Genomic DNA, 288358 nt, shown 5'->3' on the forward strand with positions numbered 1-288358 from the left:
TCCTTTCACTCCCATAGAACCAGCTCTTTACCTCCATACTGACTAATTTTTAAAAAACAGGAATTAAACACCTACTATGTGCTAGATGTTGTACTAAGCAACTCATAGTTTATTTTTAAATTTTACATTATTTTTTCAATCACAGAGAAGAAAAAAAGCCTATTATAAACAAATAAATAGGTAAAATAAATTTCCAAATTGTCTATGTCCAAATGAAAATCTTTCTCAATCTTATCACCTTATTGCCTCTCCTTTGGCGGGGGAGGGGGGTGTCATGTTGCATGTTTTACCATTAGTTCTTTGGAGTGGATTCCTAGAATTCCATAGTTATCTTTACAATGTTGTGATTGCATAGATTGTTCTCCTGTTCTGTTCACTTTGTAGCTGATCATACAATTCTTCCCAGGTTTCTCTGAAACCATAACTGTTATCATTTTTTCTTTTTTTTTTTAGATTTTTTTTTTTGCAAGGCAAATGGGATTAAGTGACTTGCCCAAGGCCACACAGCTAGGCAATTATTAAGTCTCTGAAACTATATTTGAACTCAGGACCTCATGATTCCAGGGCCATGCTCTATCCACTGTGCCACCTAGCCACCCCACTGTCATCGTTTCTCATAGCACATTAGCATTCCATTAGGTTCATGTACCAAACTTGTTTAGCCTCAGTTGATGGGCACCCCCTTAGATTCCCATTTTTTTGCCACCATAAAAAACTTATAAATGTTTTTGCACATTCTTAGAATTTTGTTTAGTACTAATTCATGAATTAATTTGTCTTCCCTCTAATTCCCCCTTCTCTCTTCTCTCTTTTCCCTCATGTTTCCCTGTTGAGTCAGACATATTTCTCTGCCCATTTGTGTCTATGTATATGTGTATTCTTCCTTCTTTTGACCAGTTCAGATGGGAACAAAGGACAATTATTAGTTGCTCTTCCTTTCTTTCTTTTGTGTAAAGACTTCTATTTATGTACTCAATTATTTGAGATAATTTCCCTCACCTTTTCCCTTTCACTCCTAGTGTATTCCTCTCTCTCTCTCTCTCTCTCTTTTTCCTTTTTTTAAGGTTTTTACAAGGCAAATGGGGTTAAGTGGCTTGCCCAAGGCCACAAAGCTAAGTAATTATTAAGTGTCTGAGGCCAGATTTGAACTCAGGTACTCCTGACTCCAAGGTCAGTGCTCTATCCACTGCACCACCTAGCTGCCCCAACAAATAATTTTTTAAAAAAGAGGAAGAAGAGGGGGAGAAATCAGCAAAAGTGTTCAACACATTGAAAAAAAAATGACAGTATAGTTGTAGATTACTTCTAACTTTTAGAAATATAATTTCACCATTCAGTTAACTAAAACTAAAAGTCTCTTCACAAGAATGATCATCATTCTTTTTGTCAGATATAGGTTAAAACAGTTTTATCAAAAAAAAGAAGACCTTGGGACAGCTAGGTGGCAAAAGGGCACTAGCCCTGGAGTCAGGAGATCAAAATTCAAACTGAGATCAAATCCGAATTCAGACACTTAATAATTACTTATCTGTGTGACCTTGGGCAAGTCACTTAACCCCATTGCCTTGCCAAAAAAAAAAGACAGAGAGAGAAGACCTCTCCATGTTCTTTGGTTCTTTCTCACTCTTTCCTTTCCTCTAGTCTTGGTAGAAAAATAGTCTCTTCAGTTCTTCCAAGCCATCACTCTTAATAGTTCCTCTTCAGACTTACTTGTAAAAATTTTTTTTATAAGTTAAGACATTTCTGCCAAGAAAAGTTTTTCCTCATGCTCTTTCTTTCTTCTCCACAATTTTTCTCAAAACATTTCTATTAACACTCTCTTCTCAGTTTCTAAAAAATTGTCAGCCCCAATCCTAAACATCAGTAGGAGATTTTGGATTTGGTCCAAATCTGCCTCAACAGTTCCTACTACTTGCAATACTTTCTTTTATGTATCTTATTGTGCTAAATAGGATTATTTGTTTCCAAAGATTCCAGATGCTTTCTTTAAATTTACCTTCATTTATATTTCCCCGTAATTTTAAAAAACCATTCTCTATCTCCAATTCAGCCTGTCCAGATCCTCATTATCATTCAAGACAACTCAAATGTCAACTTCTTTTATTTATTTATTTTTTTAAATTAATTTTTATTAAAGATATTATTTAAGTTTTACAATTCCCCCCCAATCTTACCTCCCCCCCCCCACAGAAAGCAATCTGTCAGTCTTTACTTTGTTTCCATGTTGCACCTTGATCCAAATTGGGTATGATGAGAGAGAAATCATATCCTTAGAGAAGAGACAAGAATTCTAAGAGGTAACAAGATCAGACAACAAGATATCTGTTTTTTTCTAAATTAAAGGGAATAGTCCTTGAACTTTGTTCAAACTCCACAGCTCCTTATCTGGATATAGATGGCACTCTCCTTTGCAGACAGCCCAAAATTGTTCCTGATTGTTGCACTGATGGAATGAGCAAGTCCTTCAAGGTTGATCATCACTCCCATGTTGCTGTTAGGGTGTACAGTGTTTTTCTGGTTCTGCTCATCTCACTCAGCATCAGTTCATGCAAATCTCTCCAGGCTTCCCTGAAATCCTGTCCCTCCTGGTTTCTAATAGAACAATAGTGTTCCATGACATACATATACCACAGTTTGCTAAGCCATTTCCCAAATGAAGGACATTTACTTGATTTCCAATTCTTTGCCACCACAAACAGGGCTGCTATAAATATTTTTGTACAAGTAATGTTTTCACCCTTTTTCTTCATCTCTTCAGGATATAGACCCAGTAGTGGTATTGCTGGATCAAAGGGTATGCACATTTTTGTTGCCCTTTGGGCATAGTTCCAAATAGCTTTCCAGAAAGGCTGGATGAGTTCACAGCTCCACCAACAGTGTAACAATGTCCCAGATTTCCCACATCCCTTCCAACAATGATCATTATCCTTCCTGGTCATATTGGCCAATCTGAGAGGTGTGAGATGGTACCTCAGAGAAGTTTTAATTTGCATTTCTCTAATAATTAATGATTTAGAGCATTTTTTCATATGGCTATGAATTGCTTTGATTTCATCTGTAAATTGCCTTTGCATATCCTTTGACCATTTGTCAATTGGGGAAATGGCTTTTTGTTTTAAAAACATGACTCAGTTCTCTGTATATTTTAGAAATGAGTCTTTTGTCAGAATTATTAGTTGTAGAGATTGTTTCTCAATTTACTACATTTCTTTTGATCTTGGTTACAAATGTCAACTTCTACATGAAGTTTTTACTAATATCCTTATCATGAAGTAATCTCTTCCTCTTCTGAACTAATATAGTATTTTAAACATCTCTTATCATTCTTTTCATACCAAATCTTATAGTATTTCCATATTTTTTATTTATCTTTGAAATTATAAACTTCATGGCAGAAGGAACTGCATCTTATTTGAATACCCCTTCAGAACCTAGTACAACTGCATTTAAGTAAATATTGGTTGAAGGATTCAAAAGATAGGAAACTTATCCCTGTTTTTGACTGTTAACTTCTTGTTTAAGTTCTATTTATTCATTTGTAAATTGGAGATGAAGTCTTTCATACCAAACCCTTTAAGCTAGTTCCTTTGCAGAGACTTGGGACTAGAGTCAGAATTACATATTTGGAGAGAATTGCCTCCTTTGGAGTAGCTAGGGTCCACATGAAAGACCCAATTCCTCCAATTACTTGTGTTTTTTATCTGCCCCATAATTATTTCTGGGATCACATTAGAACTAAATTTCTGCACATGGCCTTTCCTAGGATTTAATCAATGAAACACTGTTTGCAAGGTATTTTCTGTTTTTTAGGAGAATCTTTCAAACAAGCATACTAAAATGTTTTACCACTGAGCACTGTCACTTACTGGGTAAAATGTGATGAAATGTCAGACCACGATGATTTCCATTCTGGCTGTTATTCAGTCAACAAAATATTTTCTTTTCCTTGCCTTGCCTTCTTTGAGCACAAGGTGAATTTTCTTTCATTTTCTGCTCATAGACTTTCTTATGTGTAAAAAGTCATTTATTTGAAGACCAAAGCTTATTGTCTTCATTTTTTAAAAGTTGTCTTATGAATTATGTAATTTTTTTCTCTCTAATGTTTTCTTTCTTCCTTTTGGATCTGATTCTTCTCTCACAACATGTTCAATTTCGACATATTTAGCAAGGTTACAAATATAAAGATTACTATATCAGATTGCTTTCTGTCAGGGATGGGGGGAGGTAAGTGAGGGAAGGTGAAAAATTGTAAGACTCCAAGCCTTGTAAATAAATGGTTGATAAAAACTACCATTATATGTAGCTGGAAAAACAAATAAAATATTTATACAAATAAAGTCATTTATTTCTTTCCCAATTGTTTGCATTGGTTAGCAAACCACTGAAAATTCACTCCTTATTCTGAAGAAAATATAAATTTGACACTAGGGTCTGAAAGGAATTAAATGAATATGAATATATGCAAACTACCGCAACATCCTTGGTCATAATAATTTTCCCGTCAAACTCTAACTATTTAGGGACATTAAAAATAGGAAAACATTTTAGCCAGGTTATAAACTTGCATGGCAATATGGGAAAAAATAAACCAGATACTTTTTTGCTATAAAACTATGTTGTTATTGTTCAATTGTGACTCCATTTGGGATTTTCTTGGCAAAGAGACTGGCATGAGTTACCATTTCCTTCTGTAGCTCATTTTATACATGAGGAACTGAGGCTAGTAACTGTCTGAGGTTGGATTTGAATTCAGGGCTCAACACTCTTATCTGCTATACCATCTAGTTGCCTCTAGTGCTTCATGACACATTCATACACACATATGTAAGTATGTGTATATGTAGACATACATAAAGGTTAATACAGAAAATAATTATGGACAGCATAATGCAAAATTGGCATGCTTATAAAGCAACGAGTTATTTCCTTCTGGAATTTATAGACATCATAGATGATTGATTTAGAAGTGGAAGAGAAAGAGCATAGAGGCTTTGGCTTAAATTGGCAGATGAGGGAATAGAAACCAACAGAAACTAACTGCCTTGTCCTAATTCACACATATATAATAACTAGCAGAGCTGGGATTTGAACTTGAGTCCTCTCTGGGACCATATTTTTTTTTTCCATTGTACCATCTTGTCACTCCTTTCAGTCTGTTTTTTGTAGAGTTAGATTTTGGGTTCAGATTCTACCTTTGCTACTTAATTCCTTACATACTAAATAGCCTAGATACAAAGTGAGGAAAATCTCTCTCAAATTCAGTTTTCTCTTCTGTGAAATGAGTCAGTTGGACTAAATGATTCCCAAGATCCTTCCCGGCTCTAAACCCTAGGATCATCCCCAAGAGATAAATGCACCATGAATTTTTCCATTCCCTTTTGTGTGATTTGAATAAGTTTCTTCTGAGATTATGGTATTCCATGATTCACTGTTATGTAGCAACATTGACATCAGATACAGATGGCTTGTGTTATTGTTGTTTGTCCTTCATTCAGGGAGGTGATGCCATGACAGGCAAGTGAATTGGATTTAAGTGAGGGAGAGCTGTGCGAAATAGCCAACCTCACTTTCTCCATTGAAACCAACTGGGTCGGGACAACTAGGGATAGTCCTGGATGGATGTTGAATTTATAGATGACACAAAGTCAGAAGGATAGCTGATAGAATCAAGATTAGCTGAACCTATTTATATAGCATTTAATAGGGATGATACAGCTGAGGGGAGCATGGATAGAGCACTGGGACTGCAGTCAGGAAGACCTGAGTTCAAATTTGACCTTAGACATTTACTAGTTATGTAACTCTGGGCAAATCACATAACTCTGCCTCAATTTTCTCATCTATAAAATGGACTGGAGAAGAAAATGAAATATCAGTCCAATATCTTTGCCAAGAAAACTCCAAAAGAAGTCATAAAGTCGGTCATGACTGAAACAACTGAACAACAACAAACAGGGGTGAATGAAAAGGTGCAGGGACTTGAGGATAACTTCATAAATTCAAAATGGGAGAGGTGTGGCTAGATTGAATTTCATATATAAAAGACCTGGGGCTAAAATGTAGTGAAAACTCAATATGTCAACAATGTGGTATAATAGCTAAGATGTTAATGCTATCTTAAGCTATATTAAGAAAGTTTTAGTATCAAGGATTAGAATCAGTAGTCCCATTATACTCTGGCCTGGGCAGATTACATCTGAAATATTATGTTCCATTCTTAGGAATAATGGGAAGGAAGGGAGAAGTGGAAGGAAATGGCAAATATCATTTGTAAGAGATGAACTCTAGTCAGGCATCAATTGGGGATGGCCTGTAGATACTAGCATTTCATTTGTATAGCAGATGTGTAACTTCAAAAGAGCTGCAAAGAAAATACTTTGTCATTTGTGATGTCAGAATTATTTTTCTGAGTGTGATCATTGTATAGCAAGATGTTTTAAACTACCTATTCAGTCACAACAAATTTTCTACCTCTTCTCTAGAGAAAGATGGGTCATTTTTATAAAATTTATATCATCCCCACCAATCTTCCTTTCCCTTAAATTTAGTCACCTAGAGTGTTGGTTCTGAGTGAAGTTTTACTAAGTTGTAAATTTAAAAAAATTTCCAAAGATGATTCCATCGATGAACCAGAAAACTGATCATTGAGGATATACATGACTGAAAAAATGCAGTGCATTGATGTAATGGATAGAGTGCTTGGGTTGGAGTAAGCAAAACTCATCTTCTTAAGTTCAAATTACTAGTTGTGTGACTCTGAGCAAGTCAATTAAACCTTTGGCTCCTCATTTATAAAATGAACCAAAGAAGGAAATGGCAATACCAAGAGAATCCCAAAAGAGGTCATGAAGAGTAGGACATGACTGAAAAATAATCAAATAAAGACCTCCCATTTGTTGAATTCTATCTGGAATATTTTTAGAAATGTGAGCAAAAATGCCGTAAGAGAAGATATACAGGTACACTTTGTGCTAGAAGAAAGAGTAACCAGAACAATAAGATCAGATTCACTAGAATCTGCAAACATCTGAAGATGGCCACTTGGTCCCTAGGGACAAGGACAACTCTTATCTTAGACATATTTTCTCTGATGGGGTCGATCCATTCTTACCATCTCCTCTCTTCTCTCACCAATCTGCCCAGAAGACCAGAGCCCCAGCCTGAGTGGGCTTGAGTGGAGAGCTGGATGACACGAGGGATAGAATGCTAGCAGTGAAGCTGGAAAGACATGAATTCAAATCTGATCTCAGACCCTATGTTGCTCTGAACAATTCATTTACACTCTGATGGCCCAAGTTTGCTCAATTGTAAAAGGGGGTGATAAAAGGGTATTCATCTCCCACGGTTGTGGTGATGATCAAACGAGATAATATTTGTAAAGTCACGTCATTTCCCACCTGGCTGCTCACCCAGACTTCATCCCTATCCCCTACAAGAGAGAATCAATTCTGAAACAAACATCTCCTCCAACTCCTGCTCCCTGGATCCCTCTCTCCCTTCGACTGGAGAGAGTACGGGGTGGACATTAGTGAGCTCCTGCCAGGTCCTCTGTTTAAAGTAGAGGGTCAAGGTAGAAACATTATTTCTCACCTGACTGCAGGACTTCATCTCTCCCCATCTCCTCAGTCTTTTTAGAATGTATCTTAGATTATAAGCTCCTTGACATGTCTTTTGCCTTTCTTGGTAACTTCCAGTCCCTACCATAGTATTAGCACATAACAGTTATTTCATATTTAAGGACTGTTGACTGCCTTCTCCCTGGCCTCTCCAATCCCAAATATTTTGCAGCAGGACCAGCTCTCCAAGTCCTCAGTTTCATAATGGCATTCTCCCCTTCAGTCCTGCCCCTCAAGGGATGCTTTATCTCACAATGCCTGCCCTCACCCTCCTTACTTTTCAAAGGTCAACAGCAGTGGGGAAGAGCTTCAGTTTTTCTAGGGATGTAATCCCTCCATTTCCATCCCCACTTCACCTTTTGGAAGTAAATGCTATCTAAGGACATTTGTAATTTTGGTCATAAATGTTTTTGTGTAACTTGGGGGAAAGTCCAGGGATCTTAGTTAAGTGACTTCCCAAGTGTCACACAATTATTAAGGGATGAGACTGAATTTGAACTTGTCTTCCTGACTTCAGGTTCAACATTCTACCACTGTGCCTCTAGATTCTAGAGAGTGACATTTAGAGCTAAAGGGGAATCTGAGACTTGCCCAAGGTCACAAAGGGAATAAGCATCAGGGATGATATCTGAATCTAGGTCCTCTTGAATACTAGCCGGCAGGCCACATCCTGCCTTAGAAAAATCACAAGTTTATATATTTTTTATTAATATATTAATGCATTAAAGTCAGAGAGGAGCTAGAAATGCCTAATGCATAAAAAAGAAATGTATTTTCATGAATTTGATCAGTTTTCAATATTTATGTGTATATTTATATTTATTACATAAATGCATACAAAGCAAATAGGAATTATAGATGAAAGTATACAATTTTGTGCTTTAAAACTGAATAAAAGTGATTACAAGAAGACTCAAAATTAATTGTCAGAAACTTGGCATCTTTTGCAAGTAACAATTTTATCAATATCAAGTTTAAGCTTTTGTATATGTATATAGATATATACACACACATACATATATATGTACGTAATTTTCAAGTATGGGTGACAAATGCTCAGCACATAGCAGTCACTGTTGATTGACTTCTTAATCTTTTCCAAAATTAAGTTTTAACAGTCTTCAGGAATAGAAACAACTGCTTGCATAGATATGTACTACCAAACATTCTAGTAAATATACCTTTTACAAAATGTCTTGCTAAGTAAGAATAAAATCTAGAATACTAAAATACTTTTTTAAAGCACTGTCATATTGAATTTCAACAAGCTTTTTTTTAATGTTATTTTGTTCTCTCAATATCAAAAAAGCACTGAATAGTAAAAAGTTATCACACATCAAATCATTTTTAAAATTCAAATAATAATTTCTGATTAAAGGCACATTTCCTGAATTTATAAGGACAAAAATATTTTTGATACTTTTATATATAAGAAAATAAATCAAATCATAATATTTAGTTGCCTCTCCCAGAAACCAATTTTTATCTTAAACATGTTAATGTTGTCATACACTGATATAACTTAATTTTGACCCTAAAATTTTATATTCATTTAAATATTTCATGATATCTACAAAGAGGACTAAATCTTGAAACTAGTTCTAATTATAATCAAGCTCTTCTGGGAGTCTCCTTTGCTAAATAACATTTTGATTTCACAGTAAAGTTGTTCAAAGTGCATAAAAACCTTCTGATGATAAAGATAGAAACTTCTGGATAATAAAATGAACCTTCCTGTTCTTTTCAAACTTCTAAGAATAACCAAGAAGAAAATCATGGGTGATCCAATCCACAAAAATGTATAAAATTCTGTTTTCTTACCAAACATCAGCACAAGTTTCATTTTGGCTACTTTCTTAGAGTGAATATAACGAAACTTATTAGTAGTGGCAATTTCGTTTTGCTCAATCAATAATTTATCTACAAATCCATTTGCTTTCCCTGTCATTGCTGCTGTACCATTTGTGGCTTTGTGCACTAAATCTGATCATTAAAAATTATACTTTTCCAAAAGTCCAAAGACTTCCTTAAAAATATCTTTATCTTTTACAGTGTCATTGAAAAAAAGATTATCAAACAATTCTTCACTCACAGGAAGGTCTTTGTCACCTGGAGGAATATTATTGGTTAATTAAGCCAGTCTACTAATATCTGGATTTTTATCGATTACAATTGAAAAAGTCAAGACAATTCTGCTTTTGGTTTATGTTTTCCACTGATAGTGGTAATTTTTGCTAATTCTTTCTGTAATAGTGTTTTGTGACTATTTTGAAAAGGTTTAACTTTTGGAGGACAAAGAATTTCAGTGTCTTTCACCAAACACTCCTTCAATGAATTCACCTTCACTAAACACTTTCAACATTTACCTACATGTTCTGAAATAATATACTAAGGTTTTTGTTTTTTTTTTAGGTTTTTGCAAGGCAGATGGAGTTAAGTGGCTTGCCCAAGGCCACACAGCTAGGTAATTATTAAGTGTCTGAGGCTGGATTTGAACTCAGGTACTCCTGACTCCAGGGCCGGTACTCTACCCACTGTGCCACCTAGCCACCCCATGTTCTGAGATAATATACTGTTTTAACCAAACTCTTGCTGTTTCTGTAAAAACTTTTTACCTTTCAAGAATATTTAAATTTCTCAATTTATTTTCTCTTATTTTATCTAAGTCTTGATCACATTTCAGAATGGTGTATTCCATAGTGGTATTTTAAATTATATTCTTTGGGATGACTAATACTCCATTTACAAATTAATCTCATTTTTTGCTTCAGAAACTAAATCATCTGGCTTCCAATCTTATCTGAAAAATTCTGTTCTTGTACTGATTTTTTTCTTACCACTCTTAGAATATGATATGATTTTTACTCTTCCTATAAATAAAACTTAAAATAAGTTTAAAAACAAATGATTTATAATTTTATGCTTCTGTATAAATTTATAATTTTCTTACCTTCTATAACTTGCAGAAAAGACTCTTTATTCTCTTAACCTTTTTTATCTAAAATATCATTTCCTGCATAATACTGGATACAGAATGAATTTCAGGGGTACACAGATCAAAATCATAGATCATTGGCCCAACTTGAGGAGAGAATTAAATTGTGAAGGTTGGAGCACATCTTCTCCAACTAGGCTACTGATAGGGAGCAAATTTCTATCAAAGCATGGCAGATTCTTCCATATAATATGAGAGACACATGAAGAGAACAGCAATAAAAGAGGAAGGGTTGCCTCACAATTATCCCTTTAAGGTTCTCTTTCTTTTTTTAGAGATAAGACTCTCATCTGGCATAGTTCCCAAAACAACTCCAGTAATCTGCTAGCCACTGACATGGTTCTTTGTCAATATTAGTGAAACCTGGAATTAAAAGTGAAGGTCACCTAACCCATGTCATGCTTTAGCACTGCACAAGAAGATCAGTTTTGATGCCCAGAAATGGGGGGGGCATGACAAAATATAGATTATACAGCAAGTGCTTTAGTAAAAAAATACATAATTTACAGTGAAACATCTAGCAAGTAAAGGAAAATAAATGTTTCTGCTTTTATGTTAGCCCTTCAAATCCTAAAAATACCACAAAGTTCTTTAAAATAAACAACTTCTTTCAAAAAAATTGACAGGTCAAAGATAGGAACTTGCAAAGATGGGAACTTGACTATAAACAGTGATTCTTTTAGGATTGTTTTGCTATTTTGCTATTTTATTTGTATGTAAGGTTCTAAATTCTGCCTTCCATATGCTTCAAATTTTTCTCTGATTTTTGCTATATGTGCCAAGATAGACCTCCCTCTTATCAATTGTCTCTTCACCACTTTGAGGTTGCTCTTGGCAGGGTCCTTCAAAATTACTAGTATTTGAGAGGGGAACATTATTCTTTTAAGATATAGGGGTGGCTGGGTGGCGCAGTGTATAGAGCACCAGCCCTGGAGTCAGGAGTACCTGGGTTCAAATCCGACCTCAGACATTTATTAATTACCTAGCCGTGTGGCCTTGGGCAAGCCACTTAACCCCATTGCCTTGAAAAATCTAAAAAAAAAAAAATTAACCACAGACATGCTAGTCAATACTAACAAATAAAAAAATATGTAAGGCAATAAATTATTTTATTTTTATAATCATAAAACTACATTGAAAAAATTTTTATGATTTTTAACTTCAAAATGTATTATCTATGTTTTCTTGTATTTTTATTTATTTTGTTACTTATGTCCCAATTACATTTTCCTCTGGTTCCAATCTCACTCAGGAGGGTTGTGGGTCACATGCTAACTGGGGACAGCCAGTATGACACTTTAGGTGTTGTGAGGAGAGTCCTAGGTGTACTCAGAAGCTCTTTCTTCAAATTCCAACTCTGTCACTAATTAGCTATGATTATGACAAGTTACATCTTTTTGTGTAAAATGAAAGGGTTGGATTAAAAAATCTCTACTTTCTTTTTCAACTCTAAAATTCTATGATATCCTAAGAAATTGGAGGTCAAAGGAGAGAGCCTTCTATTGAGTACATCTCTCCCTATCAATGTGAGAATCAATAAAATTTTTTTTGAATCAATAAAATATTGATTTAACAAAGTTGTAATTCCCATTAGACATTAAATGCCTTTTAAGTTTCAAATTCCTATCAATTAAATCTAATTAAGGCCTTTTTATGGATATTTTGAAAAGTAAAGTAACATTTCTCCACTTAATAAACAAGCTCACTGATTTATGGAATGGTTTTATTTAAGTTTGGAATTTCAGCAAATTTGAAAGTTTACAAAATTAAATATAAGGTATTTTATGAAAAAGTTAACTTTTTTTTGTAAAGAGACTCATCTACTATAATAAATGTCGTTAAAATATTATTCAGGAAGCAAGTCATCTCCTAATTCTTCATCAGCAAAATCATCCTCGTCAATCCTTTTTTTGGCTGCGGTTTTTGGTCTTTCTGTTTGTGGGCCTAAGGGATCCACATATGAAGCATCTATGGTTCAAAATAGATTATTTAATTAATTATGTTATTGTGAATAAAATTACATTTATTTAACTATTTCACAAGGATTATAATGAAATAAACAAACATGAACCAATTCTTATTAGCAAAATTATGAAACTCCCAGTGAACAGAAACAAGACACCAAGTTTTCACAATTTTTTTTCCCCATAAGCATCCATACATAAAAGAATTCTTAATACTGCCACATTTAAAATGAATGCCAACTCCCCAAGGCATTCATTATCCCAAGTCTACTGATAGAAGCAATGGCACTCACCTATTTCTTTATTACTGCTACTTTCATAAGGTTCATTTGTCCCAGGTAAAGATCGTAATTTGGCACTCAGACGCTCACCTTTGCTACTGGAACTAGAGTTCTGGCCACTATCTGAAAATGTGGGAATAGAAATTCACTTGTTTTATAAGTCAAGAAATCATAGAACTGCACCACATATCTTAAATTGTACCAGGTTTGCCATGAAACAGGCAATAATTCTCTTTATGAAGTCAGTTTCTTATGGCTACAAATTCTCTTTGGAGAGCTCTAACAAATGAATGTGACAATATGGGTCTGAACTATATTCTTTCAAATCTAAGTAGAGGCAGTTTCAAATTTAAATTTAAAGAGATCTGATTCTAAAAAGTTCCAGCTCTCATCCTCATGCTGACAGAACTTCTAGATTCTAATCTCATCACCTGCTAGTTGTGGGTGACTTAAGTCTCCTCAACTTTAAAAGGAGGAGATTGAGAAGGCAGTACTAGATGACCTCAGAGGAACTGCTGAGGATGAAGAGTGTAACAGTGTCATTAATTAAATCATCATTTGAAAATGCTCATGGTTGGGGCAGCTAGGTGGTGCAGTGGATAAAGCACCGGCCCAGGAGTCAGGAGTACCTGGGTTCAAATCCGGTCTCAGACAATAATTACCTAGCTGTGTGGCCTTGGGCAAGCCACTTAACCCCATTGCCTTGAAAAATCTAAAAAAAAAAAAAATGTTCATGGTAACCATCTTTTGCAAAGAATATCCCTACCCTATGAGAATGAACTACTTTCTTTGGTAATGAAAAAGTCTTATCAGTCATCAAGGGTTTGAAGATGGTAGTTCCAATATTGCCACTTTGGATAATTCACTTCACTGATCTATCAATTTTCTCATCTGTCAAATAATGAGACTATAAATGATCTCCAGGGTCCCTTCTAATTTGAGTAATAATTAATAAGCCTAGTCTTATTTTGACAACTAGCTATGACAATTCCAAAGAATTCTGAAAGTGACATTCTTTTTTCCTGTTATAAAGCTTCATTTTTTTTTTTTTAGGTTTTTGCAAGGCAAATGGGGTTGAGTCGCTTGCCCAAGGCCACACGGCTAGGTAATTATTAAGTGTCTGAGACTGGATTTGAACCCAGGTACTCCTGACTCCAGGGCCGGTGCTTTATCCACTGCGCCACCTAGCTGCCCCAAAGCTTTACTCTTAAAGAGAACAAGCAACCCATTCAGGACCCTTTTGTTTTTCAGTTTATTTTGGTTTCAGTTCATTCATGGCCTTTACAGAAATGAATTGGTATAAAAGCAGTAACAACCAAAAAACCATGTGTTCCTTCTCCCTTCCCTTACCCTCATCTCTCTTCCACTTCAGGTACTCCTTTGCTTCAGATTTCAGTCAGGTTAATCGGCATTAAAAATTTTTTTTTTATTTTTTAAGGCAGTGGGGTTAAGTGACTTGCTCAAGGTCACACAGCTAGGCAATTATTAAGTGTCTGAGGCTGCATTTGAACTCAGTTCTTAGTCCAGGACCGGTGCTCTATCCACTGTACCACCTAGCTGTCCCCCTAGCCATTTTTTAAAGCTACTTTGAGTGGCAATTAGGTGGCGCAGTAGATAGAGCACCGGCCCTGGAGTCAGGAGTGCCTGGGTTCAAATGTGACCTCAAACACTTAATAATTACCTAGCCGTGTGGCCTTGGACAAGCCACTTAACCCCACTGCCTTGCAAAAACCTAAAAAAAAAAAAGCTATTTGAGGTTTCTGAGAAATTGCAAATGGCCAAACATTACTAGCAATGTTAGTAATTTGAACTTCATACCAACTTATATCTTTATCTTAGTTATTTTCCTATATTAAATTCTATCTGGGGGCAGAAGTGGATAGAGTACCAGCCCTGGAGTCAGGAGTACCTGAGTTCAAATTTGACCTCAGACACTTGATAATTACCTAGCTGTGTGACTTTGGGCAAGTCACTTAACCCCATTGCCTTGCCAACCCCCCCCCAAAAAAAACAAAAAAAATTCTGCCTTTAAACATTGGTTTGCATTCTTGCTACAATTTCAATTCAAGAGTACTGCCTTCCAACTTCAAAATAGCAACTTTTCTTTAAAGTATTGGTCATTAGAATTCAAAAAGAAGGTTCAGATCATCTACCAAGCTTTCCACATAGACCAATGCAAACATAAAAGTTTCTTAGGAGGAAGAACTATTTTCATTTTTGTCTTCATATCTCCTATGCCTAGCAAAGAATCTGGCAAATAGAAAATGACTAATGAATGATTATTGAATTGAGATATCTATATAATTTAGAAATTTTTTTCAAAGGATCTGAATTATACATCCTCTTTTACTCCCAAATTTCAGACTTTTAAAAACTTTTATTTCTAGGTTGGGATGTATCCTTTTTTCTTTTTTTAAGCAAGAAACTTCCTTCAGGAAAGCAAGTCATCTAAGAGAAGTATTAAAAAAAAAAGGGAGCCATTACAGTTGTTTGGGGCTTGGTTTCATTTTATATTTGAATAAATAAAGTAGACTGTTAAACTCATGTTAACATAATGCAAATAATAAGAGAGGTTGAACTGATAATGTATAAAAATTCACACTCCAACTTCTAGGTTAGAGTCCTAACTTTGCCATTAGCTATTCAGTTCTGGACAACTCATATAATCTTCTTTGAGCCTTAGTTTTTTTTGTGTGTGGAAATTAAGGAAGTTGCAGTAGATGATCTCATAGATCCCTACAGTCCTACCTAAAATAAAATTCTACAGTTTATCTTGAATCTTATCTTCATCTTAAATTTTAAAATATTAAAAAATTCAATTTGTGGAATATTTCAGCTTGAGAATACATAGATTCTGTCATCAAGGTTTTGAAGATAACTTTCTGAATAGTAATAGCTTAAAAAACAACCTAGCATTTAAATCTTTTAGTAGGGAAATCTCTTTGGTAAAGGGCATTAGCCACACTTAGGTAGAGAAAGTTACCTGCTGAGTTAGCAAGAACAGCAGACAGTAAGGAGTCATAGGTATCTAAGTTCAGGTTCCAGGTTTTGTCACTTGCCTAGTCACATTCAGGATTTTAGGTAAATTTTATCCTTTCTAGCCTCTTTGTCTGCAAAATGGAGACAACAGTATCTACCTTGCCCTCATCATGGGAACATTCTGGAGAGCCAATGAAATGAGGTCATGAGAAAATGATTTGAAAAACTGTAAAATTCAATATAAATGTAAGGAATTATTGTTTGTATAGACATTTCTGCCTTTATAGCTGGCTGTGAACTTTCTATTCAAAGCCCTGGTTAGTGTGTGGGGGCCCCATAGAATGTAGCTGTCCTGACAACTACCCAACACTCAGATAAAATAGAATTCCAATCTCACTGTTAAAGCAGCAGTTTTGGACATGGTCAATGTTTTTCTGCTAATGAAGCCTCAAACTGTTTTTTGTTTTTTTATTACCAAGACTGAAATCCTGTCAGCTGGGATAAAGTCTAACCCAACCTCTGCTTACAAGGGAGACTGCACCTTGCCTTGACTGATGTTATAAAAACATAGGCAGGAAAAACAACACACACCTGTTTGAGACATGTTAGTATGCCACATTTTTAAACTATAAGAAGTCTTTTTTGTAGGTTGGGTAACTTTCATAACACAGGCTCTATTCAGGACACAAATGAATTAAACTAAGGAAACTGGCTACATAAACTTTCACCATCTGCTCTTTTCAAATAAAAAGTGAATTTGGCTCATAAGGGAAGAGAAATCTTTGCCAGAATAGTTAGGAAAAATCATCAAAAGCAACAGACAACTGAATACAGAATAAAACAAAAAGAATGATCTTATATTTGCTAATCCTCTATAAAGGGTTAATTTACTATAGAAGACTTTTTTTATTAAGGATGTATTCAGCATAATAATTTTTTTATGATATTAAATGTATGGCCTTTCCCTAAAGCCTTACTCTGATATCCTCATCCTGATTAAGAGGTTACTCTGGATTCTTAAAAGCTATGATAGCAGAGCACAAATTCTGACAGATCCTGTCCAAGCTGGAAAAGACTTTGAGTATGTGCCTAACAGACTGTTCTCTCATCCAAGGTCCAGTCTAGCTAAGTCTATGGAGACTTATCACCAAATAGTGATTTGTCATCATATGATAAATATCTTGGGTCACAGAAATTTATGAAGGCATCAATGTGGAAGAAATTTAAATGGCGTAAGAGTAAATAGTTCTTACTATGAGTTTTTTGGGAAATATCCAAATATATGAATGATACCATTATCTGATAAAATGAAATATTCAATAATTTATCTTATATAGCACTGATAGTAATTAATCTGATCCAATCTGACAAGCATTTAAGCAAGGTATTATGGGAGACAGAAAGCTGAATAAGATACAAGCCCCAACCTTAAATTAATGGGGAGATAAGATGTACATAGTCAACTTTACTATAAATTAGACTAGGGTAAGGACATAAGAGAAGGAGCCAACCAATGAGATAAGGAGAACAGAGAAAGGTTTATGGAATAAGTGACAATTTGAGTTAGACCTTGAAGAATTTCAATAGTGGTGATGAAGATGGGGAAGGAAAAGGGGAAGTGAATTTCAAGCCCTGGGGAATCAAACTGGTGAAAGACCAAGGTGAATTATTGTTAGATTATAGTGAATGGGGAAGTAATGTCATAGCTTATAGCACAATGTCCTTTCTGGATGAAGTGATCAGTACCAGGAAAATTCTCCCAAGAGAACATTTGAGAAGGTAAGGGACCTGGCCTATTTGAAGAATGGGGTTTGACAGAGTTTAGTATAGGCACTCCTTCAAGAAGTAAGAATTTATTAAAGGATAACTGATAGGCATTTCAAATAAGGGAAGAGAAAGGTTGGAGTGTTCCTTGAGAAAGAAGTCTTTCCATCAGATGATGCAGTTTGAAATGTATTTGACCATTTTAGGACTGGATGCCACAATAAGAGCAATAAACTGATTCCATTTTTCATGGATGTCTTTTTGGTGTTTAGTAACATAGGGAAATAGGAAGATTTTGAGATCTGGAATTGAAGAGAGACTCTTTACTTGACTTCTATAACTTAGGAATCAGATGCTGCCAGTTTGTAAGGCTTAGATGAAGAATATGGTTCTCAATTGGGGAAGGTACTTAAAGATACAGGACTGTAGGATGGTGGAAGATGCACTTAATAATCCAAAGCTTGTTAAGGTGAAACAATTTCAAAGTATGTTTTCCAAAGGAACATCTCTAAGCAAGGCTGGAGGCTTTTAGTTGTTCTAAGAGGATACAGGTCTTTTTTTCCAGTTTTTCACCATTTCAGGCAGATATTTGCAATAATTTGGTTCAGAGATCACTTGTGCAAATGTGTAGTTAAGTAGCTCAAGAATTCTACTTTTCAGTTGTGTCTTCTCCTAATTGTGATGTTCAGACCCAGGAACCATTGTTCAATATACAGTATCTGGGATAATTAACTTGTTGAATAATAAAATAGTGCCTTCTTGTTTGCTAACAAAGTAAGTAACCAGCTGGTTTCCAGATAAGATGATTACCTTTCTTTATCAGAATGTCTCTGAAAGCTTTAGGGATAGATATTCCCTGGTTTTATTAATATAAAGGCCTTTCTGCCAAGACCAGGTACCTTTATTTCCAAAGAGTTCACTGTGTACACCATAGCCTATGTATGATAGGGATACATGTTGTCTGAGAGGTCTAATGAGAAAGCCCTATTTCAGGTATTCTTGGTAGTCCCAAATACCTATATCATTTGATATTTACAGAAAGCCTCACATTCAAATAAAAATTAGAACCAATCTTAGTTTAGATGAGACTGAGCAAGTTTAGGGTTAGAGACTGAACAAGTTAAGGTCATATAAAGTAATGAAAGTTATGTGTGACCCTCTCACCTGGCCTCTGAAGGCAAAGCTGAACCCTAAGCATTACTTCTGACAGGCTGAATAATGTTGGAGGAAATAAGGAAACCATGTTAACCAGGTCCAGTACAAATTTATTTTGCTTAACTTCAATTCGGCTTTTATTAGTTCTTGGAAAAACTTTTACTCATATCTTAATGGACTCTATATCTTATTACAAACTATGATTGTTCCTAATGTCTCTCCTCAATCCCCTAACTTCATTCTCTCCCTGCCTCTCATATGCAGATGACTTTATCTAGTACTTTCCTAAGCTCAAAGTCATCACATAGGAGTTCCAGATCATCCTGGGATCTTGTCTGTTTTCCTTCTCTGGTCATAGATAATGAAGTGGCTATCCTTCTTGACAAGGAAAATCACTCAATCTATGTCCTTAATATTTTTATCCCCATTCTCCCTTTTTCATTGTTTTGATCTATTAATTATGCCTTCTTTTTCAAGATCTCCACCTTTCTCTCTTGGCATAGTCCTTTCTGCCAAAAGCATTCTCACTTCCATTGTTTTAACTGGGAAGTAAGTTGATCAGGAGAATGCTACCTATACTGTTAAACCGGTGGAAAAAAAAATGGTGGGCTACATGATGACAGAGTTGAGAGTATTCAAAATTGAAAGGCCAAAAATTATTCAAAAAGTAATTATTCTGATCAAAGAGCATCTTGAAAAGAAGTCTTGTAAGAGGAGTGTTTCAGGTATTTGTGTCTGGCCCTGGGTTAACATTTTTATCAATAGCTTTGACAAAAGCATTGTTAGCATGCTGATCAAACTTTTAGACCACACAAAGCTGAGGGATAGCTAGCATACTGGATGACAGAATCCATTTCCAAAAAGACTTTGATAAAACACTAGAACAAATCTAAGAAGATGAAATTTAATAAGGATAACTGTAGAGTCTTATATTTAGGCTTGAAAAATCAATACCACAAGCATAGGACTGGGGAGCTATAAGTAGACCACAGGATGACTGAAGGGCTGTAATATTCTATACAAACATCAGCTGAAGAAATTGGGGTATTTCTTCTTAAGAAGCAACTTAGGGTAGGGACGAACCATACACGACTACTATTTTCAAGTGTTTGAAGAGCTCCTATGTGAAAGATGGAGTAGACTGGTTATGTTTTGCCCCAAATGAAAGAACTACAGTAATGGGTATAAATTTCCAAGTAGCAAATTTTGTTTTGATTTAAAGAAACTTTTTAACAGTTGGAACTATTCAACATGGAATCAGCTATCTTGGAACTAGAGGTTCTCCAACACTGGAGATCTTGAAAAGAAGACTGGGGTGATCATTTATAGGCTATAGATTATAGACCAAGGAACTGTGTGTTCAGCAATCACCTGGAATAGTTGATTTTTTGAGACCTCTTTCAGTTGAGGTACTGAAGTTGACCATTTCCTAAAACAAAAATCAAAACCTCCTTTTGTTTATCCTTGCTATCATACTCAAGCAACCTTCTTTCCCCTCCTCCTAAACTTCTAAAAATAAGTTAGTAATATCATATCCTTCACTTCTTCAATCACTTCTATATACTTTAGTCTCTTGTCACTTTAATAAATCTGCTCTAAGATCTCTAATGACCTTTTTTTTAAGGTTTTTTGCTAGGCAGTGGGGTTAAGTGGCTTGCCTGAGGCCACACAGCTAGGTAATTATTAAGTGTCTGAGATTGGATTTGAACCCAGGTACTCCTGACTCCAGGGCTGGTGCTTTATCCACTAAGCCACCTAGCCACCCCTCTAATGACCTCTTCATTGATGAATCTACTCTTTTGGTTCTAGTTCTCCTTAACCACTATCTGCAGAGTCCAGCATTTGCAATAATCTATTAATATTCATTTCTCTAATCTTCTTTGACAATCAACTAGAATAGTTATTTTGCCTCTCTAAAAGCTTCTTGTCTCCTTTGCTGACTCAACCTCCTTCTAGAGCTTAAATATCCCTATCCCTGTCTTTGCCTTCTCCCCAAACTTGTCTCTTTCTCTGAGTTCATGGCTTCAATTAGCAACACTACAAAGCTGATTACCAAATGTACATATTTTTCCAGGTCTGACTCCTCTCCAGAATTCTACTTCTATATTTATAAGTGTTTGCCAAATAACCACCTCCACTCAGATGGTTCAAAGGGATCTTATGTTTAATGTGTCAAAAACTGGACTTCATCTTCCCCTAAAACCCATCCCTTTGGTAACTTTTTTTTGTTTTTATTTACTTGTTTTTGCAAGGCAATGTAGTTAAGTGGCTTGCCCAAGGCCACACAGCTAGGTAATTATTAAGTGTCTGAGACCGGATTTTTACCCAGGTACTCCTTACTCCAGGGCCAGTGCTTTATCCACTACGCCACCTAGCTGCCCCCCCCCCTTGGTAACTTTTAAACTTGTTGCTGGTACCACCATCCTCTGAAGCACTTTGACTATAGGCCTTGGAGTTATGACTCACTCTTTCCCCCCAAAATTAAACATTTGCCAAGTATGATTGACTTACCTCCACAATGTCTCTTGGATTCATTTCCTCTTTTTTAAACCCTCTGCAATCACCCTATTTGTAGTTTCTATTTCCTTTCAGCATAGGACTTCTGTAAAAGACTCTTAGGTGACTCCTGTGTTTCTGATCTCTTGCTTCCCTGACTGATTTTCCAAAGTGATGCCTAGTAAGTTATATAAACTACCATTCATATCATATAATTTCTCTGTACAAAAGCCTTTGTTCAAAAAAACCCTTTGATACTATTTCCAGTAGTATGGTTCTATACTACCAGCCTGGAAACCAAGACCTTCAATACTCTGGATTCAATATAGTTTTGAGTGTCACTTCATGCGGTATTCTAGTCTAGTTGAGTAGATACCAGCACCTGATTTTGTTCTCTCTGTTCTTCTTCCATTGTGAGCAAAAGCACTGAGGTAGTTCCCTTCCCCACATAATTAAAAGCCTCAAAGTTCAGCTCAGGTTCTACTTCCTCTATGAAAAGTAAGGTAAGGGATTTCTCCTTTCTAATATTTTCTCATCATTTTGAGTTCTTTGCTCTTAATATCTGAATTCAAAACAGTATTTGGTGAAGGGGCATTCAAGCTGAACATAAATAAATAGCGTCCCACTGAAATTTGTAACATTTGACTTAGCCTTGTTAGTTACTTGAGACAAAATCTATACTTTGGGGAAAAAGATTTCCATTAACTATGAGTCAAGCTCCATGAAGTTATAAGGTTAGAAGTTAAGTATAAGGGCAAAGACTATTCCTTTAATATGTTTTGTCTATAAAGGGTAAAATTTGAAGAAATGACTATCCATAGAGATAACCCTTGATGCTATTAGATACTTATGGAGGTATGACATAATGGATTCAGTATCATAAGACTTGAAACTGGATCAGGATCTCTCATTTTCTAAGTGGTCATGGAGAAAATGCCTTTCCCTGTTTGTATCTCAGTGCACTTATCAGCAAAATGAGGGGCTTGACTGAATTATCTATAGGGTTCCTTCCAGCTCTAAGTAGTACCTTGTTATTTGCTGCCAGGGCTAACCCTACCAAAGAAAAGGAGACATTAATTCAGCCCCATTCTACCAGATTTTCTTACATTGTTTCACCAACCCCTTTTTTGTATTTGAAAGCCACTGCACAAACTTCAATTGCCCTTTGATTATTCTCTCCTTAATCTTTTATCTCTCTTTACTTAGTGAATCCTTTTCCATTGCCAATAAACTGAAAAGATCTTCCCCATATTAAAACTAATATTTTAATTTCATCTTCATCTGGCCAAGTCACACCCTCAAGGTTTCATCCTATATCTCTCTTCATGACATTAAAACTTCTAGAAAAAAGTCATTGACACTACCTGCCTCTACCTGCTCACCTCCAAAATGCTTCTCAACCATTTGTAATCCAGTTTCTGAATCCACTATTCAATTGAAACAACTTTCCAAGATTACTAATAATTTCATATTTGCCAATGGCCTTTTCTCAGTACTTATTGCTGCTTCTGGTCCTCTTCATATTTGTTTGATCCAATATCCTTTGCTAGATTATCATACATGTTCTGCCACCTAGTATAGCCTAAGGTTCTCTGTCTTGGATTTTTTCTAATTAGGTCGGAGGTCTTAATTTAGGGATCCCCAAAGGAGTCTCTGGAAATATTTTAGGGAATTGGTGAACCTGGGTGAAAAAAAATTATATCTTTATTTTTCACTAACTTTTGGTTTTCTTTATAATTCCAAATTTTTTATGAAACCAGAGGCTTCATGAGGCTGTCAAAGGCTGTTCATTATAAAAAAAAGTTAAGAATCCTTGCTCAAGGTGACATCATTAGCTCCCCTGAGTTCAATGACCATTTACATGAGGATTTGCTCTTCTTTGTCCTTAATTCTTTAGTCCCTCATCACCAAGTGCCAACCAGACATCTCATGGGCACCTCAAACTTAACATGTACAAAACAAAACAGAACTCATTAGCTTTCTCTCTAAAATCATCCTTCCTTTCATCTTTCCTATATCTGTTTGAGGACACCACCTTCTTCTAAAAACCAAGACCTGTACCACTGACACCACTGTTAACTCTTTCCTCTCAAACACTTCATATATCAAATCAACTTCCAAATCTTGCTAATCCTATCTCCACATCTCTTTCATTCCTTGTCTACACTCCTCTTGCTAATACATATGTCAGGCCCTCATTTCTTCTCATCTAAGTTACTACAATCACCTAGTTAGTCTTATTTCTACTCTTTTTTCTTCAATCCATCACAAACACAGCTAACAAATTTCCATTCCTAAAGTACAAACTTGATGATGTCACTGCCCTGCTGAAGAAGTTCCAGTAGGTTTTTTTTCCTGCCTCCAGGACAAAGTACAAACTCCTGTATTTGGCATTTTACAATCTTGTTCCATCCAATATTTCCAGACAAATTTCACAATACTTATATTCATGTACTTTATTTTCCAGTCTCTTTGTCATTCCCTAGGCCTGGACCACTCTCTCTTATCTGTTCCATCTTTTCAAGAGGACCAGTTCCTACCTGAAGACTTTTTTAAACCCTCTCTCCCCCAAGATGTTGGTCTTCTCCTTCTAATGAAATTATTTTATATTGTTTTCTTTATACTCATCTGTACATGCTTTATCCTCAGCAGAATGTAAGTTCTTTGGGGGTAGGGACTGTTTTGGGTTTGTCCTCATATTCTAAGCACCAGTAGATACATAGTAGGTGCTTCATAAAAACTCAAATTTCATTTTATCAAAGAATCTTGCATGATTGTCATATATTCATGTAAGAATGATTTTTTGCAAAGGTGCAAAAAATTCTTTTTGCTCTGCCAAAATATTACCTTGGGAGGGAGAAGAGAAATGCCTATTGTAGAGAATAATTTGTGAAAGTCTATCAGTTTCCAACTCATATTTTCATTAATGATACTCTCCATATGTATGTAGTTCATTTTCATGTAATATTATATAAATAATTATCCCCCCCCCAATTCTTGTTTCTTCCCCTCCCTAAAATACTTTGTAAAAATGAACTCTCTGGGGATTTGTGATTGGTTAAAAATCAGTCTTATTACTTTATTAAAAATTTCATGGTGGGGGTAGATAGAGTACTGGTCCTGGAGTCAGGGCCATTGCCTTAAATAAAAAAAAATTAAATTAAAAAAAAACTTCAGGGGGACAGAAAGGTGGAGCAAGTGGAAAAAGAACCAGCTCTTAAGTCAGGAGGACCTCAGTTCAAATATGGCTTCAGACACTTAATAATCACCTAGCTGTGTGACCTTGGGCAAGTCACTTAACCCCACTGCCTTGCAAAAAAACAAAAAAATCTCCAACAAACCCAACTTCATAACAACCTACATTTAATTATGGTTTTGTTTTGTTTTTTACAAGGCAGTGGGGTTAAGTGACTTGACTAAGGTCACATTGCTAGGTAATTATTAAATGACCATTTTGAACTCAGGTCTTCCTGACTCCAGGGTCATTGTTCTATCCACTGGATCACCTAGCTGCCTGGACACTCCTACTTCTTTACTAGTCAGTATGATGAGTGTCAGGTTGTGGGAACTTGGCTATCAGTGGTTGACATCTAGTTATCACCAACCCAGGAGAATTGTGAAAAATGATGGATCATTGTTTTGAGTGTGTGATATATCAAGAGTACAATGCTAGGATCAGCTAGGTGATCCAGTGGATAGAGCACCGGTCCTGGAGTCAAGAGGACCTGAGTTCAAATCTGGTATCAGACACTTGATATTTACTAGCTGTGTGACTCAGGCAGGTCACTTAACCCCACTGTCCCATCAAAAAAAATTAATAAAGAGTGCAGTGCAGAAGTACATCCCTGTAAGAATATAGTTTTCTTCTGGGAACTGTAGTATGCTAAAAATCTGTATTTTGATAACCTATTTTTTAAAAGTCTTTTTTTTGTCTTTTTTTCTACTGATGTAGAACAGCAACTGAATTGTACTTTAGGAAGTTGACTAGGAGGTTAAGTGACTTGACAGCTCATCTCTGACTATTCATTATTAATACAAATTTATTTTTGTTACATTTGGCATATTTGGTAAATGAGAAGGTTTAATATTGTTCAATGGGGTTAACTGACCTAGATTTCTGGGTACAATCTGAGAGGAAAATAATTCCTTCACTAGTGCCAATGAGATCTTGAGTGTGATATAACAGTAGCCAAGTTGTTCTATCTTGATGGATATTTTCTGCATCTATAAAATAAGGGGAACTGCTTTTCTAATTGAGGTCACAATAAAAGCTAGATGACCAACTCTCAATCTATGATCCTTACATAGGTAAATGTATTTTAATATATTACGTTTTAGGTATTCAATACCATAAATATTTATTGAGCATATATTATGTACAAGATACTACGTGAGGTAGTTTTTTGGGAAATAAAAAGATGAAGGCTACACCCTGTCCTTGAAGAACTTACAATCAGGTAGGGAGGATGACTACAAAAATTGTGATGCTATAAAAAAAAATTAAATGTCATAACAGATACAAACTCTCTATTTCTTTATTTCTTTCTTGGATTGATAGGTGTTTGTCCATTCCCCCATTACATTTTTTTTTAGTTTTGCAAGGCAATGGGGTTAAGTGGCTTGCCCAAGGCCACACAGCTAGGTAATTATTAAGTGTCTGAGGCCAGATTTGAACTCAGGTACTCCTGACTCCAGGGCCGGTGCTCTATCCACTGTGCCACTTAGCCGCCTCCCCCATTACATTTTAAGTTCCTTGATAATAATTAAAGCTTATGTCAATCCCCATAGTACCTGAGCTCTTAGAAAAATACTTTCTGACTATTTCTCCCATCAAGCTTAAGCAAAGCTTATGAAGTGATCTTCTACCCAAAATGCTTGCTTATTCTTGGGATATAGTTTAATAAATAGTAAAAACATAAAGTTAAAAGTTTGAATTTTGGAGGGAAGCAAGAATGGGGGAAAATTTGTAAAATTCAAAATAAATAAAATCTTTCTTTAAAAAAGTTTGAATTTTTAGAAAATATACATGTCTTACTTTGTGGAAAAGGTACTGACAAATTTAAGTTCTTATTGATTATAGTTTTCTATTCCTTTACATAATTACATTAGAGATATAGTCCTTGAGGAAAAATACTGACCCAAGGACATTAATACAAATAACACTTAAGAGTACAGCAAACCTTTTAAAAATTACAAATAGTATTTATGGAAAACATAACTTTTAAAATTAAACTTATTGAGTTCCATGCTCAAAAATGTCATAAAATGAGAGTACTGTGCTAAAATAGAAAACAGATCACAAACTACCCTCCTTTGAGGATAAATACAAACTAAGGAGCTGTGATCTATGGAGAATCTGACCCTTAAAATTCAGTTCAAGAGGCAGGAAGATAGGTATTCCCCCAACTTTTTTGATTTGCAGAACATTACCTTAACTATGGTTGACCATAAGACATTTGAGTTGCATAATATCTTCTATGTTTTAATTTAGTCTGACCATCTGATCAGCTGCACTCAGGGTTCTAGGCCTTCCTCTTCCAGTAAGTGCCAACAATGAAGTAGTTCTGACTTTTTTTCACTGAATTGACAAGATGTTTTGGTAACAAGTAGACATAGCCTTAAAGAAAGATTTTTACTACAAATAGTTAGAAGATTACTTATGAAATTAACCTTGCAAAACACACTAAAGTATCTTGAGTCTAATAAATAAAGAGAGCTCAGAAGTGGCAGTCAAGGGACCTGGGCTCTAGTCTCAGCTCTGCCACTATTTGGGAATATGACCTTGGGCAGGTCATAATCTCTATGGATCTTATTTTCCTCACCTGTGAAATGAGGAGATTGGACCTGATGACCTTTAAGGTCTCTTCCAGCTCTAAGATCATATGGTCCTATAACATAAAAAATCCTGGTTAGATTCTACTGCTTTTTCAATTCTAATAAGTAACCTGAAGTATTCTGACTTAGAACTGGTGATAATGTAGACATCAGCTGGGCTGAAATTTATTTTTGCATTACAGATGAAGAAAAGTTTACTAAAAAAAGTAACATAAAACAAGGTTGTTCAGGTACACGTTTAAACTATTAATGCAAATAAGTCTTAAAGTACCATCAAGCACTTTAAAAGCATATTTTACACATAAACTATTTTTGAACATGCTAATTATATTCTTATATATTAAAGGAAGATAAATATATGGTCATTTGTTAAAATAGCTATAGTATAATATAATTAAGTAAAATTCATAAAATTAAAATAAATTCTCATTTTGCTAATTCAGACTAACCTCTTAGTATTGGCAATTAACTACCCTACTTAAGGAAAAGGCTCAATTGTCTAGAAATTTCCATGTTAAAATGTGAGGTTTAAGTAATTTTCAATGTTCTAAGTGGAAACTTAATATTCAAGTGTAAATTATGAATTCTTAAATGAGAATATTATAAACAATGACTGATTCCTTCGGTAGGGAAGGAATATTCTGGAGAAGCTGGGGTGAAGCTACATAAACAGAACAAGTGCTTTTAAGAAACTATAGAAGAAAATGAAAGGAGATGGCTGTTTCCTGCAGTGGAGAAAACCAAGTTATTAGTCTTTGAGTTCAAAGGATGGGGATTCAAATTCTGATTGTTAGTTATTAGTTATTTCCCCTTTCCATGGTCCTCAGATTACTTATTTATACAATAAAGGACTTGGACTAACATCTCTAAGAATATCTTCCAGCTCTGAATCCTATGATCATAGGGAAAATGATCTACAGAATATTATAAGATTATTTTTAATAGCACTAGTTATATCAAAAGTTGTAGAGGTAAAAAAGGAACATAGGATTTCTATGGAATACAATTCTTATTATATTTAAATAGTATTTTTACAGTTTACATTATTTTATTTGAATCCCAAAATGAATTATCTTTATCTTCACTTAACAGATGAGAAAACTGAGGCTCAGAGTGGGGGAATTTAATACTCTCAAATGTGGAACCTCCATACTAGGGCCTTCAATCTCCAGATTGGTAAACATGTTACACTGATCATCAGATCAAGCCAGTCTTCAGCCCTGCTTCACAATTCACCCAAGCTGTGCTATTGTAATGTGCAAATCACTCTACTTTTCTGGCTACCACTCCCCAAGGTATGAGGTTTCTCCCTGATAGAATATAAAATCCTCACTTTTGTATTTGCCTCCTCAAGCATTTAATAAACTGACATTCAGAAAAGTGGAAGAAAGTGCCTGGTTTAGGAGGTCACACAATAAATAATTAGAAAAACAGGATTCAAACTCAGATCTTGGGACTCTAAAAGTCCAGTGCTTTCTCCACTATTATAGGTTATTAGGAGAGAGATAGAGAAGGGGAGAAAAACAGGTGAGAAAAGGTAGTTAACCCTAGAAGTGAAGAATAGAAATAGGGTTAACTAGTCAAAAGAACTGAAAACCCCAGGGATTAGAAGCTAGAGAAAGGGTGAGTAAACTCAATTGGGCAGTGGTAAATCTTGAACTGTGCCAAGGGAGGTGAGTTGCAAAATTGTATTTGAGAAACACCTCAGCTATATACAACTTAAACTCCAAAATTCTCTCACAATTAAGAGTTTATTATTTACTTGAAGCAAAGGCATTTGAAAGAAACTGGTAGACAGCAAGAGGGTAGGAGGTGGAAGGAAGTAGGGAAGAATTCAAGCTACAGTCCAATTTTTGTTTATAAAAAACAAACAAACCTTTTCTACTCCTCAGTGATGGCAACACAGAGCATATAAGAAAAGGAAATCAGTTTGGATGTGGTGCTTTAAAGAATTTGATGAAATGGTCCAATTGTTTAAAGTTTTATCATATTTTTCAAAAGTGAATGTATGGTTTAGAATAAGAATTCATTTTAAATGAAATAAGTGTCTTCCATCTGTAATTTGCAGCAAACAATTTTAGAATAAATATCAGAATTCTAAAATAAGTAAAAAATTTTAATTGGTCTATCATACACAGTTTACAACTCACATAATAATAATAATAATAATAATAATAATAATAATAATAATAATAATAATATAGTAATAAATTACTGGTTAGCTAGGTGGCGTGGTGGATAGAGCACCCGCCCTTGAGTCAAGAGGACCTAAATTCCCACAAAAACAAAACAAAAGAATAATAAATTACTAAGGAAAAAGAACAGCTTGGAAGGAGAGGAGTGGAAACTGAAATAATACTAAATAAAATGTTAAAAAATAAGAAAAAATTAATAGTAAAATACTAGTAAGATAATTTAGGTTGGCAATTAAATAAAACATTTTTTCTTATTTTTATCTATGATAGAAATAAGGTAGAGAATTTCTTTAGAAAAAGCTAACAGGATAGCAAAGATTTTCTGAGCTCTATGTAAGTTTTGCTTAGTATTCTCTATGAATAAAATACATGGTTGGATTTTAAAATCATCAGTAAAAATATTCTTTGAAAGATTACCTCACCAAATAATAACTATTTTGATTAGCATGTATATAGGGTTTTATTTCTTAGTATAAAGAATATTATTAGTATAATAATTAGTATAAATTGTATTATAGCCAGTAGTAAGAAAAAAAACAAAAAACTTCCAATTTCCAATTTAGGATTTAAAAATTATTATAAAGACATGAAGAAACCATTACATTTTTTGTGTATTAAATGGTACCATGAGAGGCAGGGTGGTGATGTAGTTAAGTTGGTCTTGGAGTCAAGACCACCTGGATTCATTCCCTTCCTCTGGTGCACACTAATAACAATATTTCAATGTCTCTGGCAACTGTTTTAAATTATTAAACTACAAATGAGTTGCTTGTGAATTATCTTGAGTGGATAAGAATTTTCACACTAATAGTTCTCTGATGATTGGTTAATATCATCAAACCAGACCAAAAAAACAAGGCATACCTCAACAGTGTGAATTATCTAATGCATCTTCAAGTATAGCCAGAAAATAGAAGCCTGCTCATATAACAGATATAAAAGAGGTAGATTAGGAAGTGATCAATTTAAGAATTCCCCAATTAAACTGATGGGACATAAGGAACTTCTTTCTTCTGCCAGATCCTTTTAATGAAAATAAAACAATTAGTAACTATTCAGTTAAAACTGCAATAGCTACAAAATAGTGTAATAAAATAATATGTTAATCATTTTTCTCCTAATATTCTAAGTGCAATTAGACTATTAATCAAGCAGACAACAACTTTCTTTCTTTCTTTTTTTTTAGGGTTTTTTTTTGCAAGGCAAATGGGGTTAAGTGGCTTGCCCAAGGCCACACAGCTATTTATTATTATATTTATTAAGTGTCTGAGGCTGGATTTGAACTCAGGTACTCCTGACTCCAGGGCTAGTGCTCTATCCACTGTGCCACCTAGCCACCCCAAACAACAACTTTCTATGATCACTTATTTAAAACATATAGGCTCAACACTATGATGGGACAGGCTCTTAACTTCAAGAACTCCCTAGGCCTCACCATATACATCTGGAAATCTGGTATTGCTTTCCAATGTAGTGATGTCTTATAATTTACTACACTTGCCAGGCTCCTTTCTGCTTTGCTGCTATAGTAGCACTGGTTTACATAGAGGTGGACAAGAAGGACTAACTATGAGGAACTTAATGAGATTGAACTATTTGTATTCCTGCACTGGAAGAAGATATTGATAACTCATATGAACTTTCTCATTTATAAGAGCTGTTAGAAGGAGCACATATAGATAGGGCACAGGAAGGAGCAGAATATAATGGTATAATATAGTAAAAAGATGAGTCAATGGGTGATAAAGGAAAGTACTGGGAGGAAGAGAAAGGAGAGGAAGAAGGGGCTAAAATATTTCACATAAGAGTCAAGAAAAAAGCTTTTTCAATGGAGTGGAATGGAGGATGGCGAGGGGGAATGAGTGAGCCTTCATTCTCATCAGAAATGGCTGAGAGGAAATAAAATACAAACTTAATAGGGTGTGGGAATCTATCTTACCCTAGAGAAAAATGAGAAGGAAAGGGATGGGATAAAGAGGAATGGGGGGGGGGGGAAAGAGGGAGAATAGGTGATAGAAAAGAGGGAAGATTGTGGGAGAGGGTACTCAGAGGGTACAATACACTTTTGGATAGGGACAAAATGAAGAGAGAGAGAGAGAGAGAGAGAGAGAGAGAGAGAGAGAGAGAGAGAGAACAGAATAAATGAGAGTGGGGAGGAATAGAGTGGAGGGAAATGCAGCTAGTAATAGCAACTGTGGGAAAAATATGGAAGCAACCTCTCTGGTGTACATGATAAAGAAGGCAACTTACCCCAGACAAAGAGCCATTGGAATCTGAAGATAGACTGAAGTACATTTTTTTTCTCTCTCTCATTATTCTTGAGTTTTCTCATTTTCTTGGGGGGGGGGGAAGGGGTTTATGTTTGCTCTTATAACAAAATTATTGTGATAATATAAGTAAACCAAAAATATGAATGTTGAAAAAGCACTGGTTTATCAGAATCCTCAACATACTCAACTTATTTTTGCTCTGAGAATGTGGTATAAAAATCATTAAATTTCAATGTGTAGTTACTACATTAAAATAATTAATATGTACAGAAATTTATAATAGTTTCATATGTAGTATATGTAAAATATAACTTCACTGTACTAGACAGCGAATAGTGGTAATACAAATTCAAGAGTGTGATTTAGAATCAACAGAAATAGATTTTCACGAAGAATAAAAAATCGGGGGCAGCTAGGTGATGCAGTGGATAGAGCACCAGCCCTGGAGTCAGGAGGACCTGAGTTCAAATGTGACCTCAGACACTTAATAATTACCTATCTGTGTGACCTTGGGCAAGTCACTTAACCCCTTGCAAAAACCAAAAAAAAAATTCACTGTATAGTGACAAAGTATAATGTAATCCTTAACGTATTCTATAAATATTATTGTTATTAACAATAATAATTAATAAAAATGATAAGAATCAACTTAAAGAGCAGGTAATAGGCATGGGGGTGGAATCTAATATTTGGTCATCCTGATCCTAATTGAGAAAGAATGGAGGTAGAAGAGGTCATGAGAGTTGGGCAGAGCCCTTAGGCCAGATGTCCTACTTCAAGGAAGTAAGTATCGCTTAATCATTTCCTTTCAAGTTAGTTTTTCCTCATCATATGAAAAGTAAATGATATGATACGCAAAGTAAATGATATGATACTGAGACTTGATATCAGTACTTGGGGTGGAAGAAGGGCAGGTCAGATTGCAAAATACCTGAAAGAACAGAGACATTAGACTGACTGAAAGTTAGGAGTTGGAACATGAGAGCAAGACTAGAGAATGAAATTTAAAGAACTGACAGTCAATGATTTGAGTCGGAAACTTGAAGATTACTAGCTGTTATTTTTTAGTATCATTATTTAAAAGTCCAAACTTCAGGGGTGGCTAGGTGGCCCAATAGATAGAGCACTGGCCCTGGAGTCAGGAGTACCTGAGTTCAAATCTGGCCTCAGACACTTAATAATTACCTAACTGTGGGGCCTTGGGCAAGCCACCTAACCCCATTGCCTTGCAAAAACCAAAAACAAACAAAAAGTCCAAACTGCATTGGGGAAGTAACACATTCTAAAGTTGGAGGACTTGAGATCAAATCCTGTTTCTAAAACTTATTAGGAATTAACTCATCTGTAAAATGAGGGGGTTGAACTAAAAGGCCATTGAAGGCCTATTTAATTTCTAGATCTTCATATGATCCTGTGCATGAGGGTATTTATCAGAGCAGAGGTGGGGCACATAAGTAATTATCATCTGGGAGACGAGATACAGTGAGAATGGGTAGGAAGTCTAAGGCAGTACCTTAGGGCAGTATGACAGCTTCTCAATCAGGGGAACAAATCAGGAATCCAACTCCTGAGGAGCTGATTGAGCAACAAGACTAACAACAAAGCTGGGCTACAGCTATTCTTTTCTTTTTGGGAACAGGGTTGGAACTAAAGTCTAGGACAAGGTTGAATTTATATGCAGCCCTTCTTTCCTGACCCACTCTAATCCTAACTGCTTGGTAAATTTTGCTTAGCAAAGGAAACCAAGAGAATAAACTTCATGGGGCTAAATACCAAAACATCAATGTTTTGTGAATATGAATAAGATGAGCTCACTCAAAAAACAAAAGCGGGGGCAGTTAGGTGGTACAGTGGATAGAGCACCAGCCCTAGAGTCAGGAGTACCTGAGTTCAAATCTGACCTCAGACACTTAATAATTACCTAGCTGTGTGGCCTTGGGCAAGCCAGTTAACCCCTTTGCCTTGCAAAAAAAGTTAAAAAAAAAAGTGGACTAGAATCCAACAATTTGTTGTTTATAAGAGACACACTTTAAAAAGAAAGACACACATAGAGTTAAAATAAGGGGTTGTATTCAAATCTATTATGTTTTAGCTGTAGTTGAAAAAAAAGGTGCTGGTAGAAATCATATCAAACAAGCAAAAAAGTAAAAATAATTCTATAAAAAGGATAATCAGGGAAATTAAATTTTGCTAAAAGATACCAAAGACTGCAGTAATATCAAAAATTTTTACTGTAAGTTTCTCTGATAAAGGTTTCATTTCTTGAATAGAGTGAAATGAGTCAAATTTATAAAAGTAAAAGCCATCCCCAAATTGATAAATGGTCAAAGGATATAAACAGGCAGCTTTCAGAAGATGAAAACAAAGCTATTTATGGACATGCTAAAATGCTCCAAATCACTTTTGATTAGAGAAAGGCAAATTAAAACAATTCTGAAGTACCATCTCATACCTATCAGAAATGACAAATTCTGGAAAGGATGAGGGGAAATAGACAAACTTCTGGAGAAGTTGTGAACTGATCTAATCACTCTGGGGAACAATTTGGAATTGTGAAGAAAGGGCTATAAAACTGTGCATACCCATGGAACTATAGTAGTGATGTCAACAACAGGTTTGTATCCCAAAGAGATCAGAGAAAAAAAGAAAGATCTATAGTTATAGCAGATCTTTTTGTGGTAGCAAATAATTGGAAATTGAGGGCATATCCATTAAGTGGGTGGACAAGTTGTAGCATTTGATTGTGATAGAATACCATTGTGCTAATGAGAAATGGCAAGGGGAATGGTTTCATAAAAACATGGGAATACTTATATGAACTCACACAAACTGAAATGTGCAGAACAAAGAGATAACTGTACACAGTAGCAGCAATATTGCAATGATGAGTTAAAGACTTTGTTACCCTGATAAATACAATGATCCAAGGCAATTCTGAAAGATATGTGATGAAAAATGCTATCTACCTTTAGAGAGAAAACTAACAAACTCTTGAGTATAAACTGAAATATAATTTTCTTCATTTCTTCTCTTTCCCTTATTACTTTCCTCTTTCTTTTTTTCCTCTTCCTTTCTTTCCCTTCCTCCTTCCTTCCTTTTTCTGTCTCCCCCCCCATCTTGAAATATGGACATGTTTTGCTTGATTTCACATGTGTAAGTGATGACATTGCCTTCTCAGAGAGTGGGAGAGGGATAGGAGAAGGGAAGGGAGAGAATTAGGAACTCAAAAAATTTTTTTAATGTCAAAAACAAATAAAATTAAATTAAAAACATACACACACATAAATGTTCCAATACTATTTGGAATTCTGGGATGGCTTATTATTATAAATCTTCTATCAAAGGAGTACACCACACAAATCTATTTGCTGTTACATTGACTCCCATAGTCTAATTATCTGGTTTCAATTATCTAAATACAAGCAGCACACCCCTACAGCATTCTCCAAATCTAAACTCTTATCCTACATCTTCCAAGTTGCACTCTATATCTCTATCTTCCAAGTTGTACTTCAATCTGATTGAGCCACTGACTTCATTATTTTACTATGCCTTCTGGAAGTCCTATTCTTATGTCAATAAACTCTCCTATATTCTCAGATTTTTCAACCTCAATACCATTCACTTGAACCTTCTTATCTCTTTCAAACCACAGTTTGAATTACCATCAGAATAATTTTTCATACACTCGGCCCTGGTAAATATACCTTTAATAGCTCAGTAGGACTACCTAAATTCAAACTTTTATACAAAGTATCTTCCTGTACATTTCCCAGACCTGGGAGTTTTATCACTTAACAGGATCCCTGACTCTAGCTATTATTATTATTATTAATATTATTAAGGACCTTTTCAGAGTTCTCACTAGGTTATAATTATTAAGGAATAAATCCAGCTCAATAATCTGAATCTGTCCAAATTTAACTACATTTGATTGTGGTTTCCTGCACCAACCATATTTTTGACATCTAATCTCTTACAAAGAATCAGTCTCATTAGAGTTGTCTCCATGAAACCATAAAGGCTAACTGTATAAACAGCAATCATACTCAGTATTTTCAGTAGGAAGACATACTGATTTCTTGTAATTTCTACATTTTGTTAAATTAGTGTCATGTACCAATATTTCTCTATTTACCAAAGTAGAAAAGGTTCATTAGCACCAGTCTCAACAACTAATCAACAGAAGATACTCCTCTTGTATTTTCAAAGATTCTCTGATAGAAGGCCTTTGCATTTTGTAATCTACTAGGTACAGTTTACCCTTTATCAGCTACCAAAGGGATTCAATATATAGGTCAATTCAAATCTGATTTCATTTAAGAAAAGCAAATGGAGCATAGGCTGGGCAGTTTATTTCTTCTCTTTGTCCATTTCAGGACTATTGGATCCAAGGAGGTATTTTCAGAAAAATTGTAAATTTCTTTAGTCCTGTTTCTATCACAAAAATCTTCAAATCACTTCCTTTTAAAAGGTATTTTGATACCTTGAATAGAATAACATAACTTTCATTCAAATAGGCTACAACAGCCACAAGAACTGAAAAGACCTTTTAAGTAGTTGTAGTACTTAATACACACACACACACACACACACACACCCACCAAGAACTAAAGAAAAAGAATTTCCTCAAAAAAGAATATTTTCAAGATGATCAAGTCACATCATGTACATAGTTAAATAGTTTTTAAAAATTAAAGTTTCTTTTTTAAGAAAGGAAGTAAAATTTATTAAATCAACTTTGGATAGGAAAATTTTCAAAAGAGACTAGTTTCAAAAGAATAAAAAAACAAGAGAAAGATATATATTGAATGTAACACCTCAAATTTAAAGCAAATTATGAAATCTTGATCATGGTGATCAAATCTCACTTTATAGTTGTTCCATTTCCAGAATGTGACTTTAGTATCTCATATCAATGAACATATTCCTAATGAAGAAGATTGTGTCAAAGAATGCTTATATTCTGCATGTTGCAGAATTCTGTATGTCATTCCTGAATCCCAGTATGTTCAATTTTTAGATTTTTTGTCACAACCAAGAGGCTTTTCAAATGATTGCATAAGGATGTTGGTCTTAGGTGAAAGATGAAGCCTACCTGAATAAATTGGAGCAATTATGCACATCAGAAATTCAGTGGCAATCTAAGAGGAATTTGGCATTATGGAAAGGTTCTAATATCAATTCAGTAGACTTGGGCTCACATCAAGCATTAGCCAAGTACATTTGGGAACAAAGGCTCAGACAAGTGCTTAGGAACTCTGGTCAAAGATTTCGGAGGATAATACAGGAAGGGAAGCGGAGAGATACTAGGAAAGATCCCCAGGAACCTAAACTGAAAACAACAAATGGCTAGGAACCAAGGCTGGTTTTTCTAAGGGATCCTGAGTTTCTCAAAGGGTAATGGAGGGGGCAGCTAGGTGGTGCAGTAGATAGAGCACTGGCCTTGGAGTCAGGAGTACCTGAGTTCAAATCTGGCCTCAGACACTTAATAATTACCTAGCTGTGTGGCCTTGGGCAAGCCACTTAACCCCATTTGCCTGGCAAAAAAAAAAAGGGCAATGGAGCTGGTTTAGTTTTAATAAGCAGCTCTACCTCTATGGCATTCAAACAGCTCTTCTTCCAAATACTCAAAATTTCAGGGAACTTTTGCTTCTTTACCTCAAGGGAAATTATAACAACTATTCCCAACTTGCTATTAAAAGAGGGCAACATCAGTTGTGTAAGGTGCTCTTCATCCAACTTCTTTGATATGGGAAAGAGTTATGTTAGCGCCTTGGTTGACAGAGATATTCTTGGTACTGATGAAAAGAAATGTAGTGGGGAAGCTAGGTGGTACAGTGGATAGAGCACAGGCCCTGGAGTCAGAAGAACCTGAGTCAAATCAGACACTTAATAATTGCCTAGATGTGTGACTTTGGACAAGTCGCTTAATCCCATTGCCTTAATTAAATAAAGTTTTTTAAAAAAAGAAATCTACTGGGATAAATTTCAGAGAACACTTCTAGGCTAATATTGAATGGTCAAGATAAGAACATGAAGCTAGGTCTGGGGATCTATTTAAGTGAGAAATACCAGTAGCACAGAAGCCATATTTTATAGTTCCAGAGAATAACTAGGGCTCATTATAGAATATTTGGGCAAAACAATCTTTTATGGAGTGCAGTGTCTGGTTGTATTTGAGGGAACAATTACCTATGAAGTGATGTAGACCAGGATGAATGCAAGTGATACTGTGGAGGTAGACTCGATAAACTTTCATGACTGAAGGATGTAAGAAGCAAATGAAAGGGAGGAGTTAAAGAGGAATCTGAGATCTTAAATCAGGATAACTAATTACAAGAATCATAGTACTGAGAAAGGAAATAGGGAAGTCAGTAGTAAGTAAATTTTGATAAGTTGCATTTTGGACATATTTCAGCTTCATGTATATTAGCAGAAAATTCAAATGGAAATATTTTCTTTGGAATGGAAGTCCATTTCACTCTTTGATAAGGGTTAGTTTCCAAGTTGTTTGGGGGCTCACCAAGCTATTATAATCAGGACCCAGACAGACAGCTTGACCTGAGAAGATCAGGGTCATGAGCTATGAATTCAGACATGAAATGATCAGGATCTCAAGACCCATGAAGGCAGACCTTCAAGACTGGATGAAGGTCAGATATCAGAAGATAGGATAAAAGAAAAAGATAGGATCTTTGAGGGAAAGGTACATGTGGCATCAATTCAAAGGAAGGTCTCAAATTGGCAGTTCCATTTATCTAGAGGGAAGACAGTATTGTTAGGGAAAGATCCAAATGATCAAAAATCCAGTCACCTATCCAAGTAGGAGTGGGAAAGGTGATAGAAGAAGTTCTAAGTCAATAGGTTTTTATAAAGTGCCTTGAATATGCCATCCACTGTGCTAAGATATGGGAATAAAAAAGAAGCAAGACAATCCCTGTGCTCAAGGAGTTCACAATCTAAGGAAAGAGACTACAAGCAAATAAGACATGCAAACAAATAGGTACAAATAAGCTATATACAGAATAATAGGAAATGAGAGGAAAGGTGGTAAAACTAAGAGGGATTGGGAAAAGCTTCTTATCTAGATTATAGTTGAAACTTTTAGCTAGAGAAGACAGAAGGTTTAGTGGTAAAAATAATATACTCCATCTTAGACACACTGAATTTAAGACATCTATTGGACATCAAATTTGAGATGTCTGAAAAACAACTGAAGATGTATGAGATGGGAGGAGGGCAAGCCTGGTAGTGTTAGCAGAGAGAGATTAGGGCAGAATAGGTAGATTTGAGAATAATCAGCAAATAAGTGATAAATTAAGTCTACATGGGAACTGATGAGATCAGCTAGTGAAAGGAATCCAGAGGGAGAAGAAAAAAGACTAAGAAAGGGTAGTAAGATAGGTAAAGGATAGTAAGTAAGGGGAGAATGGTGTCCCAAAAAACTAAAAAGAAGAGAGTATCAAGGAGAAGAAGGTATCAAAATGTCAAAGGCTGCAGAGAGTTCAAGAAGAATGTGACAGGTAGACTGAAGATGGCCCAGCTAGATAGGTGAGTGGTATTTAGGAGATACAGTATCAAGTAAAGGGACTGAACCATGTAAGACTATGGTTTGGAGACAGGAAATCTATTACCAAATGGCATGTCAGAGACTTATAAATGATAAGAACAATTCAGGAACACAGTTAGTTTGAATTTGAATTATCAAAGTCAGAATGCAAAGCTTCCTCAATGGTACTTTGCTAGAATCTTTCAATGGCTTCCCTGCTTCCTGAGTAAAATTCAAATGTTTTTCCCATGGCATTCAGGGCCACAAACTGAGGTTTCCTCAATCTGGTCTTAATGCTTATTAATCCTCTTCACCCAGACTACTTCCTGGTTAAACAGGACTTGACATCAACACCCATACATACCCAGAACTTTCACATATAAGCCTTAGCTCACACTATGCCTCCTCCCTTCTACTTGAGGTTGAGTTTTCACACATCTTTTAAAGTTCATCAACTCAAAAGCTCCTTCCTTCACTAAGCCTTCCCTCAACTCACCAGTTGGGAGTAACTTATCTTTCCTCCTTTGGATCTCATGTACTCCTCTGTATTTCTCTAATACATTTATCATGTGCTATGTACCATATAATTGTGTGCATGTGGCAAAACTTTCTATGAGCTCTCTTAGAACAATAACTACATATTACCTAAATTTTGTAACTTCTCTAATGTCTCCTATAGTGCTCTGAGCAAAATAGTGATTCAATAAATGTTGGTTGGATTGACTAGAGTTCTTATTCAATTGAGTTCCTTACCAGTTAAGAAGATAAAAGGGACACAGGACAGGGAGTTAATCAGGTTGATTGCCTAAGCATCAAATTTAATTCTCCTTAATATGATTGCTGCAGACAAGAATATGGTTCATCTATGCATATGTCATGTCCGTGTTTCACAAATATGTCTAGGTATTTATATCTGCATCTATCTATGGTTCTCTCTCTCTCTCCACACACACACACACACACACACACACACACACACACACACAGCCAACTTAACATTTATTTTTCAAATTAAGTAATTCATTCATTAAAACTATTACATTTTTTAAAAACTTCAATATGACAACATTCCTCAAAAGTAAAGAAATTCTATATTAATAGGGAAATTGAATCACAGAGAGGGAAAAAGATCTTGTGCAAGGCAAGAAATGAAACCACAAGTAGAAATAAAGACTCTTGACCTTTACTACCCACTACTTCTCATGGTACTTAATTATAATACAGAATTGAAAACAAAAATAAAATAAAACCTCATTTAATCTCTATTAATTTGGTATTCACAATAATTCAACCTTAATTTGAATTGAAAAATATCTTTGTATTATCTATAAAAAATATTTACTGAATTAGTAAAATAAAATTTTAGCAAAAATGTTTAACTTAAGATAAAATTATATTCAAGAACTTTAGAAGCACTTATGTATATCTATTACTATGCTAATTAAAATTTTAAAATCTAGCTGATCAGTTTCATAAGACTTTATTTCATCATAGCTTCTTTTATATATATGTATGTATATATTATATAGTTGAAATTAATGAAACCATATATATTTTTTTTTTTTGCAAGGCAAACAGGGTTAAGTGGCTTGCCCAAGGCCACACAGCTAGGTAATTATCAAGTGTCTGAGACCGGATTTGAACCCAGGTACTCCTGACTCCAAGGCGGGGTGCTTTATCCACTACGCCACCTAGCCGCCCCCATATTTCTTTTAAAATATAATTTTTTATTTTTTCATTAATTTTCAACCATTCAAATTGATTTATCCTTTCATTAAAAAGAATATGAAATTTTATCCCAGGTCAAAAAAAAATCCAGTTAACAACAAGCAAGAAAAAAAAATTAGGGATTACTACTTTAAGATACTATTTCTTTGAGAAATCCACATGCTGGAAATTTGACAATTCCATAGCCTTAGAAGATCTGAAAATACTTACCGCTGCCCGCACTTCCCTCTCTTTTGCTACGAGAACTGCCACTGCTGTCTCTGCCAGACTTTATGCGCTAGAGCAAGAAGAGGACAAATTTAACGCAACAAGCCCTAGGTACAGTAACACAGTTACCCTGCAGATGATTCAGGGATGAATATGGACCAAAGAACGGAATTTTTTTATAAACAGTGTGCTGTATGCTATGTGGAGGCCTGTTTTTTTTATTATTCTTCTCCTTAAGGTACAAATCCAGAAATAAAGAAATGAAAGAGACTAAGTTGAAAATTTGTATCTGGTGTTTTTTAAGACAAATGCAAAAACCTACAAAATTTGTAAAGATATTAAAAATGCTAGTTTACTGCAAGTTTCTACTACTCTTTGTCTACTGAAATTCACATCCAAATAATACTTTTTTATTATGAATGTTTGTGGATCAAGTGTGCAGTGAGGAGGAATTGAGGAGGTAGAGCCAAAGAAAAGTTACAGGGGAATTCTGACTCTACAAATCTTGTATTTGTAATTCCCAGCACGGCATTAGTTTTCTGACTTAAATCTGACCTCTAAAATAAAGGTACTCTTAAAAGCTTCTAAAACATCTGTACATTAAAATGTCTACATTCTTGGAACTATACCCCTCCTTGCCTCACACTACTAAAACATTATAAACATCTTCCAGCTGTGTTATTTTTAGATTTATGTAAAAAAAATTTACTGTTATTTTGTATTTTGAACAAGTCTTAGAATATGAGTATTAAATACTGGCTTTGCCTCTTGTTGAATATTTATATTTACATTTGTATATGTTTTAATTTTTTGTATAGAGTAATTCAGTAGATAAACATATACTCATTTGATACTTTACACAAAAAATGAACTCACTATGTCAATACATAGTCTAGCCAAAGCTGCCTTTCAACAATAATCTAATAGTTATTTCAGAAGACAAGATGGTTGTTCAAATGGATTATATTCCTGAAAATTACAAATTATAATAATTTTAAAATCCCTTTCCTCTAAAATTATCTTTCAATTTTTCAAGACATGTCTATATGATGAAATAGCAGGCAAGCCTCAGTACTTTTGTATTTAAATGGATAAAACAAAAACCTTTTCAAATTATAACAAAATACTATATTTTTTATTTTGTTTTCATTTTGAATTATCAACACTTATTGATGTCTGGCACTCATATTCTCTAGATCTATGTTGGAAGTACACAAATGACATTTTTAACTCAATAGATAAGCTTAATGTTTACCTAACTTGAAAATTTTATAATCCAATTTAAAGTCTACAATATATTATGTTTTGCACCATGTCCTAAGAATAACAAATCTAGAATTTGACAGAGAAAATGAATTCCGGGGCTCTAGTATTTTCATTGTCACTATGACAATCTTTTTATCATTATTTTAATAGGCAAATTAATGTGAAATGCTTCATATACAATATTGTGTTATTTCTGTAATAATTTGTATCAAAGTTTTTCCTGTTAAAGAACCAAGAGAGAAGGCAGCTTCAGAATTACACTCAAAATATTCTTTTAAAACCTTTTTGATAAAATCCTAGGTTCATTTAGATAGAAATCATCAGGAAGGCACTATATATGTAGATTATTATGTTATGTAGCATTTACAGTATATAAATTTCATTATTAGTTTATTCATTTCTATCCCAGAACACCAACTATTTCCATCTTAAGATATAAAACTATCCAGAAAAAAACTCAATTTGATGAAGACTAGCACTGTCTGGATAATGGATCTTATCTCCTGGCCTATGAAGGATCTAGAGTAGGGGTTCTTAATCAAGGGTCTAGAAATTTAAAAAAAAAATTGACAACTGTATTTCAGTATAGTTGATTTCCTTTGTAATTCTATGTATTTTATTTTATTTTATATATTTAAAACATTCTTTCAAGAAGGGGTTCATAGATTTCATCAGAATGTAAAAGGAGTGTTTGCCACACAAAAAGTTAAGAGGATACCCCAAACCCACTGCTGGTATTATCTTGGAGTTGTGATCTTTTCCTACTCTTGTGGACTCCTGAATGCACATAATGAACATAGCTGGGAATTCAATTTTACTTATTTAAAATAATTTTATTATTATCTTACTTAATTTTACATAAAATAAAATCTACTGGAAATAGTTTTTACAATGAAATATATATACACATACAAATAATATAAATTATCACACTAGAGATTTAAAAGAAATATTTATAAACCAAGAAATGAAAAACAAAATTAAAGATATATTATCAGTGAGTCCAACTCTATGAACATACCAATTAAAGGGAAATATATAGAACACCAGGAATTAAGAGCTGCAGGAAAATATGTTGGCAACCTTATCAATAATAATAGTAATAAAAGCCAACATTTACGTATATTTTGAAAGTTTACAAAATACTTTACATGCTTTACTTCACATACAATATTATGCTGACATGCAATCAATACCAGAACCATGGTCTTGTTAGTAGAAATCAAGGATATTGGACTCTAATCTTGCCGAAGTTTATGATTATGCAAAATGTGAACAAAGATGGATGACCTGCCTAATTCCTGTTGTATATGTTGCTTGTTGCAAACTTTTTAGCTTGCTTAATTTTTCGTTTTCTGTGTGAAACAAGTCTAAAATATGCTTTTGCTTGTTCCTCAAGTAGTGAATTCTTAACTGAAATCAGATCCCTTTTAACAAGGGCTCATGCTTTTCCTACTATGTCACATGGCTTCTGGCCATCATTCTGGATATGTGCACATCACATTTCACAATGACTTTTTTTTTTTTTTAGGTTTTTGCAAGGCAAATGGGGTTAAGTGGCTTGCCTAAGGCCACACAGCTAGGTAATTATTAAGTGTCTGAGACCAGATTTGAACCCAGGTACTCCTGACTCCAAGGCCGGTGCTTTATCCACTGCACCACCTAGCCACCCCATAGTTTTTTTTTTTTAGGTTTTTGCCACAATGACATTTGAAAACCATCTGACATTTTAAAAATCTAGCCCAAAGAATTTATATACTGCTTTCTTTGAATAATAATAAAAGCAATTTTCAAAGCAATGCTTAAAGACCTATTTTGAAATTTTAAAATTCAATTTAGAAAATGAAAATGAGTTTACAATTTATATTTTAAAATACTGAAAAAATGGGTCAACTAAAATATCATTTTGGAACATCAATTAAAACTTGTATGTGCCTCATGAGAAATTTCCATATTAGTTTTATTTTGTCTCTTAAGAGTTTCCTTTAGTTTCCTAATTCTTTTAGGTATTTTGACTGATGCTAATTTTTTGTCTTCCCATATTAAGGACTTGATTTAAGGCTCACTTCCTGTTCTCTATTTTTCCATTCTGCTCTTTTCCAAACACATTGTTCAACTTGGACAATTCTTTATAGACATATTTCATGTGTAATGATGCAGAAAAATGAAACTAAATGAATATTATGAAAATCCTCTTGCCATTGGACTTACTGCTAGTTTTTACATACAAGTTTGCAATATATATATATATATATATTTACATTGCCAGACTAAAGTCCTTTGTGTCTGGAAAATCTGACTATTAAGGATGAGTATTCCAGATTTTTTTTTCATCACTAGTGAAGAACTTGTGTAGAGAGGAGAGAACTCTTTGGCTCCATTCCTGCATTCTTACTTGTAGCACACTGTGACTGCTTTCCTTGAGAAGGCAGTCTGTCTTAAAGTAGGCATTTCAAAATATTCACTCAAACTTGGAAAATACCTCAAGGGAACAGGAAATAAGGAAGAAATTCTTCTCTTCTCCCTACATAAACATAAAACAGCAGAGCTTCCCTTGTTAGAACTACATAAATCTAGTTTCTGATTCATGTCTCATAGGTTTAGGTAGTATATGATAATGAAAGAGGTTTAAACTGTATTTAAAAAAAATTGGATAATGTTTGAAAAATCATGGAAATGTTTTTGTGAAAAGGGTAAATGAAGTTGTTGTTTTCAATCTTTTAGTCAAAAGGCTTCCAGTTTTTGCCTGTGATGTTTTTGTGCTAATGATGGATCTGAGATTCAGAAGTCTAAAAACACTAACAAGCTGTAGAAAGACTCCTGCCTTTGAACAATTTTTAAATATTCATAGCTTGATTTACTTCATTTTCTGTTATCCTCCAGAATAAAAATGATCCTAGGGCTAGAGTCACAGGGAAGTGATAAGACTGATACAGGAGATAAAAAAAACCAAGGATCATGATAGGCCAGTATTAACTATTAACTATATACATTTCAGTTGTTCTTATTTACTGGTAATAATACAGGATAAACAAAATATTTGCATTTTAATTTACTAATTAGTATTTTTACTACTAATTAGCATGAAGGATAAAAATAAGCTGATCAAATGAAATACTAAGTTTTGGGGTATAATTGTAAATAAAATAAGGGTAAAAATACAATCTGGCTTCTTCCTATTTTCCAGTCTTCTCATGCTTTACTGCCCCCTTCAGCCATAATCCTGCAGTCATAATCCTATCTCCAGACTGTGACACTCCATTTTTCATCTCTGTGCCTTTGTACTGGTCTGTCTCCCAAGAAAAGAATAGTCTTCTTCCTTACCTTTTGGTATCTCTAGTTTCCTTTGAGACTAATTTTGCAGGAGGTCTTTCCCTCAAAAGTTATTTTCCTACTACTCTATATGTACCTTTATTTATAAAACTATTTATTTTTACAAGTTGTCTCCCTCATTTGAATGTAAACTCCTTAAGGGGTTGGGATTGTTTGTGCATTTTCTTTGCATCTCCAGTACCTAGCCTTGTGTTTGGCTTATGGAAGATGCTTCATAAAATTTGTTTATTGATTTAATCATAATTTTTATTCAAATTGAAATGGTAATCAGCTTTAGGTCCCTTATTTCCTCTTTTTTCTTGCTGCCACCTGGACATTTTTACTGTTCAATCTCCAAAGAGTAGGCTGAGGTAACAATAGGACATAAAGTAATTCAGTCTCTTGCATAAATGATATATGATAATCCTATTCTTAATTAATGGTTAATCTAAGAGCTGTCTATAATCCACAATGTAGATTTTCTAATGAAATCACAGAAGTCAGAAACTTTAGACAGAAATAAGTGAGAAAAGACTGCATAATGATAATGAATGTATATATTAAAGGTTTTATAAAAGGACAGTTTTACAGATATCATAACTAGATGTAGGGAAGACTCATTAGGAGTCAAATTTTTTTCTTATTTAGATCACTAAAGCTACAAAGTAGGAATAAATAGAAATAAACAGGTTTTAAAATCACAACTTGTAAGAGTTCATGCTTAACTTAATAGTTTATTCATTATTTGACATCATTTCACAAATTTTATGGAGCAAAGGAAAAAGATTTCTCTGACCACTGGGTTCACAATCTGATAAAGACAAACAAAACAATTGGATCATATAATCACTAGGTGAGCAGTCTGAGATGAGTGCATTTTTTTCTTTTCCTTCCAATTCCTTTTTTTAAATTTTTTTTCTTCTTATCTTTTCCCCCCTTAGGCTTTAGCAGGAAAAAAAAAAGCTTAAGGAAAAAGCTCAGTAAAAGTTATATTAAGGTGAAGTTTTAAGGAAGATGAAAGAAAATTGTTTAAGAGGGAAAAAATGTATCTCTTCCCAAGTAGCAATCTAAGAGAAGTCCTGAGATGGTAGTAGGAGAAAGTTAGTGAAAGAAGATGAAAATCATTAAGGAGTAAGTACAAGGAAAACAAAGAGTCTTCTGTGAAATTACAGGTTGAATGTTGTAGTGCTTTGTGAAAGACGGTCTTAATTTTGATTCTGAAGAGATGCTTTAAGTACTTCATATTCATAAGGAAGAATGTTACTGTAGAAGAGGACCTTAGAAAAGTTCTAGGGCAGCTCCTTAATTTTGATGAGGAAAATGAGGCTTTGAAAAGTGGGGTGACTGACCCAACACCACCTAGCCCAGTAGTGAGATGATTTGAGCTGGGGGATAATCATGGGAAAAAACAGGAGCTTCTGCAAGGTACACTGAAGGAATAAAAATAAAATGTCACTAATTTAGAGGAGAAATAAAATCTCACTACTTTCCTTCAGTCCACAATGGAAATTATATTCTTACCAGAGGGTACTTAGCCCATAGGAATCCAAATTTTGTTTGCAGAAATTTAGTAAGATATCTTGGGTTTGTGGACTAGGTTTTTTTTTTTTTTTTTTTTTTTAAGGACTAAGCCTTAAACCCAAAGTCACTCTGGCACTCTCTCTCATTGATTGGTCAATAAAAGATCCCAGTCAAAAGCCTCATTAGGTCAAGAGTTTGGGCTCTCAATGAGTACAAACAGCAATTGTTTATCCTTTGGCCCAAAACCCTGAGAGTCTTCCCCTCCCAGATTGTTGTGGTTGTTTTTTTTTTATTTAGAATTAGGTAAAAAGAGGTCATTCTTTGCCACAATTCTTCTCACCTAGCCTTAATCAATCACAGAATGGGTGTTACCTCTGACAAACTGAGATGGGGACAAACTTTAGCATGAAAAAGCTAAAGTGATACTGATCTATATTTCTGAAGGCAATAGGTGACTGTGATGACTTCGTTCTCACTTAAATACAATTTCCTTGCAAGTCATGGCATCAGTTTCCTGAAGTAACAGTCCTCTTGAAGAAGAACAAACAATAATCTTAACCTAACATCTGTGAACTTGTTTTCAAAAATATTTTCATAAATGTATTTCAATATAATTGATGTCTTTCGTAATCCAATGTAGTTTTTTAATATATTTAAAAACATTATTCTGAGAAAGGACCCATAGGTTCCACCAGATCATCAAAAAAGATCCATGACAAAAAGGTTAAGAACCCAGTTATTTATAATTCATAAACAATGTTGTTACAATCAACAACATTTATAAAAGGTTGTTATTTATAAGGACATATAGTAATATAAACTAGTTAACAAAATATAGCCTAGTAGCAATTCTTGGGAAATCTATCTTAATGATCAACCAAGATTGACTTGTTATCATGTTTGCATATACATGAACAATTCTAAAATGACTGGAATGTTTACTTTCCTAAGTTTTTAAAGTTTTTTTCCAGGAGTCAAAGTCACAATTATCCACATGTCCAGTAGTACAGTGGAAAGGGGGCTTAATGACTCTGTCCCTTACCACCTATATGTGGGCAAATCAGTTAACTTTTTTAGGCCTTGGTTTCTTTATCCATAAATGAAGGATTTGAACTAAATCTCCTATAGTTCCAAGAGGCTAAATCAAAGTTTATTAAACAATGGTCTAATTTCTGTCAATGTATGTAGTAAAATGAGGTTTACCATGAAAGGAATATTTTGTGATTTCAAAGTACAGCTGGATGAAATAGTCAAGCTAACAATCAAATTTTTGGAAAGAAGCAAAAAAGGAAGAATAGCAACTGTGTATATAGACTAGAGGAAAGGGAATTAAAGGAGCTAGGTACTATTAATAAAGGTAGCTTTAACTGCATTCCCTGTGTACCTTTACAAAGCTACACTCTTTTGCCTATAGAAAAGGAAACTAGGAGAAAAAAGTATTTAACAGAATAGAAGAAAAAAGCAATGAGGGAAAGAAACAAAAAAGAAAAAAAGAAAACAAATGTAAGGATGAATCTTGAGATCAAAATCACAAATACAGAGGAAGAGAAGTGCAGTTAAGATGAGATAGCTAGCTAATGAAAGAAATGTCAGGACAGGCAACCTATCCAATGTAAATATGGAGATACCAGCAATGTCACAAGAAAAAAAGAAATGGAGAATTCAGGTTTCTGTGAATGTTAGAATAATGTCATGAAGATAGTTTATTAATATTGGAAAAATTTTTACACAGAAGAAAGGACACAGAAGATGGGATGAACAGATTACATTAAAAAGTTCTCTCAATTCAGTCTATCAGTGAAACAACACCACTGCATTAGAGTGATTAGGACTCATAAAACAGGTGTGACTAACAAATTTCAGATTTCAATTTAACTGGAAAAGATCTTTATCCTAAATAACATAGTTGATCTTAAATACAGATTCATATTTTAACCTTGGTAGTTTTTGAAGTTATATCTTTAATTAAACAAACAGCAAGAAATAATAAGCCTGATGAAAAGTCCTACCTGACAAGGAAAGAAAGTTCCAACAGAAATTTCTTCAATAGCTCATTTATCTCTGAAAATATTTTAGTAGAAGGTTGTGGGCAGAACACCTGGCAAGATTTTTTAAGTTTCCTTCCCAAGTGCGTGGCATAAAATTAAGAACCTTCACCTAAATCACATGATTTAGTTTAGTTTTGAGACCTCCAGGGAAGATTTCCTTATTATTGCCCTGCTTAACAACTGTTAGGCCATGTTTACTAGTGGAATAAGAATAACTGACACTTACTGTCTAGTGGGTATGTTTAGCCTAGAAAGAAGGGATAATGAATTAATTTTGTATGCCTCAAAAAGCAGAACTATGACCAAAAGGTGGAAGAAGTTAAAGGAGGCTTTCTTTGTTATAAGGAAGGTTTCTGAAAGGGGGGGGGGGGGACAAGGAGAATGTGAGACAGAGAGCTACCCAGAAGAGACAGTACTATAAGAAAAAAAAAGGCAAATAGCATCAATAAAATAATTAAAAAAAGGAAAAAAAAAGAGTTAACTAGGAGGTTTAGTTCAGTTTGAGGAAGAACTTCCTAATAATTTGAGCTCTCTGAAAAAGGAATGGAATGCTTTAATGAAATTTTGTATTTCTAACAGTAGTACCAGGAGGTTTGATGATTACCCATCAAGAAAGTGGGGTAAAGAATTCATGCATTTACAGGTTTAACTAAATAAGGCACTTACAATTCCATGATTCCATTACTAATACAGCATCAGTGGCTTCTGAAAAAAACCAACCTATAGCATATTCATATCATTCCATTTGTATATATTTGGCCTTGCTATCATGAATTCTTTCCTTTCATTTAACTTAAGCTTCAGGGAAAGACAAGGTATTTCTGCAAGTAAGCATTCTGGGACAGACAAGCCATGTAGTATAGTAGATAGGATACTGGACATAGAGTAAGAAAGACTTGGATTCAAATACTGCCTCAGACACTTACCAGCAGCATGTCCAGGGCACCTCTCTGTTTTTTTAATTTCCTAATATGTACAATGAAAAGTTTGGATTTGATGGGCTCAAATCTATGATCTTGGGATCCTATGAATAATGTGCCTGAGTATTATATATTTTTATCTAAAAAACCAAATAATTATTAGGAAAGTATACTGGAATCATAGTCTTATGCAGCCTGAACATGTATTTAAGATGTCAAACTTCTGTCTTATTCCTGTTAATAGGAATTTTTAAAATCCTAGTTTTTTTATTTCATTCTCAGTAGAGATGCCTATTATCTAGTCAACAGGCATATATTTATTAATCTCTATTATATACCAGTGCTTATATTAAGTGCTAGAAATAGAAATAAAGGCAAAAACAGTCCCTAAGAAGTTTTACATTCCAATGAGACAACACACATATATATAAATATATGTAAAATAAAGGCAGAGTAGATACTTACATAAAAAATAGTTGTTTCGGAGTATAATTAATTTTGCTATCTAGTAGATTCTGGAATATTAATGAGATCTCCTGGTAAGTTAAAATTTTCATTAATTAAAACTAGCATGTAATATAGTCCTAATAATCTGAAATGCTTAGAAAATAGTGTATTCTAGTTAAGTGAATTTTTAGGGTAAACATAGGTCACCCATTCAATTCTTGCTGAAAATGTTTCTGAAATTATAAAATGCTTACTTTCTTGGTAAATATAATCTACTGAATTTAATGAATCTTTAATCATAGACTCAAAGAACTTGAGAGATTTCTCTCTCTCTCTCTCTCTCTCAATATATATATAAAATTTTGTGATTTTTAGATTATTTTGATTTTTTTTGTAGTTGTAGAGAGCTTTAAGGTTTCAAAACACTTTCTATACATTATCTAACTTGAGAGGTAGGTACTACAGGTATTATTATACCCATTTTTGTTGTTGCTAGTTGTTGTTCAATTATATCCAGCTCCTTGTGAACCATCATGGCAAAGATAATGAAGTGGTTTGCCAATTTCTTTTTCCAGTTCAGTTTACAAATGGAAAAACTGAGGCAAACAGGGCTGAGTGACTTACACAGTCACATAGCTAGGTATCTGAGACTGGTTTTGAATTCAGGGCCTCCTTACTCCAAGGCAGGCGCTCTCTCCACTGTGCCACCGAGCTGTCCCATTAAGAGAAGGCTTAGAGTGTGACTCAGTTGTTTTTCAGTTGTTTGACTTTTCATGATCCCATCTGGGGTTTTCTTGGCAAAGCTATTGGAGTGGTTTGCCACATATCTGAGGTTAGATTTCAACTCAGGACTCCTTGACTCCAAGTCTGGTGTTTTATCCACTGAACCACCTAACTACTTATCCTGATTTCTCAGATGAGGAAATCTGGCTCCCAAAAGACTAACTGATTTACCCAAGCTCACATAGCTCTAAGTGTCACAGATGGGACTCAATCTCAGGTCTTTTCTGACTTCAAGTTCATCACTGCTTCTACACTACATTGTTGTAACAAGTGACTGATTACCTAAGCTCTGCTCAAGGATGACAGAATAGAGAGAATGTTGGATTTGCAGGTGGAAGAGCTGGCTGCTAATACTTTCACATTCTGTAAAATGAAGGGGTTACATTGGAAATGTAACCATTAGATGAAATCTGAGGCCCTTTTCATGTCTAAGTCTATAATCTTATAAAACCTCAGTGACAGTAAACACAGTAGCTCCTGAGGTGGTTTATTCCACTTCTGAGTGGCACCAGGGGGAATTTTTCATTTTGCTTAGCTGAAACTGGACTTTCCGTAACTTGTTCCTAATTCTCTGGTGTGAACACGCTACCATGATCAAGCTGCCTTCTCCCACTGGTGAGTTCCTTCCACAAGTTTCCATTGCAGAGACAGGCCATGATGACCAGGCTTCCTTCCCTGGTAAGCAGTGTTTCTTGAGGACAGGGATACCTTCCTATCATTTAGCACAACTGACTGGCACATGGTAAGTACCCAAGATCTGTTGCCTAGTTTTGCCTAATTCTTTCCTCTGGGCCTAACAAGTCTATTTCCTCTTCTGTCCATAACTGTTCATATACCTGAAGATAAACTATCACATCCCTTTTTTTTCTTTCTTTTCCAGGCCTGGTGTTAGAGGATCTTATGTGCGTCAAGGTTATTTTAGATTTATCAGAGAGCACTGTACAAAATTGTATATAAAGTCATAAGAATCATGTGACATATAGTATATAATTGGGAAAATGATGCCTCATTCAGAATATATTACATCAGACCTGTCAGAAGTAACTAAGAGCTATTTAATTAAATCCTGACTTGTTTTCATATGTTCTAATACAAATGGAATATAAAATCTAGCTTATTGACTATTCCATTTGACAAAAGTTGAGTAAATTAATGTCTTATGCCTACCACAATTTCAAATGGCCTTTTTCATTAATCAGTGCTTCATTATGACTAATGTGACCCTTAATCAGGTTCTACTGATATTGATATATATAAAAAAATAAATTTCTATTCTGAGAAGTAAGGCTGAATAGTAGACAAAAAACAAGCAAAAAAATTCTTCTGTACTTATTACTTATTGCACACTGATACTGCAAAGTGGCCCCATTTCAGGAGACTGCTTCTCTAAGTAGAAGAAACATTTGAATTAAGTATATATTAAATTAGACAAGGTCAAGTTGCCTGAAAGACCAATCATGAATTTAAAAAGGACCATTCATGAGATCAATCATCTTTCCTGGTCAATTAATACTCCTAAATCTTCAGAGTTGATCAAAACATGAGTCTACTGATAAAAAATGGCATCTGGGTTATTGAATGGTGAATGCCTAAGTAAATTTTGGTACTTAGATATAGGGAAACATTACTGTGCTAAAGAAATGAATGACTACAAAAAAGCACAGAAAGATAACAAAAACTGATGCAGTGAAATAGATAGAACAAGAAAAATAATATACTGTTCCCTCTTAGTCTGCTTTTCATCTATTCGATTTATACCTCATTATGTAATTAGCTATTTGTAAAGTTGTCTCCCCCATTTTAGACAAGGACCTGTTTTTCCTTTCTTTGTACTTCTAAGCAATTAACACAATTCTAGCATATAGTAAATGATTAACAAATGCTTATTATCTGACAAGCTGTGAATGAAAAAACAGCAAGAAAACAGTTGAAGTCACCTCCCCCTAAGTTTCTTTGCATTGGAGGTGTCAGTGGGTGAACAGCACTGAAATAACCTCAAACTCTGTTGATATGTTGGTTTTGCTGAATTCTTTACTCCTTTTTACTCTCTTTTCATAATTGATTTATTCAGACAAGGGTATAAAAGGAGGAATAAACTGGGAAATGTAAATGATATTTAAAAAGACTTGAAAATGTCAGAAGAGGGTTTTTAAAAATATAGCTACAAACAAGAGCAATCTGATCTCAAATAGTAGTATTGACAAAGATATAGCCTTATGTGGAAGATGGAGATTTCATTGGCAGGTTGATGGTTAGTGAACAACAACTAAAAGTTCTACAGGCCCAGATGAGACTGACCCTCACTTGGAAGCAAAAAAGATGGTAGAGGCAGCATTCATATTCCTCATACCTATCTATCTGAGATCTGGCTGGTCAAAACATAATCTTAAAAAATTTCACTAGAATGTACCCAAGTTCTGCATCTGGTTTTGCTTTCTGCTTTCAGGGATACAGTGTTAACATTGAATAGATAGTTATCAATTTATAAAGCATTTGCTAAATGTTCCAACCTTTGGAATGGTAGCCTCACAAATGGTAGTACACATACATGGCGAAACAACTTTAGATTATGACAGCTATGTGAACATAAGGGCAATTCATAATGAATTTCATATTTCATTTATACATTTAATAATGAATCTAAAGAATGATTCATAAATTTTTTTCAGTTTTTATCCACAAAGGTCTTTAATCAGAATAGGAGAATAGATATGGGTAAACTAATTTAATCTAGTTCTTGACATCAAAACATGCCTTTCCTGTTGTCTCTTCTTGGAACTTCTCCCCAGACCTGGGGAGTATTTGACTTCCTCAAAAGTTTTTAAATAGAATGTTGATATTTAAGGCCCACTCCCTGCTCCCACTACAGACTTCCCATTGGGATCTCTGTTTTGTAGCTAGCCTTTATTCTTCTCCTGCTCCTTCTCCTGTCTTCCCAACTTCAAGACCCTCCCCACCTTGGGAATTATTATTCCACTACCTTCTTTTGGGTGACATCTTCCCCATTAGAATGTAAACCACTTGAGAGCAAGAACTGTTTGTCTTTTTTTGCTTGTATTTGTATTTCCAGTGCTTAGCACATATAACACATATAGTGAACTCTTAATATTTTCTTCCTTCTTTCCTTCCTCCACCTTAGCTAGATTATATTAAAAATAATGCTTACTATTTGGACCACATTAGAAATCTTCTGGGTCCAGCATGTAAGCTTCAAGAGAATTATGGAATATGTAGTTTCATATTTAAAAAAATATACCTCAGGTCACAAGAAAAATAGTAAATATATAATTTATCTGAGGTTACAAGTTAAAAGAAATATACTACACTATATGAGAAACAGATCATATATGCTCTAAGACTTCTATTGGATTTTATACTTATTCTTCACTTTTATTACTTATGACTCTGACTCACAAAATTTTATGCATTTCAGCCTTTTCTTATTCATGGCCTTGGAGCAACTAGCAAATATTATACTAACCAGAAAAAAAATATTTGAGAACCTCCTTGGAGTTTTCACAAGTTGAAAACCAGAACAACTTAGCTTTTAAAAACCTAAGTTTTCCAGCAGTTACCTATAATCTCATTTGATATTTGGTATTTAAAAGATTTGGGTAAAGTGCTGATAACCCTTTGGTTATAAGTTTAAAACAAATAACTAATCTGGAATATCTAAAAACAAGACAATATAATCAAACTACCTTAAGTAAATATATAATTGCAATTCCATATTATTAATATTAATCTCCAACACTATTTATTACTATCTAATCCCTAAAAATACAGATTGACATAATATTCAATAAGTTATAAGAAAAACTGATTATCATTTAAAATTGCATTTTCACTTCATATATATATATGTATGTATATATATATGTATATATGTATATATATATATATATATGCACACACAGACACACACACACACACACACACACGCATCAAGTATTTTCATTCTTTTCAAGAAAGATTTATACAATCACCACAAAAAAAATAACTTACAGGAATACTCAGCTCTTAAGATCTGTTAATCTTAAGGGAGTCTAACAATGTTCACAGGAAGTCAAAATTAGGAATTCCTGTACTATTCAAGTATACATATCTATATTTACATAGATTATCTATATGTATACATTATATATATGTAGCCACACATCCTTTTACACATACATAAATATGTATTTTTAGAAGTGCTTTCATGCATAACATTCACAGATCTATGCTATGCTATATAATAGCTTAGAAGGAAAAAAGTATATATGTATATATATTTATTTACACACAGACACACACTCTCTCTCTCACACACACACACACAAGTCAGTAATTGTCCCTAACTCCCCACAGACCATAAGTCTGTCCAATTAAGGTTTTACTTTCTATATAGGTTCAATGTCTGATTTTTTTGAGTAGAGTCTGCAAGTTATTTCATGAGGAAAATTATTTCTTTGTTTAAAACATAAGTTACCTATTCCAGGGTGCACTCACTCATTTACCTTAGTCTTAAAAGAAATCACATTTATGTCATAATTTTTGGTCATTCTTGCCTATTTTACCAAAGCAGAAAAATTATTTTGACTTCTGTTTTTGGCATATATCTATCTAGATGCTTCCAAAATCCCCTTCCTATGCTATAAGAGACTGACATTCTGAAAATTAATAACCATCAGTTTTTGTCCCATTTGAGATACCTGTTCCCTTATTTCCTTCATTTTTTCCAACCTCTTGAGTTTTGTTGCATATTCTTGAACTTCTTTTAATCCAATATCTGTGCAGAGGCGAACTAAGAAGCGTAAACCTAAATTGCATTAAAAATATGTTCAGTAAAGCATTTTACTTAGAACAATTGAAAACAAAGTAATTAATCGATAGTATTTCTAATTACTAGAACATTTTCCTTTAACAATATAACTGCAACATATAGAAGTAGACATATAAGCTACTGATTCTAAGGAATATAAAGCAAGAGACAATGGGTCAGTGTAACCCATCATTACTACTAGAAAAAAATAGCAAAAATATATATCCTTGAGAATAGAGTAGAAATCAGCCTAATATGGACAGTGCATTTCAAATAGTTTTTCTAAGCATACAAGTAAATAAGGAAAAGAACAATTATTCCACTTCTGAAACTACAAAAAAGATCTTTAAAGTGATAAAAAGATTTTAGCACACTATTAAGATTATCAATACTAAAAGCAACTTTACCACTGTATTTTAAAAAATTTCCTAATTAAAAATGTGACTATTAATAAAGACTCAAGAAAATTCTAACAGTGAAAAGACTCAATTTTTAAGAACTATATCAAAGAAGCTCGTAATTTTCTAGCTATACCTTGTAATATGACATTTGTAAATTTAGTAAATAATATTTTAATTAAGGCATTTTATTACATTAGAAGCAATATAAAATATCTAACACAAATCACCAGATTATGATTCAGATGTATATTTTCATCAGATTTAAGCAGATTATTTTTATCTTCTAGGTCAATATATCTCAATGCTACTTTTCAAAAGCAAAAGCAAATTTAAAATCTCTACAAGCATATACAGTTCAAATGCTATTTTAATTAAAATAATCTTTAAATTTCATTTGATGTGAATACCAAACAAGATTATACATAGAAATGATTTTCAAAACTTTTTAAAGGCTTCATTATGAAGATGTGGTAGATATAGTATATATGATTTTTAAAAAAATAAAAAATATCTTCATTTTTAACAATAATGCATTCAGTTTCAACAGTCACTAGTAAACCTTCAGAAAATTCTGAACACTTATATTTCTCATAAATTGATTAAGTTGAGCAAAAACAAAAATAAAAGTTGTCCTTAGGACTAGATATTTACAAAAAACTTTGAAATTTAACCCAATATGCCATAAAGCAAATCATATTTGTTTATGTATATGAAAATTAAGTAGCAAATTTTAATCTACATATTATTCAATTAGCTAATATGTGTATTTATATCTATCTATATAACCAATTTTTCTCAGCCCTTATAAGCTCTCATAAAATATAGGTCTATTCCAAATTAAAGTCTGGGGATAAGCCAAATGGACATCTAATTACTATATTTCATTTGAATACATGTACTTTAGTATATATTTTAGCAAATGCAATATATGAAATATAAGTGAAAATATGGAAACCCATATTTTGAAAGTTACAATACATAATGTCACTTACATTCAACATTTTCTGGAAATTTTCTGTGAATATCCTTATAAGTATCTAAAGCTTTTTGATAATTTCCTGTAAATTAATAAACACAAAAGCATTTCATTTCCGACAATAACCAGCGCTGTATGAATTTAATCCTAATAGAACATATTATAACTTTTAACAGTCTGATATGAAAGGTTCATATAGGGCTATATTTTGAGTAAAAGAAAATTTGGACAAGCAAATTTTGTTTGGGTTTTTTTTTTTAGTTTTTTTTTCCAAGGCAAATGGGGTTAAGTGGCTTGCCCAAGGCCACACAGCTAGGTAATTATTAAGTGTCTGAGACCAGATTTGAACCCAGGTACTCCTGACTCCAAGGCCGGTGCTTTATCCACTACACCACCTAGCCACCCCTAAGCAAATTTTGAAAAGAAAATCTAGTAGTACTTTATTATTATTTTTTTTAGGTTTTTGCAAGGCAAATGGGGTTAAGTGGCTTGCCCAAGGCCACACAGCTAGGTAATTATTAAGTGTCCGAGTCTGGATTTGAACTCAGGTCCTCCTGACTCCAGGGCCGGTGCTCTATCCACTGTGCAACCTAGCTGCCCCATACTTTATTATTTCAATGGTTCTGTACCCTCATGAATGTGAGGATTCCTTGCACCATTGAAGGTGGGGATCCATTCATGCTTTCTCATCCTGGAAGATCTTTCTTTCATGATCCACCATGAAGCTTCTACAAAGGATCCCCTGAAGATGTAGTCTCCCTCTCTATGTCTTTTTACATTTGGGGAGACCAATACAGAACTTGGGATGCTTATCTACTAACTCATGGGACTAGATCATCTTCTTTTCAGAGCATACATTATTTGGATGACCTATTTAATACTACTTTTTAAAAAATTTTATTTATTAAAGGCAATGGAGTTAAGAGACTTGCCCAAGATCACACAGCTAGGCAATTATTAAGTGTCTGAGCCCAGATTTGAACTCAGGTTCTCCTGACCCCAAGGCTGATGCTCTTTCCACTATGCCACCCACCAAGCTGCTCCAATTACTTCTTGAGAACAGACTGTCTTTGGAAATATGCTGTGGTCTATTTCAATTTATCCATTTATAAGGATTTCTTAAGCTCATGTTACATGCTAAGTACTGTGCTAAGTGTTGGTGGATATAAAGACAAAAATGAAATTATTTCTTGTCCTCAAGGAGCTTACTACACTTATCTGCAAGTTTAATTCCTCAGGGACTATGCTGTTCTAAGATATGTAGCCAAACAGCAGCACCATGAATATATCTATATCTGGAGTAGAGAAGCTTGGAACTACTGTTAACTCTTTGCACCAAAGAATCCAAATCACTCCCAGTCATAGGATCCTTGCCCTCTTATTCTACATCAGTGGTGACAAAAAAAAAGGATTCCTGTGGATTACACTGACCTAGAAAACCATATGTTAACATTATCTATGTTGGATTGCATTTTCTGTTATTTGTGAAATATTTTTCTATTACATTTAAACCTGGATCAGGCAACTCTGAGGAATCAGTCTGATACTTCTGGTGTAGAACCTTTCCCTGATGCCCTTCTGGGCCCTGCTCCCAGTTCATCTTCAGAGACTATTCAGCATATTTGTGCTAATATATAGCTGTAATTTCAACTGCATGACAATATGGACAAAAATATTATTTTATTCATTTTCTTTTTCCTTAATCACAAATTTCACTAAGCAGCTTCTATTACATTCTGGGGCTTGAGAAAATTAGTATATTCTTCTAGCCCTAACTCCTATGATCTGCTGGACACCAGACTGGCCTTTTAAGGAGCCAGGGCATTTTCTATTCTACCAAAATGATTATGTGAAGAACTGCTGACTGAAAAGCTTGTATAGCAAAAAGTTTTTAATATTCTCTTAACTTTTGATTCCTAAAACTATACACATTTATATTCATTTTGACTAGGTCAGTTCAGTGCAACCAGAAAGGAATATGAAACTTGAAACCTTAGAGCATAATTGTGAACTCCTATTTCCACCTTTTCTTAGATATTTAATTAACAAAATTTTCCTCCACAGTAATTGAGTTGTTCTTCATAGTCTCCATCCCTAAAAGTTCTCTACTTCCTCCTCTTCACCTCCTAACTTCACTGGCTGCTTTCAAGACTCAACTAAAATCCTACATTCTACAAGAAGCTTTTCCCTAAATCCCTTTGTGCCAACGTCTTTCTTTCATTTTAACCCTATATGTAACTTGTGTGTGGCCTCTTCCATTATGGCAAGCTTCTGGAGAGAAGGTATCATGTTTATTCCCCTTTCTTCATATTCCCACCACAAGGAACAGTGCCTTGCCCATAGTAGGTACTTAACAAGTGCTTGCTGAATGACTGACTGACTATACATGCACACCATTCCATCTCTCATGGCTATTCATTTGCCAGTTAATTAGTATTTATTAAAATATAGTTATATGGGGGCAACTAGGTGGCGCAGTGAATAGAGCACCGGCCCTGGAGTCAGGAGTATCTGAGTTCAAATCCAGACTCAGATGCTTAATACTTACCTAGCTGTGCGACCCTGGGCAAGTCACATAACCCCATTGCCTTGCAAAAAAAAAAAAAGAGTTCAGGAACCAATTTGGTTCATCAAATTGAACAATAAGTCATTTAACTCTCAGCACCTCTGTTGAGAATCATTTCCTTAAAATCCATTCAAACCCTCTTTCCCTTATTCCCTCTTTCAAGGATATCCCTTTCCAATCAATAATTAAGTGCCTACTATGTGACACTATGCTAAACATTTCAGATCTTTACCCTAATTAGTCAAGGGAGAGCAATCAAAGGCCCTGGCTCTGGTCAGGTCTGCACAATATTTACTGTTTCCAAATGTAAGGATTCCTTCCTACAAGCCCTCCCCAGAGGGGAGTAGGAACTTGTTTTGGAATTGACTGGATAATTGGAATTAAAGACTGATGAGATTTCTCTTTCAGATCAGATCAGTCCAAAGATATTAGATTAGGGCCATTTAAAAATTCTACATATTTCCTAAAAGAGTGAAGGATGGAAACAGCTAGGTGGTACAATGGATAGAGCACTAGCCCTGAAGTCAGGAAGACCTGATATCAAATCCGGCCTTAAAACTCTTAATAATTACTGAGCTGTGTGCAAATCACTTAGCCCCATAATGTGAACAGATGCTCTCAGACAGACATTGAAAGGATTTTATTATTTTTTTAATTCATATTAAGCCCAGGTGGCTACAATTATTTATGATGATTTTTCAGTGTTTTTTAATCACATTTTTTAAGCCACATTTGTCTGTTCTGAAGGGTCATGAAAATGTTTTAATGAGTTTAGTGTAAATCCTAAGTGTTTGACAAAGTTCTTATTTTCATCAAACTATGTATAAAAAGTCTAGCTTTTGAACTGATTGGTTTATTGGTTCAAACCACCATTAATCAATAATTAAGATATAAAAATAATTGTGGTTAGAAGACATCATTTTGTTGATGAAATAAAGGTGACTGGTGTTTTTAAAAAAAATCACTTAGCCCCACTGCCTTGGAAAAAAAAAAAGCATGAGGGAGAAGAAGGGCTTGCTGTTTCCACACCTGGTCTGCTTTTACTCTTCATCTACACAATTCTTAGAAGCCCTATTTCTCATTAAGGGTCAGTTTAAATGATATCATCTACATATAACTTATTCCCCTAGAGATTAGTGTTTTTTCCTCCCAACCACAAAAATCACTTTTTATTAATGTTAAGCAAATACTTTATTTCTCTGTGTACATTTTGTTGACCTCCCCAGCAGCATATAAGCTCCTTGAGGACAGGGTCAAGTTTATTTTTGGTTTTGTATCTCTAGCATTTAGTAGTGTTAGGTACACAACAGGCATTATAAATCCTTGTTGAAGTTAATTAAATTGAAGTTAATGAGTCATTTACAGCCTATGATTATGTACTGAATTCAGTATGTATTGATCTCTAGAGTACTTTAAAATTGTATTTAATAGAAATTTGTAGACTACATGTTTTTATTTATATGAACTCTTATATATTTATATCACCTAACTTATGTCTAACTTACATAAAAGCAAATGTAAATTAGATCAAATACATTTTTTTTTAGTTTTTTTGCAAGGCAAATGGGGTTATGTGGCTTGCCCAAGGCCACAGAGCTAGGTAATTATTAAGTGTCTGAGACCGGATTTGAACCCAAGTACTCCTGACTCCAAGGCCAGTGCTCTATCCACTACGCCACCTAGCCGCCCCTGATCAAATACATTTTTAAAAGTACATCCTAATTTTTTTAAATGAACAGAGGTAATGTTTTTTAAATATTTACCGCTTCTTCTATAGCAACTAGCTACCATTAACTGCCATTTCACTTGGGTAGGCCTGAAAGAGAAAAAAATCATTAACAAAACAAATTAAAAATAATCTGTGAAATTTATGGATAAGCCTATCCACAAAGAATCATATTGGTATTTTCCAAAACTCCAGACTACCTCTAATATAAAACAAAAAAATCTTCAGTTTGATATTTAAATTTAATCAATCAATTAACAAATATTTAATATGTACTTGTTATCTGCTGGTACTGTGGTAAAACTAGAAATTAAAAAATAAACATGAAATAAATCCTGGAAGAGAGGAGTGGGAAAAGAAATGACCAATACCTCTAATAATTTTGACTGAGAAAGGGAGAAGAAATAAGGGATAATAACAAGAGGTGCTTTTGAATGACCTGAGGGGATTTTTTTTTAAAGAATACAGGAGGGGTGGCTAGGTGGCACAGTGAATAGAGCACTGGCCTTGGAGTCAGGAGTACCTGGGTTCAAATCCGGTCTCAGACACTTAATAATTACCTAGCTGTGTGGCCTTGGGTAAGCCACTTAACCCCATTGCCTTGAAAAATCTAAAAAAAAAAAAAGAATACAGGAAATCTATGCCTATTTGTATCTATTGTTAAGTAGATAGGTTGATGGGGAGAGGCTATAGATTAATGAGGGGAGATGAATGTGAGGGCAATCTGCCATGTGAGACAGGATAGGATGGGATCAGAGTACAAGTAGATTTTTCCTAGTTGAGGAGAAAGGCCATATCTTTCATCAGGAAATGAAGTAAAAGAAGAAGAATGGGAGATTATGTAGCCTAAGCAGCTTGTGGCTACTGGACATCATGTTCTCAGGAAAGGATGAAGAACACCCTTCTGCTGTGAGGATAAGGGTAGGAGTGGTATGGAAGGTTTTAAGAAAGAAAAGCCATCCTACAATTGCCAAATGGGGAACATAATAGAGAATTAATTAGGGAATAGTAAAAGGATTGCCTTCCTTGTGGTGAGGACTCAGTTGAAATTAGATTTAAAAATTTAAAGTTGACCCGGTCATTTGTCTTAAGACAAAATGAAACCTGGCCAATAAATCAATTAAGTATCATTTAAGAGGCCATCCGTTGAGTATAGAGAAAAGATATGGCTAACATGCAGTGGACCATAGCTGCTAAGACACATGTGTTACTCAAGAAGCCAAAAACCCAAGACTCTCCCTTTAAGTAAATATGGAAACAAGGAATATTCTGAAATATCCTACAGAGAATGGGTGACGTTTGTGCTTCTGTCCATATGGACACCTATATATTTTCAAAGTACAAGTCAGCTTTAGTTCTAGAGAAAATGGATGCTAAAGAAAAGTGTGCTGCTATATAAGATTCTCAGGGCAAATAAAGTATTCCTTGAAAGATTCAAAAAGATGTGAAAAGAAAGATGGAAATCTTAATGTGTTTTTACCTTTCATATTTATCTATGCTTTAATGGCAGTGGAGTTAAAAGGATTAATTTGAAACCTTGCTATTATATATCCCAACATAGGGATTTGTTGATACGAATTTTTTCTCAAAGGATTACTGAAACACCAAATGCATTACTGAGATGTGTGGCTGGAAGGGGGACCTTAGAAGAACATCTAATTCAACCCTCTCATTTCACAAATGAGGAGCCCAGGGTTCAGAGGGATTAAGTGACTTTTGCAAGGAAGCACAGCTGGGATTGCTAAAGTGTGAAGTATTAAAATAAATAATTTATTTAGTTATTATTAGAAATGCTACTTTATAAAAAAAAATGCTACTTCAGTGCTAGGTATGCTGGAACCTTACACAGTCACTCAGTGAGCATTTATAAGCACTTGCTAGCCATTATGCTAAGCACTGCAGATACAAAGAAAGATAAAGAACAATGCTTGAGTACATATTTGTTGATCAATGAGGTGAATAAGGAAAAAGGAAAAAAGATAAATCCTGAAAAGCTTTGGGTTTAATCATCGTTTCAGAAAGATCTATTATGAGACATTAAGTTTTTACTTAACAAATATTTTACATTTTTCCCTACCACAATGGTAACTAAATAAAATGAGAAATTGAGTGAGGAAAAAATGGAAACATTATCCCGAAGTCATAAATGTTTTTATACCTGACACATAATTTATAATGTCTCCCACATATTATTTAAAGGGGGTAAATATCTCAACACAAGACATAAAATAACAATCATTACTTACTGAATGAGAGCTGCTCTTTCAAAGTACTTAATGGCTTTTTCACAAAACTGGGTGTCAATATAATAGGCTCCAAGCCACTCAATAACCTCGATGTTAGAAGGGAAATACCGATATGACTGAGAAAATATGAAAGGTGAAAAGAACATAATTTTGATGATAAACAAATACTTCTTTTAGTTCTCAAATATCTTATTTATTTAAGTCATTAATTCCCCAGATGCCAGAAATCTGTCACACATGAATGAAAACAGTGCATTTATTACTAACTCATACAGCACATTCTTCAAGTTTGAAAATTACAAAATTAATTTTTAAAAGAGTTAAGGTGAAACTCTCATATTTTCAATTATATATATCATTTTAATGCAATGAGCTGCATTGTTACATAAGAACAAAACAAGATACTAATATTACTAATATGAATATTACTTTTAATGGAAAAAGAACAGTGAGTGATAAACAAGATGGGAAATTAATAATCATACTTCAAGACAAAAATGAATTTGTCGAAGTTTTTTTGCATTAAAATTTGTCTGTAAACAGAACTTTTTTCCAAAATACTAATGTGTAACAAATAAGTTGTTTTTAAAATATACTTTAAACATTTCTTATATTTACCAATTATGCCTTCTTTATAACTTTATTACTATAAATGCTATTAAAGTACTTTTAAGGAACAGTAAAAATAGTATAGTTACCTCATAGTAATACTGAAAAGCTTGGGATTTATCACCTTCATTATCATACAGTTCTCCTAGTTTAGATAAAGCACGAGAATCAGTTGGAACCACACTGATCAACTGCATCAACCACTCAATAGACTGGTTAGGATCTTCCATTATTTCATATCTTTAGTAACTTTAGTTAAGGACAATAAATGCTTGGTGATTCATAGAACTAAATTCAATTAATGAACATACTATAACAGTAATATTTCACATACTGTATTTTAAAAAATCTGTAGCAGAATGTTAAATTTCTTTCACAAAAACTTTCCCTGAAAAAATTCCCTTCAATCATGAAGTTGTTTTTATTTCCTTCAGTATATAAATTGAGAATCCTCATGATATTCTTATCTGTTATTTCTCCTTTAGCTCTTCAATGGGAAGAGATCATGTCTATTAATTCTGTATCTCCTATTATTTAAAGTATTCATGTTTTCATGACATAAAATATTAAAGTATTCATGACATAAACTGGGGACTTAAAATGTTTCTTTTTGAATTTTATTTTTATACAATATGCTTACACAAAACTATTAGAATATGGTTATCCTCTATCTTCAGTGATCAGATTTTTTCATTATGCCAAATGTAAAATTAATGCTTTAAAAAATCCTAAATGGGATCTTGAATGTCTCAGCAGATAATTAGTGATTATAAAGACAATTAGAGATGTACAAATTATATGAACCAAAAAAAGAAAAAAATCATTAGAAAAGGATTATATAAAAGTGAAAACAAAATCATATATTCTAAGCAGTTTTTTTAGACTAAGTCACCAAGCACAAAATATAGCAAGGTTGGTCATTTTTAATGGTACCTCACAACCATATACATTCCATTTTTATATCCAAATATTTAAATAAAATTTATGGTACCACATTTGTGTAAATCTTGTAACTTTGTATAAGCTTACTGTCACTGCCTTTTAAATTTGGGAGGCAGATTTAAATGCTATTCTAAATAGCCAAAAAAGATTAAATGCTGCTTTTACAACCATGTGAAGAAAATTCCTAAGAAAGCTAAGGGTTAGGGGTAGCTAGATGGCACAGTGGATAGAGCACTGGTCCTAGAGTCAGGTGTACCTGAGTTCAAATCTGACCTCAGACACTTAATAATTACCTAGCTGTGTGGCCTTGGGCAAGCCACTTAACCCCATTTACCCTGCAAAAATAAACCTTAAAAAAAAAACAATAAAGGAAGCTAAGGGTTTGGGACAAAATTTACAAGTGAGCAGGGACTATCATGTTTTTGTTTATATTTGTTAAGGTGACTAGCATAGTACATTTCCCTTAGTAGATATTCAATAAATATTTGATTAATTATTGAATAAAGTAATTCTCAGGGTTTTTTGAGAAAAATATAAAAAGAAGCCTTAACATTTAGCTACCAGGGAACATTTTAATGAGTTATCATAATAGTTTAAAATATACTGCCCAAATTCAATCTTCTATGATAATGATTATGAGACGGCTAACATTTATATAGCACTAAATATGCTATTATTTACTAAATAATCTCAGAGATCGAGAAGACTAACTAGGGTCTCCAAAAGTGTCTTATTTACTTTAAGGAAACTGGTTGTATCTCAAAAACTCTTTGCCCTAATGTGATGTAAAAACCTGTACACTGAAATTATCATTTACTTCATCATAGAATTAACTCAGTTAAATTAACACCTTTTGAATTAAGCATCTCCCTTAATTTTCTTATATAAGATACACATTTGCTATTTGGTAAAGAACTTGGGCACTGTTTCGTAGGATTGCATGAAGTTTCAGGAAACAATCCAAAGCCTCATCTAGGCGGTTTAGCTTCTTATATGTTAAGCCTAAAAGTAAAAGAGCATAAAATTAAATAATATCAATAGTAATTAGCTTGTTCAAAAATGACCACCTACAATAGTAATCACCTTTTTCAAAACAGACAACTTTCAAATACACACACACACACACACACACACACACACACATACACACATGCCTACAAAGTGCAAAAAATGGCATAAGGAATACAGTGCTGGTTCCTGGAGTCAGAAATACTCATCTTTTTGAGTTCAAATCTAGGCTGACCCTAACTGGCTATGTGATTCTGAACAAGTCACTTAAACTTGTTTGCTTTAGTTTCCTCATCTGTAAAATGAGTTGGAGAAGGCAAACCACTCTGGTTTCTTTGGCAAGAGAATCCCAAAAGGGGTTACAGTTGCACATGATCTGTGAATATGCATATATATATATACACACACACATAGACACATAAATATATATTCAACATCAAATTCATATGTATTCAGTATTTCTAATGGTGATAACTATTTCTGTATATAAGGTACAACTGACAAGATGAGATATATGATGGCTTCTTTTTCCCTGAAAAATTTGAAAATTGGCTTTTATACATACTTATATGCCCAAAGGTAATACATGTAGATCATTTAACACTTGTGATCACCACCATCCTTTTGATCAGTCACAACATTCTGAATAATTGTATTCCAGGCTGAAATGGCAATTTTAATATTTCTGAGTAGTTCCACAGTTATTCTATATTACAGTTGTGCAATCAAAATTTCCTTTAAAGCACCTATAAAAGGGTGTTTTTGGTTATTCTATTTCAATTTTCCCCTTATCTGATAATGCAAAAGCTAGATGAGTAGCATCTAGTTATTTAATTTCTGTTCAGGTTCATCCAAGTTGAACTAAAATACAATGAAAACCATTTCAATGATGATAGATGTCTAGGACACAATGACTGGTGAACCTATTGTCTAATGTCTAATAAGACTTTAGGCTGATATTGCATGAACTGCTGAAGGAACTAGATATGAAATCTGCAATATGGCAATATCTTAGAGCCAAACAATAAAAACTATAAATACCCCAAACCTAAGGAACTTATTAATTTACATGTGATCTTCAATAAATCATTCGGGGGAAAGCTAGGTGGTGCAGTGAATAGAGCACTAGCCCTGGAGTCAGGAGGACCTGAGTTCAAATTTGGGCTTAAGTCACTTAATAATTGCCTAGCTGAGTGACCTTGGGCAAGTCACTCTTTTTAATTTTTTTTTAATTTTTTTTATTTTGGGGGGGCAAGTCACCCTTAACTTTATTGCCTTAAATTTTAAAAAACTACTTTAAAAAATTATTTTTTTTAAAAAAGAAATCATTAAGCCTCCAAAATAGTTTCTCTGACTTAAGTTTCACTTCTCTCTAATCTACTGTTGATTGTGATACGCCTAAAATGCAGATCTAATAATGTCATTCTCCTACTCAATAAGCTTGATTCCCTCTTACAACTAGGACTGAATATAAATTTCTTTGACTAAATCTAAGTCTAGTCAATATTTCTGGTACTTCAATTATCACTTTTCAAGTTCCTTGTATTCTAGTCAAACGGTCCTACTTGTGGTTCCATATATATAAAACACTTTATCTTCTATCTATTTGCCTTTTGATTAGTTTATCTCCCATCCCTGAAACACACTCTTTGGCCTTAGAAGCCCTTGAATCTTAGTACTGAGGTCCAAGTTGACATACCCCCCTTTCTATATCATAAGGACTATTCTAATTTTCCCAGAAGCTAGCCTTCTCTCACATTCCTCCAAAAATGACTTATTTCCTTTGTATATTTATTTATCAATGTATATATTGTTTTGTTCCCATAGAATGTAAGCTCCTTGAGGTCAAGTACCATTTCCTTTTGTCTGTCTCCCAAAAACTTGTCACATAACAGTAATTTAATAAAAGCTTGCTGAATGAATAAAATCAAGAAAATCTAGAATTTGATGGGATTTCCAAGGTTGTCCAAACTCTAACCTGGAATGCAATCAATTCCCTTATACAATATATCTAAAATCAAACTCTTCATCTTTCCTTTTCAAATTTCTTATTTCTGTCAATAGCAAGGGAGTCCATAGTGATTCCTATCTTTTGAAACCTTTTATTTCCTTTATATCCTATAGCCAATCTATCACCAGATTTGCTGATTCTTCCTTAAAAATTCTGTCAAATGTGTTTCTTTTTCTCCATACCAATCCTAATCCAATCCAATTAAGAAAGCATTTATTATGTATCCACTTATGTGCAAGGCAATATATTGACACATACTGGCTGTGTAATTGCACATACCATTTAACTTATAGAGCTCTTGACAACTTGGGACTCCAAGTTACAGAGAAGATGTTGATCTTCATTGGTAGAATGGACCTTCCTTGAAAGTTCCTATGCCACTTCCAGGGCAGAACCAAGACAGTGGCATGGAGCTAAAATGCTCCTAGAACTTTCCCTACCAAAGATAAATGAAGCCTCTGACATTAGAGCTACAGATCCCATCAAGAAAAGAAGAAGAAGAAGAAGAAGAAGAAGAAGAAGAAGAAGAAAAACAAAAAAAAATAAAAGAAGATCCAAATAAGCTTTCAGTGGTAGACATCATGGAGCATCTACAGTGAAGGTCTGTCTCTTTAGGGGGGGAAAAAAGGAAGTAAAGCCAAGCGAGGATAGAGAGGCAGAAAGCCATAGTGCAGGCAGGTTCTGAAAATTTGACAACAGCAGAGGTTCTGACAGCTAAATAGTAAGTCAGAAGGGAAGGTCCTAACCACAAACAAAGTCTGAACCTGGACATAAAGGAGGAAATAAACCTCTACAAAGACAAGACCTGGACTTCATAGGCAACATCTTGACCAATGACAAGCCAGGGTCAGATCCTAGCCCCAGCATAAAAAGCTTGGATCTATACTCCCTATATCCCAGGAGCAAAACTAAAACAAAAAAGATAAGCAAAAAAGCTAAAAAAAAAAAGTAATCACTATAGAAAACCACTCAATGCCATGTCAGAATAAATCAGTGAAAAATAACTCACAGGGGATGTCTCAAAAGAGTCTATGAATTGGACTCAAATCCAAAAGTTCAAGGAAGAACTTATATAAGAATTTAAAAACAAAAGAAGAGAGGAAAAAGAAAAATGGAAAAAAGAAATGAGAGTTAAGGAGGAAAATTATGAAAAACTGACCAAAGAAATCAACTCCATTAAAAGTAAAAATAACTAACTGGAAAACGAAATGCAAAAGCTAGTTGAAGAAAATGAAACCGGGGGCGGCTAGGTGGCGCAGTGGATAAAGCACTGGTCCTGGAGTCAGGAGTACATGGGTTCAAATCTGGTCTCAGACACTTAATAATTACCTAGCTGTGTGGCCTTGGGCAAGCCATTTAACCCCATTTGCCTTGCAAAAAACCTAAAAAAAAAAATGAAACCATGAAATTTGAAATGAACAAATAGACACCAAAGATTATATAAAACTACAAGGTTCCATCAAACAAAATAAAAAGGCTGAAAAAAACTGAAGATAATGTAAAGTACCTTTTAGGAAAAACAAGCAACCTGGAAAATAGATGCAGGAAAGATAATTTATAAATTGTCAGACTATCAGAAAGCCTAGATCAAAAAAAAAAATCATGCAATAGAAGGAATTAGAATTGGGAAGGAAGAGACAAAACTCTCACTCTTTGTAGATGACATGATGGTATACCTAGAGAATCAAAAAAAATTATCTAAAAAACTACTAGAAATAATTAGCAACTTTAGCAAGGTCTCAAGATATTAAAAAAAACCCTCATAAATCCTCAACATTTCTATATATGACAAGCAAGATATAGCAGAAAGAGCTAGAAAGAGAAATCCGATTCAAAGTAACTTCATTCAATATAAAATAGCTGGGAATCTACCTGCTAAGGCAGACTCAGAAACTTTTTGAAAACAATTAACAATTATAAAACACTTCTCACACAAATAAAATCAGATTTAAATAATTGGGCAAATATCAACTGCTTATGGATAGGCTGAGCTAATATAATAAAAATGACAATTCTACCAAAATTAAACTACTTGTTTAGTGCCCTACCAATCAAAATTCCAATAAATTACTTTAGTGAGTTAGAAAAAATTGTAAGTAAATTCATATGGAGAAATAAAAAGTTGAGAAGCTCCAGGGATTTAATGAAAAAAAGTGCAAAAGAAGGTGGCTTAGCCCTACCAGATGTAAAATTATATTATAAAGCACCAGACATCAAAACTAGCCGTTATTGGCTAAGAAATAGAGTGATGGATCAGTGGAATACACTGGGTGCAATAGCAGGAATGGATTATAGAAATCTGCTGTTACACAAACCCAAAGAGTCCAGCTATTGGGATAAAAACTCTTTCTTCAATAAAAATTGTTGGGAAAATTGGAAGTTAGTATGTAAGAAACTTAGATCAGACAAACACCTCACACCCTATACCAGGATAAGATCAAAATATAAGCAACAAAAGAGAATATTGTACACCCTAACAGCAACAAGGGGGTGATGGTCAACCTTAATGGACTTTTTCATTCCATCAGTACAACAATCAGGCACAATATTGGAGTACCTGCAATGGAGAATACCATCTGTATTATAAGCAAAATAGGAGATCAAGTAATAGTTAACCTGTCAGATCTATGGAAAGGGAAGCAGTTTATGACCAAGGAAGAGATAGAGAACATCATTAAAAATAAACCAGACAATTTTGACTACATTAAATTAAAAAGCTTTTGCACAGACAAAACCACTGTAACCAAGATCAAAAGAAATGTATTACACTGGGAAACAATCTTTACAACTAGTATTTCTGACAAAGCACTCATTTCTAAAATATACAAAGAACTGAGTCAAATTCTCAAATTGACAAGCCATTCCCCAATTGGGAAATGGTCAATGGATATGGAAAGGCAATTTGCAAATGAGGAAATCAAAGCAATCCATAGTCATATGAAAAATTGCTCTAAATCCCTACATCACTGAGGTACCACCTCACACCTCTCAGACTGGCCAATATGACCAGAAAGGGCAATGATCACTGTTGGAAATTTGGGACACTAATACATTGTTAGTGGAGCTGTGAACTCATTTAGCCGTTCTGGAAAGACATTTGGAACTAAGCCCAAAGGGCAACAAAAATGTGCATACTCTTCGATCCAGCAATACCACTACTGGGTCTATATCCTGAAGAGATTATGAAAAAGGGTAAAAACATCACTTGTACAAAAAAATATTCATAGCAGCCCTGTTTGTGGTGGCAAAGAATTGGAAATTAAGTGAATGTCCTTCAATTGGGGAATGGCTTAACAAATTATGGTATATGTATGTCATGGAACAGTATTGTTCTATTGGAAACCAGGAGGGATGGGAATTCAGGGAAACCTGGAAGGATTTGCATGAACTGATGCTGAGTGAAATGAGCGGAACCAGAAAAACACTGTACACCCTAACACCATTATGGGGGTGATGATCTTGCTCATTCCATTAGTGCAACAATCAGGCATAATTTTGGGCTAACTGAGATGGAGAATACCATCTGTATCCAGGGAAAGAATTGTGGAGTTTGAACAAAAACCTGTTATCTTATATGATTTTGCTATCTCTTATATTTAATTTTTCTTCCTTAAGGATGATTCCTCTCTCATCACATTCAACTTAGATCAATATATACCATGGAAACAATGTAAAGACTAATGTACAGCCTTCTGTGGGGGACTGGAGGGAGGGAAGCAAGATTAGGGGGGAAAATTGTAAAACCCAAAATAAATAAAATCTTTCTTTTATTTTTTAAAAATGGTTTGTTTTTACACTGTTACTATAACCATTTTTTCTGATTTACTAAATGTCAGTTCATACAAGTCTTTAGTAAATGTCAATTCATCCAAGTCTTACCAGAGATCTTTGGAACTGTTCACTTCTTCATGTCTTACAACACAACAGCAGACACTTTGATGTAGCAATACTATAATTAGGTCTACCATACCCCAAAGATTTTTTTAAAAGAGGGGAAATTGACCTATATGTACAAAAAAATACTTACTAGTAGTACACCTAGCCCAAAGAGTATCTCAAAGAAATGAAGAAATGAAAACTATAATGATAAATTAAATCAGAGCTTAAGAGGATAGAATGGAAAGGAGAATTAATAGCTAAGAATCAAAAAATGCTAAAAATACTAAACTTTATCCAAGAAATGAACTCACTGAGAAGTTGAACAGGCTACACAGAAATCACTCCAATAAAACAAAATTGGGGAGGAAAAGAAGATAAAGTATATACTATTAAAAATAAATAATCTAGAAAATAAATCAAAGACAGAGAATCTAAGAATCATTGAGCTACCCTGAAAAACAGAACTTTTATGATTTCTTGAAATCTGACATCCATACATACCTACTTTTCTTTCCTTCTTTTCCTTCCTTGCCTCCTTCTCTCCCTCTCTCCCTTCTCCATCTTTTTTTTTTTTTGCAAGGCAAATGGGGTTAAGTGGCTTGCCCAAGGCCACACAGCTAGGTAATTATTAAGTGTCTGAGGTAGGATTTGAACTCAGTTGCTCCTGACTCCAGGGCCAGTGCTCTATCCACTACACCACCTAGCCACCCCTCCTTCTCCATCTTTAAGGGAAAACTATACCAGTATTGCCAAACTATCTCCAGAACAAATTTGTCTACCAATTTACTGAGTTAAGAATTGATTTTATATTTTTAAGTAAAGATTTAGTGTATTTGACTCAAACTTTGCTTATGAAATGAATATTTACAACATAAAATTTATATAACCCCAAATTAGAAAATGAAATTGAACAAACTATAAATAACAAAAAAAGAAAAGAAAAAAATCTTAGTAAACTCCTTCTATGATGCAGATTGCAGTTATAGTTTGGTACCCAAACTAGGGAAATATAATGCCAAGTAAGGAAAAAATAGATCAATATCCCTATTGAATGTTGATGAAAAGTAATAAATGAAGTATCAGCAAATAGGCTACAGAACATATTCAAAAATTTTTAGTATACCTTGACCAGGTAGGATTTATATCCAGAATAGAGAGTTGGATCTATGTAAGGAGAAGTACAAATATAACCGATTATATTAATATTAAAAATAATAATAGTCTGCAATGGAGAATGCCATCTGTATCCAGAGATACAAAGACCAAGGACTAATGTAGGAAAAAACCTGATATCTTATTGTCTGATCTTGCTATCCCTTACACTTTATGTATCATCCTTAAGGATATGATTTCTCTCTCATCACATTCAGTTTGGATCAATGTATACCATGGAAACAATGTAAAGACAGGCTAATTGCCTTCTGAGGGGAGTGGGGGGGGGAAGTAAGATTAGGGGAAAAGTTTTAAAACTCAAAATAAATAAAATCTTTAAAATAATAATAATAATAAATCCCATTACAGAAATCAATTATTAAAAAAGTTTTAAAAATTTTTATTTAAGGCAATGGGGTTAAGTGATTTGCCCAAGGTCACACAGTGAGGCAATTATTAAGTATCTGAAGCCAAATTTGAACTCAGGTACTCCTGACTCCAGGGCCGGTGCTCTGAGCACTGTGCCAGGCACCTAGCTGCCCTAAAAAAGTTTTTTGATAAAATTCAACATCTATTTCTATTAAAAACAGAAAAAAGTATAGAAATACATGGATCCTTCCTTCATATGAATTCTACCTAAAGCCTCGAGCAATTTTTAATAAGTCTTTGAGTAAGATCAAAGGAAAAGGAAGGATGTCTATCATTACTATTATTTGATATATGTACAACTAAAAAAAAATTAGAGAAAGAATAAATTACAACCCCCAATTTAAATACCAAATTAGAAATTCTAAAAATTAAAAGAGAAATTATTAAAATCAAAAGCAAGAAAACTATTGAACTAATAAATAACTAATAAATGTTGGTTTTATGAAAAAAAAACAATAAAAATCATAAACCTCAGGTTAATTTGATTTAAAAAAAAGAAAGAAAACCAAATTGCTAGTATCATAAATGAAAAAGATAAATTCACCACCAATGAGGAGGAAATTAAAGTAATAATTCAGAATTATTTTGCCCAACTCCATGACAATAAATCTGATAATCTAAGTGAAATGGATGAATATTTACAAAAATATAAATTATCCAGATTAAATGAAGAGGAAATTAAAAACCTAAATAACCCTATCTCAGAAAAAGAAATTCAACAAGCCATTATTGAACTGCCTAAGAAAAAATCTCCAGGGCCAGATGGATTCAATCAAACATTTAAAGGAACAACTGGTTCCAATTCTATAAAAACTCTTTGGAAAAATAGGTGAAGACAGAACTTGCCTCTTTCTATGACACAAAAATGGTGCTGATACCTAAACCAGGAAGACTTAAAATAGAGAAAGAAAATTATAGACCTATCTCCCTGATGAATATGAATGCAAAAATCTTAAATAAAATCGTAGCAAAACGATTACAAGTTATCACTAGGATTACACAATATGACCAAGTAGTAGGATTTATCCCAGGAATGCAGGATTGGTTCATTATTAGGAAAACTGTCAGTATAATTAATTATGTCAATAATAAACCTATCAGAAATCATATGATTATATCAAAAGATGCTGAAAAAGCTTTTGACAAAATATAGCACCCATTCCTACTAAAAAACAATAGAAAGTGTAGGAATAAATGGATTATTCCCTTAGAATAAAATTCAGGATCTATCTGAAACCATCAATAAGCATTATATGCAACAGGGATAGGCTAGAGGCATTCCCAATAAGATCAGGGGTGAAACAAAGATGCCCATTATCACCACTACTATTCGATACTGTAGTAGAAATGTTAGCTTCAGCAATAAGAGAAGAAAAAGAAATTGAAGGAATTAGAATTGGGAAGGAAGAGACAAAAAACTCTCACTCTTTGTAGATGACATGATGGTATACCTAGAGAATCCCAAAAAATCATCTAAAAAACTACTAGAAATAATTAGCAACTTTAGCAAGGTCTCAAGATATTAAAATAAACCCTCATAAATCCTCAACATTTCTATATATGACTAGCAAGATACAGCAGAAAAACTAGAAAGAGAAATCCCATTCAAAGTAACCTCAGACAATATAAAATACCTGGTAGTGTACCTGCCAAGGCAGACTCAGAAACATCTTGAAAACAATTAAAATACATTTTTCACACAAATAAAATCAGACTTAAATAAGTGGGCAAATATCAACTGCTTATGGATAGGCTGAGCTAATATAATACAAATGACAATTCTAACAAAACTAAACTACTTGTTTTGTGCCCTATCCATTCAAAATTGTAAAAAATTACTTTAATGAATGAGAAAAAAAATTTGTAAGTAAATTCATATGGAGAAATAAAAAGTCAAGAATTTCCAGGGATTCAATGAAAAAAATTCAAAAGAAGGTGGCTTAGCCCTACCAGATCTAAAATTATATTATAAATCATCAAAATTGTCTGGCATTGGCTAAGAAATAGAGTGGTGGATTAGTGGAATAGACTAGATGAAAGCAGGAAATGATTATAGTAATCTGCTGTTTGATAAACCCAGAGAGTCTAGTTATTGGGATAAAAACTCTCTCTTCAATAAAAACTATTGAGAAAATTGGAACTTATATGGAAGAAACTTGGATTAGACCAATACCTCACACCCTATACCAAGATAAGATCAAGATGGATACAGGATCTAGACATAAAAAACAATATTATAAGCAAACTAGAAGATCAAGGAGTAGTATACCTGTGAGATATATAGAAAAGGAAGTAGTTTATGACCAAAGAAAAAATCCAAAACAATATTAAAAACAAACTAGATGATTTTGATTACATTAAATTAAAAAGCTTTTGCACAGACAAAACACTGTAACCAAGATCAAAAAGAGATGTAGTAAATTGGGAAAAAAATTTTATGAGTATTTCTGACAAAGCACTCATTTCTAAAATATACAGAGAACTGAGTCAAATTTAAAAAAAAAACCAAGCCATTCCCCAATTGACAAATGGTCAAAGGATATATAAAGGCAATTTACAGATGAGGAAATCAAAGAGAGCCAAAGTCATATGAAAAATTGCTCTAAATCACTACTTATTAGAGAAATGCAAATTAAAGCATCTCTGAGGTACTATCTCATACCTCTCAGACTGGCCAATATGACCAGAAAGAACAATGATCAATGTTGGAAAGGATGTTGGAAAGGATGTGGGAAATCTGGGACACTTATGCATTGTTGGTGGAGTTGTGAACTCATCCATCCTTTCTGGAGAGCAATTTGGAACCATGCCCAAAGGGCAACAAAAATGTGCATACCTTTTGATACAGCAATACCACTACTGGGCCTATACCCTGAAGAGATTATGAAAAAGGGTAAAAATGTCACTTGCACAAAAAATATTCATAGCAGCCCTGTTTGTGGTAGCAAAGAATTGGAAATTAAGTGAATGTCCTTTAATTGGGGAATGGCTTAACAAACTGTGGTATGTGTATGTCATGGAACACTATTGTTCTATTAGAAACCAGGAAGGATGGGAATTCAGGGAAGCCTGGAAGGATTTGCATGAACTGATGCTGAGCAAAATGAGCAGAACCAGAAGAACACTGTACACCCTAACAGCCACATGGGGGTGATGATCAACCTTGATGGACTTGCTCATTCCATAAGTGCAACAATCAGGGACAATTTTGGGTTTTCTGTGATGGAGAATACCATCTGTATCCAGAGAAAGAATTGTGGAGTTTGAACAAAGATCAAAGATTATTACCTTCAATTTAGGGAAAAAATCCAGTATCTTATTATGTAATTTTGCTGTCTCTTGTACTTTATTTTCTTCCTTAAGGATATCATTTCTTTCTCATCACATTCAACTTAGATCAATGTACATCATGGCAACAATGTAAAGACTAACAGACTGCCTTCTGTGGGGGCTGGGGGAGGGAAGTAAGATTCAGGGAAAAATTGTACAACCCAAAATAAATTAAATGAATTTTTAAAAATTAAAAAAAAAAGAATCTCAAGGAAAAATAATAAAAAAAAGGAATATCATCTACCTATATCAGATCTAAAACTATGCCACAAAATGGAAATTTTAATTTCCAAAAGCACTTAACACTGGCTAAAAAACAAATAGAACAATCAGTGAAATAGATTCAGTACATAAAATATAGAAGCAAACATTGTATCATAGTATTTGATAAATTTAAAGATCATATATAGGACTTACTATTCAATGAAAAACTGTTGGAGAAACTAAAGCAAACTGGGAAAAGTTAAGATTAGACTAACATGTAACACCATATTTCGAGATGAGTTCCAAAAGGAAACATAACTTAAAGTACACAAAAACAATCATAAACAAATTAGAGGAACATGGAAGGAAATACTTTTTGCATCTATGAAAAGGGAAAGAGGTCATGATTAAACAAGGAAAAAGATCACAGAAGACAAAATGGATGATTTTGATTATATAAAATTTAAATAGTTTTTGGACAAATAAAACTAAGAGATAAAATTGAAAGGGAGATAACTGAGCAAAAAAATCTTTATAGTAAATTTCTCTAATAAAAGTTTCATATCCAAGACATATCATGAACTAATTTAAATCTATTAAGAAAAGCAAAAAATTTGGTCAAAGGATTCAAAAAGGTAATTAGCAAGGGAAGACATCTAAGCCTCCTTTTGATATATGGAAAATAGTTCCAAATCACTAATAATCTGAAAAATGCAAATTAAAACAACTCTAAGGTTCTTACCTTACACTCAATGAACTGACAAAAATGAAAAACCACAATTAATGGAGGATCCGTGGAAAAACAAGCACAAGAATGAAGTATTTTTTAGTCTTTTTTTTCATTTTAGGTTTCTGTAAGGCAAATGGGGTTAAGTTGCTTGCCCAAGGCCACACAGCTAGGTAATTATTAAGTGTCTGAGACCGGATTTGAACCCAGGTACTCCTGATTCCAAGGCCGGTGCTTTAACCACTGTGCCACCTAGCTGCCCCAAGAATGAAGTATTAAGCACTAATTTAAACATAGTAATAATGACTGTGCTAAGTAAGGGGGACACAAATAGAAAAAACAAGCTCTGCTCTCAAGGAATTCATATTCTAATGGGGAGATAACTCATATGAAGGTTTCAAGCTGGGAAGTCAGATGGAAAGATTCATGGTCCATAGGATTCAGTAGAAATGCAGACAGTAATGCCTCTTCTTTAATATTATTTACACTAATAAAGTCATATCACTTTCTGATGTTGAACTATTTGATTGAATCACTGATGGAGTGGTAAACTGGCCCAGCCATTCTGGAAAGCAACTTGGAACTTTGTCCTCAAACTCACTAAATTATGCACACCCTTTGACTTTGTGATGCCACTATTAGTCATTTACCAAAGAGAGATTTAAAGAAAGACGAATACAAAACTACTTATAGCAATTCTTTTTTTCTAACAGCAAAGAAATGAAAACCACACAGATGGCCATCAATTGGGAAAGAAGAACAAATTATGGCACAGGAATGTTATAGAATGTTATTATGCCATAAGAAATTAGGAAAAGGACAAAACAATGACTAATTACAATTAAAGAACTGATGAAAAGGAAGTGTGCTACTCACTTTTTGACAATGTAATGGATTTGAGGCCCAGAATAAAACACATTTTCAGACATAGTCAGTACAGGAATTCGTTTTATTTGACTATGCATATTTATTATAAGGGTAGTTTTCACATTATTGGAGGACAAGAGGGAGAGGTGATCAACTTACAATGACTTCTGTTTTGCATTCACATTGTATTTCAGATGCAACCTCAGTCCCAATTCTGAAATCTAAGCAAGAGAAGGGTCTTTCCTCTGTAGTAATTTTTTTATTTATTTCCTCATCAGATAAGACTGTAGCTACATTTGTGGTTCCCTAAGGATTCTAAAGCCAAGAAATGTCAAAGCCCAGGTCACTCAGGTGCATCCCATTCATTAAAATAAAACTGGGAAATATCAAACAAAATAAAAAAAAATTACTGCAACACAGATTGGTGGGCTTGTGAAATCAGGAAGATATAGTGTTAAAGTATTATATCTGGAATTACTTTCTATCTGATTTTGATACTATACTACTACTACTACTACTACTACTACTACTACTACTACTACTACTACTACTACTACTACTACTACTACTTACTACTACTACTACTACTTACAGCCAAACTTACCCAGATAGTCTAATTAATGGAGTTTTCAACTTGTTACACTTACCAATATTATAAAGTGCTTCAGTACAGGAAGAGTCATTTCTCAAAGCCTCTTTATAAAATTCTGCTGCTTTCTCATAATCTCCATTTGCAAATACAGTATTTCCTTTATTAGTGAGAGCTGATGGATTGTATCTATCAGAGTTCACAGCTAAATCTGCATAGCTATTGGCTTGGGTAAATTCATTCTCCTAAATAAAATATGAAGAATATATAATTTTAATTTTCAAAAATAGCTAAATTTATCCTTTATGGCATACTAATACCTATAACAATGATAACATACTCACATTTATTATTCTTAATAACTTAATTTTGCAAGGATATCAATCCATAGGCTTAATCAGAATCTGATTTATTTTCTACCTATATATATATTTTAAAAAGTATTGCCTTGGAAATAGTTTGCTAATATTTCCATAGTTTTAGATATAATATAATTTATATATAGATTACTTCTTTCCCATTGATCAAATTTCCAGTCATTTATTATTTTACCATATTGTCATTTTCCAGGTTAAGTTGATAAATAAATTAAGCCAGTTAGTAAATAAATTAATAAGCAAATATTTTCCTGTATTGCACTACCCATTTTGACCAAGGCCAAGGAATCATTTATGTGGCCAATATACAGCCCATCTTTGCTCCATTCAATTTTTCCCATCACCACTATAAATTTCTTTCATGTCCTCTTCTCAACCATTTCTACCTCAAAATAATCAAATTCCTTGTTTCTATAAAATAAAATCAGATTTTAACTGTTAATTCAATTAAAAAATGTTGTTAAAAACTCACTTACTGTGTATAGACAATAAGGATATGAAAAAGAAAAACAAAAGTCCCTTTCTTCAAGGAGCCTACATCCCTACATCCTCCTGGGAAAGGAAAGGTGTGGGACATTTTTACAGTCAAGTATAATAAAAGGTAGAAAGTGATAAGGGAGAAAATAAAGGGTCTAAAATGCAACAAGAATACTTGAGGAATAAGAGAAAGTTTTAATTTGAAAGGGAACACATTCCAGGAAAGGAGAATTTTTGCAAATGCATAGAGCAAAAGGTGCTGCATCAAATTAGGGATTCAGTTAGGCTAGAATTATAATATATGGATGGGATTAATGTGAAATAAGGCTGGAAAATCAGGATGTTGTTAAGAGTTAATAGGTCAGGCTAAGGAATTTATATATTATCAAAAGGAAATAGGGAGGCACTGAAGGTGTTTGAATGGAGAGATGTAATGGTTAGATCCATGAACTAGGAGAATGCTTTTTACTGTGATGGTTGATTTGAGAGATTGGACCAGGAATATCAAGCAGAAGGCTATTACATTAGCTGAATGATGAAGGACTGCTGTAGATTGGGTTTTGGTTGAGTAGAGAGTATAATTGATAGAACTTGGTAACTGATTAGATATAGAAGTTAAGAGATAGTGCCCCCATAGAAGGAAAATTGTGAAGTTTGGAAGAGGACACTGGGGGAAGAGGTAATAAACTGTTTTGAGTATGCTAAGTTTCAGATGCCTCTGAAACAGCTAACTGGAAATGCCCAATAGACATTGGTGGGCTTGTGAAGTCAGGAAGATATAGTGTTAAAGTATTACTTCTGATACATACTAGATGTGAGAGTCCAGGGTGTATTCTAAGACTACAGAATACAGATCAATTACTGAATAACACTGGTGGAAATAGCTTCCAACCAAGAGTTCCTCAAACTGATATAATAACAAGTTATAGAAGAAAAACCAACTGCTGTAATTACATTTTATTTATGTAATATTTTATCTATTTCACCATTATTTATTATTAATTTCACACCATGTTTTATAAATGTACTCCATAGAATCTTTCATTTTCTATGTTCTGTGCCTATGGATTCTTGGTGTTCACCATATAAATTTATGTAAATTCAATGAACACTAGAAAAAGAGGTATGTATATTCTTTGCTTGTTCCATCATGCCTATCTAGTGCTTTAATTTATTTCTTAGCCATCCTTTTGCTGGATTTATCAAGAGATAATATTAAAATAGACTGGTATGTGTACTATTATTAAAAAACTCATTGTATATACAATATAAATTTATATTTACATATGCATATATATACATATATACATATATAATATATATATACATCTTCTTGGAAAGCTTGAAGTGTTTCCCTTTAGAAATTTTATTGTAAAATTATTGGGCACACACATGTGTACATGTGAGTGTGTATTTAAGACAGGTATAGTCTCATTTTGCACAAAGCTTTCCAAAGAATTATAAAATGAATTTGCTTAATTTTTTTTCACACTTTCTGCTTTAATATAACTTTTGAGTTCATTTATGTCATTCTATTTCAGATGTGGCAATAGCATGGTAAACTTTAGATAAGCTTGTCATTTTGAATTGTTAAAACTTCAAGGATTGTTTCTAGCAAGCAGCAAATCATTGAATTAAAAAGCAAAATCTAAAGCTTACCATAAAAATGAATACTATAATAAACATCAGTATATGTGGTGCTCCTATTTTATCTATTGGAGATTTCCCCCTTCTTTATTTATCTAAAATATCCTGAATACTTTAAGTGATTTTAGTTTATATAAAGCTCTAAATGTTCTCACATTTTGCTAGCAACTGTTTCATCCTGGTAGCTTTAACTATTTATTTTCAGGTGTGGAAGGATTGCTTGTTGGTCAAAATATGGCTTGAAATCAATGACTCTGTAAACTTTTTTTAACAACTTTGTTTCGTAAGTATCCATCTTCATAAAAGATGTTCATTATTTCTGGGTAGATAAAGTTCAAAGTTAACCCAATATATTTTCATAAATGTTCTGCTTCAATTTCTTTGATTATCCTGTTCTTTTCTGAAAATTTGTTGTGATGCTGACAGCCTCTTAATAGCAAGTGTTTTCTTGAAATGGCATGTTCAGATTATTTCATTTTTCTATGTTCTCTGGGATGTCAGTTCTTCTGAAACTGCTTCATTGTGGTTGTCCTACATATCTATCACTTAACAGCTAATAATGTTTTCTAATAGCCTGGAAAAATTCAGTGTCTATTTTGAAGGGTTGTGGGGGGGCACTATACATTTAGCAGCAACTCTGCATCATGTGCAAAAACTTCAAGTCTGCTATTTATTACAACTATGGACTTTTTTGAAGTTTTTTTTTCCTTTGAACTGTACTTTTCATATTGACTTTCTCATTTTTCCCTTTTACTCCTTTGCAGTCTTTTAATTTTCACTTAATTTATATATATATATATATATATATAAATGCATTCTTAAGCTTTAAGATTTTTATTTGATCTTTTGATACTCAACATTGATGATTGTTTTTTAATGTACTCAAATGTTTATCTAAGAATATCTATGTATATAACTCATTGTTTTGTTTTGTGTATCTATTAGATAGTTGATTCAGCAGTTCTATAGAATCTGTGAATGTTATCAGCACCCTATCTTGCTCATTTCAAAATTTTGACTGTTGTTTTCATGTGTGATTTTCCAACCCTTTGACATTTATTTTGCTATTTTTTGATGGAGTGTGTGTAACAAGCTCTAAGAGATCCTCTTTCTAAGATATCTTGGCTCAGTCCTTTACATAGACAGTTTAAATCTACATGTCCTCTACACTTGAATCCTTCACTTTTCTCTTAATCTCGCCAAATATCAATTTTTTTCATGATCCTTCTCTTCTGGTTCTGGAGTATATCATACAAATCACCTGATTGGAAATAAGCTAATCTCAATTAGATCCTAACAAAAGCAAGAAAATCCTTTTTAGTCCTCTTTAATTGATTCTTCAATCTACTCTGTAGAGATGTGATTCCAATCTTTTCTTCTCAAACCTGTCACATAATCCCCTGCCTAGCAACTGAAGACCACACCTCAAATTTCAATTCTATTGAATTCTCTATTCAAAAAGATCTTGTCCCTGTCACTGCACTTAAAAACTTCTTTTCATTTTCTTTTTTTTTTTTTAGGTTTTTGCAAGGCAAATAGGGTTAAGTGGCTTGCTCAAGGCCACACAGCTAGGTAATTATTAAATGTCTGAGACCGGATTTGAATTCAGGTACTCCTGACTCCAGGGCTTTATCCACTATGCCACCCCTACTTTTCATTTTCATGTAGAGTAGTTGACTACTCTACAAGTACATCTAATCTCATAACCTCCCACCTTCTCTAACAAATTGTCCCCACAGTCATTCCTCTCTCAACTCTAATCTTTCCCTATCTCTATCTGTTGCTTCTATCTTCTCTTCTCTCACTCACTTCGTAGCACTTTGCAATATGGTTTCTGACATCTTTACTTAACTGAAGCTGGTATCTCCAAAATTACCTAATTGACAAATCTAATGGTCTTTTCTACAAGCCTCAACCTTCTTGACTTCTCTTCATTATTCAGTTTATTTTGGGTTTTCATTCACATTTCAATTTTCAGATAGGTAGTTCTTCTCTATCTGTCATACCATTCCTCCTCAGTTTCCTCAATTGTAAAATGGGGAAAACATCATCTCTAATGCAGAATTGTTTTGAAGTGCAAATGAAAGACCATATGGAAAATTTCTTGACAAACAAAATGCTATATAATAATATTAGTTATTATTAAATCATTTTCTGCTCAAAATCTTTCAAATGATTTTGAGATCACATATGGAGTATGAATTAAAACTTCTTAGCCTAAAATTCAAGGCCCTAGTCTATAAACTTTTTGAAGGTAGGGATGGTGTATTATCTAAAAAATATTTTCCCCAGCATGTGCTTCAGTATTTTATACATAATGGAATGTTTAATAAATGTTTATTAATTGGAGGACTGGGTCCTGCTTTAATTCATCAATCTAATACCCTCTTCCTATATGTTGTTGTTTTTTGGGGAGTGTGGAATAAAATCCCAAACTCCTGAGCATGACAGGCATATTCCTTTTTTGTCTTTATGCTCATTCCTTTTGCCTCTGTCTAGATTACCCTTTTTGTTCCCTTCAGATGATGATCTAAATTTTACTTATCCCTGAAGGTATTGTTTCAGTTCTTTCTGCAAATCCCTTCCTTAAATGTCTCAGACTATAGCAACCTACTTTCCATAGGATCATAAATTTCAGAATGAAGGTACCTCAGAGGTTGTCTAATTAAACACACTGATTTTACAATGAGAGAAAAAAGACTCGGGGAGGTTAAGCTACTTGCCTAAGGCCACAAAGTTAGTAAAGTGTTAGTTGAGATTTGAACCCAGGTACTCTCATTCCCAAATCAATCCAATTCACTTTCCTCTATGACACATTGCCTCCCCAACTTTCTTCTTAACTATCTTACCCTATTTGGTACTTATCATATGTCTCCTTGTACAAAATTTGTCTTTTTATGAATCTGTCCAAGCTCTCAAACCAGTCTGTCAATTCCTTAAGATGATGCATATTCTTCTCTGAATATCTTATACATATTCAGTAAAAGTTTTATTTATATATATGTATAACTATATGGTTTTATATATATATATATACTATATATATTAAAGTATTTCTGTTCACAAATAATTAACCTGAGCCTTCTCTGAATTTCAATTCATTTATATCTTTTACAATTCTTTAAAGAAGTATTCTCTTATAGGACACAAAGATCTGAATTTAGCAATATAAAAAAGAGCCCACATGACTGATCTGTGGAAACATACTAAAAATCCTCATTTTAGAAGAAATGAAAATATTAAATAATATTTCTCTGGTCTTAAACAGACAAACCAGTCATGCCAGTTTAAAGTTGAAACGACTATTAGACAAAAAGACCTTTCATAAGGAATGGATTAACATGGAAACCTTAACAAAGAGTGTATCACTTTTCACAGTCTTCCCACCCCAAAACTGATTTGAGCTATTTATACATCTAAAGGCAGTCGTTCAACTGATACCTCAGAAACTATGGACTTCTCTTTTAAGAACAGAATTGGTTTCTACTCATAGAAATGATTATAGTCTCGTTTACTCCAGAACACTTGAAGGGAGTAGTCTAAGAAGGAATTGAGTAGTGACTATTCTTGGAAAATGTTAACACAAATTATATTTTAACACAATGTAACCTTTCCCTCATTCAAGATTTCTATAAATATACCTCAAATTGTCTTGGGGTTGCAGGGCATGAAGGAACTATGACAGTTTTGAGACCAAGACAGAAATAATTTGGATATTATTATGAAGCTCATTTGTTTTTGACAGTTTTATGCCTAAAATACAAGATTTTATATATTAATATTTTTAAGTGTAAATCATAGTTAATTCTAAAAGAAAAACTTACCAAGTAATAAAGGAATGAAAGGTTGGTTGCAGCTGCACTTTTAACTCGACTGTCTTTTTTTTCAAACATTTTTAAAGTTTCTACAGCCTAGAAGTGAAGCATTTGCAAATTACACGATATATTAAAATTATTTCTTTAAAAATAAACAAAATCAATAATCAGATCATTTATATTTGTGCTATCAATAATAAGTACTAAATACATAAAGTCCTTTCAACAATGCTTTTTTTGATACCTAAGCTTCAAATTGACAAAAAATGTAAATGATGGCATATTAATAGAATGGAATGCTACTGTATCATAGGAAATGATGAATACAGAAGGGAAGACTCATATGAACTGAGACAAAGTAAATAGAAAAAAATATCATATAAGCCTGTAATGCTGTTAAGGGAAAAAAATACAACAGCAAAAAAACATTTAATGCTATGTTATTATGAAGAAGAAACTTGGCAGGAGAAAATTCACCTTCCTCCTTTCTTGGCAAAATCCTTCAATGAGAGAATTCAACCAAAGATTTCATTATTATATCATTCATTATCATTTCATTATTCATACAGAACCTGCAATCAACTGGAATCACCAAGTTGATGTCTAGCCTCCTTTCTCTTCCTTCCACTTATTCGTAGTAAATTTCAAGTTGTTAGATTTAGTCCATCATTCCAGTCTGAATACATGAATAAGTGATTTGGTTCATGGATTTAGAAATGGAGATCTACTTAGAAGTAATATAGTCTTAAATGCCTTGGTTTACAGATGAGGAAATAAGTCCTGAGAGGTAATTAACTTGACTTTACAGGTATCAATGAAGAATGCTAGAATTTGAATCTGGATCCTTTTACTACAAATCCAATCCTAACAGTATAACATAGTAGCTCATCTAAAATTGGGGCTATCTGTCCCAAGAAGAAAAGACCTCTTAGGAGGTCCATGATAGTTTTAACCACATAAATGAAATACCTAGCAGGTGGGAGGATGATTGGAATTACTGTCTTTAACCCTGGGAACAGATCTAGAAGCAATGGTCAGAGGGTGAAAAGAAGTAGATTTAGGCTTTTTAAAGAAAACAAGTTCTTAACAATTAGAGCTATCCCAAAATGCCTCAAAATGTGGTATGTTCCCAATCACTGGAGGTCTTCAAACCAAAGCTAGCTGATTCCTCAATGGTTTAATTAATGGAGAGAGAGAGAGAGATAGGGATTCAGATCTAAAAGAACTAGATTTGAATTTTATTGCAGAGCTATGAGGTATGATCATGGAAAAAAATACTGTTAAGAAGCTTAAAAAGTAAAAAAGAAAAAATTACAGCTGCTTGTAGATAGTTTATTTAGAAAACCCTAGAATATATGATAGCCCCTTTGGTTCTGCTGTGTTGATGAATTCATGATGTCACCAATATGGTTTTTTGCTCTGTCAGAGCTAGCCAATTCAATCCTTCTCATTCTGTGAAATTCTTGTGCATGGTTTTGTATAAATCTTCCACTAAAGATCTAGCCTTTGCCCTAGAAGTTTTTTCTTGATCTTCTGATGGATATTTTATGAATACCAGTGCCATTCAAGATATTTATTCCACATTGAAGATTCTAAATAACTAATTAGGCTGCCTTATGCCTATAATTAGGCATTGTTCTGATTGTTCTGATCTGATTCTGATCATTGTTCTATTGTTCTGATCTATTTCATAGTTACTAAAAAACTTACATATAAATAAGGGAAAAGGAGGTAGAATATGCTCTACAATTTTGCTTAGAAAAATGGCTACCATCCATCCATAAAAGTTAGTGTCATGGAGTCAATACAAAAAAAAAAAAGCAAAATTATATTAATGTATACATTTTAACATATGTATGACTTTTAAAAGCATTTTTTTTTTAGGTTTTTGCAAGGCAAATGGGGTTAAGTGGCTTACCCAAGGCCACACAGCTAGGTAATTATGAAGTGTCTGAGACCGGATTTGAACCCAGGTACTCCTGACTCCAAGGCCGGTGCTTTATCCACTACAGCACCTAGCCGCCCCCTAAAAGCATTTTTATGTTAAAAATGCAATTGGATATGCAACCCAAGTTAGTTTAGTCCAAAGATGTTTCTTCCACTGCTACAAATCATGCAGCAGACCCAGAAATCAATATGAAGAAGAGATCAGGACAGATAAAATCTGAAGAAATCATGGGGTGCTTTTAATGATGCCAAAATGCCTACTTGCCACAGAGGCCTTAGTTTTTAAATGTCAGTATTCTCCTGGTGATGTTACCTAAGTGAACTATAAAGCAGTAGGTTCCCATAAGTCTCATATTTTAACATAATTCAAACATCCCTGGAAGAATGATTGGCAGATCAAAAGTAGACTGTAACACATTATTAACAATGACTCAGATGACAATAGTTGTATAGAAGACATCAAGAACATATTTTTTAAAAAAGGTATAAATTCAATTGTCAAAAGAAGTAGACTAGTTATGTAGTAAGAGTGAGTAAGAGCTGCAATCTAATCCATGAAATGTTAAAATAAACAGTGGAAAGTTTCCAGTTTATCTTCTGTAGAGGATTTATGGAATGATGTACAAAAGAATTATAGGGTAAGAAGTTCTAGATGGGTTATGATGGATACTTGTAAAGAAAGATTAGAAGCAGATGAGAACACAGATTCACTGAACTACAAGTATATTAAAATAAACAATTGATTCTATTAAACAGTTATTTTTAAAGTAGAGTTTAAGATATTAAAAAATGCCAATACAATATATATATTAGCAAAAAAAGTTGGGCATGAAAGAAACTTTCCTACCAGTTTTTGGTATATAGTTTTAATCCAAGTGCTCAAATAATTTAATTCTCCCAAAAGATTATCTTATTACCAAACTAGGCTAACAAGAAATAAAATTTCAATATTATAGGATAAATTCCATCTGAAATTTTAATAAAACTGAAGAAAATATATGCAGCAGGTAGGCATGGAAAGTTTAAAATGATAAATTTTTATGAAATAAAGAAAATATAGTTTTTGGTGATGATAGAATACAACTAAGAAAAAGCAATCCTAATTCTACCATAAACTACCTTGGATCTAAGTCATTCTTCTTTTTTTCCTTTTCTTTAAATATTACTACTACAACACTTAAGAAGACATAGTATTGACCTTAATGTAGAAATTTCCATGAATCAAGTTTTTCTTTGTAACAATATGCTTAATTTATGCAAGGAAAATATAGGTAAAAAATATACTTAACAACATGCCAAGTGGAAGATTCTCTTGACCAAATTTTAAATGAGAAATGGTAGACGTCCAATATGATCAGAAAAAGGCGGCTAGGTGGCACAGTCGATACAGCACTGGCCCTCGAGTCAGGAGTACCTGAGTTCAAATATGACCTCAGACACTTAACAATTACCTAGCTGTGTGGCCTTGGGCAAGCCACTTAACCCCATTGCCTTGCAAAAAGTTAAAAAAAAAAAGATCAATATGATAAGAACAATGATCAATGTTGGAAGGGATGTGGGAAAGCTGGGATACTAATACATTGTTGGTGGAACTATGAACTCATCCAACCTCTCTGGAGAGCAATTTGGAATTATGCCCAAAGGGCAATAAAACTGTAAATACCCTTTGGTCCAGCAATACTAATACTGGGTGTCTATACCCTGAAGAGATCATGAAAAAGGGAAAAAACCTTACTTGTACAAAAATATTCATCACAACTCTGTTTGTGGTAGCAAAAAATTGGAAATTGAGTGAATGTCCATCAACTCTGAAATAGCTGAACAAACTGTGGTATATGTATGTCATGGAACACTATTGTTCTATTAGAAATCAGGAGGAATGGTAATTCAGAGAAGCCTGAAGGATTTGCAAGAACTGATACTGAATGAGATGAGCAGAACCAGAAAAAACATTGTACACCAAAACAGCAACATGAGGTTAATGATCAATCTTAATGGACTTGCTCATTTCATCAGTGCAATAATCAGGGACAATTCTGGGGTATCCATGATGGATAATACCAACTGTATTCAGAGAAAGAATTATGGAGATTGAACAAAGACCATAGCCTATTACCTTTAGTTTAAAAAAAAAGTTATCTTATTATATAGTTTTGTTATTTCTTATACTTTAACTTTTCCTTAAGGTTATGATTTCTCTCTCAATGCATTCAATTTTGATCAATTTATAGCATGGAAACAATGTAAAGACTATCAAGACAGCCTTTTGTGGAGGGGTGAGGAGAGGGAAGTGAGATTGGGGGAAAATTGTAAAATTCTAAAATAAATAAATTAAATTAAAAAAAAGAAATGGTAGGCATGGTAGGATGCTGTCTGGGAAATGTAGGAAAAGCAAGGAGCCAGGCAAGAGAAAAATCATTCTGGTAGTAGAATAGAGAGAAAAGGATACAGATGTGAAGAAAAGGGACTTATATTCAAATCCAGACACTGAGATGTACTATCAACATCTCAAGTAAGTCACTGGACCTCTCTGGACCTCAGTTTCTTCATCTATAAAACAGGAGGGATGAACTAGAATGTTGTTCCCTTCTATTTCCAAATTTATGAGCCATATGATCCATTCATTAATAAATTGATATATTGTAAGCTAGAGCAGACTCCTAGAGTAGTAGTATTCATTCTGAAAACTTAAAGTTACCACATTTTAGTCTGTTAGAGATGAAGAGTTGTGTGCTAATTGAAATCAGCATAAGTAATGTACAGTATGTATGGTCCATATTAGATTGCTATCTATCAGTGAGAGGGAAGACAGAAGGGAGGGAGGGAGAAAAATATAAAATGCAAAACCTAGCCAAAAAAATGACTGTTGAAAACTACTGTTGAATGTAATTGGCATAATCAATCAATTAATTAATTAATAGATAAAGAAAGTAATAAACAAAAGCACTATGGTTTTATGGAAAGAGCACTAAAACTTAGAACAGGAAGATCTGGACACTTATTCTCTGTTGGCCTCAGCTGGTAAATATGCCTAATAATTCCTGTTGTGCCTACCTTACAGGGCTTGTTTTGTTCTTGAGGTTAAATGAAATAATGTACATAAAATGCCTTGCAAACTTAAAGTATTAGGGTCAGATATTGTCAGTAATAGAAATGTTAGACAGAACTTAAATAAGCCTACTAAGCAGGCTGACAAATACTGCAGTATAGTGTGGAACAATTTCATGATATAAGTAAGAGATACATATCAACATTAGTTTAAAATTTTCCCTCTATGGATTTCACATTATTTTAAATCAAACAGTTGTGTCTTAAAGCTTTAAATGTTTGTTGAAATGAAATGAAGAACTTATGATTCTAAGAGTGCTTTATTTTCCTGAAATGACTCCTTTGCTCCTGAACCTTTCTTACTTCCTAATGTGGAATAGAGAAACCTTCTGTGGAAGGCCATGGAATCTCTCCAACCTACCTCACAAATATTCCTAGTTCATGTTACTCATGTGTAGTAGCTACCTCACTGGCTCCACATACAATCACCCAACTGTTAATGTGAGAACTTTAGCCTCCCTGTCTCTATCAACTTTATAAGCTTCATTTTATTTTGACTGTAGGTTGAAATACATAATTTTTCATTTTAGCACTTTTATAATGAATATATATATATATATATAGATGCATTACTTAAATGCATTTAATATGTGAATGATTATAACTCATATCTATTAAAATCTAAAGTTTAGTAGAATGTAAAGATAAAGCAATGCAGTGGCACTCTAAAGTTTATGATTCTTATAACTAAGTACAAAATGGTACAGCTATGTATGTGATACTATAAGCAACCATTCCAGGAAGTTTTCGAAATCAGATCAGAGAAGTAAAACTCACCATTTATCAATGATAGCTTGTAATTTGTGGTTTTCTATGTAATACATATCAACTATAAAATAAGTACTCCCACTGAAATAAAATCCGTCATGTCTTTAAAAAAAAAGTATACATAATTTCAAAAGCCCATTTGAAAGCTAATGAGTATTATTTTTAAATGAATATTTTAACAAAATGATACTATATTATAAAGATATATCTAAAGAATATACAAACTTTAGAAAACCAAAATGATTTTAAAAATAATGAAAACATGGCATATGTAAATAAGATTCTAAGGGACAACTAGGTAGTCCAGGGTATATAGTACTGGACCTGAATTCAGGAAGATATATCTTCCTGGATTCAAATCTAGCCCCAGCAACTTCTTAGCCATATGACCTTAAGCAAGTCACTTGACCTTGTTTGCCTCATCTTCCTCATCTGTAAAATGATCTGGAAAAGGAAATGGCAAACCATTCCAGTATCTCTATCAGGAAAACACCAAATGAGGTCATGAAGAGTCAGAAACAATTGAAAAATGACTGAACAGAAACACAACAACAATTAAGATTCTATACAACAAACTATTCTAAAAAGACTAAAGCTAATGGAAAGAACACTGTCAAGTTTTTTGGCTCAGATTTTGGTTTTTCAAAGAGGGACTTTTTGAGGTGTCCAATGAATATTTATTTATGAAATATTATTCAAGTATTTTAAAATAAAATGATATAATTGACTAATATTTGAGAAATAGAAAGTAAGATAAAATTTAAAAAATAAAGCTTCCAAAAGAACAATTATTGTCCAATCTGAACTTGTTTCATTTTGTACCAATATAAGCATATATATGTTGCCTATTTGTATTCTCTACTTCAATTTATTCCTCTGCATTTATATAATCCTACCTTCAATATTCAACTGAGTGAATTGTTATTAATGGTCAGTAATGACCTCTACAATTCATTTAATCCTTTACAACCTACTTTATTTTTGTCTGGTTTTAGACAAAAGCATTTTTTCCTACTGATTAGAAAAGGGAAAAAATAATTATGACCAAAGAAACTGAAGCATCTTCTTTCTAAGTAACAATAGAGCAAAAGTAATATCTTATTCTCTTTACACTGTTTTGTCATTAAATAACTATTATGAGCCATTTGTATATATCATCTTGATCATTTCTAACCTAACAGTGTTCCTTTCAAACCTACATTTGATTATACCTACCTCTTCATACTTACAGAACATAAACAAAAAAGCAAGATACAAATAAAAGCAGCAATGTTGAAGAGAGAGTGAAAATGACAATTGAAAAACATTATTAAAATTATTGTTAACATCAAGACATTGATAATGTAAATAGATATTTTAGTTAATAATGGCATCAGACCTTATGCTGATTTAAATTAATCCCAAGAAAAATGAAAAATATGATATATTATCTTTTCAACAGTTATATTGTAAACATTTTCTGGGGAAAAATATCATTTAGTAATCATTTAGCAATATCAGAAATATAGCAAAGCTTTATTGACAAGAAACTTTTACCACTTGCCAACCAAGATAAAAGTTTTCAAACTTTTTTGTCTATAGACTATTTTTCAGAAGGATATGATCCCAACAAATCCTAATCTGATCCCCCAGAAAAAAATCAATAGAAATAGTCAAAATTGTTTTTAATGATATATTAGTGAAATAATGATCAAATACCATGTATATTGCCATAAAGTTTTTTTAATGTCATTCAACTGTAAGGCATTGCTAATATTATTCAATATTAAATGTAAATTTGAGCTTCATGCCTTATTGAAAACATAATATTTAAAAAGTAGCCCACAGACATTGAAAGTTTGAGAACTTCTTATCTTGTAAGGAAATTAACCATGGTAACATGGTTAAGGAACTGGAAATTCTTACATTGGTTTTAATTTCTTTATTTTTTTAAAAGCATCATAAATAACACAAAACCAACCTTGATATGAAATTCTTATTTTAAGATGAGAAATAAGTATCAATTTAAAATGAAGTGACAAAGAATGTGATTATGAACCAATTTTTTTTGATCAAAGCAAAAGCAAAATATACTTATAAGTATATACAATAGCATTATTTGATCTAATATTCTAAATAATCATTATATCTTTAATAAATATTACAAAAACTTACTTGGTTGAAATCCTTTTGCCTCAAGTATGTAATTGCTTTATTTATTTCCAGATCATTTGCAAGCTCTACATATTGAGAAGCTTTTACTACTTCAACACACCTGTGATGGAAAAGTTAAATATATAATTACCACATGGCTTTTTTGGCTTTATTATTTCTAAAATAATTTTTTTCAAAAGATTTTTTGGGGGGGTGGCTAGTGGCACTGTGATAAGGGGGCGGCTAGGTGGCGCAGAAGATAGAGCACCAGCCCTGGAGTCAGGAGTACCTGAGTTCAAATCCGGCCTCAGACACATAATAATTACCTAGCTGTGTGGCCTTAGGCAAGCCCCTTAAACTCATTGCCTTGCAAAAAAAAAAAGATTTTGGGGGGCAGCTAGGTGGTGCAGTGGATAGAGTACTAGCCCTGGAGTCAGGAGGATCTGAGTTCAAATCCAGTCTCAGACATTTACTAATTGCTTAGCTGTGTGACCTTGGGCAAATCACTTAACCCTGTTGCCTTAAATAAATAAATTTTTTTTTTAATTTTTATTATTGTTCAGTCATGTCACAACGCTTCATGACCCTATTCAGGATTTTCTTGGCAAAGATCCTTGAGTGGTTTTCCATTTTCTTCTCCAGCTCATTTTACAGGGGAGAAAACTGAGGCAGAGTCAACTGAATTGCCCAGGGTCACAAAGTCAGTAAGTGTGTGAGGCCAGACTGGAAGTCAGAAAGATGAGTCTTCCTGCCTCCAGATCAATTAGCCCTCTATCCACTGTGTCACCTAGTTGTCCTATTTGTACAGAGTTGGGATTTTTTTTTTTTTTTTTTTTTAGTTTTTGCAAGGGAATGGGGTTAAGTGGCTTGCCCAAGGCCACAGAGCTAGGTAATTATTAAGTGTCTGAAGCAGGATTTGAACTCAGGGACTCCTGACTCCAGGGCCGGTGCTCTATCCACTGCGCCACCTAGCCACCTCTAATAAAACAATTTTTTAAATGATTTTGGGAAGTTGCCTCGAATGTAGGAGGCATTGCACTACAATAGAAAAAAACATTGCATTGGGATCAGAGGATTGGCTTTCATTCATTTAATAAATACTTATTGTGCTAAGAGTAGCTGGGTAGAACAGTGGTTAGAGCACTGGCCTTGGAGTCAGGAGGACAGGAATTTGAATCCAGCCTTAGATACTAGCTGTGTGACCTTGCCTCATATCCATCTCCATCTTCATTCATCCTATTCTTATCTGGCCACTGGACCCAGATGGCTCTGGAGAAGCAAGTGAGGCTGGTAACTTAGCACAGCACCTTCTCAATCAAATCCAATTCATGTGCTTGTCACAGCATCACCTCCCTGATGTCATTGTCTTCTTTGAGAATGTGAAGGACAAATAACATCATTACTTATTGAGCTATACAAATCCTTTGTAAATTACGTGGGATAAACACTAATTCTGATGTTTCATTTGTGAAAAATAGTCAGGCCTATGTCTCTATTAAAAATCATGCTGATGGGGAATATCTTGACCTTTATGAGATAAAACCAGATTGAGCTGGTTTCCCCATCTTTAGGTAGTTATTTGTTAGTTGAGTACTAAATATTGTGCCATGTGTGTTTCATTATATTCTTTTGTTCTATTTTAAATTCTGTGTTTTTGGATATGGCTTTGAAGAAGTGTTAAAAACTAAAGTTCTCAAAGAGCATGCTTCAGTGACTGTTAAAGATACTGCAAACACTAGTATGGGTAAGTCAAGTTTAATCAATCCTTGATCAAGGATCATTCAAGTCCACAATGTGAAAGACAGGATCAGCTACATCAAGGTGAAAAGAGGAAGTAATTTCAAAAAATGAAAAATAATTCAAAGAAATGAAAAATGATTCCCACAAAAATAGATTAAAATTTAGAAAAAAAAGCAAAAATCTTTAGTAGCAGATGGTAGCTGTATGATTGTTATTGACTCTCAACAGCAGGGAGTAGGTTTCTTGAAGGTGGAAGAACAGTAAAGAACTTTGAGGAAGAATATTTAAGAAAGAGTTGTTCATTGCCAATATAATACAGGTGCTAGTTTCCCATTTTAAGAAACTGAGGTGGGGCGGCTAGGTGGCGCAGTGGATAAAGCACCAGCCCTGTAGTCAGGAGTACCTGGGTTCAAATCCAGTCTCAGACACTTAATAATTACCTAGCTGTGTGGCCTTGGGCAAGCCACTTAACCCCATGTGCCTTACAAAAAAAAAAAACTAAAAAAAAAAGAAAAGAAACTGAGGCTATTAGGGGTTAAATAACTTTTGGAGCATTACCATTTGATTCAAGGGCAAAAGTGAGGGTTTTCCTTACTCTAAGGCCAGCAATGAATTTAAAGAAGTGCCCCAGATATAAGAGAACTGCATTAATCACAGAGACTAGTGACAGGAGAATCAGATTTCTGAATGACTAGTAGTCCATTTTGGCTAGATTATAAAATCCATCTAGTCAAAGAGATGAGAAGTCTCTAACAGGATATAAATGTATTAAGGAAAAAATGGGTGAGAAATGCTCACTGAATTTTTCAGCTGAAAATTAAAATTGATGTTGTTGACTACATTCTCGGACCATAGTGAGAGAGAAGGTATTATATTTAATACGAGAAACTTTAGATAGTACCTACTAAATAGAATGTTAAATGAATTTTTGTCAGATTAGATCAAGAAAAGTAGATCTTGTGGAAAGTCAGTTTGAGTCCAAAGGGTAGCTAGAGACAGGATTTTACATCTGAGTGATGGTATATTTACTGCCTTTATTTGGAAACTACCTATTTGGAAATAGGTATGCACATTTTTAAGCAGCTAAGTGGTACAGTGGATAAAGCACTAGACCTGGAATCAGAAAGATCCCTCTTTTTAAGTTCAAATCCAGTCTCAGATACTTACTACTGTGTGACCCTGGACAAGTCACTTAATCGTGCTTGCCTGAGTATTTCATTTGTAAAATAAGCTGGAGAAGGAAAGGACAAACCATTCCAGTTTGCCATGAAAACCCAAATAGGGTCATAAGGAATCGGATTGAAATGTTTGAAAAATGACTAAAAATGCCCATTTTTAATAGTCTTGTTTCTGTTTTATGCTATTCAAATTGATTCAAGAATAAATATATATTCAAAGATTGTTATTAGTAGTGTAATTTCCAAGTAATCTCATACTGGAACAAAGCAAAATAAACATAAAAGATATACACACAAATGTTTATATATATTGACAAGTATTGTGGAACATTTTAATTTCAAGAACAATAATGTAATTGAAAGGGAAAAAGGTCATCAAAAGAATTTTTTTAAACAGAAAGAGTGTTCATTTTGCTTTACCCTTATGATTTGGCATGGCTTTAAATGGTTCTTCAAAAAGGTCAATTTAGGTATTTCAAAACAGAAAATAATTAAGATGCACATTTTATAGGATAAAGGCAACCTGTAAGAAAATTGTCAACTTAGATAATATTATCAAGTTAATAACATATGTTATCTCTAAACTTCCAATTTCCTTCTTCATAAGCAGATTTGGAAGTACAACCAGAATAATTTTTCTGTTCATCTCAAACCAAAAATAAAATTAGAGCACAAGTTAAGCTATAAAAAAACACTAGTATTTAAAAATTAAATTTTAGGTCAGCTAAGGTAAGCTAAGCTAAAGAGAGCTCTGGCAAGTTAACACATCTCCAGATAAACAATCATTATATGCTTAAGGGATTTGGGATTTACTTAACTAAACACATTTTTATCCTTTGGATTACTTCAAAAGTTTCTTAGTTTCCTCTAATCTTGACCAAAAACTATTTATCTTTATTTACTAAATGTAATTAAAGCAATTATAAAATATTAAATGAATATTATGGGACATAATATTTTAATCATTCACAATTCACATGAAATATCATGAGAATCAGAGACATAATTACACAATTTTTGGTTGCTACAAATGCTATGATATCATTATTCTACAACATAGAAGTCTTATTTCCTAATAATGGAAAGGGACTCAAAAGACTAGATACAGAGTTTCAACACACAAGCAAGGGTAGGAGATCTAGCCAGAAATATCATTGTTGTTAGGGGTAATGTAACATGACTTAAGACTGGACGGTACTCTGACAACCTTTCATCTGAGGTACAAGAAAAGAACATATCATGAGCATGTAGTCTACAGTGCTCTCTGCACCAGGACATATCTATTGCCTAACACCTGAATCTCTATTTGCTCATCTGGAAAATAGGGGTAGTCAAGATTACTTTAACTTATAGAATTATTGGAAAAAATCAAATATGATAATGTGTGTAAAAAGCCTGAAAAACCAGAGAGCTATACAAGTGCCTATTTATGTAATGATTTAAAGTTAACTAAATGTGGATTCTTAAGTTCCTTGACTGGCAATAAGCAGTTAAGTGACCACAGGAATATTAAATGATCTCTGTGGGTCTTACTTATTCACCTGTTAAAAACAGGATTGACCAATAGAATCTTTAAGTTACTTTCTAGCCCTAAATTCCTTTATAAATTAAATACAAAGTTTTGGTACTACAAATAGTCATTCTGGGTAAGTTTTGTTACTATTCAAAACTTGAATTTCACATTAAGAATGTAAGTTATAGGGGCGGCTAGGTGGCTCAGTGGATAGAGCACCGGCCTTGACCTGGGTTCAAATCTGACCTCAGACACTTAATAATTACCTAGCTGTGTGCCATTGGGCAAGCCACTTAAACCCACTGCCTTGAAAAATCTAAAAAAAAAAAAGAATGTAAGCTAGGGAGCAGCGGATAGAGCACCAACCCTGGAACCAGGAGGACCTGAGTTCAAATATGACTGCCCTCAGACACTTAATGATTGCCTAGCTATGTGACCTTAGGCAAGTCACCTAACCCCTTTGCTGTAAATAAAGATAAAATTTTTAAAAAAAGGTAAACTAGACTTTCAATGCAAGCAAATGACCCAAATAGGAAAAACCAAAAGTGGTCATGTTTATGAGCATAAAGCCCCAGATATTAAATAATAAATTAATCACTCTAGATCTCCAGTGAGTCAAATCTAATTTTTTCCATGCACACCCTGAAAATTGTATATAACTCTTAGTATATAGTAAAAGCAATGATAGAAAATGAATTGTGACTAAACTTATGGAGAGTGCAACAAAATGCAAAATATCTCTTTCTAAATTCTCCAAATATGGAATGTAAAGGCTAAATGTTTAAAATTGTGTTTCTTAATCTTCTATGATGAAAATTTTAAATAATTTTGTACTTGAAATGTTAAAAATACGTATATGTAAGATATATCTACAGAATGATTGAACTTTGATGTAATATTACCTAATATGCCATTTTTCTGAATACTGCTCCAAAGTATTTTACATATATTATTTCATCTGATTATCACAATTCTGCAATAAGGGACAATAGGCATTATTTTCATTTTCTATTTAGTCATTCAACAAGCATTTATTAAGTAATGTTTAATGTGCCAGACATTGTACAATGCCCTGAGGATAACAAAAGAAAAAAGTAAAAACATTTCCTGCTTTCAAGGAGCTCACAGTCTAATGGTAAAATACCCCAACGCTCAAATTGCTTCTCTTTTTCTTGATATTAAACTCTAGGCTAAAAATTTTAATAACCATGTAATGATTCAAACCCTAAGAAAAACAAAAAAAAATTTTACTACTCCGTATAGTAGTCATTAAACTAGAGCCTAGAAGAAAATATCTTACCCTACAAGATTATTCACAAAGGAAAAAGCAAGTGAAAGATGAATGTCTATATACCGGAAGGCAAAAGAGCTTAGAATAGAGCCAAGAATGAACTACCCAGCAAGACTGAATGTCCTCTTCCAGGGGAAAGAGATGGACTTTCAGTGAACCAGGGGAATTTCAAATGTTCCTGTTGGAATGGCGAGAGCTGAACAGAAGGTTTGATCTTCAGATACAGGACTCAGGTGAAGCATGAAGACTGGAGGAGAGGGGGAAAATATGAGGGACTTGATGATGAACTGCATGTATTCCTGCATAGAAAAATGACACTGATAATACTCATATGAACCTTCTCAGTTAATATAGCAGGTAGAGGGAGTTTTTATAGTTGAAGCACAGGAGAAAGCTGAATTTAAAGATAAAATATGGTATAAAAATGGAGTCAATAGAAAAAAGGGAAATGTAATGGGAGAAAGAAAAGGAGAGGAATAGGCCAAGATATTTCATATAATAAGATTTTTCTTGATTACAATAAGCTATTGCAATGATATGGAAGGGGGGAAGGCAAGGGGGAATGAGGGAATCTTCGCTCTCATCAGAGGTGGCTAGGAGAGGAAACAGCATATATACTCAATGGGGTATAGACATCTAGAGTAAGAAGGGGGGGGAGCAGGGGGAAGGGGTGGGGATGTGAGTGATGGAGGAGAGGATGGACCACAGGGGGAGAGTGGTCAGATATAACACATTTTCTTTTTTACTTCTTGCAAGGGGCTGGGATTGGAAGGCCTGTCTGGGACCATAGGGCCAGGTTGGATGCTGGGCTAAGGGGTGGTTTGGGGGCTCAGGGCCTCTTGACCCCAGAGGCAGGGATCTGTCTGCTGTGCCACTCAGCTACCCTACAGCAGAGGCAGAGTGAAAGGAGAGAGAAAATATAGTACATGATAGTGGAGAAATACAAAAGGAGGGAGTTGAGATCAGCAATGGCAATGATGGAAAAATATGGAAGTAACTTTTGTGATGGACTTATCATAAAGAATGTGATCCACCTGTGACAGAGTTGTTGGTGTTGGAACAAAGACTCAAGCACATTTTTTATTATTATTATTTTGGGGGGGTGCAGGGCAAATGGGACTGGGTGGCCTGCCTGGGGCTGCATAGCAAGGTGATTGTCGGGTATCTGAGGCCAGATTTGGACCCGGGTGCTCCTGGCTCAAGGGCCAATGCTCTGTCCGCCACCCAGCCACCCCTACTATTATTACTATTTTATTTTATTTTGGGTCTTTTTTTTGTTTTTGTTTTTTACAGGGCAGTGGGGTTCGGGTGGCTTGCATGTCACACAGCTGGGTGATTGTTGGGTGTACGGGGCAGGATGTGGGCTCGGGTACTCATGGCTCTAGGGCTGGTGCTCCGTCCAATGTGCCACCTGGCCATACCTACAATTATTACTATTATTTTTTTTTAAATTTTAATTTTTTTCTTTCCCCTTTATCGCTCAAGTGAGTCTATATTTATGGGGGAGGGGGTATTTTGTTTACTCTTAAACAAGAATATTTTATTAATGTATAAAAAAATTATTTGTACAAAATGAGAATATTTAAAAAAAAGAATGTCTATTGTGCATTCTCTGATATGCATCTGGATGGACAACTTAAAGAAGAACTGAACCAGACAGAATCTGCAGATGGGACAAAAAACTGGAACTAGAATTGAATAGAAAGAAGAAAGTTGGATGTCTTGCCCTTGGAGAATAATACAGCACTCTTAATGATCCTGGGTTTCTCCCTGAAACCTTTTTTAATATTAATATTGCACTAGTGATGCTGCATGCTGATACCAATAGAATTAACAACAAATAACCAAATAGCAAATTCATTTGGAAGATATCCACAGAAATCATATATAAAGGTAGCAATGATATGTGTAATTGTCCTGGACTAGCAGAAGAAAAATAAAAAAATAAAACTCAATATGCCAGTATGTGATAAATCTGAAAATATTAATTACCTAGAAAAGAATTTCCAAATTTTATAATGGAAAAAACTGGGAAAGAAAATAGATATTTTAAAGAGGCAGGAATTGTGTTAAATTCTATAGATACCAAGAAAGGCAGAAGACAATCTTTACCCCTCAGTGGCTCACAACATGTAAACAAATAAAGTGTGTGTAAAAGCAAGATACAAAAAAGGATAAAACAGGAAACGGCCAATAAAGGAAATAATAGGGACTGGGGAACCCTTTGGGGAGATCCTAGTTGGAACCTGAAAGAAGCCAGGAAAACTAGGAGGCAGAGGTGACAGAAAGTCACAGAAACTTATTGCATAGTGAAGGTGACCAAGGTAGGGGAAATTAAGAAAATTAGTTACTTTCTTTTTTCCTTTCCTTTCCCTTCCCTTTCCTTTGTCTACATAGGGTATCATACCCTTACCTATTTATGCTCTGTCCAAAGGAAAATAAATTTTGATTGTTAAAACTCTGCAAAACATCTGGGGGTTTATGTGCTAGATTTCCTTTGTAAGGACCATAAAACCCAAATCACTCTGGCTCTCCTGGATTGGCTAACAACAGGCCCAGGCTAAGACATACTTGGTCACTCTTTAGATCCTGATTGGCTCAGAATGAATATACAAAGTAATATTCTGTTTTGGTCAGAAACACTAAGTGTCTTTCTCTTCCACATAAAATCTGTATTATTTTCTTTTGATTAGGTAAAAGTGTCATTTCTTACCTAGTCTTAATCACTGATTGGGCTTTGCCTCAGACAAATGGAAATCTGTTAAAAGACTTTAATTTAAAAAGACCAAGGTCGGGGGGTGGATCCAAAATGGCAACAGAAGAGCCTCTCTTAGGTGCTCTCCCTCTCTCTATATATACACAATATTTCAAAACATCTAAAATAAAAACTAAATTTTCAAGAGACAGAACCCACAGAGGGATCCAGTGAGGCAATTCTCTAGCCCAAGGTAACCTGGAAAATAGTGGAAAGGCCCTGCTCCACGGGGTTAGAGGGGCAGCCCGCCAGAGTGAGGGAACTTCAGCTTCCCGGAGGCAGCCCCAGGGAGCCTGGAAGCTGCAGCTCACGGCATCAGGGGGGCAGTTTCCTGACCTACACAGGAGCAACAGACACAACTTGGAAGATTGGGGGGGGGTGCCTCTGCCAGAGCGAGCAGGTGAAACCCAGACCTCAGGGTACTCAGTGAGTAGCATGGCTGTGGCAGCCTAGACCCAGGAAACGGAAGCAGGTGAAGCAGGTGGGTAAGCAGGAACCCCCAGGCAACTGAGATTTGAGTGCTCAGCATATCAAAGTTAGGGGAGTGGAGAGAGACTTCCGAGGTCTGTCCTCTGTACCTGGAACAGGACTCTGGGGCTCTGACCACATTCAGATCATGATCACAGTCTAGGCCCCCCCCATAGAACAGCAGGGGACCCCCACCTCAGCCCCATGGCAAAGGGGTACACTTGTGATCATTCACAGACCAGGAGGGGAAGACAGAGCCTCACACGGAGATCCTTGTTGGGGGGCATGTCCCAATAATACTTAAAAGCTCAGGAAGCACCCCAAAACCAGGTGCAGGCTGGGTAAATGAGTAAACAGAGAAAAAAGAGGAACACCATTGAGGAGGACATTGTCTATGATACCAAGAAGGATCAAAATACTCAATCTGAAGATGAGGAAGTACAAGCTCCTGCATCTAAAGACTGCAAAAAAAAAAAATGGAAATTGGGTTCAGGCTATTGACAGAGCTCAAAAAAGATTTTGAAATTCAAGTGAGGGAGATAGAAGAAAAATTGGGTAAAGAAATGAGAGAGATTCAGGAAAAACATGAAAATGAAATAAGCAGCTTAGTCAAGGAGATCCAAAAAATGCTGGAGAAAATAACATGTTAAAAACCAGCATAGGTCAAATGGACAAAACAGTTCAAAAAGTTACTGAGGAGAAGAATGCTTTAAAAAGTATAATTGACCAGATGGAAAAAGAGATTAAGAAAGCTCTCTGAGGAAAACAAATCCTTCAGAAGTAGAATGGAACTAAAGGAAGCTGCTGACTTTACAAGAAGTCAAGACACAATACTTCAAAACCAAAAGAATGAAAAATTAGAAGAAAATGTGAAACATCTCATTGAAAAAACAACTGATATAGAAAACAGATTCAGGAAAGATAATTTAAAAATTATTGGGATACCTGAAAGTCATGATCAGGAAAAGAGCCTTGACATCATTTTTAAAGAATTCCTATAGGAAAATTGCCCAGTTATTCTAGAAGCAGAGGGCAAAATAGAAATTGAGAGAATCCACCAATCTCCCCTAGAAAGAGATCTAAAAAAAAAAAATCCCAGGAATATTATAGCCAAGTTCCAGAACTCCCAAGTCAAAGAGAAAATATTACAAGCTGCCAGAAGGACACAATTCAATTATCATGGAGTTGTAGTCAGGATCACAAAGGACTTTAGCAACAACTATATTAAAGGCTCGTGGTGCTTGGAATATAATATTCCAGAAGGCAAAAGAACTTGGAATGCAACCGAGAATCAACTACCCAGCAAAACTGAACATCCTCTTCTGGGGAAAAAGATGGAACTTTCAATGAAGCAGGGGAATTTCAAATGTTCCTGTTAAAATGGCCAGAACTGAATAAAAATTTTGATCTTCAAATACAGGACTCAGGTGAAGCATAAAAAGTAGAGGAGAAGGGTAAAATATGAGGGACTTAATGATGATAAACTACATGTATTCTGGCATAGGAAAAAAAAATGATACTGATAATACGCATAAGAAACTTCTCATTTAATAGAGCAGGCAGAAGGAGCTTTTATAGATGAAGCACAGGAGAGAGCTGAATTTGAAGATATAATATATTGTAAAAATGGAGTCATTGGCTAAAAGGGAAATGTAATGGGAGTAAGAGAGAGGTGGAGTAAGATAATATATTTCATATAGTAAAATTTTTTTTATTATAATGAGCCATTGCAATGATATGGAAGGGGGGAAGGTGAGGGGGGATGAGGGAAGCTTTGCTCTCATTAGAGGTGGCTCAGAGAGGAAACAGCATATAAACTCTATGGGGTATAGACATCTAGAGTAAGAAGGAGAGAAGGGGGACACGTGGAAGGGGGGGGGGGATGTGAGTGATGGAGAAGAGAGTGGACTGGGGAGAGAGTGGTCGGATATAACACATTTTCTTTTTTACTTCTTGCAAGGGGCTGGGATTGGATGGCCTGTCCGGGACCACAGGGCCAGGTGGTTGCTGAGCCTTAGCGGTGGTATGTGGGCGCGGGGCCTCTTGACCCCAGGGCTGGTGATCAGTCTGCTGTGCCACTCAGCTACCCTACAGCACATTTAAGAAGAGGGACAGAATGGAATAGTGTATGGTAGTAGGGGAGTACAAATGGAGGGAGTTGCGATCAGCAATGGCAGCAGTGGAAAAATATCGAAGTAGCTTTTGTGATGGACTTATCCTAAAGAATACAATCTACCTGTGAGAGAGCTGGTGGTGTTGGAACACAGACTGAAGCACTATTATTATTACTATTATTATTATTATTATTATTATTTGGGGGGGTTGTGGGGCAAATGGGGTTGGGTGGCTTGCCCAGGGTTGCATAGCTGGATGATTGTTGGGTGTCTGGGGCCAGATTTGGGCATGGGTGCTCCTGGCTCCAGGGCCAGTGCTCCGTCTTACTGTGCCACCTAGCTGCCCCTTCTATTTTTTTAATTTTAAAAAATTTTTTCTCTTTCCTTTACTTTATTGCTCATGAGGGTCTATATTTTTTTTGGGGGGGATATTATGTTTACTCTTAAACAAGAATATTTTAGTAATGTATAAAAAAACATCATTTGTACAAAAATAAAAAATTTTTTAAAAAGCCTCCAAAAAAAAAAAAAAAGACCAAGGTATTCCATTTATAGTCATCCTGATCTATATCTTGCCACTGGACCCTGATGATTCCAGAGAAGAAAGTAAAGCTGGTGATTTTGCACAGCCCTACCTCGCTTAAATTCAATTCACTTGCATGTCATGGCATCAACTCCCTGATGATAAAATCCTCTTTGACAATGAAGGACAAACAACAATGCCTATCAATCATAGAATACCTAAGTCTCCCAAAGAGCAAGGCAGAAGAGTAAGGTGAACAGGATGCAATAGGCTACAACATATTACCAATAGTGAGTTTGTAGATATGCCAAAAAAAATTATCACAAAAAAGTCTAAAGGTGGGCAAGGCATATAACCAGAGTGAAGGAAGGACAACCTGCATGCTCTACTTGTATCTCTAGTAGAAAAACCTCAGCATGTTGAGAGGACTCCTTGATAATTATTTATAAAATAGACATGGTACAGACTAATAATAAGAAAATTATAGATAATTTGAACTACTGGTGGGAGAACTTGTACCCATTAGATTACAAGTGAATCAAAATATAAAAAGTACTAAAGTACCCAAAGTATCGTTTTAGATAGTGCATCAAATGAGATAATACATTTTATGAAGATTTAAAATATGTATGCTAAGTGCAAAACCTAGGCTCTTTTTCTTTTTCAATTAGTGAGAAAAAGAACTAGAAACCAATTCGTAACTATAAAAAGAGATTACCATATATCTAACAGGCCTGACATAATTTCTTACCAATCGTATCCTATTGCAAAAGATGATTCTATTACAGGAGCAATGAGTTTAGCTGCAGTCATTATATATTTTTCTGCCATGGCTTTCCTGAAAATAAATGAAAAATTTCCATTTTAATTAGAAAAGTAATTAAGATAGGCAAATACATTTTGTGAGGAAACTAAAATAAAGTCATATAGCAAACAATCAAAAGAAATAAGATATTTAGCACAGAGAACAGATACTTAGGAAACACATTATCAATGGCTTCAACCATCTGAAGAAATGTCATATCCAAGAGACATAAAATTGATTGTACTTGGTCTAGAAATCACCAACATCAACAACAGAAGTTATAGAGGAGCTTATTATAAAAGGAAGAATTTCCACTATTCTAACATTTGCCAGTGAAATAACTCTGGGCAAGTCATTTAATCAATGCCTCAGTTTCTTTAGCTTTAAAATGAAGATAATTATCAACTTTAAAGCACTGCTGAAAGAAAAGACTTTTTAAACCTCAGACATCTACAGAAAAATGAGGAATTACTATTAGCAACAATTTTGACAACATGATTATTAGTCAGACAATAAACATTAAGTGTCTATGGTGCTTCAGATACTCAGCTAAGCACTGGACATACAGAGAAAGACAAGCGGCAGCTCTCAAGAAACTTAATCTGATGAGAAAAATAGAACAGAATAAGTTCACCATGGGGTGGCGAGTTCTTGAACATTCAAGATGCTCAAGTAAAGACTTGGTAGGAGGAAGAAAAGGGATGAGCAACCCTAGGATGTAAAAATTACTAAAATATTTGGTTAATCTAATAATTTGAAAAAGTACCTCCTACAAGGGACCTAGGAGTGAAGGTATGAATCATCAGGTGGGACCCAGGAACCATAGTATGAATCATCAGGTGCATCTCCATTTCCTTAGCCTCATTAAATGACCTTTGGCCCCAAAGTTTCCCCTGTTCTACTCCCTGGGCTATGGAAAAAGCTTGGCAGTGGGAATGGTTTTATGGCCAAGATAAGCATAATGCTGGGTGCCAGGCCCTCCTCTGTAGGTCCATGAGGGATTATGTGTCTGTCCCCTCCCCTCCCCTGAATCTCAGGGGCTACTGCATCCCAGAGACTTATCTTTCTTTACATCTCCAGTACTTAGCCTGCCTGGCATACATTGAACACTCAATATTTGTTGACTAACAACTTTATTTGTTGTTAAATTTGTTGCTAATCACATGATTAATATATGTTTAATGTACTTCTCCAGTAATAATCTCTCCCTGGTGGGGAGAAAAACGTGAAACTCTGCATATAGCTGGAAAAATAAATTAATAAATTTTAAAAATTATTGCTAATAATAATTCCTTTTTTTCTATAAATGTCTAAGATTTTAAAAGTGTTTTTCTTACAATAATAAAGTAGATAATTCAGATTTTATTATCTTCATTTTAAAGATAAAGAATCTATACTGATTAAATGACTTGCCCAGTTACTCAACTGCTAAGTATAAGAATAGTGGAAATTCTTTCTTTTAGTAAGCAAATAGTCTCAATTGGAAATAAAACTAAATAAGAGGATGTAGCTGAACTAATGAATCAAGTAGAAAGGAAGTTAAGTGGGTCATAAACTTCCCAACATTATATAAATTCAATACTTTGATGTGCTGAATTTAAAAAACAATCATTTGTTGAACACAAAATTTTATAAAGTGAATTCTAAAAATTAGATTTTTCAGAAACTGAACTATTAAATACAGAACATTACCTTTCACGCTCCATTTGCCTTAGATGATCATTTTTTATAGCTTCAATCACTAAGTTAGTATGAGGATCATCCTAAAAAAGAAAATTGGAAAAATCTCTCATTACTATTTGGTCAAAAATGAGTTCTAACTAAGATGGCAAAATTGAGATAGAATTCAGACCTGATGTGGGAGAATAATTTCATTTTTCTAAAGTCTATTTTTCCTTCAATAAAGTTATCTATGGTAACAAAGCTACTTAAGATTTTTTTTAAATGGGCCAATATATGAAAAAAAAAATTCTAAATCACTAATTATTGGAGAAATGCAAAGTTAATTCTGAAGTACTACCTCATACCCTTCAAGACTCGCAAAGTTGACAGAAAAGAACTACATTAATACACTATTAGCAGAACCATTTTAATTGACTAGTATAGCCAGTCTGGAAAGTATTTTGGAATTAAATTCCAAAATTTACTAAACTGTACCTATCCTTTGACTTAGCATTATCACTACTAGTCTAAAGAGGTCAAAGAATGAAGGAAAGGCCCCATACAAATTTAGTTCTTTTTGTGGTGACAAACTAAGGGAATGCCCAACAGCCAGAAATGGTGAACCAATTAAGGTATATGAATATAATGTAATATTACTATGCCTTAAGAAATAATGAAAAGAAAGGTTTCAAAAAACCTGGGAAGACTTGCATAAATTGATGCATATTGAAATGAGCAGAACCAGAAGAACAATTTATATAACAATAATACTATAAAAGACAGACTGATTTTTTAAGAACTCTGATCAACACAGTGGTTCCAGAGGACCAATAATGAAACACACCATCTACCACCTGACAAGGTCAACATGGGAATTTGTTTTTCATGGCTATGTGTATTTCTTATTAGTATTTGAATTTTTCACCCTCTTTTCCAGGGAATGGGGGAAGTGAGGTCAAAAAAACAAATTTTGATTAATAGAAAAAAATTTTTAAAGGGCTAGGTAAATACAAGGTAAATATGTGTTTGAATATCACATGATTTAGGATTCATATGTTGTTTATTTACCAATAAAAGACAAAAAATTAAAAGTTGACTACAAAAATGTCCTTTTTATACTCACATTTGGTGAAATGTATTTGTCATCTTCATCAATTTCCAGTGGGACTGCAATCAATTTTTGGAAAGCTTTCTTCATTTTTTCCCGGTCTCCAACAGCAAAATAACTCAAGATCAAATTGAAGCCTGCCTTCAAATTTGGGGCCATGCTCATTATGTGTTCAAATGAATTAATAGCATCTGAGTACTGACCAGTTTTAATAAATGTAACACCAATGTTTTGCATTATTTTAATCCTGAAAAAATATATACATGATTATCTTATTAAAATCCAAATTTCCCAACATAGCATTTAGGGCTTTTCCTAATTTTGCTCCTATCTCTTTTGCTAATCTATCTCTAAAAGAATTCCTTAAACCAAGAACATGATCCAGCTAAAGTTTTTTTCTGTAAACACTGCATATTCTGTCAGCTGCGTCTTTTTTTCACATGGCTACTGCCTTCTCCTCTTCATTTGGTTTCATGTTCTAACCGTCCTTTAAGGCCCAAGCAGATCAAGTCTCACCTTCTCCATGGTCTTTTCTGAATACCTTAAGGGCTTGGTGACAAACACAGACTCAATTCCTATAACACTTATTGTCTTGATCACAATTTGATATTTAGCACATGTATTATTATGTATCTTTTTATTTAAAAGTACCAATTCTAATTAGATTATAAAGTCCTCAAGGACCAGATTACGTTATGTCTCACCATAGAACCTTTTTTGGGGGTAGGGGAAAGAAGATAAAAATACATTTTTGGTACTGTAATTTTTGAAATTTTTAAAAAACCTTTTAGGATCCAAGTACAAGAAAAATATCTCTCTCTGGTTCATCCGGATTAACTATACAATAGTGGACAAAACATGAAATGGAACCAAACTTCAAACATACAAAATATAATGTGCTGTCACATTATTTAACTCATATTTAGTACCTTTCCATACTAAAAGAAACTTAAAATGGAAGTCTAACAGAGATATTTTATAAAAACGGGAAAGTGAATGAATATGTTTTTTAACTCAATTTTAATCTAAAGGTTAAATTATAAATTGTGCTAGCAAATGACTATCAGAACATTCTATACTGGTAGAATACTGAGCCTGGATTCAGGAAGATCTGAGTTCAAGTCTGGCCTGAGAGAGTTAACTGTGTGACCCTGGGCAAGTCACTTAAGCCCTATTTACCTCAGTTCTCATCTGTAAATGGCGACACATTGGAGAAGGAAATGGCAAAACATTCCAGTGTTTGCCAAAAAATCCATGAAGAAAATCTATGGAGTCATGTAGGGCTGTACAGAAATGAACAAAAACATTTACCTCCCAAGTGTATTGAAAAGAGAGAATGAGAAATTCATAAAGCACTCCGTAAACCTTTGAAGTGCTATGAAATGCTCACTATTATCATATGCTCCAAGAAGCAGACTAAATGGTATCCATTCCTCCCAGTATGTTCACAAGCATAAAAAATTAAGTGTTATAATTGTTTTAACCTCATGAGTACATGAATACAAACTCACCTCATCTCTTTATGGACGCTTGGAATCTGATCTAGAGCCATTCGATAGAATTTGATGGCTTTGGAATAATTCCTCTGTTTCAAATAAATATTTCCCATGTTAACCTTCAGTCTCCCTAATAAAAAAATTAAATGAATGAATTACATTCTATTTTCATTTTTTCCATGATAGTTAAGGTATCATCATCAAAATATTACCTTCTCAAGTTATTCAGTGGATTTATAAAGCTAAGCATAACTTTCAAGTATAAATTCTAAATAAATTTTAAAAATTTAAATCAAATTTATATCTTTACATGTTAACATCCATAATAATAGGTGAACTCAATATAAAGAACAAGTATAAGTGTAAGATACATTTCTTTAAAAAACAAACTATGAAACAAAACATAATTTCCCTGAAGACAGACATGATAAAACTGGAGATGCAGCTTTATAAGAGAAAACATATCAGACAAAACAAATAAGAATAATGTCTCAGTGGATAAAATGTTGGACATAGCTCAGCAAGACCTGAGTTCTAGTTCAGCCTCAGATACTTATTGGCTATGTGATCCTAGGCAAGCTACTTAACCTCTGTTTACTTTAAACTAGTAGAGAAGGAAATGACTAACCACTCCAGTATCTCTGCCAAGAAATCCCACGGACAGTATGGTCCATGGGATCACAAAAAGTAAGATAAGACTAAATGGCTGAATGATATAAAATATAAAAAGATCAATAACTTAGCAAATTTTTAATATTAAAGGAATCAATTTTTTTCAATGCTTATTGATTCCGTTTTTTATATCAAATAACCTCCCCACTATTCCTTACTCAAAAAAGGTTAACAAATAAAAATAATAAAGCAAAACCAGCTGACAAAGTAAAAAACTGCCTCAGAGTATACAACATTCTTTCTGCACTATCAGTCACCTATTTTCTCTACTCATAAAAGCATAAAAATCACACATTTCTGCTAAAACATTTATTAATGCTACCCAGAATTAGCCCAAAAAATACAAATACTGCATCAGAAATCCTATTTCCTTAGGAATAAATTTACATTATAGGAGGTACAATCTGTGGTGTTGCCTTGGCTCTTCATGTTGTGCTACTAATGAATTGTTGATAGAATAGTCAAACATCTGGAAAACAGTGTGGAATTATACAAGAAAAGTTACTAAGCTTTCATTTCCTTTTACCCAGATCAATAAACCAACTTCAGGGCATTTATTCCTCAAATTTATTCATTTATTCATCAAATATTCACAGAAGTCTTTTTGTGTGTGTTAACAAAAAACTGGAAACATCAACTGAAAGAAAGCTGAACAAATTGTGGTACATGAATGTAATGGAATAATTTTATACCACAAAAAAATAACAAATGTAGAAATTCAGGGAAACATGGGAGTACTTGTATGAGCTTTTGCAGAGTAAAGAAAGTAGAGAAAAAAGAATACACATCTGCAGGGAAACAAATTAAAACCAAGCTAGAATGTGGTTGAATTTACCTTAAGTGCAATGATTAGTTATTGGTTCTAGAGGACAGATGATTAAAATAGTAGTAGAGGGGGAAGCTAGGTGATGCAGTAGATAAAGCACTGGCCCTGGAGTTCAACTACAACCTCATACACTTAATAACTGCCTAACTGTGTGACCTCGGGCAAGTCACTTTAATCCCAATATCAAAAATAAAATAAAAATAAAATACTAGAGAGCCTCTAGATACACAGTGAGCAATACACAAGAGTCAGCTAGTTTTACATACAGTTGATTCTCATCATTCACAGTAGTTATGTTCTATAAATTTTCAAATACTAAAATAGTGAAAACTGAACAATTCCTATGTAGGATTAAATCCGTCAGGTCTCTGCTCACAATATTTATTTTAGCACTTTCCAGAGCAACCTCACAAGAGACTGGCAAATTTCCTCTAGGCAAATTTCCTCTTCATCATATTAGTAGATTCATCAACATTCAATTCTCAGCCAACAGCTCTATAGCTCATGACTTAACAAAACTTATTTAATATTTAATAATTTAATAATATTCTCTATAAACTACCTTACAAGTCTCGTAGAGCTCAGGAACACTAAACAATTTTTTAGCACTCTACTTGGGGGACATTGTAAACATTGAAATCATCAACAAAAAAGTAACAAAAATGCAAAAAATAATTGGCACTGAAAGAAATAATGAAAAGGACACTTGATTACATTTGCCTTGTTCAACTTTGGTTAGGATCATACACATCAGAGGTTTCCGTGTTTTCATCATTCTATATATCTCCATGGATGACCACCCAAAGTGGTCATTGATTTGGAGGCTTAGAAATAGATTTTAGACAGTAGGCAAATACATAAAGATGGATTCTACAAATAATGAGAATCAGCTGTAGTTGTTTCTTTATTATAGGAAGAGATTTTGGGGTGATTGGAAAACACTGGAAAATAATTGTGTTTTAAGACAAGAGGCATCAATGAAACTTTAAAAAATAAAATGAAAATATGTGTTTATTTTATCTCAGATTAAAATAGATGAAAAAGTTAGGAATCAGGAGATCTGGGTTAAGAGTTATAACCTACAAACTATATAAAAATCATTTAACATCTAAAATGGGAAGAATTGTACTACCCACTGCACAAGGCTACTTCATGAAAAGTATTTTGTAAGTCACAAAGCATTATAATATGAATGAAAACTTTTATTGATATTACCAACTAAGTGTTCCTTTCAGTGATGTCCTATGCTTTACGCTATCAGCAGCATTATAATGAACATTTCCATAATATATTTCTATAAATGCAGATTCTTACATAAAGGGTTTCCTTTATAGGTGTGTTGGAGTCAATTTGAATTAACTGTCAAGAACTGATAGTTAAATTTTTCAGTGTGAGCATTTTATACCCAGGAAACTGGCAAATACTACAAATGAGGGCTTATTTTGTTGATTGTCTAGACACATATGATGGGAAAAAAGTTAATATAGCAAATTATAATTTAACATGTAATGTACATATATTTTCCTGCCAGAGAACTGGTTATTAGATATTTACCAGCAAGCACACTCATGACTATTTTTACACTAGGAGTATCTTAATAATAATAATAATAATAACAACAACAACAACAACAATAATCTACTGCAACTATAAATTTGTGGCTCTTACAAATGAATTTCATCAGAAACCAACTAATGCTCTTGTTCCTCTCTGCCCTCTAATAACTCCCACATTACTCTACCCTGGTCAGACAATTTCTGGAGTGTGTGTGTGTGTGTGTGTGTGTGTGTGTGTGTGTGTGTGTGTATATACACATATATTTCAGGACTGATTTGAAATGATAGTGACAAGTCAAACTAAGTGCAGAGAATGGTCACTAGAAGGCAGGGGGAATTAAAAGCCATAAAAAGATCATATTTTTAACCTAGAAATGAGAATCCAGGGGGAGAGAGGTTAGAGAAAGAGGGGAGCAGCAGGGTAGAGGCCAGAGTTACAGTCTATAAATATTTGAAGGTTTGTTGTATAGACAAGAGATTAGATTTCTTCTACTCAGCCTCTGAGAACAGAACTGAGGGGGACACTGGAAGGGAGAAGTGAATTCTAAAGATCAGTGTGGTCTGGCCTGATAGGTGATAAGTTTGAGGTGGCTAGGTGGTGCAGTGGATAGAGCACCAGGCCTGGAGTCAGGAGTACCTGAGTTCAAATCTGACCTCAGACACTTATAATTACCTAGCTGTGTGGCCTTGGGCAAGTCACTAAACCCCATTGCCTTGCAAAAAAAAAAAAAGGTGATGAGTTCCCTGGACTTGTGGCCTACAAAAAAAAGTCAACTGAAAATTTCTTGGGAATTTTTTAGAGGTAGTTCAAATTTCAATTTAGGGATTGAATAAAGCAGAAGAATCAAATACTGCCAAGTGGAGCCAAATCAGATTAAAATGTAAGTGGAAAAATTTAACAAAATAAACATATAATAAACCACAGAAAACATATTTTAAAGCTAAAGCAATATGTGAAATATGTACAAGAGATTCTTATGCACAAGATTAGTGGTCTTTGTTTCTATCTGAATTTGACACCACTGGATTAAAAGGCCTTTGAAGTCTCTTTAAATGCTATAAAATGAGATAAAACTAATAATAAACTGTCAACATATATTCATAATTATAAATCATGGACATAAATTTTGCTATCTCTTGTATTTTATTTCTCTTCCTTAAGGATATGATTTCTCTCATCACATTCAACTGAAATCAATGTATACCATGGAAACAATGTAAAGACTAACAGAATGCCTTCTGTGGGGGTGGGGGGAGGGAAGCAAGAATAGGGGAAAAATTGTAAAACTCAAACTAAATAAAATATTTCTGAAAAAAAAATCATGAACATAAGTGGGATTATTTAATATATTATATGTAAATGACTTTGAAATAATTTGATCACGATATAAAAATGAAACTGCCAACATTTTAGAGAGATATACCTACCTGCATTACTAAACATTTTATTCTTCACTATAACTTGATATGTGTTTAGTGCTTCAGCATACATTTCATTAGCTGAATACTGACTGGCCAAATTGAAAAGAACCTAAAGAAATTTTCAAAAAGAATAAATATGATAACCATTATTATCTTATAACAAGGCTAGCTATGAACACTAAAGCACATTTTAAAAATAACCTAAAATAGGAAACTACCAAAATAAAGAGAAAAAAAATTTTGCCTTAAAATGAAAGCAATTTTTAAAATTCCTTGTTATGTGGAATGGTTCTTTGAGAGGAAGGAAGGGGAAAGGATAAAACAGGAAATTTAAGTGACATAAAAACAAAAGATACCAATAAAAATTCATTTTTAGAAAAGAACTAGAAAGTTAATTTACATGAGTACCCTTAAAAAGTCATTAATTTTCAGTTTTTTGGCTCTAAATAAATTAACCCTGACACAGGGCTTTTGTTTCCAGAGACTAAAAGACTGAAATCTTAAGTATATGGTATCTTCTAAGTATGTTTTCATCTCTGACCATATGAGTAGCCTCCGGAGCTGGCATCAAGTATTCAGGCCAGACCCCTGAATCATCACAGTTCTCATAAGCCATTGCAGAGATCTCAGAACCCAAAGTCAATCCTGAGTCTCATGGACCCAGAGGTGGTATAAGTCCTGCCTTAAAGAAACGCATAGCCATTAAAGCTCTCCAGCCTTGGACAGCCAGAGGCACATGAGGGCTGCACTGAGACGGAGGTGCATTCATTAGATCCTGAGCAGAGACATTAAAGATTTCAGGCCTTGAGAAACTAACAGTGCTTCAGAAGGCTTGAAACAGGAGCTAAATGCTTTCTTGACATATAGGGTATTTTCGTCATATCTACTGTCTTCCACTATCTTGAAATGAGGTTACAGGACTGGTGAGGAGCATGTGTTTAATCTAGTTGGGGAACTATCTTCTAGTTATTTCTCTTTCTCCCAACTCCCATTCCTGCCCTCCTAACAGTTTCAATTTCAGTAAAGCTGTTGATCCCCCACAAATATAATAATTTCTAATTTCATCAAGTTCCAACCCCATGGAACTCTAACTCCAGTTTTTATCTTCAAGTCCACCTCAACCACACATAAGGATCCTCACATCTTAGTTTCCACCACAAACACCTTCTGTGCATCTCTACTACTATATTTCAGAGGAATGTCCAAGATAGAACTCATCTTTTTCCCCAAGAACATCTCTCCTCCAAACTTTATCATTTCTTTTGACAGTACTATCATTCTCTCAATCACCCCAACTGTTAGCCTTGATCTCATTCCTAACCTTTCTATCTTTCTGATCCCTCAACCAGATGTCAAGTTTCATAAACTCTGCCCTGATAACATTCCCACACCTGTTCATGCTGCACTCAGTCTCCATCTTAGGTCAGATCTTCATTACTTTTCATATAGTCTCCTAACTGGACATTTTACTTCCAAACTTTTCTCCAGTAGAGTATTTTCGCCATATAGATGTCAAATTAATATTCTAAAACACAGATCTGATTACTTAAAAAAAACACAGTCATTCCTATTCCCTACTCACTCTAAAATATAAACCTCTATATTCTGGTTCTCATTTACCTTTCCAGACTTATTCCATACTATTCCTCTTCATCAATTCTACATTCCAGCCAAACTGATCCACCACCCATTCCCTAAACTTAGAATCCTATTTCATTTCTTTTTTGCATAGGATGTTCCCCATACTTGGAATGTACTGTCTAGAATGAATTTTCTGTAACTTCTACCACTTAGGATCTCTAACTTCTTTAAAGGTTCAATCCAGATTCACCTCTTCTATGAAGCTCAATTCCTCCCAATTTACAATGGCTTTCCTTTAATTATTTTGTCTTTATCTGTGTATATGGTACAATCTCCACTACCATCTCTTAACCCATAGTAAAATGTAAGTTCCTTGAAGGCAAAGGTTTGTGTTTTTGTCTTTGTAGTCTCAATGGTTAGCCCAGTGCTTTGTATTTAAGCACTTATGTGTTTGTTAAATTGGACAGGACACAATAAAATAATAGACATAAGTGTAAGGCAGATACTGTAGGTACCTCTTCAAAATGAAACCTTCACTTTATCAAATTTCTTATAAGAGATTTATGTTTAGCAATAGAAAGTAATTTCTTTCAATGGTGTACACATCTTTAGAAAGACCTACTTAGAATAAGAAACTAGTTGTGCAGGCAATCTGGTAGTTCCATCTATTTTCCACCCTCTACATAGCCTGTTACTGGTCTAGTCTGATGTGCTTGCCAGACACAGTCTTCATTGTTCTTTTGCAACAATGTTGTTAATACATTCAACCACTCTTGTAGTAACATTGCAAAACTTCACTGGTTGAGATTTAGACTTGAATTAGACACATTGGATAGGAGTTATCTTTCCTAAATAACACTGTTTCATTTACTATTATCTTTTCCATAGGACTGAAAAGCAAAATCCCAGTGGATTATGTCTGCACTATAATCCATAATCAACACAGATAATAATTTGATTTCACAGATATTTCAGCACTTACGGAGTAAGTCAAGTCCAAATTGATGTTTTCAGGAGTTGTTACTTGTTCACGTTGTCTCACCAGTACTCTCTCCTTTCTTCCTGCATCTTTGGCTTTTTCCAGAGCCTTAATGATTTTGAAAAACTGTTTTTGAACTTTTGGCAACATATATAATACCACATAGTTTTACATAGTAGCTTATAAAATGTCAAGATTTTGCCTAAAAAAACAAAAACTCCCACAGCTTTTAGTTTGTTACCAATTTTTAAGAGAAATGAATGTACAGCATATTTTCTTAATAACATGAATTAAATTTGGAAATATTTTTAAAGCAAAAAAAAATTGATAGTGAATTAGTAGATGACTAGGACCAACATATGAGAGCTCTGTTGTTCTAAAATATTTTTATTGACAAGATGAAGATACTGACAGCAATTCCTATCAAATTTCAAGATGACATGAAGCTATAAAAGGATAGTTTATGTTGAATTAATGAATCAGCATCCAAAAAGATTGAAACAAGCTAGAATTATGGACTTAACTGAACAAAATGAAGTTTACTGTGGATAAATGTCATCTCCTACACTTGGTTCAATTACATAAACACAGGATGAGGGGAAGAAGACAATCCTAAATTCAAGTGAAAAAGATTTGGGGTTTCTAGTTGACTAAAGGTTTGAAATGAGTACTAGCATTCAGAACAAGGGAAGTGATAGTCTAATTGTATTTCATGCTAGTCAGAACAAACAGAAAACTTTAATTTGAGTCTTAAACTCAAGGGTAACAAATTGAAGCACATCTGAAGAACTGTTTCTAGAATCATTAGGAGAGTAAAACCATCATATTAAAGGAAAAGCTATAAAAAGAATTAGGGATGACAGAGAAAACTGAAGAGAATGTGTGGTAGAGGAAGGACACAATAAATCGTGCTTAAATTTGAAAGACTGCCAAATGAAAAAAAAGAGTTACATTGTCTGATTCCAGAAAAAACATCAATGAGCAGAAGCTACAAGGAATTAGATTTCTGAGAATCTAGAATTCTACAGGTAAGGGAGAGCTTTGATATCAAACACAGTCCCCCATTTTACAACTGAGGAAACAATCTGAGAGAATTTAACCTAGGTATACTGATTCCTAATCCAGTGTTTTTTTCTATCATCCAAGGAATGCTTCTAATTTTAATAGTAAACAAATAATTGAATTTGTTATCATAGTAACAATTGTTTTCTATAGGAAAATGCTTCTGTAAGAAAGTGATTAAACTATTTAAATCATTTAAATGTTTCTTAAAATGAAAACAAAGGTCCACAGGCTTTGCAAACTTTATTAGCTACTCCTCTATCTCATAAAATGATAGCCATTATAAAAGTCAAAAATGGTGGAAATAAAAGTAAACAATCCATGAAGACTACTCATAGTTTGATAGAATCAACAATTTCATTTACTTTAAAAATATGTTTTAAAGAAGCCCTGAGATATCACCAGAAATGACACAGTAGAGTTTTGGCTGACAAGGCATCAAAACATACAGACAGACAGACAGACCAACCAAGAAAAAGGAAACAGTTCCTTGTAAACTTTAGAAAGCAAGTATCTAAGGTTCAATCTTCACTACAGTATTAAATCCGGTCAGAAAATGAAGTAAGTTTTTTTTAAACACTGTGACAAATTGAGGGCAGCTAGATGACACAGTGGATGGAGAACCAGCCCTGAAGTCAGGAGGACCTGAGTTCAAATCCGACCTCAGACATTTAATAATTGCCCAGCTGTGTGACCTTGGGCAAGCCACTTAACCCCATTGACTTGCAAAAACTAAAAAAACAAAAACAAAAACATATATATACATATATATATGTGTATATATATATATATATATATATATATACATATTAAATACAAATTGGTCAAATTAGAGAAAGATTTACAATCCAGTATGAAAAGTCAAAAGTTTCATTTTAAAGAAAAAGAACAGTATTCTGGCTATGTTCTCACAAATTACATAATCTTAATTTTAATGAGTCAATGAACTTACCAACTTTAGGTCTCCACAACTGTTGGCAATACAGCTTTCTTCTACCAACTCATTTACTTTTTTTTCTAATTGTCTAATCTTTTCTTCTGGACTGAAATTAAATTTTAAAAGCTATTATTTAAAGTATTAAATTACCTAAAATATTAATATTTGAGAGTTTAACATTATCCTTGTGAAAATTTAAGAAAATATCATTATCATTACACAATTTTGCACAATTTATTCTCATTTCAGTTCCTGTGACAAATGAAAAAATGACTATTACAGAAAAGGTTATATCCTTTTGATAAGCACAATTGAAGTACATGTCATTTGTTAGAAAAAATTCAAAACACTGATTACCAGAGAGAAGCTGAATGTGAAATTAAATTTCTAACTGAATAAAGGAATTTAAAGAAACAGTTTCAGGAATGCAAAATCATATTCTGAAAAGGCCAGAATCAATAAGATAACTATAATACCTGTGTCATTTCAAAGTCATTCCCTCAAAATAACAAAACCAACACTTTCCAATATAGTTTTCTTTAATCAAGGTGGACAACTATTATGCTATCATAGTCTAGGTATAATAATTCCTAAATGAAGTATTCCCAAATGAATGGACCATTGGCTCCCTCACTTTGTCATTGCCAAAAAAGGCTTCTTTTTTTAAAGAGGGTTGCTAAAAGTGTAGTTTAATCAATAAAATCATATTCTCTGAAATGAAACTTACAATTAGTTTGATCAATGTAATTCATGTTCAAGGAGCTGAGGACTGACTATATCATGATGATTAGTAGTTAAAATTTTAATAAATTCATTATTATATGCTACTTGTAGGAAAATTGAAGTTTAAAAAATGTACAAAGATGTGTTGAAGCCCATGCAAACAACTAATCAATTCAACAAATAGCCAGAAAAAATATAATATTTAAATGAAGATTTAAAAACCGGAATTGTTCTTATACTCAAAAGAAGCAAAATATCACTATATGGAAAACCCAATTCCCATTCTACTGAAGCATCTTAAGTTATTTATCAAAAAAGGAAAAGATAAATTCTATTTAGAATACAATACAAATCTTTCAGGTTTTTAAGTATGACAATTTTTTAAAAAACTAATCTACTGGATAACCAAACCTTGAATCCATATCAACTTAAAAAAAATTTTTTTTAGCTTTTTGTCTCCTTTGTAGATTAGCATAAAAGTTAATTAATGTTATCAGAAAACTGTCATTTCAATGTTAGGACAACCTGAAATGTATAGGTTATATTTTTATCATAGTTTTTGAGAAGCATTTTTAAAAACCAACATTTCTCATTATATTTATAATATCACTTTAATTATATGAACTTCAAAGGAATTCATAAAAATTACAATGTTTTCAAAAATTAAAAAACTACCACCTAGCACACACATGAATATTATTCATAGGTAGGTTTACCATAATAAGTTCCAATAAACAAAGATTGTTATGAATGTTATACTGAGTTTAATTTAAAATATACTAATGCAGTATGTATTTTAAAAGGTATGCCAACTAAAACCAATAACAAAACAAACTACAAACCTGTCTTCATTTTTGGCTTCTAATGGAGGAGCAGGGCCTCTGGACTGACCAAGAGGGTCGAAAGCAGAACCTGGGGTGAAATTGAAAAATCTGTACTAAATGGACTATTCATCAGAGTGAACCCAACAATATATGAGGGCTTAGGTTTCCAGAATAATGTCATTGGATATGCCAACAAATTTGAAATCCTGGGGTGGCTAGGTGGCACAGTGGATAAAGCACTGGCCCTGAAGTCAGGAGGACCTGAGTTTAAATTCAGCCTCAGACAATTAATAATTACCTAGTTGTGTGACCTTGGGCAAGTCACTTAACCCTATTGTCTCACAAAAACCAATGAATGAATGAATGAATGAATGAATTTGATATCCTAAAAGAACTGGGTATCTATCTTCAAAGGAGTAAATAACAAAATGAACAATCTAAATAGACTGAACCAAGAACAAATCAAACAGACCCTTAAACAATTTTTCTGTAACTAAGACATAGAGCAAAGATAAATTTAGAAGCAAATTCTACTCAATTTTGAAAAATAAGTTATTATATGACTATAAGTAATATAATCCTATAATCTCCAAGAAATAGAACTTGAGCATTGGAGAAGAATACAGTGGGCAGGAGCAAGCCATAACAAATACAAAAAATAGAATTACAAAGGGAAATTACAGGATGTCTTCCAGAAAATGCATGGCAAAAAAAGATGGGCTAGTCACCAAGGAGTGCAAATGACAATCTACATTCTCCATTGGTAACTTTGCAATGTCACAAGAAAGCAAGGAAAGACTTCTACATATTAGGTAGGCATCCAAGGTCAGCTTATTAGAGGACATGAACTAGAGCAACACAGGATGAGCAGGCTTGGGGGGTTACAATCTGTTATCACTGAAGGGAATACTTACAACAAAAGAGATGACAGATTCATTTCAGTATTTGGATCATGTATTTACATGTTTGTAGGTATGTGTGTATAAATATATATATATGTATATATATATATGTACACACACACATATATGAATATTTATGTTTATGTATATACACAACACACCTAGACATTCACAATACAGAAGGAATAATATATACAAACAATATAAAAACAAACCTCTTAAAGCTGCTTTTGTGAAACCAGCTGCCCTCACAGCTGTCATAGGGCGAGCAACTCCATCCTTAAATGAATAAAAACAAAAATTATTTTATAAACAAAAGATTGAATTTATGTTAAACTATTTTAAAGCTTTGTATACAGGATGCATTTTTTTAAAGAGGGATCAAATATTGATTATTTGAATTTTATTAACTCTCAGCCTGATTCCACTTCTTGTGCTTCACTAACCACCTGTGCAGTCATAAAATTGACATAATGCTTCTCTACCTTTCATCAAGTTCTGACTGTGACAGATGAATTTAACTAGAAAAGTCACTCTACTATTACTTGGTAGCTAAGTATTTATTATGGCTTTCTACAAGGCTCTGAAATTTACCAGAAAACTTGAAAGAGGCAGCAAAGGAACTGTGTGTCCTGGAGATTACTATGCAGCATAGTAATCTGGGTATTGGTAATCTGATCGACTGGTCCTGTGCCAACCCTCAAACAGGGTTTTACTATTAAATTTCAAGTCTAGCAACTTTGAAGAAAATATCAAGGAAAGTATCCTCCTCATATAAATCTAATGAAGCCCTTCCTTCTCTCACAAATTTATACCAATCAAATCTCTAACTCACAAATTAGAGAATTAAGTTCACTAAAGAAGTTACATTTTGTTCAAAAACTAATCATTTAAAATTATTATGAAAAAAAAACTTTACTGGCATTATTCTAGGTACTTTAAAAAATCACAGAATAATCAAGTCCCAAATTACCTGAATGGCCCCTGTCATTGGCCTCCCCAACGATGATGTCAATGATGTTTTAGACTAGCAAATACAAAAATTCAGTTAGTTCAAATGATTCTGAAAACATTTACCTTTAACCTTGTTTACTCACAGTAGTGAAGGGTTTAATAATAATAATTATAAAAAGCCAAATTCTACTTTCTTCATCAATCTGGCCCAGAATAATTTCAAATCACTGCTAACCATGACAAACAACAAGGTACAGTAGAAACCATGAAGAGTCTGCAGTCAGAAAAATGTAGGTTCAAGCCATAATTCTGACACTTGCTAAGTATATCCTAACATAATTCACTTCACTTTTTTAAGTTTCCTCTTCTGTAAAATGGGAACAATAACATTTGTACTACCCAATGATGAGATTCTCATAAGAAAACTTTAGATAGTATGATATCAATGTGAGTTATTATTCCATTTGTCCATCAAAAACCCCCACCAAAACCAGTTCTAAGAGCCTGTGTATGATGCCTACTCAATTTGACTTATTAATAAAATAATATTGAAAGATACATGGTTGCATATCATGGTCACTCATTTACTAAAGGAGAAGGTTAATGAAGGCAAATGAATTCTCTGAACCTTTGTTTCCTCACCCATAAAACAGATAATAATGTCACAACAGTGTTTCATGAGGATGAAATAAGATTAAAATATGCAAGAAGCTTTGCAAACTTTAAAATACTATACAAATATCAACTATTCTCATTGTTCTATACTGTGCCTACAGATCTCTTTAAGCCCTCTTTATTTTTAAGACCAAGAAAGGGACTGAGAGGGGTCTAAAGTGCTACCAGAACAATCCATCATTTTTCTCAAATCTTGGACCATTTTACCTATTCCACACATTACTTGTAGGATAGGAACAAACAAACAAGTAATAATTTGGACCATGTTGCAAAGATGTTAACAGCGTATAGTGTATATCTGTTTTCTGAGCTCATAATGCACATAACAAGACCCAAATATGTGATTCTGAGACTTTCTCTGTACTTTGCTTTCACATTTAGTACTTAAGTGCTTTATATTTAAAATGTACTAACATTCTTAAGGTAAAAATCCATATAAAAGAATGGAAGCTACACTGGGTTTTGGCATACTACTGAAAAATCAAGAGGTAAACTTTGCAATTACAGGAAGTGAAATAAAACTAATAATAAACGTAGTATAACAAAATAGGACTTGACCATGAGCACATGATACAGAAAACTGGTGAAGGGAGTGCAACAGTCTTTCCTTTGGAAAATGTATTTGAATGCTTGTGATGCATTTAAGGACAGAAAAGAAACCCCCACTGGTAAGATCTATGCTTTCAGGGTTTAAAGAGGAAAAAGTCCACTTAATAGCTTCATTGAAATAAAACTGACCCCATATCCAGTGGCTATCGGTCGAGTTGCTGCTGTGTTGGGTATTTTGGCAGTTATCTTGAGGAAAAAAGAAAAAATAAAGTAATTTATAAAATTAATGTGTTTTTATAAGTTAGGAAAACAGAACCGTCAAGGAAATGAAAAAGAGAGGGTCATGAATAAGGACTTTTTCATATTATGTATAAGAGTTCATATGAGGCTAATTTTTAAAAATTATACTTCTCAGATGCCCAGACATTCTCATAAAACAAGTTGAGGCAGATTACTGTCTCATTTTGGGACTCAGAGAATCACAAAATCTCAAAAGAATTAGCCCAATCCATTCCTATCCAGGAAAAGTATCTCTACATTGTACCTGCAAAGTAATTACTCAGTCTCCATTTGAGGATTTCAAGTAAGGGGGAAGGGCAACTAGGTGGCACAGTGGATAGAGCACTGGGCCTGAAGTCAGGAAGACCTGAGTTCAAATCATTCCTCAGATTTTTACTAGCTGTGTGGCCCTGGACAAGTCACTTAATCCTGTATGCCTCAGTTCCTCATCTGTAAAATGAGTTGAAGAAGGAAATGGCAAACCACTCCAGGACAAGAAAATTCCAAGTGGGATAATGAAGAGTAGGACATGACTGAACAGGTAAAGGGGAGCTCATTATTTCCTGTGGTAAACCTGTTCTACTTCTGGATGATTCTATGCCTTTCTCTATTAACTGCTTCTAGTTCTGATTTATAAGGAACTGATGAGTTACATTCTGGTGAAAATACTCCAGACTACTTAGGATCAATTGGTAGAATGGAATGATGCTTTAGTATATGATCTCCCAATAACTCGAGGAATTAAACCCTCACATCATTCTCTACTAATAACTCATATGATTAATAAGATTAATTTTGATTAATCTGTTTTACCAAAGTATCTATATTTGTAAAAAATGTAAACAAATATTTCAATTTCCTGTATAATGAAATTTACTTACTGGAGGTCTTCTGCCATGACTAGTTCTTACAGCCTGCTGAAATGCTGTATCATTTTCCAATTCCTAAAATCAGAATGCATATATTTAACATTTAACATGAATTAGGAATTGAAAAGGGATAAAATTTAATTATCTAAAACCTTCTGACTTTCAAAATCTTTGATAGCATGACTGAGGCCGCCTCATCTAACCATTATTTCCTATTTCTATCAAATAACAAATATCCTTAATCCTATTTTACAGTTATTTTTATAGCTTTAGTATCTGCTAGTTCTTTTAACATATATTTTCTGATTGCTTAAAGATTAATAAAAAATAAAAAATGCATCTTTCTATAGTGTGTAAAGTGTGGTTTAATGGAAAGAACATTCAGTATAGAGTCACTAGACCTAGCTTCAGGTGTGACATTTCCTTTATGATGCTGGACAAGTCACTTAACTTCTCAAATCCATATCTGTAAAACTGGGATAAGTTGCTTACTTTATTTAGGTAGCCAGATTGTTGTGGTTGTAGATCATTTATGTAAATTATTTTGCAAACCTTAAAAGCACAGTGTAAATAAATATCAATTATTATTATTACTACTAAAATTTTAAAATCTGAAGATATAGAAAGGATGAATATTCATATCACTAAAATATTAGGTTGGTATATTTTAAGAGATGATTTCCTTATTTACATGCATTTTCCTTCTTTAAAAAAAATTTTTCAATGAACCATAAAATATAATGTAATTTATTTTAATGACTGCTTGCTAGATTATCTTATCTCCCTGAGTTCTTCTATACATTACAGATATTACTTTCTCCATCCCAACCTCTCTTTGATTTCTGTGGATCACAAACCATATAGAAACAGAATGTCCCAAAGTTTGTTTTATGAGCTTAAAACTGCAGCCTGTGATATTTAGGCCACTTCTCCAGATATGCCCCAAAGGCCTGTTCTCAAGCAAGCAACACCTTTCAATGGCCTCTTCTGTCTTGTAGAGTTCCTCCCAGAATCCCCTCTCCTGGGAAAAGCAGTCAGCCCACCTTCCTTCTCTCTTCAAACCTAACCTAAGTCAGGAAGCCCAGGATCACCTTTTCACCTTGCCTCTACCCAGGTTAATTCAAATCCTCTTCCTCATTTCAACTTTCTTTTTATGAGCTTTTCTCCCACTTGAATATATAAGTTCCTTGGTGGTAGGAAATATCTTTTTCCTTGTACTGAGTCCACAGTGCTTACCACAGGGTTTGGCATATGATAAACCTACTAAATGAACTATCAATCTAATGATTCATCATCTATTAATTTATCTTTCATATGTTTTCTTTACAAATGATTAGTAAAAAATATAATAAATACATTAACAGAAAAATTCCAATCATTGGTCTGATGCTTATTATAGAAAAAATTTTAAGGATGTATTACATTGTTTTAGGAAAGTTACCTTATATTCTACAGAATCTTCTAGGGTATTTAGATTCATAAACCAGTTCAAATATATGTACAAAAGTTACTAGGATCTGAATGAAAAAGAGGAAATATTGGAGAAATGTGTTTTATTAATTAATCTTTTCCTTCTTAACATTTAACATTGCTGAAGGCAATATATGCCCCTGCCCCCATCCCATTATATAAGTTATTGAGATGAGGTCAATGAATTTTAGTAAAATACCTTGCCCCTCTCTTGATAAAGAACAAGTCCAAATCAACAAAACAATGGATCCCACCTAAGCCTGAAAGCTCTACTCTCCCAGTTACAGCCTTAGGCCTTGGGTTATATCTATTATCTCATCTTTGGGTCTCTTTAAAAGTTCACTCACTCAACTGAGTTGCTCATCTTCCTTTGAGAGAGCAGCCTACTCTAGAGGAGTGTCTTCTCCCAAAATAACCTCTCCTGCCCCTAAACCCTTCTTTACTACTTATCCCTTAAATGCTTCTGTCATTCTGTTAGCCCAGTCTTGGGGAATGCCAGGTAAACTCTCATGCTCTTATACCTTTCCTTACCATTCATTCTCTCATAGAGGTTCATATATCCTTGAGATTGCTGATATGGCTCTTCCTGCTAATTCTCCTTAGGGGAGAACTGCCTTTACTAATCTTTCTCTTTCCTTTAGCTTCTGCTAATCACAACAACACTTTGTTCCTAAAATTTCTTCTGAATCAGAGTGAATTCTTTCATGTTCCGTCCAAACCTTTAGCTGGTTACATTTTCCCCCAGGATCATATTAAGATGATTCAGATATTCACTGTTTGAATATTAGTAGCTGTCTTCTTGGTTCTTCTCTTTTTGCTTGTACAAGGGCCATCAATATTCCTGCTTCCAGTCAACCCTCTCTACAAATTGTGAGTCATAAATTATGTAGATATTTTCAAATAGTTGGGGAAAAGACATAAAAATGATGGAAATTTCCATAGTGGGGTGCTTCCATAACAGGAAAAATTTTCTTTGGTTAATTAAATTTTATTGACTAAGATACAAGAAATTACTTTAGGAAAATAACCTTATTTTCTTTTTTTTACAAGGCAAGTGACTTGCCCAAGGTCACACAGCTAGGTAATTATTAAGTGTCTGAGGCCACATTTGAACTCAGGTCCACCTGACTCCAGTACTGGTGCTCTATCGCGCCACCTAGCTGCCTTGAAAGTAACTTTATTTTCTATGGAATATGAAGCATTTAGATTTTAAATAAGTGAGTTGTAAGACAACTTTCTAAAATTCCAATATTCACTAATGGAGAGTATAAGGTGTAGACAATCCAGAAATTTCTTTGTTTTGCAATTTCAAAGCTTTTAGCAATTTCTGAAAAGTGATTTCTCTCTTAAAGTGCTATTTATAAATATAAGAATTGGGAAGAAAATTACTTGTTTAAAAAAAGCAATAAGGATGATATATGCTAAAGAAAAATAATATTCAATTTCAAAGTTGCTGATTTAGTACCTATTTTGTTTAACTGATTTATCGATATTGGTTTTTTTCCCTTAGCCCTAAGGAAGATTATTGTAGCTGTTCTGTGTTAGGCTGATTTCTAGTACCAAGAAATTAAGCAGGATAACAAGAAGGAAAAACTTGTTTATTAATACTTCCTGATTGTCGTAGTTATACAATGTAGTATAAAATCCCCAAACATCAGAAAACAAACATTAACATTTAACTCTGATAATCTCAGAAGCAAATTAACGTTTATATTTCCTTCAGAAGCTCCATAAAGAAGATTGTATATGGGGGTGGCTAGGTGGCGCAGTGAATGGAGCACTGGCCTTGGAGTCAGGAGTACCTGGGTTCAGATCCGACCTCAGACGCTTACTAATTACCTAGCCTTGTGGCCTTGGGCAAGCCACTTAACCCCATTGCCTTGCAAAAACTAAGAAGATTGTATCATTCTATGATGTTTGTTAGACCAGAACCTTGCTTAATACATGTCTGATGCACTTAATTAAATTTTGTTCATTATTCAATTTTTAGTGATTCAAGAGATCAGTATCTAAGATTTTGCAGGCTTAGACACCTACAAATCACCCAGGAATTGTATAGCACTCAATATACTATCATTCAAAATTCTTCTATGTGAGATTCCATATTAAGCTATCTCCCAAATTTATAGAAGAGTAATAGTGTGTGTATATAATATATATATATATATATATACACATTTCATACACACACACACACACACACACACACACACACACACACACACACAAAGATTGTTTCCCTGAATAAACTAGATAGAACCTCTTTGGGGGCAGGCACTATTTCATTTTGTACTTGTGATGCTGTATCCTCAGTGTTTTTCATAGTGCCTGTCACATAGTAAGCACTTTAGGTGTTTTTTTTTTTGCAAGGCAAACTGGGTTAAGTGGCTTGCCCAAGGCCACACAGCTAGGTAATTATTAAGTGTCTGAAACCACATTTGAACCCAGGTACTCCTGACTCCAGGGCCGGTGCTTTATCCACTATGCCACCTAGCCGCCCCACATAGTAAGCACTTAATAAATGCTCTTTGACTTCACTTCATCTTTTCTCACCTAAATTAAGTCTTTTCTTAAGAATATTCCTTTTCTGTCCTTTTCCTCTCCAATCAAACCTAAACATAATTTCTTAAATTTGTATCTTAAATTTCTTAAATTGCCGTCATTCCATTATGCCCCTGCCCCCATCCCATTATTTAAGTTACTGAGATGAAGTCAATGAATTATAGTAAAATTTAGTAAAATACCTTGCCCCTCTCTTGGCAAGAACATAATGGAATATTCATGGAACATAAAATATAATATGAAAAAATGCAAAATTCCCTAGAAAAATATTCATAATTAAATATAATCAAAATGACAAAATCATATACAATATACATAAAATATATATAATATTTCATATTATTAAATAACATAATAGAATATTCAATGGCTCCCCAATAACAACTAAAGAAAACTTTCTAATCCTGGAATTCAAGACCCTCCATAAATTAATTTCTAGCTAAATTTCAATACTCTCCTTAATTTATTCTACATTACAGTCAAATTCAATGATTCTTTGACTTTCATTTTCATTCTACCCTCTTCTGTATCTATACCTTAGCTCTTACCATCCCCACTGGGGGGATGGACCTCTTCCTCCAAGGCCCTCACTCCAAATAAAAGTGACATCATACTTTAAAAAATTTTCATAGCATGTCTCTTATGCAATTATCACAGTCCACTGTACCAGCTGTTTGACCTCTCTCCACATTAGACCCCTTGAGGGCAGGGTCTGTGTCATTCTGGCCACAATAATCAGGATGTTTGTACAAAGCAGACATTTGCTAAATTGATGGACAATTTATTTTTTTCTTTTTCAGTCAGTTAGTTAACTAGTATTTATCAGGTGCCCACACTTTGCTGTGCTGAGAATACAAAGAAAAGCAACCAAAAAAACAGTAACAACAAAAACTCCTCTACTCTCAAGGAGTGCAGGTTAATGGTAGAAATATGTAAACAGCTATGCATAAACAAGATATATACATACACACACACACACACACACACACACACACACACACAACCACACATACAGGATAAATTGGAGATAATAAACAGAAAGGAAATACTACAAACATTAAGAGGGTTCAAGAGAGCCTTCTTGCAGAAGGTGGGATTTTAACTGAGATTTGAAGGAAGTCAAGGAAACTGAGAAGTAGAGATGAGGAGGGAGCCTAAGTCCAGTGTGAGGACAGTTAATGAAAAAGCATGGAGTAGAGAAGTTGCTGTATGCAAGGAGGCCACTGTCACTGATTGTAGAGAATATGGAGATGAGTATGGAATAAGAAGACTGGAAAGGCAGGAAGGAGTCAATTAAAATCCAACTATAAGATTTTATATTTGATCCTGAAAGTAACAGGGAGCCACTAGAGATTACTGAATAGGAGGAGAGTAGGGAGGGTAGTATGGTCAGGATGTATTTTAGGACAATCAGTGTAATAGGTGGAGTAGAGAGAGACTTGAGGCTGGGTGACCAATCAAAAGTCTATTTTAATAGTGCAGTTATGTTAGAATGAGGGCCCACATCATGGTAGATGCAATGTCAGAGGAGATAAAGAGCTATACATGAATGTAGAACTTACTGAACTTGATAATTCATTGGACAAGAGGTGAGAGAGATTTAAGAATCAAAGATAATACCTAGGTTGTTAGCCTGGGAATTGGAAAAATGGTAGTACCCTCCACAGTGATAGGGAAATTAGGAAGAGGGAAGAGGAAAAAGTTTGGGAGAAAGACAAAGAGGTCACTTTTGAATTTGTTGAGTTTAATATGTCAATGGAATATTCAGTTTGAGATATCTAACAGGTGACTGGAGGATGGAAGAGTTTTTTTTTCCTTTGTATAATTAACCTCACCTTCTAACAGACATTCTTACCAAAAAATTAAGGTGAGTAAAATTAATGAATTCACCACCCATTCAACATTTACTAAGCACTAACAAGAGCAAGAGACTGTATTCTCTCTACTGTGGCGAAAGCAGGAAAAGAAGATAAAAAAAAGATCACTACAAAAATAACTAACCCAAGTGGAGTAAGTACCATAAGAGAAATGAAGATGGAATACTAATCAAGTTTTTTGGTTTTTTTTTTAGCTTTTTGCAAGGCAAATGGGGTTAAGTGGCTTGCCCAAGGCCACACATCTAGGTAATTATTAAGTGTCTGAGACTGGATTTGAACCCAGGTACTCCTGACTCCAGGGCTGGTGCTTTATCCACTGTGCCACCTAGCCACCCCTCAATGCACCACCTAGCCGCCCCACTAATAAAGTTTTACAGAAAGATCTGCCATGATTTCCACACCAGTACATTTGAAATAAGTGAAGAAAGTACAGAACGATGAAAACAACAAAAAGAGCATGCCACCATTAAACAGAAAATATGCAGTAGTAAAGATTTTACCTCAGTATCATAAGTTGGATTATAATCATTGTAACCGGAATAAAGATCATCTTCATCTGTCTCTGGAGCCAGGTGTACATTTTGCATCATTTGTACCTGTGAAAAATTTGATATGATTAATTTGTTCTTAAGCATAAACAAAGGTTTCAAAACAATTCCAAAACCAAAGCTTCCATGATTTTGTCAGTTTGCTTATATTTAATTATGATTATTTTTCTTGGGAATTCTACATTTTTTCATATCATCAAAAAAAGTACGTTCAATTCTGTCCTTTGAGAAGGTAAGAGTGGAGGTAGTTATGAATTGGTTTTGTTTAACTTTTTGACTTAAATGAATGGAAATGTGGGCTGGAGAAGCAAGTGGACATAAGGGCTATCATGATAGGGAGGTACCAAATCTACTAACTGGAGTCAAAGAAACTAGGTTCAAAAACCTACTTTTGATTTACTATTATAGTGAGCTTATCTAAGTCAATTAACCTCCCTGGGCTTGTTTCCTAATTTGTAAAATGAAAGACCCAGACTAGATAGCTATCTATGGTCCCTTTTAGATCCAGAGCTCTGATTCTATATCTATAGATAGTATATACATATACATATATATGTATATTTATAGTATCTATCAATAGAACGTTTTGAAAATGCTTAAGCATTGTATATTTTTGGTTCTGTATGTTCCCTTATATTCTGACTATGAAAGTAAATTACCAAGAGGCAGATAATATGGTAGGAACAAACTTCCTGTTATATTAGAGTTTTTGTTTACCTACAAACTCATTGATTCATAGAACTTGAGAGCTCTAACAGCCTTAGAAAAACCTTTAAACTAGGTTGTAATCATTTTAGCTATAGGTTCAGGAATAGCTTGGAAATACTTTAGTGTAAAATACAAAATAAATACCAAGAAAGGGAAAAAATTATGAAATTTCAGAGCTGTAAGGGATTATTACATGTTTATCAGTATGAATATTAACTCTTTCTGCATAGGTCACAACCCATTCTCAACCCCCTTCTCAAATGAACTTAAGAAACTTAAGAAAAACTAACAACGAAAAAACAAATAGCAGTCTGGACACTATTTTATTTTGGTAGTATTCTACTTACCTGGTGTGAGGAAGAAGTTATATTTCATCTGGTATCTAGTACCTCTGTCTTTATAGAGTTCCCTTTTGTAATCTTTTCATTTATACTGTTCAAGTAACTGTGCCTGTATAGGTCTTGATTTTCCTTATTTCATTCTGCATATGTTCAAACTAATCTTCCCTTGTTTCTTTGAATTTCTCAATCTTCATTTCTTATTGCATGATAATATCCAATTATGATAATGTACCATAATTTATTTAGTCTTTCATCAGGTAATGGGCACCCACTTTGCTTTCTGTTTCTCCCTGCTACAAAGAATATTACTTGGAAATATAGTAGCTGTCTGCTTTAATTTTGCCTGTCTTGGGATACATGACCAGAAGTCACACCAACCAGTCAAAGAATATGGTGATTTTCATTCTTTTTCTTGTATAATTTGGAATTGAAATCCAGAATGGTGGACTTCACAATTCCACCTATTAATGTGCTTGTCTTCTTACAGCTTTTTCAAATTTGACTTATTCTCAGCTTTTGTCTTTGCCATTTTGTTATTGGTGAACTCTTTTTCAAAATTTATTTGTAATTTATTTTTTGTTTTTTAGGTTTTTTGCAAGGCAAATAGGGTTAAGTGGCTTGCCCAACGCCACATAGCTAGGTAATTATTAAGTGTCTGAGGCTGGATTTGAACTCAGGTACTCCTGACTCCAGGGCCAGTGCTCTATCCCCAATGCACCACGTAGCCACTCTTTTTTTTTGTTTGTTTAGGTTTTTGCCAGGCAAACAGGGTTAAGTGGCTTGCCCAAGGCCAGACAGCTAGGTAATTATTAAGTGTCTGAGACCGGATTTGAACCCAGGTACTCTTAACTCCAGGGCCAGTGCTTTATCCACTACGCCACCTAGCTGCCCCTTTCTTTTATATAGTTTTATGCAACTTGATTTGTTTATGCTCTTCTGTGCATCCTTCAGAGAGGAATAATCCATCATTGAGGGATTAGCTATGATTTAAAATTCCCTCTAACATACTCACGTGCACACACACACACAAATTATGAAATGTACTTAATACAGATAATTATTTAATAGTTCACCCCTGTCCATACCTTTCATCAGATAGACACTTTTCAGAACTCAACAAAACTTACATCCCAACTGAAGATGAAAATAATTATGAACTGTGAAAATTTTCCTGCAAAACATGAGTTTTATCTGGTTTAAACTTTTCTGAATATATAGGAACTTGAATGAAGACCGGCTAGACCTGGCACAACAGGCCTTGAAACAGAAGGGATCAGTTAGGATTCAGAGGTTAGGCTTTTCCGACTGCAGGAATCAGCTATTTAAAAGTTGTCACTGATGATAAACATTTCGAATCTGAGGGACCCACAAACTAGGGCACCGAAACGACAAGGGAAGGGGCATAAAATCCCGTTCGACAGGACCCTGAAGTGGAGGCACTAGGTGCAGGGGGTCTGATCCATCCCTCTGGAGCTGAGGGGCCCAAGGGAGTCAGCTCTGGACCTCAAATCTTATCGCAGGCCATGGGATAAGGGACGGGCTGGTCCCCCTCTCCCCAAGCCTCAGTCTTCTCATCTGTGAAATGGGAATGATAACCTGCAGCACAGGATGGGGAGGGTCACATGAGAAAGCACAAGGGAAGGTGCTTGGCAAGCACGGGGTGGGGTGGGGGATGGGACGCCCTCGCCGTCCCGCGGCCTGGAGCATCCCCCTCCCCGCCCCCCAAATGCTCCCCTCCTACCTCCCGGGGAAGGGGCAGAAGTCCCCGCAGGGAAAGCGGGCGGGAGCGGCGGCTTTCCCGGGAAGTGGCGCGGACGCGGGCGGGAGGAGGCGCGGCCCCCGGCCCAGCTCGGTGTGGTTGCCAACGGAGGACGCCAAGGAAGCCGCTCCCAGAGTGCTCCGCGCCGGGAGGGGGCGGGGCCTGAGGCGGGAGGCGGGGCCTGAGGCGGGAGGGACCGGCGCTAGAGCCGCGCGCTAGGCAGGAAGGAAGCAGGGAGGGAGGGCGGGCACCACACTGTGATGGGCAGGGGCGGCAAGCCGAGGGAGAGGGTGGGCGGAGCCTTGCGAGGAGGTGTGGCGGGCTGGGGGAGGGGTTTTAGGGGAAGAGGCGGGGCTCAAAGAAGGGGGACCGCGCGCTGCTTAACTGAGTTTGTTTTGAAAGAACCCTTGGAGGCGCGTCCTCAAAGGAAGGTGGAAAACACGCCTGCGCGGGTGCGTGGGGCCGCTTGTGGTTGAGCGAAGCTGTTTTGAAAGGAACCCCGAAAATGTGACCTTTATTATGAAGCTCCCCCCAAAGTCCCACTGGTCCCAGGAATTGTACGGCTCACAGCGGATTACAAAAACAAAACACAAAACAGGAAGCAAAATAAATGTCCGGGGCGGGGTGGGGGGAGGGAAGTAAGTGGGAGAAAAATTGTAAAACTCAAAACTCAAATAAAATTAAAAAAAATAACTATATAGAGAACTAAAACCAAAACAAAGAAACAAAGATTCATGTCCATACACAATATTAAAAATAAATAAATGTCCGAAAATATGGGAATGGTTAAAGATTGATATTTCGGTGAAAGGTATACTGATGTAATTCAGACTAGCAGGCATTGTTAGGAATACAAAGAAATCTTGAAAGACACTAATGAAATAATGCGAGGTCCCTTAGTGCCCTAAGATCAAAAAAAGCAAAAGTGGATCAGAAGGAAAGTGCAAAAACTACTACAGGAGATTTGAAGTAACTGAAAGTTAACATTTGTTTATCTGTAAGTTCCGAGTGGCCAACTAGGTGTTTCCCACCTAGGAATATAAAGGCCAAAGGACCTATTAAGAGAATTATTTAATTTGTGAAGATGTTTGGAAAATTCTGAATCAAATTGATGAGATTACCCGATTGCCTTTAGGCAATTAGTGGAATGTGGGGAATTCCTATTGTATATTTAAATAAGTAGAATCGCCTCACAACTCACTCTGCTTCCAAACGATTTTTTCCACAAGCACCATAAAAATATCCTCATTTTTCCCTTTCCCTCCCCCAACATATACAAAATTAAACTGCCTAAATCCCTGTACGTGGAGTCAGATTAGTCAGGTTAGAGGTCAAATTCAACCTCAGACACACACTTATTAGCTAATCACTTATCCTGCCTGCCTTAGCTTCTCCAAGAGTAACCCTTCCAGGGTTGTTGTAGAGAAGGAAAAGATATAACTGATAAGTGCTCAGCACCGTGCCTGGCCGCTATGCAAATATTAGCTATTACTGTTAGAATTGGTGTTTCCCTAGCAAAAATAAGTTAATTTAAGCACCGTTTGCGGTTAGCTAACATTCATACAGCATTTTTAGATTTGCAGAGCGCTTTCACCATTATTACTTAGGGGCAGACAGATTAAGTGAGTAGTAAATGAGGCCGAATTCAGGTCTTCTTTTCTCCAGACTCCATGGTTTCCACCTCCCAGGATGCTTTTTTTTAAGCCTATTTTATCACTTTAAGTGTTGGCAGTCTTGTTAGGCAGCTAGAACTGATATCCCCTTTTTACCCTTTTTTCTTATTACTTTTATTCTTTTTTTATTTTTTATTTATTTTTGGTTTTCGCAAGGCAAAAGGCCACACAGCTGGGTGATCATTAAGTGTGTGAGGTCGGATTTGAATTCCTGACTCCGGGGCCGGTGTTCTATCCACCTAGCCGCCCCCTCTTATTCTCTTTAATCCCTATTTTATAGGTAAGAAAACTGAGGGCGCCATCGGGGGGCTTGGAATCCGAGTCAGGGGCAGGAGTGCCCTAGAGGTGTCGCAGCCTCTAAGTCCCGGGCGGAACCCGGGGAGGCGGAACTGCAAGCTCGCGGGAGCGGGCATCCGGGGCGGCCGGGAGGCGGACCGGCCGGAGGGGCGGGGCCGCGCGCTCTCAGTGGCCGCGCGCGCCGGGCCTGGCCGGAGGCGGGCCTCGCGGAGGCGGGTCTCGGCCGGCGCGGCTCCTCCCCGCGTCTTGTTGCCGGAACTTCGCCATGGCTCAGAAGCCGCAGCTCCGCGGGATGACCAGCCTGCGCTTCAACCAGGACCAGAGCTGCTTCTGTTGCGCCATGGAGACGGGCGTGCGCATCTACAACGTGGAGCCCCTGATGGAGAAGGGCCACCTGGACCACGAGCAGGTGGGCAGCGTGGCCCTGGTGGAGATGCTGCACCGCTCCAACCTGCTGGCCCTGGTGGGCGGCGGCGGCAGCCCCAAGTTCTCGGAGATCTCGGTGCTGGTGTGGGACGACGCCCGCGAGGGCCGGGACAGCCAGGACAAGCTGGTGCTGGAGTTCACCTTCACCAAGCCCGCCCTGGCCGTGCGCATGCGGCACGACAAGATCGTCATCGTGCTGCGGAACCGCATCTACGTCTACTCCTTCCCCAACGAGCCGCAGAAGCTCTTCGAGTTCGACACGCGCGACAACCCCAAGGGCCTCTGCGACCTGTGCCCCAGCCTGGAGAAGCAGCTGCTGGTGTTCCCGGGCCACAAGTGCGGCAGCCTGCAGCTGGTGGACCTGGCCGGCACCAAGCCCGGCACGTCGTCGGCGCCCTTCACCATCAACGCGCACCAGAGCGAGGTGGCCTGCGTGTCCCTCAACCAGCCCGGCACCGTGGTGGCCTCCGCGTCGCAGAAGGGCACCCTCATCCGCCTCTTCGACACGCAGACCAAGGAGAAGCTGGTGGAGCTGAGGCGCGGCACCGACCCGGCCACGCTCTACTGCATCAACTTCAGCCACGACTCCTCCTTCCTCTGCGCCTCCAGCGACAAGGGCACCGTCCACGTCTTCGCCCTCAAGGACACCAGGCTCAACCGGAGATCCGCCCTGGCGCGAGTGGGCAAGGTGGGCCCCATGATCGGCCAGTACGTGGACTCGCAGTGGAGCCTGGCCAGCTTCACGGTGCCCGCCGAGTCGGCCTGCATCTGCGCTTTCGGCCGCAACACCTCCAAGAACGTCAATTCCGTCATCGCCATCTGCGTGGACGGCACCTTCCACAAGTACGTCTTCACCCCCGACGGCAACTGTAACCGGGAAGCCTTCGATGTCTACCTGGACATCTGCGACGACGACGACTTCTGAGGGACCCGGCTCCCCGCTCCTCCCCACCCCCCAGCCGCTGGGGGCCTGCCCGCTCATTCAGGTGAGGGTCAGGGTCTTCAATCCCCAGAGCCCCTTTTCCATCCACCCCTTTAGTCTAGGCAGCCGGGTGACCCTGGAGTCAGGAGGACCTGAGTTCAAATGTGGCCTCAGACACTTAATAATGACTTAGTTTTTGCCGTACAAAACCAAAAAAACCCAAAGTAGATTCTATTCTAAACAAATGGTGGCGCATAAATGTAATAACGTTGCTGGTGGGGCGGCTAGATGGTGCAGTGGATAGAGTACCAGTCCTGGAGTCAGGAGTACCTAAGTTCAAATCCGCCTTCAGACGCTTAATAATGGCCTAGCTGTGTGGCCTTGGGCAAGCCACTTCACCCCATTGTCTTGCAAAAACAAAACAAAAAAAGTAGCAGCCCAAAGTAAGTGTCTAATAAATGCGCTAGCTATTCCATCTCCCTGACTATACATCTACTCCTTTCTATCTCTGAAACTCTTTGGAGCTATAGCTCTATTATTTCTATTTCTATCTCTCCATACTCTCTAGCTGTCTTTGTAACTCTGTCTCTTTCTCAATCTGTCTTCTGATCATCTGTATTTATTTCTGTCTATCATAAAAACTAGGCTTAGATTGGGGAAGATTTGGGGAAGGGGAGTGTAAAGAGTTGAAGTAGAGAAATTGGTCCCGTTACAGAAACTGAGGCTTTACTCCCCTTAGGAGAGGAGGAGACAAATCTATCAGTTAAGAAAGAAAAGGGATGTGGGAGAGGGTGGAGATAATATTTCATATTTTAATTTCAATTGGGAGTGTTTTCTTTTCTCCTTGTGGAAAAGGTATGAGAGTAGGAGACAATTAAAAAACAGTAGTTTCTTACTTGGGTCCGGTCAGCATGCCAGATGCTGAGAATGCAAAGGAAAAACAACAGGTTTCTCAGTTCATGGTTATAATATCATTAGAGAAGGGGTGGAGAAACAAATGTGTAAAAAAACTGTCAAAAGTGTCCAATCCTTTTTCAAATCTCTCAACATTTTGTTTGTACCTCATCATTGTACTTTCTAATTTGCCTTATAGTTATTTCTGAATGTGTCTTCCTTATAGATTGTAAACTCCTTGAGGGCAAGAGTTGATCACTTTAATATTTCTTTGCTTTATTTGCCTCTTTTAGTGTAAACTTGTTTCCCCACAGCTCTATAAAGCAACACAATTTAAAAATAACTTCAGTATCTAAAAGGAAACTCATCTGTATGGGTATTCCCTTATTTCCTGTATATAGAACCCTTCCGCACCTTCTGATCTATGATTTATTTGGTTTCTTGTATAACTCTTATGTACTCTATTTTTATATTTAAAAATACTCTTCTAAGATAGATTCCTTAGCTTTCACCTTACTGCCGAAAGGGGTCTATAACCCCAAAACAGGTTTAAGAACCCAGACATAAAACTTTATAGGTATCAGCACAATGCCCCAGGGTATTCATCTTTTATCTCATGTGGTATGACTGACCCACTTCCTTTTTTAATCAGGTATTTCCTGGATGATATCTTTTCACCTCTTCTTACAAGCAGGTAGGTCATTGTTCAAAATGTGCTTTGGCCTACTTGTGTCCACAGTGCAACTCTTTATTGCCTTTTAGTTAACCTGCAGTTTTGATTTGCCGGAGATTGTGGTATTCCAGTTTTCACAGCCATACCAAACAGCATCACCTTGAAAATATTAGTTTTTGAAAGCTGGGATTTTGTGTCAAGGAGCAGCTTGATACCATTAAGAACTGGAATTTTTGAAGTGCAATGCAGCTTGCTCTCTTGCAACTTTTCAATTCTGAGCCCAACTCATTGACCACCTACAGACTGGCCTATGAACTGCATATCATAATCTGGACAATAGAACTTTTTGATGCCTTTTGTGTTTCCTGTACTCTTGTTTGAGTAGTCTTAGATCTCATTGAGGAGGCTCTTTAATAAATTGGGACTTAATGCAATCAGCATGATGTTATCCTAAACGAGGAACATCTGGAGTACCTAAACCTAAGGCATACCAGCAGCTTCCACATGGAACCTACACAGAACATCCTTCATGATAGTGGCAAACACCATTAGCAAGCAAACTATTTTAAGCTTCACTTTACATTAATAATCAGAAGGTTGTTGAACAGTTATCTGTGTTTGCATTTAACAAATCAGAGCTTGTGTGATCTTAAAACATTCAGAAGAAATTCCTTGTTGGAGAGGGCCTTTAAAGGTTGTGTTTGCCTTTTTTTTGTAATCAGAAAATAATAAATACAATGAGATCTCATATTCTTTGTACTTTTCACTTTATCATGTAGACTAAAATTGTGAGATTTTTCTGAATTTGAGAAGTAATTTTAAAGGTTGATAGTTGCTTCGATCTTGTTTACTTTGTGAAAGACAGTTTTACTGTCGTTGATTTCTTCCTCTTTTAATATCTTGTAAATAACTTGTAAATTATATCTCAGTGCTTTCAAGATTGTATCATGTTCACCAAAAATTGGATCTGGGCCTCTTTGATCCAGTCTCCTTTACTTGATCTTCTTACATTCCAGTACTACTTCCTTATATAGTATTGAGAACTCAGGTATTAGAGTGCAATGTAGTAGTGGTTCCACTGTCATTGATGATAGAAATAGTATTACAAGAATACCAACATATGTTCTCTTTTTAATTTGTACATTCCTGCCAGTGTTATCTTTCTGGGGATAATATTACTTATTTGGGTCTTATACCAAACTTTTTACTCTCTTGAGTTTGTTTCTAACAACTTTTTTGCCATTTTTAAGGTGATATTGGCCATAATTTTTTTTGCCATTTTTAATGCTACTTTTCCATTTTATTAAAAAAAACTTTTTTTGAGATAATTGTTTTTAAATCATCTTCATTTCCAAATAGGATATCCCCTTTTCTTCTATCTAGCAAGAATTCCCATCCAATAAAGATTTAAAAAACAATTCAATAAAATAAGCTTCAACTGAATCTGAAGTATATTTTCTTAATTTTTCTTGGGATTAAACTCATTCATTCCAATTAGACAACATTCAGATTTCCCTTTGTCCAAGAAAAAAATCAATGTAAGATCCATCTAATTACAAGATATTCCTAATGGAGAGAGATGTCCAAAATAGCAGTTTTCCTATGCCCTCTGTCCAAGACCAGTTTAGGTTACATTTAAAGTAATGGTTCTCGAACCATTTAGTCTCTGGACCTTTTTATACTCTTAGAAACTATTGAGAACCACAAAGAACTTTTATTTAAGTGGGTTATATCTTGTTATTTACCATATTTGAAATGAAAATTAGTAAATTTTTATTCGTTAAAAACGTGTGTTAACATAAAATAACATCTTATGAGCAATAACTATTTTCTTAAATTAATTTCAGTCAGCTGAATTCCCATTTCTTCTATATTCCATCAATTTTGATTTTTATTTGAAATATGTGAAAGAACTCAAGTACTTAGAGCTCTCAATGAAATTATACCTCAAATCACTTTGGGTAGTTTCTTAGGCTCATGCTTTAGGGATTCTGATTGTAATGACTCAGTTGAACCTCTATCCCTTAAGAAGAGGAAGACAGATTTCATCTAGCTATACACACACACATATACACACACACACACACACACACACACACACGCACAATACTAAAGTACGAAAGGAAGAACTGGAGATAAGGGTAGCAAAGAGTCTAAAAAGAAAGGAAAATTGCAAAAATATTTATACCAGTCCCTTTAAGTGACAAAGAACAGAAAATAAGGGGGGGGGTTCCATTAATTGGGCAGCATCTGAACAAAAAGAGAATAGAATATCACTGGATCATAACAAAAAAGCAAAAGAATGGTTTCAGAGAAACCTGGGAAGATTTGTATGAACAGAAGTGGAATTAGGAAGTTAGCAAGTCGATCAGTCAGCAAATATTTATTACCATCTGTCAGGCACTAAGTGAAGTACTAAGAGTACCAAGAAAAACAACCAGAAGACAAGAGCTGACAATTGACTAGAAAAGACAATTATGTCTATACTAGATAGATACAGGATAAATTGGAGGTAATCTCAGGGAAGATGCTAGCATTGAAGAGGACCAGAAAAGGCTTTTGGTAGGGGGTGGGATTTTAGCTGAGACTCAGAGGAAGCTAGGGAATATTAGGAGGTAGAGCTGAGTAGGGAGAGCATTACAGGCTTGGGGATCAGCCCCTAAAAAATGCCCAGTTGGGAAGAAATACTTAAGATAAAAGTGATGTTAAAAGCAAAAGTTTGGTTTAAAAAAAGATGTGATTTTCAGCAAGTAGTAGATCTCTAAAAGGAACAAATGAAAAATTTTAAATGCAAAGTATAGAAACAGAAGAGAATCAAGACATAAAAACATTAAAAGAACCTATGAACTATATGAGCTAATTGATTTTGGAAGTCTAGATGCACAGAAATAATTTAAAGATCACAGGTCTTCCATTAGAACATAACAAAAAATCTTTTATGCCATACTATAGTAAATAATTCAAGAAAATTATCTGAAACAATATATAAAATGACAATACTACCTTACAAAGGAGAAAACTTGATAGTAATGAAATTGAAGTGGAAGAACAAAGGTCAAGAATCTCAAAGGGATATAGAGGACTCAATATCAGATCTCACATTTACTACAAAGCGGTAATTATTGAAATTATTTGATACTTGTTAAAAAATATGTCCATTAAAAAAGTAGGTTAGATTAGGTTTACAGGCTAGAGAAACAAAAAAAGTTTTATGTTTGTTAAAATCCCAAAACTTGGGGTGGCTAGGTGGCACCTGGCCCTGGATTCAAGAGGACCTGAGTTCAAATCCAGCCTCAGACACTTAATAATTACCTAGCTGTGTAGCCTTGGGCAAGCCACTTAACCCCATTGCCTAGCAAAAACTAAAAAAAAAAAAAAAAATCCCAAAACTTTAGTCATAGGGATAAGGGCACATTAATTTACAAACTGAATGGGAAAATTAGAAAGCAGATTAACAGAAATCAGGTAGAGGCCAACATCTCATGTACTCAGTGTTCCCCTGGTTATTCTCATGTATCTTTACATACATCTTTATGTAAAGACAAACTCCCCATATAATTAGGTATATAAAAGGTGGAATTATTAGAAAAACTTAAGCATCACTAAATAATCTTGGATAGTGGGAAAATCCATGACCAAGAAAACATTAGAAGGATCATGAAAGGCATACAATTTTTATCATATAAAATTTAAAGTTTTTGTACATACAAATCTAATGTACTTAAAATTAGACATGAAAAAAATTTTGCTGAAAGTTTCTACAATAAAGGTCTGATATCTAAGATATAAAAGGAACTGATTAAAATTTAAAAGACTGAGAACCATTCTCCTAGAGATCATAGGTCAAAGGATATATAAATAAGCATTTTTCAAAGGAAGAAATCCCAGCTATCCACAATAATGTGGGAAAAATAGTCCAAAAATAATTAGAGAAATGTAAATTAAAACAACTTGTGACTATGCTTCATGATTGTCAGACTCAGAAAAATGATAGATAATGGAGGAACTATGAGAAAATATGCACCTTAGTGCACTATTAGTAGAGCTTTGAGTTACCTAATCCAGTAAATTTGGAAAATCATTTGAAACAATGCCCAAAAATTGCTAAACTGATTCAGCATTACCACTACCCACTCTGCCTAAAGGAATGTAAATTTTCTCCCCATCTTTTTTTTTGAAAGGTTTTTGCAGGCAAATGGGATTAAGTGGCTTGCCCAAGGCCACACAGCTAGGTAATTGTTAAGTGACTGAGGCTGGATTTGAATTCAGGTATTCCTGACTCCAGGGCCAGTGTTCTATCCATTGTACAACCTAGTCACCCCAAGGAATATAAATTTGATTGCTGAAACCTCCTAAAATATCTTGGGATTTTCTTTCTTAAGCACTAGGCCTTAAATTCAAATCACTCTGGCTCTTTATTAGCCAGCAATAGGACTCTGAACAAAAATAGCATTTGTTTCTATTTGGACCAGCAATGCTAAGAGTCTTCCCATCCTAGTTTCATTTTTTTTTTTGGACATGGTAAAAATGGCCTTTCTTTGCCTTTCCTTTTTCTTACCTAGCCTTAATCACTTAATTGACTTTGCCTCAGTACAACTGAGTCCTGTTTAAGACCTTAGCTTAAAAGGGCTGTTCCAGTTGTCCTGATCCAAGGAACAACAAAATCCTATATATATCTGGCCACTGGATCCGGATGATTCCAGAAGAGAATTGAAGCTGGTGATTTTGCACAGCACCCCTCATTTAAATCCAATTTGCTTGTAAGTCATATCATCCTCTTTGAGGACAAAGGACAAACGACAATCATAGAAGACCTGGGATCTAAAATTAGATCAAAGAAAGACGTCTCTGTTTGTGTGTGTGTGTGTGTGTGTGTGTGTAACCCTCCTAGAAACTAGGGGTTTCTATTGGGGAAATTACTAAACAAAATATTGTACATATATGTATTGGAATATTATTCTAACAAAAGAAATTACAAAATGGATCATTTCAGAGGAAACTAGGAAAACCTTTCAGGCCTGAAGTAGAATAAAATATTTTTGACTAGAACAGTTTAGACAATGACATTATAAAGTAAAAAATAACTTTGAAAGGCTTTGGAACTCTGATCACTAATAATAAACTATGAATTCAGAGGACCCCCTCTGCCACAGGCTTATGGCCTTAAAATGCAGAATGAGGCATAGGCATTTGAATGACCACTGTGGGAATTGTTTCACTGGACTATGCATATTTGTTATAAAATTTTTTTATTTTTTAATTGTTCAATTGTGGGGTGAAGTGGGAATGAGAACGAAAGTATGAAAAAATGAATTTGAAGTTTTTTAAAGAAAATTTTAACTTTTGAATAAAATGATGAAATACTGATTGAATGAATAAACATTACCTGTCTGAAAAAGCAACAGTCCATAACTTTGAAATTTCTTATAAACAGATTTTGCAAGGTACAAAGAAAAAGTCAGTTAAGACTTGGTAATTCAAAAAAAATAGAATTATACCACAGTCATGAGAAATCAAAGAAAAGAATGGAATACTTATGTTTCAAAAATCCAACCCAAAATTATATATCTTGAAAAACTTAGCCTAATCATAAATGAAGAAAGGTAGACCTTCAACAAAAGATAGGTATCTGAGACATTGTCTCCCTATTTCTTCCCCCTTCTGAAACCCCACCACCATCAAAAACAAAAACTAGGAACTGAATATTTGACTTATAATTATGCTGAATAAGAGAAAAACAAGAAATTAAGTACAATTATTAAGAAAAGACTAAGCAATCAAATTCTCTCATCTTTCTAGGCTGGTTTTTTTTTTTATTTAAGGCAATGTGGTTAAGTGACTTGCCCAGGATCACACAGGCAATTATTTAAATGTCTGAATTCACATTTGAACTCAGATCCTCCTCCTGACTCTAGGGTTAGTGCTCTATCCAATGTACCACCTTGCTGCCCCCTGTATAGGTTGTTTTTTTAAAAAAGTAAAAGAACAAAAGGGAATCATTAAGGAACAAAAAGAATCTTTAGATATTTAGAGACTTAGAATTGTATCTCCTGGGATTGCTTCCCTAACAAAGCCTGAAAAGACTGCCAGTATCCAGAGTTATAGGAGGGATATAGAAACAAAGAAAGAATCAGTTTACCTTAGTAGTGAAATGTGATCAAGATAAGGATAGGACAGGACTGTTCCTCATGAATTAAAACATTATTATCATGGCTGCTAGGTGGCTTAGTGGATAAAGCACCAGCCTTGGAGTCAGGAGTACCTGGGTTCAAATCCCTTCTCAGCCACCTAATAATAATTACCTAGCTGTGTGGCCTTGGGCAAGCCACTTAACTCCATTTGCCTTGCAAAAACCTAAAAAACAAAAAAACCCAAAATCCTGCTTCCATTAGACATTGCTTCTTTCATGATCAAGTTGAGACAGCAGAAAATAAAAACGGGGTAAGATTTACAGTAAGATTTACAGATTCAAGAAGATTGAAATACAAAAACTGAGGGAATCCAAATTTAGTACTTCAAAACGTTGCCTTCATAAAGTTCTGTATGGGATAAAGATCCACTTAAAAAATATAAACACTCTAAGCAAAAAAAAAAAGTTTATTTTGGCTTTTCTCAAGAAAAGGACATAAAGGAGGCAGCTAGGTGGTGCAGTGAATAGAGCACCAACCTTGGAGTCAGGAGTACCTGGGTTCAAATCTGGTCTCAGACACTTAATAATTACCTAGCCCTGTGGCCTTGGGCAAGCCACCTAGCCCCATTGCCTTGAAAAATCTAAAAAAAAAAAGGACATACTCCTAGACTCACAAAGGTAGAGAAGAAGATAAGGAGCTGCCCTGAATTATTGACAGTCAAGCAAGATTATATGGCCTAATGCCATCCCCCCTCCCTAGCATCTTCTCTTCCAACCTCATTGGTTAAGGTTTTCAGAGTTCCAATCTTTAACAAAGAGAATAAAATGTTTTCATGAAATATTACCTCATCATCTAGATGGTGAAGATATCAGAAAAAGATTTCTAAAGATCCTTTGATGTCTATGTAAATGAAATGTCTGAATATGCAAGGTCTTCTAAAAAAGTCTACTATTTTCTTATTTAGTATTTATCATCAAACAAGAGGAGGCTTAAGAGCTCCTTTGGAATGCAAGGGTTTTTCCCTGAGAACTGTCTACTGTTCTCCAAGTAAAAATAGTTTTATCATCAAATAGGTGACTAACTTAAAATGCAAGGTCCCTCTAGAAATAGTCTACTGTTCAACCCCAATAAAAAAAAAAAGGGAGGTAGGTGCCTTGCTTAGAATGCAAGGTCTCTCTTCTTCCTATTTATTTTTATTTATTTTTTATCTAAAGTAATGTGTTAAGTGACTTGCCCAAGGTCACACAGCTAGGCAATTATTGTGTCTGAAACCAGGTTTGAACTTAGGTGCTCTATCCACTACACTTCCTAGCTGCCCTCTCTCTGTCTCCTAAGAATAGTCTAAGAGTAATAGTCTGTTCTTGTCTTAATGTTTCCTAACCCTGAGAGTACTTCACTAGGAATATTAACCTTTAAGAAGGTCTTATTTGGTAATATTCCTCTCAGTACTCAGAAAAGACTAAGATGGGAGAAAACATTAAAATAGTAAAGGAAACTTTTTTGGAAAAGAAGAATGTTACTCAAGAAGTTGAAAAGGAAAGGTAAAGATGGAAGATTATTTTAACCAGATGCTTGACTCAGTGGGACCAAAAAATAAAAAATTGTGAAAAACTTAGCAAATTAAAGAAATATGAGTTAAGGCAGGTTGTTGTTCATCCTTCCTTTTTGAAGAGGACTAATGTATGCAAGATGTCTCGATTTGCTCATGGATTGAGTGAGAGAAAATTTTCAGTTTCATTCTCTTTTCCTGAATCATCAAAGTCCAATGACAAGTTAAAGTCAACACAACTAGTGATGACCTAGGATGAACAAATTGTTCTCAATCGTTGCCCCTATTCAATGCTGAGTTTAAAGGCTAGGTTACCCTCAGTCTGTTTTAGCCCATCTGCCAAGATAGTTTTACTGGGGTTATGGACAAAATATTGACTTAAAAGGAAGAATGAAGATAAAAATCAATACATTTATAGAAGACAATAAGCCTTTACAATCTTTACTTTAAATGTAAATGAATTATATTATTCAGTAAAATTATGGAGAATGCCAGAATGGAAGAGAAAACAAATCCCATCAAGTAGCCGTTTCTATATATAGAATGAAAATAAAAAACTGGATTAAAATTTACTATTCTCAGAGCTGGATGAATCTAACATTGAAAATTAACCTATAGAACTAAAAAAACTTTTGGAGAAATTAGATATAAAAGATTTAAAACTTCTTCTGAACTTTTCCGTTGAGAATTTTTAAATAATTTAAAGAATTTTTGTGATGCTTCAGGACCACATGTGCCTTTTCAAAATCGATCAATGTGCTTGGACACAGAGTTCATGAATAAGTTTTAAAAAGCAGAAATATTAAACTCATTCATAAACCATAATGCAATAAAAATAGTAATAAAGGAAATACAAGCAAAAAAGTACAGACCTAAATGTTGACTTAACAAGAATTACACTAGGAAAAACAATTCATAGAAACAAATGGTAATTAGGATGAAGATAACAGGAATAAAAAAATTATGTCTCTGAAAATATACATTAATCAATTATAAAAGGAGAAAACTAATGAGCTGTGTATACCATTTTAAAAAAACTAGAAAAATTAATAAGGACAAAAATAAGAAATCTTAAATATTACAGGAGACAAAAAAAAGGAAAAGAAAAATTAAACTAAAACAGGCAAATGAAACAATCTTTTTTTTAAAAAAAAAACAGACCAGCAGAGTCAATAAAACTTGACCCAACCTTACCAAAATAAAAAATTAGGGTAAAATTATGACAAATAGTGAAGAATTTTTTTAAATCATCAGAACCAAAGCATAGAACTCAAAAGAAATGGAAGAGTTGTTTATAAAAATATGAAAGATCCAAATTGAGCAAGCCATAAAGTAACTACCAATGAAAGGTTGAGAAAAGGGATAGAATTATGGTTCAGGAATATTATCTCCCTTCTGCCTCACAAATGTTTTTTTTTTAGTTTTTGCAAGGCAAATGGGGGGTTAAGTAGCTTGCCCAAGATCACACAGCTAGGTAATTATTAAGTGTCTGAGATCGGATTTGAACTCAGGTCCCTCAACTCCAGGACCGGTGCTCTGCGCCACCTAGCCACCCCAAGATTAACATCATTAATGAATCTTATTAAAACTGTTGGAGCTCTTGTTTTTTTTTTTATTCTAGTAAACATTTTTTTAAATTAACTGAAATAGGGCAGCTAGGTGGTGCAGTGGATAGAGCACTGACCCTGGAATCAGGAGGACTTGAGTTCAAATCCTGCCTAAGACACTTAATAATTATCTAGCTGTGTGACCTTGGGCAAAGTAACCTTTCCATATTGCCTAGCAAAAAAAAAAATTCAAAAAAAAAGGTAACTGAAATATGCACATCCTTTGACTCAGATCTATCTCACTCTCGGGCATTTTCCCCCAAGTACTTCAAAGCTAGAAAAGTCCCATATACACTAAAATGTTCAAAGAAGCATTTTTTGTTATTTATTCTAGAAACTAGTATACCTATAAATTAGGGAATGACTAAAATTATACTCTATGAATAATAAATAGTATGTTACCAAACTGTAAGAAATTTTGAATTTAGGGCGGAGCCAAGATGGCAACAAGAGCAAATCCTGTTTTAGGCACTCTCTCATAAATCTTCGAAACTAAGCACTTTAACTAAATTTCCAAGAGACAGAACCCACAGAGGGACCCAGTGAGGCAGTTCTCCTACTCAAGGTAACCTAGAAAAGAGCAGAAAGGCTCTGCTCCCCAGGGTTGGAGGGGTGGCCCACCAGAGCCAAAGAACTTCAGTCTCCCAGAGGCAGTCCCAGGGCACTGAGAGCCATGGCTCACAGCAGCAGGGGAGTTTCCTGACCTACGCCCTGGGGAGCACTGGGCATAAATTGGGGAAACAGAGGGGGGGGGGCTCTGCCAGAGTGAGCTTGTGAAGCCCAGCCTTCAGGGCACACAGCCAGCAGCCCAGATCCAGGAAACAGAAGCAGGCAGAACCAGTAAGCAGGAGCCCCCAGGGAATGAGCCCATTGAACCTAGGGAGGGGAGTGAAGAGAGAGAGACTGCAGAGCTCTGTCCTCTGCCCCTGGAACAGGACTCTGGGGCTCTGACCACATTCAGATCCTGATCGCAGTCTAGGTCCCCTCATAGAAGAGCAGGGCCCCCTCCCACCTCAGCCCCGTGGCAGAGGGGGGCACATATGGTCATTCACAGACCAGGAGGAAGGACAGAGCCTCACACTGAGACCCTTGTGGGAGTGTCTCATAAGCTCAGGAAGCACCCCAAAACAAGCTTAGGCTGGGAAAATGAGCAAGCAGAGAAAAAAGAGGAACACCATTGAGAAATACATTATCTATGATCCCAAGAAGGATAAATATACTCAGTCTGAAGATGAGGAAGCACAAGCTCCTGCACCTAAAGACTCCAAGAAAAACAGAAACTGGGATCAGGCTATGACAGAGCTCAAAAAAGACTTTGAAAATCAAATGAGGGAGTTAGAAGAAAAACTGGGAAAAGAAATGAGAGAGATGCAGGAAAAACAAAAATGAAGTCAGCAGCCTAGTCAAGGAAATCCAAAAAAAAAAAATGCTGAAGAAAATAGCATGCTAAAAACCAGCTTAGGTCAAATGGATAAAACAGTTCAAAAAGTTATTGGGGAGAAGAATGCTTTAAAAAGCAAAATTGGCCAGATGGAAAAAGAGATCAGAAAACTCTCTGAGGAAAACAAATCCTTCAGACAAAGAATAGAACTCAGGGAGATTGATGAATTTATGAGAAATCAGGACTCAATACTTCAAAACCAAAAAAATGAAAAATTAGAAGAAAATGTGAAACATCTCATTGAAAAAACAACTGATATGGAAAACAGATTTAGGAAAGATAATTTAAAAATTATTGGAATACCTGAAAGTCATGATCAGGAAAAGAGCCTTGACATCATTTTCAAAGAATTACTACAGGAAAATTGCCCTGATATCCTAGAAGCAGAGAGCAAAATAGAAATGGAGAGAATCCACCGATCCCCCCGAGAAAGAGATCCCCCAAAAAACCAACCCCTAGGAATATTATAGCCAAGTTCCAGAACTCCCAAGTCAAAGAGAAAATATTACAAGCAGCCAGAAGGACACAATTCAAATACCATGGAGCTGCAGTCAGGATCACACAGGACTTAGCAGCATTAAAAAGTCGTAGGGCTTGGGATATACCGGAAGGCAAAAGAGCTTAGAATGCACCCGAGAATCAACTACCCAGCAAAAATGAATGTCCTCTTCCAGGGAAAAAAGATGGACTTTCAATGAACCAGGGAAATTTCAAATGTTCCTGCTGGAATGGCCAGAGCTGAACAGAAGGCTTGATCTTCAAATACAGGACTCAGGTGAAGCATAGAGATTGGAGGAGAAGGGGAAAATATGAGGGACTTAATGATGATGACCTACATGTATTCCTACATAGAAAAATGACACTGATAATACTCATATGAACCTTCACAATTAATAGATCAGATAGAAGGAGCTTTTATAGATGAAGCACAGGAGAAAACTGAATTTGAAGATAAAATATGGTATAAAAATGGAGTCAATAGAAAAAAGGGAAATGTAATGGGAGAAAGAAAAAGGAGAGGGGGAATAGGCCAAGATATTTCATATAATAAGATTTTTCTTTATTACAATGAGCTATTGCAATGATATGGAAGGGGGGAAGACAAGGGGGGAATGAAGGAATCTTTGCTCTCATCAGAGGTGGCTAGGAGAGGAAACAGCATATATACTCAATGGGGTATAGACATCTGGAATAAGAAGAGGGGGGACAGGGGGAAGGGGTGGGGATGTGAGTGATGGAGGAGAGGATGGACCACGGGGGGAGAGTGGTCAGATATAACACATTTTCTTTTTTACTTCTTGCAAGGGGCTGGGATTGGATGGCCTGTCTGGGACCATAGGGCCAGATGGATGCTGGGCCTAAGGGGTGGTATGGGTGCTCGGGTCCTCTTGGCCCCAGGACCAGGGATCTGTCTGCTGCGCCACTCAGCTACCCTACAGAAGAGTCAGAGTGAAAGGAGAGAGAAAATATAATACATGGTAGTGGAGAAATACGAAAGGAGGGAGTTGCGATCAGCAATGGCAATGGTGGAAAAATATGGAAGTGACTTTTGTGATGGACTTATCATAAAGAATGTGATCCACCTGCGACAGAGTTGTTGGTGTTAGAGCAAAGACTGAAGCACATTTTTTATTATTATTATTTTTGTGGGGGTGCAGGGCAAATGGGGCTGGGTGGCCTGACTGGGGCCGCATAGCAGAGTGATCGTTGGGTGTCTGAGGCCGGATTGGACCCGGGTGCTCCTGGATCAAGGGCCAATGCTCTGTCCGCCACCCAGCCACCCCTACTATTATTACTATTTTATTTTATTTTAGGTCTTTTTTTTTCTTTTTCTTTTTTGGTTTTTGCAAGGCAGTGGGGTTGGGGTGGCTTGCATGTCACACAGCTGGGTGATTGTTGGGTTTATGGGGCTAGATATGGGGTCAGGTGCTCCTGGCTCCAGGGCTGGTGCTCCGTCCATTGCACCACCTGACCATACCTACAATTATTACTATTATTTTTTTTAATTTTAATTTTGATGTGGAGAAAAACTGAGAAAATGAACTTTTTCTTCTAAGATTAAGGTGTCGAATTTTTGTACATAGTGTCAGATTTGGTTGATGTGTTTATTAATTTTGCTGGACTTCTTCCCTCCCCCTTTTAAAATTTTTGTTATAAGAGACAACCTGCTGAATAGTAGATGTACCCAGGATATATTTTTAAATGAATGTGATATTATTTAAATAATATCATAAGATAGATAAGTAACATTCTCCCTGATGGAGCAGGAGTTCCCAATCTATCATTCCTCCTATTTAATATGAAAGGAAAATAAGTTTGTTAGTTTCCCAATGATATAAACTTAAGATCCTAATTTTTTCATAAATGGTAAATAACATTTTTGTGCTGTTGCTTATTTCTCTAGAGAGAAATCACAGAACTGGTGATGATCTAGGATGGTTAGGCCATAGTAGGTTAGGCCCTTTAGTGATGCCATTAGATCATGGACTTCTTTCTCCACTGAACTAGGGTCTTCTGCCTCTCTGTTCTTTCTGCATCATGGTCTCAGCTACTCCCTGGTGGTATCTCCTCCAAGCTGCTCTATGCTGCCACCTGCTGGTTTTTTATATTGAACTGCTAACTGGAGCTCAGCTTTTATCTTCTAGCCCTAAGACCACTGCAACTTTTTAAAAACTTTTGGTTACTAGCCAGCCAATTAATTAGAGGTGTCCATACGTGTTTAAGTCTTTCTTCTGAACGGAATTTTTCTACTGCTATTATCTTATTTTGGTTACAATTAGAAATTTTCTTTTAACTTCTATCATACCCCTGGCTGCCATTCTGGATTATTAAAAATCATCATGGATCTCCTCTCATAGCAAATCTTTAAAAGGTCTTTTTGGTGGGAGCAGTTTCCTTTCAAAATCCATCATAACCTTAGTTGGGCCTGAATGTGTCAGGAATCAATGAACAGGACTGTAGCCACCAACTTGAATTCAATTCTGCCTGTGAGGAATCACAATTCAGACCCAGGAAAGCAAGGATGGGAAGAAAAATAAAGATTTATTAAAAGAAATTACAATGCAAAAGAAAATGATAGAGAGAGACAGAGATAGAAGAACAGTCAAGCAGAGTTGACTGGGCCAGAGAGTCAGAGAGGACTGGCTCCAAGCAGAGGTCCAACTGAGATTTTTATGGTCTTCTCCCTTATCCAGAGGGCAAAAGGTGAATTCCCTTCCCCCCCTTACTGGACCCAGAATTAGGTAGAGGATTGAAGCCTGAGGAGATCAGGATACAAATTTTACATTAAACAAAGAAACAATGATAGTCCATTTACATCTCAAAACTGGGGGACCTCCACCCAATTTAACAAGATTTAACAATCTTTAAGATTACAAATTTTGTTGCATTCATAATTCTCTACATCTTTTCCCTGTATCAGGACTGAGTAGAGCTGGTCCTACTTTACCCTACTTCTCTATACAAATTGCTTCACTTCCTACATTATAAATTGATATTGGTTTTGACTTGTGCTTTAATTAGTTGTTGATTGACAACTAACATTTCCTGCCCACTAAGAAAATAATAATCATAATAAGAAAATAATAATGCTTAAAGGTTTGCAGAGAGCTTTCCTCACAATAATACTGTAAGGTATATATTTCTAGTTGTATTGTTTCTATTTTTTTAGGTGAGAAAACTAAATTTCTAAGATTCTAACCCACTTGCCTATGGTTATTCAACTTGTAAATTTCTGCAGTGTGCTTTGAAGTAAAAGCCTTCTAATTTAGAATCCAGCACCAAAATACAGTATATTTCTGTGTGTGTGTGTGTGTGTGTGTGTGTGTGTGTGTGTGTGTGTGTGTGTTTAGTGGAATGGAGGTCAGAGTTCATCTGCTTTATCACTTTCCAAAGCATAAATCCTATCTATAAGATATTTGAAATATGGTTGCTTAGCCTTTGTTTGAACACCTCCAATGAGAGGGAACTAACTACCTCATATTCCTAATAATAATCCAAGCATATTTAGAATTTTACGTTTTACAAACGTCTCTCCTCAAAATAACCCCAGTAGGTTAGGTAGTACTATTGTAATTATCTCCATTTTACAGACATGGAAAATGAAGCTCTTTTAAATTTAATGACTTATTGGCAATGGCAGAACTAAGGCTTAAATACATAGATAACTAAAATTGGATGGAAAAATCAGTATCGAAAATTATTGTAGAAATATATCAGAAGGCATCAACTAACAGAGATAATGGTAAAGAGCTATACCTGAGTAAAATAGTTCACTAGTTCAAGATGGAGATTTATGTCTAGATAATGCTTCTTTTGAAAAGTTTGTAACACATAGAAAACACTGGAGAGAAAAACCTATGAGTTTGATTACATAGATGTAAAGAGATACTAGACAAAAAATACTTTAAAAAACTGGGAAAATATTTACAAAAAATATCAGATTACAATCATAAATGACAACTTTATAGGAACAATGAATATTAATAAAAATATAAAAAAAAGACTTTCCCCCCTTAGACCTATAATCAAAGAACCAGAACAGACAATTTAGGAATGATTACAGTATTTAGAGCTAGAAAGAACCTTAGAATCCATCTAATCCAGTCCCATCATTTTAAATATCAGTGAGCGTATTAAAAAATTAAATATCAATGTGCATATTAAAAAATGCTCAAATTTCTCAATGGAGAAATACAAATCAAGAAAGCCTTGAGATATCACCCTATTAGAATTGCAAAAGTAAGAGAAAAATAATAAATTTAGAATTGATAGGGCTGAGGACAAATAGGAACTCTTCATCTATTAGTGGGGATACTATTGACTGGGGCAAGTATTTCTAGAAAACAATATAATGTGATAAGAGCAATCTCAGAGGACATACTTTGTATCTTGAGATTATTATATCATATATCAAAAAGGAATAAAGCACCTATTTGAACAACAATATACATAACCACACTATAGATAAAAATTGGGAATAACACATTTGCTCAGTAATTGTAAAGAACTTAATAAAATATGATATATTATACCATGCAATATTAACTATGAAGCACTCAGAAAAGATTAAAATACCTATATAAAATGTTTCAAAGCAAAGTCAACAGAACCACAATTCCCTATATATTTACTTTGTACCCAGATGTTCCAGAAAACTATTTCACATCCACTCAAAACCAGATGTATCCCCCCCAATGTATTGATTTCAGTTGTTCATTGAAAGTAAATAAAAAGAAAAATGTTTCAACAGAAGAACTCCAGTCATAAACCTGAGCAAACATTAACACAATTCCATAAACTATCAAGGGGAAGCAGTGCACATGAGGAGCACTACACATAGGAAACCTATGTGAGCAGGGCACATGTGTAGAAGGGCAGAGGCACAGAATTCATAGAATCATAAATTTAAAAATATAAGAGATTTGAGAGGACACTTGGGCAGGTAAATGGCACATAGGACAGAGTCCTGGGCCTGGAATCAGTAAGCCTCATCTTCCTGAGTTCCAATCTAGCCTTGATCACTTGCCATCTGTGTGAACTCTGTAAAATGAGTTGGAGAAGGAAATGTCAATCCACTCAATTTGAAAACCCCAAATGATTTCAGGAAGAGTGAACAACAACAAATAAAAGACTTAGTGGAAACATGACAACTTTTCCCCCAAGTACAGTCAATACAATGTGCTTGATATATTAGGGAACATTTTCAATATACTGCAAATTTCAAGTTATGTATAAATTTTTTTTTGTGAGAACCAGGGAAAATGCAGAAGATCATTTGACAATAACTCAAAAAGCTGCAACCCTTCTAATGCTCAGTTCTATAAGCTGTCAGTGCCTGTGTCCAGCCTAGACCTTGGTTCACATAGGTGTATATTTGGGCAAAGCCTGGGCAGATTTGGGCACTGCAATTCTGTACTTTTGGGCCAGAGGTATTGATGAGTAGTGTTGAAGAGGAATGCAGTTCAGGTCTCCTACCCATAGCTTTTTTGTGATGATATACAATAAATACAACACTTTGCCATATCACTTTAAAAAATAAAATTTAAAATAATAACCATTACAATTAAGTAGAATATGAGGATGGGGGCCTAGAAGAAGACAGTAATATTGCCCTTTTATTTTCTCTTTGTTTATATTTCATTTGTAAGTTAAGACTCAAAGGATTTTCAGATGGTTACAGATTGTTGGACTTTCTAACTCTAAATCACCTAATAAATTTGGAACAGTTTGTTGATTCTGCTATATCAGGTAAAATAAGAAACTAGTAGGTCATGGACTTCTTTCTCCACTGAACTAGGGTCTTCTGCCTCTCTGTTCTTTCTGCATCATGGTCTCAGCTACTCCCTGGTGGGATCTCCTCCAAGCTGCTCTATGCTGCCACCTGCTGGTTTCTATATTGAACTGCTACCTGGAGCTCAGCTTTTATCTCCTAGCCCTAAGACCACTGTGTCAGGCAGAAATTTACAAACAGCAAAAACTAACCAGTTAACACAGGGCTGTAGGTGACTTCTTGATTTTGAGATAAGTTGACCAAGAAGAATTTTGGGATAAAAATTATTTATTTTGATATTGCTATGGTTAGCCAAAGCTAAGAGAAAGAAAGATTAGAAACAGCAGCAATAGTAACAGCAGCTACCAGAAGGGAATAATTAGTAAGGAAGGGTATAGGAACAGGAAAGTGTATTTGGGGTGGGGAATGACTTGCCCCAAGAGCCAGCAGAATTCACAAAGGAAGAGAAAATTGCTATATATTTATGGGGGCAGTAATTTAGAGAGTAAAGTTGTAATGAGGTCTATATAGATGAGGGATGTAGCTCAAAAAGCAAAGATGAAGTAATTAAGGATGTGTATAGGAGGGGCTGTAGCTCAAAGACATAATCCTTTCAGACTGGGGCAGGGATCCATTGTTTTGTTGATTAGGATTCTTCTTGTGCCTGGAAGCAGGGAGTTGCCTAGTACATCAAAATTATTAAACTGAATGTCACTGGGAGGCTTGGTAGTTTGGTAGTATTCACCTCTTCAAGGATTAAAGGAAAAAAATTCTAAAGTGGGTGCTCTTTCCCCAACTTTCCTCCCTGTATCAATTCAGTATCAGACACTATAATATAATATATATAATACGCTATGGCATATTATAATATATAACATACTATTTACTATAATATAATATCATATATTTTGTTCTTTTCTTCAAATCTTCCTGATGTTGCTGCAAATAAAGAGAAACCAAAGGGTTAAGATGTAGATATGCAAACATTTAGATTAGGACAGGGAGTTAACCTTCTGTCTGGATTTTAGGAATTCTCCTGAGTTCTTGAGTTATTGATGTTGTACTAATAAATGTGAGCCATTATGTTGTCCTTGGGCTCAAAAGTTAATTGTTATTTGTTTGTGAGTCACTAAACTCCAGAGAGAAGGTCTAAATGGTGACTAAAAAGATCTTGCCCTAAACTACTCCCCCAGGGAAAAGATAGGCTGGTAGGAGGGAAAAGAAAGTTTCCTTTAATAGCCAGCCAACTACTACAGCAATGTTAGACTCAGTTCAGTCATTTTTTTTCAATCATGTCTGACTCCTCGTGACTCCATTTTGGGTTTTCTTGGCAGATACTAGAGTATTTGCCATTTTACAGATGATAAATCTACAGATGAGGCAAACAGGGTTAAGTAACTTGTCTAGAATCACACAGCTAGAAAGTGTGTGAGGTCAAATTTGAACTCAGGTCTTCCAGGCTCCAAGGTAGATAGGTGCTACAATGGTTAGAGCACTGGACTTAGAATCAAGAAGACTCAAGCAATTATGAACAAACAATTGATTATCACCAAATTATCTAGGCTTCCCTGATCTTTCAAGGCCCAACTAAAATCCTACCTAAGAAATTGGAAGGTTTTTGGTACTCAGTCCTTCAGGAGTTCTTCTGTCAGAGAGGAAGATGAAGCTGAGGGAAGTAGAGGGAATCATGGCTCTTTTTGTTTTTTTGTCTTTCATTTTCTTTCTTTCTTTCTTTCTTTCTTTCTTTCTTTCTTTCTTTCTTTTTAGGTTTTTTTCAAGGCAAATGGGATTAAGTAGTTTGCCCAAGGCCACACAGCTAGGTAATTAAGTGTGTGAGACCGGATTTGAACCCAGGTACTCCTGACTCCAGGGCCGGTGCTTTATCCACTATGCCACCTAGCCACCCCTGTCTTTCATTTTCAAAGAACACAACTTCAGGGAGGTAATGCTATGACAATCACATGAATTGGATGGAGTCAGGGGTGCTGTGCTGAGTTAGCAGCCTCACTTTCTCCTCAGGGCCATTGGAGTCCAGTGGTCAGATATGAATGGGGATGACTGGAGATGGCCCTGAATTTGAGGCAGTCAGGTTAAATGACTTGTTCATGGTCCCTTCCCAGTTTTTTAAGCAAAGCAAAGCAAATATTTCATAAATATTTTTCTGGGGGAAAAAAAGTATAGTTGCAGACTAGACAACCACATACTTAGAGGGTTTGGAACAGAACTAAAGTACTTAGATTATAGTTACTAGTGGTTCCATGTCACCTTGGCAGATCTTCAGGGGAGGGCCCTCAGAATCTAGGCTAGGTAAGGTATGCTGTAACATTTTTATCATTGACTTTGATAAAAGTCATACTTTTCAGATTCCCAGATGACCTAAGGCTGGAAAGGTTAGCTATGTGTTGAATGACTTAAAAAGATCTTGGTTGTATTAGACTGAATCAGATATGAAATTATCATAGAATAATAATAATAACAAAGCTAGAGCTGGAAGGATCCTCAGAAGACATCTAATTCAACTTCCTTTAAGTCTTTTGGATTAAAAAAATCAGCTTGACAGTTGCAAAATGAGAGCCATCGTAAGAAAGTAATTTGTCTGAAAACACTTTGATTCAACTTTTAGTGGACTGCAAGTGGAGGCAACAATGTGGTATGGCAGCTCTCCCCCCCTTCCCCAAAAAGGCCAGATTCTTCTATCTCAGTTACCAGGAACAAGGAGATGCTGGTCTCTCCATTCTCTGCCCAGTTAGACCATATCTAGAGTATTGGATTGAGAGGAAGAAGCAGAGAAACAATGTCCCAGATTACAAAGGACTGATAAACTAAAAGGGAAGACTGAGAAATGCAACCAGGAGGGAAGGGTTTATGAGGATGATTTGGAGGAACTGAGGATATGTAGTCCTAAGAAGAAAAACTTAGAAGAGGATATGAGAGTGCCTTCAAAAATATGGAGGCTCATCATAAGGCTGCAATTTGGTAGAGTGGATGATAGACTGGACTTGGATTCAAGGAAGATCTAAATTCAAATCCTAACTTGAGATTTTATTAGTTATGTGATCCTAGACAAAGCACTTTAGCACTACCTTTTTCAATTTTGAGCTAAGGTGAATTTGCAAATAGATAAATTTAGGCTTGATGTCAGAAATAACCTTCTAACAATTTTCTTATCAGAGAAGTACAATGGGAGGTATTGAGTTCTGAGGTCTTTAAGCAACAAAGAAATAACTATTTGTTAGGTAAATCATAGTTTTTATCAAGTATCTCTGAGATTTCATTTGATTGTCATTTGGAGACTGTACCTGCTGAAGTACCTTCCAAATTCTTAGAGCTAGGGCAGCTAGCACAATGAACAGGATTCTTGGTCTGGGGTCAGGAAGATCTGAATTCAAACCCAACCTCAGACCTTTAGTAACTGTGTGATCCATGACCTTGAGATAACGTTTCTGAGGTCTCCCATTTGTAAGGGGGGGTATACCCCAAGAGCTGCACAAATTACTGAGTAACCCAAAAGACCTGCTTGACTTTGATACCTTTTCATAGGGAATTCCCTCTACTAAGGGAGGTTGATATTAGCTCACCAACTTAGATTCGTAAAGAATTACCTGAGATACTCAGATGTTGTCATTAGCAGAGGGTCACTAAGATAGTTTATGTCAGAAGCAATAGAGCTAAGGTCTTCCTACCTCTGAGACTAGACCATTATACACTACTCCATACTGCCTCTCTATAAATTCCCACCCTACCCTATTTTCTCCCTCCACCTCCCCACAAAACCCTCATCAACCCACACTTAAACCCACATCTAATCCTTAAAAGAGTTTCCTAGTAAAATTACTTTTGGATTATAAAACAAAAAATCTCTCCTTATATGTTCCTTATTTCTCAGTTTCAGTAATAGTAGAATCTCCAGATCAGTTTAATAATGTTACATAATAAGCTTTTTTTTATATGCTAAAATCACTTAAAAGAGAGGTAGACATGCAGGTGATGGTTGAAACCTGTTTCTGGGAGAAAATAATCAGCTTTTCCCTACATGTGGGTAGGAACAATCTCTTTTCCACTGATTTCATAAGTGAAACAAACTTCAGCTTTAAAACTCTCAGATTAGGTCATTCTTGCTCTCTCCTGAAAGGGGAATAAAAGTCCTATTCATCCACAACATGGGTGCCATGATTGGCAGAAAGAGCTACTGCCTCTCCTCTCCTCACTCCCTCCTGCCCCTCCCCCCCCTTAGGCTTTGAGGTCTCCAAAAACAAATGGGTTTCTGGTTTTCTTCTGTATCATGTGTCCTCAGTTCTCGTGTACATGGAAGCTTGAGCCATAGTTACCTTAGAGAAAGGATTATAGGATGGATGTTTCTGCTTGCCCATCAGGAAGTCCTAAGTAACTAAGGTTTCTGGAGTGGAGAGGAGGAGTTTGGATTTGGAGCTTAATGTTATAGTGAACCTAGTCTGATTTCCTCTCCTCCCCAAACTGAGACAGTGGAAAAGGATATTATATCTTTAAAGTATTGGAGGAGAAATGTTTTTATGTTTATTTTTGTTATGCCTTTGAAGTAAATATTCCTTTATAAAAGCTAATCTGATTTTTAAAGAGTTAAATGGAATTGAGGCACAGGGGTCACTAGATTTGGGAGGACACATTGTGGACATTTGAGTCAGTGACAGAGAAACTAGACACCTCCAAATTCCTTCAAAGGAGTATTGGAGAACCCAGGCGGAAGGATAAAATGTTGTCTAACTGGCGTGGGACTAAGGTATTCACTGTTTCACATTAAATATTTTTTTTTAGGTTTTTGCAAGGCTAACGGGTTTGGGTTTAAGTGGCTTGCCCAAGGCCACAGGGCTAGGTAATTATTAAGTGTTTGAGACCAGATTTGAACCCAGGTACTCCTGACTCCGAGGCCGGTGCTTTATCCACTACACCACCTAGCTGCCCCTCACATTAAATATTAAAGGCATCTCTGATTAGAGGTAAGCTATAACTAGAAGAGAGTGGAGAGAGAGAGAGAGAGAGAGAGAGAGAGAAGTAGAAAAAGAAGAAAAAGAAGAAAGAAGAAGAAGAAAAAGAAGAAGAATGCGGGAAAACATTTTAATAAATGACCAAACACTTTTTTTTGTAGAAGATATGAAGAATGAAAGGTGAATTATAGAGCATTTAATGACTGTTTCTTGTAATGATGTTTGGCTTTGCTCTAAGCTCAGAACCCATGAAAGGGGTTCTTCAAAAAGCAGTAGACTGTAATTCTTTCATGAACCTCATACACTGTTCACTTGTTAAAATTAAACCTTTCATCCTGTACCAAAAACTTATTTTTAAAAGAACACAGTATATAGTATGTATCCAAAATAAATTCCCATCATTTCTTCTTACCTTCTGCTTTTAGATACTGTTTGGATAAAACATACGTTTCCTAACATAACATTAATTTTTCAGTTTATTTGATCCAGCTTTGAACTAATTTCATAGTGGCATCCACACCTATAAATGCAGTTCTCAACTCTTTTGAAGGGGCAGGAACATGTGGCCTGAAAAGAAAAAAACAAAACCAAAAAATATCTTCTGTAGTAAAATCTCTTTTATCCAAAATCCAAAAACATTATAAAACTTAAATAACCTGAAATTTTCAAACTACTATACAACAAGAATCATAGCAAGTATTTACAAAGCAGTTTAAATTGTGCTTTTACAAATGTTAACTCATTTTATCCTCACAACCCTGAGAGGTTGTTCCCACTTTACAGATGAGAAAGCTGAGGTAGAGAGGCAGCACATAACTTTTCCAAGGGTCACATAACTAGAAAGGTTGAAATTGGATTTGAATGCAGATCTTGAATCAGGCCAAGTACCCTCTCTGGTACTTCTTCTCTGATACCTCATTTCTTAGGGGAACTTGCCCAACAAGACAAAAAAGTTTTTTTTTGAGGGGGTGGATTTTTGCAAGGCAGAGGGTTTAAGTGACTTGCCCAAGGTCACACAGCTAATAGAGTATTAAGTATCTGAGAATGGATTTGACTCAGGTCCTCCGATTCTAGGGCCAGTGCTTTATCTGTGGATAAAGCCACCCAATTGCCACCATCCCCCAAATATCTCTTGTTGTAAGATTTCATTGGTCCAAGATATAAGACCTCTATTAAGAGCAAATAACCTGGGGTGGCTAGGTGGCACTTAATAATTACCTAGCTGTGTGGCCTTGGGCAAGCCACTTAATCCCATTTGCCTTGCAAAAACCTAAAAAAAAAAAAAAAGAGCAAATAACCTGATTTTTTTTTCAAAGTACTATGCAGTAGTAATTGACTTTCAAAATGAGACTTCTCTATGGAGAGAAATCAAGAGAGAACATACTTTGTCCAGAGATTGTTTCGTTCTGTTCTTCTACTATGGTAGAATTCACTCAATTTTTAGCAAATATAGGCTGTGTGTGCAATGAAAATCATCTTTATTTTGAGACCAAAAACATCATAAAAGTACCAGCAGCAAATAAACAAGAAGTAAGGGTAAACATTGCCAGTTGCCCTGGTGGACATGAGACAAGGAAGAGAGAACTACTGAAGAGATAAATTCAATCAGTGTGGCAGTATATTCTGTCTAATTAAGTCATTCCTCCCAGGGAGCATAATAGTATTTATTTCAGGAGAGCAGCACCCTTCCCTTGCAATAGCCTGGAGCATGGATAGACTTCAAAATTCCAAGGTTTTCCCAGTCCCCTCTTCCTACCCATCAGATCCCATTCTGATAAGAGATCATAAAATAATGTTTTGTAGAGTGAATGTAGATCTTTTCAGCTTCCTGGTAAGTTCAGTGGAGTGCTTAGTTTTCTTCCATTCTAACTCCATTCTCCTAAGACCTTCTTTACAATTCATCTCCGACTTGCATGTCTAGGAGGTATTCCTCCTTAACTTTGCTTCAGATAATTCCCAATATCTTTAAAAACTCAGTTCAAAGGGGTGGCTAGTTGGTGTAGTGGAAAGGTTGAAATTGGATTTGAATGCAGATCTTGAATCAGGCCAAGTACCCTCTCTGGTACTTCTTCTCTGATACCTCATTTCTTAGGGGAACTTGCCCAACAAGACAAAAAAAAAATTTTTTTTGAGGGAGTGGATTTTTGCAAGGCAGAGGGTTTAAGTGACTTGCCCAAGGTCACACAGCTAATAGAGTATTAAGTATCTGAGAATGGATTTGACTCAGGTCCTCCGATTCTAGGGCCAGTGCTTTATCCACAGTACCACCCAATTGCCACCATCCCCCAAATATCTCTTGTAAGATTTCATTGGTCCAAGATATAAGACCACTATTAAGAGCAAATAACCTGGGGTGGCTAGGTGGTATAGTGGATAAAGCACTGGCCCTGGAGTCAGGAGTACCTAGGCTCAAATCTGGTCTCAGACACTTAATAATTACCTAGCTGTATGGCCTTGGGCAAGCCACTTAACCCCATTTGCCTTGCAAAAACCTAAAAAAAAACAACTCAGTTCATGAGCCATCTCAATGCCTTTCATGAATCTTTCAGTGCTAGTGCCTTGAACTTATTTTGTATTTATTCAGTATTTCATTATCTGTGGACTGCTTACCAGGAGGGGCAGAAATTCCCATTTTGTTATTATTTTGCTCCAGGGGCTAAAACAGCTAAGGAACTTAATAAATGCTTGTTGCATTAATTGATTCATAGGAGTAAGCCTGGGGAAATTATGTCATTCATCCCTTTGCCAATCTGGTGAAGCCAATGGATATTTCTCAGAATAATATTTTTTAATGCATTACAATATATCAGACTGACAACAAAGAAAATCAATTATATTGAAATATAATTATTAAAATATTAAGACAAAACATGTTTTCAAGGCCTCAGGTTAAGAACCTATTTAAAGGATCAGTGGGTCCAAAGGTAAAAAAAGGAGGGGAAATGAAAATGAGAGTGCTCTGACAAACCTGTGGAATCATGGGAGCTACTAATATGGGTAGGAAGTATATTACTTAGATCCTAGAAAAGAAAGGACATAGTACTTTGAAGTCATCCTGAACCAAACTAATATTTGGGATGGAGGTCATTTTAGGGTTGTGAATGGTATTGTTACTGACTTGTGGGAAAAGTTTTGTGAGAAACCAAGGCTAAAAGAAAATGGGTTGTATAAGGATAGATTACAAGGTGGAGGCTCTCTATTTTATTTTTTTTTAGGTTTGTTTTTTTTTGCAAGGCAAATGGTGTTAAGTGGCTTGCCCAAGGCCACACAGCTAGGTAATTAAGTGTCTGAGGCCTCATTTGAACTCAAGGTACTCCTGACTCCAGGGCCAGTGCTCTATCCACTACACTACCTAGTCGCCCTGGGCTCTCTATTTTAGAGCTGTTTCAAACCTGAATATACATTTATCTCTTCCACATCATGACTTTATCCATTAAGATTTCTATATAGCAAGTCCGCATAAGAAATTAAATGAGAATTTTGGGGGAGTTTTGTTGAAGATGACATGTGAAGGCCAGCAGATGACACAGAGCTCATGATCAAATAATTAACCCAAATTTTACAATGTTACTGTAAATACTCCATGGGGGGGGGAACCCTTGAACTTCTTCTCTGGTACAAAGGGAGGGCCAAAAATTTTATGTGGATTTTCCAGATTTCAGGGGAGGGAGAGGGAGTTGTGCTCCTAACCTCTCTCTCTCTCTCTCTCTCTCCTCCCTTCTCTTTCTCTCACCCTCCATATCAGTTGTCAAATCCTGCTATTTCCTTCTTAACATCTCTAATATACAAACCCTTCTGTCCTGGAACATTGCTAATAGGTTTAAGGAGGCTACTTCACTTCATTTTTCAAAATCTACCAAATATGTGTTAAGAACTTTTATTTGGAAATCTTCTGCAATCCTTCTTGAGGATCTTTTTTTTTTTTTTTTTTTTTTTTTTTTTACTGCTGTTTCTTTAAAGTAATACTGAGTGGTTGCTCAAGATCCTTTAAAATGTCTTCACAGATAGAAGCTTATTTTCTTTTCCTTTCTCTCTCTCTTTTTGAATATGATTAATTAATCTATTTGTAATGGGCTTTGTTTTCCTTGCCTCCTTGGTGGGGGAGGGGAGAGAATTTGGAAATGAAAATGAATTTAAATAATGGAAATATATGGATAATGTTTTAAAATGCTTGCTGATAGATTTTACATAGCATGCCATTCATTCATTGTTATTATTATTAAATAATACTGAGATTGTGAGCCTGGTTAACTGGAAGATTGCAGTACCCTTGATAGTAATGGGGAAGTTCAGAAGAGGAGTAAGTTTTTGGGTAAAGATATTTTAGCTTTGCAGGAGTTGACCTGGATGAAGAGTCAGCAAATGAAACTAAGAAGTGGTCAGACAGCAGGAGGAGAACCAGGAGAGAGCAGTGTCACAAAATCTAGAAAGAATAGACTAGGGGGCAGCTGGGTGGCACATTGAATAGAGCATTGGCCCTGGAGTCAGGAGGACTTGAGTTGAAATCTGGCCTCAGACAGTTAATAATTAATAACTGCTTAGCTGTGTGACCTTGGGCAAGTGACTTAACCCTATTGCTTTACAAAAAAAAAACACAACCCAAGAATAGACTATCAAGGAAAAAATCGTGATTGACAGTGTCAAAGGCTGCAGGGATGTGAAGGACGACTGATGGTTTAAGAAAGAGCAGTTCAGTTGAATGATTAGGTCAGAAGACTGCAGAGAACTAAGGAGAGAAGAAACTAAGTGCAGCTGGCAATTGGAGATAGTTTTTCCTTCATAATGGAAGGAAGAGACATAGGATACTAGCTAGTGGTCCTAACCTCTCTCTCTTTTCCCCTCCCTCCTATATGGAAGGGATAGTTGTAGTTAAAGTGACAAGAGATAAGATCTTTAAAGTGATCTTTCTCATGGGGCATAGAACAGAAAGTTGGTTCTCTGAGGAAGGAAAAGAGCTAATACTATTTGCCTTGAGGAATAATTTTTTTAAAGGATGGGAGAATCATGGGGGACCAGGACGGGTTATGTAGGCAGTAATGAAACAACCAGAATATAGGAAGAGATGAAAAATTAGTAATAAAGTGGCAATGATAGAAGGAGCTATCTGCCAGAGAAGATGGACTTATAAAAGGGTTTGATTTGACAAGGAAAAGAACTGCTTCATGTTAGATAGGGAAGGCATCTGAAAGACATGAGATGGGAAAAATGGAAGAAAAGGAAAACCTTGGTGAATGGGTGGATGGGGGAGATGATGGAGGAACAGAATTATACATAAAAACCAGAGAACTGACAGGACACATCTGCAGGGATATATTGGAGTAGTTAAAAATTCATACCACCAGTTGTGAACTGATTCAATCATTCTGGAGAGCAATTTGTAACTATACTCAAAGAGCAATAAAGACTTCATACCCTTTGATTCAGCAATACTTATACTAGTTCTATATCCCAAAGAGATCATAAAAAAGAGGGAAAGACACACAAGTAGAAAAATATAGTAGCTCTTTTTGGCAAAGAATTGGAAATGAAGAGAATGCCTATCAATTGACAAATGACTGAACAAATTATGGTATACAAATATGTTGGAACACTATTGATCTGTAAGAAATCACGAGCAGCCAGATTTCAGAAATCCGGAAAGGTTTGCATGAACTGATGATGAGGGGCAGCTAGGTGGTGTGATAAATAGAGCACTGGCCCTGGAGTCAGGAGGACCTGGAGTTCAAATCTGACTACAGATACTTAATAATTACCTAGCTGTGTGAACTTGGGCAAGTCATTTAACCCCATTGCCTTGCAAAAAAAAATAAATGAACTGATGCTGAGTGAAGTGAGCAGAATCAGGAGAACATTGTACACATTGACAGCAACATTGTGGGATTAACAATTATGATGGTCTCAGTTCTCAGCAATTCAACAATCAAGGACAATCCTGAAAAGATTTTTGATGAAAAATACCATCCTCATCCAGAGAAAAAAACTATAGAGTCTGAATGCATAACAAAACATTTGAAAAGTTCACTTTTTAAAACTTCTTTTATGTTTTTTCTTTCTCATGATTTTTGGAAAGAATCAGAAGCTTAGTAACAGACATACCTAGCAGGTCGAAGGAGAGAAAATTTAAGAAAGGGGGGGCTAGGTGGCACAGTTGGATAGAGCACCGGCCCTGGAGTCAGTAGTACCTGAGTTCAAATACGACCTCAGACACTTAATAATTACCTAGCTGTGTGGCCTTGGGCAATCCATTTAACCCCATTGCCTTGCAAAAAACAAAAACAAAAACAAACTAAAAAAAAAAGAAAATTTAAGAAAGAAGGCAGCAATAAAATCTATAATTTCAAATGCATAAAGCACAAAAGTTTTGGTAGCAAATATATACCTATCTTAATATTGAATGGCATGTTTGACATTTTAGGTATCACTGATGGTGAGTTGGTACAAAATGGGAACCAAGATGGTGAAATAGCAGCAGGCAGTGCAGTAATAATCCCCCCCCTTAAGCAGAAAATTTAACAGATTGAATACTAATGGAGTAATCCAAGAAAAAAATTATAGTATGTCATTTTCCAGGTAAGTTTGGCAGAGGCTGGTGGTGGTGGTGGCCATGGACACTAGAGATAGAGACTGGTTGGGGTAGCAAGCAGTAAACATCCTAGCCCCTGGGGAGAGGTTGTAAATCCTGGTAAGAGTAGGTCCTAGGCCCACAATGCAGGACAAAGCTGGATCAGCTGCCACATAGAAACTTTGTCACCAGTACTAGCTAACAGGTCTACTGTGTACTTAAGAAGGGAACCTGAATCTATTTATTCAGGACTGATAAATGGTTGTAAATTCCAGGCTGAGAGGAATGAGTTACAGCAATAGTATGACTCTGACCCCAGAGTAGAAGTTGATCTCAGTTCCAACTTCTAGCCCATTCTGAGGCCTGCAGGGGAAGAACCAGGGCAGGAATCCTAAGCAAATGGGAATTTGCAGTTCTATAATTCTAAAGTAACAGAGCTTCCTAGCTGACTGATAGAGGCAGTATTTTACCATTGCTCAGCAGGTTAGGAACTCAGACTAGATGGACAACAAACTTTACCCTGAGTCATATCATTTTAGGGAGCAATGAAAGCCTGCATTTCCCCAACTTGAGCTTTATTTAAAGAGGTCGAATAAGACAAGATTCAATATCCAAAGAATGCTGCAAAAGGATCAGCTTCTGGGGCAACTAGGTGGAACAGTGGATAGAGCACTGGCCTTGGAGTCAGGAGTACCTGAGTTCAAATCTGACCTCAGACGCTTAATAATTACCTAGCTGTGTGGCCTTGGGCAAGTCACTTAACCCCATTTTCCTTGCAAAAACCTAAAAAAAGAAAAAAAGTACACAGAGACTAGCTTTAATATTAAGTATGAACTTGGCAAGTAGTAGAACAAGCAAAAAAAAAACTGACTGTAGAAACTATTATGATGACAAGGGTGCTCAAAACATAAACTCAGAAGAAAATATACCTTGGGTACAAATTCAATTAGAATTTCTGAAAGAGAGGAAACAAGATTTTTTAAAAAGTTTTTTTAAAAATTTTAGGAAATGGGAAAAAAATGGAAAAGAAATGAGAACTATGGAAGATATAATTTGAAAGGGAATTAACAGTTTGGGAAAGAGGTTAAAAAAAACTTTACCCAAGCATAGAATGCCTTGAAAATTAGAATGGACTGAATAGAAACCAATGAATCCATGAGACAACAAGAAGTGTTAAAGTCAAAAGGCAGAAAAGATAAAAGAAAATGAAAAATTTCTTGGAGCAAGAACAACTGACCTGGATAGCAGATTTTGAACTATTCCAAAATGGAACGGGCTGCTTTAATATTTTGGAGCAGCATCCCATCAAATTAGAGACCATTCAACTTGAGGTCAGGAATATCTGGTTCCAAATCATTCTCAGATACTATCCTCATGACCTTGGATCGCATAACTTCTCTCTTTATAAAACTGACAAGGTTGTTGTATCAAATGAAACAGTGTATTGCAATCCTTAAAGCACTGAATCAACTGAGTTATTATTATTATTATTATTATTATTATTATTATTGTTGTTGTTGTTGTTGTTGTTGTTGTTGTTGTTGTTGTTGTTGTTGTTGTTGTTGTTGTTGTTGGGAAATCCTTGTTTAGGGATTATTTAAGTTAAGATTCTGTTTCTGTGTTGTCTTTGCTCCTGACTTTTTCCAGGGAGTCCACCACAAACCCTATGACCTCCTTTTTCTCCTCAGGTCCTTCTCTAGTGATCTAAAAGCCCCTCTTCCTTCCACCTTCCCTCCCCCTCTTTCTCTTTTCCCTCCTTCCTTCCTTCCTTCCTTCCTTCCTTCCTTCCTTCCTTCCTTCCTTCCTTCCTTCCTTCCTTCCTTCCTTCCTTCCTCCTCCTCCATCTGTCTGTTTCTCTCTCCTCTTCCTAAATTGATAGCTTCTACTATTTTTCTCAACTGACTCAGGCAGTACCTCAACCTGCTCCTGTGGTCTTGTTAGACTTCCTGGTCCTCTCCTGGCTCATCATTAATACCTGTTATAAGGTCTGGTCTCATAAGAGGATTTTGAACTATCTCATGACCTGCCTCGTTCTACTTACTTCTCTTCAGTTAAGACACTCTGCCTAGACTCATTGCTTGATGGTTAATAGTAAAGTCAACAAACATTTATGAAGCATCTGCTGTGCCAGGCACTGTGCTAAGAGCTGGGGCTACAAATAAAGACAAAAGACCATCTCTGACATCAGAGTTCATGATCTAATAGACATAATCTAATAGACATGATCTAAAGACATAAAAAGAAGCTGGAAAAGGCAGGGAGAAGGGGTAGGCAGTATAGTATGTCTGGATGAGAAATGATGATTTGGAAGCCTTGGGCAGGCTTATTAGGTGGAAGATCTGGGAAAGGTTCTCCACTGTCCTGTCTAATAGGAAGTGCTGAGGGAGCAATATACTCCCATAAGACTCTCCACATCCCTTCTAAACTATCTGATATCTTTTTACAAACCATATTCCCCACACCCACTGCCAGTTCTCTTACTCCCATTGTCCTTAACTCCCATTATTCCATTCCCTATATATCCTCCTTTCCACTATGTTATCTCAGACATGACAGATTAGATGAAACCCTACTGCATTGCTTCCTGGATTGAATCTACACTTTTTTATTCTTTGAAGTTTGTAGACTTCCTTATCAGAAAGTTTCCCACACACCTCTAGCTCTGCAGATGTCTAGATCAGGGTTCACTGGTGAGCCAACAAATCCATTTAATGAACAAGAATACATGCATATCTCTGATGGCCAAGGTCACCAAAAATATGTGTATTTTACTTTCAGGAGCTGGCCCTTGACACCTACAGAACATGTTATTTCTTTCCCTACTGTGTTCAATAACTGGCATTTGCCCTCATGCAATGGCACTTCAACATATATTGATATTGCTTCAAATATTCTAACCTCCATAGGGTTCCTCAGTTTACCCACTTCCTATTATTTACTCCTTTACTCCTCCTCAGATGTACACATATTTCAGCTGGGTCTCAGCAGCATTTGACACTATTTATTACCCTCATCTGGTAACTGTTCTCTCTTAGACATTCCTCTATTCTGATTCTTTTTCTGACCATTCTTTCACAGTATTTTTTGTAGGATCTTCCTTCACATATTTCTCAGTAATTGTAGTTGTCCCCATTGGTCTCTCCTGTGTCTTTTTGTCTTATCCCTCTATGTTATCTCATTTGGTGATCCTCAACTCCTATATTCAACTATCATCTCTGTATAGATCATTCTAGATCTTTAGATCCACCTATAATCTCTCTCCTGACCTCCAGTCTCCCTTCATCAACTGCCTATTGGACATATCCTATGGACCCTTCATTCCTCAAATCCAAAATAGATCTCATAACTGTTAACCCCCTCCCCCTCCAAATATCCCAGATTTCCCTAATATTTTAAGAGTGTCACCATCTTTCTAATCACCAATAAACTCACAACTTTGGCATCATCATCATCTCATTTTCTTTTACCTCATCTCCCACATCCAATCTGTTGCTATCTTATTGTTTCTACTTTCACAACATTTCTCATATCCCATAGAGCTTAGAACAGTGTTCTTAATATTTGTTGAATTGAATTGAATATATGCTCCTCTCTTTGAACTCACACAGCTGCCACACTGCAACAAGTCTCTACCTACTGTCTAGACTATTGCAATAGCCTGCTGATTGGTCTCCCTGCTTCATGCCTCTCCTCCACTCAGCTACCAAAGTGATCTTTTTAAAATTGATGTTTTCTTTGATTTGTTATTGTATTTGTAACTGATTTTTAAAATTGATGTTTTCCATTTTCACATCACTGTAGTATCTCATATATTCTTTCCCCTTCCCTTCCCCAAAAGCCATACTGTTATGACAAATAGTATGTCTTTGGGGGGGGGGGAGGAAAGTCAGTGCAAATGATCTGTACTTTAAGTTCAAAAACAGGTGCAATGTGTAACACCTGTACACCTCCTATCTCCAGGAAGGTGTATGTTGGAAGTATTTTCTCATTTTTCTTTGAGTGCTGTAAAGTGATGTTCTAAAAGTGCAGATCTGACATATCACTTAGATCAAATATAAAATCTACTATTTGACTTGAAGGCCTTTCACAACTTGGCTCCTTCCTACCTTTCCAGTCTTTTTACACTTCACTCCTCTTTACTCTAGGATTCAGGGATACTAATTTTCTTCCTATTTTTTTATTTTTGCATATAATACCCCATCTCCTGACTATTTTTTTTCTAGGTTTTTGCAAGGCAAATGGGGTTAAGTGTCTTCCCAAGGCCACATAGCTAGGTAATTATTAAGTGTCTGAGACCGAATTTGAACCCAGGTACTCCTGACTCCAGGGCCAGTGCTTTATCCACTGCACCACCTAGCCACCCCTACAACTTGAACTCTTAGAGATAACTGGAAAGGTGACAGTGAGTACATATTGTTACCGTTTCCAGGAATTCTATTCACTGAAGCCATATATATCTTTGCAGTTACTCACTGGTAATTTTCGCTGTGTTTTGATATGAGATGTATTTGTATTTAGTTAGCTGCGTAGCAGTATATAAGCAAAGTCCCCTGCACACTCTGCCTAACTTTGTGTGTTCAGATTAGTTTGCCCTTTGAGAATTTGAAGGATGATGAACTCCTTGGATGTTTACAGCTGACCAGGTGTGCCTCAGTGTTAAGACAGTCTATCCCCTGTCTGACCTTTTGACTTCCAGGTGGCATCCTATAAGTTTTTCTTCCCAGTGTGGGGTAAGGAAAAGGGCCTCAGCTAGGTAAGCTTGAGCTTGGACCTCTGGCTGTCTTGTTCACTTTGCGTTTCTTTCCTGATGCTGGTTGACTGGACATTAATCTTTTTCTTTTTAATTTTAAAATATTTTAATTTTTTCCAGTTACATGTAAAAACAATTTTTGTTTATGGGGCAATGGGTTTAAGTGACTTACTCAAGGTCACACAGTTAACATGTATTAAGTGTCTCAGGTCATCTTGACTCCAGAGCCCTAGCTGTCCCTAAAACAATTTTTAACAATCATTTTTTGAATTTTGAGTTCCAGATTCTCTTCCTTCTTACCCCTTCAATGAGAAGACAAGCAGTTTGATATATAGTGATATAAAACGTATTTCCATATTAGTCATGATGTGGAAGAAAACAGAGCAAAATAAACAAAAACAAATCAACCAAGAAAACTAAAATGAAGTATGCTTCAATCTGCCTTCAGACTGTATCAGATCTTTCTCTGGAGGTAGCACTTTCATCATTAGTCCTTTGGAATTATTTTGCATCATTGTATTGCTGAGAATAGCTAAGTCATTTACAATTGATCATTGTACAATAGCTGTTACTGTGTACAATGTACAACATCTTGAATATGTCCTGGCCCTGGAGATGACCCTGTGAGTTCAAAAGGCAGGAGGATCTTTGATTCCAAGTGAACACTGACTGCATTCAGAATTGTCTGCAGCTCTGCTCTTGCAGGAGTGACCTCCAACCAAAGGATGAGCCTGATTCCTGGCCTAGCCTTCCAAGACATCTGCCATGATGGCGTGAACAGTAGAGAAACAAAGAGAAATGTAAATTTCAAGCAGTCTCAGAAAATTCTTTATGACTTTAAATCTCATCCTCACAGCAGATTAGAACTTTAATCATTATTAGCACTTGTTTCAGTTGTTTATGCTATTTGTCAATACATGCTGGTGAAAGCATTTTGTACTTTGGATTTCATTTGTTTGAAGGAAATAAATGCCTGCCCAAACACCCAAGTTACATTATACATTGAATATCCTTTACTCTTGTTTTGGAGAGACCTTAGACATCAACTAGTATCTAAGATTTATGTAAATATTTCCTGGGTAGGCCCAGAATTGGAGTATAATGAGCCAAAGATTACAAGAAAATAAACCTAATCTCTTGTGAGGCCAGACTTTCCCAGGACTGATTTTCATACCAGAGCTCAGAGCAAAGGATCCCTTTAATGAAAAGGTATAATAACCCCAAGCTCTGCAGTGATTCTAATAGCTAAACAAGTAAAACTTTTTTCCCCTTTGAGTTTTGTGAATTGTTTTGCTGCTTGCAACAGAAATTGGTGACAGTACACTGATGGTGTCAGATAAGATGTTCCCAGATTATCTGGGTTAGGGCAATGTGCCAGAGAATTGAGTAATCTCCCAAGTGTACCCAGGTCCTTAATGTCACAGGAGAAATTTTAATTCAAAAAGGTATTAAATATTGTGGTGGGAAATTAATAATCTATGCCTATTGGAGTTATAGTCCAGATTTATAGAGCATATAGGGTATTAACTGGAATTAAGTAAGTTAAAATGAAGTAAAGAGTATATATATATATATATATATATATATATATATATATATATATATATATATATGTGTGTGAAGAAACAGCATGATAATAATGGCTAAAGAACTGGTCTCAGAGTCAGGAAGGTTGGGTTCATTCCTACCTCTGACACATACTGACTGTGTAACCTAGGCAAATGGATTTTTCAGTCAACTCCCCCAAAATAAGTTAGCACAAAAGGTTCAGATCTTCATTGACCAAAAAGATTCCTCTCTAAGAGCTCCCTTTGCTGTTGAAATCACAAATCTGGCAAAAACAAGAAAAACAATAAATATGATGGAATACTCAATTTTTCTGGGTATTTACTACATCTTATATATTAGCAATTGTCAGAATGTGGTCTAGGGATCACACCTGAAGGTGTCTTCCAGGTGGCCTGTAAGCTCCTCTCTTTTTAGCAAAAATGTTTATAATAACTGGCTATGCTAATAGTTTTTTCATAAATCAAGATGAATTAATATTGCACTAAATATTATTAGTGAGGATTATCCTGGATGGAAGAAAATTCACAAATCACATAAGTGAATACTTGGAAAGGCCCTTAAAGAATATCTTGTTCAACCCATGGCTGATTGAACTAAAAAGAAGTAGTTTTGGGCTCTAAAGTTCATTCTAGCTTGTAAATCTATGTTTCTATGAAGTTAATTCTTATCATCTACTATCAAATAGATATAAACTCTTAGGAAAGTCATTTAATCTTAGTAAGCCTCATCTCATTAGTAAAATGAGGGAGTTCGACTCTATGGTCTTAAAGGGCCCTTGTAGCTCTTAACACTACCAAATCAGTATTTTTCTGATTGAAGACAGTACTTGTTTATTGGGAAATTTATTTCCTGGTCATTTTCCCACTTTTGAAAGTTAAGTGTTTGGGGGTTAGTATTCTGCCATTTTTATTTTTTTGCCTTTTTAAAGTGGTTCATTTTCATGAAAAAAAAATCAGAAATTTTGTTCTATATTATTTTTAACACCTAGTCTTTTTTTTTTTAAATCATCAGATTATATTACTGAAAGATAATCTTGCCTTTTTCTTGAAAAATCTGTCTTTCAAATTTTCCTCATGGTAAAACTACTTCTTTGAAAAGACCTCATCAGTGTTTTCTGTAAAGCTTCAGCAGAATACAGCCAGGGTCATCCTAGGTCAACATCTTATTTGACTGGGTATTTATTCTGTTTGCCTGTTAACAGGGGCAGACTGCCTATTTGTTGATTTAGCTTTTTAGTCTCCTACTGATGGCTAACTCCTTGTGATCTTGGTCAAATTCAGGATCTCTAGTGTACACACACACTTACACACACACACATACACACATCCCTCCCTCTCCCTCTCCCTCTTCTCACCTTAACCTCAAGCCACCACCAAGTTTACAAGCTCTGATCTATGTGTGGTCACTAACATGAGTAAAGTAAAATATTTGGCTGTGGGCAGACCTCCACAATCTTACAGGGAAGATGAAGAGAATGAACATTTATATAAAGCCTACTACATGCCAGACACTGGTATTCATAGATATCCTCCTATAACTGATTCTGTTTTTCAAACCAAGTGGTGATTAGCAAGCCTTTTTTATTGGCTGTAGTTGCTGAACCAGAACAAGGTAGTACCTTCAAAAGGTCTTACTTTTGTTCTTGGCATGACCTACCCCCTCTTCTTTCTCTTTCTTTGAATAATATTTTCCCCCACTTACATGTGAAAACAATTTTTAACACTCATTTTTAAGATTTTGAATTCCAAATTCTCTCCCTCCCTTCCTCTACTCAACCCTACCCACTTCCTTGAGATGGCAAACAATTTGATATGTGCAATCATGCAAAACATTTCCATATTAGTCATGTTGTGAAAGAAAATATACAAAAAAAAGATCCTGGGAAAAATAAGGTGAAAGATAGGATGTTTCAATCTGTATTCAGAATCAGTTCTTTCTCTGGAGGTAGCTTATAGCATTTTTCAACATGAGACTTTTGGAATTGTTTTGCAAACCCTTGTATTCCTGAGGATAGCTCAGTCATTTACAATTTATCATCTTACAATATTGCTGTAACTGTATACAATATTTTCCTGGTTCATTTGCAGTAGTTCATGTAAATCTTTCTAGATTTTTCCAAAGCCATCCAATAGAGTTACATTTCTTGAATCCTTTTTTTTTTTAGGTTTTTGTAAGGCAAATGGGGTTAAGTAGCTTGCCTAAGGCCACACAGCTAGCTAATTATTAAGTGTCTGAGATCTGATTTGAACCCAGGTACTCATGACTCCAGGGCTGATGCTTTATCCACTGCATCACCTAGCCACCCCTGAGTTGAATCCTTTACAGTAAGAGATAATATAAGGGAGAGGGCCCAAGCCCCCTCCCTCTGCCACCAAAATATAGCTTCTGAATTTAGGCCTTAGTTACTTGCTTACCTCAGTATTTTTTTCCTATGTAAGGAGATTAATCTGGAGACTTATAAAAGTCAGGAGAATAAGCCTTTTGAAAGGTCAGGAGAATAAGCCATCTGGACATCTAAGAATTGAGTCAGCCTAGAATCAATGTCTTTTGGGATGGTAGCAATACTATATTTGGACATTGTGGTGGATCTATATTATTCTACCCCCTTTCTTCACACGAGTTAGACTAGTTTTTCCTTAAAAGATATTGAAACCCTTCTTGAGACTTGATTGGCTCAGAGAATTAAAGGCTCAAGCTATTGATATTACTTCGTGGGATTCATGCTATGTAGAAATTAAGCTAAATCTGAGCCCATTCTTCCTAGAGGTAGTAGAGGGAATGAGTACCCTCAAAGAATCAGGGGGAGAAGTATTTGTACTTTTGTTATTTCTTTGAAATAAATACTCCTGGAATAGGGGCTTGAGCTGAAGTTATTAGAGAAGTGATACCTCATCTCTCAGGAGGACTCCTAAAACTCAGGCTGGCTCTGAGATAGTAAGCCAGAGCCTATATAGCTTATTTTATAAAATCACTTAAAGTTAACATGGTTGTTCCCATTCTGACCTGATTTTCTTTACTCTCTGAACTTTTTATTTAGAACAAACAATAGTTTATTATTTCAGCATTCAGCAACAACTTGCTCATCAAAACTCTAACATTAAAGGATGGAAGGAAGAGTTCTTTGTGGAATGATTAGGTGGACTGCTTCTGGAGCTCCCATGGCACCACAAAAGGGAAAGATGATAGTTATTCATCTAATAAAGTAGGAAGGGCAGAATTTTTTTGGGGGGGAGGGCAACTGTTTATTTCTGGACTGACATATGATCATCGATAGACTGGTCCTGCTCCAAATGCTTCTTCTCTATCTTAATGAGCAACTTCACACCATCCACTCCCGTCTGCACCTAGTTCCACCTCTGAGATGCCCAGTTGGTCAGCAATGGAGATATCAAAGATACCACCCACAGCTTTTTTGTCCACTACCCCCTATCCTACTTTTCTGCAGCCTCAGATTCCTTAGTACCTAACCAAAAACATGCTTGCTCAGGTGAGGAAGTTTAATATGAACACTTTCTTGAAGGTCTGTGGCTAGGTTTGGAGGGTCATGTCAGGATATATAACCCAGGTGGGGGCTCCACATGAACTCATAGTAATTGGTCTTAAAAAGGATTTCTATCTGGGTGAGCTGGGTGCAGAAGCTTGTGAACACCTTCTTGTTAACTCCCCTCCCCCATTCTGCATGGAGATAACCCTCAAGTGATCTTCCTCATTTATCTATACCAGAAGGGTCTTGTCACTGTACCAAATGCTCCTGCCATTGAGCCAATCTTGGCCCCTGCCTGGCCAGAGCTTCCACAAAGAGCTCTATGGTATAGCCTCGCCCTGGTTACAGTGGGGGCAAGCAGAATCTTCAGATACTCCTGATAGTTCAAACACAAGAACTCAGCACATAGTTGGGATCCAGGTTATCACTACTTTGCAAATTGTCAGGGTTAAATACAGTCTTATACTCATCTGAAGGCTTGAAGCCTCCCTGTTGTTACTCAATGATAGGATCAAACAGTTCCTTGAACACATAGCTCTCTTCATCTTCAGCCACACAGCTCACAGTCATGATGAAGAAGTCAGGATGACATCATCCATGGTGAAACCACTGGTTGTAGCCTTATTTCAGGGTTTTTCATAGGAGTGGTTGGGATATTCCTCCTCAGAGGGGGTAGTGGGATTTCAGCATGTTTTGTCTATTGGAGACTACCATGGTGGTAAGAGGTGGGGGTGCTTCAGGGCTGTCAGAAAGTGAGAGTTTGGAAGATACTGTAACTGTTGCACCAAGATCCCAGGCCACCTTAGCTCCAGTTCAGTCACTGAATCCTCTGAACCTTTTTTCTGCACTTTTCTGTTTATTTGTTCCTTAACCATGTAACAGATATAAATTCTGCCTCTGTACCTATTTCTTTAGAGCAGTCATTTTAATTTGCTCTTCAAAATCTCTTTCATGCTTTGGGTGTAACCAAAGGTATATCAAACTTAGAAATTATTATTTGCTCTATTTTTATCTACAATTTGTTGTACATTATAACCTTCTTTGCTCTTCTCTTGTTTTTTTTTTTTAACTACCTCCTTCTAAATACATTTTCTAGGTTTTTGACCCAACTTTTCTGGAAAACCCAACTTACAGCTGAATTTCAGATAAAGTTTTGTTCTTCATGATCAAATGAAAAAAATTACCAACATTCTCAGAACATACAGTGACTGTTTTTCTTTATTTTGTCCTAGACTTGAAAACTTTTAGGGGAAAAAAACCAACCTCAGGAAATGTGTGTGTGTTTTCCTTCAATTGAATGAATAAATAAATGTTTATTAAGTACTGACTCTATCCCTGCCTCTAGGTGCTAAATGAACTTACATTCTAATAGGGAACTTCCCATAGGAGAAAAAATGGCTGAGGAGGGCTCCAGAGTGGGAATGGAAGTGCCTACTGGGGACCCAAAGACTTGAGTGAAGAGGCATGGATAGAGTGGTGAGTCTATGCATTGTCTCTTATATAGGGTTACCTGAATTTTTTTTTTCATTTCTGTATGTTATCAACTTGAAAATATGAATTTATTTGCTAATGACTGTGAATGGTCTTTGTGGAAGTGGCATTTAATAAGGAGTCAAAGAAACATAGCTTAGGAGATGCTTTCTCCATAAGATTCAGTGAATTCAGTTTGAACCTAAAAATGATTTCCCACAGACTAACAAAATTTAGGTGGACAAATTTAGGTGTTATTCAGCCTCTGAGCCCAAACTCCTACTTCCCTTCCTGTCAGGAATCAGTCTCCCTGGAAGAAGAGTCAGGGAAAGAGATTCTAAAGATATTCACTTTTGCCTCTCCATAAACCACACTAGTCAGATCTATACAATTAAATATAACAGATGCAGGATGCAGGAGGGAAAGCCTCAAGTAGTTGTAGGGTTTAAGAAAAAGGCTTCATATAGAAGTAAAAATAAATTCTAGTTCAAATATGTTAATTATATGTGTTTCTATGGGGATCATAATGCTGACTGAATAACTGATTGCTCTCTGTCCATCTTCATACTCTTCACCCAATTCTTTGAGTTTCCAGTAGGCACTTCCACTCCTACTCTGGAGCCCTCCTTGGCTGTCTCTCTCCTATGGGAAGTTCTATATAAGAATGTAAGTGCATTTAGTACTTAGAGATGTATGGGTGTATTTGTGTGTTCATGTCTACATTTGCCCATGTAGGTTATGTGTGTCCACCTGGGTCTGACTAGTATGTTTTGTGGGGAGATAAAAGTGAATATTTTTGGAATCTCTTTCTTACAGGGAGATTTTGATTCCTGACAGGAAGGGAGGTAGGAGTTTGGGCTCAGAGGATGACTAAACCCTATATTTGTTCCCCTAAATTTTGTTAGTCTGTGGGAAACCATTTTTAGATTCAAACTGAGCTCCTGATCACATATCTTATGGAGAAAGCATCCCCCCAAGCTATGTTTCCATAGTTTGACTCCCTTCTTATTAAATGCTACTTCTACTTATAGTCATTAGCAAATAAATTCATATTTTCAAGTTGATAACCTACAAAAATGGAAGTATTCAGGTTACCCTATATAAGAGACAATGCATAGAGGGAATGATTTCTTCTGTTAGGAGAAAGATAGCTTAGTTTAAACTGAGGGAGAGAGAGAAAGAGAGAGAAAGAAAGAGACTTAGATCTTAACCAAGAGAAAATTCCCCAAAGTCTCTAGTGTAGTAAGCTGAGGATAGGTATATGATCAAAATGTCATCTCTATATATTGGCTTTTTTAATAGAGTTATTCCCTCCCAAGGACCTGAAGAGAATCTGGAACCACATGTCTTCTCTCTCTCAAAACTGAAAGCCAGAAGGCTAGGATCTCTCTTCTCAAACTTTTACCAACTCCACACAGGCATGGGACATTAAGGAATCGATCTCCACTAAAGAGGAGAATTCTATGCAAATGGGCTATGAAGCTCAGGTTACATTTATCATATTTATTTTTTATAAAAAGGAATATGGTCTCTCATAGAAAGGCAGTTCCTTGAAAACAGGGACTTTCTTTTTTGTCTTGCTTGAGATAGTGCTAGCACATAGTGTTAGTATAGCATGATTAATATATATATATATATGTATATATATATATATATATGTATTAGGTATAGCATATACTTAATGCTCGTTCATTGATGGATTTGCAGTGCCTTGCATACTGTATGCACTGTATACCTATTTGTTGGTTTTTTGTTTGTTTTTACAAGGCAGTGGGGTTAAGTGACTTGCTCAAGGTCACACAGCTAGGCAATTACTAAGTGTCTGAGGTTGAATTTGAAGTTAGGTCCTCCTGACTCCAGGGCCAGTATTCTATCCACTGTGACACCTAGCTGTACCCACTATATACCTATTTAAAGAATGAGTCAAATAAGAGTTGTATAGAACTTAACTGCACAGTATGTTTCAGTGGATAGAGCAGTATGGACTCAGAATCAAGAAGACCCGAGTCTGAATCCCTCCTTAGATGCTTATATAATCAGAGGATGAAAGTTTAGTTACATAAGTCTCTCCTCATTGGTGGAGATTGATTACTTAGATTTACTGTTTACTACTATTAGGTGTGATCTTGGGTAAGTCACTTAACCATTTAGAGAGCAACATCTTGATCTCTAAAATGGGGATAATAGCCTCACAGAGTTATTGAAAGCATCAAATGAGATTATATATATATATATATATATATATATATATATAATAAACACTTTGTAAACCATAAAGCATTATATTAATATTAGCTCTTTTTTTTAAAATTTAAGGCAATGGGGTTAAGTGGTTTGGCCAAGGTCACACAGCTAGGCAATTAAGTATCTGAGGCTGGTTTTGAACTCAGGTCCTCCTAACTCCAGGGGCTGGTGCTCTATCCACTGTGCAACCTAGCTGTCCCTTAATATTATCTTTTAACACTGAGAGCTCAGGGAGGTCAGTACTAATAAGCTAAGACTCACCCAAGGGGAAATTCCAAAATTCCAAAAAATAACCAAAATCAAGGAGTCTTCGTAGAGGAGAAAGGATTTGAGCTGGACTTTGCAAGACTGAAAGGGGGAAGAAAGGTGTGAGAGAGCCAGTTTATAGAACTAAAGAGTTAACAGTGAACTTGGTGAATGATTTGAAAAGACCCATCATGAAGAAAGTTGACAATAGAGAGGGAAGGTGAAGTAGCTATGTGCTGCCCAAGACTAGAGCTCTCTTTCATTATATTACCCTTTGTGGGCTCCATTACTAATGACACTCTAGCCCAAGCACCAGCATGGAGGGTCTGTCTCTGTTTCAGAATGTCTGGGCGTAGTAGCCTCCTATACCAAAGGATTCTTCCTGATTTCCATTACCATCAATCACTTCATTCACTGTTTTAATTAGTTGATTACCCTGATCAACTAGCATGTTCCCTACAGTGGCTGACAAATTCCCTACTTCTGACTCTTGACATTGTGATTTAACTAGTTACCTCAAGTTTTTCAGGGTGAAGTGTATTAACACTTCCAGAGCTAGGGCAGCTACACCTCCCACTCTGGTAACTAGGGGTTTTATTGAAGAATCAGGGTGAATCTTTTCCAACCTATCAGTTCAAGTCCCAATTCCAATGTGACCCCACTGTAACTAACAGTCCTTAGTGACTTAGTAGTTTGTAACCAAATAAAATCAAGTAGCTTTTTCAAAGGAACATTCTCACTTGGAAGTTATAACATCAAAAGAAGTATAAATCATTCCTCCCTAACCCCCAGAGGGGAGAGGCATTTCCTTGGTTCCTGGGCAGAATGGGCTCAGACTTAATGTATTTTCTTCATAACATTGACTTACCACATTTAACTTCTAAATGCTACATGAATGCTGGATATTAGATGAGTCAGTATCTCTATTGTCAGCTGGGTGAGGTCAAGTAACATCAGGACTTTGCTTCTAATCATCTGATTTATGGCAAATCCTAGCATAAACTTCAGCTTCCTGGACCTCTGATGATTCAATGATTTTGAACTTCCAAAGCTTATACAGTTATAACTGTTTTCCAAACTCCTTCACTGAAAACTATTAACCAGTGCCCTCTGCTGGACCCCTAAGACCACTGCCAACTAGTAGCCCTCCAAATTCTCTCTAGCAGCATTGCATGGGCAAATATAGACTCAGACCTGATCTTTTCTCTGTAAAACCCTTCTGATACTGTGAGCAGTTTTGCCTGTCTTCTACCCATTATACCTTTATGGTTTTACCATTTCCTCTTCTTATTCCAGCAATAACTACTGGCCATTTGGGATAAAATTGTTCCCTTGTGCTTCAGTCCTGTATCACCAACTCCCTACTGAATATTTCAAACTGGTTGTCTCAAAGGCATCTTAAATTCAATATGTTTAAAATTGAACATATTATCTTTACCCTTAACCCTTCTTTTCCAGACTTCTCTGGAAAAGTGCCCAAAGGCACTACCATCCTTTCAATACCTCAGGCTCATAGTTTCAGAATTATGTTTGATTCTTCACTCCCTTGCCCTGCCCAACTCTCCATATCTGATCTTGATGATTTTACCTAAATTATATCTCTTGTATCCAACCCATCCTTTTAATTCACATAGCAACTCCCTTAATTAAAGCCCTCATCAGGGCTTTCCTAAATTATTGCAAAGTCATACTAATTGGTCTTTCTGCCTCATGGCTTTCTCTATACCCGTCCATATCCTAAACCCTGTAGTCAAAGTTTTCTTTAAGCACACACATGACTATCTGACTCTATTCGTGTCTTCCATTCTACTATTAGAGTCTGTTCCATTTTAAGGTCTTAAAAAATCTGGCCCCAATCTTTTTAGCCACATTGTATCATACTCTGGAATCCAGTCTAAAATGCCATTCTTTATGCTTTTTTTTTTTTTAGGTTTTTGCAAGGCAAATTGGGGTTAAGTGGCTTGCCCAAGGCCATACAGCTAGGTCATTATTAAGTGTCTGAGGGCAGATTTGAACCCAGGTACTCCTGACTCCAGGGCAGCGCCACCTAGTCGCCCCTAAAATGGCGTTCTTTAAGGTCCTCACTTGTTATACTGAATTAATATTGTTACATAGTGGAAAAGGTCTCCAAAACCATCAGATCTAATAGTTGGTAGTTGAGTGAATTTGGATCAATCATTGCTCCCTTCTGGGCCTGCAGCTTTCTCGTTTGTAGCAAACGGAAAGCCTGTGTGGAAATTTATGTCATTCCCTCTTCATGGACTGCTTCCTGTTTGGTGGTTCAGGAGTCAATATGTCACAGTGTGTCACAGCAGTCACCCTAGACAATTATTTTTTTCCTTTCAAGTAAATCATTTCGAAGTAGGCTTTGAAAATCACGCAGCTCTTCCCATTTCTCTTCATACAGCGTAATTCAATTTCACGGAAACTTTTAGTCTCTCTCAAAGACTGATAAAGCCACGAAAGTTGTGGAAGGAAGGGAGGTACCGGGGCAAATCCAGAGAGAAACACTATCAAATTTGAAGGTTGTAACAGTTGCAATCCAAACCTGTTTGGGTGTGTCTGAAGATAGTGGCAGCTTTCCTTTCCACCCTTTGAATAATTAGTGAACAATCCGCGTGCAAAAAAGACCGGCTTTTATTTTGGCAGACTAAAGCAACTTAGTTTTCAATTCTAAGGCTGGAAAAGAAGAGTTTTTTTTTTTTTTCTTAAAAGTTGGAATGGACTCGGTCGGGCCCCTCCTGGCCCTCGGAGGCTCCTTAGACATCACCTCATCCGATGGCTTTGCGGACTTCACCGGCCGCACCCAGCCATTCAGCTCTCCCCAAGGGTTAAGTTCTGGGGCTGCGCCCATTAGCGCGCCCAGCCGCGAGCCGGCCTCCGAGGGCCCCCGCTGCAGTGACGCTTCCCCAGGCGCTCGCTCCCCGCAGCCTATCGGAGGACTCCTTTCATCTCGCTTCAGAGGAGTCCTCGCAGAAGGAGAAGCGAAGGAGGAGCCAATGAGCGTGCGAGTTACATTCCTCTAGGTGCCCTTTAAGAAGCCCTTTCTCGGAGTCGGGCTGGCCGGTCTCCCCCTCCCCTCCTCCTCCTCCTCCTCCCCCTCCCCTTCTCTCCTCTCCTCTCCTTTCCTCCCCTCCTCCCAGGCACCGCTCCGGCAGCAGGGGCTCCTAGGCTATCGGGCTCCCGGCTGTGACCCCGCAAGCCCAGGAGATGACTTCCACTCAGGATGGCAGTGTTGTGATTTTTGGCAGGTAAACCTTTCGGCGTGCCCAGCTGGGGCTCGGCCACAGAACCCGGCCGGCTGCCATTTGCAACCTTGGGGAGAAGAGAAGTTGGAGATTGTAGTTATTTCTACCTGAACTAGGAGCCGCCCCCCTCCAATCCATTCCCCGACCCCCGCGGCGTGGCAGCTTTGGCAGCTGCGGACGATTTTCCTGTTTTCAAATAATTTTTATGATATTTTTTTCAAAAGCCTCCCCCAAAGTGCAACCCAATCTCCATTTAATTTGGAAAAAAGTGCACAACCCACTTCTTGTTCCAGTTTTGTAATTAAGTTAACCTGGCGTGGAGGCCTGTGGCCTCCCTGGCTGTGTCTGCTGGTGTGCAGTCGCATACGTTTTCTTAGAGCTTCAGGTGATGCATTTCGGACATCTCTGGGAAGCTGGATGAGAGCCCTGAAACAGGGGCAGCACCTTCGGGTGAATTTAATTCGGTCTGGTGGAGGCAGTCAACGAGCCCAATGTGTGCCAGGCACTTGGGTACTCAGAGAAGCAAAAAAGTCAGTCCCTGCTCTTAAGGAGCTGCTAGTCAAATTTATGAACCCCTATGGACAAGATATTTGTCAGATTAACTGGGAATAGACTCAAAGGAAAGGCAAGAAGATTAAGGAGGACTGTGAAAAGTTTATTGCAGAAGGAAATTCACTTTCTCCCAACCCAATTCTTTCCTTTAACTCTTTTGACTTTGGGATCAATACAGGTAAACCTTCCCTAAGTGACAAAAGTTGCAGTGATAGAATATATTTTTTCCCGTTGGATGATATTTTATCAATTTGAGATACATTTTGCACATATAACAATAGATTTTTTTTTCTGAAAATAAACTTTTACTGTTTAAACAAAGTAGGTTTTTTTTTTTTTTTGCTATTGTAGTAGAATGACATTGTATCTTAAAAAGGGCTTTGGGCACTTGACTTCACACAGTTGAAATGTTTAGTTTCTTGTCCCCGGAAAAATCAAGTTGAGGAAACAGTATTTCTTTTTATCATTAATTACCAGTGGAATTTGTGAATTCTGTAAGTTTTCTATTGACTTTCGGTCCAGGGAATGGTGAAGATTAACCTGACTTTGGCCTGCTGTTGTGTGGTGAAGGAGTAAAAAGTGACCTTGTAGATAGAAATGGTTATCTGATGGGGATGACTCCCATGCTTAGTGCCCTTTTGACACATTTGGAGGTCTACTATACAGCAACCACATTTCCTGAAGTCTTTTACCCAGCTTATTTCTAATATATAAAATGCAACTGGGATTTAATGTTCAAACCCAAAGTGCTCCTAAACCTTAATGTCTTAAGTTTAAAAATAAATAAAAATTTGTCTTGATGATATGTATTGAAATATCATGTCTCCCATTCTTTACATCTCTCCTTCAGTTTCTTCAGTGAAACAAGCAAAAAATGGAAGAAGATGGAGATTGGGCTAGGAAAGTTTATTAAAGGTTTCCTGTAAGCCATATGCTAGGATTTCAGGGTATTCAATTATCCATTTTAAATTGTTTTGAGGCATTTGGACCTCAGGGTCACACGGATAGAAGCGTCTGAGGTCAGATTTGATCTTGTTCCCCCATTTTAATTTAAGAAAAAAGATTCAGCTCTTGACTTTCTACCTTTTCTGTCAATATCAGACTCTTGTTGATAGCCAGTTATCAGAAAAGTACCCTTTGCACATGAAATCCTTTTCTCTTTTTTCTAAATGATACTTTCCGTAAGAATTTCTTAATTATTTTTTTGAATACCATCAGGCCTAGGGAGTTTAGAGAAATGTCCTCAATGAGGATGTTACATGGGATAGGAAAGGAGAGAAGGGACTAGTAGAAACAGAGCTAGTGGGATAGCTATAGTACATAAGACACTTAAAAAAAATTGAAGGTAATAGATTTTTATCTTTGTTTAAATTCCATAGTTCTTTCTCTGGATACCAATGGTATTCTCCATGGCAGGTACTAAAATTGTACCTGGTTATTACATTGATGGAATGATTATTTGCCTTTTTTAAAGTTATAGCAAAATTTTGCTTTGGGTTTGTATTAATATTGACATTTTCCAAGAAAATCTCAATAGTATTAATTTTTCTTAAGGGCTTATTTTTATTTTTAATTAATCTAAAAGCATTTATCAGACATATACCATTTGTTATGCATCACTTTAACACCATCATTACACACCCAGCAAATTGGTAAAGGTGAAAAAAATTGGGAATAGTCCACATTGGAAGGATTGTTGAAAGACAGGGAAATGGGGGCGGCTAGGTGGTGCAGTGGATAGAGCACCGGCCTTAGAGTCAGGAATACCTGGGTTCAAATCCAGCCTCAGACACTTAATAATTACCTAGCCGTGTGGCCTTGGGCAAGCCACTTAACCCCATTGCCTTGCAAAATCTAAACAAAAAAAAAGACAGGGAAATGTTGGAAGTGTGAGTTAGCCCAGGTATTTTTGGAAAATAAGTTTGAAATTCTGCTAGGAAAGTGATTAAAATATCCATACCCTCACATTAGAGATCTCAATGTTCGGTAGATATTTGCTCTAAGTAAGCCAATGAGAAAAAAAGACAGGTTTCAACTATAGCAAAATCTTTATACCATCACTTTTTGTAGTAAAAAAGAACTAGAAACAAAGATTCTGGGGAAAATGGATAAACTAGCTTTATATGAATGTGCCTAGGGTCACATAGCTAATAAGTATCTGAGACTGGATTTGAGTTCAGGTATTCTTGACTTCAGGAAATGGCTAAACCAGTAATATATGAATGTATTGGAATTTGGAGTATGCAGAGAAATATTAGTAGACATATACTAATTCAGAATGAAGTAAGCACAGCCAGTAAAACAATATGCACAGTTTCTACAACAGTAACAGATTGAAGCTTGAATGTTTTGAAATTACAGTGACCAAAGGAGTTAAAGAAGAGATATGAGAAGGTACCTACCTATCTTTTTTTTTTGCAGAGTTAGAGGTGACTTGACTGAAGAATATGCAGATGTAAGCTATTATCATTATTATTATTTATATCTTCTCAACAGATGAAGATCAACTATTAGAAGTTGTTTTTAATTAACTTTATGGGAGGATATAAGATTTCAGGAAATGTTAAATAATACTCCTTGACCTGAACTTAAACCCAGTCTCAAATACTCATTAGCTGTGTGATCCTGGGTCCGTCACTTAACTTCTGTGTTCTCAGTTTCCTTAACTGTAAAGTTGTAATACTGTAAGATGTAATAATAATAATAATAATAATAATAATAATAACACCCATCTCCCATGGTTGTGTGAAGATCAAGTGAGATAATATTTGTAAAGGGCTTCACACAGTGTGTGGCACATAGTATTTGCTACATAAATGTCTACTATTTTTATGTGAATTTAGAGGCATTGATGATAAGTTGGAAAAAAAACCCCAGATATTCTTTTCATTATGGAAAATGGCAACTCTGAATTCAGTCTTTTAGTAGTAGCGTATGTTTTTACTCTTGAAAGATTTGGCTTTGTAGCAAACCCCCAAAAAGAATTATAATAGAGGTAAGCATGGCATTATGGAAAGACTCCTGAATAGGAATCCGGAGATCAGAATTTAAATCCTGGTCTTTCCTTCATAATAGAAATATCATTAATTATAACCAGTATAATTGTGGATAAGTAACTTTACTTCTTTGAGCCTCAATTTCTTCATCAGTAAAATGAGCAGCTTAGTAAAATTAACAGCTTTCCTGGCATAGGCCTGAGGTCTTGATCCACTGGGCCACTTAAAACTTGAATAAAACTATTCCAGGTCAAGGAGTATTATTTAACATTTCCTGATATCTTATATCCTCTTATAAAGTTAACTAAAATCTTCAACATTTGTTTCTGCTTTGAAGGTTTACAGTTTAGATGATACACAAGGCAGCTTTATCATTCTTCTTTTATTATTTGATTTAAAATTGCTTATTCAGGTACCCAAAACAAACTAATAATTTTATAAAGTGTAATATTGTCTCCTTGTTCACTGTGTCTATCCTCAGGATTTTTTATCTTGTTAACAGTATCACTTCAATGTTATGCCCCTTATGAATCATGTTATATAAAACCTCTCTCCTGTTCTGTTTGGGATCTCAATGAAAAAATTTCTTAAATGTCCCTTTTACCTTTTATTGTGTTACACAAATAGACTCCTAGCAGACTCTGTACTCCTTCCCTTTTTATGATAATATTAAAGTGTTGGGTTTAACTTGTATGTTATTTATACTCCTTTATCATATAAACTAAATGAAGAAGGAAATAGAAGGAAGAAAATAAGCGTTATTAAGGGCTTACAATGTGCTAAGCAGTTTTACAATGTTTATCTCATTTGATCCTCATAACAGCCCTAGAAGATAGATGTCATTATGACCTCCATTTTACAGACTTCCATTTACAGATTACATTCCTCTGGTTCTTTAATGTTGAAGCTGCCAAATCCTGTGTTCTCCTGACTGTGATTCCTTGGTATCTGAATTATTTCTTTTTGGCTACTTGCAGTATTTTCTCCTTTAGCTGATAGTTTTGAAATTTGACTACAATATTCCTTGAAATTTTTATTTTGGGATCTGTTTTAGAAGGTGATCAATGGATTCTTTCAAGGACTATTTTATCCTTTTGTTCTAGAATATTCAGACAGTTTTCCTTGATAATCTCCTGAAAGATGTTGTCCTTTTTTGATCATGCCTCCAAGTAGTCCACTTATTCTTAAATTATCTCTCTTGGATCTATTTTTCATATAAGTTACATTCCATTTTCTACTATTTTTTCAATCCTTTGATTTTGTTTGATGGATTCTTGATGGAATATAGTCACTTAGTTTCCACTTGCCCAATTCTAATTTGTAGAGATTTATTTTTTCCAGTTAGTTTTTGTACCTTCTTTTCCATCTGGCCAATTCTACTTTTTTTGTTTTTGCTTTTGCAAGGCAATGGGATGAAGTGACTTATCCAGAGTCACACAGGTAGATAATTATTAAGTGATTGAGGCTACATTTGAACTCAAGTCCTCCTGTCTCCATGGCTGATGCTCTATCCACTGTGCCCCTGGCCAAATCTACTTTTAAAGATAATTTTCCTTTTCCAATTTTTCATAATTCTCCTACGTGGCTCTCAATTCTTTTCTCAATTTTTCTTCTTCCTCTTTTTTTTAAAGTCCTTTTTGAGCCCTTCCAGGAGAACTTTTTGAATTTGTAACTAATTCATAATCCCCTTTGAGGCTTCATTATGTAGACATTTTGTCATTGCTTTCCTCTTCTGAGATAGTGTTTTGAACTTCCCTGTCACATAGCAGCTTTCTATGGTTAAAACTTTTTTTTTTTTCTCATTTTGAAAGTTGAGCTCTGCTCCTGGGGCATAGAGGGCAGAGTCCCAAGTTTTTGTGCTGGGGACCAGGGGTCTGGTCTCTGGCCTTCCATGTGCAACCTGTGTTATGATAGTTCGGTCCAGCATAGGTGTTCTGAGGCAGTGTGCCTTCTATGTTGGGGCTGGGACCCTCACTGCTGTCCTGTTGTACCAGTGACTCACTGAGTTGGGATCTGTGCGGTAACCATGAGCCTGCTGGCTTCTCTTTTCCCTGCCTATGCTGCATTGTGCTTCTGGGGAAACATCTTTCCTGAAGTCCCTTTAAGATAACTTGAATTGAAAAGTTGTTTCATTTCCATCTTTTTGTGGGTTCTGTAACTTTAGTGTCTTTATTTTTTTAAAAATTTTTTTAGATTTTTCAAGGCAATGGGGTTAAGTGGCTTGCCCAAGGCCACACGGCTGGGTAATTATTAAGTGTCTGAGGTCAGATTTGAACCCAGGTACTCCTGACTCCAAGGCTGGTGCTCTATTTACTGCGCCACCTAGCCACCCCTACTGTGCCACCTAGCCGCCCCTAACTTTAGTGTCTTTAGAGGCTTCATTTAAAGTTGATGCAGAGTGAAAAGTTCAGGAAACTTCCTAGCTTCTCCCTATAATGTTGGATCCACCCAGAAAACTGTGTATGTCTCTGTCTGTGTGTGTGTGTGTGTCTTCCTGACCTTTTTAGTTCCTTTTTTCCTATCTTTTACCAAATGCCTCTAAGTTTTACTGTTAATCAAGTCTATAGCCTTGTAGAGCCCAATGAACTCAGTTTTTCTGTTGAAGTCAGTTTTAGATGCAAAGTAAGTTTTTTTCCATGTGGAAAATGAAGATCAGTTAATGTAATTTTTAGTACTTGAATATGAAACCCATTTGGATTGGAGAGATATATCAATAAACTGACCAATTAGAAGAATCAGACTTCTAATTTAAAATATGGGTATTTTTATGGTCAGGGCCAATCATAGAGTTCAGATATAGTTGATTGTAGAGTTAAGCCTATAGCAGGTAATAGATAATAAAAAATTTTATTTTTCCTTCCACAATGCCTGTGCTGATGCATGCATGCATGCACACACATACATATATTCTAAAAGTCTTAGTATAGTTTTAACTTTTAGCATACCCTGTATGCAATTGTAATTATTATTATGATGATGTCAGGGCTAGCAAGAAATTTTGGTCCCCTCTGTCAATAAAGTCTTTTACCAATTATTTTGCAGTTCATAAACAGACTTCAGGGTTTTCAGGGATGGGAAGGAAGGAGTCTGCAGGTTTAGGGAACAGCTTGAGAACAGAGAAAAGAAATTTCAGGGCATTTTGTAGGAATAGGAAACAATGTTTTTTCCCCTAAGTGTAGTATCCATAGTAATTTTGAGATGAGGCTAGAAAAGCAGGAGTGTTGGCAGCTTGCAGAAGACTTTGAATCCTGGACTCAATATTCTGTTTCCTTTCTCTGCTTTTACATAGATTGTTCCCCCATTCCTGGAATATATTCCCTCTTAGAATGCCAAACTTCATTCAAGGTTCAACACAGGTACCACTTTCTGTGTAAAAAACCTTTCCACATTTCTCCCCTCACCTAAGATTGTTAATTAGTACTCTTTCCTTTCTGAAATAATTTCATCTCTACTGTTACTTGTATACATTGTTTCACTAATAGAATATAAACTCCTTTGATTCAGAAACTATTTCATTTATCTCTCTATACACATAGAATAATGTCTTGAACAGAGTGGATTCTTCATTATTGTTTGTTGTAAAATTAAATGATGAAGGAACCTCACTTTCTTTTGAGGCAAGCTAGTCTGTTTTTGGACTAGTCTGATGGAAAGCTTTTTCCTTACAAGGAGCTGAAATTTGCCTCTCTTCAACTTTTGCATTTTGTTTCTCATTCTGACCTCTGGGGCCAAACTCCATTTTTATGCTTACCCAGCAATCTTGTTTTCTACTTTGGTCTCTTGGAGTCTCTTGCCCAGAAAAACGATATGCCTCATGCACTTGCATCAGTATTGGTTATCCTACCAAGTATATCTCCTACTGTAAATCAGTAAACTCTCAACTGGTTTATAAACCAATCTCTTAAAAAAGTTGTTTATAAAAACATTTCCCAGAGCCTGATCACATAATTGTGGGTAGATAATATTGTGTCACTGATTCTGAGGATCAGACTCTGGACTTGGGACAACCCCGAACACTATCATTTGCCCCCCCCCCCCCAAACAGTTTTTGGCTAAATGTATCCCATATCTGATTACTGCCCAACATCCTGATTTCTCTATCATTTTAGTGCTTTTCCCTTTTTTGTCAATAACTATAAACTGAGACTGCAGTGTTAGGGCTTTTTTGATCTGGTTCTAACTGTCCCATTTCATTTCATTATATAGTAGCTTCTTGGGGGGAAGTAGTGCATTTTTGCCATTCAGTTTTTTCCAAGATATTCTTTTGTTTTTCAGTTATGGAAAGATTTTGCACATGTGAATAGTTAATACCCAAGGAGTATCTGTGACCTTGGTTTACCAATGTAAGCCAGAAAAGCCCCCACCTATTTTAAGATTGTATTAATTCAACAAATTATTTAAGAAATACTTGCAGAAATTCCCAGGTCACCATAAGTGACAAATGTTGCATATTTTTAAATTAGCAGTGCCAACATTTGCCAACTCCTTTATTCCACCTAACTTCTTCTTTCTCTTCCCATTCCCCTTAGTGTTCATAAAGATATTTGACCATCTTTTCTTTCTTTCCCTTGGTCTTCCCTGTATCCAAGAATCTTCCTCTCTTGAATTTATTCCCCGCCCCCCCAAGTTAGCTGTCAAGTTAGTATTCCTAAATGAAGGCAGTTAGGTGGTACTGTGGGTAGACTGCTGGGCCTGGATCAGGAAGACCTGAATTCAAATTCTTCTTCAGATATATATTAGCTGTATGACCCTGGGTAAGTTTCTTAACATATCAGTCCCAGCTTCCTGAACTATCAATTAAGTATAATAAAAGCACCTATCCAGGCATTGTTGTGAGGATCAAATAAGATAATATTTGTAAAGTGCTTGGCAAATCTTAATATACTATATAAATACTAATTGTTATATTATTGTTGTTGTTATTAAATATAACAGATATGACCATATCTCCAGAACAAGAACCTGCAATGACTCCCTATTACCTCTGTACTTTTAGCAGTTGCTGTTGGTTATATCTTTTTTTTTCTTTTAGGTTTTTGCAAGGCAAATGGGGTTAAGTGGCTTGCCCAAGGCCACACAGCTAGGTAATTATTAAGTGTCTGAGACCGGATTTGAACCCAGGTACCCCTGACTCCAAGGCCGGTGCTTTATCCATTACGCCACCTAGCCGCCCTGTTAGTTATATCTTATTCATATGTGAAGGACACTTTGGATGTTTAAATGTGCATCTTAAAACATTCAATTGCTTCATATGAGTTATACCAATTGTGTCAGTATGCTGTCAACTTTTGACTTTACACACAACCTTTCACAGTACCATTTGACCTTCTGCCTCAAAAATGGCCCTGACTGTGTTTACAGAACTCTTTAAGTAAGCATTGAGTTGGCATACTAAATGGAAAGAAGACTAGACTTTCCCAGGATGTAGCTGTCCCAATTTTTTAGTCTTTTTCCTAACTCTTGTGTTGTTCACCACAGTTTCCCCTTTTTTTGTGTCCTGTTTCCCTTTTTTTTTTTTAACAATTGTATTTGAACCCAGGGTTGACTTTTTAGTTCCACAATTAGTGTTCCTCTCATTTAGCTTGAGAGATAGCATGGAGAGGTGGAAAAGATGATGTCTTTAAGGAGAGAAAGACTTGAGTTGGAGTTCTGTCTTTAACACATACAAATTTTCTGCCCATGGGCTAAGTATTTACCTCTCAGTATTCTAGGCAACACTTTAAAATTGTAAATTACTGGCAGATAGTTGATATGCTTTGGTATGAGGAGTTTCCTATAGTGATGAAATCAAAAGACTGAACCAAAAGAAGAAAACTTTGTGGAAACTAAGAGTAGATCTCCATGTTATGTTAAAGCAAAGCAAAACAAAAACAAAATAAAATTAATGTAAGCCTCTTAAGGAGAGAAATGACTCCAGTTTTTGATATGCCTGATGCCTAGCTCTTAAAAAAATCAGACTTGTCACCTGTAATCTTCCATAGAAGAAACTTTCTCTAACTTATACCTGCTTTGCAACTTTTAGTCTATTGTGTGGGAGCACTGAGAGGTTAAGTCCTTTGTTCTGGGTAAAACAACTTGGAAACTTGGAGCCAGAGCCAGGCTTTAAGAACATTTCTTTGTCTACTAATTTTGGACTAGCATATAGTAGTAGATAATAAATGCCTGCTGAATGAATAGATGGAAGGAAATAGGAATTTATTAAACACTTAAAATAGAAAGTTTCTGCCTTCAAGGAGCTTACATTCTAACTGGGGGAAGACTACATACAACAGGGAGTTGAGGGTGTGGAGGGAGGAGATGAATATCTTTGGTGCCATGTTTAAGTCTAGAAAGTCAGAAACTATTCCTGGAGATGAATGAAGTTAGAGTATTCTGAGTCCCTCCACAAAATGGAGACTCCAAGAAGGGGATTCATTATGGTGAAACTCATTGTTTTAGTTTCAGCTTAGCTCCAGAAAGGCATATAAACCCTGAAGTAAATGGAGTCCGCCTAGAGTAGGTAGGTTGCTAGGGGGAGTGCCTTTCTTATTGGCTATAGAAATAGAAATCTGGGGCAAAATTTACCTAGGTCAGTCACAGCCCCAGGACTTGGGACCTGATCCAGGGAAGTGTAGAAAAGTGGAAAGAATGAAATTGAGAGAATTAGTGGCAGTGAGGAAGAGAGGAGAAAGGGTTATTGGAAAAAATGCAAACACTAGTAATTACAATTTCCCTTCTAGATTATTGGAGAAAATGCTAAATTGCCCTCTAGTGGCAACCCTCCCAGGACCCAGAATCAGAGTAGAACAGAGCATAGAAATTTGATTTCTCTTTTGGTCCTGAAATGAACTAGAGCAAACTGGATCTGAATAAATGTTTGGATTATATACCTAATGTAGACTGGGCATACTCTCTCTGAGATTACCGTTCTTTTTCCTGAATATGGTTTATATGTACTTAGTTGTTCCAGTGTTATTTCCCTCATTAGAATGTGAGCTCCTTGAGGGCAGGGACTGTTTTTGCCATTTATATCCTCTGCACTTAATACATATGTGACATATAGTTAGTTTAAAAAAATTTGTGTTTGTGTGTGTGTGTGTGTGTGTGTGTGTGTGTGGGGAGGGAATGGGATTAAGTGACTTGCCCAAATTAGTTTCAAGCTAGTTAAGTTTCAAGTGTATGAATTTGGATTTGAATTGGGTCCTCTTAGCTTCAGGGTCCATACTCTACACTTCATCCCCTAGCTGCCCTGTAGGTTCTTAAAATAAATGATTATTCACTTAGCTTTTGTGATTCTTGCTTATATTATCTCATAGATCCTTTTTACATATAAAACATACAAGGAAAATGGAAGGTAATCTCAGAAGAAATAGGTAGAAGCGCAGAAAAGAGATTTTTTTTGCAGAAGATAGAATTTAAATCAGTCTTAAATCCCCTCTGTCAGGGCAGATCCTATATATTTGAGATCACAGACAATGGAAATGGGGATTAAAAAGTCTTATTATTTGACAGCTTTTTTCACACTTTGAGTTTAAATGATTTTTTTTGTTTCAATGGAAATAAAATTTTAGGCAAAATTAAATATTGGTAGGAGAGCAATGGTTGCTTATAGTTTTTTTAAAATCTAAAATATGAGTAATATTTTCAAATGATAGTTTTTGTATTTTTCTAGGCAGAAAAAGGAAACCAATTAATTTTTTCATATTATGAGAATATATAATCTAAACTTTTATTCAGATCCAGTTTTCTGTGGTTCATGTCAGGACTAGAGGGGGAAATCAAATTTATGTGCTCTGTTCTACTCTAATTCTGGGTCCTGGAAAAGATTACTACTGGAAGGCAACTCTGGGTGTGTGTGTGTGTGTGTGTGTGTGTGTGTGTGTGTGTGTGTGTGTGTGTGTGTGTGTGTGTTTGGTGTGTGACAGACAGGGAAGAAGAGGGAGAAACTTACTAGAAAAGGACAATAAGAAATTTTATTTCAGATTTCAAATGAGAAGACAAGCTTTCTGTAATGTCCTGCTCTAATAATGCTTTTCAGTGTAAAATGTACAATTTTTTCAGTTAATCAGAGACTTATGCCATTGCTTAATTTTTCTTTCCCTTTAGTGGCCTCATTGGCCGAAGCTGGGCTATGTTATTTGCTGCTGGAGGTTTCAAGGTGAAACTCTATGATATTGAGGAGCAGCAGATAACCAATGCACTGGAAAACATCAGGTAAACCAACTTATACTTTCTAGTGTGACACGGAAGTTGCTAGTATTTTTTTTTAAAGAGAGATGGTAGAACTAAAGACTATAAACAAATCTGGTTTGTCTTAACTGTGTACAGCCTTGAGAATATTATCCAATAGGAGGATATTTTTGGAGTGCTTAGTTTGAGAAGCAACATCACTAAAGGAAACTGTGCTGGACCAGGACCCATCCATCTGGGATCCTGCATCTTAGTGTACTAACACTGTTAGCTCTGCCTGCAGGGCATCCCTCTAAGAAGTCTTCTTCCCTCATTATTTTGAGTTGAGACTTTGGAGCTGGAACCAAGTTGGGATCAGTTGATCAGTTTTTAACTGTCCCAGAAGTTTGGATTGAACTCCTCAAAACCTATATATTGCAACTATATCCTTAGCGACCCTGGTTTTTGAGTCAAGTGGAGGAAACCAATGATATTTCTCCTCTTCCACATCAGTCCTCACTCATCTAAGTCAGTGGAGTGCAGTGACCCCAAACAGCTAGTTCTTTCCCCATCTTAGATTTAGCTTTAAATCTCAGCTCTGCCATTTACTATCTGTGTGACCTTGGTCAAGTTTCCTAATCTGTCTGGATCTTTTTTCCCTCATTTGTAAAATTAGGAATTGGACTAGAGTTGCAAAGTCCTTTTCAGCTCTATATTTTGTAAGCCAGATCTTGCATGCAAATTAATCTTAAAAAATTTTTTTTTCAGAGCATCTAGGTAGTGCAGTGGATGGAGCACTGGTTCTGGAGTCAGGAGGATCTGAGTTCAAATCCAGCTTCAAATCACTTAATAATTATCTAGCTGTGTGACCTTGGACAAGTCACTTAACCCCATTTCCTTGCAAAAACAAAAACAACAAAATTTTTTTCTTATTAATTTCTAAAAAAATTATTTATTTATTTATTTTTATTTTGTACAAATAATGTTTTTTTATACACCACTAAAATATTCTTGTTTAAGAGTAAACATAATACCCCCCCCAAGAAAATATAGTGATAAAGTAAAGGGAAGAGAGGAAAAATTAAAATAATAATAATAATAATAATAATAATAATAATAATAATAATGATAATGATAATAGGTATGGCCAGGTGGCACAGTGCACGGAGCACCAGCCCTGGAGCCAGGAGCACCTGAGCCCAAATCCGGCCCCAGATACCCAACAATCACCCAGCTGTGTGACTCCATGCAAGCTACCCCAACCCCATTGTCCTACAAAAACCAAAAGAAACCCCCCAAAAGAAGCCCAAAATAAAATAAAATAAAATAGTAATAATAATAATAATTATAGTAGGGGTGGCTGGGTGGCAGACAGATCACTGACCCTTGAGCCAGGAGCACTCAGGTCCAAATCCAGCCTCAGACACCCAACAAGCACCCAGCTGTGAGGCCCCAGGCAGGCCACCCAGTCCCATTTGCCCTGCAACACCCCGCAGAAAATAATAATAATAATAATAATAATAATAATAATAATAATAAATGCTCCAGTCTGTTCCAATACCACTAGCTCTGTCATGGGTAGATCACATTCTTTAGGATAAGTCCATCACAAAAGTTACTACCAAATTTTTCCACTGCTGCCATTGCTGATCGCAACTCCCTCCATTCATACTTCTCTACTACCATGAACTATGTTTTCTCTCTCCTTTCACTCTGTCTCTGCTGTAGGGTAGTTGAATGGCGCAGCAGACAGATCCCCGGCCCTGGGGACAAGAGGCCCTGAACCCACATACCACCCCTTACCCAGCATCCACCCAGCCCTATGGTCCTGGACAGTCCATCCAAACCCAGCCCCTTGCAAGAAGTAAAAAAAGAAAATGTGTTATATCTGACCACTCTCCCCCCATGGTCAATCCTCTCTTCCATCACTCACATCCCCCCTTTCCCCCTGTCCTCTTTCCTCTCCTTCTTACTCCAGATGTCTATACCCCATTGAGTATATATATATGCTGTTTCCTCTCCTAGCCACCTCTGATGAGAGCAAAGATTCTCTCATTCCCCCTCACCTTCCTCCCTTCCGTATCATTGCAATAGCTCATGGTAATAAAGAAAAATCTTATTATATGAAATATCTTAGCCTATTCCTCCTCTCCTTTTTCTTTATCCCATTACATTTCCCGTTTATCTATTGACTCCATTTTTACACCACAATGTATCTTCAAATTCAGTTTTCTCCTGTGCTTCATCTATAAAACCTCCTTCTACTTGCTCTATTAAATGAGAAGGTTCATATGAGTATTATCAGTATCATTTTTCTATACAGGAATACATGTAGTTCATCATCATTAAGTCCCTCATATTTTCCTCTTCTCCACACTCTGTGCTTCACCTGAGTTCTGTATCTGAAGATCAAACCTTCTGTTCAGCTCTGGCCATTCCAACAGGAACATTTGAAATTCTCCTGGTTCATTGAAAGTCCATCTTTTTCCCTGGGAGAGGATGTTCAGTTTTGCTGGGTAGTTGAATCTCGGTTGCATTCTAAGCTCTTTTGCCTTCCAAAATATTATATTCCAAGCCCTATGAGCTTTTAATGTAGTTGCTGCTAAGTCCTTTGTGGTCCTGACTGCAGCTCCATGATATTTGAACTGTGTCCTTCTGGCTGCTTGTAATATTTTCTCTTTGATTTGGGAGTTCTGGAACTTGGCTATAATATTCCTGGGGGTTGTTTTTTTTTGGATCTCTTTCTTGGGGAGATCAGTGGATTCTCTCCATTTCTATTTTTGCCCTCTGCTTCTAGGATATCAGGGCAATTTTCTCGTAATAATTCTTTGAAAATGATGTCAAGGCTCTTTTCCTGGTCATGACTTCCAGGTATTCCAATAATTTTTAAATTATCTTTCCTAAATCTGTTTTCCATATCAGTTGTTTTTTCAATGAGATGTTTCACATTTTCTTCTAATTTTTCCTTCTTTTGGTTTTGAAGTATTGAGTCCTGATTTCTTATAAAATCAGCAATCTCCCTGAGTTCTATTCTTTTTCTGAAGGATTTGTTTTCCTCAGAGAGCTTTCTTATCTCCTTTTCCATCTGGCCAATTCTGCTTTTTAAAGTATTCTTCTCCTCAATGACTTTTTTGAACTGTTTTATCCATTTGGCCTATGCTGATTTTTAACATGTTATTTGCTTCAGCATTTTTTTGGATCTCCTTGACTAAGCTGCTGACTTCATTTTCATGTTGCATCTCTTTCATTTCTTTTCCCAATTTTTCCTCTATCTCCCTCACTTGATTTTCAAAGTCTTTTTTGAGCTCTGTCAATGGCCTCAGCCCAATTTCTGTTTTTTCTTGGAGTCTTTAGATGCAGGAGCTTATACCTCCTCATCTTCAGATTGAGTGTTTTGATCCTTCTTGGGATCACAGGCAAAGTATTTCTCAATGGTGTTCCTCTTTTTTTCTCTGCTTACTCATTTTCGCAGCCTGAACCTGGTTTTGGGGTGGTTCCTGAGCTTTTGGGACACCCCCACAAAGATCTCAGTATGTGAGGCTCTGTCATCCCTCTTGGTCTGTGAATGATCATAAGTGCCCCCCTCTGCCATGGGGCTGAGGTGGGGATAGCCCTGCTGTTCTATGGGGGAGGCCTAGACTGTGATCAGGATCTGAATGCGGTCAGAGCCCCAGAGTCCTGTTGCAGGGGCAGAGGACAGAGCTCTGCAGTCTCTCTTCATTCCTCTCCCTCCCTAGGTTCAGGGACTCATACCCTGGGGCTTCTGCTTACCAGCTCCACCTGCTTCTGGTTCCTTGATCTGGGCTGCAGTGGCCACACTGCTAGCTGTGTGCCCTGAGGGCTGGGCTTCATGGGCTCGCTCTGGCAGAGGTGTCCCCCCATTTCCCCAAGTTGTGATTGGTGCTCTCGGGGTGTAGGTCAGGAAATTGCCCCCACTGCTGTGAGCTGTGGCTCCCAGTGCCCTGGGTCTGCCTCTGCAAGGCTGAAGTTCCTTCACTCTGGCGGGCCACCCCTCTGACTCCATGGAGCTGAGCCTTTCTGCTCTTTTCCCGGTTACCTTGGGTTGGAGTATTGCCTCACTGGATGCCTCTGTGGGTTCTGTCTCTTGAAAATGTAGTTAGAGTCCTTAGTTTATAAGTTTTGCTCCAGAGCAACTAAGAGAAGGTCTTCTCCTGTCGCCATCTTGGCTCCGCTCCCTCTTCTTATTAATTTTTGACATTCATTAAACATTTCTTTGTGTACTGAATTCTCTTCTGTTTCCCAGCCACTCCCCTACACATTGAGAAGGCAAGAAATGTAATGTCAATTACATATGTGAAATTATGCAAAAGATATTCCTCATATTAGCTATGTTGACAATAGCAAAGAACAGTATAGGACTGAGGCTACAAAAGAAACCAGACTGAGTGCAGACAAATCATATAATTAAATTAAACATTTTTCTCTGAAATTGAACAAAACAATTTTAAAGCTCACAAAAAGAGGGGAGGCCTTGGTATTTATTTTTTATATGGTTCATTAAGCTCTAATCTTTGTTTGCCTGCTATGCTTACATACAATCATGCTGAGTTAAGCTTTAGTTAAATGGAAAGTTAAACTGTATTCCTTTTTACATCTTAATATTTGCTGTTTCTCAGAGAAAGCAAATAGCCTATGCCAGAAATTGTTTTTTTGACCAGCAATGTTGCAAATAGGTGGCAGTTGACAGAAGGCTGGCTTCAGATGCTTAATAGCTGTGTGACCCTGGGCAAGTCACTTAACCCTGTTTGCCCCAGTTCCTCATCTGTAAAATGAACTACAGAAGGAAATGTCAAACTACTCCGGTGTCTTTGCCAAGAGTGACTCAGTTGTGGTCATGATGCAACTGAATAACAGCCATAATGTAAGGTAAGAAAAATAAAGGGAAAAATTATGCTTCATTATGTACTCAGACTCCATCATGTCTTTGACTGGAAGTGGATAACATTTTTCATTGTAATTCTTCCATCATTGTGTTGATCAAAAAAGCTAAATCATTCACAGTTGTTCATTGTACAGTTGCTGTTACTGTGTACAAGGATCTCTTGGTTCTGCTCACTTCACTTTGCATGAATTCATATAAGTCTTCCCAGGTTTTTTTGAAATCATCCTATTGGTCATTTCTTAAAACAGGATAATATTCTATCAGTCATATACCACAACTTGTTTACCCTTTCTCCAATTGATGTGCAACTCCTTTATTTCCAATTCTTTGTCACCACAAGAAAAGCTACTATAAATATTTTTGTACATTTTTCTTAATCTATTTGGGACACTGACATGGTAGTGGTATTGTTGGGTCAAATGGTATGCCTACTTTTATAGCCTTTTGGGCATAGTTCCACACTCTTCTTTAGAATGCAGCTTGGATCAATTCACAACTTTGCCAGCGATACATTAGTGACCCCATTTTTCCACATCACCATCTACATTTGTCATTTTTATTTTTTGTTAATACTAGTCAAGCTGATAGGTGTGAGGTAATACCTCAGAGTTGTTTTAATTTACATTTCTCTAAATTTTAAATGATTTAAAGCATTTTTCTTATGGATAGAGCACTGACCCTGGAGTCAGGAGTACCTGAATTCAAATCTGGCCTCAGACACTTAATAATTACCTAGCTGTATGGCCTTGGGCAAGCCACTTAACCCCATTGCCTTGCAAAAAAAAAAAGCCTAAAAGAGATGGTAAATATCTTTTTTTTTTTTACCATTTTAAAATTTTTATTTATTCATATTTTGTACAAATAATGTTTTTTATACATTACTAAAATATTCTTGTTTAAGAGTAAACATAATACCCCCTCCCCCCAAGAAAATATAGACCCGCATAAGTGATAAAGTAAAGGGGAGAGAAAAAATTACTCTATTTCTTAGTCAGTACCAGATTATTTTGATGATTACCTTGGTATAATACAGTTTGATATCTGCCACTGCTAGGTCATCTTTGTTCACTTTTTTTTTTTATTGATTCCCTTGATATTCTTCTTTTCTTCTTTCTTTTTTTGTTTTTTTGCAATGAAGTGGGATTAGATGATTTGCCCAAGGTCACACACCTGGTAAGTATCAAGTATCTGAGACTGGATTTGAATTCAGGTCTTCCAATCCCCAGGGCCAGTGCTCTATCCATTGTGTAACCTAGCTGCCTCCTAGCCCTTTTTTTTTTTTAGTTTTTTGCAAGGCAAAGGGGGTTAAGTGGCTTGCCCAAGGCCACACAGCTAGGTAATTATTAAGTATCTGAGACCAGATTTGAACCCAGGTGCTCCTGACTCCAGGGTGGGTACTTTATCTACTCTGCCACCTAGCCGCCCCATCTAGTGCTTTTTTCAAAAGAGGAATGTATTGTATTTTGTCAAAAACTTTTTCTTCATCTATTGAAATAATTATATCATTTTTCTTTTTGCTTTTTATTGTTGTTATTGATATGGTCAATTATGCTGGATAGTGTTTCTAATATCGAACTAGCCCTGAATTCCTGGTATGATTCCATCCGGTCCTGGTGTGTAATCTTTGTGATATATTGCCATAATCTCCTTGCTAGTATTTTATTTAAAATTTTTGCATCAGTGTTCATTTGGGAAATTGGTCTATAGCTGTTTTTTTTCCCCTTTTTTGGTTCTTCCTGGTTTAGGTATCAATACCACATATGTATAATTAAAGGAATTTAGCAGGACTCCTTTTTTGCCTTTTTTTTTCAAATAGTTTATACAGTATTGAAACTAATTACTTTTTAAAATGTTTGGTAGAAATCACTTTTGAAACAATCTGGTCTTGGGAATTTTTTCTTAGGGAGTTTATTGTTGACTTGTTTAATTTCTTTTTCTAAACTAGGACAAATTACTGATTCTCAACACAAGTTAGAACAGGTTTCTCCTCTGCTCAAAAATCTTGAGTGCCTTCCTACTGATTTTAGGTTCACAAAAACTAGTTAAAATGCTTTACAAATATCTCATTTGATCCTCACAACAACCTTGGGAATTAGATGCAGTTGAGGAAATTGACATGACAGGATCAAGTAGTTAGTAAGGATTTGAGGCAGAACTTGAATTTGGGTCTTTCTGATTCTGAATTTAGCAGTTTATGTACTTTGTCACTTTGCTGCCTTTACAAAATTGTTGTTCAGTTGTTTTTCAGTCAAGTCTGATTCTTCCTAAGTTATTTGGGGTTCAAAGATATGTCTTGCCATTTCCCTCTCCAGCTCATTTTACAAATGTGAAAACTAAGGCAGACAGGGGCATAAGTGACTTTTCAGTACTTTTTTTTTTTTGGATTTTTGTAAGGCAGTGGGGGTAAGAGACTCTACCAAAGTTGGGCAGCTAGATAAATATTAAGTCTCTGAGGCTGGATTTGAACTGGGGTCCTCCTGACTCCAGGGCTGCTGTTCTATTCACTACACCATCTACCTGCTCCTTTAGGTGATTTTTCAATGGTTACATGGGCAGGAAGTGTCTGGGGCTGGATTTGAGCTCAGCTTTCCTGACTCCAGACCTGGTGCTCCATCTACTGCTGCACCTAGCTGTGCTTATAAAATACAGTTGCTGAATAAAATATAAACTTATGCATTTAAAACCATTCATGTTTTGGCATTTACCTTTTCCCCTAGATAACTCTTCTTTTTTAAAATTAAATTACTTTTTTTTTAACAATCTTTTATTTTCCTTCACTTTATCCTCCTGTCTCACCTCCTCCATTAGGGAAAAAAAATGAAACCTTTGTAACAAATATTCATAGTGAAGGAAAAAGCCTTTCATATTGATTGTGTCCCAAAGTGAGTATTTCTCATTCTGCATCTTGACAAGCTCCCCCTCCCCACTTTCCTCTAACTCCTTTGACATTCCAGCCAAACTGATCAAACTGGTCTCAGATGATGAATACATATCCTCAGCACAATTATTTATAAATAGTGCCAAGATTTCTAAAGATCAGAATGAGCTGATATTGGAAAGGGGAAGCTAAAGAACAGAAAGTTTTTATTAAAAAAAAAGCCATATTGAGCGTGGAAAAGAAGGACAGGACCATACTACCTAAGGTATATGAGATACTAATAACTGATGCAGACGACAGAGTTGCTTAATTTTTCTTTTGCTTCTGTTTTCTCTGCCAAAGAAAATGATCTTTGGGTTTGTTAAGGAAAGGAAAAAAAACACATGATAAATAGGGAGTTGATTACCATGATAAGAAAGGAGACATAGCACTTAGTGTTTTTAAGGTAGAACAGTGGACTCAGATGAAGTATATTTTTTAGGATATTCAAAGAATAGTCAAATGTGACTGCTGAGATGTTTTTTACTAATCTTTGAAAAAGGAAGATGGAGGGATGGGGTCTAGATCTTTGATTTCATTAATGGTGAGTCATGCCACAAAAACATGTAAATGTATCTAATAATAATTTTGGAGAACTGCCTAAGACTCCCTGGGACTAGAAAAATAAAATATTGTTAATTGAAAAAATTTAACTCTTGAAATGTAGCTTGAGATTTGAATGTATCAGGATTTGAAATTTGAATGTATCTGGGGTGGCTAGGTGGCGCAGTGGAAAAGAACACAGGCCCTGGAGTCAAGACTACCTGAGTTCAAATTCGACCTCAGACACTTAATAATTACCTAGCTGTGTGCCCTTGGGAAAGCCACTTAACCCCATTTGCCTTGCAAAAACCTAAAAAAAAAATTTGAATGTATCAGAAGGATTTGAATTTGGGTTTTCCTAGCTCCAGGGCTGGCCTGTATAATATACTACGATGAGATTGGAGAATAAATGCCCTGATTTTAAAAGAAAGAGGAGATTGAAATATAGGAATTACAGGTCAGTCTGTTGGACTTTGATTCCTGGCAGAATTTTGAATATATAAAGAAAGGAATGGCTAATGAACCTTGGTTTGGGGGTGGGGGGGGCAGAATTAAAAACAGTGAGTCAGCATAGCTTCCTCAAGAACGAGTTATGCCAGACTAACCTTATTGAATAGAATTACTAGACTTAGTAGTCAGATGAATGCAATAGTCACTGTTTACGTAGATTTTACCAAAGCAATTGACAACTTGTTCTTTTTTTTATTTTTAAAAATTTTCTTTAATCTATTTACACATTACTAAAATATTCTTGTTTAGAAGTAAACATAATACCCCTCCCCCACAAAAATGTGTAACCTTATGAAAAATAAAGTGAAAGAAAGAGGAAAAAAATGTATCTGTCTGTGTTCTGATACCATCATCTCTGTCTTGGGTGGATCACATTCTTTATCAAAAGTCCATCATAGAAGTTACTTCCATATTTTTCCACAATTGTTGTTGCTGAATGTATTTCCCTCCATCTATTCCTTCCCCACTACCATCCATTATATTTTCTCTCTCTCCTTTCACTCTGTCCCTCTTCAACAATGTGCTGTGGAGCAGCTGAGTGGCACAGTAGGCAGAGCACCAGCCCTGGGACCAAGAGACCCCAAGCCTACATCCCACCCCAGAGACCCAGCAATGGACAGGCCACCCAATCCCGCCACCTTGCAAAAAGTAAAAAAGAAAATGTGTTATATCTGACTATCTTCTCCTATGATCTACCCTCTTCTCTATCACCCACATCCCCCCTCCTCTCCCCCTGTCCCACTTCTCTCCTTTTTCTTATAGGTATCTATACCCTATTGAGTATGTATGCTGTTTCCTCTCTGAGCCATTTCCAATGAGAATGAAGGCTCCCTTATCCCTCCTCACCTTCCCCCCCCTTCCATACCATTGCAAAAGTTACATGAAAAATCTTTTATATCAAATATCTTAGCCTATTCTACCTTTCCTTTCTCTTACTGAGTACATTTCCCTTTCACCCATTGACTGCATTTTTACAATATATTATATCTTTAAATTCAGCTCTCTCCTGTGCCTCATCTATAAAAGCTTCTTCTAACTGCTCTATTAAATGAGGTTCATATAAGTATTATAGTTCATCATCATTGAGCCTCTCATAAGTTACCATTCTCATCCACTCTCTCTATGCTTCACCTGAGTCCTGGTGAAGATCAAACTTTTAGCTCTGCTCTCTCTCTCTCTCTCTCTCTCTCTCTTTTTTAAGGTTTTTGCAAGGCAAATGGGGTTAAGTGGCTTGCCCAAGGTCACACAGCTAGGACTCCATTAACTCCATTCTACATCTGAAGGATTGTTTTCCTCAGAGAGCTTTCTTATCTCCTTTTCCATCTGGTCAATTCTACTTTTTATTTTTGCAATGCAATGGGGTTAAGTGACTTGCCCAAGGTCACACAGCTAGGTAATTATTATGTATCTGAGACCGAATTTGAACTCAGGTACTTCTGACTCCAGGGCCAGTGCTCTATCTACTGTGCCACCTAGCTGCCCTGCAATTCTGCTTTTTAAAGCATTCTTCTCCCCAATAACTTTTTGAACTGTTTTATTCATTTGACCTAAACTGTTTTTTTATAAATCTATATTTTTATTAAGACAAAAACTGACAGAGCTTGATATGAAGTTCAAATCCAACAGTTTACATTTTAATCAAAGTTTTCACAGAAACTTGAAAACATGCTTTTAAAGAAACACTTTTACAAACAATGATGTTCTAGTATAGCCCACCCTAAGATGACATGGAGAACTGGTGGGTCTCATGATTAAAGACATGAATTATTTCAGGGTCTGGGTAATTCCCAGGGTTTTTAAAATTCCATTTTAACCATGTTTTTTTTTTTAAAGTGAACCAATGCCCAGGTTTAAAAGTTCATTCTTTTCCTGAGGCTTTCTAAATCACTCAACCCTTGTGTTGATCTGATTAAACTTGTGCTGTCAGTGTTAGAACTCCACCACAAATGGTTTCTGAGTTCCAAAAAACACAGAGGCTCCAAGAGTTATCTATCCTAATATTATGGGCCTTGTAATCCTCTACCTCCATACATCATTGGCTGAATAGACAAGTTGAGATTTAAAACAACTTAGTTGGAGGAGATGGGAGGTTGTAGGATTTTCTGATCAATTTCAAGAATTAGCACCTTTAAATAAACAACAGACTGGTCTGTGCTTCTCTCTTCACTCCCTTAAAGCCCCCCCCCCCCCACCTTGACGCCAGCCTCAACTCTTCGAAGAAGAATTCCATCTCTTTGAAGAATTCCATCTCCAATTAACTTGGAGTAGTTTTTGGGAGATAGCACTAAATTCAGGCAGAGCATACCTTGGCTTATAGGTTTCAGACATTCACAGCTTTGTACACTCTCTCACAGTCCTCATTTATGTTGCCAATGACCATTTAAAAAAGTTAAGTTTCTGGACATGGAACTGGATTATTGTCAGTTCACTCCCCCCTCCCTGATTTTAACAACAACAACAAAAAGACCCTACCGTTCCCTTTATCCTTTCCCCCACCCCTCCAAATGATACACCAGTAATAGCCAAAAAGTACACATATGCTACATGGTAAAAATGTAAACTTGGTTGTATTATTTTCTTCAACATTTTTTTTGGATCTCTTTGACTAAGCTGCTAACTTAATTTTTATGTTTTTCCTGCATCTCTCTCATTTCTTTTCTTAATTTTTCTTCTAGCTCTCTTACTTAATTTTCAAAATCTTTTTTGAACTCTGTCATAGCCTGAGCCCAACTTCTATATTTCTTGGAGTCTTTAGAGGCAAAAGCTTGGACTTTCTTATCTTCAGATTTTGTAATTTGGTCCTCTATGGGTCCAAAGTAATTGTCTATGGTCAGCTTCCTTTGTTTTTCTGTTTACTCATTTCTCTAGCCTGGTTTTTGGGAGTGCTTCCTGAGCTTTTGAGTATTATTGGGACCTCAGTATGTGAGGCTCTGACCACTCTCCTGGTTTGTTGAATGGCCACAAATTTACCCTTCTGGGGCCCCAGGCTGTGACCAGGGTCTAAATTTGGTCAAAATCTGAGACTCCTGTCCCAGGAACAGAGGACAGACCTCTGGGGCCTCCCTTCACTCCCTTACCTTGTGTGGGCTGAGCATTCAGGGAGTAGCTTCTACAGGCCTGCTTCTGTTTCCTGGTATCTGGGCTGTGATGAGGACCACCACCATGCTGAGGAGGGCCATACTGGCTTGGGCTTTGCGCTCATTCTGGTAGAGGTCTCCCTGCTGACCTTCCAAGTTGTGCTTGGTGCTCCTGGGGGTGGTAGGTCAGGAAACTGCTTGTGCTTCTAGGAGCTAGCACTGCCAGGGACCCAGGGACCCTGGGGCTGTTCCCAGAAAGCTGAAGCTCCTTAGCTCCAGAGTGCTGCCATCCCTTCAACTCCATGGAACAGAGCCTTTCCACTATTTTCTAGGACTGGAGAATTACCTCACTGGATCTTTCTGTGGGTTTTGTCTCTTGAAAATTTGGGTAGGGTCATAATTTTAAGGTTTTCGAAATATTTTGGAGAGAGAACCCAAGAGAGGCTGTTCTGCTGCCATCTTGGCTCCACCCTGGCAATTTGGCAAAAATTGAAGAAAAAAATAATAAATGTGGAATAGATACTAGTACAATTAAGTGGATTCAGATCTTGTTAAGTGACTGGATCTAAAGAGAAATCTTTGATTAAAATGGAGAGCCCCAGGGGACTGTCCTTGTTCCTGTGCAGATTAACATTTTTATCAGTGATTTGGATAAAGTCATGGATGTAATGCCTATCAGATTTGCAGATGACAGGTGTAGATAAATATTGCATTATATAGTCAGGATCCAAAAATATCTTGATAGGCTAGAACATTGGTCTAAATTTAATAAGATGAAATTTTAATAGAATGACTATAATGTCCTAAATTTTGGGTTTAAAATGTCACTTTTACAAGTACAAGATGGAGGAGAAAAATTAGACAGTTTGTGAGAAAAACGTCTAAGAGTTTTTAGTAGAGTCCTAGCTCAATGGGAATCAAACAATCTGATCAGAAAGCCTCGAAAGCTACTGTCCTTTTAGTTATCTCCTTTGGGCTAAGATAATGATTATCTCTCTTGACTTTGCATTGGTCAAATCATAGCATCCCACACACAAATGCTCACTGTGGGATCCTGGGCAAGTTATTCTGTCTTTATTTCTGGATAGACCTCAGTGTACTCAACTGTAAAATTACTCCTTAGATCCTTTTTAGCTCTTAATCTATGATCCTGTGGTCCTGTGTAACCAAATGAGATACATTGTATTCAATATAGGTACTTTGTATGTAAGCATAGCATATATTTTGTGTTGTATATGTAATCTTCTTTTATTGATACTATATGTATACTATATATATATATATATATATATATATATATATATATATATAAAATTATTATTTTTTTTTTGCAAGGCAAACGGGATTAAGTGGCTTGCCCAAGGCCACACAGCTAGGTAATTATTAAGTGTCTGAGACTGGATTTGAACCCAGGTACTCCTGACTCCAGGGCTGGTGCTTTATCCACTATGCCACCTAGCTGCCCCCTACGCCACCTAGCTGCCACTTGTATGCTATATATTTTACTGTTTTTAGTAGTTATTCATATTTTGTTATGCCAGATTAATATTTATGGTAAATTATACATGTTTATTGCATATTTCTTCATGTGACCTTTGTACATTATACACTATATAATGCTATGTATTGTATTGGTTATATTTATTGTCATTAATTACATACACCCCTAGTTTCTGTATCTATGTTGTACTTTGTAGTTAGGATTCTTATTTATGACTATTATATGCTAAATTATGATTCTTTTATTGTGTTTACAGATACTTGAGTACATCCTATGTATCTGTTGGGGACTGTAAGTAAGTGTTTCACTGGGGGGAGGAGGTAGCAGGTATCCCAAATTCTGAATCACCCCCACCCATAAAGTTGTGTGTCTCTGGGCTACCAGAAATTTAAACTGAAGGACTGAAAGTGAGAGATGTCAGGTAGGATGGTAGCAGTAAGGATTCTTCTTGCCACAGGCTTGCCATTCCTGTTGCTCTAGTGAGTTGGGGGAAATAATTCTTGTCAGTGATATTACCCTGAAGGGAAAAAGGAAACACTTAACCATAGGAAATTTTGTCTTCTTTCTAATCCGTGTCCCTTACTGCAGATTGGAACTGAAACCTGATCTGGAGTTCTTGAGTATTCATCTGATGGCTAGCCTTATTTGACATGTGAGCTGCACTTAACTTGATATTTTCAGTATATTTTGTACCCTCTTTTTTGGTAAAGCAATGGGGTTAAGTGATTTGCTCAAGGTCACACAGGAAATTATTAAATGTCTGAGGCTGAATTTGAACTCAGGGCCTCCTGACTCCAGGGCCTGTGCTCTATCCACTAGCTGTCCCATCTCCTTTTGCCTTTTTAAAGGATAAGTGACCTTGGGGGTCACTTAGACCCGAGGAAATTCAATCTAAACTGTCTTTTCAGTAATTCCTATTTTCAGAGTGTTCTGTCACTGTAGGTTGCCTGTATTTAAAACAGAGATTTTCAACCTTTTTTTGAATCATCTACCTCTTCTCAGAATGTTTTCAAAAACATAAAATAAAATACCTAGCATTGCTAAGAAAACCAATTATATTGAAATAAAATTATTTAAATATGTTTTTAAAAACGTTTATGGACCCCAAGTTTAGAACCCTTGGCATAAAAGAAGCTTTGTATGAGATGATGTACAGTAGAAACTTCATTTATTTATTAAGCTACTAATTAATTAATTGCTTTATTGATTCTGTATAAAAAATAAAACATATTATGAAGTTAAGCATTGCTCTGTTGATGTTCCTGTGAGGAAGTGATTCAGTTATGTAAAGATTTTATGACTTAGTGAAATCTAGAAAATTCCTGGAGGAAACAGAATAATGCTAATATATGGTGGTTGAGTACTAATTATTTTTTAATTCTTTAACATTTTTTCATTAATAGGCTTTATTTTTATCATCTTTATTTCGCAATCTTCTCGCCCCTCCCCTTGTTATCATTTTAACAGAAAATTTAAGAAAGGAAATTAGCAAAACTAATCAATCTAAAAAAATACAAAACAAAAAAAAGGGGCGGCTAGGTGGCATAGTGGATAAAGCACCGGCCTTGGAGTCAGGAGTACCTGGGTTCAAATCCGGTCTCAGACACTTGATAATTACCTAGCTGTGTGGCCTTGGGCAAGCCACTTAACCCCATTTGCCTTGCAAAAACCTAAAAAAAACCCAACCCAATCAATCTATTAGTCAAGTATTATAGTACTATATAGACTGTGTCCTACTTCCTTAGCTCTCTATACTGAGAGCGAATTTTGATTGGAAAATCTTCACTAATGTCTCCCCTGGATGGCTGTAATGCATGGCCAACAGGAGAGAGACAGATCTTTGGCCTAGAAGTTCATCTACTCTCTGAGAACCAGAAAGAATTCCAAACTTCCTCTCAGTGGGATAAAGTGCATGGATTAACTGCCAGGTGAAGCTGAAACTTGTTGGTTTCCTGATGCTACCTACTAGAGGATCAGATTGCTAGCAAGTAGGGTCCCCTTATGGTTAAAATTGTTTGTCCCAGTGATAGTCTCAGATTTCATTCTGGTTAGGGTAACCGATTTCCGTTAGCCTCTTTGCCACATCACTGTTTAGGTCCCCCTTTCTTCATCATGATCAATCCACTTTTGAGGCTGAATTTTGTCCTTTTACAGTTACTTTTTTGGCTCCAGTTCTTTATCCCTTACCCCAATAAAGTCCAAGCTATGCAAATTACCTTGAGACTCAGACAAATCACAAGAAATGGGGGGGGATAGGTTAGTGAGTAGGTAGTGAGGGACATATGAAAACAAAGAGCATTAATAATGTACTTATTTTTTTTTTTTGTTTTTTTAGTTTTTGCAAGGCAAATGGGGTTAAGTGGCTTGCCCAAGGCCACACAGCTAGGTAATTATCAAGTGTCTGAGACCGGATTTGAACCCAGGTACTCCTGACTCCAAGGCCGGTGCTTTATCTACTGCGCCACCTAGCCGCCCCAATAATGTACTTTTAAAAATGCACAGAAGAAAACAGAAAAGTGCAGAAAGGGACATGAACAACAATTTTGTTACCATATTCTTTAACTGAATATTTAAGTACATTGGGACTGGATAGAGTCTGGACCTGTGATTTCACTGATAGACAACTCCCTCTACCATTTTATGTAGACACCTTCTCTGTGTGTAGGGTGAATGTAACCACTTAAATATTTGGAGATTTCTCAAGGTATGAAGAGAAAAAAAGCTTTATTTGATTCTCGAGAAGCAGACCCCCCCATTCAGCCTTAAAGACAGAGAATGAGGCAAAGGGACAAAAGACCCCATGGGTCATATATCCTAACTCAACCCCCCCCCCCCCACTGACCTATCCTCATTCACAATCTAAACGTGTAAGATAATCTAAAGAAAAAAGTATATAATTCAGAGACAGGATTACCCCTCCAGTCCCAGGAATTGGGGACTTCATTAGATAAGACAGGATCAATTGACTCTTTACATTTCGCTCATGGTACCCCAGAAGTTGCTTGTCAGGGGAGGAGGAGCAGAAGAGATAGAACACACAGTTCAACTATTTCAAATCTATAATATTCTACTGAAGAAATCTCAGGCCTTATCCCACTCATTTGCAATTGATAGTCTTAGAGTTGTCTAAAGTGGGGATGTCAAACTCAAATAGAAATAAGACACTAGTGAACATTGTTTATGCTTTATTGTATTTATTATACATTTTGTGTATATATTTTATTTATTTGTATATTGTAAATATAGTATTTATTATTTATTTTGATAAATATTTTCTCAATTGCATTTTAATCTAGTTTAGACTGCACTGGAAGGGTTAAAATTCTTGTGTAATTAAGTGATCTGTGTTATACTACCAGGATGTATCAGAGTTGAGATTTGACCTTTCTGACTTCCAGCACAGCTCTTTAAATCCACTATCATTTCTTTAAAAATAAACAAAGAAGCATAAAGCTTCAACTGAAGTTACAGTTCCTTGTCAATCCCTCTTAATTTTACTGCCTTCCCTTTTCCTATTTATTTATAAATGTCCTATTTATACTGTATACAACTTCTTTATATATATTTGCATGTTGTCTCCCCCATTAGATTGTAATCTTCTTGAGGGCAGGGACTGCCTTTTGGTTGCTTTGTATTCCTAACACATCATAGTGCCTAGCATACAACTGATTGATTGATTGATTACAATACAATACAATCCTCTCTCATTTTTTCTTTGTATATTGAAATTCTGTAGTAGATGATAACTATTAATTCTATAATTTAAAAAAGGCCTTATAAATGGTGAAGAGGGTGGGAAAAATTGTCTTCTGTAGAACCATAGACTTCATGTCTCCATTGCATCCTTTAAATAAAGAAGCAAACAGGGGCGGCTAGGTGGCGTAGTGGATAAAGCACCGGCCCTGGAGTCAGAAGTACCTGGGTTCAAATTCTGTCTCAGACACTTAATAATTACCTAGCTGTGTGGACTTGGGCAAGCCACTTAACCCCATTTGCCTTGCAAAAAAAAAAACTAAAAAAAAAGAAGCAAACACAAAGGTCATATTGTACTCCTTATCTTAAACAATATAATGAAACAAAGTCAGTGGACATCATTTCTAGGAGAGTAAGGAAATTCTAGGAAATTCTAACAGTATTTCTTCTCTCCTGTGCTTTATTGTTTGCACCATAATCTAGGCTCTACCTCTTAATTACAATAGGAAACAGGTATTCCTTGTGCATTCTTCCCTGTGGAATCCAAGGGTGATGTTTACAGATAAGCTGATGGTTGTTTTTTAGGCATTTTTCAGTTGTATCTGACTCTTTAGTGACCCAAATTAGGGTTTTCTTGGCAAAGATACTGGAGTGGTTTGCTATTCATTTGACAGATGAGCAAACTGAGACAAATAGAATTAAGTGACTTGCCTAGGATTTCATAGTTTAGTAATGTCTGATTTGAATTCAGGAAAATCTTCCTGACTCCATGCCTAGCACTCTATCCACAATACCATCTAACTTTTCCTTATATTGATGTAGAAAATCACAAATTAATAATATCTATGTTGTATTGTATAATTATGATTTTGTTAAACAGTTCTCCATTATATTTTAATCTGGTTGGACCTTTCAGGAGAGTTTCCTTAGGACAGTTTTCTTAGGAGAGACACACCTCTTTGTGGCCTAGGAGTGAGGAAGCTTTGAATTCAAGTTCTTGCTTCTTATTAACTTCTCTAAGATTATAAATTGTAGAGAAGGTGCTAATATGCATTGGTAAGAGAATGTTTCCTCACCTGGTGCTTACTCTACCCCAATGAAATCACAGCTTCTGTACAAAAGATTAGTAAACCAAAAAAAGCAAATAGATTATTATAGCCAGATGGAGTTTAGTTGTTGTAAGCCTCTTGTCCTCTAAAAGAGTTCTCTTTCATTATATGGTGGTTGGTTTCAGCATCAAGGATCTACTACTGAGTTTGCTTTCAAAGTATGTTGTATGTGGTTTCTAGTCAGACTAATCCTTTATATGGTGGTATTTACAAAACAAAGACATTTTGAAATTTAAGATGCAGAATTATTTTTGTAATGGAAAGATTTCATGTGCATTTTCTACATTAGTTGTTGTTACTCTTGTTTAATTCTATCAAGATAGTGCTTTAAGAGGGAAAATAAAATAAAAATGAAATCAATATATGTAATTATAATTTCAATTGAATAATGAATTGTGAACTTTTTTTTTTTCAAGTAGGTACCCATCCAATTGCCATATTGCTGAATACTTTAATTTTTCCCTTTTTGGGATAGCTAGTTCTTGCTTTCTGGGGTTGTAACCTTTCCTGGGGGTATTGAACTACCCTCAGGTTGGCATAGACTGATCTGAGCAGGATTGTTTAGGTCAGCTTGGGTCTTTGAGTGACCCTGCATTGAGATACCGTATGTTGCCTCTACACTAACCTAAGTGGATCTGTACTCTTTGGGTATTTCTTTAATTGTCCCAGCCTTCCCAGGATAGATTTATCAATATTTTCATTAATATTCATTAGAGATTTTAATTTATAGTTTTCTTTCTTTGCTTTATTTCTCTTCACTTCAGATTTCAGCATCTTAATTATAGAAGATCTTTGGTAGACATATTTAACAGAATTACTGTCTGTGTCATTTTTAGGCATGCTAATTTGATAGTGAAAATAAGAAGCCTCAGAACTCTTAACAAAAGACTATTAAGTTAGGTGAGACTTCCTGCCCCTGTTCCTCCCTCCCTCCCTACTCCTTCTTAAAAATAAAGACTAGAAGCTGGCCTTCCTTAGGAATGGTGTCCACTCTTCTAGGATACAAAATGGTGAGTTTTAAAAATATGATTCATCAAGCTTATAAACTTAAACTTAATTGATCTAAAGTTTTGTAAGGTTAAAAGTTATTTATCTAATTACATTTTAGTAAAGAAACTACAGTGCATAAAATGCTTATAACAATTATCACTGAAAAATTTTGTTTTCCTTTTATTCCTTTACATTTTGTCTATTTTCATAATGAAATATTCAACTTGTTACTGAAGAATGGCTTCTAATTTTTTTCAACACACTTGTCAATTAAAAAACTGTGAAGTAGGTATCTCCCCATATGTGTTTATTATTTACTTATAAATGATATACATCTATTAGCATATTAACAACTATATGTATTAAAAAAGTTATGTTAAAATGGAAATTTAAAAAGTGTAGGATATTTGATGTGAGAGTTTATAGGAAGCTGCTGATAAATTGAGGAGTTATATGCTTAGACCTACACTTCAGGAAAAATCCCTTTGGCAGTTGATGTGTCAGGATGAACTAGAAAGAGAAGAGACTTGAGGTAGGGAGACCAATTCAGAAATTCTTGCTATATCGTCTTGGATCTGAATTAGGGTGGTGACTGTTAACAGAAAGGAGACATATGGGAGAGAAATTTTGTCGAAGTTGAAATAAGAATTGACAGTGGTTAGATATAAGGTGTAAGAGTGAGCTACTGAAGATAAAATTGTATGGAATGTAATTACAACCTGGGTCACTAGAAGGTATTGGGTGCCCTTGATGGCAATAGAAGAATTTTTTTTTGAAGGGATAGTGTAATAAGTTCTGTAATACAAGTTGCAACCAATTAATTTTTGTTTATACTGTGAGATTTGCTTTGTCTCTCTCAAAATCAGAAATGGAGAGTCATTTCCTTGGAGCCTCACCCTCTGAGAGGGGCCTGCTACAATATTCTTGGATTGGTGGAATGATTTTTTTCCAGAGGCACTTATACAAGTATGACATAGTGGATGGACAATTCTGTCTTATAAATTGTGACTGGGCAAGTCACAAATCTCTCAATGCTCTAGGAAGCTACCTGTGTCAGTAAATTGTGGAGAAGGTGCTGACCTGCATTAATAAAGGAAATTTGTTCACCTAGAAATTCTCTACCAGTGAAACCATCTTTCAGACCTTATCCCTAATTTTACTCATGCAAGAAGCTCATGTTTTATTGGGGGAAACAGCATACATAGGAGGTTTCAGCTCAAGTCAGATGAAGGGATTTATTCACCTTAAGGTTCAAGCAGATGTTAATGCTTTTTTACTGATGTTATTTTCTCTGATAAAATCATGTGTGTTTCTGATGTTGAATTATTTGACAGTGGCAAGGAATTTGATGACAAGATCTTTCTTTTCTAAGCCTTTAGTAGCTGTGACTGCAGAGAACACAGAGGTTAGGTCACATCTCCCAGGAGGCTAGGCTGATGCTAGGCTGGAAACAGGGTCAGAAGGCTGACTTGGGAAACTTATATTTGAAACAAACTAAAAAGCAAATTTCATAGCAGCATTTCAGTGACATTATATATTAGCAATTATAAACAAACATGAGTGCAAAAGGGATATTGGGGGTTAGGGAGTGGGCCCACCCTTGAATAGTGGGTACTATTCAACCTCCAATTCCTTAGGGAAAATTGAGAAGTAAGATTTTGTCTTTCGTGTTTTCTCTCTACTTTGGTTCAAATCCTAGTAATTTTTTTCCCCCTCAGTACCTGTCTAGTTTTCTGCTGCTGGGTGGCTGTCCAGATTCCCTCCCCTATCCCCATAATCTTTCCCTGGCCTCCAGTTGTCAGATTGTATGAAGGAGCTAGATTTTTTTACCAAAAGTGCCAACCTCACAAAAGCCAGAATCCAGTACTGGCAATTTGGGACCTTTCTTCTGAAAGATTTTGTTATGGAGGGGACAGAGCTGATGGTAAAGACTCAAGACAGAAATCTGGAGCTCCTTTTACTATGGAGGAGACTTACTCAGTTTTGAAAGGATGCTAACTTTTTTTTTTCATTTTTTTATTAGGTTTTTGCAAGACAAATGGGGTTAAGTGGCTTGCCCAAGGCCACACAGCTAGGTGTATCTGAGGCTGGATTTGAACTCAGGTCCTCCGGACTCTAGGGCCGGTGCTCTATCCACTGCATCACCTAGCCACCCCCCCTTTTTTCATTTTTTAACATTTTTTATTGGTTTTTGAATTTTACAATTTTCCCCCAGTGTCGCTTCCCTCCCCCACCCCCACAGAAAACAGTCTGTTAGTCTTTACATTGTTTCCATGCTAAATATTGATCAAATTGAATTTGTTGAGAGAGAAATCATATCCTTAAGGAAAAAATAAAATATAAGAGACAGAAAAATTACATAATAAGATACCTTTTTAAAAAAATTAAAGGTAATAGTCTTTGGTCTTTGTTTAAACTCCACAGTTCTTTCTTTGGATACAGATGGTATTCTCTATTGCAGATACCCTAAAATTGTCTGTGATGGTTGTACTGATGACATGAGCAAGTCCATTAAGACTGATCATCAACCCCATGTTGCTGTTAGGGTATACAATGTTCTTCTGGTTCTGCTCATCTCGCTCAGCATCAGTTCATGCAGATCTTTCCAGGCTTCTCTGAATTTCCATCCCTCCTGGTTTCTAACAATAATGTTCCATGACATATACCAATTTGTTCAGCCATTCCCCAATTGATGGACATTCACTCAATTTCCAATTCTTTGGTACTACAAACAGGGCTGCTATGAATATTTTTGTGCAAGTGATGTTTTTACCCTTTTTCGTGATCTCTTCAGGGTATAGACCCAGTAGTGGTATTGCTGGATTAAAGGGTATGCACATTTTTATTGCCCTTTGGACATAATTCTTAATTGCTCTCTAGAAAGGTTGGATGAGTTCATAGCTCCACCAACAATGCATTAGTGTCCCAGATTTCCCACATTCCTTCCAACATTGATCATTGTCTTTTCTGGTCATATTGGCCAGTCTGAGAGGTGTGAAGTAGTACCTCAGAGATGCTTTAATTTGCATTTCTGTAATCAGTAATGATTTAGAGCAATTTTTCATATGACTGGATTGCTTTGATTTCATCATCTGTAAATTGCCTCTGCATATCCTTTGACCATTTGTCAATTGGGGAATAGCATTTTTTTAATAAATTTGAGTCATTTCTTTATATATTTTAGAAATGAGTCCTTTGTCAGAAATACTAATTGTAAAAATTGTTTCCCAATTTACTACATTTTTTTTCTTCTTGGTTACAGTGGTTTTGTTTGTTCAAAAGCTTTTTAATTTAATGTAATCAAAATCAGTTTTTTTTTTAAATGATGTTCTATATCTCTTCCTTGGTCATAAACTGCTTCCCTCTCCATAGATTTGACAATTCCTTAATCTCCTAGTTTGCTTATAATATTGTCTTTTATTTTAAATCCTATACCCATTTTGATCTTATCCTGGTATAGGGTGTGAGATGTTAGTCGAATCCAGGTTTCTGCCTTACTAATTTCCAATTTTGCCAATAGTTTTTATTGAAGAGAGAGTTTTTATCCCAGAAGCTAGACTTTTTGGATTTATCAAGCAAGTAGATTGCTATAATCATTTCCTGCTATCTCTTTTGCACCTAGTTTATTTCACTGATCTACCACTCTATTTCTTAGCCAATACCAGACAGTTTGATGACTCATGCTTTATAATATAATTTTAGACATGTAAGGCTAAGCCACCTTCTTTCGCACTTTTTTTCATTAAATCCCTGGAAATTCTTGACTTTTTATTTCTCTATATGAATTTACTTACAGTTTTTTCTAACTCATTAAGGTAACTTTTTGGTATTTTGATTGGTAGGGCACTAAATAAGTAGTTTAATTTATGTAGAATTGTCATTTTTATTATATTAGCTAGGCTTGTCCATGAGCAGTTGATATTTGCCCAGTTATTTAAATCTGATTTTATTTGTGTGAGAAGTGATTTCTAGTTGTTTTCATAGAGTTTCTAAGTCTGCCTTGACAGGTAAACTCCCAAGTGTTTTATATTGTCTGAAGTTACTTTGAATGGGATTTCCCTTTCTAGTTCTTGCTAATATATCTTGCTCGTAATAATGCTGAGGATTTATGAGAGTTTATTTTATAGAAAGGGTGCTAACTTATAGCATGTTGTGATCTGGGGAAACTCTTGACTGACTGGACAAGGACTTCTCTATCATTCATTCTATGTTGTAGAGCCATACTTCCCCCAAAAAGCCTCTCTCCAGTCCAGATTTGCCTTTAGATAGTGTTGGCAAAGGGCAGTATTGCTATGTAAACAGCTAATGATTTTTTCTTCAAGACTTTGATACTAAAATGTTTTCCTAAGAGCTCTATCAATGGTTAAAAAGTAAGGGGTGGGAGATGGATTTTTTGGGGATGAGGTTGATTTAAGGCATAACTAGAATTTCATTTGGAGGTATTTGACTCTGGGTCCCTGGAGAATAGTTATGAACAGCTTATTCAGGAAAAATCTTGAGGTAAATGAATGCCCACTGAGTGGTAGAGCAGTTTCTTTTTACAAAGAAAAAAGGACTTATTTTTGCTTAAGACATATCCTCATATCCACTCCTCAGCCCACCCATGTGCTTGCTCACTTTTCATTTAAGGATGAACAAATTGGATCAAAATTAAATCATATTTTTCAGAATCATTTTATTTTTGAACCAGTTGGATTCTCTGGATCTTTCTTCCCAGTGCCCTGGATTAAAAGTCATTCATCCTGATAAAATTAGCAAGATTATTGGTAATAGTTATCAAGATGATAAAATTCTGTTCTTTGGAATAAGAGTTAAAGAACCTAAGATGATGCTAGATGATAAATGTAAATGCTACATTGGTCTGAATATGTCATTGGAAAATATACTATTTCTCTAAAATGAAATCTCTTTGAAAGGAGAAGAAAAACATATATATATATATATATATATATATATATATATATATATACATATATATTTGGGAGTTTCAGAGAGTATATAATCTTATAGAGGTGAATACTCCCTATGTAGAGTACAAACATTACATATTTTCATTTAAACTGCTATGTAGTTTTTCAAATGTGATCCAACCCAGTTTCTCTATTCAGTCTGATCCCAGCTCACTGTCTATATGCAATGCCTGTTTTAAAAACATGTATGTATACATACATATTGAGTGTGTATATACCCATAGAGATAAACTCATGTCCTAATTGGATGACCTATCCTTCTAACTGGTCAACATAGATTCTTTAATTTGTTTAGTTTTCCTGACTAGACAGTGGAACACTTGTCTTGAATGACCAAACTTCTTACTGAAGAGGCCATTATAGTATTCTGGCATTCCATGCAATAAATAGAATATGATCTACATTTGGGGGGCTTTGTTATTTGAATTTTGTGCAAGTCCTCAGAATTTTAAGTCAGAGGACATAGGTTTGATTTTTATTATTATTTTTTTGTTAGTTATTTTTCTTTATTTTATTGTTATCAACTGTTTAATTCAGGAAGAATTTGAGATTAGTTCTCACCACTAGAGGCTTATTTGCTCACTCAATTTTGAATTGTTTGAAGTTTTAGTTTTTCAATTAATTCCCTAATATTTATAGATAGTAATTAAGTTCATCTTCTAAAACTTCAATCAAATCTTTTATAACAATCATCATAGCAGTAACTGAAAATTCAACTTCCCCTTTTCCTGTTCCTTGAGGAGCAAGGGTCAATTTATAACCACAACTTATACAGGCTCACACCTCAAATTTTATAACTGCTCTTCCTAAAATATCAAGTTGAAAGACTAAAGATCCATGCCAACCTTGAAGGAAAAGCAAGTTTACTGTGATTGTAGGTTCAACCCTTTAATTGTGCAGATGAACACTAGAGATAATGAATATATAACTTTTTAATTAGCAAGACTTTTTTTTTTTGACATTTAAGTGAGGAAACAATGACCCTCTCTCCTTGCACACAAAAACCAGGGCACTAGTGTTTTAAAATAAGTGTTTTAAAATAAGCATATTTTATTTTAAATAAATCCTCCAGCATGAAATGGAAAGAGTTCATGGTCTTTGCTTGGAAGAGGGCTGTGTAAACAATATACTTGTCAAATTCATCTGTGCATCTCAGCAATAGTTCCTTATTGGAAAGGATTTTTTCATATTGGTGGCTGAAAGGACATTTTTGGTCTTAAAATTCATTCTCTCCTTTGGCTTGTTTCTCCCTTGACTCTACCCAGGCTTTATTAATAGTTCTCTTCATTTCATCATCTCCATCTTCATGAATTTTCTTCAAAACATTCATCAACCCCTCACTAGGATCTGTGTCATTATCAAAGGAAGATTTTTCCTTTTCTTTGCATACCATTTCTGTTCCTGCTTCTTTTTTCATAATACAAGAACTGTATCAGTCTTGATCTTTCTTGAACTAGCTTCTACAAAGATGGGCTTCAAAAGGTTGTTGACAGTCATAGAGTAATTTTTCCCATTGAGATTCTTTACAAACACTTCAAATGACCTCTCCTTGAACTGCACCTGCACATTTTCAGTGGGGACTTGATGAACACCGTTTAAAGTGATGTAGATTTTCACATATTTATCTGATTGATCCCATCCATAATTGTTGATTTTCACTGTGTATCCAGTTGAAATGTGGGCAACCACAGCAGCTGGTTTCTCATTATCAATGGTTTCTCCTTTCTCATGTCCTTTCTGCTTTATCTTGTGCCTGATTTCTGTCTCTAACTTGGTCTTTTCTGCTGTTAGGACATCACGGATTCTTTTCCTACTGGCCTTTCCCAGCAACTCCTTCACTTCTTCCAGGTCTTTCCGTAGCTCCTCTAGGGCTGTCGCCATGTCTCGCTGCCACCGCCAGGAGCTGCTCGAGCCGCCTTCCCGCAGAGAGCTGGTCTGAGAGTGCCACATGGCCAAGGGCTGGCTGCTCCCGCTGCCAGAGCGCGGGCCTGCCTGCCATGAGCCGGCCGCCACCGCCCGCGCCGACTGCGTAGGGATCGATTTTTATTATTTTTTTACTTGTTTGTCCTTGGGAATATTACCAGACATTTAAAGGGCTTAGCTTCCTCATTTCTAAGTCTTATGAATTACAAACTTTCTTCTTCCACTAAACCCTACTTTGGTATCTTGTGATGATATGGAGATGTTTCTGGTTGAAGTCACCACCATGCTGTAATGAGATTTCTGGAATAACTACTTAAGCAAGCATTAGAATAGATTATCTCCCTCAATTTCTTCCACCACCAAATGAACTTCAAGAACACATTGCCCTTTTTTTTTGGAATAGCGTGGTTCATGCTTCCTTGGGAGCAATGGTGCAGGTTGTGTTTATGTGTTTGTATGTATCTCTGGGTTTGTATGAGAGAGCTGTATCAAAGCAAGAGTATATAATTGTAGTCAAATCAGAAAAGTTTGGAAATCAAGGACTTCGTGACTAGGCTTATTTGAATGAGTCATGACACAGAAGAACCAGGAAAGTCAGGTTCTGTATGGACAGTCAACTTTATTTAATCTCTATCTGTGGTTGCTAAATTGATTCTACAGAGATTTGTATGGAATACTTGGAATCAAAATGGCTGTTTAATTCCTATTATTCAGTGTGTTATAGTGGATACAGAGCAGGCCTCAGAACTAGGAGGACCTGGGTTCATTACTCTCTTTGACACATAATGACTGTGACAAGTTACTTTGTCCACACTCTCCTTGTGTTCCAGACAATTTTCCCTACACTTGAAGTCTAACTTGACATGCATTGGTAGAGAGAGTTTCCTCATCTGTGTAATTACACAGTTCCTGTTCTCAACCCCATTTCTCTAAAAAATGATTTTGGAAAGGAAGAACTTAGAAAGTCTTGCTTATAAAAATATTATTGTTTTTTCAATATTAATTAAAGGTTTATTGATTCCTTGGTTTTTAAATCATTGACTATTATTCCTTACCCTCAATTCCACACTCTTTCTCCCTTTTCCCTCCTTGTTAACAGTGAAAAAACTTTTCAACATAGCCAACTCACAGAGCAATGTGTTAGCAGCATCTAGCATTGTTTGGAATATTCTGTACCTATAACCCTTCATGTCTCCAAGGAAATGAGAGATGCATTTCTTCTGAACTGGGATTGACATTTCAATTACTAAGTGATTTATGCCTTTATTCTGGTATTCTCTGGGTTTATACTATTGTCATTAATTAATTTTTCAGGTTAATTCAAGGAGTATTTATTGAATACCAACTCTGTAAATGTGTAAAATGATGTGTTACTTGAGAACAAAATTAATTAAAGAGATCCCTCAGATGGTTTGTATCAAACATGTAGACTGTAAGGGATCTTCATCATTGACTATTTTTTCACTATTCCCTTGTTTCCTCTTCTTCCATTCCCTATTCCCACATCTTGAATCCCTGGTTATCTGAACACTAGGTTCATGAGAGTTTGATGAGACCCAACTCTTCCTCATTTCTGCAGCATCCTTCCTTAAGAGGTAAGATAGTGGGCCTGGGGTTCAGATATGACCTCAGACATAAGGGTTACGTATATAGCCCTGTAGATTTTTCCGAGGGAAAATGGTAAAGCAATTGATACAGTGCCTGACAAGTGCTTCATAAATACTTATTCCTTTCCTTTTCTTTTTCTTCCTTTTCTTTCATTTGGTCTGCTTTAAATTACTGAAGCTATTGCAAGAACTACACAACAATTTCTTACTTTATAGCTTGTAGGAGAAAAACAGAATAAAGAATAGAATCTTTCTTAAAATAAAAAGGTAAGAAAACAAATACACGATCTGTTTTTTCATTTGAGGGAGATTATAGTCTGAATAGACAAGACAGGACCTTGTAAAATAGGTAATGATATGAAAATAGGTAATGATATGAAATGAGACTCAGCGAAATTGAGCTGCCCAAGGTCATATAGCTAAGTAGGTGGTAAAACTGGGATTGAACCCACATCTTCCAACTCCAAGGGCAGCTAGATGCTGCAGTAGATAAAGCATTGGATCTGGAATCTAGAAGACCTGAGTTCAAATTTAGTCCCAGATACTTTCTAGTTGTGCAATTCTGAGTAAGTTACTTAACACTGTTTGCTTCAGTTTCCTCATCTGTAAAATGAGCTGGAGAAGGAAAATGCAAATCATCACTTCAATATCTCTACCAAGAAAACCCCAAATGGAGTTGGACATGACTGAAATGACAACTACCTCTAACTTCAAATCTATCACTCATTCCATTGCAAATGAACAAGGAAGACATTTATTATTAATAATAAGATATTGAAGATGTTGGAGAGATCATGTCCCTTTGAAGAGATATGACCTCTAGAACATAGTATACTTTCTACTTTTAATAACTACATTGGTTTTCTGAAGACTCTAAAATTCTTTTATTTTTAACTGGGTTTTTAGAGTTATTCTAATTTCTTTTGAGCAGTGGGCCAAAGTTAAATGATAAAACTAGACTGAAGATTTTTTTTTGTTCCAAATTTATGGAGAGGAAACGCTGGAAGAAAAGAATATAAGAAAGTATATTGGAGATAAAGATCTTGGATATTTGAAGGCCTTTGTGAAATTACTCAATGGCAAAAATAAGAAATAGATTATATAATTTAATCTCTAAAACCTCACAGGGTCCTTGTGAGGATCAAATGAGGTAATGTATTTAAAGCACTTTGCAAAACTTAAACATAAATGCATATTTATATATACATGTTTCCTATATATATATATAGTTGAGATATAAGCTGACTAAGTAGAAAGAATATAGAACTTGGAATAAGGAAAATAGTTCAAATTCAGCTTCCCACATGGGCTAGCTGTGTGACCTTGAGTAAATCACTTAATCCCTGAATCTTTTATTTTCTATGAAATGGGGTTAACAATACCTCTAATAGTTGCTCACAGGGTTCTTAGGGGGATCAGATGAAATCAACTACATAAAATGCTTTAAAAACTTTAAAGTACTATAGGAGTCATTTATTATTATTAACAATCTCATGCTTTTAAGCTATTTTTTTTAAACATTAAGATCTTTTGTACTATCATCATATACTTTTGTGTAACATTTGAAAGATATTTGGTTTATTCTATGGTAGTAGTTTCAAACTCTTTTAAATATGAGGATTCCTTTTAAATGTCAGACTTTGTTGATTCTCATGTAATAATCATACTGTTGAGAAAATAATGACAAAAAATTGCTGTGAATGCATTTATACATTATTATTATTTTATTTTTATTTAAGGCAGTGGGGTTAAGTGACTTGCCAAAAGTCACACAGCTAGGCAATTATTATTATTATTATTAATTATCTGAGGTTGGATTTGAACTCAGGTCCTCCAGACTGCAGGGCTGGTGTTCTAACCACTGCACCACCTAGCTGCCCCTCACATTTATACTTTTAAATGAATTTGTATTTTATTCATCACATAAAGACCTACATATATTTGAAAAATAATAATACATGTGTATATAGGACTTTATTTAGCATTCAGAAGTTATCTTTATCATATAATGAGTTGTCTGTGTATCTTGTTGGAGCTATTAAAAAAGATAAAATTTATGTGTGTGATAGATTATGGACCATTTGCAGTAGTTCCAAGGCTTAGTAGGGGCTCAAAGGAAGCAGATTAGGGGACCACTGATGTAAAGAAACCAATCCAATTAAACTGGGTTTGGTCAATTTATAAATAACAATTAAAAAAAATTTAAAAATATAATGGCAATATTAAACATTTTATGAGTCCTTTTGTTAGATTGACCTCTACTGGACAATTTAAGTTCTGCAGTTGCATCCTAATTTGCTCTGTAAAATTTTTTCAATATTAAGTACTTAAAAATTCTGACTGATGAGAGACATCTATAAGATGATTGATGACTTCAGAGACAACCTAATAATGCAAAACACATTACATATAATTTGTTGTTCCATTCTTACACTAGTACTTGGAGGCAGTTTGCATAGTTATCATTATTCTCATTTTATTGATAAGGAAGCTGAACTTTAGAGGGGTTGTGAGTGACTTGCTCATGGGACAGAACTACTGAGTATTAAAATTAGAATAAAAATCCAGGTCTCTCCTTACCTTATGGTCAGTGTATATTCCATAATACCATCCTACCTACATTAGAGAAAGAAAATTGTGATAATTTACTAGCTTGTAGCTGGCAGATCTATATATAACAACTTTTTCACAGGCAAAAGAGAGATGTATAGGGACTGATTTCTGCTGTCTATGATATCCATCATAGGAATTAAATGAAGAAAGTTTAATAAATCTTTTGAAGAGTGGAAGATAGAAGGCAATAATTTCATTTAGAATTTCAGGCTTGTAGAAAAGTAACTGTGGATTACTTTTAAAAGAAAAATGTGTTTTGTTATTTGTGCTACATCTTTAATTAGCAAGAAAGATTCACCAAAATAGGAGCTTCTGGAGGGTACTAGTCTTTCTTGTTTCAAAGTAGGGAAGACTATATAACATAGCTGTGAGAAATTCTACACAAAGTGAATGGGACAATTTTAACTAGAAAGGACAACAAAAAAATCACCTTTAATGATGATGCTTAACTATAAACAGGTAGACAATCTTTCTGAATAGCAGTCAGAAGAATTTGGAAATAAAGTGTGGAGAGAGAAGGAAGAGTTTCAAAACATTTTATAGACCCTACAGAAAATGACCACAAACCAGAGAGGATCTCAATTACTAGTAGCATTGAAATCTCATTGATAATCTTTTTGTAGTACAAAATGCACCCACAAAAATGGTCTTATTATTTACATTTGATAATAATAAATAATGATTTCCATTTCATGGAACTATAGATTCAGAGCTGGTATGAATCCGGGGCCACCTAAGTACCCTATTTGTTTCTTTAATGAAGAGTTTAGTGTGATATGGTTGCTTGGTATAAACTAATTAAATGAGAAAATGTTGATCTTTCCCTTAAGAATATTTACTGGAATTATTTTTTTTAAGGTTTTTGCAAGGCAAATGGGGTTAAGTGGCTTGCCCAAGGCCACACAGCTAGGTAATTATTAAGTGTCTGAGACTGGATTTGAACCCAAGTACTCCTGACTCCAGGGCCGGTGCTTTATCCACTGCACCACCTAGCCACCCCTACTGGAATTATTTTTAAAACATTTTTTAAAAGTTGGGTTCAGACATTTTTTCAGAGTTGGAAAAGGTATTAAGAATTTTTAATCATTATGATGGTGACTTTATAGAAAGTATAAAGATTTTATTTAAATTTATTGGCTCTTTCAAAAATGACATCTGATGTCTGAAAGTGTAGTTGTAAATATATTAATAATTTTCCATTATTACTAGAAATTAAACATTATTTTTATTATCTCTTTCAGTACCTTCAGCTTTAGGTTGAAGCATATTGACATAGCATAATATTAAAAACTTTAAATATTATTGCTTATCAAAATTGCCTTTAAAGGAAAAAAATTCCAGTGAGAAATTCCATTCAAAGGAGAAATCTTTGATTTGAAAAGAAGCAATTGAGGGGGTTTATACATTGTAAGGAGTCATAAAGAGGAATCTCATAGAGTGGTATGTCTCTTATTTTGGCTTAAGTCAAATTGTTGGAGAATGGAGAGGAGAAAAAGAAAGCAGTCACCCCCAGATAGCTAGATAAGTAATGTTCAGAAAGTAATTGAATGTCTACTCACTGATTAGTGACACATCAGTAACTAAAGCTGAAAACTTTTCTGAAAGTTGAAAAACTAGTATATATACCAGAGGAGATTTGAACCCAGATTTTTACTCAGTCATGAAGACTATTTTACACAATGAAAAGATTTTAGGTAAATTTCTCAACTTAAAATAGAATACAAGTAAATTCTTATTGATTGATGATTGAAATTATTGAGTAAGCTACTAATACTCAGACTAAGTATGTGATGAAGTGAATGGAGAGCCAAGCCTGGAGTCAGGAAGATTCATTTTCTTGAATTCAGATCTTGACCTTTGACTACCATCTCCCTGAACAATATCTCTTTTCTTGATTTTTGTGAATTGGTGTTCTCTAATTTTATGATCAACAGGCTTCCTCTATTTTGTCCAACTTCATTTCTTTGTACTATCCCTCCACTGTAGTGAGTGGGTTTTTTTAAAAAAAAATTTCTATATAACTTCTGGGTTGGGGGTCAACATTTGTGAACCCAGAGGGCTCCTAGTTGTGCTAGTACTTTTCTTATTATGCAAATTCACAAAGGAACTAGAGGTCCTTGAGTCAGAAACCTAGAACTTCCTTCATTGCTTCTTGTCATTTGAAGCAAACATTCTATCTGCTATGTTGCCTCTCGTTTGAAAAAAGAAGAAAACAGGATGGGGATAGTTTTTTGTATTGCTCCATTTTCCTAGGTAGGGATTTCAAGCACAGAGTAAGGAACTAATGGACTGAGGGCAGTAAAGGTGCTTAAGAAATTCTTTCATATTTGATTCTGATGCATTATCAATAGATAATAAAAGAGCTGCTTTCAGATTGTATTATCTTCTGTTCTGTCTCCAACTGCACTAGTGACCTTAGCCATCTTCCCCAGACTGCACTTCTATTTTCTAAGGTGGAGTTCAGACTAGCAGGGAGTTCCGGAGATGCTCAATCATAATGGTCCTTTGGAAAATGTGCCACAGGTACAGTGGTCATGCTTTCGGTGTCAAGGTCCACTGCTTCAATTTAATCCAAGTTCATTTCCTTAAGGATGCTGTCATGCTTGACTTGCATGGCCATGTACCTAATTAAGTAGATTTTCACTATAAGCAGTGAACCAGATAACTCATTTCATTCTTACTTTCTATATCCCCATTCCCCCATGGCTTTTTTGCAGAAACAAAATACAGTATTCAGCACTTTGAAAATTACAAAGCTATTGAACTTTGTTACAAATGGTTACCAATTTGAGATGCATTTCAATACTTAAAAAATACTGTTTATTTTTAGCATTTGTTTTTTAAAAATTTGAATTTCAGATTTCTCCCTCATATTCCTCCCCACCCATTGTGAAAGCAAGAAATATGAATTCAATTTTGCATGTGAAATCATGTAGAAGATATTTTCATATTAGCCATGAAGGCAACAAAACAAAACAAAACTATGTTTCAGTAATTTAACTACTACTACTACTACTACTACTACTACTACTACTACTACTACTACTACTACTACTACTACTACTACTACTACCTGTTGTCCATTGGTATGAAAGAGGACCAGGCTGATTAACCAATTGTTTGGTGGTGTGACTTACCCAATTATGTTTATTATTGTGAGGGGTGTGCTGTGCAAGGTATCCTTCTCACATGCCTTTACCAGAACTTTTCCACCCCAAGGCCTGATTAATAGGAAACAGGACTATTGATGATGATGATCTGTCTGCTGCTGAGTCTCTTGACCTTGAATTGGTTTCTTTTCCTCTGTAATAGCAAGACACCACAGCATACCATTAGCTCCGGGCAAGCACCAGTATGTGACATCTGATGACAGTACTACAACCCTATAATCTTAACCTGTTTCTCAGTGGACTAACTATCAGTTTGACTTTTCCTCTTAGATATTCCTTGGTTTCTCTTCCTCCCTCGTCAGTGAGGGTAAGTACCAGCATGTGACACCTGGTCATAGAATGTGAGAAATCAATATATCCTAACCTGTCTCTTGATGGACATCTTCTCATTTCCCAATTTTTTGATACCACAAAAAAGACTTGCTATAAATATTTTTTGTATATATAGATCCTTTCGCCTTTTCTTTGATCTTTTTGGGATACAAACCTAGTAGTGGTATCGCTTGGTCAAAGGGTATATGGAGTTTTATAGCCCTTTGAGTACAGTTCCAAATTGCTCTCTAGAATGGTTGAGTCAGTATACAACTCCTCTAGTAGTGCATTATTTATTACTGTTTCTATTTTTCTACATTCCCTCCAACATTTGTCTTTTTCTTCTTTTCATTATATTAGCTTATCTGATAGATGTGAGGTGGTACATCAGACTTAATTTCAAATAATTTTTCATATGACTAAAGATAGCTTTGATTTCTTCTTCTGAAAACTGTTCATATTCTTTGACCATTTATACATTAGGGAATGGCTTGTATTTTTCTAAGTAAGGTCAAGTTTTTTTATTTCTTCCAACGTTAATTTGGGTAATTTATATTTTTAAATTATTCATTCTTTTCACTTAGATTATCAGATTTATTGGCATAAAATTAGGCAAAATTGTTGTGTTGTTTAATCTTGTCTGGCCCTTTGTGACCTCATGTGAGGTTTTCATGGCAAAGATACTATGAAGTGGCTTGCTATTTCCTTTCTGTAGCTCATTTCATAGATGAGGCAAATAGAGTTTAGTGGCTTGGCCAGGGTCACACAGCTACTAGATTTTTGAGACTATATTTGAACTTATATCCTTCTGATTCCAGGACTGACACTTCATCCACTGCACCATCCAGCTGTCCCAGTTGGACAAAATAGTTTCTTTAGTGTTTTAAAAAGTGCTTTAATTTCATCTTCATTTTTGAGAAATTTCTCCTTTTCATTTTTTGATATTTGTTTTCTTCTTTCTTTTTTTTAAATCAAATTAAGCTATGGTTTATTTATTCCCCCCCCATAAAACCAACTCCAAGTGTTACTTATTAGTTCAATAATTTTCATACTACCAATTTTATTAATCTCTCTTTCGATTTTCAGGATTTCCAATTTGTTGTTTAATTGGGACTTAAAATTTTTTTCTATTTTTTTAATTGTATGCCCAATTCATTGATTCGCTATTGTATTAATGTAAGTACTTAAGGATATAAATTTTCTCCTAAGTATTGTTTTTGTCTACATTCTATAAGTTTTGATAAGTTATCTCATTGTTGTCATTCTCTTTAATGAAATTGATTATTCTTTGACTTCATTCTTTATTATTTAATTTTAATTAATATTTATTATACAAATTATATTAATTATATATATTATATAGATTAATATTTATTTTTTTTTTAGGTTTTTGCAAGGCAAACAAGGTTAAGTGGCTTGCCCAAGGCCACACAGCTAGGTAATTATTAAGTGTCTGAGGGCAGATTTGAATTTAGGTACTCCTGACTGCAGGGCTAGTGCTCTATCCACTACACCACCTAGCTGCCCCCTATTATTTAATTTGTAAGGAATAATTTGTTTTATGTCTCTTTTATTAAATGCAACTTTATGATATGAAAAGGATGCATTTAATATTTTTGCTTTTCTGATTTGTTTGTGAAGTTTTTATGCCCTAATATAGTCAATTGTTATGAAGGTGACATGTGCAACTGAAAAAAGGAGTATTTCCATTCAGTTTTCTCCTATTTTCTCCTATCATATCTAGCTTTTCTAAAATTCTATTTATCTCTTATCTTTTCTCTTATTTATTTTATGGTTGATTTATTTACTTCTGAGAAGGAAAAATTGGGGTTCTAAATCAGTATAGTTTTACTGTCTGTTTCCTCTTTTAACTTCTTTAACTTTTCCTTTAAGAATTTTGATGTCTTACATTTGGTACATATATGTTTAGTACTTTATTGTGTATAATACATTTTAACAAAATATAATTTTACTATTACTGTTTAATTAGATCTAATTTTACTTTTAATTTGAGATTATGATTGCCATCCCTGCTTTTTTGTTTTAACTTCACATTAAGCAGAAGACATTCTGTTCCAGTCCCCTTAGCTTTATTTTGTGTGTCTCCCATTTTCAGATGTGTTTCTTGTAAACAGCATATTGTAGGATTCTGGTTTTTAGTTTGTTCTGCTATTTCCTACTATCTTATGGGTGAGTTCATGCCATTGACATTCACATTATGATTACTAACTATATATTTTGTTTTACTTTACTTCCTCCTCCATTTATTCTTTCTCTTCTTTTACCATGTTCCTCTTCAAAAGTGTCTTGCTTGTCTCCCCTTCCTCCCTCAGTTATCCTTCCTTCTCTCAGCTCATCTCTTCTATCCCTTTCCCCCCTACTTTTATTACTCCCCTCTCCTCTCACTTCCCTCTATATTAAGATAGATTTCTATAGTCAACTAAGTGTGTATATTATTCCCTCTTTGAGCCAATTCTGATGGATCAATAAGGATCAAGATTTCCTGCCACACACCCCCATCTTCCCCTCCACTGTGAAAACTCTTCCTTTCATACCTCTCTTAAGTAAGAAAATTTACCCTATTTTGCCTTTCCCTTTCTCTTTCTACTAGTGCATCCCTCTTTCTCATCCCTTAATTTAATTTTTCTTAATTTAATTATTCTAACATAGTCAATTTATCTATCTATCATCTATCTATCTATCTATCTATCATCTATCTATCTATCTATCTATCTATCTATCTATCTATCTATCTATCTATCTATCTATCTATCTATCATCTATCTATATACAGATATACTCCTTCTAACTGACCTAACAAAAAAGAAAGTTCTTTAGGAGATACAAGTATCATCTTCCCATGAAGGAATGTAAGTAGTTTAAGCTTATTGAATTCCTTATGATTTCTCTTCCATGTTTAAGTTTTTAAGTTTCTCTTGAGTTCTGTATTTTAGAGTCAGATTTTCTCTTCGGTGTTCATCTTTACCAGGAATTTTTGAATGCCCTCAATTTCATTAAATATTCTTTTTTTTTTTTTTTTTTACCTCTGAAGGGTAATGTTCAGTGTTGCAGGGGAGGTGATTATTGGTTGAAATTCTAGCTCCTTTGCTCTCCAGAGTATAATATTCTAAGTCCTCTGATATTTTAATATAGAAACCATTAAATTTTATGATATTCTGACTGTAATGAGATGATATTTGAATTTTTACCAGCTTGTAATATTTTCTCTTTGACATAGGAACTCTGAAAATTGACTACAGTATTCCTGAGAATTTTTATTTTGGTACTTCTTTCAGGTGGTGATCAATGGATTCTTTCAATTTCTATTTTACCCTCTGGTTCTTGGATATCAGGGCAGTTTTTGTTGATAATTTCTTGAAATATGGTTCAACTTTTTGATTATGACTTTTTGGGTAATCCAATATTTATTTATTTTTCTTTAAAAAAATTTTTTTTTTAGGTTTTTGCAAGGCAAATGGGGTTAAGTGGCTTGCCCAAGGCCACACAGCTAGGTAATTATTAAGTGTCTGAGGTTGGATTTGAATTCAGGTACTCCTGACTCTGGTGCTGGTGCTGTATCCACTGTGCCACCTAGCCACCCCATTTATTTATTTTTCTAACAGAGATAGGGATCTTAATATTATTGATGTAATGGACAAATGGCAAAATGTTTTAAGTATAAGAGTTAGAAAAATAACATATCCTTAAAAATATTTATTTTTTTTCCAACTACATGAAGTGGTGATTTTCAACTATCATTTTTTACAAGGTTTTGAATTTTATGTTTTTCTTCCTTCCTCTCTTTCCTGCAATAGAAAGCAATCTAATATGAGCTGTACAGATATAATCATGCTAAACATCGATCCATATTAATTATGTTGTGAAAGAAGGATCAAATCCAAATGGAGAAAAAAAGAGAAAAAAGACATAATACATATGACAACTTTTTAAAATTCTACTGTGCATTGAAACTCTAGTTCCTTTTCTGGACATGGATGATATTTTCCATCACAAGTCTTTGATTTTTATACTGTTGAAATGTACAAGTCCATCATAGTTGATCATCAACTAGTGTTACTTTTAGCATGACTAATGTTCTTCTGATTCTGCTCACTTCACTCTGAATCAGTTTATGGAAGTCTTTCCAGGCTATTCTGAAGTCTCATCCCTCCCTCATAGTTTCTTACAGAACAGTAATGTCCATCACATTCGTATACCTCAGTTTGTTCAGCCACTTCCCACTTGATGAACATCCCCTCAATTTCCGACTCTTTGTCGAAACTCATGAAAAGAGTTGCTATAAATATTTTTGTACAGATGAGATTTTTGCCCTTTTTTTGTGATTTCTTTGGGATATAGACTTAGTAGTGGCATTGCTGGATCAAAGAGTATGTACAGTTTTATTTCCTTTTGAATATGATTCCAAATTGCTCTTCAGAAAGGTCCAGTAATTCTCAAATTATCTTTCCTTGATCTGTTTACCAAGTCAGTTGTTTTTCCAATGAAATATTTTACATTTTTTTGATTTTCTTTTATTGTTTCTTGATGTCTCCTGGAATCATTAGCTTCTATTTGCCTACTTCTTTCTTTTTTTAAATTAATTAATTAATTTTTCACAGTGGAGGGGAAGATGGGGGTGTGTGGCAGGAAATGCTTGATCCTTAATCGCATCAGAATTGTCTCAAAGAGGAAATAACATACAAACTTAGTTGACTATAGAAATCTATCTTAATCTAGAGGAAAGTGAGAGGAGAGGGGAATAATAAAATAAATAATTTAATTTAATTTATTTACAAATAATGTTTTTTATGCATTAATAAAATATTCTTCTTTAAGAGTAAACAAAATACCCCCCCCAAATATAGACTCACTTGAGTGATAAAGTAAAGGGGGAAAGAAAAAAATGAAAATGAAAATGAAAAAAAATAGTAATAATTGTAGGTATGACCAGGTGGCTCAGTGGACAAAGCACCAGCCCTGGAGCCAGGAGTACCTGAGTCCAAATCCAGCCCTACACCCAACAATCACCCAGCTGTGTGACCCCATGCAAGCCACCCCAACCCCATTGTCCTGCAAAAACCAAAAAAAAGAAAAAAAAGACCCAAAATAAAATAAAATAGTAATATTAGTAGGGGTGGCCAGGTGGCGGACAGAGCACTAGTCCTTGAGCCAGGAGCACCCGGGTCCAAATCCATCCTCAGATGCCCAATGATCACCCAGCTATGTAGCCTCAGGCAGGCCACCCAGCCCCATTTGCCCTGCACCCCCCCAAAAAAAATAATAATAAATGTGCTTCAGTCTTTGTTCTAATACCACCAACTCTGTTGTGGGTGGATCACATTCTTTATGATAAGTCCATCACAAAAGTTACTTCCATATTTTTCTACCGTTGCCATTGCTGATCTCAACTCCCTCCTTTCGTACTTCTCCACTACCATGTACTATATTTTCTCTCTCCTTTCACTCTGACTTTGCTGTAGAGTGGCTGAGTGGCTCAGCAGACAGATCTCCGGCCCTGGGGCCAAGAGGTTCCGAGCCCCCATACCACCCCTTACCCAGCATCTACCTGGCCCTATGGTCCTGGACGGGCCATCCAATCCCGGCCCCTTGCAAGAAGTAAAGAAGAAAATATGACCACTCTCCCCCCATGGTCCATCCTCTCCTCCTTTATTCACATCCCCACCCCTTCCCCCTGCTCCCCCCTCCTTGTTACTCCAGATGTCTATACCCCATTGAGTATATATGCTGTTTCCTCTCCTAGCCACCTCTGACAAGAGCAAAGATTCCCTCATTCCCCCTTGCCTTCCCCCTTCCATATCATTTCAATAGCTCATTGTAATAAAGAAAAATCGTATTATATGAACTATCTTGGCCTATTCCCCTCTCCTTTTTCTTTCTCCCATTACATTTCCCTTTTTTCTGTTGATTCCATTTTTATGCCACATATTATCTTCAAATTCAGCTTTCTCCTGTACTTCATCTATAAAAGCTCCTTCTACTTGCTCTATTAAATGAGAAGGCTCATATGAGTATTATCAGTGTCATTTTTCTATGCAGGAATACATGCAGTTCATCATCATTAAGTCCCTCATATTTCCCCCTTCTCCTCCAATCTCTATGCTTCACCTGAGTCCTGTATTTGAAGATCAAACCTTCTGTTCAGATCTGGCCATTCCAACAGGAACATTTGCAATTCCCCTGGTTCCTTGAAAGTCCATCTTTTTCCCTGGGAGAGGACGTTCAGTTTTGCTGGGTAGTTGATTCTTGGTTGCATTCTAAGCTCTTTTGCCTTCTGGAATATTATATTCCAAGCCCTATGAGCTTTTAATGTAGTTGCTGCTAAATCCTGTGTGATCCTGACTGCAGCTCCACGATATTTGAACTGTGTCCTTCTGGCTGCTTGTAATATTTTCTCTTTGACTTGGGAGTTCTGGAACTTGGCTATAATATTCTTGGAGGTTGTTTTTTTTTTGATCTCTTTCTTGGGGAGATCAGTGGATTCTCTCAATTTCTATTTTTCCCTCTGCTCCTAGGATATCAGGGCAATTTTCCTGTAGTAATTATTTGAAAATGATGTCAAGGCTCTTTTCCTGGTCATGACTTTAAGGTATTCCAATAATTTTTAAATTATCTTTCCTAAATCTGGTTTCTATATCAGTTGTTTTTTCAGTGAGATGTTTCACATTTTCTTCTAATTTTCCATTCTTTTGGTTTTGAAGTATCGAGTCCTGATTTCTCGTAAAATCAGCAATCTCCCTTAGTTCTGTTCTTTGTCTGAAGGATTTGTTTTCCTCAGAGAGCTTTCTTATCTCTTTTTCCATCTGTCCAGTTCTGCTTTTTAAAGCATTCTTCTCCTCAATAACTTTTTGAACTGTTTTATCCATTTGACCTAAGCTGGTTTTTAGCATGCTATTTTCTTCAGCATTTTTTTGGATTTCCTTGACTAAGCTGCTGACTTCATTTTCATGTTTTTCCTGCATCTCTCTCATTTCTTTTCCCAATTTTTCTTCTATCTTCCTTACTAAATTTTCAAAGTCTTTTTTGAGCTCTGTCATAGCCTGAGCACAATTTCTGTTTTTCTTGGAGTTTTTAGATGCAGGAGCTTGTACCTCCTCATCTTCAGATTGAGTGTTTTGATCCTTCTTGGGATCACAGGCAAAGTATTTCTCAATGGTGTTCCTCTTTTTTCTCTGCTTACTCATTTTCCCAGCCTGAGCCTGGTTTTGGGGTGCTTCTTGAGCTTTTGGGACACCCCACAAGGATCTTAGTGTGTGAAGTGCTGTCCTCCCTCCTGGCCTATGAATGACCATATGTGCCCCACTCTACCATGGGGCTGAGGTGGGGGGCCCTGCTGTTCTATGGGGGTCCTAGACTGCATTCAGGATCTGAATGTGGTCAGAGTCCCAGAGTCCAGGGACAGAGGACAGAGCTTGGCAGTCTCTCTCTCTGCTCCCTCCCCAGGTTCTGCACTCCTGCCCTGGGGGCTCCTGCTTACTGGCTTCTGCTTCCTATTCCTAGATCTGGGCTGCAGTGGCCACACTGCTCTCTGTGTGCCCTGAGGGCTTGGCTTCACGTGCTCGCTCTGGCAGAGGCCCCTTGCTGATCCCCCAAGTTGTGCCTGGGGCTCCCTGGGTTGTAGGTCAGGAAACTCCCCCCCCCCCCCCAACCTGTGGCTCTCAGTGCCCTGGGGCCATTTCCAGGAGGCTGAAATTCCTTGCTCTGGCAGGCCACCCCTCTGGTGGGCCACCCCTCCCACCCCAGGAAGCAGAACCTTTCCTCTCTTTTCCAGGTTACCTTGAGTTGGAGAACTGCTTTACTGGGTCCCTCTGTGGGTTCTGTCTCTCAAAAATTTAGTTAGAGTCCTTAGTTTATAAGTTTTAAGAGAGAGCACCTAAGAGACATCCTCTCTTGTCACCATCTTGGCTCCGCCCCCCCTATTTGCCTGCTTCTAATATTTAAAGTATTAGTTTTTTCAGTGAGCTTTTATTCCTCTTTCCATGTGGCCAATTCTAATTTTTAAGATGTTCTTTTCTTTAGTAAATTTTTGTGCCTCTTTTGTCAATTCTATTTTTTAAGTTGTTCTTCATTTCTTTCTGTGCTTCCTTTGCTGAACTGTTGTCTCTCTCTCCTTTTTTTAATTAATTGTCCTCTCTTCAGCCTTTGACAATATTGATTACTCTCCTCTTCTTCTCATCCTCTTCTTTCTATGCTTTTGTTTTTTTAATATCACTAATATCTTCTAGTTCTCCTCCTGTCTTTCTGAAATACCCTTCAGTCTCCTTTTCTGGATTTTCATCCAAGCCATGGCCACTAACTGTGGATCTCTCACAAAGTTCTCTGAATTCTCTTCTCTTCTCTTTCTATACTATTTCATTTGATTATGTCAGCAGCTCTCATAGATTCAGCTGTCTTCTCTATATTGATGATTTTCATATCTAACTCTCAGCTGACCTCCAAGCCTTGCATCTTCAGCTGCCTATTGGACATCTTGAATTGGATGTCCTGTATATATCTTAAATTCAACATATCTGAACTGACCTCATTATCCTTTTTTATTTTGGCAAAGCAAAGTGACTTGACTAAGGTCACATAGCTAAGTAAGTATTAAGTGTCTGAGGTTGTATTGGAACTCAGGTTCTCCTGATTCCAGGGCCTGTGGCTGTATCCATTGTGCTACCTAGCTGTCCTCATCATTATCTTTTGTTCTTGTTTTTTGTGAGTCAATGGAGTTAAATGACTTGCCCAAGGTCTCACAGCTAGGTAATTATTAAGTGTCTGAGATCATGGGTGTCTAGGTGACGCAGTAGATAAAGCACTGGAGTCAGGAGTACCTGGGTTCAAATCTGGTCTCAGATACTTGATAATTACCTAGTTGTGTGGCCTTGGGCAAGCCACTTAACCCCATTTGCCTTGAAAAAACCTAAAAAAAAGTGTCTGAGGTTAGATTTGAACTGAGATCCCCCCCTGACTCCAGGGCTGGTACTCTGTTCATGTAGCAGCAGCCCCCCCCCCATTATCTTTTACTGAAAACACTGACCTTGATTTTCCTTACACAAAACATTCCATCTTCTGACTCTGCATTTTCATTGATTAGACCTGAAATCCTTCCTTTTTTCATCTCTTCTTAATCTTTATCACTTTCTGGTTTCCCTGGCTTCCTTTAGTGTTAGCTAAAATCCTACCTTTTACAGGAAAACTTCCCTATCCTCCTTAGTTCTAATGCCTCCCTTTTATTGATTATTTCCAATTTATCCAATTTACTTTTATATTTTGCAGATAATAGTTGTTTTTATTTTGTTTCTCTTATTAGACGATGATTCCTTGTATGGAGGGACTGTTGTTTGCCTTTGTAGCCTCAAGTCCTTAGTACATAGTGAATATTAGATAAATATTTATGGACTACATGATTGTGAAATAGGACCTGTTTCCTGGTCTCATGGTATTCATTAATTTCTATTTGCCCAGTTCAAACTTTTAAGTTTTTATTTTCTTCAATTAGCTTTTGTATTTCCTTTTCCAGTTGTCCAAATCTACTTTTAAAGGAGTTGGTTTCTTTTTCATTTAGTCAATTGTACCTTTAAAGATAATGTTTTCTTCAGTCAATTTTTTTTTTTGCAAGGCAGTGGGGTTAAGTGGCTTGCCCAAGGCCACACAGCTCGGTAATTATTAAGTGTCTGAGACCAGATTTGAACTCAGATACTCCTGACTCCAGGGCTGGTGCTCTATCTTCTGCGCCACCTAGCTGCCCCTCTTCAGTCAATTTTTTGTGTTTCTTTTTCCAATTTTTTCATAATTCTCCTATATGATTGATTTCTTTTCTCAGTTCTTCTTCCTCTCTTATTTGGTCTTTAAGGTTCTTCTTGAGCTCTTCCAAGAGGACCAATTCATAATCCCTTTTAAAGCTTCACATGTAGACATTTTTTTACTGCTTTCCTCTTCTAAGATGACATTTTGGTCTTCCCTGTCACCATAGTAGCTTTCTATGGTTAGTGCTCTTTTTATTTATTTATTCAGTCATTTATTTATTTGTTTGTTTGTTTGTTTGTCTGTTTGTCTATTTGTCTGTTAGTTTGTTTGTTTATTTGTTTATTTATTGCTTATTTTGAAAGTTGAGTTTTGGGAACAAAGCAGTTGTAGTCGCCAACTTTTTTTGCTGGGGGTGGGAGGGCAGGGATCTGGTCATTGGCTTTCCACTCTGTGGTCTCAGGATGCCTTCCATGCTGGGACTACTGGCCTGCTGAGCTGGACCCAGGTGCCTTGTTTGCTGAATTGTGCTGTGGCTAGCTGGCTTCTCAGCCCCTCCCTTCATTTCTGCCTGTGTTGGCTACATTCCCCTTTTACCCACATAAGTTTTCTGAAGTTCCTCTAAAACATCTTGAGCTAGGAGCAGCTAGGTGATGCAGTGGATAGAGCACTGGCCCTGGAGTCAGGAGGACTGAATTCAAATTCAACCTCAGATACTTAATAATTACCTAGCTGTGTGACCTTGGGCAAGTCACTTAACCCCATTGCCTTGCAAAAACCAAAACCAACCAATCAAACAAAATATCTTGAACTGAAAAGTTATTCTATTCTGTCTTTTTGTAGGTTCTGCCTCCCACTCCTGCCTGTGTTGACTGCACTCCCCCTTTTACCCACAAAAATTTTCTGAAGTTCCTCCAAAATATCTTGAGTTGAAAAGTTGTTTTATTCTTTTTTGTGGGTTCTGCCACTTTATGGTCTTTTTGAGGCTTTATTTAAAGTTGTTTCAGAGAGAAACTAGCAGAAGTTCCAGGAGCTTCCTAACTTCTCTCTACCATTTTTTGGCCTCATGATAAAGGGACTTCTTCTGTGTCTTTTCTTACCTCAATTCTTTTTATCCTCAGTCTGCCATATTACACTTTGTAAAAATATTTGAAATTTTAAGACTTTATTTACTTGATATTGAATAACACAATGTACTAGCTACAGCTTGCCAAAATATGGAAAGCAGTAGGTTAAGAGAGTAGGTCAGTAGAAATTGTGTGTCAAGATTTACAGGCTAATTTTAACATTTGCTATTGTCAATATGACTTTAGCCATTTAGAATGTCAGCATTTTTTTAGAGTTGAGGTTAGTGATAGGTTTAGAATTCTAATCTGTCCTTTGTACCCCAGTTGTAATTTATTTCTGGTTTTTATTCATTTGTGTTATTCTGTTGTGGATTTATTTCCAGCCTTCTTTTTCTTCCTTTCTTCTCTTCTTCTCCCATTTTTGGGTCCCTTTCCCCTTATTCTCTTCCTTTCTTCTCTTCTTCCCCTCCCAGTACATTTCCAGTTCTTAGAGGTTTCTCCTTTTGTAGTATTTTGGACCTCAATGACCTGAATAATTTTGATATTAACCAGTTGCAATATAATTCTAAAATTTCAATTCATAGGTAAGTTTATAAAGGGTCAGGCCCTTTGGAAAATGTTCCCCCCAAAACAGGTATAGTAAACTTTTTGTTTCATACATCAGTCCATGTCTATGCTTGTTTTGGTGTGGATTAAACTGATTGAACCCCTATTTCAAACTTCAGAAAGCCTACTAGAGGACTTAGAACTGCTGTTCTCAGTAGTAGGTAATATTAAGTTCTGTGCTCTGAGTTCTGTTATTTATACAGAATGAAGTTTGTGATAGTATATATAAGAAGATGCTCATTTCCTGAGACTTTTCCAAGTAAAAAAATTTAACTAGCCTTAAACACTTCAGAATACATGAAAAATACCTAAGTCTGTTTTCCCCTCTTCTGCCTCACATTTTGAAAACAAAAATAATTTTTTCATAGGGAATTCATTAATTTCTTCCCTTGCTTTGCTATTCAAGTAGTATAACCCTGTGATGCCCCTTATTTGTATATGTGACATATGAATAACTGTTTCCCTGGAGCGTCTTCAGCACATAGACTCTCAGACAGGGAGCTGCCTTTTGTTTCCATTGCCCCCTATTTTTACCATATTTTGTGATCTTTCTCTGTTGCTTTCTCCTAGAAAAGAGATGAAGGCCCTGGAGCAGTCTGGTACGCTGAAAGGATCTTTAAGCGCTGATCAGCAGCTGGCTCTTATCAGTGGTTGCACTGACATCAAAGTGGCAGTAGAGGGCGCCATGCACATTCAGGTGAGAGGAGCATCGCTGATTCACCTTAACCCATAGGAAGAGTGATTCTGAAGTACCTGCATTTTTGCGTTTGTTGAAGGGAAGGGAGAGGCAAGAAGCTATTATATAAAGGATGTACTTGACTCAAATTTTTGCATAACTCTTTTTCTAATGCATCTTAAGCAACTTCTGATGTCCACAAAATAAATACTGTGGTAATGATAGGCAGTTAAGAACATTTCTTTCTTTCTTTCTTTCTTTCTTTCTTTCTTGCTTGCTTGCTTGCTTGCTTGCTTGCTTTCTTTCTTTCTTTCTTTCTCAAGAAATAATCATATAGTCTTCAGATAGAAAGTGACAGTGTTTTTCTCTATTTTGCTTATCATATTCTTTTTTTTTTTGCAAGGCGAATGGGGTTAAGTGGCTTGCCCAAGGCCACGCAGCTAGGTAATTATTAAGTGTCTGAAACTGGATTTGAACCCATGTACTGCTGGCTCCAGGGCGGGTGCTTTATCCACTCCGCCACCTAGCCACCCTATCATATTCTTACTTCGTAAAATTATATGTCTTTGCTAATCCATGTTAATAATTAAAGATCTGAAAAGTCTGTAATAGCTTTTTTTTTACATAAGACATAACTATACTACCAGAGTGCCAAAGTCTTTTTCACATGAACTACTTTCTAGCCTTATTTGTCTTTTACTGTCCTTATGCATTGTAGTTTTTTAAAAAATTTAAATTCATGGGCATAGCTTTATCCTAATTACATTTAAATTTGTTAGCTTCAACCCAATAGGAAAAGAACATTGAGATATATTTGGATACTAATTTTATTATCTATTGTATTTATGATCATGTCTAGGTACAGATTTGCTAAACTTCTTATCTCTCCTAGTTATTGATATGTATTGAGCAGTGCAAATCTTTGGCATACTCTATTGGAGATTTCCTTCCAGAATAACATTAAAGTTATGATTCTTCCCTCTTTTGGGTCTCTTTAGCTATCTCAGAAATAACTTAATTGAGGGCGGTTAGGTGGCGCAGTGGATAAAGCACCGGCTCTGTAGTCAGGAGTACCTGGGTTCAAATCCAGTTTCAGACACTTGATAATTACCTAGGTGTGTGGCCTTGGGCAAGCCACTTAACCCCATTTGCCTTCCAAAAAGCCTAAAAAAAACTTAATTGTACTAATGATCTAACTTGTATTATCCTATTTTGTTTGCAAGTGATGGTGAGAGATTTTGAAATCTTGGCATACAATGACTGTGACATTTCTCATATAAGGCTAGGAACCTGTTTTAAAAAAATAGTTTAGCCATTTATGATTCTTTTTAAAACCCATTCTGACTCATAATTATTATCTCCCCTTGTTTCTAAATGTTTGCAAACTATCCCTGGAATTTCAAGTGTTTGTTAAGTTTACTAGCCTAAATATAATTTGAAATAGTCACCTTTTCCCTTAAAAATAGAAACATCTCCAATACAAATGTACTAGGTATAGCTTGCCAAAGTATGGAAAACAGTGGATTAAGAAAGTAGGTCAGCAGAAGCAATTTATGGATGAGGAAATCAAAATTATCCATAATCATATGAAAAATTGCTCTAAATCATTAATGATTAGAGAAATGCAAATTAAATCATCTCTGAGGTACCACCTTACACCTCTCAGACTTGCCAAAATGACCAGAAAATACAATGATCAATGTTGGAAGGGATGTGGGAAATCTGGGACACTAATACATTGTTGGTGGAGCTGTGAACTGATCCATCCTTTCTGGAGAGCAATTCGGAATTATGCCCAAAGGGCAATAAAAACGTGCCTTTGATCCAGCAATATCACTACTGGCCCTATACCCTGAAGAGGTGTTGAAAAAGGCTTAAAAACATCACTTGTACAAAAATATTCATAGCAACCCTTTTTGTGGTGGCAAAGAATGGGAAATTGGGGAATGGCAGAACAAATTGTGGTATATGTATGTATGTTATGGAACACTATTGTTCTATTAAGAAACCAGGTGGGATGGGACTTCAGAGAAGCCTGGAAGGATTTGTATAAAGTGATGCTAAACGAAATGAGCAGAACCAGAAGAATATTGTACACCATAAAAGCAATATGAGATTGATGATCAATCTTAATAGACTTGCTCATTTCATCAGTATAACAATCAGGGACAATTTTAGGGTATCTGCAATGGAGAATACTATCTGTGGAGTTTAAACAGACTAAAGACTATTACCTTTAATTTTAAAAAATTATCTTATGTAATTTTTCTATCTCTTATATTTTATTTTTTCCTTAAGAGTATGATTACTCTCTCAACACATTCAGTTTTGATCAATGTATAGCATAGAAACAGACTGCCTTCTGTGGGGGGTGGGGTGGGGGAGGGAAGTGAGATTAGGGGGAAAATTGTAAAATTCAAAAAATAATAAAAAACATTTAAAAAAAAAGAGATTAATTAGGTCAGGAGAAATTGTGTGTCAAGATCCACAGGTTGATTTTAACTTTTGCCATTGTCTATCTGACTTTAACCATTCAGAAACACTGCTTGTGTTCTTTGAATCATCATACTTCTTTTTTTTGGTGGGTGGTTTGCATGGCATTGGAGTTAAGTGACTTGCCCAAGGTTGCACAGCTAGGTAATTATTAAGTATTTGAGGTTGGATTTGAACTCAAGTTCTCCTGACTCCAGGGCTGGTGTTCTATCCACTGTGCCTTCCCCGAGTCATCATATTTCTTTAGAAATCACTGAAAACACATCAGCGAATAGTTGCATGTTATTTTGCTACACTATGTTGTAGTTTGTTCAGGTCCTCATTTGGGGGGCAGTGTGAGCTGTCACCATCTCCCTTTTAACAGGTTTTATTTATTTTTCTGTCCTTTATGGTCAGAAGATCATTCTCCTTGTAGAAAAGATAGAAGCCAGTTGGGATTGGATACTCTTCTCCATTGCACATTGTGATTTTCTTGCCAGTGCCAAATAGGTGTCATTCTTTCTTTGATGTTCTTTTAACTTAAAACTGCCTTCAGAAGAATATAAACTTGTCGAATTCCTAGGCACTGACTATAAAAGAGAAGTTGGCTTAAGAGGGATGGGAGGCTCCGAAGAACAAGATTTTGTGGATACTGGCATTGTTGGTTCCCATGAATAAGAAAAGGGTGAGGTATATAATAAGACCAATGTGGTTTATTAGTGAAATCAGGCTTTAGAAAGACATTATAAAGACAGAGGGATAGAAGGGAAGGCAGGTAACCAAAAGTGAATGCAAAAGAAACACCATGAAAATGGTGTTGAAAAGACTTGTTTTTAATCTATCTATCTAGCTCCAATTTAGCACGTCTCATATGTAGTAGGGACTTACTATATATTTAATGAAGTAATTTGGATTGAATTCCAGTATGAGTTGAGTTTGGTTATAAATGATTAATAAAAACGGCAATTTCATATAGTGCTTTTAAGATTTATAAAAATCCTTTTCTCATCATAAGTCTTTGGGAAAATTAGTGCAAGTGTTATTACCCCCAATTTATAATTATAAAAGGTCAATCTAGTGTACAAGTTCTCACTGCATACTGACAGGCTTTTTAAGCTTCTAGTCTAGGTTTTGTCCTATAGTAACAACGACAATATTAATAATAATAATTCTTCTAGTACTTTAAGTTTGCAAAGTGCTTTGAAAATATTATCTCATTTGATCCTCACAACAACACTGGAAGGCAGGTGCTATTATTATCTCCATTTTATAGATGAAAAAATTGAGGCAGACAGGTTAAATGATTTGCTCAGGGTCTCTCAGCTAGTAAGTATCTGAAACCAAATTTGGAATCTAGTCTTTCTGACTCTAGGGTAACTCTCCTCCTAGCAGTTTGGTTTTGAGAAAGTTCTATTAACTTCTTTGAATCTCAATTTTTATTTTTTGTCTCCTATTACTTACCTCAAGGCATTGTTTTGAAGTGTTTTTTAAATCTTAAAGACTCAATATCTGGGATTGTAGATTTTATTTATGTCCACTTCTACCTCTCTTTGGAAGTTTAGGGAAGCTCCTGGATCCTCTTCTCAAAGTAATGTTTTTAAATGCATAAAATAAAAGATTGCATAGAAAATCAATTATATTGAACTATATTTACCAAACTATTGGGAAAAAAGATCTTGGATCCCAGGCTAAGAGCCTTTGTTTATACGAATATGTTACTTTTGAGATTATGGATTTCAAATGGGAAGATTTCTCAGTAGCTCTCTAGTAATAGTAATTATAAGTAACCTTCTTGTGGACACTGGAAATCAGGATGATGCTTAAGTCACTGATGAGCTCTGGGAAGAATATAAAATAGTAAGTCCTAGTGATACAAGCTTAGCTAAATGACATAGGATTGCATGATAATTATATGTGGGGGGATAAGCCCACCCTATAAAGCAGTCATATAGGGCTTTTGAAGTTCATACTGTACTATATTTCTCATCATAATGGGGAGCCATGAAGTGTAGTTTTGTTTTTGATCTAACCCTAAGTTTAATGTTTAATGATATCACTAGGGTCATTTTAAATTCTTTGATATCTAACCATTTGAAATTTTAACCATTGTTCTAGTATTGTATGAATTTACCTGGTTTGCTGAGCAGAATTTTCCATAGCTTCTTAGAGAATAACTTTAAAGAAAAACATTAATATTTTCTTGCTGGGCTATAGAGGTTTAATAGTTTATATTTATAAATATAATATGTTAATATTATATTATATAGTTTATTTTGATGTCTACTATCTATAGACACAATGAAGTTCTAATGGCTAAGAAAAGATACAAGGGACCTGCTTAAATAATGAATAAACTCATTTGTAAGGTATAGACATAGTAACATAAGTCTATATGAGGAGGGTACTTGGATCCATTTATGGTTACATATACTGACCTACAATAGATACTGAAAAATGCCAGTTAATTACCTCTATTCAGTCAATAAATAGAAACAGGAGAAAAATGTCCCTGTGCTAAGATGCAATTAACTTCTTTGCTGTATTTATACATTTTTTAAATATCCCACCGAAAAAAAATACTAGTAAACAAAACCATATATCTAAACAAAAGAAAAGCTCTGTCTGAATGGGCTGGGCTGATTGATTCTAGGGAAGAATATAAAAATAATAATAAATCTGTTATATTTTGCTACTGATGCATGATTTCTTATATGTCATACCTCTAAAACCACATCTTTTCCTCTTGAGATCTTTTTTAACTAAGTATTTGTTGAATGACAATTCTGGGGTCTCAGCAATCCAGGTCAATTTTGATTCATTTCTCTTTATATTCAAAAGACATTAGATTATATCTTTTTTCCAGGTCTCCTTTAATCCTAAAATTCTGTGATTCTTTGACATTGACTTTTTACTTACTCTCCATACATTAGGGAGTTATCTGATGAAAAGAGAGAACTCTGTGGATAAGGCAGAGAAATTTTTTTGGTTAACAATACAAAATTCATGATATATTTTCCTTATAATCAACTTTTAGAGTCAGTAGATCAAAGACATGGAAATTTCAACGCATTCTCTTGTCTGAAAAATGAATCTTCCACCCAAATCCCAGAGGGAAGGAGCATGGGTCAAAAAGTTGCTTAATGTTTTGCTGAAGCGTAGGAGCATGCATGTTTGAAACTTGAAATTCCAGACCTCACTACAATATTTTCAAACCAAATATTGCCTGGCGAGAAAATCTTTCATGATAGTAAAAAAAAAAAAGTCAATCCCAAAGTGTCTGTCAGAAGAATTGATTTTTTATAAAAAAAGGTCTTTTGGTTTGCTTTTAACCATAATACATAAAATAATTAATTGAGAAATGGGATTTTGAAGATCTCTAAAACTGCTATAGGACAATGAGAAACCTTGGTGACATTGTGAAATTAGATTAATCTTCCTTTCAGCAAATCATATTCTGAATTACTGAAAAGTTAAAAAAGGTACCTAGCCATATTAGGTTATACTACTTGAAATTGAGATGTGTAACCCAAGCTTGTATTTTCATGAAAATTTATAAAATATTACATTTTATGTCTTTTATCAACTCTATTTTTTCTTGAAAGTAATTAAGGGAATCTTTAAGTTTTATGGATTAGTAAGAAATTTTTCCATAGAAGCATCTTAGATTTTGAAACCAATTCAATTGACTGTACTTTACCCCTTAATCCTTTGAGATTCCAAATGTTGTTGTTGTATTGTTCTGTTACTTAGACATGAAGGTGTTTATATAAGTGTTAAAATTAGATTTTTACTTTTCTAGTTATTTGGTTATTTAAAAAGAAATCAGGCTAGAGTCAATTTAGTGAAAATAAAGAAATTATTCTGAAGTTGGGAAAATGTTTTTTTTTTTTACCATATTATTCTTTTGCAATATAAATTATATGTTGATAGTAGATTTACTCATTAATCTTTTTGGGAAAAAATACAGTTCTGTCAAACTGAAATTGTTGGTCTTTAGTGTATAAAAGTTCCCAAAAGTTGGAAACTATCCAAGTCACTTAATTTAGATTTTTGTTTACTAGTTTATCCCATTGTTAATGAAAGTTTCCCTCCTCCAAAACTTAAAATTAAAAAAAAAATGATCTACCCTTAAGATTTAAAGCACAGTTGCTACCATTACTGTTTCTTGCTTTTAGGTTTATTCACTTTTGTATGATTAAAAAATTTGAAATGGATAAAGGAGCATATTCTTTTATATTTTAGAGCACCCCAACCCTAAATATAAGATTTTTCAGATCTTAAAATGTTATGTTGGATAGAAATGCTTCCTTGAAAAACAAGCCATGAAAATTCAGCTCAGGAATATTAAAGAGGAAGAGGAGAACCACATTTTGAGAAATAAAAATGTGGAATCATGGATTCCAAAGCCATGGAGAAAAGAATGTATATATAGTGTGGGGGAAGGGTGGTATGCCTGGGGTGGGGGGTACTTGGATCTGTGGTATTGAAGCTGAAGAAGGTAAAAGTACTGGAAAAACTCTATAGAGGTTTATAAAAGCACTCATCTTCTATGTTGTAGTTGTTGTTTTCTCCTTTGGGAGCATTGTGCCATGACATGAGGCATAACTGCAGACATGTGACCCCTGCAAACTGCAGGAGGGAAAACAGGATGTTTTTAGCTATTCTAACTCATAACAGTGACAGGAAAGGTTACAAAAATGATTGGGAGAACTGGGTGTCCTTTATAACCACCTTTAAGGGAATGCACAATTTTCATGAAGTAAAGAAAATGCTGATGTGCTCTGTGTGTGTCAGAACCACACTTGACAAGACTAGGAAACAGACAAAAAAAGGGATTGCTTCTTCAGTGAAACAGAAACAGTAGACTAAGTGCAAGGTTTTAGAAATTTTCCGCTTATAATCATTTGATGACTTACACAGTTGGAGGGGACCTTGGTGGAGATCTAGTCCAACCCAGGTCTTGGCAAGAATACTTTGTACCAGATATTTGGTCATCTAGTTTTTGCTTGAAGACCTTGTGTGATAGGTAATCTGCTCATTCCCAAGCTGTCCATTCCATTTTTAGATAGCTCTAATTGCTCAAAAGGGCTGCTAGGTGGTTTGGAATAATAAGGAAGGAGGACTCATCTTCCTGAATTCAAATATGGTCTCAAGACAGTTATTAGCTGTGTGACCCTAAGCAAGTCATTTAACCTTGTTTGCCTCAGTTTCCTCATCTGTAAAATTTGCTGGAGAAGGAAATGGTAAACCATTCTAATGTCTTTGCCAAGAAAATTCCAAATGGGATCAGGAAGAATTGACTGAAACAAAAAATTGTTAGATCTTCCTTACATCAAACATAAATATTCCTCTTTTCATCTTCTACTCTCTTCAGCTCTACAGCACCCCTCCAACCACCTCCCTGCCCCCATCCCCAGGCACAGAATGTGGAGCAAATGGTAGGAATGAAGCTGGGTTCAAATCCTGTTTATGACATGTGTATGAGCTTGGGAAAAGTGGGATCCCATTGCTAGAGAGTGTCTGAGGCTAGATTTGAACTCAGGTCTTCCTAAGTCCAGGTCTAGAGCTCTATCCAACTAACTGCTTCTGTCACAAAAGTTCATGGTTGAATAGCTTATTACAATTCTTATGTTAGGAGTGGAAGTTTTGACCCTTAACTCCTTTACCAGCTCCAAACTCTGCTGCTGCCTCCTTTTCCTTTCACTGGAACTTTGACTCCTGTCTGGGACTCAGTTCCTATATACAAGCTTTTATCTTTCCAGGAACCAGATCATAGATGACCCCCCTCCCCCAACACTAACTCCTGTATATGAGGTATCTTTCTCTATTAGAATATAAACTCTGGTCTCTCTCTCTCTCTCTCTCTCTCTCTCTCTCTCTCTCTCTCTCTCTCTCTCTCTCTCTCTCTGTTTTTGCATCACAGTGGGGTTAGGTGACTCACCCAAGGTTACACAGCTAGGTAATTATTAAGTGTCTGATGTTGGTTTTGAACTCAGGCCCTCCTGACTCCAGGCCAGGTGCTTTATTCATACCTAGCTGCCCCAGTATTTATATTTCTAATGCTTAGCATAGTTAGTGCCTGCTTCATAGCAAGTACGTAATAAATGGTTTTTTATTCATTCATAGTTGATACTACTATGGATGTCCATTCTCACCACACATTTAAGAACATTTATTTTTCTAGAAGCAAATTACAAAGGTATTACAGTAAATGCTTATTCTTATGTGAGGTTTATCTTAAATGTCATCTTCCTATATGTTGCTACATTTGTGCTGTCAATTTCTAGTGAAAAAATAGGTTTTTTTTTTGGTTACTCCATAAGATATCTATATGTATAAAGGTGTGCCCCGTGTAACACTGTTTTATTGATAAGGAAGGAGGAAGCAGTAAAAGATGTCTTTTGCTTGCTTGATTTTTAAGCAGGGAAGTGGAATTCAGGAAAGAAAAAATCTCTAGTTAACTCTTGCCCCTTGTAGCTCTTCAATCCATAAGAGGGAAGGCTCCTGTTGAATGAGGAAGAAAAAGGATTAGGGGGCATGACATTGAGTAGAGTTGGGCTTGAATCAGGTTCATCAGATTCCTGAAGGGACAAGTGTGGGTCATCCCATATAAACAGGAGAGCCATCTAGTTTCTGGTCATTTTCTTTTGGAGTCCCTGAGAGGAAATCTGAACTTTTCAAAATAGTGGGGTGTTTGACTTTAATTTCTACCAAATGAAAATAAGGTCATCCTGGAGAGAAATTTATATAAAATGATATCATATAAACAATTGGATTGACCAAAACAACGTCGTGAGGGTTTCTTGACTTCAAAGTCATCACTCTTTCTATTATACGTCATGAACTGGGTTTAACTCAACTGTGACACTGTGAATGTGGGCAAAAACTACTTAGCCTTTATGAACTGCATTTCTTCATCTCTAAAATGTATATAGTACTTGTCTGATGGTTTTCACGACAGCTTTGTTAACTTAAATTGTGAAGTTAATAAATTACTGTTATTCAGTCCTATGCAGAAACCTTGTCATAAATTTTAATGTTTTAATAGTTTGTACTTGTTTTGGGGAAATAATACTGTGCTTTCCAAAAACTCTAGGCTTCTCCCTAAAACAAACAAGTAAAACCTGTATGTTTAATATCAGTATTCTTTCAATGACTAGAAATCTCTGAAGGATCAAAATGTAGATCACACAAAGGGCAATGGAATTGTGTCCAGTGGGCATCAGAAGGCCACTGCATTTTGTCAGTTGTGACATGCATGTGAGAAAAGTATAAAAGAGGCATAGTGGTTTAGGGAGCCAAGATAGCTGGGTTGAGGGAGCAATGTAATGAGGCCCTCCTTTCCAAAACAGATCTAGAACATTCACCAGATTGAATCATAGTGGGGAGACCCAAGAAAAACATTTTTCCTTCTCAGGTTGGAATAAAGAGACAAGATAGGGCCTGGTGCAGAGTTTATTGAATAGAGCACACCTGCACCCAGGAGAGATTGTGAACCAAGACTAGAAAGGTTTTAACCCCACCCAAACCCATGTCAACGTACTTTGGTGGGGATGTATAGGAACAAGCAGCTCTATTGCCTACTATTCACTTCTGAATCACAGATCCAGGGTAGACAGAGAGGACTCGGACCTCTCTTCTCCCCTTTCTCTCTCCCTACCCTTCAGCTGTCCAGGTGAGGTCCTAGGCACCACACCAAGAGAGAGGAGCAAGTGCAGAGGCAGCAGTGGGGCTCAGATCCAAGGAGCAGGGCGCCTAGTTCCTGACCCAGCATTGTCTGAAGCCTACAGTCTAATGAACAAAGGAGGAATCTCAGACTAAATAGAGCCTGCAGTTCTATCAGTGAACCATCAGAGCTTCCCAGCTGGCAGACTGTGGCAGCAGTCTGCTGTTGCTCCGACCTAAACCCAGGTCAGGGTTGGTGTGTGTGTGTGTGTGTGTGTGTGTGTGTGTGTGTGTGTGTGTGTGTTACATAACAATCAGGTTTTGCCCTGGCTTAAATCACCTTCAGAGCAGTGAAAGCTCATAGATAGCAAGGTGAGGTGTACCTGAGCTCCTTGAATAAGCAGCAACAGGATCAGTTTAGATCTGCTCTAAAGAAGATCAATCAGCATCAGTTTTAAAGTCAGGAAGTAGGTTGGAAGAATGAGTAAATGATTAAAAAAAATCCCACCTTAATAAACTATTTTGTGACAGGAACACTCAAGGTGAAACTCAGAAAAAGAGAATGACTCTAAATATATCTACAAACAAAGCCTCAAAGAGGAATGCCACATGGACATAGATTCAACCAGAATTCCTCAAATTGATGAAGCAAGAGTTAAAAAAATAAAAATACTTTTGTCAATAAAATGAAACTACTAGAACAAAAATAGGAAAAGAAATGAGAGTTATGGAAGAAACAATTGAAAAGAGAAATAATAGTTTGGAGCAAGAGATACAAACCTTAAAACAACAGATTCCCTAAAAATTAGAATGACTCAAGTAGAAGCCAGTAGCTCTGTGAGACAACAAGGATTATGAAGAAAAAGTGTTAAAAACAAAAAAAAATCAAAATTTAAGGTATGTCATAGCAAAAACAACTGAACTGGAAATTAGATGGCAGAGAAAAAGCTTAAGACTCACTGAACTATCTGAATACCTATGTCTGGTACTCACTTCCTATATGTGAGCTTTTATCTTTCCAGGGACCAGATCACAGACAACCCCCCTCTAACACTAACTCCTCTATATGAGTTATCTTTCTCTATTAGAATATAAACTCTGGGGGTGGCTAGGTGGCGCAGTGGATAAAGCACCGGTCCTGGAGTCAGGAGTACCTGGGTTCAAATCCGGTCTCAGACACTTGATAATTACCTAGCTGTGTGGCTTTGGGCAAGCCACTTAACCCCATTTGCCTTGTAAAAACATAAAAAAAAAAATGGATCACATTAAAAAAAAAAGAATAAAAACTCTGGTCTCTCTTACTCTCTTACGCTTTCGCTCTCTCCCTCTCAGTTTTTGCAACACAATGGTGTTAGGTGATTCACTCAAGGTCACACAATTAGGTAATTATTAAGTGTCTGAGACTGGATTTGAACTCAGGTCTTCCTGACTCCAGGGCAGGTGCTTTATTAATCCCTAGCTGCCATATTTCAAGAATTCTTGAATCTTTTAAAACCAGAAAACAAAGTGGAAGGTCACCACCAATCTCCTAAAACAAACTTCAAAATGAAAATTTCCAGGATCATTATTGCAAAAATCCACAGCTTTTGAGGTCAAATACTACAAGTAACAAGAAAGAAAGAATTCAAACTGAGGGGCCACAGTAAAAATTAACATATAATTTAGCAGCTACTATAGAGGAGCAGAAAACTTGTAGTATTCCAGAAAATATTCATGTTTCAAAGTAACTAGCTAATTCATTTAAACTAACAGCGAACAATAACTTGGGGGCAGCCAGAGTATTAGGCCCGAAGTCAGGGAGAAGCATCCTCATATGTTCAAATCTCACCTCAGACACTTATTTATTTATTTTTTTTGCAAGGCAATTGGGTTAAGTGACTTGCCCAATAATTATTAAGTGTTTGAGGCTGGATTTGAACTTGGTACTCCTGACTCCAGAGCCCCTGTTCTATCCACTAATGCCACCTAGCTGCCCTCAGACTCTTAGTTTTGTTACCTTGGACAAGTCATGTAACCCTATCTGTTTTCATTTCCTCATTTGTACAATGAACTGGAGGAGGAATAGCAAATCATTCTAGAATCTTTGCCAAGAAAATCTCAGAGGGATCAGAAAGAGTCAGATAAGACTAAAATGACTGATTGACAACAAAGAATAATTATCCAACAAAAGATATTATTCAACAGGGGAAAAATTGGATTTTTTGAAGGAATAGAGGATTTCTAAGTATTCCTGATGCAAAAACATGAGCAATATAGAAACTTTGACATTCTTATATGGACATTAAGAGAAGCATAAAAAAAGTTTACAAACAATGATTAAGGATTAAAGAAGGTAAACTACTTAAATTCTAATATGGGGAGATGATCTATATGTCTTTTCTGAGTCCTATCATTAGAAATTATAGAGGTTATGTAATTAGAAGATCTGATGGAGGAAGAAGAATACACTAGAAGGTAAGAGAAGAGAAGGTTGGAGAAAATAATTTCACATAGTTCACAAGTAGACATCTGTACAAAAGAGGAGGGAGGGAATGATTGACACTTGAACCTCACTCTCATCAGAACTGATCAAGGAGGGAAGAATACACACATGCAAAAAGATGGATAAAAAATGTATCTCATCCATCAGGAAAATAAGAAGAAAGAAGGAAAAAAGGAATGAAAGGAAGGATAAATTAAGGGAGGTAGTCCTAAATAAAACAAACTCTAAGGCTGAATGAAAATATTAGTTTTTTTGAGGTAGAAAAGAAATCTGAAGAGGGTACCCATAAAATGAGAAATGGCTAAATGTGATATATAAATATGATAGAATGCTACTGTTCTATAAGAAATGATGAAAGGGATGATTTCAGAGAGATCTGGGAAGACATATGAATTGATGCAGAGTGAAGTGGACAGAAGCAGATGAACAGTTTATGTAAAGACAACAGTATGGTATGAAACATCTTTAAATTCTGATCAATAATGATCAGGTATAGCTCCAAAAGCATAATGATGAAACATGCTATCCCCTCTTGCTAGAAAAATGAAGGACTCAAAACTCAGTATGAGACTATGTTTTCTGGACCATTGTGGAAATTTACCTTGTATGATGATACATATTTCCTCCCATCTCAATGGTGGAAAAGGGTTAGGTGAGAGGGAGAGAAAAGATGATGGATTTTTTCTGATTGAAAGATAAAATATTAAAAAACAAAAATGGCAAAAAAAATTATAACTGGAAAAGAAGTTGGGCATGTCATTAGGAAGATCTCAGATTACAATGCTAACCAGGAAATGTGAAGAGGTATAGAGGAAGCTTCCCGGAACATCGTGTGGTTGTCTTTACCTCTTTGTGAGCATTCATAAGAGAAAACAGATATGATTCTCATTGATGAAAAAAGATGTATTGTAATTTTCCACTACCTGCCTGCCCTCTATGACCGTCTTCAATATCACCTGAATATATCATGTATGTAAATAGTTGTCTGCATGTTATCTCATTCATTAGTATGTGGCAGGGACTGTTTGTATATATATATGTATATATACATACATACATATATATATATATATATATATATATATATATATATATATATATTTTAGTTCCTGGCCCACAGTAAGTGATCAATAAAACTTCGTTGATTTGTAGTATACAGCAAGTTTAAAGACTAAGTCATATTCATATCCAAAGTTCAAAAAATAGTATCTTGTATGAACTCTTTTTTTTTTGATCAGGCTAAAAGAAATAGATGAGCACCATCTACACAAGTTGTTTGATATCATTCAGCAGACAAAGTAAACCTTTATCAGTCCCCTTTCAGGAATAGAGTTGTCCAGTTTAAGTAGTCATCAAATTACACAGGTTTATGCTTTGAAAACAGTGAAGGTTTCAACAATAATAATAATATTTGCTTCCTGTCATCTTTCCAAGAGGTGCTTCAGTTTGGCACTGGTGCAGGCAGTCAATATTGATTAAAGACTATTTACACAGAACATTATATAGAGCTGACAATGAGCTCCTACCCTCCTAGAGCTTAGGGTAGGAAAGGCGAATTTCTTTATCTATGTGTGATTTATTAAGCCTAAGGAACACCTGGGGATCACTTAGGGACCATCAAAGGGGAAGCTACAGGAGTGGAAGACGTTGGAGAAAAGTACTGATTGTTTTCCTCTAGCTTTTCATGCTTTTGTATTGTCTACTGAGTGCCCCAGACACCCTGGTCTTCTTACTTACTTGCTCTGTACAGCCTTGGTTGTGTATTTATTTTAATTTGAAAGCTGATATCCAAAGAATTGTTGCCCAGTATATCTGTGAACCACAGCAAAAAATCATAAAAGGTTTCTTTCAAGCTTCTGACTTTCACCTTTGAGGAGCTGGGCTGAAGGAGATCTGGGCAGTATCACACAGTGGATATCTTCCTGTCATTAAAAAGCCTCAGTCATTAGCAAGCATTGAATTGCACATTTGTGCTAGGGAATACATTTGGGATACTTGAGTAGCTGTTTTTGTTTCTTTGGCCGAGGAGTTAGTCAGCTAGGAACTACACTTTAATATGTGTTTGTGTGTGGAAGAGGGGGATGTGTAGAAAGGAGCCTCATACTTGGATATGTTAGCCTTGGGAACCACTGATTTCTTGGATCCTAATTGACACAAATCATCTGATTTTTGCTGCATCTCTGTGAGACTTTGTACCATTTGAAAAGGCCTCTTTTGGTGTATATCTTAGGACTGACAAAGCTTTATATAGACTTTCCTTTACCAGATGGATTTTGAGAGATTGCTTAGAATTCTAAGAAACCTTTTTCTTTTTAGAGTTTAAGACCCCCCCCCCCCCACATGGATGTCATGTAGGTCATAGGTTTTCACTTTACTAATGCATGGACTATATTATAGTTATCTGGATAGAATTCTATAGACTTTAAATTCTCCAGCATTGAAATCAGTGCTTTGTATATGGTAGAAACTTATTAAGTTGTTTTTTGAATTGAATTGTTATCTCATTTGGTCCTCACAACAACTGTGTGAAGTATGGGCCATTATTTACTCAATTTTACAGATGAGGAAACTGAGTCAAACAGAGGTTGAGTGATTTACCCAGGTCACATAGCTAGTAAGTGTTTGAGGCAGGATTTTAGACTCAGGTTTTGCTGATTCTAAGGCCAGCTCTATCCATGGTGCCACCTAACTTGCCTTATGATGATGATGATGATGATGATATCTATTCTTCACTTCTTTTTTTTTTTGCAAGGCAAATGGGTTGAGTGGCTTGCCCAAGGCCACACAGCTAGGTAATTATTAAGTGTCTGAGACTGGATTTGAACCCAGGTACTCCTGACTCCAGGGCTGGTGCTTTATCCACTGCGCCACCTAGCCACCCCTTCTATTCTTCATTTCTGAAGAAGACCATGACATCAGGGAGATGAAGCTATAACAAGCATGTGAATTGGATTTGAGTGAGGGGATGCTATGCTAACTCACCAGCCTTACTTTCTCCTCCGGAGTCATCTGGGTCCAGTGATTAGATATGTGTCAGGACGACTGGAGATGGCCCTGGATGAGGGGCAAAGTTAAATGACTTGCTCAAGATCAGATAGCTAGTAAGTGGCAAGTGTCTGAGGTGGAATTGAATTCCTATCCTCCTGAATCCAAGGTCAGTGGTCTATCCACTGTGCCACCTAGCTTCTCTTGCCTTAGGCACTAGAATATATCCTGTCACATCACCTGGCCTTTGGAAATTTAAAAAAAACCCAAACTTCACCAAATTAGGCTTGATTTAGGTCTGGTGTATGGGTGGGACAGCTCGCTGAGTGTAGGACCAAGGAGCACTAAACTACAGGAAGTCTTTCTCAATTCCTCTTAATTCTATTGCCTTTCCTCTTTTGATTTTTCTTTTTTTTTATCCTATTTATAGCTTATTTGTATATATTTGTTTGTTGTCTCCCTGTTAGACTGTATGTTCCTTGAGAGCAAGGATGGTCTTTGCCACTTTTTGTTCTCCCAGCACTGGGACACATAGTAGGTACTTAAAGAATATTTATTCATTGATTGATACCTAGAAACATAAGAATGTAATAAATCCTATTAAATTTTCTTCCCACATATATATATATATATATAATATATATGCTTATCATTTTTTATTCAGGGTGCTTCAAAAAAAATCTTAGTGCAGATTTAAGTTATCAAAGCTTAAAAATTAATCATTCTTGGTGATGGGCTCCTTGCTGAATTTAGCAAACTGTTAATGTTTAAATTTAATATCTAAAACAGCCTTAAGTCTTTTGGGATTCCGTGTGTGTGTGTGTGTGTGTGCGCACGTGCGCGTGCACCTGCACAACCCCTAAGGTCCAGAAGTTGCCATTAATTCATACTTTTACCATAATTTCAGTTTCCACATACAACAGATTTGTTCAGATGGGTTAATGTCTTATAATTCAAGTTTCTTCCAGCCCAGATGACCAATTTTATGGCATGTGGGCACTGAAGATTTTCTATAAGTACTCTTCCCCAATGGTAGCCACTAGACATGGTGGTTATACCAGCTTCATGGACATTGTTTTTTTTTTTTGCAAGGAAAATGGGTTTAAGTGGCTTGCCCAAGGCCACACAACTAGGTAATTATTAAGTGTCTGAGACCGGATTTGAACCCAGGTACTCCTGACTCCAGGGCCGGTGCTTTATCCACTGCACCATTTAGCCGCCCCATGCACATTGTTAATATGGGTCTCCCCCCGCCCATCTCCACATTAAATTACATGGTCTCTGAGGTTTGTCTAGCTTTGTATCCTGTCATCTCACTCCAGGGCCTCAGTATGATATGGGAATGAATAGGAGCATGCTAATGTAATTAAACTATAATCTTTGGTAGACACTACCAAGGTAGAATATGAGCTTGTCAGTGTAGTCAGCCTAGTCGTGAACCAGCTTAGATAAATTCAGCAATTATACTCACAACACTGGCTACCAGATAGCACATTATTTCTGGCCATAGTGATTCAGGAAGGCAATCTATTAACCTTAATAGAAAGGTTATCTTCTGAGTCAGAGAATGGAATATATACACTGACAAAATCATAGTTCTTTTGAATCGTATTACTAAATTATAAATATAGGCCAAATAATTTTTTTGTAAATTATATTTCATCACAGCACTCATTTATCTATCTATCTATCTAGATATCTATCTTCAATCTTTAGTGTTGATTAGGAAGCAGAGTTGTCTAGTCACAAGTTTATTTTTTTCTTCTTTTTTTTTCTTTTTGTTTTTTAGGTTTTTTTTTTGTTGTTGTAAGGCAAATGGTGTTAAGTGGCTTGCCCAAGGCCACACAGCTAGGTAATTATTAAGTGTCTGAGACCGGATTTGAACCCAGGTACTCCTGACTCCAGGGCCGGTGCTTTATCCACTATGCCACCTAGCCGCCCCTCGCTCACAACTTTAAAAGAAAATGAAAGAATGATCACCTCCCATCCCTAATTCCCACTCTAGTAATGGTTAGAGTGAGAGAACCAAATGTGATATGCTCTCTGAGGTTACCATCATGGATTTTACTTGTGCCTGTGATATGCAAATGAGGAAACTATAGGACAGACTGATTTGAGCAAAACCATTTTTTTAAACTGTATCTGTGATTTCATTGGAACTCACAGAGAGACAACTCCCTCCACCGTTGCAGAACAGTGATTGCTCTGAAACGTAGTTTTTTTTTTATAAAAGATTTTATTTAAATGAATTTTACAATTTTTCCCCTAATCTTGCTTCCCTCCCCCTACCCTCCACAGAAGGCAGTCTTTTAGTCTTTACATTTCTGAAACTTAGAGTTTTATAGAGGTAGCTGGCACAGTGGAAGGATAACCTGCCTCAGAATCAGGAAGATGTGGGTTTAAGTACCACTTGTGATGCCTAGTGGTGGTGTAATCTCAGGCACATCTCTTAACCTTGCTGGGTTCAGGTAACTAAGCAAAAACATGGGAATATAAACTGCATTGTTTTTGCTCTTTAATTGGCCATCTGAACACTCATCCATTTAAATGGATACTTTTGTTTTGATAGTCATGTAATTGGTCACATGTGTAACTTCCAAGTTCATTTTTAATTTTTCCATTTATTACTCAGAATTATTTTTAAAATAAAATTCCAAGAAGGTAGAGGATTCTACTGATTTATAGGTAAGGAAATGGAAACCAGCATCTTTCACTCAATAGAGCTACAAGCATGAGGAAGGGAATTATTTTCTGGTTATCACCACTACAGTATTGAAGAAGACCATTCCAACCAACCAAATGACTGCAGGTGTGAATCACACAATTATGTTTATCATGATAAAGGCATCCTTCATTCTACCCCAGGGCCTGATTTATAGGACATGGGACTATGGGAGTCTCTTGGCCTTAAATTGGTTTTGATTCCACCACTTTCAGTGAGGCACCAAAGGTCTTCAACACTGGGCAAGTACTACTGAGATGACAGATTGTGACTACCATGTATATCCTAACCTCTCTTTTGAAAGGACTAATTTTCAGTTTGGTCTTCCCTCACAGGCCTTCCTTGGCTTCTCTTCTAACCATATCATCAAGGAGCCATGGAGCACTATGAGGAAAGAGCGGTAGTCATCTGGTAGCAGGATATGCCATCCTCATATATCCTAACCTGTCACTTGATGTATGATGTTTCCTGTCAAATCTTCCATCTCTTTACTTGTGATCTATTGGCTGTGATTTTAACACATGGATGATGTCAGTTTGCCATCACTAGGACTATACTACTTTGCTGTTAGTATACCCCCTAGAACTTGATCTCATTGAACGCCTCTGGAATGGCGACACTTTCTAAGGCCAAGGTGCAGGCTCCTTTTTCAAGACAAACCAATTCCAAAGTGGCCCTGCCCTTCACAAAGAAAAGAGAACTCTCCCTAGGACTCCCACTGGTTTTTTCCTGGCATCATTTGGCAATGGAGGCCATCGCTGGTCCCTTAGGAATGATGCTCACCTATCTCTCAGGACTAACTGACCCATGTTCAACTGCTATTCACATGGAACCATTCTTCATTTTGGCTGGCTTTCAAAGTTCTCATTTGAATATATCTAAAAAAGAAATGAGCACATTTCCCTATGGCTTAGTATTATATCATCAGACTGTCATTTGTGTAATTAGAAGGTGCTTGTCTACAACCTTGGTCTGGAGAAACCGCCATAAGGGATAATATTTATTTTTTAGAAATTGAAAATAGTTTTTATGCTAAGTAATCAAGACTTTCTGAGGTATGTACCTTAAGTGTCTACTTCTAAGCATCACTTTTTAAAAATTTTTATTTATTTAAGGCAATGAGGTTAAGTGACTTGCTTAAGTGACTCATCCAGCTAGGCAATTATTAAGTGTTTGAGGTTGCTTTTGAATTCAAATCCTCCTCACTCCAGGACCAGTGCTATATTCACTGCACCACCTTGCTACCCCCAGGTATCACTTTTGATAAGTAAATAAACATTAGACCTTATAGTTCTACACTTAGGGGAAACAGGTGGCTGGATATATAGGGTACACTCAGGATCTTTATACTTGAAATATAGTTGAAATAAATTTGTGGGTTAGATCTTTCTTTTGTTATCTTTTTATCTAAATTCATTTTTCTTTCTTTCTCCCTCTCCTCCTCCCTTTTATCTATCTGGCTATATACTCCTGAACAATTTGAGTATGGAACCCAAATCATTGCTATACAAAACAAACTGGAGTCTGTTGATGCTGAGTTGGAAGATGGAGTGGGTTTGGCACTGGACCAGGGCCAGAAGGGGAGGATGATCACATGCTCCTCCTGTTTCTGATTTCATTATCCTGTTCCTTTAGACAGAATACTGCTGCCAGGCCATAAGTTCATACTTAACAAATGGAAGAAGGTATTTTTATTCTGGGAAGGAAGAAAAGATCTAGTGTGTATGTCATAGAGAGGAGGCAATTATATATTTAAGTGCCACAGTTTGTTTAGCCATTTCCTACCTGATTGACATCTGCTTTGTTTCTGGTTCTTTGCTAGTGATACTGGCTTATAGCCAAGAAATTCCATCTCTATTCTAGACATTTTCTCTAACTTTCCCTCCTGTCTGGGATACTTTCCCTTCTCATCTCATCTCTGCCTCCTGACTTCCTTGGCTTCCTTTCCATTGCTGCTAAAATTCCATTTTTTTTGGGGGGGGGGGGGGATTTTGCAAGGCAAATGGGGTTGTGGCTTGCCCAAGGCCACACAGCAAGGTAATTATTAAGTGTCTGAGGTCGGATTTGAACTCAGGTACTCCTGACTCCAGGGCCGGTGCTCTATCCACTGTGCCACCTAGCCGCCCCCAAAATTCCATTTTCTAAAGGAAACTTTTTCAATGCCCTTCCCATTTCTAGTACAGAGGGAATGCTGACATTTTATCTCCAATTATATATAAATAGTTTGTACATTTTTTGTTATTCAATTGTGTCTGACTTTTTGTGACCCCCATATGGGGTTTTCTTGGCAAAATACTGGATTGGGTTATTATTTTTTTCTTCCAACTCATTTTAGAGATGAAGAAACAGAGGCAAAACTTTAAGTGACTTGGCCAGGGTCACACAGTAAGTGTTTAAGGCCATATTTGAACTTAGGATGATGTATCTTTCTGGACTTCATCCACTGTATCATCTAGTTATCTTTTGTAGTTATTTTGAGCATTGTCTCCTCTTCCCTTTTCTCACCCCCATTAAACTGTGAGCACTGCCTTTTGCCTTTACATCTCTAGTGCTTAGCACAATGCCTAACACTTAATAGGTAATTAATAAATATTTATTGGCTGACAGAAATTCAAAAAATATTGCTTTGAATATTTTGGTGTATTTAAAACTGTTTTTTCCCTTTCTGTCTTTAATTTCCTTGGAGTCTCTGAATAGCAATGGGATCTTTGGGTCAAAAGTTATGGAAATTTTAGTCACTTTCTTACTGAGTGAATTAAATTCTTCTCTCTAATATTTGAAAACAAAAGGCGAAAGGAAGTTTCTCTTCTTGAAAATGCAGATTAGGACTGGTTAGGTGGCACAGTGGATAAAGCACCGACCTTGGAGTCAGGAGTACCTGGGTTCAAATCCAGTTTCAGACACTTAATAATTACCCAGCTGTGTGGCCTTGGGCAAGCCACTTAACCCCATTTGCCTTGCAAAAAAACCTAAAAACAAAAACAAAATGCAAATTAAAGTCTGATTTTGTTATATGTTCAAAGTTGAAAAGAAACATAATATCATGGGACACTTGTTCATCTTAACTCACAATAAACTTTTTGTAAAAAGATTATGAAAATGACTGCCAATGGGTAAAATGATATCAAATTGTTTGCCTTCTCATAGAAGGGTAAGAGGAGGAAGAGAGTGAAAGAACTGAATCTCAAAAATTTAAAAACAAAGGTTAAAAAAATTTTACATGAAATTAAAATTTTTTTTTTAAAAAGATCACGAAAGGGGGCAGCTAGGTGGCGCAGTGGATAGAGCACCGGCCCTGGAGTCAGGAGTACCTGACTTCAAATTCGACCTCAGACACTTAATAATTACCTAGCTGTGTGGCCTTGGGCAAGCCACGTAACCCCACTGCTTTGTTAAAACCTAAAAAAAAAAAAAAAAAAAAAAAAGGTCATGAAAATAATTGTAATTTCTATACCAACATCTGTTGTACTACTACAACAGGAAGAATTATAGTAGAGGGCTTCTGTGAAAAACTTGAAAGGCATATTAGATTATATTAATGTAGCAGTTCTAAAACTTTTGGGCTTAGGATCCCTTGTCACATTATAAATTAAAATGTCATATTAATATGAAAATAACTTTAGCTTTTTGGACCTCTCTCTCCCCACCTCCTCACCCTGTTTGATCACACTTTGATATATATCCTATAATACTTAACTAACATCCATGCAAAAAAAAGGCAAGAATAGCCAAAAATGTTGTAAAATAGGAAAATAAGATATGAGTTAGACTAAAGGTTTATATTCTACACAAAACTTTAAATCTATAAGTCATGAATTATTTTTTCCAGAAAAAAGTTAAATGCTAGAAATATGGTGAGTACCATAGGGATACTTAAATGAAAAATAAAATTGGTTATGGTTCAACAAATGGGAGAGAGCTAGTTATTGATGTAAGCATTATTTCTAAATCAGTTGTCTTTATAGCATCAGGCCTCCAACTTCTTAGAGCAAAGTCTAAAATTAATACAAAACTAAAAAAAATGAAAAAATATGACATTCTGTTTTGTTGATCTATTTGAAGCAGATTTTGATGCTGAAAAAGGGTAACAAGTTAAATGAACAGAAATCTTATGTGACTGACACCCTTTTCTTCTTCTATATCTTTCTGATAATATTCTTTATACCTTTCTTCCTGTGCATCTGTTGTTTTTTTTTATAATACATTACAGTTATAACTCATTGGGTAACACGTAAAGTAAATCTTTAGAACCCATGATATTACAAAACTAATAGCCATTTAATATCACCAGATAAAAGATAGACCTTTATTTCAGAAAGAAGCTTAGCCTGTTCTCTTCCTCTTATTCAGAGTTACACCTAGCTTGTTCCCCATCTAAAGTGTTTATCTTCCATATAGGAACTGATGGAGGTAGTTTTATAGATTGTCAGTCTAACAGCAGCATATCATTCTGGATAGCAGATTTTTTTTTTCATTCTAAAATCTAATAATGGAAAACAAAAATCTAGGAAGAATGTTGATTGAGATTTCAGGAACCTGAGATTTCATATTTCTCAGATAACACCCTAATGAAGCAATCTTATCTAAAGTAGCTTGGCTCAGGGAAACTTTGGTATAGTTAGGGAATGGCTTTAATGTAAGAAAGTTTTGAGGACTATGAATCATAAGAGAGAGCCTAGTGAACTGTGTTTTTGTAACTGATTGAGTAGAACTAGAAAATGCATAGATGACTATGAAAGTGGATGTGGTGAAGGTTGACATATTGACATTTAGTGTTCAATGTGATTCTTCATGGGGCACTCACTGAATTCAATATTTGGGCTCTTAGCTGAAGAGAGGAACTAGGGGAAAATGGTTTATTTGTACTTGTTTCCTTTATTAAAACTGTTTTTAGTGCTTTCTTCTCCTCAATTCTCCCTTGTAACCAAGAAATGTAGTTAAGTAAAATAAATTAGCACATTGGTCATATTTGACCATGGAATACCCTTTCCATACCTCTTTAGTGAGAGGAAGGAGGTATGCTTTGTTACTAGCTTTTTAAAACTGAGATTGTACATTGCATTGATTGCAATTCTGTTGTCTTTCTCTACATTATTGTTCATAGGAGTGCTCTCAAGTTAAAATAGAATAGGGAAGTATGTTGGTATACTAAAAGACAAGAATGCTGCAGAGTGGTAAACTTTTCTGTGTTTCCAGTTCTCTTTTCCCTCTGGTTAAAAGTTCATTGTTGTATTAAAGTTTCTGTGATTATAGCATCCAATTCAATTCAGCAGACATTTATTTATTAAGTGTGTTCTGTGTGTAGAGTTTAGTGCTAGGTGGAGGTGTAAAGTGACCTGACAGAGTTTATTTAGATAGGAGTCTATAGCCTATTGGAGCTCCCAGTTAGGTGGGGGAAATATGACACACTTAAACTCTAATAATAATTGTATTTAATTAATACATCCAAGAAGTACAAAGTGCTATGAGAGGTAGGGAGATAAACAAATAATTTAGTAAAATAATAAACTCAAAAAACAGAAAATAGCTCCTGTTTTCTCTGTAATATAAACAAACTGTTGCCCCTCCCTCAGAACTTCCTTTTTCTATGGATGGACCTGTCATCTATTCTTTTGTTACCAGGTATGATATCTTGAAGTAGTCTTTGATTTTTTTTTAATTCCCATTTGCCTCCCACATTCAATTAGTTGCCAAGACTTGTCAAGTTTATCTCCAAAATCGCTCTCATATCCACCCCCTTCTTTCCACTCCCATTGGAATCTCTCTAGTTCAAGCCTTCCTCACCTTTCACCTAGAAAGGTATTAGCCTCTTCATTGGTCTATTCTATTTATAGTCACTCAGGTCTGTAATCTGCCCCCCCACCTTGTTTAGCTTATTTTTTTTTCCTGATCAAATAACTGCTTTTCTAAAAATACTTCAGTGATTTCCGCTGACCACCAAATAAGATAGAACTTTCTTCCTTGATCTTGCTTTGGTTTACTTCTCCAAGCTTACCTCATACTACTCCTGATTCACACGCACTGTGACTTCTTTGTGACTTGTGACTAAATCTCTCTTCCTTGCCCAACACTCTCCTAGATCTGGAGAATCCTTCCCAGTAAAATGCAAACTCCCTAAGGCGGATGACTCTTGTTTTCTGAAGTGTTTGGATCATAGTGGATGCTTAATAAATACTTTTTTCATTTGTGTATTTCTATTCACCATTTACCATTCTTGCATTCTGACTTCATATCTTTGCTTATAGCATCAAATGTGTCTGGAAGGGATTCTCTTTTCTTCCTCTTTTCCCATTACATCCTATCTCTCTTAGAAAAATAACATAATTTCAGAATTGGGAGGGACCTCAGAGGCCAGCTATCTAATACAACCTATACCTAAAAATAATCACTACAGCCAAATATCAAAAGGTCATCATCCAGTCTCTATTGAAGACCTCTAGTGGAAGAAAATAATAACAACAACTAGCATTTATATACTACATAGTATGTATCAGACACTGTACTAAGGGCTTTACAATCATGTAATTCTCACAACAACCCTGAAATATAGGTGCTTCTATTATCCCTGTTTTACAGATGGGGAAAGTAAGTTAAACAGAGGTTAAGTGGCTGACCCAAAGCTACAGAATTAGTCTGAGGCTATATTTGAACTTAGGTCTCCTGACTCAATGTGCCACCTACTTCCCTAGGCTCCCATTCCACTTTGATGTGTATAATTTAAATTATTTTCCTAATGTGAAGTCTAACTTTGTACTTTTCAATTTACGTATCTTACACCTGGTTCTTCCCCCGCCCCCAGACCAGATAGAAAAAATTTAATCCATTATTCATATGGATAGGCTTTCAAATGCAGTAGAACCTTAGTTTATGAGTAATCTGTTTTATATATACATTGCGGGATGAGGAAAAAGTTTTTGCAAAATTTGTCTTTCAGGACAAATAAAAATTCACAGTATGAACATCATGTTTGGACTTGAATAGCTCATGAAGGGATGACGCTCAACTGGGGCAGTGGTTTTTGTTTTTTTTTTGTTTTTTGTTTTCATATATCAAACAAAGGAACCTCACTCAGCATACATTGCCAATTTCAATTTCAATACTGTCCCCATGGATAATTCTTTATCCCTATTCACAATCATCCCCAACTCTTACCTGGACTGTTGCATAGTTTCCAAATTGGTCTACCTGTTTCAAGTACCTCCCCTCTCCAGTTCACTCCAAAGCAAATGTAAAGAAAAAAAATCAGTGAGTCAAAACATGCAAGTGATTCTAAAAAAATGAAAAACAAGTGAAGGTAGTGGTCTTAGTTTTACTTTTAGTGAAAGTAACATAAGAGACAACACTCCTGATATTGAAATCCCACACTTCTCATGGAAGGAGTTTCTCCTTCCAAGCAATAATCCTTCCTCTTCCTCCTCCCTCATACCAGCCATGACTCTTCTCAAAAGTAAAGTGTTTTTTGTTTTATTTTTCAGTTTCTATTGTGTACTAATCATTGTTATTGCATTTCAGGTGCATTAGGAACAAAAAACTTAATAAAATTACAAATTATTTTTATATGAATATTTTTGGAAATATACTGATCATCTGATATTACATTATTTTCTATGGGAAAATTCACTTTGCAATATGAGCAAATCCTATGATGAACAAAATCCTGGAATGAATTAAATTCATAAACCATGGTTCTATTATACTTAAGATAGCTATCACATTCCTTCTGAGCCTTCTACTTTCCAGCCTCAACATCTAATCAATTCTCATATGTCATTGACTCAAGATCTTTTGACATTCTTATTGTTCTTCTTGGGAACCTAAAAATGGTCTTCCTAAACTGGTGCCCATACTGAGGTGTAGGAAATGGAGTTCAGAGCAGCACTGGACACAGTGAAACTATCACTTCTTTATCCTTAAAAGCTTTGCCTCTTACAATACCCAAGATCACATTAGCTTTGTTGGCTGTCATCTTTAACTCATACTGAGCTTGCTTTCTGCTGAATATCACAGATATATTTCAGAAGAATTTCTAACTATCCTTTCACCATCTTTTACTTGGCTTAAAAAATAGATTTTATAACTACAAAATCTTAAATTTATCCCTATTAAATTTTACATTATTAGATTAATGAATACCTGTCATGATCTTTTTGGATGGATCCTGATGCTGTTATTGAGTGTGTTAACTGACCTGTTTAGCTTTATATAGATTTCTGTTTGTCATTAATTGAAATGTTTAAGAATATGGACCCCCAGTACACATCCTTGGGCATTTCAGTGGTGACTTCCTTTCAAAAGGTCCTGACAAGGAATTCAAATTACTGTTTGAATCTGACTATTTAACCTGTCAACTAGCTGGCATCTATCTTTTCATGAGAAGAGGATTAAAGTTTTCCAAAATTTTTGTTAAGATGTAAATAAACTCAAGTGAAAGCATTGTCTTGATCTTCCTTTAGAAATGAAGTAGGGGCGGCTGGGTGGCATAATGGATAGAGCACCAGCCTTGGAATCAGGAGTACCTGAGTTCAAATGTGACCTCAGACACTTAATAATTACCTAGCTATGTGGGCTTGGGCAAGCCACTTGACCCTATTGCATTGAAAAATCTAAAAAAAAAAAAAAACTAGAAATGAAGTAATATCAATCTGACATGCCCTGTTTTGATGAAGCCATGTTGGTCACTGGTGATCACTGCTTCTTTTCTATATCTATATTAACATGATTTTTGAAAGTACATCCTAGTATCCTGAGGTACTACCTCACATCTATCAGATTGGCTTATATGAATGAAAAGAAAAATGAAAACTATTGAAAATGAAAACATTATTGGTAGAGTTTTGATATGGTCCAATTGTTCTGGAGAACAATTTGAAACTATGCCCAAAGGGCTATGAAACTGCATACCCTTTTTTTTCTTAAACATTTATTTTTCCAACTACATGCAAAGGTAGTTTTGAGCAGTCATTTTTTTTGCAAGGTTTGAGTTTTACATTTTTCTTCCTCCCTCCCTTCCCTCCCCAGAAGGCAATCTAATGTAAGTTATACATGTATAACCATGCTAAACATAGGTCCATATTAATCATTGTGAAAGAAAAAAAATTAGAGGGGAAAAAAGACATAATACCTAAGACAAATTTTAAAAATTTCAGATAATAAGTTTTGGTCTGTAGAACTCCACAGTTCCTTTTCTGGACATGGGTGATATTTTCTATCATAGATTTTTTAGAATTGTCTTTGGTTATGATATTGCTGAGTTATTTTAATTCTCATTTCTCTAATCAGTAATTATTTGGAACATTTTTCATATGACTATATGTAGCTTCAATTTCTTCATTTAAAAACTGCCTGACCATATCCTTTGACCATTTATCAACTGAGGAATGATTTGCAACCTTATAAATTTTATTCAATTCTCTATATATTGTAGAAATGGGAGACATTTACTTATTTTCAAATCCTACAGTTCTTTTCCTCTTCTTCGTAATCTTTTAAATGTCTGTGATTTAGCAATCACACCAGCCAGTTCTTTTAGTGTCCAGAGGAAATTTTTTTTGTCAGGTGACTTTGAATTTTATTGAGGACAGGTAAATGTTGTCAATCTTTCCTTATTCATCTTCTGGTGGAGGTTTTCCCTTCTTTTAAGGATTACACTTCACTTTCTCCCTTCTCTGACTTGCATTTTCTCCCTCATCCTTCAATTGGAAAGTGAGCTTTTCTTTGAATTTCTTGTGGCATTTTGATTTCTTCTGTAATTTTTCACATTTTGTCTTGAAAAATATATGTGTCAAGTCAGCAATTCAGAGTTGGAAGATTGTGGGGTTTGTACTCTGGAAGATTTGACTTCAAATCTTGCCCCTGAAACAATAATCATTTATGTTTCCTTAGTCAAATCATTTTCTTTGAACTATTTACACAGATAGGATTTATCTCTGGTGGAGGGAATTCTCACGCCTGGGATGAGCCTACAAGGATTTAAACCTATTGATATATTCATTTTAATCACCCCTTTTGAGATTGTCAGATTCTTGAGAGCTGACAATAAATATTGGATTTATTGAATTTTCTCTTATGGACAAAATCAATCTAAAGGCTATCTGTGAGGATTCTCCAGCTATTTTTTCACAGTTGCCTATCCCATGAAGAATTTTGTAGTATGTTTGGGTTCTGATTCTGAATCGCTTTGATGGGCAATTGATTCATTTAGCTTCTCAATATCCTAATCAAACTCACCCTGCAAGATGGTGATAGACTTGTAAATAGACTGGAGTCCTGATTCCCATGACAATTCTGTAATAGTCCTGTACTATTTCTTTCTATTTATGTTGTTTTTTCTCACTTTAATTATAAGAAGTTCTTACTGGGACTTTAGAATATAATAAGTTCAATATATCATCTGAGTAGTAAGTCTTAAAATGTTTTTTAAGAACTTGCTAAACAAATTAACCTGTTTAGTTTTTTAAAATGTCATATTTCTGTGTTTTTTCTTTCTGAAAATCAAAGCAAATAAAACTTGAAATATATAACATTTTTTGCGATTAACAAAATATCCTTGTTAAATATTCATGGCAAAAAAAAGAAAAAATTTCTCTGTATATCACTGTGATCTTTTCTCTAACCTTAGATAGAAGAAATTCTGTTATTTTGAATAATTTGATGACTTTCTTGGAGGAGACCTCAAATTTGATTTCCATACCCTAACCTAGGATGCTCATGAGAAATGCACAACACAACTCTTGCTGGGATCTCCCATATCTAGAAGGTACAGTTCACCTTAGTAACTTTCTTCATGGGTGCTGGTTATATCTATTGTTTTTTCATAAACCTTTTCATTCTTGGAGTTAGTTATATACCTTTCCCCTATACTTTAGCTATGCAGAGAGGTTTTTGTGTACTTTGTTTCATTGCACTTTTGGGGGGTAAAAAATTTCCTTTAAGTTGGGATATTGAAAGTTTCGGAATCAGAAAGAGGCCAATAGTTTTGTGGAAAGATTAAAAATAAACAACTACAAAAACAACAACCTGCTGCCTTCCTGTCCCCTCAGGTCAACTGCTTTTCTTTCTTTTTTTCTTTCTGGGATTTCTTTGTAGGTATACCCAGACCCTTCTGCAGTATATATCTCAAACTTGATCTAGTAAAAATTATTCATGATTTGTGTTTGTCTCCAATATCTGATGCTCAGCCTCTACATTTAGCTGGGCTGTTCCTCTGACAGCAGACATAACAGTTTATTTCTGGACTTTTTCAGCTTGATAGAACTTGTGAGAGCTTTGCAAAGTTTTCCAGAGTCATGGGTCACCTCCATACCACAATAATGCCTTAGACTACCATGGAAGACACTGGAAATAAGAACAAATAATCTGTATCAAATTTTCCTTTAGATTAAAGTTAGATAAACTAAGAAGAGTTTATATTCCATTTTATTTTCTTTTTATTCTGTGATTGACCACAGAGATTGATGAACTGCTGAACTTGGGATTCAGCTTTTATTTCCCTTCAAAGAAAATAGCATCCTATTCAGACAATAGCCACAGGCCCAAACAAAACCAAGTGTGTGAAACTTATGAGCTCTCCCAGAGAGCATGGCCAAGTGTGAAATAACCACCTAATTATTTTAAGTGTAGGCTATTAAACACTATAGATTGGTGTGTAATGGCTATTTTGCATCCCAGCTGATGATGGTCTGCCAAGGAAATTTTCACACAGGTAAGTTAATTAAAATATCACTCCATTCTTTAATCTTGGCTGAGTTCCTGAATGTTCTCAAGAGCATTGCTTGAGCATGCTATAGTTTATTTTGATGCTCTGGGATTTCAGGTCATTAATCTTAGCTATGTAAAATTCTAAAAAAGAGATTCTGAGTAGCTACAGACTTGAAGGTAGACTTTACATATCTGTTCTTTTAGGACCTTCCAAATCATGGCTGTCTGTCTGGTGAAAGGAGGATTGATATTTAGACCTTTAAACTATTTGCATAAAGATTTCTCTTTCTTGATAGACTTCTAGTTTCTGGTCTTCAAATGTGAAATGTATGTTTGAAATTATTTTTCTATATATTTATATAAGAAGTAAGGCAATGTGTCGCTCCATTCTGTGTTTGTTTATTTAGCCCTCATAGTTCAGTATTTTAGAGCACTTTATTTATTAGAGCATGAAATTTAAAAAATAATCATTTAGTTGAAGATTTATGTCTGCTTTTCTTAGACCAAGGCTAAGGATGCTGCTCTGTTGTTCTGCTTTTTAGTTAAAGGGGAAAGACTCCTACCCTACCCCTATTCTCGGGCTGTTTGCTACCCCTATTCTCAGGCTGTTTGCTGTCATTTAATGACTGTTGGTAAGTTCTCTATTTCCACATAGTCTGTTATTGTTGTTGTTGATTAGTCTTGTTCAACTCTGCGATCCTGTATGTATTTGCCAATTCTCTTGGCAAAGATACTGGAGTAGTTTGTACTTTCTTCTCCAGTGCATTAAGGCAAATGGAAGTTAAGTGACACCTTGGATCACCCAACTGGTAAATGTCTGAGGTTAGATTGAACTGGGGTCTTTCTGACTTCAAGATCAGTGCTCTGCCTACTGATCCACCTAGTGTCCCGTGATTATATGTTCTTATAATACATCTTTCATCAAATTTCTGGGTAGCCATTTGAAAAGTACTTTACTGAAGTATTTTCTAATCCTCTTGACTTATTTGGTCCTAATGGATTTCCTTCATACCAGTTATAGGGTTATAGATTTAGAATGAGTGCTTTTGAGGGCATTTATTCTAATCTCCATGTAATACATGAGAAAATGGAGACTAAGAAATTAAGTAATTTGTCCCATGTAACACAGATAATGAGTAGTAGAGCTAGAATGTGAAGCTCTACTACTTACTACCTGTGTTATTAGGACCTTTAAACTCTGAATCCTAATCCTTCACTCTTTCCTTTGCATGACCCTACTTTAGATGTTAGATTCCAGATAGAATGAGTTTGAAAAATATTTCTGTGTATCTCTCAAATTTGGTAAAATTTCTCACAAGTAAACAAACTCCTTGAGGGTAGGGACTACTTTTTTATTTTGTCTTACATTTTCTCCTTATCTAGCACAGTGCTTCATACATAGAAGTTGTTTAATAAGTGTTTTGCTGAATTAAATGAATGAATGAAAAAAACAAGCATAGGACTTTTATTGCAATAAATATCAAAGACATGGAGATATTTTTCCTTTAAGAATTGAGCTAATGTTAAATTCTGAAAAGTTCAAAATATTTTTAAAAGTTAATTTATTTTTCCAATTATATGCAAAGATAGTTTTCACGATTCAAAATATTTTCACACATAATCTCTGCTTATCTGTTCAGAGAATATATTGTTTAAGTGAGTAATTTGTGATTTTGCTAAATACCATTTTAGAAAACATTGAATTACATGAGATTGTTTTTATCTAATGTGTTTATAATGTACTTTTTAAGTAGTCACTTACTTATTACATTTTGCCTTCTGCCTTCATACTTTTTTTCCACCCAGTATTTCTGAGTGTCTTTTTTTTTTTTTTTTTTTTTTTTTAGGTTTTTGCAAGGCAAATGGGGTTAAGTGGCTTGCCCAAGGCCACACAGCTAGGTAATTATTAAGTGTCTGAGACCGGATTTGAACCCAGGTACTCCTGACTCCAGGACTGGTGCTTTATCCACTACGCCACCTAGCCGCCCCTTCTGAGTGTCTTTTAAAGGTTCTGCCAAAGTTGTAGAACTAAATTTCCTTATATAAGATACTATTGCTTTAAAGTAATAATAATATGGAGCTGATCAGTTCTCAAAGGGGCAGAAAAAACACATTTGCATAAAAAATTAAAAATAGAGCCTGATACTTAAAAAGAGTAAGAAAAGAAGGTTATTTTAATCTATATCTATCTATCATCTATGTACACTCAGGCATATTCACAAGTGTCATTTGAGTATTTTTTTGGGGAACATAAAATGAACTATGGTATAAGTATAAAAGCTTAAATTATTTCTTAGAGTATATAGAATGACGCCTCCTTTGTATGTTAACAGTTTAATGATTTGAAGGGGCAAAGAAATAACTATTATTTATTAAAACCTGTTATCATCAGAATATGAAGAAATGCAATTTCAAGAATTCAGATTGAGATGGAGGAACGTTTTAAGAACTGAACTACAGGGCATTATTGTTCTTTAGTTCATTTACATATAGTTATTTTAAGAACTAAGAAAGTAAAACAAAAAAAAAAAAAAGAAAAATAGCTGTGTGAACCTGGGCAAGACACTTAATCCTGATTACCTTGCATCCAGGGCCATCTCCAGTCTTCTGATTCATATCTGGCCACTGGATCCAACTGACTCTAGAGGAGAAAGTGAGATTAATGACAGACCCCCTCACTCAAATACAATTCAAGTGCATGTCATGGCATTGCCTCCTTGATAACGTGTCCTTCCCATACTGAAGGATTATTAAATAAGGACTTTTAATTTTGAAGGAGAAAATTCATGAATTGCTATATCGTAAGTGAAAGGTGAATTGTTGAGAATCAAGAGGTTCTTCCTTGCCATAAAATAGTAAAATTGAGGCTGTTTGGATGAAGTGTCCAGAATCAGCAGGATAGGAGAACTCAGCAGGGGGTTTAAAAGCAGCTTTGTCCTAGCTAGTTGAAGAAATGATCACAGGACCTTGTCAGCTGCTAAATAGGATTTTTTACTGTTTGTTCCTCATTGTTTGAATAAAGTTTTAAGTCCTTTGGAAAATTGTTTTAATTCCAGCTGTTACAGTCCTCTCTAATTAGAGCTTAAGAAAGGTGAAGACTTTCAGAGGGACCTCTTGTTCTTTAATGAGAGAAAAAGAGAGGAATAATATGCTTTGCAGTTTCTTTACAGTATAAGAACAGAAACTGAGATACAGAATATTGTTGCAAAAATAGTTGACTATTCTGTTCTGTATGACCCAGAGATAACCAGCTTCATAAACTGATAGTTCTCTGTTTTAAAAGGGAAGTGCTAGCCAAATGAATATATAACACCATTCCAACACTCTCTTAGGGATGATTTTAAGTTGAAAGAGTTTATAAATATTTTATTGGTTCAATAATAAAAGAGAAGAGAAATTGTCTAAGAGCCATTGAGGACCAGGAAATAAGTTGTTGGCAGAGAGATACTTCTGTGTTTTGCATATGTTCTGAAAGAACCAATACCTTGGGGCAGTTGGGTAGTGCAGTGGTTAGAACACTGGCCCTGGAGTCAGGAGGACCTGAGTTCAAATTCAGCCTCAGACATTTAATAGCTTTGTGATCTTGGGCAAATCACTTAACCCCATTGCCTTGCACCCCCCCCCCCAAAAGAACCAATACCTTCTAAGCCTTCAGTCTAGAGTAATAGATTTTCCACCTGTGTACTTTCTTTGCCAGAAATACTGAGTGCATCAGTGGGAGAGTATGATTCAGGTTTATGTGTACATTATAGTGTATTGTTTTCCATATTTGCCTTAATATGTGTATACTTGTGGCACTATTATTAATTTTGCCTTATTTTTAAAGTAAATGATTATTTTTATCCTTGTTAGTACCTGGTTTATATAAATAAACACATATGGGGTCTCCAGGACTATGAATGGTGAGTTGGGGTATAATATTCCCCTCATAACAATGTTAAAAACTCTTAGGAGAATCTGAGTGTAACCAAGTAATTTTCTTTGATAATCCAGACCTGCCAATATGAAAGTACTTGGAATGAGTAAGTAGATGTCTCTTAGGAGAATTATGAGTACTATAAAATGGGAATCCACTCTGCAGTCATTCACTTGGGTAGGCAGAGAGTTGGCACAGAGAATAAGAATGAGATAGGGAAAAAAGAGTAGATGATGATGATATTGGTCATTTTTTTTTAGGTTTTTGCAAGGCAAATGGGGTTAAGTGGCTTGCTCAAGACCACACAGGTAATTATTAAGTGTCTGAGGCTGGATTTGAACTCAGGTACTCCTGACTCTAGGGTTGGCGCTTTATCCACTGCGCTACCTAGTCACCCCTTGAATTGGATTTTGAATGAGGGGGGTCCTGTACTGTCACCAGTCTCACTTTCTCCTCTGGATATGAATGAAGATGACTGGAGATGTCCCTGGATGTAAGGCAGTCAGAGTTAAGTGCCTTGCCCAAGTTTACACAGCTAATAAATATTAAGTGTCTGAGGTTGTATTTGAACTCAAGTCCTCCTGACCCTAGGGCTAGTGCTCTAGCCACTGTACCACCTAACAGCCCCACTAAGAGAGAAAGAAAGGAAATGTTGGTAGAAAGTTAGGAAGTTCCAGAAGGGTGGTTATAGATATGGGAAAGGTGAAGTGGGTGAATGAGTAGGAGGTGGGATATTGATTAGTGCTGGTGGAGTGGAGTTACCGTTGTGGAGAAAGGGAAAAAAGAGAAAGTTGTTAGGTAATTGAACCAAAAGGTGGTAAGATGTATAGGAAAATGATGATTGATTAAAAAAATAAGAGTTGCATACTAAGAAAAAAGCTGAGTGGTTGAGAAACAAAGAGGAATTAAGGATGAGACAGAAGGATGAAATTCAGAAGAAACAATGAGGTGAAGATGAGATCAGGTACATAAAATTTCTTTCACCAGAAATAATGCCAGTCAGACAAAACTGATCATCATTGTGATGATAGCACTCATCAAGAGTTACTGATACCTTTATGGGAGCTTTTTATATTTTTTAATTTGTCAGTAGCATTCATAATTTGTAACTGCAAACATTTGCTTTTTAAATCTGTAACCAGTGATTTAGTGAGTTATTGACTATGGCATATGGGATAGAACATGCAACTTTCTCTAAGTGTCTCTAATTTAGCATGTTCAGAACAAGACTTGTTCATTATTTTCCTTCTAAATCCTTCCCTCTTCTGACTTGCCTCTGATTTTATATCTAATCTGTGGCCAACTTGTGTTATTTTCAACTTTTGGAACAGTTCTTATACATCTCCACTCTACTCACATAGCTCTCATCACTTCCTATCTGAACTGCTACAGTAGCCCTTTGACTGATCTCCCTGCCTCAGGACTCTGCTCACTGGTTCATCCTTCATTTAGCAGCCAAAGTGATTTTCCTAAAGTGCAAAGTGACCATATGATCCTATCCTACTCAATAAACTTTACTGACTCCCTCTTACCTTCAGAATCAAATAGAAAACATAAAACAATAAAATCCTATACTTATAGCTTCCCATCTTTCTAAACTTATATTTTATTACTTTTATTATCCAGAAATACCTGTCTTCATGCTGTTCCTCAGACACAGCCCTTTATGTCTTGATTCTGTGCTTCTTCAGTGGCTGTTCTCCATGCCTAGAAGGCTTATGTTCCTCATTCTGTCTCCTGGATTCCTTCAAAACTCATCATAAATCCCATTTTTGGTAGGAGTCCTTTCCTATTCTGTTCTATTCTCCCCTTTCCCCCACCCCCTTGCTAATAGTGCCTTTCTTCAGAGATGACTTCCCTCTATATCTTATATAGGCTTAATTGTTTATGTTGTCCCTTCCATTAGGATAGGAACTCCTTGAGGAAAGGAACCATATTTTTGTATTCCTTTATATCCTCAGCACCTAGCATGGTGCCAAACATAGTAAACAATAAATGGTTGTTAAGTCAAACTGTTAACAGTTTGAGACCTAAGTTTGAATCTTGTCTCTCACACACTAGAAGTGTGACTCTGGGCAGGGAATTTATAATCTCTATCAGCCTTAGTTTCTTTCTTCATTTGATCAAACAATATTATCTGCAAAATGGAGATAATAAAAAGTACTACTTCACAGGATTTTTTGTGAGAATCTAGTGAAATAATAGATTTATAAATTACTACATAAATGCTAGCTATTATTATTAACAACAACATCTAGAATTTTTATTCTTAACTGCTAAATATCTGTATGTGTGGATCTTTGTGAAGTTTTTTCTCTTTGAATGTTGCTATTGTATTGTTTTTTAAAGAGCATAACTTCTTTTTTATTGATATTTATTTTATTTTTCCAATTACATATTATGAAAGTTTTTCAACATTCATCCACATACATATACATAGTTTTAAGTTACATGATTTCCTTCCACCTTCCCTTCCCATCCCCCTCTCCTCAATGACAAACAGTCAGGTGAATATTGTATAAACACATTTATGTTTAACATGTTTACAGATTAGTCATTTTTGGTATGAGGAATTAGGATTAAGAGAAAGAAATCCATGAAATAAGAAAGAAATACATAAGAAAAATTTTTTTAAAGTGAATGAAGTGTTCATTCAGATTCTATAGGGGTTTTTTGTTTTGTTTGTTTTGTTTTTCTTCCTCTGGATGTGGATAGCATAGTCCATAACAGTTTTCCCAGGTTGTCCTAGATCTCTGAACTGCTAAGAGGAGCTGCATCCATCAAAATTTTTGTTAATCTGTTCTGCTCCCTTCCCTCAGCATCAGTTCCTTTAATTCATTCCATGCTTCTCTAAAAGCATTCATGGTTTCTTATAGAACAATAGTATTCCATCACATTCATATATCATAACTTGTTCAGCCATTCCCCAATTGATGGGCATTCCCTCAATGTCCAATTCTTTGTCACTACAAAAAGAACTGCTATGAATATTTTGGAACATGTGGGACTTTCCCCATTTTTTATGATTTCTTCTGGATATAGGCCTAGTATTGGAATAAATAGCATAACTTCTTTGCAATGCATGTGAATATCAGTGACATTTTGTTTTGACTCTGGATTCTTGAGTTCTTGAAGTTTCGCATCTTCCCTAGTAAATAAAAATATAATTTAAAAGATGATCTTTAGTATTCTGCTCAAAGACAAGGCAAATCTAATTTTTTTAGTTTTTTTTTTTTTCAGGTTTTTGCAAGGCAAATGGGGTTAAGTAGCTTGCCCAAGGCCACACAGCTAGGTAATTATTAAATGTCTGAGGCTGGATTTGAACTAAGATACTCCTGACTCCAGGGCTGGTGCGCCACCTAGCCATCCCCTAATTTTTTAGTCTTGAGAAGGAAGCCACATCCAAAGATTTGCCCCCTTCAGGTAAAATGTTTCATTTTCCATATCCTTTAATACAATTGTATTAGTATGTTACAGGGAGCTGTAAGAATGCTAATGAAAAGGAACAGAATGGAAAAATTCATATGCAATATACAGAACTAGTTATGTTATTCAGAGGACATAGAGTCAAAATAGAGGGAATCTTGTTCTAGTGCTAGACTTTGGAAAAAAAATTTTAGATATATTTGCAGATAATTCTAACCTGAATCTAGAGACTGGTATCTATATTTTAGTAGTATGCTATATATCTGCATCCTGCATTTTTTCTAGCTTCCTCCTTTCTCTAAATACCATTTGGAGAGACAAGTAAAAATACAGGGTATATGTATGTAGGAGGATAATGAATGTCATTATTCTAAGATAACTTTGGAGTGTGCGGAGAGATGTGCTAAGATAAAGAAATAGGGTGGAGGTGTAGCGTACAGACTTTTTTGTTAAGGAAACTGTGCCATGACTGAATATTCCTTAAATCTCAGCTTGTCCTCTCATATTCTATTCTGGTCTTCTAAGACTAAGGTCTTAGGATTAGAAATTCTGAGTAATATCAGACTTAGAAGCATCTTATGGACCAACCGAAAAGCAAAGATTCTATATGCACAACTGGGTTATAGTGTTTCATGAATCTTGTTCTCTTGACTCATAGTCAATACATAAGTTTTATTGAGCTCCTACAGTAGCTCAATACAATTATCTCTTCCACATCAAGACTTTCCCCATTGTAGTTTCAATATATTGTGGATCGGTAAAGAAATTAAATGGCTATTTTTGAGTTCTGAAGAAGTCACAAATAGCACTTTGAAGGTCATGAGATGACACAGAGCCTATTGCCAAATAATTGGCCCAAATTTTATAATAAGGCATAGTGAACACCCTATAATAGAAAAAGAAAAAATTCAGATCTTCTTTGGTGTGACCAAAAATTTTTATGTAGATTTTCCAGATTGAGGGGACATCTTGCCCTAACCCCTGTGGTGTAGAAGGGATAACTGTACTGTACTGAGTTCTGTGATAATAAAACATGACTTTTGCAATAGTCTGTTTGCATCTCAGCAGGGGAGAAAGTACATATTCATAGGGAACTTACCTGGTATAATTTATTGATCTTAATAAGAATGTAGTGAGAACATATGCTGAACTGCGATATAATTGCTTAGGTTCCTTTCATTGGGATTCATGGTACTCTTGAGATTCTTCTAGGAGCTGGTTACCTATTTCAGGACTGTAGAATGAACTGATGGTTTATGAATACTTAATATTCATGAGAATAAAAGAAGCCCTTCATTTGCCCTTTACAAATGCACCATTCTTGTGTAAGGAGATCTCAGGTACCTTTGAATACATTGATTTACTAATAAGCTAGATAAGGAGACATACAGGGGTTGGTAGAATTCTTTTGCTGCTAATTGGTCACAGTAATGGATGCAACTATTTCTTTTTCTGTCCTCTCCTTGATTATTCCCCCCTCCTAGTTAGAGGGAAAGAACCTTATCTAACCAGACATCATATAATAAATACAAGGTAATTTATTTTTAATGGGGAGACATTCACTTCTTGGGGGAGGTGGAAATCAGGAAAGGAAGGCTGTAAAAGATATAATTCAAACTGAACTTTGAAGGAAGGTAAGTATTTTAAGAGGTAGAGATGAGGTGGGATTTCAGGCTTGAGTGATAGCCTTTTCCTAAGCACAGTTACAAGTGGAATCAGGCTACTTGGAGAGTACTGAATTTCCTTTTACTGGAAGTTATGGAGCAGAGTTTGGATTAGCATTTGTCAGGGATGTCATAGCATCTATGCCTGTTCATTTGGGCTAGATGACCTCTGAAGTTCCTTCTAATACTGAGAATCTATAATTTTAATTATGGAGGGGAAATTGAATTTGTGGGATACTTCTGATAGTAATCTGGCTAATAAAGGGAGTATATTAGGAACAGTGACAAATGAGGTTGGCTTCTTACAGTAGGGGTTTTGGCCCTCTGGATAGAGAATCAGAGGCAGCAGAAAGCAACCAGAATAGTTTAGAGATGCTTCATTCCAGTCCCTAAGATAGAAGGATTGAAAGAAAGGCAGGTCCATTCTTTTTCTCACAGCTTCAACTCTGTTCTTTCTCTTCTGAGTGGGCAGAAACTGGTCCAGAACACTTTATCCTACCCAGCTTTCATCTCTTATCTTTCTATGGAGGCAGCAGATAAGTTAAAGGAAGTAGTCAGAGGTGGAGTGTGTGGTTAGCACTTAGGGATTCCATAGAGGTTTCTTTTCCTCTCTCTCCCCATCTGAAGCTTTGTTTCTTTTCCTCAGAAAGAACAAGGGGCAGAAAAAAGTACTTATGGTCTGAATAATCCACAATAAAGGAAAGGAAAATAACTTTGAAAGATTTAGAACTCAGATCAAAACAGTTGCCAAGCATGATTTCAGAAAACTGATGATAAAGCACATCTTATATTTCTTAGCAAGAAAGATGATGGGCTTAAGATTCAGAATGAGAACTTTTATGGATTGGAAAGGGGTGAATTCATTAGATGTGAAAATGAAAATAGAAAAGAGCATCAGGAAAACATGCTCAAGGAAGCAAGATGGTTGAATGGATAAAACCCTGAACCTGGAATCAGGAAGACTGGAGTTCCAATTATGCCTTCAGCACTTACTAACTGGGTGCCCCTGGGTAAGTCACTTAACTTCTCTTTGCCTAGGAGGCAGCTAGTTGGTTCAAATGGATAGAGCACTGGGTCTGGAGTCAGGAAGACCTGAATACAAATTAAACCTCAGACACTTACTAGCTGTGTGATTCTGGTCAAGTCACATAACCTTAATTTGCCTTAATCCTCTGGAAAAGGAAAGAGCAAACCACTCCATTATTTAAAAATTGTTTTTTAAATTTAAGGTAATAGGGTTAAATGACTTGCCTAAGGTTACACAGCTAGGCAATTATTAAGTGTCTGAGGCTGGATTTGAACTCAGGTACTCCTGACTCAAGGGCTAGTGCTCTATCCATTGCACCACCTAGCTGCCCCACTCCATTATTTTGTTAAGATAACCCCAAGGATATTATGGTACCACAGGGTCAAGAAGAGTGGGATATAACTGAAAAACTCAGAAGGGGACACAAATGGCAAATTTGTTACTACCTTTTACATTTAAAAATCCTTATTTGATAGCAAACATTTAACAAATTTATAGTTCCATTTGTATTCCTTTTTATGCTCTTGGTATGCTCATGTATTGAGGATTATTGAATTTATAATAAAATAATTTTTAACCTCCCCAAACCCTACAAAAAAGAATCGCTGCTCCATAGTCCCCTCCTCCATCAGAGATAAGAGTGTGAAAACATTTTCAAACTAAAAAAATCTTTTGCTTTTACTTTTGTTCTTGTTCTCTGTCCTTAATCCAACTAAGGTTGTCCCTGTCTGTACTCAGCTCACCTGAGAGCACATCTGGAGCACTGTCAGTGTTATCATTGTGGACTGGTTGGTGTCAATGTGCTGCTTTTTGGCAGTTGATGGGTGCTGCTTGGCGCCGGGAGGAAGACTGGCATTCACCACATTGACATAGATCTGTGTTGACTGGTTCCCATTATGCCCTCTCCAGAAATGGACAAAAGGCTTTTCTGAACATCTCTTCCTCCTCCTTCCATCTATTTGACTCTTCTTTCCAGTCTGAGCTCAAGGTCTCTGGGATCAACTGGGGCAACTCCTGAATAAATTTCCCTAACCCCAATTTAACCTCATTCTCTTGGTAACTTTCCATAGGTTACAAAGGCATTTCCTTGAATCCAGTCAAAACCTGTAGATTCCATATAGTACAGGCCTGACTTTTCAGAGTCTGCTGTCTTGTGTCTCCTGCCCTACCCTTGTATACTGTCCTTTAATTTCTTTTGTTCACACCCACTTATTCTTACACCCTGGCTCCATCCTTGAAACACCCTGTTATTAGCCCTCAGGGGAGTCTCTTCCTCTATATTCCCTAATCATTAGAGGGACAAGATTAGGTAGTGTTGAATTTATGACATTATATCTCTTGAAATGACATCATTTGAGTTTTCCTCCTTGATGATTCACCTTTTTTTTTATGAAGATATAATTTATTTCCAAAAACATTTTTGTAACTCCTTCCAGAGCATTCTTATTCTCTTCATTTTACTAGAACAAAGCATGTCCCTAGATACAGTAGAAAGGTTTCTTCATAGAAAGTATATAAGCTTTAGAACTGGGAGGGATCATCTCCCTGATCCAGGTCCCTTATTTGACAGATGAAGAAACTGAGGCTCAGAAGAGTTAAGATAGGTAGCAGATCTAGGATTTCTGTTTTCAAGTTGATTGAATGCTCTTCCAACTTGTGTTATTTAAGAAGTTTCTATTACAATTCAATTATTTCTAACGACCATTAAAGCCTGGTAATTTAAAGCACAGAATAATGTAATGACTTGTCAACTGAATTTCATTACTTGGATGTTAAAGTACATATAAATAATAAACCAGATAGAATATCTTACAAATTCATGTTTCATTTTGAGTTTTTAAAATAGATTATTCTGAACCTACAGATTTGTTAATTCCTTTCATTGAACAATTATAAAATGTGGATTATGTGCAAGGTTACAGAGTTCAAAAGATGAAGGACAGATCCTTGCCTCTAAGGAATTTCTTATCTTAAAGGAGGTATACAGCAAGGGCACAAATATGTATTACATGAAGTCAAAAGTGAAAAAGGAAAAAGATTGAAATATACTTCCAACAGTAAAATTGAATGAAGAAGTCAATTTTAGCTGGCAGGAAAAGGGATTTTGTTAAATTATCTAGATTTATGATCTAAGTTTTTATTTGTCAGAGAAGCATAGACTTTCAGAGTTGAAAAGGACTTACTAGGTTATCTAGGCCAGTCTGTCCCCACACAGCAGTTCTTTCTAGGTGTCACTGACAAGTGGCCATCCAGCTCCTCTGAAAGTCACAGTTAATTCACTACATTTCAAGGTTACCCATTTAACTTTGATACAGCTCTGATTGTTAGTACTCCTATCTCTTTTTGGCTTAATCTATTTCTCCTAGTTCATGTCTCTCAAAACAAGTATAATTCCTATTCTTCACAATAGTTTTTCAAATAACTAACATGTTCCCAATAAGCCTTTGCTTTCCTATGTTGAACATTCTCAAATCTTATTTAGTTGAATAGATTCAGCCACTGTCTTAGCTTCTCAAAAATCTTTTCAATTCTGATTCTATTCATTCATTGTATCTGTTATTCCTCCTAGATTTGATCAGCAGATTTAATAATCATACTAACTTTAACCAAATTAGAATATTGAATATCACAAGATCTTTGGGGCACTTGGCTAAGTTGATATTGATTTTTTTAAGTAAAGTATTTTATTTATTTAATTAAATGTTTTACAGTTACATATAATTTTTTTAGCATTCATTTTTTTTACAATTTTGAGTTTTGAATTATTTCCCTTCCTCCTATGCTTTCCTCATCCATGCAAATGCAAGCAATATGATATTGATTACATATGAGAAACCTTGTAATACATATTTCCTTATTAGTCATGTTGTAAAAGAAAACAGACAAATAAAAATAAAGTTTAAAAAGTATATGTACACTCAGAATTTATCTCTCTGAAGGTAGAGAGCATTTTTCATCACAATTTCTTCAGAATTGTCTTGGATCATTGTCTTCAACAGAGCTGCTAAATTAGAGGTTCATTCTTGTGCTATTGCTGTTACTGTATACAGTGTTCCCCTGGTCCTGCTTACTTCACTTTGCATCAATTCATCTAATCTCCTCAGGTTTTTCTGAAACCAATCTTTTCATCATTTTTTATAGCACAATAGTATTCTATCACAATCATGTATCACAACTTGTTCAGCCATTCTTCAGTTGATGAGTATCCACTCAATTACTAACTTTTGCCACCACTAAAGGAGCTACTACAAATATTTTTGCCCATATAAGTATCCTTTTCATTAGTCTTTTTGAGATATGGAATTAGTAGTGGCATTGTAGAATCAAAGGGTATGCATGATTTTATACCTCTTTGGGCATAGTTTCAAATTGTTCTCTAGAGTGTTTGTATCAGTTCTGAAATCAGTCCCTATTTTTCCACATGCCCTTAAGCATTTGTCTTTTTCCTTTTCTGTCATGTTAGCTATTATGAAAGGTGTGAGGTGGTACCTTAAGAGTTATTTTTAATTGCATCTCTCAATCAGTAGTGACTTTAAATTTTTAATGTGACTATTGATGGTTTTGATTCCTTTTTTCTAAAACTGCCTGTTCATGTCCTTTGATCATGCATCAATTGGGGAATGGCTGATATTTTTATAAATTTGAATTAATTACCTATGTATTTAATAACTGAAGGCATTTTTAGAGAAACTTGCTATAAATAGTTTTCTTCCATTTATTTCCTGCTTTCCTTTTAATCCTGGCAGCTTTGGTTTGCGTGTACAATTTTTAATTTCATGTGATCAAAATTATTCATTTTACTTCTCATGATTCTTTCTATCTCTTGTTTTCCTCATTTTCTTCTAATTTATTTTTGTTATTACAATTTATGTCACACGAACAAGCTTTGTCCATAAGCTTGGACTTCGATCTTTGGGTTTATCAAACACTAGAATATCATGGTCATTTACTACTGTGTTTTGTTATCTAATATATTCCACTGATCTACCACTCTATTTCTTAGCCAGTACAAGATTATTTTCATGATTACTACTTTCTAATACAGTTGGAAATCTGGTACTGCTAGATTGCTTTCCTTTATATTTTTTTCATTGATTCCCTTGATATTCTTGACCTTTTGTTCTTTCAGATGAATTTTGTTTTTATTTTTTCAAGTTCTACAAAATAATTCTGTGGTAGTTTGAGTGACATGGCATTGAATAAGTTAATTAAACTGAAGCAGATTTGTAATTTTAATTATATTGACTTGATTCACCCATAAGCAATGAATATTTCTTTAGTGTTTTTAAATTTTGCTTCATTTATGTGAAAAGTGTTTTGTAATTATGTTCATATAATCCCTGGGTTTGTCTTGACAGGGAGATACCTAAGTATTTCATATTATTTGCAGTTTTATTTTAAATGTAATTTCACTTTCTATCTCTTCCTGCTGGGTTTTATTGGTAGTATACAGAAATGCTGTTAATATATGTGAGTTTGTTTTATATTTTGTTACTTTGCTAAAGTGGTTGTTTCAACTAGTTTTTTAGCTTGATTGTTTAGGAATTCTCTAAGTATATGATCATATCTTCTACAAAGAGTGATGTTTTGCTTTTTCATTGCCTATGTTTAATTCCTTCAAAAATTTTTGGTTTTATTGCTACAATTGTTATTCATTCTTATCATTATATTTTAGGTCCAGTCATTCAATCTGATCTGAATCTACTTAACTTTACTATATCATTTGGCTCATATCCTTCTATTGTTCCTGAAAGGTTATCATACAGACACAACATAAATTTATTAAGAATCTTCATTGTGTAGGGGCGGCTAGGTGGCGTAGTGGATAAAGCATGGGCCCTGGAATAGTCAGGAGTACCTGGGTTCAAATCCGGTCTCAGACACTTGGGCAAGCCACTTAACCCCGTTTGCCTTGCAAAAACCTAAAAAAAAAAAGAATCTTCATTGTGGCAAAAAACTGCATTATATATTATATGTGTATTATACAGACACTAATGCAAAGCTTAAATGAGATAATTCATGTGCTCAAAGATCTTATTTTCTAGTAAGAGCATGAGATACTAATAAGGCTTTCATCAATTGAAAAAGAAAGAATAAACTAATGAATTGAGCATGCACCTAAAACAACTAGAAAAGTAACAAATCACAAACCCCTAACAACACCAAACTAGAAATTCTTAATAATCAAAGAACAGATTATCAAAATTGAAAGCAAAAATTGCATTCAATTGAGACTAAAAGGTGAGCCAGATTTTTGAAAAGTATTGTTAACTATTAGTAAATAACAAATCATAAAAGATAATAGCTAGTCTAGTTTTTAAAAAAGAATGAAATCAAATTATTCTTTTCCAGTATGTAAAGAGGAATAGTTATAACAAATGACTTACAACATGATGATAATTACAACTTGATGAAATGCCCTTGGAAATTAAAATTTCATGTGTGATTGTTAATTTT

General features: G+C 35.6%; 3 protein-coding genes and 2 pseudogenes across 7 annotated transcripts in view; 2 read left to right on the forward strand and 3 right to left on the reverse strand.

Moving 5' to 3' along the window:
- Positions 1-8489: 8489 nt before the first annotated feature.
- IFT88 (intraflagellar transport 88) lies at positions 8490-134947 on the reverse strand. Of its 4 annotated transcripts, XM_074216242.1 has the most exons (27): positions 134783-134947; positions 131945-132040; positions 125548-125610; positions 124577-124633; positions 123183-123236; positions 122425-122488; positions 121326-121395; positions 119776-119866; positions 117765-117869; positions 115208-115310; positions 110741-110855; positions 109245-109476; positions 108152-108222; positions 106406-106492; positions 94094-94193; positions 86126-86212; positions 79859-80045; positions 66498-66606; positions 64752-64902; positions 64054-64169; positions 61845-61897; positions 57532-57597; positions 56029-56135; positions 41041-41107; positions 27073-27138; positions 12869-12979; positions 8490-12579 (listed from the first exon to the last, which is right to left on the reverse strand). In XM_074216242.1, the coding sequence occupies exons 2-27, from the start codon at positions 132032-132034 to the stop codon at positions 12458-12460; spliced, it is 2544 nt and encodes an 847-aa protein (XP_074072343.1). In that variant the 5' UTR covers positions 132035-132040; positions 134783-134947; the 3' UTR covers positions 8490-12457. The 4 variants fall into 4 exon arrangements, with proteins under 4 accessions (XP_074072343.1, XP_074072344.1, XP_074072341.1 ...); XM_074216243.1 differs by lacking the exon at positions 27073-27138; XM_074216240.1 differs by lacking the exon at positions 124577-124633 and having other exon boundaries at positions 134783-134863.
- A 2003-nt stretch (positions 134948-136950) lies between these two features.
- WDR45 (WD repeat domain 45) lies at positions 136951-140433 on the forward strand. 2 transcript variants are annotated; one of them, XM_074216244.1, is made up of 2 exons: positions 136951-138182; positions 139665-140433. In XM_074216244.1, exon 1 carries the CDS (start codon positions 137036-137038, stop codon positions 138119-138121), a length of 1086 nt encoding a protein of 361 aa, XP_074072345.1. In that variant the 5' UTR covers positions 136951-137035; the 3' UTR covers positions 138122-138182; positions 139665-140433. The 2 variants fall into 2 exon arrangements, with proteins under 2 accessions (XP_074072345.1, XP_074072346.1); XM_074216245.1 differs by having other exon boundaries at positions 139775-140433.
- Positions 140434-177768: 37335 nt separating this feature from the next.
- LOC141487662 (creatine kinase B-type pseudogene) lies at positions 177769-178724 on the reverse strand (annotated as a pseudogene).
- Positions 178725-185045: 6321 nt separating this feature from the next.
- Positions 185046-288358, forward strand: part of CRYL1 (crystallin lambda 1) — a 200404-nt gene continuing 97091 nt past the window's right edge. Inside the window, exons 1-3 of the mRNA XM_074216246.1 lie at positions 185046-185221; positions 196852-196959; positions 242740-242866. Coding sequence (XP_074072347.1) covers positions 185181-185221; positions 196852-196959; positions 242740-242866 — 276 coding nt within the window. The 5' untranslated portion in view covers positions 185046-185180. The remainder of the gene's footprint in view (positions 185222-196851; positions 196960-242739; positions 242867-288358) is intronic.
- Positions 222344-223054, reverse strand: LOC141487670 (calcyclin-binding protein-like; annotated as a pseudogene).

This window comes from Macrotis lagotis, chromosome 1, assembly GCF_037893015.1.
Source record: "Macrotis lagotis isolate mMagLag1 chromosome 1, bilby.v1.9.chrom.fasta, whole genome shotgun sequence".
Taxonomy (NCBI): Eukaryota; Metazoa; Chordata; class Mammalia; order Peramelemorphia; family Peramelidae; genus Macrotis; species Macrotis lagotis.

Excerpts from the sequence above, each read along its gene's own strand:
- WDR45 (XM_074216244.1), top strand. The coding sequence starts at position 137,036 with ATGGCTCAGAAGCCGCAGCTCCGCGGGATGACCAGCCTGCGCTTCAAC.
- IFT88 (XM_074216242.1), bottom strand. The coding sequence starts at position 132,034 with ATGATGCAAAATGTACACCTGGCTCCAGAGACAGATGAAGATGATCTT. Across the intron at positions 109,477-110,740 it reads AGCGTCCATAAAGAGATGAG|GATTAAAATAATGCAAAACA; the intron begins GTGAGTTTGTAT and ends ATATTTTTTCAG. Across the intron at positions 57,598-61,844 it reads TAGTTGCTATAGAAGAAGCG|GAAATTATCAAAAAGCTTTA; the intron begins GTAAATATTTAA and ends ATTAATTTACAG.